General features: G+C 32.1%; 9 protein-coding genes across 17 annotated transcripts; 3 read left to right on the top strand and 6 right to left on the bottom strand.

The window, feature by feature from the left end:
• Positions 1-29,509: 29,509 nt before the first annotated feature.
• LOC124542891 (polyhomeotic-proximal chromatin protein-like) lies at positions 29,510-58,426 on the top strand. The gene is made up of 28 exons (XM_047120796.1): positions 29,510-29,777; positions 31,247-31,916; positions 32,031-32,219; positions 32,559-32,777; positions 34,626-34,781; positions 35,296-35,421; positions 37,152-37,246; positions 38,178-38,325; positions 38,710-38,800; positions 40,294-40,463; positions 41,228-41,368; positions 43,441-43,642; positions 44,014-44,177; positions 45,453-45,562; positions 46,426-46,534; positions 47,070-47,172; positions 47,260-47,369; positions 47,545-47,652; positions 47,776-47,862; positions 50,625-50,741; positions 51,294-51,438; positions 51,973-52,139; positions 52,590-52,722; positions 53,201-53,292; positions 53,372-53,453; positions 54,027-54,199; positions 54,840-55,059; positions 55,565-58,426. Exons 1-27 carry the CDS (start codon positions 29,743-29,745, stop codon positions 55,056-55,058), a joined length of 4,161 nt encoding a protein of 1,386 aa, XP_046976752.1. The 5' UTR covers positions 29,510-29,742; the 3' UTR covers position 55,059; positions 55,565-58,426.
• A 131-nt stretch (positions 58,427-58,557) lies between these two features.
• LOC124543151 (fibrinogen C domain-containing protein 1-A-like) lies at positions 58,558-69,336 on the bottom strand. The gene is made up of 8 exons (XM_047121222.1): positions 68,811-69,336; positions 60,502-60,649; positions 60,324-60,419; positions 60,002-60,158; positions 59,665-59,929; positions 59,460-59,586; positions 58,904-59,057; positions 58,558-58,821 (listed from the first exon to the last, which is right to left on the bottom strand). Exons 1-8 carry the CDS (start codon positions 69,253-69,255, stop codon positions 58,675-58,677), a joined length of 1,539 nt encoding a protein of 512 aa, XP_046977178.1. The 5' UTR covers positions 69,256-69,336; the 3' UTR covers positions 58,558-58,674.
• Positions 69,337-71,108: 1,772 nt separating this feature from the next.
• LOC124543010 (3-hydroxyacyl-CoA dehydrogenase type-2) lies at positions 71,109-73,277 on the top strand. The gene is made up of 6 exons (XM_047121002.1): positions 71,109-71,381; positions 71,494-71,658; positions 71,737-71,901; positions 72,028-72,156; positions 72,512-72,620; positions 73,029-73,277. The coding sequence occupies exons 1-6, from the start codon at positions 71,373-71,375 to the stop codon at positions 73,217-73,219; spliced, it is 768 nt and encodes a 255-aa protein (XP_046976958.1). The 5' UTR covers positions 71,109-71,372; the 3' UTR covers positions 73,220-73,277.
• Positions 73,278-74,211: 934 nt separating this feature from the next.
• On the bottom strand, positions 74,212-141,414 carry LOC124543094 (nuclear hormone receptor FTZ-F1). 4 transcript variants are annotated; one of them, XM_047121133.1, is made up of 9 exons: positions 141,026-141,414; positions 97,399-97,692; positions 86,805-87,421; positions 83,804-84,062; positions 83,505-83,605; positions 83,255-83,397; positions 82,774-82,833; positions 80,534-80,583; positions 74,212-79,749 (listed from the first exon to the last, which is right to left on the bottom strand). In XM_047121133.1, the coding sequence occupies exons 1-8, from the start codon at positions 141,201-141,203 to the stop codon at positions 80,535-80,537; spliced, it is 1,701 nt and encodes a 566-aa protein (XP_046977089.1). In that variant the 5' UTR covers positions 141,204-141,414; the 3' UTR covers positions 74,212-79,749; position 80,534. The 4 variants fall into 4 exon arrangements, with proteins under 4 accessions (XP_046977089.1, XP_046977090.1, XP_046977091.1 ...); XM_047121134.1 differs by lacking the exon at positions 141,026-141,414 and having other exon boundaries at positions 97,399-98,265; XM_047121135.1 differs by lacking the exons at positions 80,534-80,583; positions 141,026-141,414 and having other exon boundaries at positions 97,399-98,265.
• A 1,693-nt stretch (positions 141,415-143,107) lies between these two features.
• On the bottom strand, positions 143,108-155,693 carry LOC124542922 (probable medium-chain specific acyl-CoA dehydrogenase, mitochondrial). Of its 3 annotated transcripts, none has more exons than XM_047120862.1 (10): positions 155,445-155,693; positions 152,895-152,988; positions 150,640-150,807; positions 150,144-150,244; positions 145,891-145,971; positions 144,965-145,095; positions 144,622-144,730; positions 144,356-144,496; positions 144,037-144,226; positions 143,108-143,707 (listed from the first exon to the last, which is right to left on the bottom strand). In XM_047120862.1, the coding sequence occupies exons 1-10, from the start codon at positions 155,460-155,462 to the stop codon at positions 143,472-143,474; spliced, it is 1,269 nt and encodes a 422-aa protein (XP_046976818.1). In that variant the 5' UTR covers positions 155,463-155,693; the 3' UTR covers positions 143,108-143,471. The 3 variants fall into 3 exon arrangements, with proteins under 3 accessions (XP_046976818.1, XP_046976816.1, XP_046976817.1); XM_047120860.1 differs by lacking the exon at positions 150,144-150,244 and adding an exon at positions 149,778-149,881 and having other exon boundaries at positions 155,445-155,692; XM_047120861.1 differs by lacking the exon at positions 150,144-150,244 and adding an exon at positions 147,829-147,929 and having other exon boundaries at positions 155,445-155,692.
• Positions 155,694-156,398: 705 nt separating this feature from the next.
• LOC124542969 (USP6 N-terminal-like protein) lies at positions 156,399-170,701 on the top strand. Of its 4 annotated transcripts, XR_006967416.1 has the most exons (7): positions 156,399-157,024; positions 158,625-159,453; positions 159,524-159,759; positions 160,256-160,317; positions 165,507-165,702; positions 168,707-168,844; positions 170,052-170,316. XR_006967416.1 is itself a non-coding variant. In XM_047120934.1 (6 exons), exons 1-6 carry the CDS (start codon positions 156,882-156,884, stop codon positions 170,419-170,421), a joined length of 1,833 nt encoding a protein of 610 aa, XP_046976890.1. In that variant the 5' UTR covers positions 156,399-156,881; the 3' UTR covers positions 170,422-170,701. The 4 variants fall into 4 exon arrangements, 3 of the variants coding, with proteins under 3 accessions (XP_046976890.1, XP_046976889.1, XP_046976888.1); XM_047120934.1 differs by lacking the exon at positions 168,707-168,844 and having other exon boundaries at positions 165,519-165,711; positions 170,052-170,701; XM_047120933.1 differs by lacking the exon at positions 168,707-168,844 and having other exon boundaries at positions 170,052-170,701.
• Positions 170,702-179,623: 8,922 nt separating this feature from the next.
• LOC124542920 (proton-coupled amino acid transporter-like protein pathetic) lies at positions 179,624-198,840 on the bottom strand. Its single transcript, XM_047120857.1, has 9 exons — positions 198,670-198,840; positions 187,213-187,255; positions 186,629-186,714; positions 185,756-185,836; positions 184,134-184,284; positions 183,800-183,921; positions 182,383-182,467; positions 181,569-182,056; positions 179,624-181,397 (listed from the first exon to the last, which is right to left on the bottom strand). Exons 2-9 carry the CDS (start codon positions 187,219-187,221, stop codon positions 180,986-180,988), a joined length of 1,434 nt encoding a protein of 477 aa, XP_046976813.1. The 5' UTR covers positions 187,222-187,255; positions 198,670-198,840; the 3' UTR covers positions 179,624-180,985.
• A 12,096-nt stretch (positions 198,841-210,936) lies between these two features.
• LOC124543363 lies at positions 210,937-212,771 on the bottom strand. Its single transcript, XM_047121562.1, has 4 exons — positions 212,650-212,771; positions 212,342-212,509; positions 211,572-211,799; positions 210,937-211,187 (listed from the first exon to the last, which is right to left on the bottom strand). Exons 1-4 carry the CDS (start codon positions 212,725-212,727, stop codon positions 211,038-211,040), a joined length of 624 nt encoding a protein of 207 aa, XP_046977518.1. The 5' UTR covers positions 212,728-212,771; the 3' UTR covers positions 210,937-211,037.
• A 1,472-nt stretch (positions 212,772-214,243) lies between these two features.
• Positions 214,244-214,907, bottom strand: LOC124543367. Its single transcript, XM_047121564.1, has 2 exons — positions 214,522-214,907; positions 214,244-214,442 (listed from the first exon to the last, which is right to left on the bottom strand). Exons 1-2 carry the CDS (start codon positions 214,675-214,677, stop codon positions 214,272-214,274), a joined length of 327 nt encoding a protein of 108 aa, XP_046977520.1. The 5' UTR covers positions 214,678-214,907; the 3' UTR covers positions 214,244-214,271.
• Positions 214,908-221,232: the final 6,325 nt, after the last annotated feature.

The following is a 221,232-nucleotide window of genomic DNA, read 5'->3' as shown; positions in this document are numbered from 1 at the left end:
AAAAAGTACGGTTCCTGTTATTCCTCACAGGCAAGTGCAGTTAAACCCAAGGCTGCTTGGGTTTAGAACGTAAAACTTAAACGCCGTGCGTTACGGGGCGCCTCGACGAAAATAATCAATTCTTACCAAAGGAGAGGCACACCATAAGATCTATTAAAATATACTTTGTAGGGCTAGGAGATTAGTAGAACACTGTTTGCACTAGGGAACTGTTCTGCTTAAAGTCAATGCTAGAAGTTGATACTAAGGAGTGTTGTAAAGGCGTCTATATTATAAATCTTTTCCGTTATTTTCTCGATAAAATCTTTAGGATTTGCATATTTTAACTAAGTACTTTGGAAATTTACGGGGGTTTTTGGGTCAAAAAATCTATTGCCAACTTTAAAATGTTTTGAATTGAAACTCGACATGGATGTTCCATTAACGTAAAAACAATATTACAACCATTAAAAGACTTAAACTTTAATTGCTTTTCCGAAATCCTATCACTGAGGGGATAAAAACGGAGAAGGCAGCCAGCAGGTAGGTTAATAAACAAAATACTATTGCTCTAAGCTGCCCAAGTTGAAAATTGACATGTATGTTTCTAAAATGATATGTACTTACAACTATTGGATTGGATCTAATTAGTGGGTAGTGGGAATTGGTGTCACATATAGGTATAAATTCTCCGAGTTTTTTAGCGTAAAGTTTTAACTTGGAAGAAATTTGTAAATTTGTTTTTTATTTCGAGAAGTTTTATTTTTGACTTTTTTTCGTACTACTTAGTATAATAAAATTAAATTTGTAAGTAAAACAACTTCAAGTAGCTATTTAGTACCATAGTAGTTAAGTAAAACTAAATAGTAGACACTGAAGAAACCCACATGTTTCTATGATAAAAAGTGTAGTCTATTGATCTACCTACATACTAATTTATATACATTAAAACGATGACTTTTAAAGAGCTTAGTATTAATATATGTTACCTAGATATGATGTCATAATTCAATGTATTTATATAACTATAGGTACAGTTACAGTTCACTTACATGACACATCAAATACGATGGTTGATTTGGGCTTAATCCTGACCGAACTAATAATCTTGTTATCGTGAATCTAAATGGAAATTCAGCAAGTTAGCTTTTTGGTTAAGCTTAAAAATGATATGGTTTGTAGCATACAAAAAATATTTCCAGAAAAAATAAAATATTTATTTTTTAACCAATTTTTGGTTAATCAATTAATTTTTTTTTATTTTCCTATATGTAATCCGTAGAGGTTTTATAAAGTACATAATTATTTTGTAGGTACGGAATTTAAAACCTCAAACCAGGATACATAGTATTAAAAAAATATCAAAGAAAAAGTATTTCGAAAAGTCCTCATTTATCATATATCACAAGCCGTTCAGAAGTTTCAGCGAGAAGTAAGGAACTACAGAAATATGCAAAATGTAAATAAATGTGTGCAATGTCAAACTACATACTATCTCTGTACAAAAAAGATTCGTTAAAAACCGGTCAGATGTTATAGCGTGTAGAGAGAATGCAGAAGTTTATTAATTAGCTATACCACGGAATCCTATAACTCTTCGGTTCATAAATTCTATAAAACTAGCGACCCTGCCTGGCTTCGCACGATTGCAATACTGATACTAAATTTAATATAGAAATTTTTTACTGAGATCACATTAGAAACTTCTGTAATTATCAGTATTCCTTATCTTTATTGTCCATATATTATATACAAAAGCTTTTCGCTCGAATCACACTATCTATTAAAAAAAATGGCATCAAAATAAATTTAAAGCAAACAGAAAACAAACAGCGTTAAGCGACTTTGTCTTATACTATGTAATGATAATCACGTGAATCCGTTGCCGTGTAAGAGAGACAAACTAACGGACTCACTTCGCGTTTATAATATTAATAGGGATTATTGAATTAAGCTTATTTAATTGATGCTTTAATTAACATAGTTTTATCATGCAATTAATGTACCCGTACAATAATTTTACGTATAAATTTAAATAATGATTACCAGGACTTTTACGTACTTATGTTTTAAACAGCATAAATGCTTATCTTTAATGAGACTGACATCATCATTATGTACTTAGATTGTTATCCGACTGCAAGGAAGAAGGAAAATTAGTGGGTGGACTGGCAAATGAGCCAGCTCAGGGTAAGTGTTCAACAGCTCAACGTTGAAGACAACCATTTCTCATATAACCAATGCACCACCAACTTTGGGAAAAGCTATGTGCTTGAAATGGCTAATTTAACCGAAATACAACAATATTAAGTAAAGTCATAGATTACATTATGAGGTACACAAAAATGACAATTGTATCAACAATGAAGCTGAATTCGTAAATCTTTTTTGACTCGAGTATTATTTTCGAAGTTTCTCAAATGGTTATTGACAAAGGTGACCGACTAAGTTACTACTTTAAATCAAGGAATAATAGTCCTCGATGTAAACAAAAGTTCCTAAAATAATATACAAAAAGTACTCAATTCATTGCTATTTACAAATAAATCTAATAAGAGTATCAATTAAAACATAATTATAGTGTAGATATTTTTCTTCATAATGACGTTTAATCAAAATATAAATTTGGTTTTAATTAAAACAAAAGATTTCCTGTAAATGAAGTTAGCAAACATATCAGATAAAATAATTAATGAAATGAATTCAAAAGAAAAATGTATAGTCTTCCTTATTATTTTTATTTGATACCGCAACTAGCAATAGTAGTTCGTAAATAAAACAAACAGTAAATTAAAAATAAACAAACAGTAAACGGAAAATTAAAAAGATAACTATAGTCTAAAAAGCAGCTCAGCCTAAGTAATTCATCAAAGTAGTATTCTTGGACCTAGTCGTTTTTGTTGCATATTTTTTATAATTATTTTTTGTTCTTATGTCAAGTATCGCTTGCTAATAGAAATATCTTTGCATATTACGGCACGGCTATTTTTCATGGCAATAGTTAGTAAATATAGCTGGGCTAAGGCTTCCTGTGGTTTTTGAAAAGTATAGCAGAATTTTACTAAAATTAGACGCATGCTGGTTTTCTCACAATGTTTTCCTTCATTTTCGAGCACAAAATGCACAAATGAAGCAGTTGTAATATGGAAGATGCAATATTTTTATGTTTGTGTTTATTTTAAAGAACTCCATACAGGATAGACCACAAGTATATTAAAAATCTAAAACATTGTAACTTACAGGAAAAAAATGCCGTTTCAAAATGTCAATTTAAATTTTCGCGCGAAAACGGATCTATATTTCGTATGACGTCACTTCTGTCTGTCACTGTCCCACTGATCGTACTTGTCCTTACTGGCTTTCATACTTATGCAATTTTTCTTGATCTTTGAGATAATTTTATGGAAAAATTCAAAACGGACTATCGATACTCCGGAAAAGAGCTTTATTGACGAATGTCTTGTGCCAATTTGTTCATCTACTTCAACAAAGTTTTCAAATAAATGGTTTTTGACTGGACCTTCTGACACAAAACTGAAATAAAAGTTGTTTCAAGCTGAAGAAAGGAATCTAGAGTCTGCTTTGACAAACCTTAAACTTCTAAGTCTAACTTTCTTTTTAATTCGAAAAACGAAATTAATTTTGTTTCAATGTTCACTTTTTTACAACTATAACCTCAAATAAATAGTCATAACAGGAGTGACGTCACTGAAGGCCAATTAGTATTTATGAAATACCATTCATTCCATTTCACGTTAATTTAACTCGTAATTATTGTTAAAAAAACTAATTATATGTAATATGAACCTTGAAGTGGCTATTCTCTTATATATTTTTTAACATTTTAATAACAATATTTTCATAAATATTATATTTGCATGTTCCCTATTGTGGTGCTTATACAAACTGGGGGTAATAAGGTGTTGGGTGCATGATACGTATCTAGAATCAATGTGTAGCAAGAATTAAAGAGTATATTTGCAATCATCATTCAAATACTACTTGGCAATGAAAGCTGAAACAAAACACATCTATGTGTCGAATGAACACAGTCACATGAGTAACTATCCTTCCAACTTAGAGGAGTATAGGGTAGTGAGTTTTAAACCTTATTTTCAAAAATTGGAATAGTCAGCCATTGAGACATTTTACCTTCACCTTTACTTTACTTTTACCTTCTGTGTCTTATGTATCGTTGATTAAAGAAAGTCACTAATTTGGGTATAATCTCAAGACTCATTGGTCCTTTTTTGTGACACCATAGCATACCATCACATAATCCATACAACACTTATGTACCTATCCATAATTTAATTTCTTGACGTAAATTATATTTCCTATAAAAGTTTTTTTTTATTATCTAGACTATGTTTATAAAATATCGTCTCTGGTTTGTGAGTTCCATCCCAGAAGAAGCGCCCCACTATTTTACGCGAGGGGAAAGCGCAGAGAGCCGGAAGCTCAACCCAAGCGTTAGCGGCTCTGTGTTCATGGCCAGTTTAATTCACGTTGCCGTAGATATTGACTCGTCGGGAAAGTTGCTCTGGTTATCATATATACATATATTGACTTTATTATATTCATATTTGTATGGCCAAAATCCAAAAGTTATACCCAATACTCCGAAATATATAGTCTAGGGTAACTCTCGTTTAGAATAAAGTGACATCGAAGAAATTAAAAATTCAGAATTGTCTTTCCGCAAATAAAGTAACATTTGAAGCCAGTTTTATAAAACTCGAAATATACAATCTAATTTAATAAAAAACTACATAATGTAAAAAATAGGATCAAAATAATACTTCAGCAACTGCTACAAATTCAAGTTTTTTATCAGAACACAGTAACCTGGCTAATAAGATTAGACTGATTAATATCAGACCAAAGACCTAAAGTCTCTAAAATCAAATAAAAAACAGAAGACGATTATTTTAAATTTATATAAACTCATTTAGGACAACAAATTTACGAAATGTTATGTACACAACTTCCACATACATACTTTCCTGATATACCTAATCAAATAATTTATCATATCAATTTTAACATTAAATAGTGTATACGTTAATACTTATATTTTAAAGTAATGAGTAATAACATATGGAAAAGAACAACACAGATAATCGGTCAAATATTGTAGAGAATATTTCTAGGCGACTATGAATCTCTTCTGTCATTTAACTTAGTGTGCTTGTGCCTACGTAGATATATTCATAGCTATATTCTAAGCGTAGAGCTCACATATTGGCAGCTTACAAGGCACACTAGCACTATCGCGATAGGGCAAAAAGTAGGACGTTTCTTTGTGGATTAAAGAATATATTTATATATACTAAGCGTAATTCCGTACAGTCCGATAAAGTCGGTAAAATATTTTAATATATGAAAAGTTTAAAAATAAAATTCAACCTATTACAACCTACATCGACGAGTCACCTTCCGACTTACACAGGTAATGACCGGTTGCGGTTTTTATGGAAAATTTCTGCGTAAAGATAGACGCGAAGCGACGATGCTGTGTTTTAGGGACACCTCTTAGCTGTGTTCGAGGCGTGCCCTACGTTGAACGCGGAGAGGTCCTAGAACACGACCACTGCTACCAATTGTGTCGGCGATGCTCCGCAAAACCTGGAGGGATGAAAAATACGGACTAATCTTGGAAGTTGATGAGTGGTGTTTTGCTTAGGAAACCCTTTGGGAAATGACCGATGGCATGACTTTTACGTTGCCGCGAACGCATTAGTGAGGATGCGAGAGTTAGTTGGTTGTCTCCTGAAAAGCGCTCCGCTGAATCACGAGCAGATCACAGCAAGGAAAGTGCCATGGATGCGTTATTTCAACACGATTCTGCAGCCTGTCTTTTCCGCATCGACATAGACCGTATAATTAGCTTTAGTGGGTAGGTAAGGATCCCATGCAAACCGGTCCCACACCCATGGGTTTGGGTACAATGAGTGAAAAACAAATGGTGCTACCTACATGAATTATAAACATCTCTATTTTGTCGCCACAAAGCTTTTTTATTCGAGTTGATTCACCTCATTAATATTTAACTAAAAATCTGTCCCACTGAAACTGTTGTCAAGCTGTATAAATTAATAAGTCACACACTTATAAAGCCGAATAAATGAGATAAAATATTTTCTAGTAATTTCTTTATATCTCTTCAAGCTTTTGGAATCCCTTAAAGCCATTGGTCCAGCGTCTGTATCCGGTCGTATCAGATAGTTGACCCATCAGAATATAACAGTGTGGAAATAGGATATAGGGTTGGACAGATGTGTTTGCCTTCTGTCTAACCTAAGCACGTTAAAAATATTCTACGCTAATCCAACTTGTGTTTGATGATTCTCTTATAATACCTGATAATTGTAGAAATGAAGATCGATTCAATTGTCATACACTTTATTCCTTATCAAAATACATAATTAGGTGAAAATATGTCTTAAAAAAATTATCTTTGTTAACAATTTGGGTAACATATTCTTAAGGAATCAATATATTTAAGATTTTGTACTTCTATTGTATATTTTTCGAGGTATTAGTATGTAATATGGCAGACTACGACACTCAACGGCTTGGAATATATTCGGAAGACACAATTAATAAAGTAATAATAATAATAAGGATATTTCAGTAGTCCAGAATCGATAATTGGGCCAATTTTTTTAAACTTTATACTCTACGAACATCAAACGATCATCGCCTACATCTTTCTGAAAATATTAATCATACAGATCCTATCTCTACATTTAAAGTTTATGCTATTATGTAACACAAATGGAGCCTTACCTATAAAAAGTGTTAAAAAAATTAAATATATACGGAATTTACAACCACAAAATGTACAGAGTCAGAAACAATCTTTATTATTATATGATTATAATATATTCTAATAGTATAATTAATTACATAGTCTTATTCTGCTTTGCAAAAAAACTATTTTTTAGTTATTTTACAGTTAATTTATATTATTAGATGAATCAATCACTCATGTACGTTACAGTAATCAATATGAGTACATCTATAAAATACGAACCGTTTTATAGTAAAAAAAGGCCACTTCAACTGCATTGAACAAAATCTATTTCATACGAATTTAATTCTAGTGGATATTCAAATAAAGTTCATTATTGCTATAAGACCTCCTTCTTCTACCAACGTAGCAGGTCTATTTGTCGGCGGCTCTCGAGTGACGAGTCGTTCTCACTACTCGAATATTGTCATATGATCCGTGAGTTCCTGTGTCAGTCAGTCGCTTTATAATTTCTTAATTGATAAAGTGCAGGTAATAAAATATCTGGTACTAAGCTGTGTATGAGCGAATCTTAATAATATTTCTTATTTCAATTTTGTCTGAGTGAGTGCATATTGCTCAATTATATTTTAAATCGATATCTCAATGAATTTAACTTTATTTAAGTAAGTTCTTACAAGCACTTTTAAATCCAATAAAATGTAAATGGTAATGAGTAGAACTGGCTAAATCCGAAACATAACTATAATAGAGTAAGTATATTATATTGAATAGTATGTATGAGTATTGATTATAACGACGGTTAAGTTAGTTTTATAACAGGATTTTCACATATTTTTCGGTGCTATGGGCTTCTTCTGTTGTACAAACCACTGTGGGAAGGCGAATATAAACACTTTTCATAACAAATTTCGCGTTATGTTTTGCCAAAGCCACCTTTTATGGGATTGAGGTTAACAAGTTAATTAAAACCTAAAGTTATAAATACTAAAAAAAACAATAACATATTTGGTCCGTTATCGGACAAGGATCATAAATAGTAAGAGTAGTGTGTCCTCCTGAACAGGTTTCAGAGACAGCTGTCTTTCAAGATATTTAACACATACAGTTGTACTGTGACAGTAGTATCTTACAATCAGGTGGTATGACAACGCACGCAGTTTACAAGTCCCGGGGCTGAAAATGTCAACTTCCAAACTTCAGAAACCTACTGAGTCTTTCCTTTGTTTCTATTTCCAAAACATTTATGAAACAATAAAGTTAAATGAACTGATAAACTTGTTAACAGATTATTATAAGTGATAAATTATCCCATCGCCTGACATTTCTGTAGTAATTTTAGACATCGATGAATATACATACATATTTATCCTGTCTGATTGACTGCAGTTTGGACAGCGTTCATTCGAAAGCACTCAGACTAAAAATAATCTGGCTAACTCACTTGTGTGGTATAACAACAGCATAAAATACAGGCTATAATATAGCCTATGTTCGTCCTAAAGCTATTAACGAATAACTAATATTTTGTAGTAGTAGTTTTTGCGTGAAACCGGAAAAACCAAATGAACAAAGTACACCTACTTCTTCATGATATTAATGTTAAATATCTACGAAATTATATTCCGAAAATTAAATTACCATTAGATCATATGCATCTATAAACCTAGCGTCTACAATTATGATGACAACCTTCGATAAAGTTTATTGTTGACACATTACACAGCTTAAATTGTTTATTAAACAGCTGGCAACTGATTAAATGGCAATCATTAAATAAGATTAAGATTTAGCTGTGTTATCAATGCATAGTTAATCGTTCTATGCTAAAACTTAAATTAACATTTAGTGTCTTACTCCCTCGCTCAAAACCACAACAATACAAAATATAGCAGGAATACTGTTCAATCAATCCATAGTCATCAATTATTTTAACGCCGGCCAATACCAATACACCGTCCGCACGAGCGCTTTTTGAATGTTCTAACGCGCGTTATTTTTAACGTTTTCAATGGACCTCGGCTGTGTTCGCACGTCGATGCTTTTTTACTCCGGAAGTTTTTTATCGGTCCACGCTCTATTTTAAGCTTCAAGCACAAACCGCCTCTAATATGTGCAACATTGAATTTGTATACAGAAGTTTAGACCACTTTCAAAATCATCATGCTATCATTTAAAAGTTCAGACGTTTCCAGAATTACGCACTTCATATGTCGTAATTTCCAAGTATAAGCAGTAATGCCTTGATATTGTAATTGTTCACTTACATCTAAAAGATGGCCATATGATTTCTACGCTATGTGATACAGAAAATGTCACAAATAAATTCAATTTTTACTAGTTTAATGGATTTTAGTTGTGCCGACAGGGCAAAGAATATTTCGCAAATAAAACAGTTCTTCGTAAAACTGACATTAAAAAAATTCAAGCTTAGTTTCTTTTCCCGTTTGTTCTCAGTTCCAATGGGTTTATATAGGAAACGGTGGAAGATTTTTAACGATGTAATTAAATAAATATTTTTGACTTTGAACACTGTCTTATATGTATACCTATAACTGTTTTGATTGAATTTAAATGCTCATTTAAGCAGCAATGGGGCAAAGCGGTAAAAAAATCTCTGAGAGCTTTTTACGCAACGCGTCCTGTATTTCCCGCGCGATACCTTATTCTTACACTGACGCTTTAAGACCAAAACAATTTTAAAGTGGCTCTCGAAATAAAATTTGCCCTCTTATTTTTAAATTCTTACTCTTCACAACTTTAAATGTTTGTAGGTATTTTCCTTGAAAATGGCTTTGGCTTTTTTTATTTCTATCATTAAAAGAAAATCCACAACAATTACCTTTGTCTAATAAAGCGCTAAAGTGATTGCTTTTTGAATTTTAATTAAGTCAATAATAGCACTTATTTTACAATTCCTATTGTTCAAAAATGTTGTCATCAAAATAATCTCATCCAGTATCTTAATGTAACACGGTTGAGGTCACAATTATATCACGCCTTTAGAAACTAGTCTACAGTGTACAAATAAAGAAACTTTGTACGAGCGTAGGCACTCGTTTGATAACAAAAATCTTATTCAGTAAGAAATGATAATTTCATCATTTAATTACTCTATGGCGTATTATGCCTAATCTATACATTTAATACAAGCTATTAAAATATAACTATAACTTTGCGGGTCTTTAATATTAAATAAAAACTTTCTATTTTTTTTAATTGTATTCCAAAATTTTTGTAGGTAATAAAAGATACGTGCTTATCCAAGATTCTCATTAATACCGGTAATTATAAAAAAAACTGTATCGATATGTCTTATGATACCGAATAAGATACCGATTATTAATTTAGTCTCCAAATGCGTAGTGCAATAAATCAGACAACTGCTTAATGACATTCCTTAGATTTATTGCACTATAGTAACTTGAATAAAATTCAACTGACAAGTTTTTTTTTTTAATTATATAGGTACTTAGTAATACAGACAAAAGGAAACAATTTATATAATAACCTGCGAATAATCCTTCGATTAGTTGCCTTTGTGTATATATTTTTTAAATCGTTACAATGGACAGTGAGGAAAAGTTTTGAGAAGTGTATGCCAGGCGCAGGTATTATTTTTATATCTTACTCTCATGATCCGATAGCACAGTAATTCGAGATAGACAGAAAGCACAGATAGACAGTAGGCTTTGACCCCAAAAGTTTTCCAAACACGGGTGTGTAAAGCTTATGAATTACTGTTGGAAGAAGAGCTTTTCTATCGAATGCCGACCTCTGACTTAGATCTATATGAATATTAGGGTATAATATTTAAGGTTCAGACTGTGAGCTATTCAGTCTAGATTAATTGGTTTTTACAAGATGAAAAAAATCGCACTCAATCAAACTGTTTTTTTTTGCAAAACTTTATTAATGTTACAACATAGTTATTTTGAATCGACACTAAATAAGGGCAAACGAATGATGATGACTAACAAAACTCCTACGTCAGGATAAATCCTTAATAAGTATACAAAGACGTGGCAGTTTGTTGACTAGATATACCTAACATTGCATTTTGATTAAATTATTGACTTTATATCGAATTTTCTAGAAGTCAGTTTTTTATATATTCGTGCTTTTATAACATCGTAAGTGTTATAAGGAAATGAAAATGGTAAAACGAGTTACATAATAATAATTAATTAAACAAATTTATAATTCAATATGTTACACGGATGATATAAAGATTGATTGATTGATGGCTAGTCTGTATCAGTGTGATTCTTCATGTCTTGATTTGATTAATAATAACACATACGGCTTATTTCACACTGTTCCTCTATTTCATTTTATTTTATTTTCACGACATCACGGTTTTTATACGAGTTTGATAGTGTTAAAATGTCCAAGTGACATATTCTTTTATATTCTCAGCATTATACCATCCACTAAATAATTTAATTAGAGCTATAGATATGTTTAAATACACAAATATTTTTTACTTTATACATAGAAAATAAGCTTTCATTCATTCAATTTGGAATATTTTAAAACTGATATTAGAAATACATACGATAAGAAATACACTATATAATTAATATAGCATTACATTGTTTCTATAAGTTAAGTGTACGTCCTCTAAATGTCTGGAGTATGTTTTGAGCTTATAATTTATTATACTTTATGTATGAATAGCTAAAATTTTAAATTAAAAATAATGAAGATTAAAAATGTGTAGTAAAAAGTAAAGTAGGTAAGGTAACATTTACGCAAGAACTGATAGATATTACCTCAATATGAAAGATTTAATGATAATCAATAGCTAATTGGACTGTCCTCACAATTTCACTTCGCGGCTTCCTTCCACCACATTTCGTTTAACAGAAGAGGACCACATCCTCCCTCTAGCTCTCGCTACCGAGACATTCGCAGTAGCCTCGCTGCTTACCGCTATGACTGCAATAATATAGGGTGCAATAATTATAGCTATTAAAGTCATATATCTGAAATTGGAAGACAAAAAAAGAAATCATCCTTCGAGACCATCCCAGGAGTTAATTCCCGTGAAACGTATGCGATAATTACTGAGTTACGCTCAGCGAAGCGAACTAGTAGGTGTGCCTAGTAAAGTTTAATTGCCAACCCTGGCTCAAGAACATGGCCGTAGTGTGTTATGTTAGAAAGCGACCAGGTGTACTTTTTTATGTTCGAGATACAAGAGTACATGGCATAGATATTAAATTGATAATAATTAATTAGTACGTGTTTCGGCACACGATATGATTATCATGATAGTTGACATTTACATACTATGTTTGTTGTAATTAGTGTAGCCCTGACACTAATTATTCCGTAGTTTTGGTTATTTAGCCTTTAAATACCATGAAATAATATTGTTAATATTAATTTATATTAATGAATAATTCAAATTAACAAAAGTCGTAAAGAAATTTAGCCACCGAAATTTATTTATAAACACCATAGCCCTGAATACACAACAAGTATAGACAATCCCTACAGAAACAAAATGCACAGTTAACTATGAGCCTAAGATTCCACTAGCTCACGAATCACTCGATTCAAAGTAAAACAATGCGGCAGAATAACGATTAAAAATGCAGGCTGAAAATCTATTTTCTCTTATAATATATATTCCGAGAAAAGATATTTTTACACCATAAACTTTTAATTATTATAAAAAAAAACTTGGTGGCTTCAAAAGACTTAAGAGACTTTTCACAAGTTTTACAAATTATTATAATGAATTACGATTCATTATAAATATATTCCAAGTAACAATTCGTGTGACTTACGAGTCACACGAATTGTTACTTGGATTCAGCACGAGAGAGTGAGAAAATCTAGATCACATATTTTTATTATAAACTTTGATTTCTATATATTAACACGTTAAATGCGCAGCGAGATCTAATATTGTAAGAAAGAGATGAATATATTTATATGACTCCTGTTGAAAATATAATGCTATGGTGTCCCTACTTAATACCGCACTGGCGAAATAAAATTCGATCACATCATAGCATCATATCACAACCAGTTTTAATTTCTTAAACTTTACGGGGTCTAATAAGCTCCGTACCGATCTTATGATATGTTTCATACGAGGTCTTAAAGACCCCGTGCCGCAAGAATGGAAAAAAGATATGCCGCAGCGAACGTGTTACTACGTGAAGAGACAACTTTGTAACGATATTGTGCGCACTGAGAAGAGTGAGATTTGACATAGTTAAAGTTTAAATTGAAAGCTTTAAAATGCATTTATAATATGTGTTGTTATACTGAATAGTATAACACACGTTAAGTGAAATTTATTCCTGACAAGGTAAATAGGTATCTGGTCTATTTCAGTCTCTTTAGAATTGATGTATTGTATGTTTTATCAGCAATTAAATACAGTCGAATCTCGATTAATAGGCGAGTTCTATATAGTGATATGCAAATGTACGAAATATGTTTTTAACTTGAAGTATTCAGAATTAAATAGCAGACTAATCTCATAGGAACTAGGACTTCATTAGTTATAGATGTATAAAAAGAAACATTTAAGAAGTAGATTTGGTAACATCTTTTTTTGAAATTTACTCAATTTCATTTATTGGTAAGTATACTTATTTTAAATTCTAGGTGTACTATTTAGTCAAAACTTAAAGTCCTAAACTGTAAATCCATCGTTGTGCTTTCAAGTTTTAGTTTCATTAATATTGGTTTAGTTTTTGCTAAGACAATTAACTTTACAACAATTTACCTAATTGTTTAAATTTAACAACGAAACTCGTTGTTAAATAGCTTCGAAATTATATTTGCTTCAGTGTGATATTTTCCTAATTTATTATTATATGCGGCATTGCGATGGACGTTTAGTTAGCTAGATTGGGATATTGAAGTTACTTGAGGAGATATAAATTTTAAAAAAATAAATATAAAATTATATATTAAGAAATTAAAGTCTCTCCAATGAGTTTTTATGAAGAATTCTATGTCACCCAGATATTGATTACGAAGTGTTAACCACGACCTATTCTACATATGACCTATTTATAGTGTGAATATATAGAAGATAAAAATCCACGGACATTTTTAACTTTCAATAAAATATATGGAATATAATTGTAGTTAACTAACATGACTATATTTATAAATGTTGAAAAAGAGTAACTACTGATTTTCTTGCCGGTTCTTCTCGGTAGAATCTACTTTCCGAAACGGTCGTAGCTTAACTTAATTTAGTTGTTATATGACGATTCACAAGTACTTGTAAAAGCCTACACAAGAAAACAACATACGAACATTTTATTATATTGAATATATGACTTATTATAACATTTAAATAATAATATAAAAAGTAATCTATCACTTCGTTGTTGAAACAAAAAAAAATGTGTGAATGTTCAAGTTATTTATAAGTTACTTAAGTTATTCGTAAAACACACATAAAATGCTTTTACTTAGTGGTGGTTAACGTATTCAAGAAATAAGTTACAGCTTGTATATATAGGCATAGGGCAACCCTTATTTATTTAATAAGACTATGGCATAAGACGGTAGTAGGTACCATAGCGCACCATAATGTACCATCCTTAATAAATAGACATACACTAGGAAGTGAATGACATAATTATACAATGAGGCTAGAGAAAGATAAATACTATCAATAAATTGAATTTTTGAATTGTAATGTATTCCTGGTAGTACCTAATAACATTGCACTTTCACATCCGTTATATACATATAAACATATATTAAAATACACATTATAATACCATGTTGTAATTATTTTTAACAATACGATATATATTATAAGTTAAATATTATTCAATTTCTTTTCTAGTCCAATACACGATCGTTCCAGAAGATCGATTCTATGTTCATAAACATTATAAGAAAAGTTTATATATTGTTAAAAGAAAGTTAATTAGATTTCTAAATACTTTTTATATTTAAGTATATACGATAATAATGTTATTTAGTTTGCCATAATCGAATTTAGTACCATTTACCGTGTGAATCCCACGAGAGCGGTTCATTGAGTTATAAATAAAATAAACTACCTTAAATTTCTAACTCAATCTAAAAAGAAATATATTAAAATAGAACAGGAAAAACCAACAATAAAAAGTAAGAAGTTTAAGAAAAAACGAAAATACTACGAAAGAAAGTTTTGAAGAGTAAAATGAATTACTCAATAATACTCAATTTGTTTTTTTATGTACTATGGAAAAGTTTCCCCTTTGTAGAGTTCGTTGAGGTAATTTAAAATTTCTATTTAATTTTATGATCACGAGTTAAAAAAGCGACACTTATTGTTGATACAAATTAAAATACTCGCTAAGGTTCATTGGATTCGTAACGACTTCTAGAGAAATATGCAATGAAAACAAATAAACAACTCCAAATGTTATAAATACATAAGATTCTAATAAAAAGTCTTACTTTTTACGTAAAGATCAGCAAGGATATATATAGTAAATAATCCATAAATAATTTACTTTTAACAATTAAAAGTATCTAAAGTTAATAGGATTATATTCACTAAAGATGTTACACCGATGCATATTATTATCAGGAGATTTAATTTTGTTCTTCACTTATATGACTTAGATGTAACCATTTTTATATTATATCTGTTATGCTAAGTGAATATATAATAATTAATACATATTGACTTTAGAGATACACAGAAACAACCCTTGGAAGGCGACGCAAAGGCACTGCATAGAGCTAGGACACGCAGATTTCTATTTTCAATAGTAATCAAAATGAAGTTCCATAAGCAAAGCACTGCAGACCAGAAATTTTATCTTTTACAAAATATCTCTTAATATAATACTTATTCTTTGGTTAGCTACTTGTTTGCAAATTAGGTGCTTTTTTAATATGTATTTGTTTGAATTCTTTACTTTAACATATTTTGCAGTTGTCTTAAGTCTCACTAGCATTTAAAATCGCTTTCAAATAATCACGCGTCTATTTGCTATGAACCAGTCGCGAAAATCTAACTCACAAATAAGACAAATTAATTATTAAATTTTGACAATCACCAAACTGGATAACTACACCGTCTTGAGACGAACTATATTTTAGTTTTGATATAAATAAAACGTTAAAACTTTAATGAACATATGAAGTCAAATAAAATAAATACATATATATGAGACGAGAGTTGGAAAAAAGAATCATCAAAGTTAAATGTTACATTCCACACATTATTGTTTAACTCGATATCATGAAGCTAACAAAAGTGGTATGCATACTAAAAATATTCAATTCTATTTACACAAGCACTTATCGCTCCAAACGGACTTGGTTAAATAAATAATAAAAAAAACATTATTTGTTCGCACTATAAATCGGTATGTGTGAGCGACTGATGACTGACACAAACTGACGTCGAAACTAAACTGCAAAGCTATTCTGTTAGAAACAATGATACTCGAACTCGACTCGCTCGGTTAAAATCGACAGTGTTACTACGCTATTTCGATCTGTGTAGATATCCTTTAAATATTATCCTTATCGATATTTCAATGTCGAGTTTTATATTCGAGTTTCGAGTCAATGATTACATAATTTTCAGGTCATTACACACGTAAAAAGCGACAACAATAACAACGATAGTGACTACTAATCACTAATGTGATGAGTGGAATCACCGAGTGGAACATATCCTGGCTATGCGACGTTGCCACGCTTGACGCTCCCTTGCCTGGCCGCTAGTGACAGCGGCGTTGCCAAATCGAAGCTCTTCTACAAATATTTCGTGAGAGGTTAGATTTAAGAGCGTGGCCGAAAGGACGACAGGGTCTCTTTTTTACCTGATCTACTATTGTTGCCACGACCGTACGTTTTGAGTTAGGACGGCCGGATAATTTTAAATTACTAACTGCTTACAATAATCTTAGAATGTGATTATTGTTAAGTAATGCTGTAGTCATAACGAAAATTTAATCTTTCATTATAAAATAAATGAGAAATGTTTAGTGTTTAATTTTAAAGAGTATTTTGTAAAAATTCTTATCATGTTTGATTGTGACATTTTTTGTCAAAGTATTAGTATTATTTATTCTGATTTATGTATAGGTATCATGTAGAGCATACATCAAGTATAAAAAAATTCAATTTCCTATACCAACGTGAAAACTATGAAAATAGATATGCTTTGTAATGATTACTACTACTATCTACAATATCCTTATATTTACTCATTTTAATGTTTTTTTATCACAATATATTCGTTAATAATGTTCTGTTTAAAAAATTTTATGATATTGGATTTTTGCAAAATCGTTATAGCAGCTAAACAACCTATCCATTACAAACAAACAAGGCTTCACTCTATAATATTCATTTTAAAACTAAAAATCAGTATATTTAAGTGTACCATAGTAAGTTACATATATCATTTCAGCTGTTACACGGCCACTATACAATACAGCGGTTACGCTGATTTAACCTAACCTTAGCAACATTAGAGCTTAAAATAAAGGATTTTTGTCTTCCAGGACATGACAAGAGACTTTATGTATTTGGTCCTAGTTCAAAAAAGTCATCTAACAACTGATTTATTACATTCTCGTAAAGTCTGCCGAAGATATGCTTCGTTTCGTTTTGCGTCTGTCGTTCCGTGTTGGATCAATGGTCTAATCCTTTTTAGGATTACGGTCCTCATATATTAAAAAGTACATGGATTGTTGAAACTACCTATTTTTAACGAGTCGCAATTATCGTGATATTTAGCAAGAGAACGCCTCAAGAAATTTCTATTAGTTTAAAAATAATCGTTTAAGGCTCTTGATGTCATTGTTATTTGTTATAAGTAAGTACAATATAAGAATATAAATTATATACTTAAAATGTTACATAAAAAGAACGCAGTCTATTGGTCTTATTAAAAAAATAAGATCTATAATATTTAAAATTAAAGCCTTACGAGGATGATTGAAACACTTGGTTGTTTACAAAATAATACGTTAAAAGAAAAACGGTAAAATCCAGTAGGTAGGTGTATATAATAGTAATAGGTTTAATACGTTAAATATGCATGTAAACTAAAAGCTGACACTCTTACCGACAGTTGCATATTATTTGTTTTTGATACGAATTATGTTGATAACGAGTTTTGAAAAGATCTCAAAGCCATACTTTGATGTGTTATCAATTATCCAATAATAAATCATTAAGAGTTGCACTAATTTAAATATAAACATTCATTTTGTAAATGTATTTCTAAAAGATCACACACATGTTTAATTAAAAAAGTTTGAGCAGTTTTGTTTTAAGAAACTCGGAATGCGTCAAATGTAGAGAAATGTTTCATCTCCTGATTAATGTAAACCATAACGTTCTTTTTTCATATTAATGAACGTCATTATCATTCCTTAGATATATATTTCGTTTGGTGTAGTATGTGTGTGTGTGTGTGTGTGTGTGTATGTGTATGTGTGTTGTGTGTGATGGTGGTGAGTATAATTAGAAAACATCGAAACAGTTTCCTTTGCTGAAATAACAAAATTTAGAGTTTTCAATCAATTTAATATTTATGTTAAAAATTATAAATGAACAAATTGTCTATAATATATGCATCTGCTATGTTCATATCAGTTTTTGCTTTTCTTTTCCAAATTATATTTTTTCTTTGACTTTCCCTTTGTAGGAATTTGAGTTAAAATTACTGCTGACTTTTAAGTAAAGGTTTAAAACTTACGACAGGAAGCTTTTATTATTGAGAGCATGACAAGAATATTACACGACACGTCATCATCTATTTGGTTCGAATTAAACAATAAGTACAATTACATTAAATTAAGGTGTTAAATTACACGATTATATACGGTGTTCCTACAATAATTAATTGACACAATTTAAATAGAGCAGTTATAGTGTTGATGATAACAGTTAATCTGAAGCCAAAGAGAAACTATTCGAATAAATACTATGGGCATAGAAAGATATCTTTGAAATTTGAAAAATATCTATGAAAAAGTTCCAGGCAAGATATATTAATCTAAATATGTAATTGTATTAACTAACATGACTTTGTATTTTTTAAATGTTAAAAAAGAGTAACTACTGAGTTTTTTGCCGGTTCTTCTCGGTAAAATCTACTTTCCGAACTGGTGGTAGCTACACTTAATTATTAAATGACGATTCAAACAACAACAGCCTGTAAATTCCCACTGCTGGGGTAAAGGACTCCTCTCCTTTTGAGGAGAAGGTTTGGAACATATTCCACCACGCTGTTCCAGTGCGGGTTGGTGGAATACACATGTGGCAGAATGTATCTATGAAATTTATCACATGCAGGTTTCTTCACGATGTTTTCCTTCACCGCTGAGCACGAGACGAATTATAAAGACAAATTAAGCACATGAATCAGCGGTGCTTGCCTGGGTTTGAACCCGCAATCATCGGTTAACCACTGGGCCAACTCGATTCACTGGGCCATCTCGATTCAAAAGTGCTTGTAAAAGCCCACTTGAATATTGCTTTTTGATTTTTGTTGTAAAATGTTATAGGTAGTAAAGAAAAACTTCGACTTTTGACTTCGATTTATGCTAGGTGGATGGAATTTCTAAAAATTCGGAAACTTATATGTACGCCTGTATGGTTACATATTTTTTGCTGCTATATATATTCCTTTTGATGAACTTCGTCGATTCAATTAAAATGGTCATTACACAGATTGCTAGTGTTTTTCATACCGCTAAAGTATAAGAGATTATTTCTTAGAAACAGAAAGAAGAAATTTCACAGATAAGATTATTATGTAAGTTTTAGAAATAAGAATAATACAGAGAAATTAAATAATTTCAAAAGACCTCTGTGAAAAGTAAAGTGCGCGCTCAGTCCACGTGACAACTTAAAACGTGACGTTCCCAAATTTTTAATAGTTTCGAATAATATTAGAAGGATAACATAAAAATTACGTAATTCCGTATCAAAATTAACATAAATTATAATATATCACGAAATTTAATTTCCTGCGTAAATAATAGTAAATATCTAAGTATAATAAGTATCACCAGTCAAAGATAAGACCGCCGTATAGCAGTGGTACCCACCGACTTAACATATCAAATTCAAAATAAACTTTATTCAAGTTGGCTTTTACAAGCACTTTTGAATCGTCATTTTACAATTAAGTGAAGCTACCACCTGTTCGGAAAGTAGATTCTACCGAGAAGAACCGGCAAGAAAATCAGTAGTTACTCTTTTTTAACATTTAAAAAATACAAAGTCATGTTAGTTAAATACAATTATTTAAATTAATATTAATACCGTCACATATAAAAAAATTGCCGGTATCAAGTGTACTATGATAGAGCAGATTATATTGCAATTCTAGTGAAAACTAAAACTAGTTTTTTTAAACATGCATGTCTCTCGGTATGCGTTACGTAAAAAGATTTATATTATATTTTTTTTTTAAATTATTATGAACATAATTGTGATAAATTACAATGAAAGCCGTTTACGTTTATTTTTTTTTTGACATTATAAGCCCTGTATCGAAATTGAGGGATTCGTTAGTAAGTAACTATACTTAATATGAAATTTAAGGCAATTGTATTCTCTGGAATGTAGACTGTAGCTTACTATATCGGCTCACCAGTCAATCGGAGCAGCAATGGGTACACATTATAAAGTATTGATGATTGGCGGTGGCATAACTAATGTGTGGGGTACTGATCTAGCTGACATACGTAACTGCCGTAATTCGTGTTAATAAGTAAATAAATTATAATAAAATATATTTATTCCTGTATTGCTATTCTGTAGCCCAATATAGAAGTGGCGACTTGGAATCTCACTCGTAATACTCGTGAACTATTTTAAAGTATAATTATAATTACTATCATCGATGACACTTAAAACTTTCTATAATTTCTGTAGTGAACTATTCCGTATCAAGAAACTCGAATCTCACCGCAGAACACGAGTTTCAAACGACGATACGATATTACTCGACTGCTAACGCGATTGGATACATGATGAAACTTTATAAGTCTTACCTAAAATGAAAGTAAAGCAGACACGTTTGCTTTTACTAGAGAGAATCGCATCAAGCAATCTTTATCAAATAGTTTTATAAGACGTACTATATTGACAAAATAAGTCTAAACTACACTACACATACACACTACACTGCACATCCTTGGTGGTAGGGCTTTGTGCGAGCCCGTCTGGGTAGGTACCACCCACTCATCAGTTATCCTACCGCTAAATAACAGTACTCAGTATTGTTGTGCTCCAGTTTGAAGGGTGAGTGAGCCAGTGTAACTACAGGCACAAAGGACATAATATCTTGGTTCCCAAAGTTAGTGGCGCATTGACGATTTAAAGAATAGTTAATATTTCTTACAGCGTCATTGTCTATGGGTAATGGTTACCACTTACCCATATGCTCGTCCGCGAAACCTATACCATAAAAAAACACTAGATTTTCAGACCCGCATCTTTCGTTTTAATTGCCTTGTGGAAAGATGTACAAATAATATGATTATTTGGACAGTATAACTTTGTATGTGAGAAATACTTTGTTTGAGTGTGATCAGCACCGAGGTCTTTAGAAACGAAAAAAATCGATAATTCCATCCTGCTCTGTGGGAGTGACTATGCAATTAAAAATACCTATTTTTTAAGAATCATCAGCTTTCAGCCGTAATAAATATTTTATAGAGCAACGATTATGGAATCCTACACGTGGGTTTACTAAAAATCACGTCAGTTCCATGCTGAAATTGCTCAATGACATCAATCAATGTCAATTGAAGACTTAGGCATTCTTAAAATACTTATGTAAATAAAAATAATGAAATTTGGTACATGTAAAAAATTCAATGCAATTTGGTGACTCTACCAACTGCCACAACTATTACACACTTTTTACTTCTTAAATTATATTTTATTTCATTTTAATTATTGAAAATACTATTTAGTACGATCATATATACGCGATTGTCACATTAATTGTTTAAAGTGCAAGAAGCACAGCTACTTCAGTGATAAAATATTACGTATATAGAGATACATCTGCTGGTATATGGTCAGATCGGATCAGGAATAACAAAAGCCTAAATATAATTATTGATAAATTCATTTAACGATAAAGTTAAACAAATTTATCAAGACTAAAGTTTTGTCAAAAAAGTATTAGTTACTTTCATACTGACAGCACTCGTTGACAAAATTTTGTGTAATATAGGTAATATAAGTTGAAAACAAAATTGACACAACGGTATTTAATTATCTTGGCTGAGTTTAGATGTAAAGGATAGCAGCTGCCAATACATGAATTGACAACTTCTTCAGTAAAGACGAAGCACATTAAGCTACAATTAAAATTAAGTAGTTATAACTATTAAAAAAAATTAAAAACAAAATGTTATATAATCTGTGTAACTTGGTCAATGTCCTCAGACATTTCAGAGCAAAGTTTCGAAGTTGCAGGAATTCAGTCAGTTTCACGTCATTTTATAAACATAAATCACCTTTTACGTAGGTAATAACGTCGGGGGCGCGACAGGGAGCGGCGCGCAGGGTGTCGTAGCGCACTCTGCAAGGGGTTCTCGCCACCCTTCGATCGATTCAGCCGCGTCCCTACTGCCCCAGCGAACCGCAGATCGTGATCACGAGATGATTTTGTAGATGCTACGTTTGAATTACAACAGTGTGTGAAGCGTTAGCTTGGAAAATAGAAAAAAAAACTTAGAAAAAGTTATAAACTCCTTCGACACAAATACCATTTTGTATTAAAATTTTCTGTTTTATAAATAAATTAAATTTATTAATATGTTTTAATTACAAGTATTCAATTTCATCCTGATCCCTTTGATCTAAAATAAAATACCTATACTATATAGGTACTTGATTAAAGTAAGCCGCATTGTCATTTTATAAAAATAAGTAATGCAACCAAGTTATAATGTAAAGAAATAAACTAAACTATTTAGTTTTTTCTCGTTCATATGTGACCTTTATAATGTAAAACTATAATTATTAATTTAAAACTTTTGTTTGTTTGTTTTAAAACTTTGATCGTGATTAGCACTTCAATAATTTAATAATAGTTTTGTTATAGAGCTATTTACTAAGCTATATTTCTTCTACACTTATATACCCTTTATTTTTATAATCAAATATTTTTAAAAAATGGAAAACAAATAATTGCAGATGAAATTCATAAATACTTATAATATTAAATACCACTGAATCTAAATCGTACATAAGCTATATAAAAATATCATTAAAATCCATTCCCAGCAGACAGGCAGACATACTTGTAATTAATAATAATTAGAATGTTTTTAATTTTTTCTGTCGTCCGTTTAAGTATTTGCTATCGTGTTGTGTTGCGGTTGTATCACATAACAATGATTAAAGTCTTGAGACGTTCATTCATTTTTTTTCGAACTTCTACACAGTCAATATTATAGTTATTTATTATTTGACACATGTGTCCGATCATATTTTTTTATGAGCTACGCACAAGTATTCCAATTATTTATTTACCAACGTATTATTAATTATATTAATATTCATACATACATAATATAAAAAAGCCTTCGCTTAAATAACTAAATTATTATTAGTTAACGAAAACAGCTGTTGTAAAGTTCATCGGCCGATGGGCCCACACCCACGCCTTAGAGCGAGAAAGATGATATAAGCTTTTACGTGTGTAAGAAGGATATAACAAGAATAATGGATGAAGGAAGAAACAGAAAAAATATCTCCGTTTGGTGTAGAATAATAATGAAAAGGAACTACTGATCGCATCTTGTGCTACTACTTCTAATTCTATGTACCTCACATTTTTTTTGTTCTTACTTTTTTTGTAATTAATTGTAATAGTCAACAAAATATTTGAGATTGTACAAATAAATTACGATAAAATTTTTAAACAGCTTATAATGATAAATAAATACGGTTTTCAAGACTAAATACAAATAAGTTTCGAAAGATCTTCATTTATTATGTAATACAAAATCAGTAAAGTTTAATACTAAATAATAAAGTTATTTACTAACAGTAGCCAATTTTAAGAAGGTAGAGTTTTTAAGTGCAAGCCCTCTTTGATCGAATCTTACTTTAATAGTAACAGTAACATTGATTGAACATCAATATGAATGGTCTTTTTATTACTATTATTATTTTAATATTTAAAAAATAAACAAAAAAATCTAAAATCTAATCAACTTCTTTTATGACATAGAATGTTCTATATGATTCGGAATATTTCTTATACTATAAATAAATAATTACGTTTTGCTAATCATAGTATCTTTGTAAGTAGTTATTAAGTCTTTAATGCATAGGACACAATGTTTTCAAACGACAATATACTAAAATTTTATTTAACATTTGTAGGTTTTTTGTGACATACGTGGTGGTAAGTGACCATGATTACCACTTCCATAAGACAACGGCGCTGTAAGAAAGACAAACTATTCCTTACATCACCAACGCGCCACCAAACCTGGGAACTAAGATATTTTGTCCTTTGTTCCTGTAGTTACACTAGCTCACTCACTGAACACACCACTACTGAGTACTGTTGAATATCTGATGAGTGGGTAAGTGGCCAGTCTGGGTATCTACTCAGACGTTAAGATAAGAGAGAAAGATATATTTGTATAATTCATATATACCTGTAACGTGTATTGAAATAAACGATTACCTGAATTAACAATAATTCGATACTCGCTGCTCAAAGGAAAGTAATAGAGTTATCTCCATGTCGACAGAAATTAAATTAATTTGTTAGGAACGAGTTTGAAGCTGAAAACAGATCTTTTGATGTCAGTGATTATTCCATTAGACATTATTCGAACAAGTAAATATAATTCCCTAATTTCAGGGTATTCATATCGGTTGTGTATCTTCATGTGTATTGTATATATACTAACTACCCATTCAAACGTCACGCGGGCATAATTAAGGTTATATCTCTTTTTATTTCTTTAACAATTTTATAAGCTTTCGCTATTCGATTAATCTAAAAAACTTTCAATTTATATGGAACTCTCAAATAGTGATAGGCTTACACTGCAGGGCCATACGTTTCTGAAAAGTAGCTTATTACGTCAACTTAGGCCAAAAATAAATTGTTACATCTATTTCCAAGCGACCACTGCCAAAACTTTATAAGATTTAATTTAAATGTGTTTGTAAGGTACGTAGATCTCCAAAAGCGTCACAAAAAAAAATCCGCATCAATGGATTGTACTTACCTATATATTATTACAAGATAAGTCATGACTATCTTTATTGTTATTAAATATTTGATTTAATTTATAATTATTTGTTTCATAGTAGATCGAGAATTGATTAAAGGAAACACTATTTTTAACGTTTCTTGTAAACAAAAAATGTCATTTGCATTATCAAATTTGATCCAGTAGAAGGAGTTATTAGAAGATATTTTAAATTAAGCATGAAAAAAGTGAGTTAGCTATGTCTATGTACCTAAGTATAATGCACTTTACAAGCTAGATGAAATGTTCGGATAGTTACTGATTTTATAATAGGTATAAGTTTATTATAAATGATAGTAAATATTTAGGTTTTAATTATTTTAGGATGAAAACAAGTCAAGTCTTAATCAATATATTAGAAACGTTACACTTTTTATGTCGGTGGTAAAGATCTAACATGGAGTCTGATATAAATGCCTCAGACTTGAATGAACGAATTTTTATTGGTATCTCAATTATGAAAAGCTTTAGAATGCAATATATTAAGAATTACACAATCTATATAGACATATCTAGATTTAATTATTTTAAACTAACGTGTGGTTCTTGGTAAGAAAGACTTGTTTACGACTGATAAGTTATTGATCGAGTGTGATTACCGATGTGACTGGTGAGGTGACATACGACAATACCAATATAAAATAATAAAAAGTAACATCTCATATCATCATTATGACATACCATTTAATTATTTTCAATTTAAAGCCGACCTTTTGTGGACGAAAGTCATCTTCGCAATCATTAATTAAATAAGTCAAGTAGCTATATATCATTGTTTTATCGTTTCAACGTCGGTATTGTGCGCTTGTAAAGTACATGTACAAACAAAAAACTCCTGCGATCGTGATTTCAATGCAACGCGATCGTATCAAGACAGGAACAAAGTCATCACGATATAAAATGTTTGTTAGATATTACTAAAATTGCTGATTTTATTTTCTTAATAAAAACATTTCTTTTTTATTTAAATTTAATTTTGAATTCATTACTTCAATTTTAGAAAAGTTAAAATCGTCGATGATTCTGTCGCCATATCATTTGTGATGCTTGTGTCACAGTTAAATTTCGTTACGTATAATAATAAGTATATAATATGGTATAGGAAATTAAAATAATAAATAATTTTATTTTATTATCGATATTTCATTAAGTATTTGCTTTTCCGCTTATCGACCCAGCTTATATCTAAGGACTCTATATTATGGGCTATGATGCCGCACGACTCTAAGCCCAGGATTAAATTTTTCACTCAAGAAAAACTTAATCAAGTCACTTTTATTCAACCGCCAAATAACAGTACTCAGTATTGTTGTGTTCCGGTTTGAAGGTTGAGTGAGCCAGTGTAACTACAGGCACTAGGGAGATAACATTTTAGTTCCCAAGGTTGGTGGTACATTGACGATGTAAGGAATGGTTAATATTTCTTACAGCGTCATTGTCTACGGGTGATGGTGACCACTTACCATTAGGTGGCCCATATGTTCGTCCGCCAAACTATACCACAAAAAAAATTCTCGGTTTCAACCCATAGTAAGAAAATTAGCAGCGTTAAACTCTTATACTTCTGAATGCACGTAAACTGCTGATGTGCCTGATCGTTTTCGGGGACGATCCATTTGATCAAATTGTAAATTTGTTTATGGAGCATGTAACTTATTACATCTTTACGCAGATCGGCCTGGGTTCAGTATTCCAAACGCGAACTAAGTATACGGATACTTATAAAGAATTTCTTTTGAATGCGATCGAATGAATGAATCCGATTAATAAAAAAGCGAACATTACCTTAAACCACTAATACTTTATAAAAACTTTAACCATAAATGACGACAATAAAACCCTTTTCTTAATTGCGGTAGGTATATTTGCGGTTCGAATAGATTACTAACAATAAATTCACATTCATCACGTACCTATTCATTATAATACTTTTCAATGACTGTTTTATGTATGCAATACCTGTTAGAAATATTGGTATTAAAAGGTATTCGACATTCAAATATTTAAATATAGCAAATTGATTGTACCGACATAAATCAAATTTGATCTTTGATATTAACAACAAATTTATGGAACTATGGACGATGACGTATTTGACAAATTGTCAATAACATTTTTAGTAAAAATTAACAATCGAGAGTAATTGATGATTTTGCAAGGATTAAGATTATAAGATTTAATTCTAAAAATATCGAGACATTCAGAAATTACATATAAGCGAGCGCGATCGATCGGGTTCACGCATGGCAGAGTCTGGCGTTTCGGTAAAGTAATTAGGTAGCTAGCGAACAAAATTTCTATATGGTTTGCCCATGGGGCAGACATATACCATTAGGTACATAAATGACCGCGTCTGTCACCATGGTAACGTGACTTATCACTTGATAGCACTCTTGTTGAAAACAAGAACATTCAGACTTCATTTTAAAAACGAAGAAAATCTCAGACATAGGTTTCTCTAAGCTTAGAATACATTACATTACAATAATCAGGCAAAAATAAAGTAGGACCTTTTTAGGATACGTTGAATAAAGAATAATTGAAATAGAGAAACTCGGGACTCGAATGATTGATTTGAAACATCAACGTCAATGATAGACAAATGGTAATATGGATGGGAGATTTGATGAAGAATACAAGTATTTTACTAACTTAGAACTTTAACTAAACTTTTATCTCGCATGAACGAAGATTTGCATCATCATATCACATCAACTGTAAATATTTCGAATACACCTAATATTCGAAAGGTACCTAAGATGTATAAATGAACACCCATAACCTATATGTTCCATTAAACAAAGATTTTATTGAAAGTTAATCTAAGTATATTTTCTTTTAGAAAACCTATATAATACCGTCTAAAAAAAAACATAAAATACTATGAGTACCTACACAAGAAGAACAAAATGTCTTGAATTTTTCAATAAATTGTAAAAAAACTCATAATAAAAAAAAGCTTGAGTAAGAAGTGTACAGCGTACAATTTCACACAAAAATGCTCTCTCAACTTATTTGGTTACTCTCGAAACATATAAAGTACCACAAGCTAGGGGTAGGTTATTATAAAGAGGTAAATTATTTTATTGTTATTTATCGACCCTTTTATTTTTTATTGCATCGATGTTTTTTTTGTACCTTATCAACTTCTATAAAAAAAAACCATTCCCAATTTTTTTTCAGTTGAACATCAACAAACTTTGTAGGCAAAGTTATCTTACTTTTTGTGTAAAAGTTTACTTAGCACGCCGTAGATGGCGTTACTTGCAACCTGAATTCATTCACGAAGACGACTACAGATGGCAGCCCAGAAGCCTATCTTTTTCGTTATATTTCATAAATTTTGTAACAGATAATTATGCCACATTATTTTGAGGTTCGATTTGATTTTAGGAAAAAAATATAATTAACTAGTCTAGATACTTGACCAAAATAATTATTAGATATAATATTAAATACAATAAATTCTAATAATGAATTGATAACTATATTAAATGTTTTATTTAAAAAGTATATAGACTCAATTGTCTTTTGAATTGCATAACTTGCACTACTTCCACAGAAAGATACATTTTAACAAAATATGTATCTACAAATAAGAAATGGCAGTTATGCGACGCGATATAGGTAGGTATTTAAACAATACTGTTGATTATAATGATTTGAACTATTGGAAGAAGTTAATAAGTAACTTAATACTATTTTGTAAATAAATATAATAAATATTTTATTTACCAATATTACTACCATATAGGTAGGTTACTCATGATCAAGTTAAATACTAATTTATAAAAATATATTTAGGGAGATAGGTAAAACTGGGAATTTTGCATACTTGGATCACTTTAACTATAATTGCCTAAATTCCATCATATACTAAGCAAAATATATGTAACTATAATACCACCCATAAATATAGCAACACGCGAATAATTATGCCCATATATTGATGAAATATAGGTAGAGTCGCTTCTACCCCGATGTTAAATAGGGATTATTAGGGTGAAGTAAAGAAGCCATTTTCGAACGTTACAATGAAACCATATAGATACGAACATATTCAAGTGAATAGTCAGTTTAGATTGTATATTTAAGTTATAAATTTAGGATCAATGTAGGTACCTGGTACAAGTTTTTAAGTAAATTAAAAAGTATTTGTTACAATAAGTATAAAACCATGTTTTTACCTGCGTAAGTTTATATAATAATAGTAAATCACAATACAAAACAAGTAAAAAGCGTTATGAATTAGCCTTCTCATCTTTTACAAAAAATCAGAGCGAGAAAGCAGTAGTAGTAATAATAATAATGCAGAAACGCTAATTTCGTTCCTCGCGCCCTTTCGAACCGTTCATGGCAACCGGTTTTGTTTGTGGAACGGTCGTAAAATGAATCGTCCAATGAAAGGCCAGCATTTCGAGCGGGCGTACCATTGGAGATGCATGATAGAGAGCGTTGCGATGCGGAGGGGTGAGGGGAATGGGTGCGGTGTGACGGCGGTACCGCGCTCTACACGGATTCTCTACAGTCTTATTTCGCCATTCGGAAAGAAGGTTGTTATTACAATGAGACGGGAACCGGACTATCGATAAAGTGTGTTTGTATGTCGTTTTCGTCGATATTAAGTGTTGTGTTCACTTTCACCTGTGCGAATGTCTCAATCCTTACCTTTTTGTTTGTTATTTCTTTTAATTACTGCCGCATGGGTCGGCGCTTACGTTTAAGTTAACCCTTTATTTTGAAACGATGGAACGTTGTTCTTATGGTTTTTACACCAAAAGGTATTTTATGTTATTTTTTACTTTACGATTGCGAATCAGTGTGGTTGAGTGCATCGCGTGTGGCTAGATGGTGGGTTAAGAAATTTATTCGTCATCATTATGAATCGCGTTTATTTAATTATACGAACGTTACGTACGTTAGTATAATTAAATAAAGGAAGGTTATTTACAATATATGGAAAAAACACCAATAAAAACATGTTCTCTTATTATTTGTATGATATCCATTTGGGATATATATATAATAATCGAAATACGTTCTATAGAAATTTCAAACCATTGTAATAAAAAACCGTTCCAAGAGCTTTTGAGTATTCAGTGAGGGGAGTAAGCTCTTATTATTATTATTGCAACGCTTCGGGGAAAAGCCGACAATACACGGCCCTCGGAGCCGAGGGTCGACTGGTGAGGGGAGAGGGGGTAACGTCTGTCTGCACACATGCAGAACCGGTTCGCTCTCCAGCTCCCCTAGTGCGTTGCATAAATCTCTCTCTTTCGCCACACGCGTTTGCATAATGCCCTCTCACTCGCACATTTTCATTATTTTTTGCTTCCCCTTGTGAAATAATGCCAGACGGACCGTTTTTATTTAGGTATCTGTCCCTAAATAGGTGCATAGCTCTATATTTATAAAGGAGATGGTAAGTATAGTATGGAAAAAAACATGTGGCATGGATCTGTTACTAATTATAGCCATGTACGAAAGTAAACTAATCTTTTAGTTTAAGAAATGATATAACCAAATTTATGCATGCAGATATGTAATTATTAGAGTACTTTAATCAGAAAATACTATTACGATTTTTATTTTTAGTAACTAAACACCGATATTATTTTGATACCTTAAAATATTATTTTAATATTCCTAACCTTCAATATTTTAGTTCTTAATGAAACACAATAACTGTTAAAATCTTTGAGCTTCTATTTTTTCATTATTTAGTAAAACTCTTTAATAAAGTAACGATATATTCTATGGTCAAGGTTGCACAATCCAAAGATAAGATGTTTTCAATACCTGTGGTATTAATATTAGCAATTGTCAACTTGTCATTGACGTTTGACAATAGTCCATTTTATACTTTCGTTTTTATTATTGTAGATCTTTCGTAAATTGATCAACGTGATATTTTTACATTTTATTATAATTTCACAATCAAACCTTTGGTTCGAATTAAACATGACACTGTGAATATATTACTTCCTTACAAACAAGAGTTCTTCCATCAGGCGGACGTGATAGTTACAATATAAATTTAACTCGATGATATTTTGTAAGAATTTAAATATTAGCTGTAGAATAGACAATAGTTTTGATTTATACTGTATATATCCTGAGTAATGGCTGATTTACGCAGGTACATTACCGACAAGTGGTTATGAAATGACTGAAGTTAGTTAAAATTACTGGATATGCATCTATTTCTTGTATATTTCCTCACTTCACATGTTATTTTTATTATTTATAGGTCAGAAATACTAGATAACATACAAAAAAAGAAGGACCAAGAAAAGGACCAGCCTCAAAGCCCTAATTTCCAACAACAATTGGCAAAGCCCGTCGATAAACAACAGATACATAATTCTGATATACAAAGTGCGAATGTGTCAGTGACGCAGCATGTTCCTACACAGCTACTTTCGCCGACACATGGCTCGGGGTCTCCAGTCCAGTCAAAAGATGATGCCAAGGACAAGACAATAAAAGTTGCTAACTCTACGACAATAACATTGATTGAGAACAACGTCAACGGAGAAAAAGATAAGGACAATAATTATCCTAAAAATTATTTTACATTAGAGCCTAAAAATGAAAAGAAAGATGATTGCAACAAAAACAGTATCACAATAACTAGGACAATACCAAAGCAGTCACCGGGAGGTGGCCAAGTTGATAAATCTAAGAGTGCTTCGAAAGGTACAAAAAGGCCTCTTCAATATTTGGAAACTCTTGCTGAAAAAGCTGGAATAACATTTGAAGACAAATACGAAGCGGCTAATACATTACTTGCTCTAGATAAACAGAATAATACTTTTCGCAGACCTGAGCTTAAACAGCCGAAATCAGAACCAGATAATCACTCACAAGGTGAAGAATTTAGGTACAGAAACCAAAAAGAAGAGGATGATAAGTTACAAGTAAGGACTAAATTTACAAAGCTATATCTTAATAAAATACATATATACAATATAATATATAATAAACAAATATTTGATTGATTTAAAATACAATATTTACCTCCCACTAAACAGATACATCAGCAAATAATACAGCAACAACAGCAGCAGCAACAGTTACAGCATCTGCAACAGCAGCAACAACAACAACAACTACAACAGCTTCAACAGCAGCAATTACAACAATTGCAACAACAAGCATTGCAACGGCAGCATCAGGCTATTCAACAGCACTTAAAAAATCAGCAGGACCAGCAAGAGATTGTAAGTAATTATTACTTTCATTCATTCATATTCTTGAATCATTATTGATTTTATTACATCCTTTTCACAATAAAATACAGAATGATCTTAATGTATATTTTAAAATATTATGTAGTAAGGAGCTCAAAGTAAGATATACTTCTATATATCTTGAGCTGCTTCATATATCAAATTCTATTTATCATAGTATATACTACTACTTTATATAATCGTTCACAATATGACTAATAATTGATAATATTATCAATGTTCTGTTAATTTAATTTTGTGCTAAGTAGTAATATGCTATTGACAAAACATACTAACTAGCCACTATTTACCTTTTTCCGTTCCATTTAGTTGCAGAAACAATTTCAACAACAGCAACAACAGCAGCAGCAACAACAGCAACAGCAACAACAGCAGCAGCAACAACAACAGCAGCAGCAACAACAACAACAACAACCTCAACAACAGCAATCACAACAAGCATCACAGCAACAGCAATCACAGCAGCCTAAACAAGAAATCCAACAACTTACTCAACAGCAAGAATTACAGCAACAGAAATTTTTACAGGTTCACAAAGTTTCTACTCATTATGGCTTAGTTATTTTTAAACTTTAAAACTTCATACAGCACTTTCTATATATAATTTATCTTAATATTCTAGTTGTAGTATACTACTTAATAATGATGTGTGTTTTACATGATTAGTAGTATACAGGCTGAAGCTTGTTGCAATATTAATGCTGATTGATGGCATAACATTTGATACTGACTGTTCATTAGAAACTGTTATCATCCATCAAGTAGGGTTGTGAAACACTGATATTACTACAAGGGATATAGATACTTAAACCCCATAGTTGTCGAAACAATGGTGTAACAAATAATTGTTTATGGATGCTTATAATTTTAATAAAAGGTTGACTATTTAGTTAACATTATCTTCCTTCAATTAACGAAATATAAATGCTCAAAATGAGCGTTTTTCCCTTCATAACAAGTTTACGATAGTCTAATACCGCAATGGGCTAACCAAAGGATAATATTTGATGGCAAACTTTTTAATATTTTCGATTTTATACTGTGTTAATCCTCTTGTTTTATCATATTGATTTAGTCGACAATACTTTTAAGGAAACAAATACAAAACATACCAATAAAATTTTTCCAAATGAAAGTTTCAATTAATAATTATTATTCAAGATAGAAGTGTTATACTTATTTATTCGTTGAAAAGAAAAATATACCAGCAATTGGTATAGAAAACTCTTATGCCTGAACCACTGAAAGAAACAGAAAAAAGTTTTCTTAATCTTACATAAACCTTTTTAACAATAAAATTATCAATTGCTTACTTTTGTTCTATTTGAAACATTTTTGACGCGAACCTATCATTCCCAATTTGTGTTTTTAAGCTTAAATGTTTCATCGAAATGTTATTAAATTTTGCAATTAAATTTGATAATATTAATTTTCAACATTGTCTAGGATTTCAGTTATAAAAGCATTGCTCAACGTTATAATTATTAACAACAACAGCCTGTAAATTCCCACTGGGCTAAAGGCCTCCTCTTCCTTTGAGGAGAGGGTTTGGAACATATTCCACCACGCTGTTCCAATGCGGGTTGGTGGAATACACCTGTGGCAGAATTTCTATGAAATTTGTCACATGCAGGTTTCCTCACTATGTTTTGCTTGACCGCTGAGCACGAGATGAATTATAAAGACAAATTAAGCACATGAATCAGCTGTGCTTGCCTGGGTTTGAACCCGCAATGATCGTTTAAAATGTACGCGTTCTAACCACTGGGCCATCTCGACTCGAATATTTATCAACCCAGTGTAAAATTAAAATTCATAAAAAGTTCCTTACAATACCTATGTTCCTATTGGATGTATCGGTCTAGATATCTTTATTCATAATAATTGAATGATCACACTTGATCTGTAAACCATTTTCGATCGCTGTTAATGCGGATGGAACGATTTTGCAACGCACCACGCGTGCAATCAATTTGTTGAAGAAATAGCTTCTCTGATGCGGACATCTTACTTAATATACAAATACATATAAATGCTAAGTCAGTATAGGTCAGGCATATTTGAACACGCACTTGCGCGTGTGTATTATTTTAAAAAACTATTCCAAACGTACCTATTCTTCCATTTGTTATATGTATAATAGTGTTAAATTTAGTAAATGTAACATTTCAGCTTATACCAGACGTAAGATGTTTCTCCTGCTATTAATAAAGATATGTTACTAATTGCTTGACAAAATATTTAATTATTTTTCTATCGGTACTTTTTGCATTTAGTAATTAAGCGTTTTTTGTTTTCTTTTTCACTTATATACAGTGTGTTGTTTTTAATATAAATTTATTTATTAATTACGTTTTTTTTTTCATTTTTTCACAGGTTGTAAACAACCAACCGGTACATACGCAGCAATTTAACGTACCCGGTATCGGTGAAATTAATCTTAGCTTCCTAGCGTCACCTCAAAACAACGTTAACCTTCTTTTCGACAAGAACCAGAAAACCGGCATGAGCGGTGAGATCAAGCAACAGCAAGTAAGTACAGTGACTTGATTCCAATCCAATAGAAAATAAAGCTAAACGAACCTTTGAATGACGTAATTCTTTCAATTTGCTAATAGCTCAGATATATTATAATCTATTAACAGTTTAAAATAGTATATACTTATTTAGAATACAACAATTTTCCACTTAACTACTTATACAATTTAATTTTACTTCCAAATTCTAGTAACTGCTTGATCGACATTCAAAAAGAAAATTTTCGCAAATCCATAAAGAATATCATAGATTATTCAACCAATGACATCGCAACAATTCGATATCGAATGTTGTTTATGTGACCTTTGTCCTCTTGTTGTTGGACTTGGCTATATACTTAAACATAATTGTCGCAGGATTTAAGTTCAAAGCGGAATTTAAATTTAGAATTAATACACACAGAATTAAAAAAAAAAGAAAACAGAAATAGAACATTTTTTCGTTTTATTATTATTTTTTATATTAGTTGATTAAATTGATGGTACAAAATGGCTTGTTGTGTGTGCAGATTGTTGACGGTCAATCTCAAGTGGTACAACAGCAGATCAGCATGTCACAACACGAGCCGACTCAGCAGCATCATCAAACGGTCACCGTTGTTTCCTCCATGCCGAGCAGTATGGCACAGCACCAAGTAAGCTATGGTCTTCATATCCTTTAATTTTTAGCTATGACTGTATACTTGTTTCTCCATTTAATAACAAAAATCTATTGTTCTTAGATGCTATTTATTTATAAACAAACATGTCTTGGATAAAGGCAAGTGCATCCAAAATGTTTGTTGTTTTTATTAAGTTATTATTATTATGTACTTTTACTACTAGTTGGTAAAGTATTTTACACTAAGGTTACTAGATCAATACCATACTAGTATATTTAATAAACTATAACACTTGAAAAAATCCATTTGTATTCAAAATTCCTTAACCTAAGTGATTTGTCTCTTTTTAATATAATTTAATTTGACATTTGATGGAAAACAACACATTGTCAAAAAAAAAACAACTTTGCTAAATTTATAGGTTTTCAATATCTCATTATTTGACCAATTGCCCTCTATTTGGAGACAATTAAACATAGATATCCGATGAATTAGTGCTATATCAACTGTGCGCCCCATATCCAATTTTTCAACCCTTCATTTGACATTACGAATCAGACATCCGTTATGCCAAAGGTTTGACAAAAAGGGCGTTTTTTAACTAGTTAAACATAAATGCTATCTTCTATTGGTCGAATCGCCGCCTCCTATTACCGGTACAAACACAAAACAAACATAAAATGGTTATGGTTTGAACAGGTGGCCATTTCGTCAGTCCGCTTGCCCGGTTATTAAAGAAAATATTAACAATCAATCAAATATAATGCCAAACTGTTTATATAATAACACATGTTATAAATATTGTGTAATCTAAAACCTAGAAGACATTATTTTATCGTTTATAAATGACAGGAATAATTATCGTTTTAAAATATTTGTTGAGCTAGAAACAAAGATCGATACGTTTCTAGAACACTAACGATTGCAAAGTTAAGCTTGCGAAACGTTTGACGGGCGCTGTTATTCGAAAATGTAGAGACGAAAATCTTTTTTAGTTTTCATTCTTTTATATAATAATGAAACTCACTTTTCACGACAATAGTGTAATTAAAGCGAAAAGTTTTTCGAAAGACACTGCAACTTCTAGAATAAGTTTTATCTACAATTATATAGTAGTTTATACAGTAAGACGTTACAAAAAAATATGTACCCTCGGCTATCAATATTTGTTTTACACAAATTTAATTAATTATTAGCCTATAAATGTCAGTACGAATAATCCAGATTCCCCTACCTAATCGTAATCATTTGTTAATAGCGAAAAAAACTGACTTATAAAATGTCGCCCAAATCGACATGAGAAAACGTCTTTCTACAATCAACGATACTCGATATAATTTATAAATTAATTAATCTTATTACTTGAAAAAATAACATGAAGTTACCATACAAAACTATATTAGCGGTTTGTTTTATAATCACAATGAGCATTTACTTTCTAAAGATATTGCGACCCATTTACCAAGTTTATTTTTTTATATAAGCAGTCTTTATACTGAAAATCGAACATTCTAGAGAAACTTGCGTACACATATATTACAATTTTGATATAAGTTTATGGGTCAATAGTGTTTAACATACACGGTTACATAAGAATTCGGGTGTAATTCCACGATCATGTATTGATGTATTCTGGTTTCCTAAAGGTATATTTTAGTATATGCGTTGCGAGAGCGGAGCGGAGATAACGAATTCTGACCTCGTATTAACATTTACGATGCAAAGTCGACGTGAATAGATTTGTAGTATCACTGTGGTTCCAGGTCCAGCAACAAGCAACGAGCGGTATACAGCAACAAGCGACCATGCCGCCTCTGCAGAGCTTACCCTCCAACACGCAACATCCGCAACAAATAAGGTACCATGGAGTTTTTATATATTATTTAAAAAAAAAAAACACCTAATTGATCATCATTCCTTATAAATATATGTACGTATCAATATTAATATTTATCAATAAGTATAAAATGGTAAGTATATATTCAGTTTAGAATATTTGATTCAATAATAGAATACATTTTAATATATATTTATTTGTCTGTGGAGTGTTTTTTTAGATAAATTTTAGGACTCAATATTTAAGGATCTTTTCACACTGGAAGTCTGTCATGGCTTTATAGAGATATATTTTGTCAAAATCAATTAATCAATATAGATATTATAATTAAGAGGGTGTCTGGTACGGTTTCGCGGTAAACCACTCAAGTGATTTTGCAATGTGCGTGCGGATCGAACCCCAAGATGACTTCTTTTACTTTTTTTCAGTTCACCCCTGTATTTGTAATATAGGGTGATTAATTAGGGCTTGTGTGCATGTTCTCTTCAATTCTAAAGTGGGCATGGAGGCTTTTGAGAACAGTTACAATTTAAGTTGATGATAAGAGGTTCTAGAATATTCCTTTCATAATGATTCAGTGAAGGTAAAATGGGGGTAAAATATGATAACTCAATATTGTAAGCATTCTCATGTTTTTAAAAGAGAAATGCTTAGATGAATTTATGTATGTAACTAAAACCATGTGTGATTTTTTGTTGTGAAAGATTTCCTTCATTTTTTAAAAATATAAATCCAATTTTAAATGAACCTGTGGGCTCACACTAAATTAATGGAAGTATCGTTGGCCAAAAATATGCCAAAAGTTTTGGGAATAGGTGCCTTGTACAATAATACGGTTGCGAAAAAAGAGTACAAAATGTGTAAGCTTGTTTTATTCTATAGCTTTGTACATGGGATTCTCTGACGTCATTTGTTTTATATAATAAATTTAACAAAACTTGTTTGATTCAAGTGCCGAGTGGGGCCACAGCCGGGTGCAAGTGATTCAGCAGCCCCTTCAAAACAGCACTTACCTTCAGCAGTTGTATAACGCCCAGGGGCCCCTTTTGATGCCTGGAAACATCGCACTGCATCCTGGAATTAATTCGCAGCAAATACAGGTAGGCATAGACGATTCGTTTAATATTTTATTATAACAAACCTATACGTCGAATCTATGATTATTTAAATGAGTTTTTTTTATAAGCCGTGTTGTTCCATATCAGTAAATAATATTCAGACCCAAGGCGGTACGTTGTTATAAATGTATGAATGCGACTAGAGGTTTTGCATTGCCAATAGGACTCGCCGTCAGTCTGCGTGGACTACGTTTTATAGCCGAGGTCGTTTTGAACGTATTGTAATGTTATATTTTTCATTCTATAAAGAAAAATCACATTTTCCAAATGGGTCCTTATTCACAGATACCTTCCTCAGATAGGAGAAAAAATGGTGAAAAAAAACTCGTATAAATATTTATTAAAATGTAGTGGTAATTGTTCCAGGTGATCGCCGCCGGTAAACCGTTTCAGGGTAGCCAACTCGCGCCCCACATGCTGACCACACAGGGGAAACAAGTTCTACAAGGTCAAGCCGGTAAGTTAAGTGAAAGTCGCGTTATGACTTTCTCTAAATAAAATACTCGTTATTTATCACATTCCTATATTACAATCATGCTCTAATAATAGTACATAGACTTTGGATTTACCACCAAAGCTTACGTTCCATGTATATTCCCTTATTTATTAAATACGATTACTATAGTGTTTCCTTTTTCTCTCAGTGTAATCGCCCTTCCAATTTCCAAAGTACATTGTTACGCTTTAAATGTGTGTTGATTAGGGCGTTCTCCTTACATATAATCCATTCACTGAACATTCAATAAGTCTATCGTAATGTAAAATATAGTCGATTAATTTCTTGATTTAATTTAATTATTTTATTTAGTGCAATGTATCCGAACGTGAACTGTAACTCTATTTAGTTTTACAGTTAATTTTACAGGTCTCACTGCATATCAGGAACAAGGTTTTGATACGTTTCCCATGACTTAACTATTTCTTTTAAAGTCTCGTGATAATTTGTATGTCAATGTCTTGGTTTGTTTAGGGAATAAATTTTTTTTCTTTATTTAATTTTTAATTGGCCTTTCGGATCGAGTTTGTTTCTAGCTTTTTTATAGGATCGTTTGAATTAGTAATATTAGTGCAATCCGTAGGTTAGATTATGCTTTGAATAGTAGTTACTCGATTTTATGTTTAAGCTTCTCACGCATTTTAACGTTATAATATTTTATTTTTTTTTTTTTCATTTATCACAATGTAATCATTTCATTAAGATAGTTTGTAATTTTATATTTGGCTCATTTAAGATGAAGGTTGTATTCATTGAATACTAATGATTAATAAAAAAAAAATTGCACAATAAACGTCGCATTCGAGGGGTAAGTGTCCTCGTTTACTAAGAGTCGTATAATTTAAAATTCAACTCAAAACTACGTAAGGCTGCTGTAAAATAATTTCACTATAAATTGGCCATAGCCTTACTTAACACCTGTTCTTAAGTCACAAACATAAATAAAATATTTAATTTATTTACAAACTGTTACGTACTCCTGTACGAAAAAATATATCAAATATTTTCAAATAGCAGCCCTATTCAGCTTGTAATAAAATGTACGCACGCACAAAGTCGTTGTAAATTATAAGTAAGAATTATTTATATGAATCAAACGAATGGACAAGTATTAAGTCATACTTTATTGCAAATAATTTTATTCATGGACGTGTTACTAGATCCATAAATATGATAACTTTCAGTTCCAATATATATATTTCAAAAGATAATACGTAAGGTCGATCTTAAAATAGATGTCATGTAGACTTCGTGCAAATAAAATATAAAAAAGTAAAATCGTTTCATATGATAAAAGTGACAAATATTAAATGGCATTATTCGATCACCAAATTAATTTGCAGCTCAACTAGTGTATGTGAAAGTGTTAGTTTGTTTGAGAGATGATGTTGTATATGTCCTTTTGATACTGGAGCGAGGTGATACGTCATTGGATGATATCGTTTCTGTAACAGCACCCTTCCCCGGTTACACGACGATACCGGCGATACCGACGACCCAGAACCAGACGTTCGTGTTCAGTCCCCTGGGCGTGATTAACTCTCAGCCGAGTATAATACCCGCACACTCGCAGCCGACCGTTTCCGGTATTGGACAACAACAGAAACCTTCGGAAATGCATAAGGTATGCATAACATTTTATCTTTACATATTATAAAACAAAGCGGCAACCAAATCCCCCCCCCCCCCCCCTAACGCTTCTGTTGGTCGGTATATTCACGATAAAGTCCCAAATTGCTGAATAGATTTTCATGCGGTTTTCAATAATAGACATAGGGATTTAGAATAGATAAGGATGGTTTATGTATATCATTTATTGTTTTTGTGTAAATAAGTTGAAATAGAACGACAGTTGTTAAACAAAATATAAATAAAAATATTTAAAAAAAGGTCCAGTCGTGGTCATTTTTAGCGGGACGGGCCGCTAATTGACTATTAAAGGGCACACACTAAAAAATAATATACTCGTAAGCAATGTTATTGTTACTAAAGTCTGTAGTTTTAAAAAGTCTGGGATGACTTTGAAACGACTAGAGGAGTCGATTTTGCATATTAACACGTAAACACCCGTCACACATGTAAATGAGATGAAGATGTGCCCATTGTGCATCTGTTCTCATAAACGCATTGTATATAAACCTGAAAATGTATCTAGATTACACTTTGCTTGTACGATTCTTATAAGCATAAAATAGTATAAAACAAATGCGCTAACCACTGACTGTCCCTATGTATATGATCTTTAGAATTACGCAACGGATTTTGATGCGGTTTTTTTAATGGATCGAGTATTTCGGGAGGATTGTTTTTGTCTATAATACGTGAAATTTAGACGTTCTCTACTATATTTAGTATCAGCATTGAAAACATATGTATGACATTGAATAGGTTATGAGTGGTGGTAAGGTGACGGCGACCAAAGTGGGCGGTGGCGGCGCGCAAACGGTCCCAGTTCAAGCTCAGTGCGTGCAAGTCTCCCAGCCTGTCCTCGGGCAACAGCCTCAGGCGCAGATCATCAGTCCGTTACAGGTAAACCTTCATAAAATCCTCTTTGTATTGTAGAATTAATTTCAAGGAATTCTTGCACTCATACCCTAACCTTTCAATATAATACTCCCAAGCTTCGAAATGCTTGTAAAAGGTCCTACGTTTAACTCTCTTGAGTTCTTCTTTTGAACTATAAGAGTGAGGGAGTCAAGAGGACTCTTGTGGCCTATACTATCTCCTTTTGTGACACTAATAACTACTTTATTTCTCTTCCCTGTATTTTATGAAAACGGGAAAGAAAATACATTTTCAGTTCAAATTTATTAGGGCAGTAAACAAATCTGTAACTGTCTGACAATAACTCCAGCAACCATTAGTCGCTCATAATAACTGGGGTTTCCCCGCGTGCTATGTATAAGTCTTGTGTGATATGTTCATATTATGTGATTATAGATAATGTTCTTATATACAACGGAGCCTTGGTTACTTGAAAGCAATGTATTTGACAGTAAAACAAGTTAAAATAATCAATATTACAAATAATCGTACAACGTGCAGGTGTCCGATTTAATGCGCTGATGGGATTATCATAACTTGTTAGTCTAAGTTATCTGTGGACTTTGAAATCGTTTGCCGTTTGAATAATAGATATATAGGATAGCTACAAATAAACGAGGCTCTGTTTTAGTGTACGATACACAATGCCAATGCGAATTAATACTAACTAGCAAGCTGCTGCATAGCGATCGATATTGTTTTTGCAACGATTTGACATATTTTTCCATTCACTGACACACAATTAACTTCTACGAACTTTTATCAAGATGTATTTTTTCTAACAAATCTAACACACGTATAACATATGATTTCTGACATGTAGTACACAATATATTCAAACTTTTTATGATTTATTGACTTAGACTTATTTCGTTCATTTACACTTTATTATGAGACTGATTGTGAATTAAAAAAAAATGTTGCAATGTTCTCAAATTTTTATGGAATTACTAATGTTCATATTTACCCCTCCTTTTAAGTATTTACTTGTAAGGAGTGGGGATGATAAGAAACCCAGGGATTGGGATCAATCCTGCGATGTTTTACATCGCTAGACGCTTCGATAATATAATTTAAACAAGTTATTTCGTGTAAACAAGTCTTTGCATAAATAAATTGAACAAAAAGTAAATATTTACAAATTAATAAACATTTAGAATAACAAAAGAACACGCGTTCAGTCAGTTTTGCGCTGACGTCGACAATGTGAATTTACACAAGAGTCCTTCAGTGGTGCGGACGAAACACATTTAGTGTAGTGAGGTAAGTAAAACGTCATGTTAATTAAAGCTAAGCGTCCATTACAACATGCAGAGAAATAGTCGCTAATAATAAAAATAAAACCTAGTGTTGTAAATTGAAGCATCAAAAAACCTACAGCTTGTAACGGATAACTACATTTCTTATTAAAACAGCCATTATTACTATGTATGAGGTATTTTTCTCAGTTTGAAATTAAGCTGTTTCTAACGTAAAATCTAAAATTATAGATTTATCAGAAGTCCAAAATTGAGTTGCCACATTCCATAATAGCCATACTTTTGAAGAGTTTGAAATATTAGAAGTGTTTTGATTAACGCTCTAAAAGTATGTAAGGGATATTTCCGAAGATCGCTGTTGTCGTTATCGCTATGTTATTATAAATATATGTATATAACTAAGGTTAGCATTATTACTTCTCTGTAACATATTTAAAAGAAACGTCAATGTTTTTCTGAGGACGACGAAATTTGTGGTTCAAAAAACTAACATTTGCTAATTAAAAAATAAAACGAGAATGTTAATTTTTTTTACTAAATTTATAAATTCTTGATTAGCAAAGCGAATTGGGGAGTTGAGATTTTTAAGTAATTTACGAATAACACTTTGTTTTAAGAATTTTATAATTATTTACCACTTTGAACTATATATAGTATAAAAGTATTCTTTTTTTACCGTGGACGCTTAGTTTTAAGAAAACTAATTACTTTATAAACAATAGGCTACTATATAACAATTTAATATTAGATTTTGCAATGGTTTGTATAGAAATATTAAACTCGAGCTATTGGTTACAGACTGGGAGTCAAACAATGCAGTTCGCGCCGTGGCAGATATCGGGCGCGCTGCCGCAAGTCTGGGCTGGGGGCCTGCAAGCGGGCACCTTGCCGGCCGGAGGCCTCCTGGCCCCTAACCCCATCTTCATCAGGGGCACCCAACCAGACTCGCAACCCTCAATGTTCATACAGCACTCCCCGCAGAACAATTTACAACATACAAGTAAGTATCTGCTTACCCTTTCTAAAACCTCCTTTCTCATTCTATGATATGCGTTACTTTAGTTTTAATCTATGTTTATGTGTCTTAAGTGTGCTGATATGCGATTAAATAATCTTGTGCTGTGTTGTGCTGCAAATGCATTGCGAATGTCATGTGGGAATCAATATTTATATATACAAAAAAAAAAAATTAAAAACCTTAATAAAACTGTCATTGTAAGGTTATTTAATAATTAATGTTATGTAATTAAGTGACGTCATCACTTTCAAAGTGATTATTTTAATCACATCGCTTTTATGTATGTATGTAATGTGATGTAAAGTGTGTATATGCATACGAATCACTCGTCTTATGTACGTACCTTGATTTAGATGCGAGCGTCGCGTGCGCTACCGGTAGCGCGACCAAGCCTCGCGCGTCGTCGGACGGGCTCGCTAAGAACCCTCGGCCGCTCTCCAACATCCTGCCGTCAGGTAGCATTCGTCCTGCCTCGTCGGTCTCCACGCAGACGAGCGCGAACCAGGCACAAAACCAGGTAAAAGCCATCTTCATATTAACTTCCACCTCTGAGTAACCAAACAGACCAGCTTAGTTTCTTTCGCCGGTTCTTCTCAGGTGTTAAATTCCGAACCGGTGGTACATTTTTGACTGTCAATAAGCAAGTGTAAACACTTCTATTTTGAATAAAGATTTTTGACTTTGACAAAAAAGTTGGTTTGGCTGTCGAACATAAAATTTCTTCGTGCTTGCCCTTCTTTTCGACATTGCTCCGTAGTGCGACGTGAAACGCGATTCTGAATAGTTTTTAGAGACATCAAACGAATGTTATTTTGACATTCAGGCAATGTTTACCCTTACTAATTCCGTCGCGATAATTCGCGATCAATTTTATCAATGATCCTGTCCGTCTGTAGAAGAATTAAAGCTAGCACGCACCGGTGATTTTTGTCACGGTGACTTTTGACGTAAAGTGTTTGTCATTGTCACGTCACGTCACGTTTCCAAAGTAGAGTGCGCTCATTAATAGAGACAGTGACAAAACATTTTCGAAATCGAAGTGTCATTTGCCATGGATTTCGAAGAGACGGTGGTTCTCTGTGAACTCGTGAAACTCGGCAGAAAAAGAAAGCGAAGAGAATACAGGGTGCTAATTTCTTCCCACGCTTTAATTTTCACGTGAATATCTGAATACTCTTTCAATTTTTTTATCATAAAGGTGGTCTCTTTTCAACTTCTTCTATTAGAACATCATTATCAGTATTGTCTTCACGAATGTTTACGTTTTGAATAGATGGTGACGCCATTTTGCGCGCGCCAAAATCATCAGTCAAAGTGTAGATAGCGAAAGACTGACGACGAGAGTGACAAATTTGTCAAAGTGCGCGCATTGCTATGAAAAAAACGTAAAGACGCTGTCAGTTTCGTCACGGGCTTGTTCGCCGGTCGGCGTACACAAATGTCACCCAATTGTCACGTCGTAACGTGCGCGCAATTCCATACATATTCAACCTCCGTTTAAAAAAAGGAAAAAAAAGGCGGGAGATTCGTAGTTGACACATTGAGAATGGCAATTATAATTATTACGGTGTAATGTGATTATTGATGGTTATTTGTGTTGTAGACTAAATGTTTTTCTTTTGTGGTAGATTGATTGTCATTATAAATTAAAGATAATTGTTTTAGAGGTTAACCTACTTCCTACTTCTGGTTCTAAAAATATATAATATTTCCAAGATCAATGTCTCATCAAAAATTTCGATGAGTACATATTTTTATGTAATGTAAGTTATTTTATACAATATAATTGCAGGCGAAACAGCGAGGTAAGCCGGGCGTGCGGTCTCCGGCGCCGGCCTCTAAGCAAGATGCAGCCAATCAAACCAACAAGATGCAGCATCAGATGCAACAACCTAAACAACAGTAAATATTTAACTTGTACTATAATAAGTGTTCATTCTGCCTCACAATTACACAGATAATATACGAATAATACTTTAAATACGGAAAGTTATAAAGACATATACATATACACTATAGAAACTACAGATTGTAGTTGTCATTTTATAGTATACAATATTTTAAGCATGTAGGCATATCTTGCCCAGACTTCTAATTTAAGTAATATTTCTCTGTATCTGAAACCGCATAGTTTACATAATCGAATCAATAATATAGTTTATTTTCAATGTCACTTCACAATAAAACATGTTATCATTATAATCTGATTGAAAACTTTAACTACACAAACTAGGATAAGGTTTGCGTGATCAATCTGATAAATGAAATTATAGGGAAAAATATTACATTGTCTCTGCGGTGTGTATTTCAAGCTGAAGGTATAATAACTTTGTGACATTTGGACGAGAGTTTTAGTACGAAATTCGTCAATAGCCGTTTAATACGTCCATTGCAACTAATTAAACAATTTGTCCTCTGTTAAAAACAGTAAGTAACAGCCTGTAAATTTCCCACTGCTAGGCTAAGGCTTATTCTCCTATTAAGGAGATGATTTGGAACATATTCCACCACACTGTTCACATGTGAAAAAAAAATCGATGAAATTAGACACATGCAGGTTTCACGATGTTTTCCTTCACCGCCGAGCACGAGATGAATTATAAACACAAATTAAGCACACATATATAGTGGTGCGTGTCTGGGTTTGAACTTACAGTCATCGGTTAAGATGCACGCGTTCTAACCACTGGGCCATCGCTGTTAAAAAGTTGGATATGAATGTCGGCTAATTTAATATTAAAAAATTCTTATTATCGTTTCTTAAGATTGCTCGTGATGAACTCGAGCGGTCAAATGACGCAGATAACGACGGACAAGCAGCCGCTCGCCAAGAGCATCCAACAGCAGGCGATACTGCAACAGCAAGCTATGCAGGTGACCTTTATATTGACGTACCTACGACCAACAACAACACATACAAACCATTATCCAATGAAGACTTTATTTCGTTATGTTTAATTTTCTAAAATAAATAATAACGCGAGTATTGATGTACTTACGACTAACAACAACACACACAAACCATTATCCATTGAAGACTTTATTTCGTTAAGATTAATTTTCTAAAATAAATAATAACGCCAGTATTGATGTACTTACGACTAACAACAACACATACAAACCATTATCCAATGATGACTTTATTTCGTTAAGATTAATTTTCTAAAATAAATAATAACGCGAGTATTGATGTACTTACGACTAACAACAACAACACACACAAACCATTATCCAATGAAGACTTTATTTCGTTAAGATTAATTTTCTAAAATAAATAATAACGCGAGTATTGACGTACTTACGACTAACAACAACACATACAAACCATTATCCATTGAAGACTTTATTTCGTTAAGATTAAAAATAATAACACGAGTATTTTTCATTATTTTCATCTTTCCTCAAATAGCAGCAGCAGCAGCAACAACAACAACAACAACAGCACCAGCAACAACAGTTACTCCATCAACAGCATCAAACTCAGCAAATGGTCCAACATTACCAGCAACAAGGTAATTTTCTAGGTACAATAATTCTATGCAAGACATAAGATAGATTTGATTGTTAATACGCATACTACATATATATCTGTATTGTAGGTATGACGCTGGGTATGCAGCAGGGCACTCTGCCAGTTGGTTCCGTGTCGCAAGCATTGCCTATGACGGGGATGCCGCAAACAATATCGATGGTACAACAAATACATCCTGTAAGTGTTGCCAGAAACAATAATAATTTAATACTCACTCTGAGCTCTGACTCATTCAATACTTTTTTGTATTAAACATTAACAGATTGTTTTTTTAATTCATCATAACATTTTTTTCTTCTAATATGTAAGAATACAATTGTACACATGTTAAATTAATTAATGTTATCAACAGTTAAGTAGCATGGCTCAAGCGGGTACACTTGTGGGACAAATAAATACGAACCAAAATCAACAAACCGCTTCACTCGCCCAAGTACAGACATTGCAGCAACAGCCACAGGTAAAATCAAAATAAACTTAATATATCCAAAATTCTCTTAACCAACATTAATACTTAGGTAAGGTCAAATTATTTAACATAAAATGTTGAAATAGTAATTATATTTTTCATTTGGTTTTCTAGACTCTAGTTGGAAATGGATTGGTCCAAACTTCAGTTGGTATGGCGGTACAACAACCCGTACTAAACCATGCGACACAGATGCAAGCAGTATGTATATCTCATAAAACCTCCTTTGTTAATAACTCACACACCCTTGCCGTTCTCTATTGCCGTTTATTAATGCCCTACCCGATACTCCTACTAAATATGGCCTTTCGAACTAGCCATGTAAATAGTTGCGTGCATCCCAAAGACGCATACATAATATACATTATGTTACTTATGTATATTTATATATGTTGCTTAGTCGTCAAATATAATGTAAACAACTATGTATATATGATATTCTTGTAAAATTAGTACATCTATTAAAATATTCTTATGTAAATGCTTATTTGTTAGTAGTCAAAGATCGAATGTTAATTTGTCATGATATTTAGAGTTGCTGTCTTACTATGCTTTAGAAAGCAAATTTTCCTTAAGACAACGTCGCGCACCGTACAGGCAAATGATTTCAATTAAGTAATATGACTGTTGCCACTGTTATATATAATAGGAAAATATAGGATATTGACTTTTTCACCTCTAGGCTCGACGCAAATACTATATCATGTAGTTAATGTCATTTGCGTTTTTTGTAGGAAATTAAACACTACAATTATTATTCTTGAAAAATTAATTACATTGACGTGATTACTATTTGTAACTAAAAGATATATAGATAGAAAAAATATAGCAAAAAGGTCTTTATACAATGACACAGTTCGGAAGTTTTAAATAACAATTATTTCTAACATACTACTTAAAATTGTAGAGTATTGGAGAAATTGTCCAAACCATTAATTTGAAGATTGTAAATCTAGAACGCGTTTTTAACCAATATCAAACACATTGTGATATTTTTTAACTATATTGCATTGCTTGCTATACTAACTCAGATTGTATTTGACGCTTTCATAATACTAGAAAAATGCGTTGACATGTGTTGTAGGTTTGTGTAGTATTTTTGTATTAATAAATAATACAAATATAAATTATTTCAATAGTTAACAATTTTATAACAGTATATGATATATATTTAGTTTTCTTTTCACACAAAAACAATATTATGTATTATATTTTGTAAGACTCGTAAATATCGATCACAGAAAGAAATCTAAATCCTAACATTCCGCATAGATGAGTATTTTTATGTCATTAATACGTCGGCCGCTGAATCTGTACTTATTGAGTAAATACTTATTGGCCAGGCTAGTGAAAACCCAACGATAACAGAAATGGGTATCCCTAAGTAAAATGGTATTCATGATGGTAATTGGTATTACGATGCGATGCGATTGGCAGTCCGCGCTGGCGCTCGAACAAGCCTCTCTGCTGCCACCATCGCTCGTGCAGGACACGCCGTTAATGCGCCACGAGGTAGCCACATAGTGCTTACTTCAGATATAGTACGACACAACTTAGATGTAGCATCGGCAAAATTCTTAAAACCGATCACATCCGAATTGAGTACGCTCTCCCAAATTATCAATATTTATTTCTTATACGAATATGATCTTTACACAAACGTTAAATAAGTTATTTGATATGTCGATTTATATGCACTTGCTTTCTCGGGCTGAACTGACGCGAGAATCTATAGCGACGAATAGCGTCGAATAGCGCGATAGAAAGTTATTTCCATTGGTTGTATAAATCGGTAGTAATCGGTTTTATTGAATTTGCCGACGCTACATCTAAGTTATGTCGTACTATACCAAACTTGTCAGATACATGTCGCATGTACTTATTGTGTTGACGTTACTTTATGTGTTTCCTGAACGAATTATTTTGTTGCGGTTCTATTGACATTTCGTTTTTCTTTAATATGCTTTTTGTTTTCCTTTGCAAATGTTCTATTTAAATATGATTACTTTAAAGAGCTTCACATTTAACGTTTTTATCGACTGGATTTGATTGTAATGTAAATTTGACTCTCTCAAGTTATTACTAGTACTTTTATTATATTCTCCAAATAAAAGAAAAAGTTAGTGGTCTTGCGTCGGATGCCTTTAAAGATAATATATTTTTTTTATCTGAAGACTTGATTAAGTATAGCTAGCAGATGAGATGCAATTTTAACTGTGCTGTTATAGATGGAACAAAAACCCACAAAATTAGAATTAGGAAAAAAAATAAAAATAAAAAATAATTTATCTAAAGGTTTAACTAATCTAAAAATAATTTAGAATCAAAAATATTTACATAGCTATGCTTATATTATATATAGCTTCATATTTATATACTATATTATTTAATGTTGCCAATCAAAAAAATATCATTAGGCACATTTGTAGATATTGTCAAACCAAAAGCTTTGTTTTTATTGGGTCAACATTAATAGTTGTAATCGCATTTTATTAAGAAACTCTTACATCCAAAACATATCTGATGAACTTCTTCTTTTTTCAAATTTCAAAAAATATTTTTACAACGGCTAATCGATAGTAAGGTGAACATTTATTTTTATATAATTGTAGATTGTTTTAAAATAATATTATACATTATATATTAATAAATAATTATTATTATCGTAGTGGCAGAATAAATTTATTAGAAAAATAAAACTACCTTATATATTTTGCTTTAAAACTATTAGTGCCTGAAATTTCTCATATATGTTGTGATTTTTTTCAAAACTTTCTTTTAAGTACAGTTGTTTCTCATTTCTCACTTGTATATGTAAATAGACAAGGTACTTCTATATGCTATACTATTTTTTATGATATAATTATATAAATGAAATTATATATTAATGTTTAACTTATTCCCATTCATATTAATATATATTGAAATGAAACAGCTGTGTAATCGTTGTTTGTCTCGTCTAGGGTACCATGGGACTTATTACCACTCCGGTCCAAGGATCAGTTTTACCGATGCAACCTCAGGCCACGCTCGTCGCGCACGTTAAGAACGAAGATGACAAGAATCAACAGATGACACAGGTAAGTCACTCCTATGAGCTGTTAGCACTAATAGATGTGCAAGGATTTATACTGTCTAACTATCTTAATCTAACTTCCAAAACCGATGCCAATTTATAGTTTCATATTATACTCTCAAATCTATAAAGCACGAGATTTATAAAAGCCATATATTGTTAAAAAATAAACAGTCTGAATACATTGTCAAAAATGATCGATACCGTTAAAAATAATTGCAGTCACTTGGGATTGTGAAAGATTTCTATCGATCAAAAGATTTAAAAGTTGTGATGAAAACATAAGCTTATTGGACAACTTGAATATGTATGCGATTTTAAAGGAGATTGTCGACGTTAGTCCCACTAGTAATGTTCTATTGATTATTGTAACTGCAACACTATTATGGTCATGTTCAATGTATGATAATGGTTTCTAATTCAATTGGATTTTATCCTAATTTTAAATCGATTTTCATGATAAAATAATGGTATGTCTTTTTATTTTATTGATCGAGGTGTGCCATATATTTTGATCGCATTGAAGTTTATTAAAGTCTTATTTTAATGTCCTTAGACGGCAGTAGTGCAGCAACTCTCGCAACCAGACCAGAACCAGAGTGTGGAGGGATCGCTAACGGAATCAGCCTCGGCCGCCACGCCGAGCACCTCAACGACCAACGTCACAGCAGACGCTGCCGTCTCCACTACCACGTCTACCGGTAACCACACTCTCTTGATCTTCATCATGACCTTGGTATTATTTGGAACCGATAGTGTGTAACATCCATAGCAACGTAGAGGAGTTTCGTAGAATGTAGATCATTTTGGCTTACTAAACAATAATGTCATTCTGATCGATTTCTGCCATTCCTAATAGAGCCTAGCCGACAGGAGGATATATTATAGTTCAAGCACTGATTATTACCGCACTCTCATTGTCTAATGGAACGACGATCTGATGCGACCAAAGCGATCACAGACGTACGACCAACGACATTACTTGGGCCATGAGGTATGTGGGTGTAACACTGTCTACTTTCCGACTTGGAACTGCTGCTGAGAAGATATTTTTGACAAAATTATTGGTCCCATTCAGGATGAGAACACGCGACCTCAACTGATGTACAGGTTAGCCAAGTCAAAGACTAGATGACGTGAAACATCAGTCTTTGAGATTGCCCGCGTGGCTAAATTTTGGCCAGCGAGGAGTGTGATTGAATGAGTCAGTAGTACTTAGTGGAATATTTCTCTAGGACCAAACACACCAACGGAGATTTCCAAGTCGAGTCCTGCGAAGGGGGCAGAGGGCGTCTCGATGATGGTCCACGAGTCCACGTCGATGTCCACAGCGAGCACGCCGTCGTCGGTCGCCGCCCCGGTGCCCAGCAGTGCGCAACACACCACATCCATCGCGCCGCAGGTAAGATACAGGACATATAATCTTCGATCTTAGCCCTTGTCATACATTTGGTGTTTTATTGTCATTTTGAGAACAAACTCGTGCTATACTTAAACAAATTATTTGATTGTATTCATTCTAAAGTAAAAAGTAAATAAATTGTTATTTTATTGTGTTAAATGTGTTTGCAAAGTCATTTCGTATTATTGGATATATTCCGTTGTTTACAAACATATAGTCAGTTAGGTCAGTCAGGCTATACTGGATCTAAACAACGTTTTTTTTTTCTTATTTAATGCAGTTTATTTTGTATAACAAACATATTTTAGCTTTCTGTATAGCTTCTCCGTATATACCTATGTATAAAAATATATACATACAAATTCTGACTCATTCGGGAATAAAATACGCTTGAAACAAGAAGATGAAGTAAGATGAATAAAGTGAAATATCAATATTTCTTCCACACAGGTCGTGACGACCATAGCATGCTCGAGCTCGTCCGCAAGTATGACGTCAGCGAACAGCTCTCCTGGGTCTTCGCCAGCCTTATTCAAGACTTCGCAATCTTCAAGCAGGCATATGAACCAACAAGCTGTTCACGGTATGTGCTATATATAGTACGACACAAATTAGATGTAGCATCGGAAAATGCAATGGAATGAAATTAAAACCGATTACTGCCGATTTACACAACCAATAGAAATAGCTCCCTATCGCGCCATTCGACGCTATTCGTCGCTATAGATTCACGCGTCAGATAAAGCAAGTGCATGTTAATCCACGTGTCAAATTGACGAATATATTAGGTCATATATTACAAGTTATTACGTTTGAGTAAAGATCATATTCGCACGAGAAATAAATATTGATAATTTGGGATAGCGTACTCAATTCGGATGTGATCGGTTTTACGAATTTTGCCGATGCTACATCTAAGTAGTGTCGTACTATACATAGATATGTGTGTGTGTTTTAAAGATATTTTTATAATTATTCGTTTAGCCTTATAATATTTTGTATGTAATTTCCATTTTAGTTTTAATTGTGATAATGTTAACTAATTAAATTTATGCTTTCAGATAAAGGTCTACCGAAGGCTATGGTGAAACCAAATATCCTGACCCATGTAATTGAAGGCTATGTCATTCAAGAAGCCGGTGAACCATTTGCTGTAAGTTAAAGTGATGTCTTACTATGAAGTATTAAAAATAGTTCATGTAACATTTCGATAACAATAATTAAAATTACAGGTCAACAGACCTCTCCGGGAATGGTCTTCCGACAAAGAACAAGACAAGGAAAACAAGCTTCCCTCAACGGATGAACCACCGCGTAAGTTGTACTTTGAATGTCATTTTATTAACTTAAAGGAAACCTATTCTACTTAACCTATATATGGACTCTTGGAATATTTTTTATGAAAACATAAGTAAATGTTAAAGCATCGCACAGGTATTTTAAAATTAAAATATATTTAGATGCGCATCGCCAGCGCCATCTTTAAATTACGAGGAAACAAAATTTGACAGCTAGTCGGTCTGGTGAAGCATCGTATCGCTGTTTGGCGGGAATGTTTAACGCCGCCATTATTGTGGGGTAGTCAACAACAAGTGCTACCACGTCTGCGACGAATCGCCTTTGTTCCTCTTATATTTTAACATAGTGTTATTGTTATGTCTGATATAGGTGGAGATCTGTCTTTATTAAACAAAAATTAAAAAAAAAAATTATTGCGGACAAATTTGATCCATAAAATTGTTAGTAAATAGGAAATAATTTAAAAACTTATATCTATGTTAGTAGCTATACAACAATTAATAATTTAAAACTAAAAAGGACGTAGTCTTCTGTGCCATCTGGCTGATTTGTATTTTATATATTTCATGTTAAATATTTTTGTAACAGGCAAGAAGCAAATGTTAGATAACGGATCGAGTCTTCCACGCATCAGTTCGAGCATTGAGTCGAACGAGCCGACCCAGAACGCCGGCTCCAAGTCCGAGACGCCGATGAACGAGACCTCGGACTCGACGGCTGACGACTCTCAGGCGAAGATTCCCAATGCCAACAAATGGACCGTGAGTAATACGTACTTCATTAGTTACAGCTGAGTCGAGATGGCCCAGTGGTTAGAACGCGTGCATCTTAACCGATGATTTCGGGTTCAAACCCAGGCACGCACCGCTGATTCATGTGCTTAATTTGTCTTTATAATTCATCTCGTACTCAGCGGTGAAGGAAAACATCGTGAGGAAACCTGCATGTGACAAATTTCATAGAAATTCTGCCTAATGTGTATTCCACCAACCCGCATTGGAACAGCGTGGTGGAATATGTTCCAAACCTTCTCCTCAAAGGAACAGGAGGCCTTTAGCCCAGCAGTGGGAATTTACAGGCTGTTGTTGTTGTAGTTACAGCTCGATCCGCATTGGAACAGTGTGGAAGAATATGTTCCAAACCTTCTCCTTAAAGGAAGAGGAGGCCTTATTCCAGGAATGGGAAACTTACTGATTATTTCTATTAAATATATATTTTATTTAATTTATTTATAACCTGTATATATATGTCTACGATTTATAACAAACAAAAAAGGTTTTAGTAACTGGCTTGTACTTGAATCGCAAACAACAAGCTACTTGATAAGTGACTGAAAATATCATCACATATTGGAGTTTATAGCAGTAATCAATCTATATCTAATAATAAAAACGTTTCCAGGTGGCTGAAGTGTGTGACTTCATACGAAACATCCCCGGTTGCGCTGGATACGCAGACGAATTCCTGATGCAAGAGGTGGACGGCGAGGCGTTACTGCTTATCAAACCGGAACACCTCGTAATGGCGCTGTCCATGAAGCTCGGGCCCGCACTCAAAATAGTCGCCTGTATCGACTCACTTCGCCCGGAGAGTGAGCAGTCTAACAACGACCACGACTGAGGTGAATATCTTCGATAGATGTTTTTTATTTCATTTAATTCCTTGCCTAAATACAATAAAAGATCATTTTTTTGGTTACCGGTAACAAATTCAAAATATTTCCGTTTTGCAGTATAGGAAAATGTGAAAATAGTGGTAGGGCTTTGTGCGAGCCCGTCTGGGTAGGTACCACCCACTCATCAGTTATTCTACCGCCAAATAACAGTACTCAGTATTGTTGTGTTCCGGTTTGAAGGGTGAGTGAGCCAGTGTAACTACAGGCACAAGGGACATAACATCTTAGTTCCCAAGGTTAGTGGCGCAGTGACGATGTAAGGAATAGTTAATATTTCTCACAGCGTCATTGTCTATGGGTGATGGTGACCACTTACCATCAGGTGGCCCATATGCTCGTCCGCCAACCTATACCATAAAAAAAAAGTCTCCATTTGAAACTTTCAATTGTTTGTTATACCAACTTATGTCTTATTAATATTGTGTTAAATATATACTTTTTTTTGTTTCAGATTTTTTTTAAGGTTTATTATTATAAATAAACCCCAGATACGACACAAGAGTGTTCATTAAAGCTATTCGTACTTTGTAAGGATTTTGATAATGTTTACGATGTATACTTTAGTGAGTAATTGTAAATAGTTTGGCCTAAGAGGATATAATTTTCATTAGTACGTCTTTTGTAAATATATTAGAGTATATTAGATATTGAAAGATAGCGTTAACGGATGCGCCAACATCCGCTAGTATAGATGAAGGTGCGCGATAGGAACTTCGGAAGATATCAGTTACGAACGAAATTACACGATTGTTATAGATGTGGTAATGATCCTGTAATCTACTGAACATGTTTACGTCACTTAATATACTTATGCTGGATAAGCTCTTATTACTTTCGTTGAATACACGGAGCATGTGAAACTCCACGGTGGAATGTCATGATGTTTCGTTGGGTGGTCTATAGAATAGCAGCATAACTTAAAAGTCGATGAAAGATGATAGTATAAATATTGTTTTAAGTTATGATGACATACGATAAGTTGATGGATATCCGTACAACGCATAAACAAAAGTCGACATTGTAACACCGACCGTTGCCGACAAATTATCACGTTTTAAAAAATGGACGCCAAAAGTCGGGAATGTTGTGTATATCGTTGATTTCCACGCACGTTTCGTTCTCCCCTTCCCTTTCAACGCATGCAAAGGCTCTTTAACTAAACTTTTGTTTATACGGACGTAATGATGTTTCGAATCGTACGAAGCGATCGAGAAACAAGGACTATGTCGAAAGTTCCGCCTATTTAGTGCTAAGAAATTTGCGTAATCACGTGAAATACCTTTTGTTTTAAATGTTTCGGAGATGTCTAAAGTGGTAACGAACTTACGAATCGTTTGAAGAACGCCTTGACGAGCAATATATTTTTCTTTTTTTTTTATGAAAATTTATGAAGAACTTTGCACAAAGGAAAACTTGGTTTGTTACCTCTTTAGTGAAGAATCTCTAGTATATTCATTAATTTAACTTATATTACATTTACGCAAGTATCCGTGCATGTCCCTAGACATAATTTTATGTAATTTTATTATTTGTGTCATAGTCTTAACGATATATACAGGGTGTAACGGAATACTCTGACCAAGTTGCAGGATTCACCCAAGTGATGTATTCTAGTAAGTCATATAACAATCACAATTTCCTTAAGATACATTATAAATTTAAAAATACTATTATGTATGAGTGATTTAAAAATGCAGTAAAACTTAATTTAAACATTTCTTTACGAGATGATCTGTCTGAGTTATTTGTTACACCATGTATAATGTCAAGATACGAATATTTAAATATCGGCGTCAATTCAGAAATCGTGATAAACTCTACATGAAACCATTAATGTTATTATAATACTTCCTGTACAAATTGAAAACTTTATAGCAGTACTGAAAACAATAACTAAATCATCGGCATATTGTTTAATTTATTTGCTTTAAATAACAAACATAATCTATTTAAAATAATAATTATAATATATTTGAGATTATATTTTAATGATCATCACACTAATGCAAATTACAATTTATTAAATTAAAACGCAATCGTCATAATTTTATATATTAAATTACAATTAATTGTAACATAAAATCACATCATTCTATGTCTGTTTTATATTCAATTATACATTATACAAGTGTAGTCTCGGAGTAGTGGTAATTTTATAATGCTTACGATACGTGTAATTACTTAGATGTTGAACTATAATTTGGTTATCGTATTTGATATTATTACCTGTTTAGTTTAGATGTTAACGCGATAACTCGCGTTAAGTATTGCGGGTGCAATCGATTCGTTTTCTAGTATTTGATGGCACATTCTCTAGATGTTTATAATTTGTCTCACAATCTCTGGTAAAGGCATAAACGATTTAATCTATGGTGCTACTTATTTCATTTAATGTGCTTATTTTTACGTTAGTTTTATTAATTTAAATATATCTATAGTAACTGTATATTTCTTATGATAATAAATAATGTGTATTCGGTATTGAATATGATGAATAGATTGTGTAAATAATAATTGTTAGAAACGTAATGCAAATATTCAGTGGACGTTATTAAAGATTTTATCATAGACTCGGTGGATTAATATAATATTTAATTTACAAGAAACTGATTATTACATAGCGCATAAGACAGGTAACAGTGTATGGCGTTACATACCAAATACAAATCTATGATCCGAACGAACGGGAAGTTAAAACTATTTTATTATTTGAAATAAGAGATCTGCAGACTGCATACAGACGCATAGAATATATTTGGTAGCATCGACGCAGATGGGACGATAATCCCGTGATAATGATTGTAAAGTTAAAATGTTTTTGAATTCCCTACAATCTGGAGATCATTGATTTTCGTTATTATTAAGTTCTTACTTTATATTGTTAAAGATAAATGTATTGATCGTTTCGTAGTTGACATCGATTGATTCATTTCTTTTTAAATAATAATTATCTATGCGTAGAAACGAACATAGTGATGTAACATAACGTTGTTTTAAATATAATTATTGTGTCGTAGTGACTTTTTGTCTGTAAATTTTGAATATTACAACAGCTTGTGCACTGCCATGGGTTAATGATAATAACACGTAGCTGTCAGTGTGATGCAAGTGAACATCGGAGCCGGCTGCCAGCGCAAGGACGTCTGCGATGTGCGACTGTAATAATCACGAGGAGTTTTGTTATATTTCATGTTTAAATATTTATAGTCTTAACACATGCGAAATTTGTATGTTGTCCAGTTCACATTGCTCAACTCTTTAGGAGCTGAACTTTTCACGTTGGAGTTAATATTAATAAAGCGGATGAGACTGATTTATTGTTATTTTATTTCGTATCCTTTTTATTCTATGTTCGTAATTATAGTTGAAACATTTACACGACGATTTTAATTGTCGAAACTACATCATATAAACATTTTGACGCATTATCGATAACTACTTAAAGAATAAAAATTGTGATAAGACTTTTCTTTTTAAGATAGAAAATCTAAAGAAAGATAGACAAATAAGTATAAATGACAAATGTAGTGCATTGTTTCAATTAATAGCTTTTGTATTTGATCATGTATAGTTAGGGAAGAATCCGTCGGGGTGTAGGACATCGTAGCGGTAGGGCATGCGGCCGCGGACCACGTCGTACGAGCTCTTCGCGTCTTTCCCGCGCGCATGTTTCCTTTCGTTTTGTGATTTGAGGCTGTCTACATTTATCTGAAACATTTGTTATCAATAATTTTAAAGTTTTATAATTCATCAAATCGATATAATGAACTAATTCAAAATAATCATTTACCCTTTCGCTATAGTCAATCGGTCGACTCGCTGGCAGAGGCCTGATCATCATTCGGGTCTTATAGAGAGGCGATGTGGGCCCGTTGAAGGACACCCAATAAATAGACTGTCCATTGCTCTCCTCGGCAGTTATTAAATATTTGCCATTCAAATTACTAGAAGGAAAAAAGCTTAATAAGAACGATTAACGATTTATACATGATATTAGGAGCATATCATGTATAACTCGTTGTCAAGCGATGTCATCCATCTCTAGGTCGAACTGGTCAAGAGTTGGGGTGGCAATAATTGGCGCTATGTTTTTTGTCCAATATGAATTACTAAAAGTTTGAGCAGTTACAATTGAGTCTCGCTGATCCTTCTCAGTTGAGTCTTCCGAAACGATGGTAGATCAACTTATAATACAGTTCCTAAAGAATGCCACCGTACCTCACGCATTCCAAGATGACGCCCTTATTTTAAGCTCCGGGCGAAGAATCATAATACCTCAACTTATATTACTATCAATCGGCTTAGGAAATCTTGAGTAACTCCAAGACATTTTGAAGATTACTTACCTCTTGTCACATTCCTTATACCACCACGCTCCCCCGTGCTCGATAGAGCATGATCCGTCCTTCCATTCGTCATTGTCAAAGTCGTATGTAGAAAATTTCTGTCCCGCGTGGTATGATAGTGAGTCCCCTGAAAGCATAAATCGAACCTGAATATATAGCATTTTATTTGGCGTGAAGGAAATTAAAGAGTTACACATGTGGGTACCAGCACTGCCACGAAATGTTCCGAGTGTGCTTATACGATATCCTTCATATTCCGGTCCCAGCGTAAAAACTGAATATGTGGCTGACACTTCTTGTCCATGTTGTGCTTCCATTTCTACTCTCAACTCGTACAATTTCTGGTTTGTCAAATAATATATCTTTTCTAAGCCGAGCCAAAATTCGCCTGCAAGATTTCCAAATCCGTGCTTGTATTCTATCCAATTTTTGTAAAAGTCTTGAGATCCGTCGAATCTGTTTTGTATCACCTATAAATTTTAAAATTTTATTTACGCTTAAAATCGAATACAAATTAATATTAAGCATAATGTTAATATTACCGTCCACCCGCCGCCTGCAGAGTTGAGGTCACAAAGAACGTAAAAAGGTTCTGTATCATCAGGTTTGATCTTGTATATACCGGTCACATTGAATCCTTGCGCTTGAATTTCCTGACAATCAGTTGGATATCGTTCTGAACGGTCTACTCGGCCTAATCTAAACAGAAATCAGTTAAATGAATCAACCTTAGAGTAAGATGCTCGTGTCTAATGCGTGATAGGTCATTTCTATTATAATCTCTGTTAAATACTAATAATACAATATAGACTCTTAATGTAATAGTAATGTAGTGTAATATAAATCAAAGTTAACGTAACGAACCTGCAATCGCATTTTTTAGATTTTTGCTCTTGTAAAACTCGTCGAAACTCGGTAATCAAATTGGCAGGGTCCATAGTACGTCCAATTTGATCTGAACTGTTAAATAGAAAGTTTTTTTTATATTAGATAAATCTTCATAATAATTAAAGATACATTAAGTAGTTAAAACAAGAAATACTCATTAATATTTCGAGAACGTTGTCTATTTTTGACCTCCGATATCACATTCAATATAACTTCCACGTTGCTCGAAAGTGACTTCATGTGCGTTTCCAGAACCGAAAGACGATTATCTAAAGCTGTCTCCAAATGGCATTCGGTATCCACTGTAACATTTAAAAAAAACATTAACCTAAAATTTGCAGTCTAATTATTATTTCTTGGGTAGAGTCACCACATAACAAGGCATGAAATGTTTATGGTTTAAACTAACACGTTATTTAAAATTACGTAAAATAATTTGAATTTTTCTAATGTAGAATGTTTACGTACAAATAAACAATACAAGCCATTTATGATTAAAAGTATAAATTCGGAAACATCCAATAACAAGTAAATATATATAGATGTATATGCAATAATACAAAAACGTATATTGGTTTCTTAGAAATAACTAAATGCTTGTAAATATCACGCCGCTAGAATGGATTAATAAATACACTTGTGGCAGAATTTTATCCGATAGATGGTTCCCTCGCGATATTTATTTCACCACCATACACGAAATAATTTATACATGCACATTTTGTTATATTATTACGACGCAATTTATTTTAGTCATTATATTTAAGCAAATATATGAGCGTACCATTTGATTCTCTACCATAAGTTCGTTTTGGACTTTCTAACATCGTTTTTATTTGTTCTATATCAATTTTAAAGGGGCCTAACATTGCTTCCACTTTTTCGTTATAGTTTAGATTATCTATAGCAGTTGTAATATCCATCAGTTGTTTTAATATTTTATCGGTTTTCTCGTGAACTTCTATGTCCAATCTGTTTAATCTAAAATCTATACTTTCCATTTTTTTTAAATGTTTTTCACTTGCCGTTATTGTTTCCATAAGTTTTTCTATGACCACTTCGTTATCAGTCGTTGTTTGAGCAATTCTAGTCAAATTCTTAGCTCTACTTGGAGCTATCATTGCGTCATTTAATTCGTTTTCATATTCTTTTTTCCACAATGTGTTCTCGAACCGCTGTGGTTTTCGTTTACTATGCTTTTCCCGATGCAATTCTCCTGATACAACACTAAAGACAAGGGTTATCGACAATAGTTTATAATTTAAAACCATGTTGAGATGTAATTAAAAGGAATAATGCAAAACGACTGACGCGATGCTGCATCTTCACCGGCGTGAAAAGTTTATAGTTAACTAAACAAAAACAGCTTCAATTGTATACTTTAACATATACACATACTTCGTAGCCGTGAGTGAATTGGCAAGAATTTTCCCGCGCTTGTTTATAAAAGTAGAACAAATATAATATCAATTGATCCACATTATTTATAAACATAACATACCCCGCATTTTGTTGCAAGAGCAAAAGTAATATTGTCTGTGCCCGATGTCACCGGTACCGCGTCTCATCGTATGTACATGTAGTAATCGTATAAACAGATAAAACTACAGTATAATTAAAAATTTAACAATTTTTGTTTTGTTTGTTAAATGAATAGGAAAAAAATCGTCCTAAACTATCAATTAATAATTATTTAATTAACAATTCATACTTCACATGTTTACGTAATGTTTACGGTCTATTTTTGGTATTTACGGCATAGCAATTGGACTTTACAGGAGAATAAGATCCTTCTTAAATTTTTTAATTAATTTTAATTTCATTTTTAGAGAAAGTTAAGTATACGCAGAAGATTAATAAGCTTTTGATCATTCATATTGTAAGCTGAAACGACCTTCAATTCAATCAATACTTCATTAAAATGATTTGATACGTATTTCAGCATTTCTGGATATTTTACATTTGGTATTTTTTATACAGATTAGTCTGTATGTCCGTCATTATTGAAGTTAGAAGCATTCAATTATATATTTGGGCTAACGATTAAAAGTGAGTTGATTCGTATTCAAGCGTTTTTGGATATTCCACCCTAAAGGCTGAAATACCCGCCAATATAGTATATAGATATGCCAACAGGTATACCAATATTGTATAGAAATGTATGTCCCTTTCAGGGACCTCTTCGCGAGGATAACAGTATAAATAGAATCCAGAGAGTTTTTCGAATTCGCTTATTAATTCTTTATTTAGGCTATATATATATTTATGGCCCATATGCTCGTCCGCCAATCTATATTGGCGGACGAGCATATGTGCCACCTAATGGTGAGTGGTCACCATCAGACGTAGACAATGACGCTGTAAGAAATATTAACCACTCCTTACATCGCCAATGTGCCACCAACCTTGGGAACCAAGATGTTACGTCCCTTGTGCCTGTAGTTACTCTGGCTCACTCACCCTTCAAACCGGAACACAACAATAGTGAGTACTGTTATTTGGCGGTAAAATAACTGATGAGTGGGTGGTACCTACCCAGACGGGCTTGCACAAAGCCCAACCACCAAGTAATTGGTGTAACAGTATTACACAATGTCTAATTAATAACTTAGCTATTGAACTGTTTATGTTTTTAAATTTTATTTTAAATTAAGTAAGTTAAATATGTAATTTCTTTTTTCATTGCATGTTATTTTTCAGGAATTTTTGAGGAAAAATAAAATTGAAACAATATAGTTTTCGTTAAAAATCATCCTCAGTCATCCTCATCACCTTCTATCGTGAATACGTCGAATTACAAATAAGCCTGTATATTTTATTGCATAACTCTTGGAAGATTGTTGTGGTGCATCCGATCCCTATAATTTGACGTTTGAGTTTGGGCACCGGCCAAACCCGTCAATTATAGACCTCTTCTAGCCTGATGGCGAGAACAAGTAGGTAATCCTTCTTGTTCTCGTTTTCGTCGGGGCTGTTCAGCCGATGATCTTCTAGATTACTTCATACTCATAGAAGGGCGGAAGCAGTTGAGAGCAGGGAGCATTAGTGCATAATTTCTACGGGTCTCCCGGGAAATTATGCAACTGAATCACCAGATTTTTATGGTGCATGCTCTGATTTAAAATTCGTCAATGCTAGTGTTCCACAAGATTGCGATCTATCACCCACTCTGATTCTTCTGCATTTCAATGACTTCCGAAATTTTGAAATCTGTAACATTCCCTGCTATGCAGACGACAGTACCACCGGCCTTAACTGGAGAAAACCGGAACAAACTTGTGTCTGAAATCGAGTCTTAATCTAACAAATTCTCGGACTGGGGCCAGCTAAACTTAGCCCATATGTGATTGCTTTATTACTCTATTAACATATCTGATGGCGGGGAAGTAGACCGGCTCCCTGCCTTCACTGGATCACTTAGTAAATACGGAAACCCTCGGATAAACTTCCACTTCAATCCCAAAAAAGACGTAAGTTTGCGCGTTAACCACTAATATAATTACCATTTGTCATATCTCCACGATTTCAGAAGATTCCTATAGGCGCCACAGCTAGTATCGGAATATTTGACGCAGATATTTCAAGCCTCGTTCAGTTCCGCGGTCAACTGGAAGGCAAAGCCAAGTTGACTTAAAAAATCTCGGTGTGCTCAGCAAGGCAAGACAGGATTTCATCGCCTATGAATATATAAGGCGCGAATTCGCCCCCACATGGAGTACTGCTCTCACCTCTGGGCAGATGCTCTCCATTACCAGCTCCTTCTTTTTGACCGTATCCAACGCAGATCGGCTCGAATTATCGACGATCAAGGCTTTTCGGACCTACTTGATCCCTTGGCTTTGCGTACAGATGTTGGATCACTCTGCATCTTCTACCAAATTTTCCGAGGGAAAGATTCCGAGGAATTGCTCACATTTCACCTTTGGACATCTCGTCAAAATTCATAGATAAAATTGTTGTTGTTGTTTAAAAATCCACAACAGCGCGATTTTTAAGACAATTTCTACCTCGCACAACAACTCTGTTGAACCAGCTTTCGCCGACGTTTAACCGAACCGATACAACTTCGGAACCTTAAAAAAAAGGAGATTATTCCTTCCTGGCCGGCAACGCACCTGCAAGCCCCGCAGATGTCTATGGGTGGTGGTAATCACTTTCGATCAGGTGAGCCTCCTGCTCATTTGCCCCGTACAACATAAAATATCGTATGTTGTCTTTTAAATAAATTTGTATAAATTACGTATAATTTTAATATATTTATGCTTATTTTAAAATAAAGCTGTTGTTTTTTTTTCTGGAGCACGAACCCTTCCCCGAAATGAAATCCTGGCCAATCCTGGGAGTTTAGTAAATTCTAATCGTTTGTAAATAAATAAAATTTTATTTTTTGATTTTAAGTGAAGCTGATGTAGACTAACATTTTTTCTTAATATGGATAGATTAAGCGTGCCGTTTATATGAATCAGAAACTACTTCGGGGACAATTTCAAAAGAAACTTTCGAATAAAGCAAAAATAGACTTTACTTTACTATACCTACTTACTTATACCACCCTCGAAAGAGCTGTAATCGACCTCAGTAAGAAAACTTTGCAAAAGAGCTATTCGTATGCTATGTCGTACATCATATGACATCACATCATATACACAGAAAATTTGATTAAAGACAGTAAGAAATTCTGCCCCAAATCGCACCCTGACTGTAAGCCGTTTAGGATTTCCATCAATACATAGTATAAAACAAATTTGCTTTCTCTGTCCCTATATCTTTAAAACTACGCAACGGATTTTGATGCGGTTTTTTTTAATAGATAGTGTAAATAAAAAGTGTGATAGTGTATATAATAAATGAACAATATAGTAAAGAAACACTGACAATTTTAGAAGTTTGCAAAGTGATGTCGTAAATAAACAAATTCTTTAGTATATTTAGTATCAGTATTGCACCCGTGAGAAGTCGGGGCGGGTGACAATTACATGAACATAACCACGTTCCGGAAGGTGATTCAAATATCCAAGTAACCCATAAATAAAAGATTCGACCGAGTATTGCTAACGTGCTCCTCAGAATTGTTTCGTTCCCTCCCGTTCCCTTAATTTGTCATGGATCCTGTGCTCAGAACCTTACCAAACTTTCACCAAACTACCCTTAAAGTATATCCTTTATAATAAAAAAAGAATCATCAAAATTGTGTCAACGAATTTTGAGTTATTCACCTATTTATCGCGCACATACATAATGCAAATTTAAAACTTATGTCGTTTTCATACGGATATCACCATCGGAAAAAATAAAATTAAAATGAGACCCCATGGGAAGCATTACCTTTCAAACAAAAAAAAATTATCAAAATCGGTCCACCCAGTAAAAAGTTATGAGGTAACAAACATAAAAAAAAAATAAAAATAAATACAGACGAATTGATAACCTCCTCCTTTTTGAAGTCGGTTGAAAATACATTGGTACAGAAAAAGCATATTATTCGATACAAGATTTTATTGATGATAAAAAAGCGTGGAGTTAATACCTGTTGACTTCCAAGCAGGATATATTATAATCGTTTGTAATTAACATCACTTTGTATTTTTTAAATGTTAATAAATAAAAATTTTAACAAAAAGAAAAACCGACTTCAAACAAAACACTATTTTAAAACAAATGAATATGCACGAAAAAAGTAAGAAAAATAATTGCGTATTCAACATATTTTTTAGAGTCTTCCTAAGTTAAATGAAATGAAAAATATTAGACTACTTAAAAGTCGATTAACGATTATATCATGTAGTTATAGTTATTGGTATATTTGGAGCCGGTGTCAGCCACGGTGCCCTTGCCCCAAAAATCAAAAGAAAGAAGCGATACGAGCTCCTTGATTGATCCAGTATATTATTGTGTAAAAGGTAATTTGTAAAAAACATATTTGTTAAAGTATTCTCGTAATGTTTTTTGATAGATATACTGTAGGGTTTTATTGGCTGACACCGACTCCAAATATAACAATAATTATAACTACATGATATAATCGTTAATCGACTTTTAAGTAGTCTAATATTTTTCATTTCATTTAACTTAGGAAGACTCTAAAAAATATGTTGAATACGCAATTATTTTTCTTACTTTTTTCGTGCATATTCATTTGTTTTAAAATAGTGTTTTGTTTGAAGTCGGTTTTTCTTTTTGTTAAAATTTTTATTTATTTTTTGATTTTAAGTGAAGCTGATGTTGACTTACTAATTTTTTTAATATGGATAGATTAAGCGTTCCGTTTATATGAGTCAGAAACTACTTCGAGGACATTTTTTAAAGGAAACTTGCGAATAAAACAAAAATAGACTTTCGAAAATGCGGATTTAATACGTCACGCGGCGTAAACTACAAGGATCCCTCGAAAGAGCTGTAATCGAACTCAGCAAAAAAACTTTGAAAAAGACCAACTATATTTCGTACATCATATGACATCACATCACATACACAAAATTTGATTAAAGATAGTAAGAAATTCTGCCCCATATCGCACCCTAACTGCGAGCCGTATAGGAGTTCCATCACTACATAATATAAAACAAAGTCGCTTTCTCTGTCCCTATATCTTTAAATCTACGCAACGGATTTTGATGCGGTTTTTTTTAAAAGATAGTGTGATTCAAGGGGAAGGTTTGTGTATATAATACATGAACAATATAGTAAAGAAACACTGATAATTTTAGAAGTTTGCGATGTGATGTCGTATATAAACAAATTCTGTAGTATATTTAGTATCAGTATTGCACCCGTGCGAAGCCGGGGTGAGTAGCTAGTTGATTATATATATTCAACGCATTAAGTCTTATGACAAAATTTGCAGTTTTTGGAGAGCATTCTTTTTAATTTTCATCTTTGCATTGCTCATGCACCAAATACAGCTTGTGATTAATTTTGGTACACAACACAGATTGTATATTAGAGAGTATAATAAGGCTTTTTCGTTGAATTAAAAATACATATTTCAGTAAAAATCCGACACTTAGTTATGTTGTCGCAAGATTAATAGGAAACTTTAATAGGAAATTTAATAGAAACGACGCATATAATCGTGAGTTATAGTTACGATGTATAATCCATGTTGCAACGTTTTACGTCGGATATATGTAATATTTTGTTCTTTTTACATGGAAAATATAGTTTTCACGGATGTGTAGTTTTATATGATAATAGTATCAAAACCTCATTCTTGCTAAAAATAATGTTACGACCCAACATGCAGGAGGTGTCGTTATTAGACACACAATTTTTTGACTTTTTCAAAAGGGAACATGCTAGAGATTCTTACATTCTATAATATAACAAAATCTGGATGAAATTTGCCTTCAATGGCAATTCCCATTTGATATCCACAAGTGTTAAGAGCTTTGAGAGAGAGTTGACACTATGTTTAAAGAATAACTAAATCAAAAATCAAAATCAAAATAAACTTTATTCAAGTAGGCTTTTACAAGCAGTTTTGAATCGTCATTTTACAATTAAGTGAAGCTACCCCCGGTTCGGAAAGTAGATTCTACCAAGATGAACCGGCAAGAAACTCAGTAGTTACTCTTTTTCAACCGACTTCCAAAAGGAGGAGGTTATCAATTCGTCTGTATTTTTTTTTTTTACGTTTGTTACCTCATAACTTTTTACTGGGTGGACCGATTTTGATAATTTTTTTTTTATTTGAAAGGTAGTGCTTCCCGTGGGGTCCCATTTTTTTTATTTTTTTTTCCGATGATGGTATCCATGTGAAAACGACATAAGTCTTAAATTTGCATTACGTATATGCGCGACAAATAGGTGAATAACTGAAAATCACGTTAACCAATTTTGATAATTCTTTTTTTATTATAAAAAATATACTTCAAGGGTAATTTGGTGAAAGTTTGGTAAGGTTCTGAGCTCAGGATCCATGACAAAGTAACGGAACGGAAGGGAACGAAACAATTCTGAGGAGCACGTTAGCGATACTCGGTCGAATCTTTTATTTATAGGTTATTTGGATATTTGAGTCACCTTCCGTAATGTGGTTATGTTTATGTAATTATCATAGTCGAATTCGACTATGATAATTACATAAACGACGTTGCAACATGGATTATACATCGTAACTATAACTCACGATTATATGCGTCGTTTCTATTAAATTTCCTATTAAAGTTTCCTATTAATCTTGCGACAACATAACTAAGTGTCGGATTTTTACTGAAATATGTATTTTTAATTCAATGAAAAAGCCTTATTATACTCTCTAATATACAATCTGTGTTGTGTACCAAAATTAATCACAAGCTGTATTTGGTGCATGAGCAATGCAAAGATAAAAATTAAAAAGAATGCTCTCCAAAAACTGCAAATTTTGTCATACGACTTAATGCGTTGGAGTATGCATCACATATATATACTAATACTTCTCCTTGATATTACTTTAATATGAAAACAAAAAAAAAACTTTACCTCGCAATTTAGGACTTTCCTCCTTGTCCTCTGATGATACCACGTATTTTAATTTGTCCAAATCATTTTTAAGTGATTGTAGAGAACTTTGGAGGGCATCTACTGGACTAGTTTTCATAGCTCTTAACACTTCAGTCAAGTATTTCAATATAGTGTTTGTCCGTTCTTGAAATGTTGCTTCCAAATGAACTACCTTAGCCTCGACAGTTTCTATCAATTTCAGATACCTTTCGCTGGCCATCAAAGTCTCTACAAACTTTTCTACAACCACTTCAGGTTTTGCTATACGATCTGTAGTCGTTGGCAGTCTACTGTAGTTATATTTGTTCTTGACAAAAATGTTATCTAATTCATCGTCATAATTCTCACCGCGTTTTGGTGGCAGTTCTTTCCGAGCAGAGGAAATGCCGTTTATCCAAAGAATAAATATTAAAGTCGTCCACATCGTGCACACTTCGAAATAATCCCAGACTCACCGAACAAGATAAAATGATCTTGAATGGAATGTTTAAAAATATGAGTTACTTATTTTAAAACATTTGTCCTTATACTTTCCATTGTTGTGAACTTTTTAACAAAATATTAGTATTAATCAGTAAAAACAGATGAAAAAGTGAAAAAACGTACCTACTTTTAAGAATATTTCTATAAATGTATATTCAACTTCTAAAATATTTATTTTACTTTTAAAAAAATCTTATTGCTAGTTTGAAAGAGAAAAGTTTTTTATTCACGCATTCCCGTTTATAGATATACAAAATCTTACAATTATTATTTCTATTAAATCATACATACTTAAGTATTGGGGAACGATAGCATTAATAAGTCTTAGATTTCCATATAAAAAATACTTTTATATTCGATTCGATTTTCTACCACCACTATATGAGTTGTGCGTTGCCAATGGGGTACTTGTTTGTGAAAATCAGTTCAAAATATGTATTTCTCTAATAAACAAAAAATATGCTTCGGCAAAATAAACACCTTTTCTTGTCATAAACAAAATATTTAAAAAAAAAATATTCCCGCAAAAACGCTGTCAATTTTGGTGACGTCACATTGATAAAAACATGTGTATGTACGAATGGTACACAACAAAGTTAATAGCTATAAATATTTGTTTTTTTTGGGAAAATATTGAATCACGATCTCTATCTGGAGTGTAATGTACACATTACATACAGCATTAGAACATTAGTTCACGCGATAAAGATACTAAAAATAACAACTTTCATTTTCAATACGATAAATTAATAATGCGCTTTTATGACACAAAATCTAGTTTTTATCAAATTTCATTATCAATTTTATAATATGTATTATCAAATTTATTTTTCACCACCGATAAAACCCTATCGTCAAAAGCATGCATGTAATTTAGGTAATAATATTCTGTTTTTTTTTTTGTAATACCTCAAGATCTAACAATATGACGTAAAGAAAAATGAAATAGCTTAAAACTTTAAATTATTTCCTACCTGTTTTTATTATTAAAATGATATAATAGTGAAAATAGATTTTTTGCTAAGCATATAAAGGTTCGTTAAGTTTTGGGAACGGAAACTGTTGACTGCGTTTGGGAATATGTGCTGGTGACTGGTGTGTCCTGCAATGAACCGGCCAGTTTCAAGAAGGTAGTTAAATAAGTGATAATATTTTATGCCACAAAGATCTTAAAATGCAGTAGCACCCTTGCTTAAAGACTCCAAGAGAAAGCGACCCTCGAAGTACCAGAGTGAGGAAAACAATTAGACTTCACAATCCAATTTCTCAGGCAGTAAAGACTTAAAGTGCATCAAAATCCATGTATCGGTGTTGCGATCTCCTAGGTCCACCCTAAAACTGAACTTTTCGTACAAACGCAGAGAAAGAAAGTCCTTATGGGGCAAAGGGCACAACGACTGAAAAGATTTCAACATCCTCACGATACATTAGGTACATTTTAGGTATCTATAAAAAATCGATCTCCCTCAAACAATTTGAGAAAATACTCAACAGGTACGACAATTATCACAAAAGTTAACAACTGATTGGACAAAAACAAATGTAAAATCATAACGGTCTTTATAATTTATATAACAAAAACTAGTTTACTCGTATTCTCACAAACTTGACTGTGACAATCAATCAATTGCTTATGAGTCGAAACCGTTAGCCGGATTTTTTTATATCCGATTTTAAAAACACATAAATTCATACAAATCAATTGCTTTACTTGTCCCTATATACATAAATTATATTGGAACGTAACTGCTATTAAAATATTTAACAGGTGGAATTAATTTAAATATCTTTATTTTGTCGAGCTGGTAACCCTAAATGACCTGAATTCATAATTGATAAGATAAAACAATTTAAACTGGGATTTGATAGGAGTTTAAGTAAATAGTTGTGAGAAGTAATGACTGTATTATGACTTAGATTTTTTTGAATTACGTATAATTTATTCACTGATACGGTTGTTACATAATTACAAAAGTACAGCTCAGTTGTTCGTATCGCTCGACGCTCACTGATTTGAATAACTTATCATTACTTTAATTTATAAATTAAATAATAAATATGTTTAAGGTGACTGGAAAACCATATAATTAAGATAATTATTAAATTAAGTGCTCAGCATGATTTCCAATATTTGCTATGATAATACTATATTAAATATTTTTTATAACCTTTTTATTAGGGTCTTGTTGGATTAATAACGGGAGGAGCATCAGGGCTGGGGCGTGCAACAGCTGAACAAATTCTAAAGCAAGGAGGATCTGTTGTCATTTGTGATCTTCCTAATAGCAAGGGTCAAGAAACTGCAAAACAATTAGGTCAAAATGTGGCTTTTGTACCAGTTGATGTATGAAGAAATGTCATTATACTCAAAATAATTTTATTTTAAGTACAGATTACACTTCAAATCCTTTTATTTTAACAGGTGACTTCAGAACAGGATGTAAAGGGTGCCTTACAAGCTACAGTTGATAAATTTGGCCGTTTAGATGTTGCCGTTAACTGTGCTGGAATCGCAACTTCAAGTAGGACTTACAATTTTAAGAAAAATCAACCCTTTGATTTGAAGATGTTTCAGAAAACTGTTGAGGTTACCTAAAATTTTAATTTTCTTCAATAGATTTTACTTCTATAGAAATAATATTTAAATACTAAAAAATTGTAACAACAATTTATTTCACAGTACAATGATTCAGATACTTTACTCATTTTACAGGTTAACATTATAGGAACATTCAATGTGATCCGTTTAGCTGCAGGACTTATAGGCAAGAATGCGCCTGATGCCGATGGCCAGCGAGGGGTAATTATCAACACTGCCAGTGTCGCTGCATTTGATGGACAGGTAAATTATTTAAATGTGCTTAGAAATTTATAAAATGGTTCCTTTTTCACATAATATAAATAGATAAAATTAATTTATTATTACAATGCTATGTTTTAAATATTTTATAACATTCAACGATTCCTTGTAGTAGGTACTCTTTAACAATCATATAATTAGGCACTTAGTTTAATTACATCATGCTAATAAATTAATATAAAAAAGTGTTCAAAAGCTTCATTATTTTAAATTATTTTCTTTTAAAATATCACAGTGTAGAAGTTACTGAATTCTAAAGGAATCTCTTTATTGAAAGCCGAATCTAACAAGCATTTACTTCAGTTTTTATTTTATATTCTTTTTTCGACTTTTTCAGATAGGTCAGGCTGCTTACTCAGCATCTAAAGCCGGTGTTGTTGGTATGACACTGCCTATTGCCAGAGATCTTTCCAAACAAGGCATACGAGTAGTCACTATAGCTCCAGGTATATATGTACTTACTTACTTTTACTTGTTTAATAATTAATAAAGTGTAACAATAATGTGCTTTGCTGACTTTTAATGAAATAGCTTACAATTTACCCTGGGCAATTAATTGTAGAACATAGAAAATTAACATTATCTTTATTAAAAGAAAGTTCATCTAAATAAGTTTATATCTTTGAAAAGTATTGTGTGACAGAAGAGCCTAATTTCAAATAAATTTCAATAAAAACATTGAATTGGTTATATACCACAACATTGATATGTGGACATTATGTTTGTTAAAAGAAAGTGCAAAAGACGATGTATAATTTTAAATAAAAACATATTCAATGCATTTGTACATGATTTCTGAAGTAATTTAAGGAGTTTCGTAATAATATTATATATAAAAAATTATGTTGTTACAGGTTTATTCCGAACACCAATGTTAGAACAGTTGCCTGAAGCTGCAATTCGTAATCTGGAAGCTTCGGTGCCGTTCCCATCTCGTCTCGGTCACCCACAGGAATATGCGTTGCTAGTGCAGAGCATCATACAGAATCCCATGCTTAACGGCGAGACAATACGGTTGGATGGCTCACTGAGAATGCAACCCTGATTTTTATAGAAATATAATTTTATACCAAAAACAAACTGTCACAAAATAAATTTATATGAAAAATATTGTTTTTTATGTTTAAATCACTGGTTTCAGAATTTTGCTTATTTAAATAAATCTCTAAGACATTTATTCTATTCATTTTTGTGAAAGTAATAGTTCTGTTGAAAATTCAAAAATAATATCCAAAAATAAAAACAGCTGACATGATCAAGAGGTATTTTAAAGAACAATAATCTTGTTGTCTTTTTTAAAATTATATAATACTTATACAATTTTATATTTTATATACCGGGTTCAGTTGTGTTGTAGGTGTTGGTAGTCAGTTGATTGGCTTTACAAGTGGCCTAAACCCACCTTGGAGTTCAAGCTTCCTTCCTTTCTAATTTTATCAAATTCGGTTCAGTGGGTAGGGCATGATGAAAGAGCAACCCAGTTACTTTCGCATCTATAATATTGTACAGATGTGCACAACTTAACATCATAGTTAGGTAATGTTTGCAAAACAATTTATTTATTTTTTAAATTATATAACTGTATTTTTTCGACGAAATCTGAACAACTTATTACTGGTTCTGTAATTTCGTATATTTCTTTCATAATATTTCTGCACAAAACGGACTGTTAAAGGAACACGTGAGGATACCTGCATGAGTTCGATGGAAATCTGTCATATGCGAATATCTGAGTGCAAAATATTCATTCTATACTTTTAAGTAGTTGGGTTTCGAACAAACAGGTATAAATTAATATTTATTTAGGTTTTACAGTTTTAAATATATAGGACGTTATGGGGTTTAGAGTCTATGTTGTTGACTGTAGTGATCGTGTCGTGTCGTGAAATGACCAAATTTCAACTTCTTAGGATAAGAAGAAACAGTTCTAGTCCAACAAACAAACATTGCAATGTAATATACACCTTCAAAGTAGGCCAATTCATATGGGTATCAAACTGGGTCAGTTCATATCATAGAATAGCAAAAAAACAATAGTTTAAACGAAAATATTATTTATTTCTACAATAACGGTCGGCAGCGCGAGCAAGCGCCACCGGCGTACGTGCGTCTCACAATATTTATTAAACACAAAGAAAATAAATATACTGACGATACACGAGTGACACCGCCATATAAATGTATCTAAGTGGCCTTCTAAAAATAGATCATTGTCGTGTTTTCAATTTGAAACTTCAAAATAAAATAGACAATAAAATTAGTTTAAAATATAATGACAACAATAACTATTATTTTGAAATGTACAAAAGATAATATGTGAGGTAATGACGCGGTACAATGTTAAGGTAATTTTAACTGCTTCACTATTAACTGAACGACACGTATTTTAGTAAGTACTTCACACAGCTCACGCGTCTCGTACGCTCCTTCCGCGTACAAACGAACGTAGTATTAAAACTAAAACTCGCTAAAATTACAATTTAAAAATAACATATTGTTCGCGCTGTTTCCAATAATTTATTTAGTGATGTCTAAGGTGATGTCAGTTAGGTGAACAATTTTTACAAGAATATCAGATTCTTTTGTTTCCTGTGTTCAGTTAATATAGAAGCAGATTCACATTTACTTTTGTTGCTTACTTTATGTGGGGACTTAATATATGTACTATAAATTTACAATAATAATTAAAAAGGTCACTGGACCGAGATGCGAGGGACGCGTTCCGACTTGCGTGTTTTCGATGTTAGGTGCTCTGGCAACGAAATTAACCTTAACAGTTTTCGCATTGCATATAAATTAGACGGAGCTGTCGCGCATCTTCAAAAACCAGAGCCCCAACACCAGAATTGTGGCCTCACGGTTGCCTTATAAACAGTGAAGAAACATAAATAGTCGTATTACATCTATAGATAGATTTATTTAACAGCAAATGCGACATTGCATTGGTATTTTGCCAGCCCCATAGATTCAACGATAACCATTTACGATGATTCAAAACTCTGTTTACCTCGCCCTAGCTATATGTACAATTACTTAATAAAATACAACTAACACGGCTCGCGAAATAAAGTTAGGTGCAACAGAAATAATCACTTAGGTACTTAAAAATTACAACTAATATGAACCCTTCAGGCTTTGGCCTGTCGATTCGCTCAAATTCACGTCCTCACATCAACTTAAACCGATAGAATACTATACACAGACTAAAATAAACAACATCGACTGAGATTAAATCTAACTTATCGTTAATGAACAACAAAGTGGTTAACTTACAAATTGTAACGCGTACGTCGAGCGTCACTAAGCGTTACTATTAGTGTTATTTTGGAATGTGTGTGACGCATACAATCCCATCCAGTAACCGATCGCCTAAAGTATTGTTAATTATCGTCGAATGAAATATGTGATGATGAGAGACTAAAGTTTCAAGTGAAAATAATGCGGCCGCCACCGGACACGACGAATGCGCGAACGAATCTGAGCGAACAAAACAGTGGCCGGTGTGGGCGGCGCGTACGACGCACGGCGTACTGCACGTTGGTATTGCGCATGCGCGACGCGCCGCCACCCAACGCTCGCCCGCGCTCGCGTGTGCGACTATCTAAACTCTTAACACCAACATTTACATTTACAAATAACACTCAGCGTGTACCTTACCACTTCAAAATACTTATCAATTTAAATTCATAAATATAGATGTATATTACTTATGCGACCGCTAAAGTACAACATATTTTGTATATTACAACCTAACCTTAAAAGTAGACAGTAGGTTTAACATTATAAGCATATGTATAATTATGTTGATTTCAATAAATAGTATTATGATTGTTAATTTGTCAAAGTATATATGAAACGCGTGACACAGAGTAGCGATCGGACAGGTAATCGGATATAAAATATTGAACACTGGCACCTTAAAACTTGTTATTGTCTAAGTATCTTTAATAAATTAAATGAAAACGTAAACGAACATTTACGTTAAATAAAAAGCGTTGTATGCGACTGGCTTGCCGGAAGGGCAGACCACGGCTACTAACCCTGTACAAAACACTTAACTAATGGCACAAGACCTCATTTTGTATCACCACTGATGTGTCGAATATAATTCAAAATACATTTATTTCGTTTAAAATATTTACTTATGTATATGTACGGCAATATACTTAAGCTAAGTAGACAATTATACATACTTCATCTTTTTATGATATCATTTGATTTGAGTATATTAACACTCGCCTTTGATAACATAAACCTAAATATATAAATATAAAATACGTGAAAGCGAAATAAAAAATACGAATATACATAAATGGTAACAGTTAATTTTAATATTGATATAGTTCTTCGATATTTAGTGGCGCGATCACTTGACTACAATTGTATTTCAAATGTGTAAGAATCAAAAAAAAATAATACTGTATTATGTTCTTTTAATAGCAATATTAGTATAAATATAATATATAAATACTGTATAAAATGGTAACCTAAAATGGTAATGTGGGAAGTATATATCTAACAACGTGGTCATCTATGCAATTACATCGTTTTTATAGGGATACTAATGAAACTTAATTTATATTTAAAAAGGAGCCACTTTTATCTTATATCAACAAATTTTAGTATAGAACAAGCCAAATTCTAAAGCGGATATGGACAAGTTGAAGTTAATTCATAATTGGTCACAATACGTCGCTCTGCCCCTAAAGCACGGACAGGTAAAACCCACACAGCCTATATGTACCTAACTATGTCATACCATCACAGATCAGCTTTGCATTCGATAAAGCGTCTAAAGCTTGTGAAGCTGCGTGATTGTCACGAGTAAACGAGGACTCGGAGAGCGCGGGACGAGACAAACAATAGTGGACGAATTCACATACCTATAGTCATACGTCTAAAAGAAAAGCAGCTTCACTTAATTTATAATAGGCTATTTGTTTAAATATCAAGACGCACACGCGGGTTTTAGGCGATTCCGTAGCCACATATTCAGCCGAGACATGAGATGATTAAGCCGAGAAAACAAAAGCGATACGATGAGAAATCATGCACTTATTGAAACGGTGTCGACGAATCAAATTACTATTAAACGTTGATAACATCACCACATTTCAAGGAACTTTATCAGAGTTGGTTTTTATTTCATATGTTACACTATACACCAGGTACTAATTTCCATTCTATTGTCCAACGGTATCTTCTAACAATAAATTGTCCGTACGACGCGACTGCAGCCCGAATCAAATTATCATCGAACGACGTGGTTAATAAAATAACGCTAGTTGAATCAATTTATAAAAAATTGTTATTTAAGTCGTGACATTAAAATTAGTTATCACTGGACGGTATTAAAGATAAATGATGGTGCCATTTCTCTAAATTACAATCATTCAAGCCTAGATTAAAAATAAACGGAAAATTTTACTCATAAACCTATCATGCTACAAACTCGTTGATGCGGTCAACTAAACATTCGCACTTGGTGCGGCAATACCGTAAATAAATTTCATAATTACAATATGTGAACGTTAACCTCAAACGCAAACCGACAATCACATATAGTACGACACAACTTAGATGTCGCATCGGCAAAATTCGTAAAACCGATCACACCCGAATTGAGTACCCTATACCAAATTATCAATATTTATTTCTCATGCGAATATGATCTTTGCACAAACGTAATAACATGTAATATCATATGACCTAATATATTCGTCAATTTGACGCGTGGATTTACTCACACTTGCTTTCTCTGACGCGTGAATCTATAGCGACGAATAGCGTCGAATGGCGCGATAGGGAGCTATTTCTATTGGTTGTGTAAATCGGCAGCAATCGGTTTTAATTTCATTCCATTGCATTTTCCGATGCTACATCTAATTTGTGTCCTACAATACCTTAGTACCCAAATGTACAAGAGGCCCGTCGGGCGCAATCGCTGGTCGACATAACGATCCCGCCAGCCGACAGGTGGCGCTGTTGGCTAAGAACCCTACCGGAAACGCGGATCGAGTGCGCTCGACGGGCCCTTGCCTTCCTATCAACTGTTGCCTAAATATAAAAATAAAACGTTCTCAAATCAAATTTGTAACGCATATGTACGCAGGTATCACACAATGATAACACTATATTATAATATTATTTTAATACAGTATGTATAACTGTTTCCACATTAAAAGTTGATCAATATAATTAAATACGTACACTACTATATTTATTTTAGAAAAATACGAAATAATGTACTTTCAGTTAACATATTATATATGTTAATAAAGAACAATATGCTTTATAAAAATACATCGTCCACTCCGTCCAAAGACCTGTAGACGCTAGTACCCATATTTTTTAAAAATCTATGATTTTTAAGGCTTCTTGCACGTATTTGAGAAATATTTTACATAATTACAATATAAGTAGCATTAATCACTGTTACGTTCTATTTATCATATTTACAGAGATTTTTATTAATAATTATTTGTACTGGTACGGCCGATAAAATCAATACAGATAATTCTTCATAACATTTAGATAAACATTTTAATGAAACAACTGTAAATTTTAACTTGATTTTCATGATGCATTTCTTACGTCTTAATGATATACATATAGAGAATTTTAATGTTAAAACATCAACTTCAATATAATCTTAAATATTTTCATTCCAATAACTATATTAAACACATATCTGCCGATTGTTTACGCGACACACGTGCATTGGTCTAGTCGGAGGGAAGACTACTCGTATGTACAAGTACCGGTACCCGTTAGTCGAAAAATCAAATTCACACTTTAACAAACAATATACAATTTGTAAATTATATTGTATACAAAACATTCTAAAATCAAATGAGGTTTTCTTTTCGTGTACCGTGGGTCCATCGTTACCCTGGAAATATAAAATGGCTACACTAATGCATGCGTGTCGACGACTGAAAAACACGCTGAACTTCAACAGCCAGTAGAAGTAGACGAGTAAACTAAACATGGCTCATACATTCCGACGTCAACTGCTTAAGTCTCGATTTAACAATTGTGTTTTCATAAGTGAAGTGAAACGCCGCGGCATACATCGGCATAAAACTATTATTTATACATAACATGATCATCTCAACTAACATTAAAACGGTTCATCAAATTTCTTCGTTTATAATCACAGACGCTTTCCTAAAATATGTATTGAAATATTTTTTCCATCGCTACACGCATCAAGAGTTAAGACAAGCTAGTTTATCTATACATAGGTAGGTACTTATATGAAATATCGATACACCGTTTTTTACACTGCTCAATAAATTAATGGTAGCTACAAGAGTTGTTAAATATTTTTTTTGTATGTTTATGTTACAGAGATTATGCAGATAAACAAAGGTCTTATCTGTATCGGGACTAGGCGCGCAGTGCCGACGGCAGGCGCTCGGCGCAAAATAACTTATTACGTTTAATCACACACCAAGTTAAAGTCTAAACCTAAAATAATAAGTAATATTTTTTATGATAATTCATGTAGGTGTAGGGGCGCGCTTGGCGCGTTTGCGTTCCTCCAATTACTCTTCACTGGTGTTTCAGGATCTGGAAAAATAAACTTTTTATAAAATGAATTATAACGAAACGATGGCAGGCAGTACTGGAAGGGAAGACAACCGGATAACCGAATACAATTATTTTCGCAACGTTACCACACACCCGTTTCAACCAATCGTGTTAATTCAACAGTCGAATTACTTTCGACGTTGACATGTCCGACCACCACCTTATTGATTTATTGTTTTATAACTTCGTGACAAACGTTAGTTTATGGATGTTATAGAATGAGATCATTTGAAAAACATTTTTTTTTCTATCGGTACAACTTTTTAAATCTTTCTACGTGTATTAATTTGGCCCTATGAAGTGTAGATAAAATACGACTATATTTTAATTCGCAAGCAAAAATAAATAAAAATAAAATGTACATTGCTAAGATAATACAAATACATAAAATTTTAATAACTTATAAAAGTTAAATAATTTTATATCGTTTTATATTTATTACTTTTATATCTAACTATTTAATTTTGAGCTAAAAGTGTAATTACGTATAAAATAATAATTGATTGAGTTGTCTAAATGTTTACTTGTTATATTTAGTTCGAGTAGAGACTAAGAAAGCTATAATAAATGTGTCTTTTGTCTACAAAGTGCAGAAGTAAACGATTAAGCCGCATTACAACGCCTCTAGAGGTCAGCTAGATATATCCATATGCCTCGGTTACTGTGCGCGTACATTTTGCCTGTGAATGTGCAATAATTAAAGTTATACGCAATGTGCAGTCGTATGGTGCATGGAATTAGATCTCAGATGTGGAATGCTTACTCTATATGGGCGAATGCGGCTCAATCGTGTCGTTCGGCAGGAAACCGCACCTGACACACAAAGAGCATATGTCTTCAACATTTTTTTCCCAACTGTATGAACATACGACCACTTGTTCGTATGCATCCCTTGCTATTGCTTTCAAATGTTCTAATCTAACTACCACTAAGCTTTCTTTTCTCGTTGACATGTATTTAAAGATCAGTTAGTAACTATGAATGCATCTAAAGTGTAATAAATAATAAAGTGCTCCTATTTATAAATCCGCATTCTGATTAGAACGCTATTAAGATATTATTAATTATTTAAGCAAGCATAACTACTAATTAAACTGCATATTTAAAAAGGTACCTAACCTAAACATACAAACTTTGAAACTGAAAACGTGGATTTTGTTTTATGTATTTTAATACTTAATGACATTAGTGCTTTATTAACTGCCGTCTACATCTACCTATTATATATTTTTACTGTTATAACAACGCACTCGAACAAGAAACGAGACAGAGCTATAGCTGTGCCCAATATGTAAAATAATATATCTTTTAAATAATCTTTGTTTATTATTTGTTTTAAAAAAATATTACAGTCAAAACATAATTAGTATAATTCCATTTTAATGATCGAATAAATAAGTGAAGATCGCGAACAAATACTCAAGAACTTCTTAAAAAACTTAAGAATCAAGATTTCACTTACGTAGTGGAAATAAATATTCGCTTCGATTGCGAATCGATACTTATTTAAGATGGCTTTAAAATTGAAATAAGGATATCTAAACATATAATGAAACTAAATGAATCGAGAAATCTAATCAGCTGCGATGATCTATGACACAGGTTCCCTAGATTTAAGCTACTTTTCAAAGACCGGGTGTCTTGAAAATCATTGATTCTATTTTCAATTTTTTTTTTAAATCTCAATTGATAAAGACTTAAAATTCATAATATGTTTGTAATTTCTATTTATTTTACGAATCAATTTCAATAAATTGAAATAAAGAAACTGGTTGTTTTTTTTTTCAATTGTTCTTATAATATAGTTAAATAATATAGTTTTGTGACTTATTTATAAAATATAGATATGTGCAAGTCTTGAGTATAAAATAAAATATTTAGGAAATCTACAGTTTTCGTGTCACTATCACAGCATCCTATTTGATAGAAACGCATTGGGAACGTCTAATATTAAACTATTATCTTATCACTTGAAATCTTACTCAATCGTGATATGAACGTTTAATATTAATATAATTAGGAGTTTTCGCTGTTGGTGTTTGGTAAACGCGGTAAATTTAGTTTCAACTCTGACCGTGATATAACGATCATTATGATGATATTTATGTACATATTTATATACAATTTATATATACCCTAATGACAACTAAATTATATATTATTGAGTTATATTGGTAAAAAGCATTTATTTTATAATAAAAGCAACTATTTGAGATATACCTGTAGATTAATTATCAGTATCGTATAATATGACGTGCATACCGTATTTTTTATATAAATCGATTTAATAAAAGATGAGAAAATATATTGGTATATACAACTCAATAAGGCTTGTACTATGTGCATTATGTATGCGCGAGTGTATAGTTATAATTTATTTTTATAATTTTGTTAAAATTAAAATATATGAGATATAGTATGGAGTGAAGAGTTGCCAGAGATATTTTTTATATTTAGAGAAAATATTAAAAAATTACGAAGTAAAACTGTACAGCTTGGGACTTTATGGCGATTTACGTTTTAAATCAAACGCATGAAATTTCAGCGTGTTTTCTTAATGCGTTAAATTTTATTATTGAATATACTCAATCATTATTATATTTATTTTCTTTGATAAATACGATGCATAATATAAAATGATGTATATTTTATTCGATCACATGTCATTACACTATGAGGATCAATGGTCGTTCAAAATTTAAACATATTAACATAAATTTACTTATTTTTGTTACTAAATATAATTCCAATACCATAAAAATTGCATGAAAGCTCTAAGCACTTTCTAAGAATACAATTTTTTGATCCAACTCAAAGGATTTTAAAAATAAAATTGATTTATACATATGAATTCGCCATAGACCAAATATTGTACAGCTTACCTTCATATGAAACATAATCTTACAAGGCAACACTGGAAACTCGAGTGATTGTGTTAACGTGCTGTTATATATAATATAATGATTAAATGATACTTTAATATAATTATATAGAATAACGTACAATCTGTCTAGAGTCGAGGTGTGATCCGCACTCCGGTTTACCATTTCGGCTCCATTGGGCCTAGAACGAGACAGTTGACTGCATTTCTCATATAAATACACAGCCGTATGTATCATAATAATATATTCTATATTTTTAATAGGTATATAAATGAAAGAAATGTGTATGAACATATAGTGATATAGATAAAATACACAAAAGTAGCTTAAACAAGAATTGTATATATAATTATATGACACAAGAAAGTAAAGTAGGCGTATATGTTTATCAGAGCGTAAATTCGTTTGCTGGAATAGGTATATTACTAAAACGAATTCGGTATCACTGGGTAATTCATTCGGTCAATATATTCATTACGCGCCGACGTAATGCCGGTGCTGGCTTCCTCCATTGACGAAGCGTCCATGGCGTGTATTAATTTACGCTTCGTAAACACAGTGTGGCGCAGGCTTTAATGTGATGACGTTAAATTAGTACCCACTTGCGCTTGGCGTGTAACATTTCCATTAGGAGCGTCTGTGTTGGGGCCTGGCCGGCGCAGTGCCGTTGGTATAGGTGTTCCTCTCCCCGGGCCGCCAGCGCATGTATCTCTGGGACCACCATCACCAATTTTCCGAATTTATCCTGAAAACATTGACATAAACCACATAAGTACTCGTCAAAACAGTCGTATTTACGTGTAGCATCAAATATTCTATTTAGTCTGCTAAAGCCCATCTCATCATACGTACCTGTATCGTCGGATAGCAGGTGAGCGTGTAGTCGAGAAGAGCAGCTTGGACCGTCTGGTAGCCGTCTCGGACGCACTTTACATTGACAATGCCTCTCACTTCTGAAACCCCAAGACAACTCTTCAAACAAACACAAAGGGTAAAATTTCGTAACAATACAATGAGCGTGGACAATCGACTAACTCACTACAAGCTATATGACATGAGACACACGCGCGACGTATATTCATTCGCATGCTTAACGTTACTAGCGTGTACGGACGAACCTACGTCATCATTCTAGAATAGTATATACTGACCAGGATTAAGTAAGAGCAAGAATTTCACGCAGATGTAGTCCGGCACGTCAAACTTCAATTCGGCGAGTTTGTTCTGCAGCTCGTTGAAGTGCTCGGCGAGGGACGGCACGCCGAGGAGACCCAGGCAAAGAAGATCGAACTTCTGTCCGTTGTGAAGCGTGGTCTCGTCGGGCAACCCGTTATGCATCCTCTGGTGCAAATGGTCGAGGACCAGCATGTCCGACCACGAGTGCTGCAGCAGCTTCATTTGGTCATCGACCTATAACAAGCGATGACGACATTGCAACGCGTGGCAAGCTTGATAGTAAAATTGCTCTCAAGATGTTTAACAACATTTTGTATAGAGCTGCAATCATAACCAATTTGGAGCTATTAGAGTACGAAGTGAGTTGCAGAGCAACATACGACGAAAGTATTCGCTTGCGATTAGTAGACACATCATAGAACATAAAACGCAACGTAACATCTTAATATAACATTCAAGGGAAACTACACCTCGTAACTCATCGCTTTTCACTTAGCTCCAAATGGAAATTAAATTATAAGAACATCATAACAAGTGACGCGGTAGAGTCTCGTGTGAAGCAATTAGTGCGTCCTGCCGTTAATCGTCTGATACTTTGCAGCGGCCTTTATTACCCACCAGACGATATTCGATGTACGTACTTGTAAATGCTCGTGCCAATTACATTAGCAATTTCTATACGTTATCTTGAACCACGCCGCTATCTGACAAGTCGCGAGCGGCTCACGGCTCACGGCGTCATTCCGTGACCTACATTTGGAGTTGCATTAGAATACACGGGGCGGTGCGCGAGCGCGTTAAATTTGCCGTTTACGAAATGTTACAACTGAATTTTAGTGCTCGGAGCGATTGCCACACCGCACGCCGCTTGCTCAACGATGAATCGAGATTGGACTGTCAAAATCATACTACCTAATCTATCGATTATGGTGACTGATTAGATTATTATTTATTAGATTTTCCATTCGAATCGTCTACTCTAAAACTATTGCTATTTTTATAATTTAACCTACCATATATATTATAGCTTCAGGCGGTACTGATTATTACGACATATTACTCTATGAATATATTAGTTTCTTCCCTAAGTATTGGTCAGCTAATACTTTAGTGATGGGTTTTTTAACGTTAATTTACTTGTTCGATTCCAATAAAAACGACGCGGCCGCGAGAAACAGTTTAAAATTCCCTCAGACAGACATGTTAACGCAGTAATCATCGCTGCTTGTTACTCGCTATATCGTATGTGGGTCAAAGTCACGTCGACTCGCCGCGTGCCAGATACCTACGGATATCGTATCAAATCTATAACAAAATCTGATAAACAGATACTTTGTTAATCATAACTTTTAATGTTTACTTTAAAGAATCGCCTAAGTATATTATGATTTGATATTTTATCGATTTGTAGTATGGAGTTGTGTATATAATATAATCGAGATTTTTGTTTTGTTTACGATCATTCGATTTTTATACACTAATTCGATTTACAAATTATTAGATGTTACAAATAAGAATTTAAAAAAGAATTTGTTTTTTTTAAGGTCTTATGAATGTTTTAAAATTTTATAATTGCAACCTCAGTTAAGAACCACATCTAATTTTAAGATTTATCATAGGCATTTTTTTTGGACGAACAACAATTTAACAAGCTTTACCAGCGAATTGGTTGGAAGCATATGAATAAATTTCGTCAATTGTATTCCAAAACAAAAACAGTATATTAATTTAATCTTGAAAATCGTAAAGAATGTCAATATTATACAATTTGCCGAAACGCGACATACTAATCGTAAGTCATAAGACATTATGTAAGAGAAAGCAACGCACACCTAGTGGCTTCTCCGTTACCGGCGGTTACGCGCGAGGTAAAAAGTGCTTTCTCGCGGCAACTCGGCCACGGGCAATGTGTCAAGTGCGCCGACGAAAGTGCTGCGTTGCCGCCCCGCACGCCATACCGTTACATCATATCCGTCTGGAGAAAGCGCGGGTCATCAACATTGCTCTCGCATCTTCGCTGTTTTGTTTGTAAGTAAAAAAGTTTTACGTGACGTTCATACTAAACACCCGCAACGAACGTCGTAATATACATCGGGATATAGAATTAAAGATAAAGTATCAAAAAGTCTTCCGTAAACAGATCGTATAAATAACCTAACAAGATTCATGAACGTTTGCGATTTGTCCTAATTCTGAGAATGGGTCGTAAACAAGCCGCGTCATTTAGAACAAATGAAAACTGCTAGTTGTGGAATGGAAGCTGTCTGCTGGAGTGAGACGAGGCGAGTAGCACTAAGCGGCAACGTCGCGTATCCACGTGACCGGCTGCGGCTCTTGCGTAAGCGTACGACAACCACGATACGGAGACTTGCCATCGCCATGCGGTGTTCCTCGATCGACTAGGTAACTCCTGAATTTCGGTTAACCCTAGCGAAGCATAAGATGTTTGTCAAATAGCAATAAAAACGTTTACTTAATGAAATACTAGAACTTCTGCAAGTGAGGGTTCAAGTTACTGTTCTGCCAGAGTTCTATTCACAACTTCCGTTTTGATTGATTAGGCACGTTATTTCGTTTTGATGAATCGGTATATTTTTATATTGCGCAAGTCTGTAAGTTATGCTATGTCAAAAGGCACGTTGCACGTTAGCTCAAAGTATACCAAAAAGCGATGGCAACGGTAGGCAGCACGCTAATCGTGGGAACTTGACCCAGTTGGTGAGCGGGGCGCGGGAGTAGTAGGGTATCGATTGCGACCAACACCGCACCGCTCAATGCGTCACACGCGCTTCTACACACTAATCACATGTTAATTGTAGGGTATAAAATAATTTAAAGAAATCGCATGGCTTCAATTCTGTGTTGAATACAGATATCGCAAAGCATCGCAATTGAACATTCGCTAGCAAATTGGTGTACACCGAGGAGTAGGTTCTGGGATTCGGGACAGGAAGTTATACTTATCTGGAAATTCACCTTTAAATACTTAAAGAACACGGTGTTTCTCGCCCAATCCACTTGAGAGAACAAGTTTTGGTCCAGCACTTTGCACATTAATTCGAAGAGATCGACTTCACACTGGTTGTAAGTTTGGCTCTGCAAGAGTCCGAAAAGGGAGTTTTGCCACTCTCGATCATCAATAGTTTGAACAAATTCGCGAATCATGGGTGAAACTCGAAGAGTTTCGGTGCTGGTAGGTTCGGCGGTGCTGGAGGGTGTGGTGGTCGCGGGCGTCTCGAAGGCGAACGCGTCCGGTGACGCAGAATGCGGCGAGTGAGTTTCCCACTTGTCGTGCGCCGGGGGAGGTGGTGGCTGCGGCGCTTGGGTTTGTGCAGCCAGAAGCGCCGGACCCGGCGAAGATTCAGGTGATGACGTTAACGAAGAAACTTGGGGTATCTGAATTTCTTGCTTCACAGGCACAGTAGCATACGGCGAGCTGAATCCAAGTACAAGCCCGCCCTCTCCCAGAGAGCCACGTAGTGTCTGCACTGCTATTTGTCTTTGTCTCATCATTTGTAATTTGCGGGCACGATCGCGTTTGTACATGGGACCAAACTTGTTGCGACCACCTCGCATGCGATCCGCTCGTACAGCTGTAACAAGAGATCATCAAATTAGTCAAGTTTCTTAAAAAAAGGACGTCTGTAGTATTACGAGGTAACAATTTAGTGCTTGCTCTATGCCTAGTTTTGAATCGACGTCTTATATCAGGGAACTATATTCTTTCTGAATTTCATAATACACAGGCGAAATTTATAAAGACCCGTTGAGTTATGTAATGAACGATATACAAAAGTGTACTCCAAATTGGAATCAAAACGTAGACAAATGTTACGAAATTTTATTAAAACTGAGTTTGAAACAAGCAAACTTTACACAAGGGTTACGGCATCGAGTTTACGTTTTATTTGTTTTTATTTTCACGATTTCATCTCTTTTCAAATACGATCAAAAACAATCAATTTTATTTATATATACATATACAGTGAAGTAACAGTTTGTTATTGTCAAACAGATGGGCTACAAGTAGGTCTTCTTTAAAAAATGATTTGAAGTTTACTCAATAATACGAGTGTTCCATCGTCTAACCAGTAGGCGATCTTAGCTCTTTTTGGGAAATATATTCTACGAGACTCACTCACTCATCATTGAGCCTGCTTAGTGTCTATTGATATCGACGCCACCATGTTTAAAAAAAGGTTTGCGATATTATTATTTAGTAAAAATAAAAAAAATATAATGTTTTAGAGATTTTTGAACCGTGGTTTATAAAACCAACGCTTTGTATGAAACAAGTTATGGACCTTAGCAATAGATAAACAAGTAAATATCACATTTCTAAACAAATATCAAAAAAACTACTAATGCTTAAAATGTTGAGTTTAATTATATGAATGGTAACATTAATGGTTTTTAAAATTAATGATATCATATTTCCTAACTGCTAACTATGGCGGTCTTATCGCTTAAAGTGTCAGCATACTGAAAGTGGCCTTTTTTCCCGGTAAATATTGACATAAGTTAAAAAATTATTTTATATCTTAATGAACAATATATAAAGATTTCCCCTTCATTAAATATTCAAGCGAATGGCTCGAGACTGCCTATAGAAATACGAAAATAGGGCACAATGCATTTTCTTTAACACAGCAAAACAGATCAGTTTGACTCAATAATTCAGGGTATTTTCTAAATAGAAAATATAACATATATTTTAGTCGTTTAAGTTACGCATCCGTGACAATTATATAAACATCCTAAATCGTCTACTGTCTGGGATACGTTTCTTATCAGCTTTTAAACGATAAAATACCGATGCGCACATCTAGTCGGGTATATAGGTTGGACTGTTGTACCTACACATGTTGTTCAATAAATATTTAATAACGTAGGCTTGAAATTTAGGACGCCGGCCTTACTAACGCACACAGACTCGACTACTCAACGGTTTTGGCTGAATTCCAAATTTCAAGTAAAACCCTCGCGATCGCTGCAATTTATGTTTGTTCTGATTCTTTGAGAGTAAATGCCTCCTCACTTATATGGATGAAATAAAATCATATCACAAAATTAAACGTCACAAAAAAAGTTATACATAAATTATTAAGATTTTACGTTACGATCATACGATCACATAGACATCACATCAAAAATAAACTTGTAATTTATAAGATAAAAAGGTTCATTAAATAAAATTAGTAAATTACTAAATAAAATAACCGTGCCGTCATATAGGGCGCATACAGTACAAAGAACTAGATTGTGAACTGTAAATAAATATCTGAACCAGGAACGGAAGGGGGCTTTCAGTAAATTGTCGACTCGCCCAACCCACGAGTTAAAAATAACAACCAGTTTTTATTGTAGCCAGCGCGCCTCGGTGTGATAAAGACACAGTTATAGGGCAGGGCAAAGGATCCAAAAGAGACGCCGAGCGTTGCGGATTTAAGTGTTGTGTGCAATTCCACCAGTTTCGTATTGCAAGTCGTTTCATGAAACAATTTATGTTCTTATGAAGGATTCGTAGAGTTTAAAACCTAAAGTGAATTTCCTAAACGTTAATCTCTCTATATTACTATTTTAATCTGTCTATTTATAATTATCGGTCATATTCATTAATGTATTGTAACATTTAAAACACAATGGTACAAAAAAAATATTATTTTTAACACGTGACACGACTATTAAAAAGCTTTCAGACAATTACAAACGAGCGCGGTATATTCACACATTCATTTAAATGCATTACTTAATGAATAATTTTACTAATAATTTAAATGAGAAAGTTTTTGTGTTCGGATGTGTTTTTTACCTTATCAGGCTCGAAATCATACGTCCTCGGATTTGTTTACATTAGATATATTTTAAGTATAGAAAAAGGTAGTTAATAAATAAATTGGTACTTTTCTGCTTCTAAATACTACGCGTAATATTTTAAGCAAATCCCAAAATTTAACTATTTAATCGATTTCAATAAATTTATTATAATAGATAGAATGTATATTCTTTAACAATAATACGCATTTAGGACCAATTATATCATTAAATTAATCTGGAAATAAGACGAAAAGTCCCTACATAAGCACCTACAACTAAAACAAGCCGTTTACAATTAATTATACGCTACGCATATTTGGAAGGGTCTTAGTCAGATCCGGAAAAGGAAGTCTGCAACACAATCATAACTTTTCGAACGATCTGCATGAAATTTTGCGAGTTGTACAATGAGTATGTTTTGGATAATGATTATTTATTTTAAAAAGCTAAATAGATATAGTACCCGTATGTATTTATTTTACTCGTTTAATAAGAGACCGTATGTAAATAGGGCGGGGTATTAAGGATGCGTTTCATTAATAGGTACTATTTCAATTGCAAATCAAGCGAATATATATATGCTCCCACAATCATTAAAATAAAAATCTATTTATATATTCAAAGTACCGCATAAAAGATTCCTCGAGAAAAATAAAAATAATTAATTGAGTAAATAAATACAGATAAATCTACTTATTTCGAAAGATGAAACTTGACAAACCTAAAAAAAAGTCCCACAGAGTCACAAATGTGTAAGTTATAAACAAGGCAACATTTAAAAAATACCTTTATTAATATATATGTATATATTTTAAATTACAAAAATTACAACGAGCTAACGGCATGCTTGTTACCCGTGTCTATTAGCCGGATATAATGACTAATGACAGACATTACCACTTACAAGTCGTACGTCAAATAATGAAAGCACGTAATGACTAATGTTGATCACGTTAATAATGTATTATTTTTGTATCAAACGTGAATTTTATTTTATGATAAATCCTTTAACATACTTTTCGAGTTTAGAATAAATAAATCAATTTATTATAATGAATACTTCGACACGCAAATGAATAATAAATAAAACAAATATACTTGGGTATGAAGTCGACGTCGCAATTTTAGTGTTCGCGATGGATCGTGCGTATTATAATTATAATCAATAAAAAATAAACTTTCAAAAATATTACTCATTTAAATAATTATAGGTCTGTTTGCTGAATTGTCTAGTGATCACTACATTCTCGACATCTAAATTATAAATGCAAAAGTAATTCCATATATTTAGATTCGACGGTTGAAACACTCAACGATCAATTTTGATGTAGTTTAAACGAAGGAGTTTTTCATTAGAGGAGCATAAGTTCGGGATAAGGGGTTGTTTTAAAGTACTTGAAGCATTAGCGTTACAAACTAAATCTCACGTGGGCGAAACCGCAAGTTCAGCTAGTATATAATATTGGTGGGAAACGATAACTAAATGAATATACCTAGATATCAAAGTTATTTAAGACATTGGGAAGTAAACAAGGTCTCCGTACATATTTTATTCCCAGCTCACATTGCCACTCAGAAGAAAACTATAATCCAAACAAATCGCTGTATTTTTTTAAATGCAATAAACATAGTCTCAGGCTATTTGCTTTAATAGTGTGCTTCGTAAAGAAACCGATGTTCAAACAGGCAAACTGGCAGAGATATTATAAATAAGATTTAAGAAAACTTCCAATGAATTTAATCATCTAATGTTATTATAATGAGCACGCGATTGCAGCCGATAATGCGGTAAACGAGGTCAGTCGTTTATTACGACTAAACTAGATCAAGGTCAAGGTCATTTTTACAAATCAAAAACATACGACACGGTGACAAACAAGTAGAGTGCAGAAATAGACATACAAGTAAGTTTACCTTACATTCTGTAGCTATTTGTATCCATGGCCCACTTGTTACAGTTTACAGATGAGTCAAGGTCGGTATCGATCGATATCGGTGTCGGTGTCGGAACTACAAAGCTCTGTACTAGTCGGGATTTATTATACTGTAACAAGCTCTTTCAGTAAGGGCTAACTCTAAGATAATATCCAATCAAAGCGTTGAATATTTTTTGACCTTGGCTCATGCACTACAACCGTTAAATTAAGTAATCGTGTCAACGAGATAAAAAATAGTGTGTTCCGAAAGGACGGGAAGAGGTGGGGATCGCTCCTTGTACCGACGAGTCGGTGAAACTTGGTCAAGGCTGTAGGCGTCCCCCGCCGCACCGCGTCGCTCGGTGCGGTCGCCTCCGAAGCGAGCCGAGCGCGTCCGACCGCCCGCGCCCGTACGTACTCCGATCGCGCGCCTAGATAGCGGCAACGCCGTCGTTACACAACACTGCCGAGAGTGCCGAGATAAATCATCACCCGCGATGATCTACCAAACTGTGTCAAGATCTTATCCATACATTTCAGTCAACTCATATGAGAATCAAACTCGATTCTTATTCGATCTATACTCGATTGTAGTCATTACTCATTATGCTAATAGACTACAAGCAAAAATAACAAAAATTATGTGCAACAGACTATGAACAACGTAACATTATATTAACGCTCGAGGCAGCTTATTAAGCAAGGATTAGGCATCCGTGCACCAAAATCTTTTTAAAATGGTGGCGCCTATAGAGCTGTCGTAATAATAAGACAGGTAATGCCGAAAAAATAGAAAGGCCCGGTGTGCGAGGCCGCTCTGTCGAAACACCGATTCGGGTCAAGGCAGCGCGCCGAAATAGTCTGCTGGCGCGCGCGTTTTTATTGTGATCTAACATCTGTCGTGAGCCGCAAGCGCCTGACCCCGCCATATATTTTTAACTCTTGATGCAAACTTTTCCTATTAGACTTATTGTATACGCTACATCTCAAAGGGACTCTAACGAGATTCGAATGCATCAATGACATTTCTTCAAACTGCTTGACAACAACAATAAAAAATATATTCAAAAGTAAATAAAAGTCGAACAGTAATTGGTACTTCTTCGTATAAGTAGTAATTTAGTAGTTAGTGATCATAAGAACGATGGCGATGGCGGTAGATTACGTAAGGCGGCGTGGCGTGTACAAGGCGAGCAGCGGTCCGTGTAACAACAATCATTATCGTCGAATTCGATCGGTCCGCTGCGCTAACGTTGTCCACGTAGGGGAACTGATTGCGGGTGCCAGTTTTGCGTCGTAACACGTGGACTACTGCACTTCAGCACTTATCATTCTATGAATACCAATTCAATCGTACATCTACGGCACGGAAATGAACGATGAATGGGAGAGATCATTGTTGTCTCGATCTTGCATTGCAAGATCAATGTTACAACAATTTCATCATTAGACAGCTGCGACATTATTCTAAATAAAAGTCATATAGACTTTCGTCCGTTTATTTCCCAATAAGATTTAATACAGCAAAATGACATGTCACAACCAGGTTCCTCGAATCAGACAGAGTAGAGAAATTAGAAACGCAAATTTCAAAATAAACACTGCCATTGAAAGTATTTAAAATAGTAGAATGTTTGAAGATTCGGTACGGTACCCGTGGACGTGTAATGTGATACGTGTTCAGGTCACATTTGGGTAGTCCGTTGCGACAGGTCGAACGAGGCGTCTTATGAAATGACGCTTGCGCAGCGCACCCCACCGTCGGCGGCTCATTGTGTCGAAACGCACGATAGTCGTTTGAGTAGATCCAGTGCGCAACAACCCTTGCTGATAATACAAAATTATGTTTAAAAGATTTTATGATTTCACTTCTTACGTCTATCGGACTACGTACGTATTAATATTAAGTAATAAATGTTACCTTTTTAACTTTAATGGTCAACGTATAATCGACTAACGTCATGCTTAAATTACAAATGCGTATCGATTTCTTAAGCAATAGCAGGTTTTAAACATTTTTGTATGACACTGACGCAGATACGTTTATATAATTCGTAGGTAATGTATTTCATATTTAACGCCTTTAGAAACAATTAGCTTTTAAACGTGTATGAAAGAGCCCTCGGAACTCACAAAGTTTGTACATTGGCATTTGATACAATGCACAAAGGGTAAAATAATTGTAAGACGAAAAGGAGATTTATTTTTTCATAATTTCCATTCGTTACGACTTGTAGCTGGGTAATTTTTTCACCAGTAATTGGTGTAGTAGTGTAGCGGCGGGTGGTGCAGACGGCGCGGGCGCGGGCGCGGGCGAGTGGCTGCGCGTTGGCATTGCACAAGGCTCGTTGCAGGTCGAGCAGGCACTGCGAGCCTCTCGCAACAGCCGCGATTGAGGTCAGTAAGCGATTTGTGAGAATTGTGCCATCTGACATACGTCTTATTGCAATCGTTATTATTTAAAAATATATATATTCCATTTTTATTAATATTTTTTTATTACATTATTGCTCCTCGTAATTTTAACATATATCGTAAAGTTTTAATACAAGTTTTCAATAAACAAATATAGGTCGCTAAGATATTTAATAAGTAATGACCGTGAGAACTATGCTTCAGAGTGTTACGTTATTTCAATATTACAATCAGCAAAATCAAACACTAAATTTTAGTTTATGTAAAAATCCACGCTGCTTTGAAATTTATATAATTATTTACAAGAGATGAAAATGTACAATGCCTTTTTTATGTAAATCTAAATCATTGTTTTGGACAATTAAATAGAGATTACATGATTGATTTATGAATTAAGATATTATCATTTTTGTTTGTTTTCTATTAGGGTTGTCTGCGACGAAATTACAAAAATGATACAAGAATGTGAGATAATGGGGTTTTCACATATATTTGAGAAGAAGACAGAGTTCAATATTGAATTATAACACATCGACCGGCGTGTATTCTTAATTGATCACAGTTGACCATAAAAAAGGAGTGTTGACAACCCTACCTCATAATACGCTCTTTATTAGAATGCTTTGAGCGCGAAAAGTAAATTGCGGCGGATATAACATCCGTCGTCACTGGAAATTTGTTGATTGCAAGTATATGTCGGTTTGCATAAATATTCTTTATATTTTATTATTAGCTAATAACTACTTTCATTCGAATTTATCAAATGTTAATCAAGGATGCTCTGATAAAACATGTTTTGCAAACTGTAGATGTAGCTGTCGGTTTTATGCAACGTAAAAAAAAATATTTTTATCGTAATCTTTTAAAAACTAATAAAATCTTATAAGATATTTCAGTTTCTCTGAATTAAAATTCATATTCGACAATTCAGCACCAGCTATCAAACTCAGTTGCATTTCAATATTCATTAACATATTTAAGTTAATGAATTTGCAATTTTCTGTTTGAAAGATAAAAGTAATGAATTCAACCTAATGGCCTATTGTCGTAAAACAGTTTTTCTGTAAGTGGATAATGTGGGATTACACAAGTTATATGCAATAAAGTCTTACATAAGTTACCGATCTCGTTAAAATTACCGACCATCCTAGCGATAACGAGCGAGTACTATGTGATAAGGATTTTTGTCTAAGAATAAGCTGGAATATTACTAATTGGCTTTGAGTCATCTACTAACCTCTCAATGAGAAGTAAGTTTGAGGCCAACTGCGCCGCACCTATATAAGTGTAGGCTAGGCTTGCGTGGAATGTATGGTTTAAAAATAGCAGTGCTATTTTTTTTAAAACAAACAAAATATACCGACGATATTTTGTTGTATATTGTGTCACCATAGTACTTATTATATCACTTTCATAACTTGCATATAATATGTTAAGTTATTGAGTGATAATATGTGGAGCGAATGGAATGTATCTATGCTATCGTGTCTGTGACGTCTTTTGAGGTAGCTCAAGATTTTAAATCTAGACTTGGAGCCCGTAGATTGAAATGATTTTATAATTTTAAATATTATACATGCTTTTTTTTCTGTCCAAAAATTCCACAATTTAATGTTTAATTCGAAGTGTAAGTAATGAATGTTGCAAACATCGCAGCATCTGGCGAAACGCGCAATCGCGAATGGCTTACGCACACAGCGGCAACCTCGCGTTGCGTACATGCACGCACAGTAGGCAGCGCGCGCGCCGCATCGCGGCCCCGCTTGCAAGTAGGTCAGGGCGCTCTGCGGCCGCGCGCGTTTTAAATTTAGAACGATCTGCGCTTCAAACTACGCCCCACGCGATCACCTAACTATAAATTAACCTTTAAATTGATACCTTTACTCGATTATGAATATATTTCATTTTGTACACCTTTATAATTGAAGCTCCAAGTTTTTTATTATTAAATAATTTATATAGATCTAGTTCACAATCTTACCAAAGGCCATTTGGTAAGTGAGTAAACTGATATTAAGAATGTGTGTCAACGATATAAATGATTAATTACAGCATAAACATATGTTGTTAACACGTCTATGTGACGACTAACTGAAAACTAGTAATAAGCGGGATTGCTCAGTACAAATTCAAAAGTTTATTAGTACTGATTTTAGTTACTTCAACATAAAACACCTATTATTTAAAGCAACAACACAAAACTGTTTACGAAATATTAAAGGGTAGAACTATGTTCTAGAAAGAGGGAATTGGTATTAGTATACACCGAACAAAGATCTTGATCTGTGTAAGATGAAGGATTAAGGGCTGTTAATCAGTTTATATTTAAAATATGATATCTAAATGAGTTCAAAATCATATTGTACATTCGTCTATAATTTATAATCAAGTATTTTTTTTTTATTTGCGTATTCGCGATGCTAAAGGACATGGGAATAGATATAATTAATAAGAGAATCCTTATAGGTGCATAACAAACCATTTTAGTCGAAAAAGAAAAGAAAACACGAAGTAAAATTATACGATCAAATTCCATGAGATTTTGATCGTATTAGAATTATCTACTATAGCGTAGTATTTCATACCATCCTGAAGAGATGGACTAATTTGACAATTATAATGAGTCTATTTATCACAAGATTAGTAATTAAAATGAAATTTATTCGATTTTATGACTATAGCTTGTCATATCAAGAAGTTTTGGCTGAAACGATATGATTGTGGGAAAATAGTACGTTGAAGTATATATTATGTGATAAATTACATCTTGTTTATTTATAATATGGATCATATAAATACTAGTCTGATTATGAGTCGAGATACTTTTCAAGAACATAATTATAAATGATCTGAATTAATTATAATTAAGTGGAAACCAAAAGTCCTTAATATTGTGCATTCGTGAAATGAAATTTGAAGTAGATTTCCAAAAAAAAAATTGTAATTGTTTTGTCGATTCGGCAGAAAAGGACCTGTTTAATTTTAAATATATTGATTTCCAGAATAAAATTGGCAAATTAATTAATATACGCGACCCCTTCGTCAAGCATTTAAATATGATGGGCCAATTTCGTCCGCATTATTTACAGAATTGCCAAGATTGCATGTCATGAAAGTATTTTCTGAAATCCAGCTAGAAAAGTTCCCTGTAAGTATATATAATTTAGGCGATTGTCAAACACTCGTATTAAACATTTAAATTCGTTCGGCTCGCGTGCGTTAGTTTCTTCTGTTGCCTGTTTTGTGAACTTTCAATGTTTGCTGCCTTTGCTTACGCTAGGTGATGTAATACATCTGGGCTCTTCGCAACTGACCTACATACATGAATTTATAGCGAGAAGGTTTCCTCACGATACAAAAAATTTGCATCGCATTTTAGATGAATGATGAATGTTTGAAGTGAAATGGAAGAACAAACTTACCTTCAAGTTTCATGCCGACGTCGAGACACTTTTGGAAGCGGCAGAAAGGGCAACGTTTCCTCTGTGTTTTGTCAATGTGACATGCTCGCTCTGCGACGCAGGTGTACACTTTCTTATTCTGTACTGTTCTTTTGAAGAAGCCTTTACAGGATTCGCAAGTGAGCAGGCCGTAGTGATAGCCGCTAACTTTGTCCCCACAAACAGGACACAGTTCTTCGATCACGTCCTTCGTATCTGTTTGGTCGCAAACGTTGCCAGCTGTTGGCAAATAGGACCCAGGTTCGCTGCCTGTACCTGTTGGAAATAAATAAGAAGCATCCAGATTTGCGTAGCCAAAGGGCTGTTGGTCTGACGTGCATTGGTACGCTGCGCCTTGAGGCACGTATTGCTGTGAGGCTCCCGAGGGTCCACTTCCCGAGCCCGAGCCCTCAGGGCCTGGACTTAGATCGAACGGGGACATGTTAAGAGACATGAGGCCTGCCTGCTGGTCCATCGTCATGCTCGGCCGCACAGAGCGGCTGCTTGTTACAAATCCCTACGGCGGCGTTCAACCGCGACAACGTTCACACAGTCACTGAGTTCACTAGCGGTCTGACCGCAACACTATCTGCCGCTCGCGGGCTGCACCTGTTCAATCACTTTTGTAGAAGACACATAAATCCAACACATTTTTCCTACTCTAGTTTGGTAAATAACAAGGGTTCAGACGCTAAGAGAAGAGTTAAACGTAAAGGAACGGTGTGGTAAAGTCGGTTCAATTTTGTTTACGACGCGCGTCGTTACGATCGCAACGAGTGTTTTGTCACAACAGCACACGTACGGCTCTAGAGACGTTCCGCGATCGACTGGCGGCCGGCCGGCGACAACGGCGCGCGTGCCGGCGCCTCCCGCATGCGCGCCCCGCCGCTACCCGCAAAACCCCCGCCCGTTCGTACAATGGAAAACGATTAGGAGCCCATGTAATAAGTGAAAGTGAGTCGGTGACCCACTTTCCCGCGATCCAGGTCTATGTTAGTGCGCGTTCGCGCGGTTGCGCCACCGCGCGGGCGGTTCGGCGCGGCGGGCGCGGGGGGCGGCCCACTGACCCACTTGCGCGCGGTGCCGCAGCAGGGCAGGGTTGCCGCGAACATAGAGATTATGTTTACGTTCGCATAACAAATGTCGCTCGGCACCTACTATAAACTCTAATGACAATTCTACGGCCGTAGAGCTGCTTGCTCCGCCTAACATAACACGAGACATCTGAGCTACTGAGCATCTTGTAGCCAGTTACACTTACGAGGAAGTCGTGAATGTGTAATGTCAAGTTTTTGATACTTGACTTTGCTATATTGAGATGACTGCATTAAAATTTTATGTCGACTACATACAAAATTTTAAGTATACGGTCTACTCTATATTTACATTATTACCTAGTATTTTTGAATACGTTCAACGAGTTGAAAGCTCGGATTTTTTTTCATAGGTAGCTAAACTTTTTTTTTGTCTTAATACACCTTCAGTTTACATGACTTGAAAATATATAAGAAGAAAAATGTATTCATTAAAGAAAATCGTCATCACTCTAGCCGTATTTCTAATAAATATTAAATAAAACCTTAAAAATTTTAGGTGTACTAAGTTCTTTTCAATATCAAAAGCGAAATAAATTAAAGATCTTGACCTGGTTTTGCTAAAAATCAGTCAACGGGTCACGAACGAGTGACTGGCTGTGACAGCCTTGTGCTCGCTATGTAACATGTTTCAACGTGTCCTAATGCACTAAACGAATACTGCACATTACGAACACGTGACCAGAATGACATATGCAGACGTGATACAATACTTTTCCCCGGAGAAAACCCCTTGTTTCTGTTAACATGCCACTAAAAAAAAAGGCAAATGAATATTATGCACTATGAAAATTGAGATGTTTTCTTAATTAAGGCAGTTTTGTTAATAGAACAAAAATATATCAATAAATCAAATCTGGTATTTTATATATAATACGATAATATCTGGAAATCTATTTTTAAATCAGAATACCTATGTAATAAAAATTGTAGCGAAATCAATATCATTTATGGTACATATATATTCACAATTATTTTTTTGGATATTGCAAAGTTTTTTATTTCAATAATCTCCATTAATATAACAATTAAAATATGTTGGTATTTCTAATTTCAATATTCATAAAATACTCTTTAGTCATTATGAAACATGCTTAATGACACGTTTCTTTCTCATAAGCATAAAGACAACCTGCCCTCAATATCCGCCACCAAGTCGAGAAAAGGTGTATAAGCCACAATGAGTCAATAAGTTTCGATTTCATAATCAAGACCTGAATACCGGATGAAAAAGTGACAGTGGTGGTAGGTATAGCAAGTGTGTCGTTTTCGCTATCGCTCAGACGTCGCGGCCCCCTACGAAAGCAAGAGTGTTCCGAAGCGCGAGCGCAACTTTGCTTTCTTCGCATGCGCGCATCTGACGTCATACTTTCCCCATGTCCGGTGACGCGCGTTGATGTAACGCATCGTAATACTGTGTAGTAATAGACGGCCTGTAGATTGTATTATCGCGTGACAATGCAAATTATTGCTAGACGTAAACATTTATGCGGGCTTTTTTTATTCATTATTCGTTGAACTTTTACGTTTATCATAGATTTACTTACGTGACCTATTAATGTGGGATAACATATAAAAAATACAGAAATTAAAATAAAATGTGACTGACCTTTATAGAAAATGCTATATTGGATCATAAAACCAATATATTTTCTTAATATTAGAACAGAACATTGTTTAATAAGTATGAAGTATGTTTGTCCGTATGAAAGCAAAATAATCGATTTTGTTTAAATATGTACGTATTTTTGATTTTTGATTTTCTAGTTGGATTTAGGTTAGAATTAGGGTAGAGCGTCTGCCTTTACACGGGCGAAGCCATGTGACAAAGCTTAGTATTGACCAATTACTTTGTTTTATTTGTCATGAAACTTGATTCAGCTCTCTTAGACCACCGAGTCTGGAGCAAACATTGAAAATTGTGCTGCCTATATAAAAATATTGAAAAATGAAATAAAATTTAACTTTAAAACTTACCTGAATACACTTCAACAAAAATTGCAATGAAATTGAAATGGAATTAAATTGATAAACCTTATAGCGATATTGAAAACAACACGAAAAAATATATACCCGAAAAACATAATGTCATGAAAATGTCTAAATATCAATTGTACAAAAGAAATCGACAAAACTCCTAGTCATACACAGCAATAAAAGCAGGAAAGACTGCGTATTATGCATTTTATAATTCGCTGATACGACCCAGTAGATAGCACTTGGATCAAAGGTCGAGTTCAAATCCGGACAAGCACCTCTGTTTTTTCTGTCAATTTATTAATATACATTTTTGAGTAATTGAAGACAAACAATATGGAAGAAATTCTTTGTCATGATACATATAAACATCGCAAACATTTTTTCTCATTCATTCATGTCAGGTTTTTTTTATATATGCATTTCTGCTTAATATGATATTTCATTCATAATTTAATGCAAACACATTTTTGATACGTACTGAAATTATAGTGCAAAGCGTAATAGCAAACGTCATAGTCATTGAAAATAAATAAACCGTATCGAGTTAAAACAATCGCAATTCTATCCATACATTGTGTTGAAGTCGCATTTTCTTTAAACAAGTTTCCAGCTAAAGTTCTTATAAGGATGAATATGTCCTATATTCACACATTATCCTCAATACAAAGGGGTCATTATAATCGATGAAACGAACTTGCGTGACGAGGCTGGGGTGTGTGGAGGGATGGGGTGGATTCGGGGATCCCGAGCCAAGTGCAGTGGGTTACTGGGTCAATGATAGCGCCACGGCCTTATTCGGGCCAGCGTTGTGTACGTCACGCGAAACGTACCTAACGTTAATATTTAATTACCTTTTTGCTATTGTTCAATATTATTTAAAATGTATTTGGGAGAAGAATTATTTCGTTTATATTCGACAATGTTTTAAAATTAGTATACGCATACGATTACGAAACTGAAAATCTATATTAATATCATAAATGGGAAAGTAACTCTGTCTATCTCTCGATCTTTCACGACTAAACCGCTGAACTGAATTTGATGAAATTTGGTCTGAAGAAAACTTGAAGAAAGGACACCGGCTACTTTTTTTGCCTTACACATAGCAACCAAGACCGTAAAAGGCGAGCGAAGCCGCGGCCGCCTGTCTGTAGTACTAGTGGTGTATAGTATAGTGTGTAGTAGTGACTAGTATAATTATATGTCAAAGTATTAAAATGCGTGGAGTTGTTATTTTTGTTGTTTGTTTCATTTCCACACCAGTTATTTACTATTAATATAAATATGTATACAAAATATTTTATAGTAATAATTTCAATATGCAATAAGTGCGGAGTTTTTGCTTTTACAGTAGCACATAAATTTCTGCTATGATCCCATTAATCAAATTGATGTAAGTGATACAAAAGTACTTAGTAACTGGTCAGGCCGCACATAACATAAGAAAATATTTTCATTTATATTACTTCTAATATTTACCGATTTTTCCTGTATAGCATATATTTTTAATTTATTACATTCGTTGTAAGTAAGTGTATCGGTTATATACTTAAATATTTAATTGTTACGTTACAGTACATTTTCTTTTCGTCGAAACTATTATGAGGCAAGTTTTAAAACATTAAAGAAGTAGTTCAATTCTTTGTTACCAGTCCGCTTTCACCTACTTAGACAGACAAAAGAACTTGTATGTATATTCTGCTCCAATATAGATGCTCGGAATAACAAAGCAGCATTACCCAACTCAGCAGTTGCAAAGGCGCAGGCGACCCGATTCCGAGATTCGTCGGTTTCACTCGCCCTCAAAATTTCCTATTCGGTCGATATTATCAAAGTATTGTTTCTTTCGTGAACTATTGAATTTTTCAAACGTTCCCGTTTATAAATTTTTCAAAAATGTTAGTAAAATTAGTTTTATATCCTTGCACATTGACAAGTAAATTATTCTTATTTAAGACCAATTATAATAGAATCCGGATTACTATTACGTTTAATAATATAATTAACACTTATAGTTCATTTACGTATTTACTGTATGTACGTTATTTTCTAGTTAATATTTTTAAAATAAAATAAATACATTTTAAAATGATATATTATACTAACATAAAACGAATCATCTTGGCCGGTTGGTGTTAGGGATGATTTTTGGGACATAAGAGCTCCTTATGGAATACATATTAAACTAAGAGATTGTTTCTCAAAATTCGTCTCATTCAGAGTTAAAGTATAGAATGATTGATAAGATAAGTTTTGCATATGAGTATAAATATATTAGCGTTTGTACGCGCTACAACGGTACTGTACATATGTATATAATGGTAAATCTATTGATCTCATTGCTCTCATTAATTCATAATTGAATCAAATAATTCAACAGATTCACGTTCTATTATTGAAAGATATCTAGATGACCTGTACTAATTTATAATAGCTTTTTTATGTATTAATTACTTATCTTTCTTTGTTAAAAATATTTATTTATAAATGGATAGTGTATTGTTTGCTGATGATACCTCATTACTTTCTAAAGTTGACTAGAAACATGCTAATTATGACGATGTAAGCAATGCATTGTCTAATACAAAGTTGATTTACAGTTAACAAAAAAACAAAATAATTTAGTTCTAAATGTCAAAATGCTTACTGTTTACTTTACCTTAGGTATGTAAAGTAACTGATCCGACAGTATATTTCTGGAAATTACTATAGACTGAAAATTTGGATTGAAACCTCACATATCGCCAATGACAGGGAGACTCAGCTCCGAAAACGCCGTAGAAAAGTTAGACAACTAACTGATGTTGATAATTTGGTCACTTTCATGGTGTTATTTTTTAGTGCATTTCGGTTTGAGTAACTCAATAGATATTGAAAGTGTTTCCATCCTGCAAATAGGGACCGGCTAGACTATTTATAATCTTGGATATAGGCAAGACCTATATATAGTAAATTGTACTGACTGACTTACTCAGTAAATTCGCGGAATAGCGAAACTACGGTTCGGTACGGTCTTTGCCTATTCTTATTGGTAGAATCTACTTTCCGAAACTGTGGTAGATTTACTTTTAATTCAACCCTGTAACATGACGAATAAAGTCTACAAGAACATAGAATACATATTTTGTTATGATATGGAAATCGTTTACTAATATGCAGAGTAAAAAATAAAAATAAATAAGTAAAACACGAATACTACAGCTACTTTGAAAATTTGACCAGTACGAATAACCCTCTGGTTATTAAGTACGAATAACCCTCTGGTTATTCGTACTTAATTACAGTATTCGTAATTAATTACGTTAGAAATATGAAAATCGATGTTTACGAGTAATAACAGTTTAGACGGTAATTACTGCTTTAGGAACTCACCGTCTTAGAAATTAGAGAATAAGGAGGGATGAATAAACATTCTTAATTTTTGAAATTGTTTGTGTCTGTCATCTGTTTAAAGTAAAAGACAGTCGTTACAGAATTTTTATTATCGCATAAGGTGGCGATGAATTAAGAGATTGTAAAGAGGTTCGTCAGTTTTCAAAATTAGAAATATAAATAATAAATTGGTGTTTAGTTTTCTGCTTATGAGTTAAAGATATTCACAACATTTTTAAAAATACGTATTAGTTCTCTTTTTTCCAATATTTGATGTGTAAATCGATACTTAGACACTTGAAAGTAAAATATTGCCGGTATAGCGTTTAGAAGAGCTCACCTATGAAGTGGTAAAATCTTTGAGTAAGTATAAAAATCGTTATTTATGAGTTTAGAGTCTAAAACTGTTACTTAAAAAGTTGAATAAAGAAACGTTTGTTTGGATAATCGTAACATTAAGTGAAAAACGTTATTGATAAAAATAGAAGCATCTTTTCAAACAGAGTTCTAATTGTTAAACTTTAATAATGAAGTCTTAAAAGTAGAAGCTGGTTCGTTATTGTGAGTCGTTCCTTAATAGAGCAGGCAAGATCTTAAACAATATACCTATATTTTGTGCACTACATATGTACAGTCAGAGTAAGAAAACTTTCGTCAGTTTTTAAATTAATACTTTTTGTATCTGAACATCAAATTATTGCAACACAATATTTCAATCTCGATCGGCAAAGCAGATTATCGCTCATACTGAGCACACGAAAATAGATCTTAAGGTGACGAACCTTTTCTTACCCCGACTGTACGTACATATGTAATTATAGTTTACACAAATTCGTGATGTTTGAATTAAAGTTCATATTGTATGCATTATAACTATTAATTAAATATATTAACAAATTTTATATCAGTTTCTTTAAATTCATAATATAAAATGAGTTGCAATTAATTAATTCGTAGACAATTTTTTGTCACTGTTTTGTAACCCTGCACTCAAATAGTGTACTGTGACCAAAAATGTTTAATAATTTGGGTACAAGGTTGCTGAACTTAATAATAATTGAAAGAAAACCATTTAAGAGCAGAGAGTATGGTTCAAATTATATTGTTAAACATTATGACATTCGTTTTATTTAATTTATTACAAATTGAAAGCGATAAATAAAAACTAACCTTATATTTATAAATAAATTCTATAAATACGTAAATGTAATGTATGATCATTGATCTCATTTCGATTCGCGACCTACATATATGACCACTGTTGAATTTGCCCGCGACACATTTATTTTTGCACAACAGAAAATTGAAATATATCAACATGTTCATTGAATATGAAATGCTCATGTCTATAACATGACGAAACCGAGCTTTTCGGTTAAAATATACCGTTTGGCAACAACCTCAATAAATAACAGTAAGGGTTTGGTTCAGGTAGCGAAATAAAATTTTAAAATACGTAATAAATAAAAAAAATCATCTCGAGAATTCTCTAATTGTCATTGCATTGCTTGTTGTTATATATTTTAGTCTAACGACCCACCAAAGGGTATTTTATAGTATCTATATTTTACAAAAGACTAAGTACAATATGTCGGATATAACGGAAAGTGATGACGAGCACATTTTAATTATTATTATTTTTTATAGTTTTAAATGAAGAGGCATTATTTGTGATATCGAATTGAAGAAACTATTTATCCAATATACATAAAACATATTCCGGAAGATGGTCATAATATTAGTATATAAGTATGTGCCATATAGCAATTAATGTACAATGAACAAAAATAAACCAGGCGAGCCGCTTTGACTGCGCCAAATCGTCAGTACCGATAATTTTCGCTAACAAAATGTTAAGACGACTAATAACTCAGAATATTTAAATAATCTGCAATAGAACAAAGCTGAAATGATATATTACGGGATAAATATTTTGTATACGATCGAAAAAAAAACTACCAGTAAAAATTTTTCATATTAGCAGTGTCCGACTTGGCTTCACGGAAACAAAAAAAAAACTATAAACCGCGTCCGTCACCACTGTAGCACTGCTCCATTGACGTTGCAGACTTTTATAGTAACATACTTTTTTTTTTTTTTGAATATTTTAAAAATCTATATTTAGTCCACGGCGTGAAGTATTGTGACAGAATAATGGACTGCCAGTATGTACTTGTATGCTGACTCTGCGTTTTCACTACACAGTTCTATGAAAATTTAAAAAAAAATGTCTGCTCTAATAGCAATATTTATATTTCTTATAAAAACGAAGATAGTCAATGAGGCAGACATCGAGGTTCACGATATTAAAAAAACACATCATTTGAATATTTTTTTACGCCGCGCCAAATATAATTTAAAAAAAATCATATAAAAATAATAAAAATAATCAATAAGACCTATTTCAAACACCATAAATTATATATTACGTCCATGACGTCGTAACTAAAACCTTAAGACTTACAATATTATCATTTTTTTACTTTTAACGTGCCGCGAGAATATAAACCTAGAATCCGGTCGGATAGATTTTATTACTTTCCAGGATGATTATGACGAATTTTAATTAATTTAATTCCCTTTTATGTTACACCATTATCAGCATGCATTAGTTGGTATAACTGATGCACGTCCTTACAATTCAAGATGTCTTAGAGTACGTAACGACAAAGAGTAAATATAATATAGCAATAAAATATATATTAGATTATTTTTCTTATATTACTAAAAAGATGATTAAATTTAATGGGAAGGGGCGCGTCTTTTTGAGAAAATTGATCTTTATTAGTGCTAATATGTACATAATTATAATCTGTAATAAAACAATAACAAAATCAAGTTGGGTTAATTGGGTGTCTTATCAATAAAACATTCGTTATCGTCAAAATATTCAATTATCGAAATAAAAATATATATTTTGTTTAAAATGTATTGAAAAATAAAAACGCATTTTTATTTATTCGTTGAATTAATAATTGTATATCTTTATGAAAATAAATATTTGAAATAGGTTACGATTTTACATGTTAAACATATTCTGAGCATTTTTCCCCGAATCAAATTTTAAACATTGCATGATATCTTGTTTTCATTTGAATTTTCTTAGTTTCGCAAAGTATTTCTAAGTAGGTCGTCTTAGATCACTTAAGTCAGGAGGCTTCCTAATGAAGCTGTATGCTAACAAGTATCGATACGATATGAATACGTGGAACAATGGGAAGTAACGAGATGATATATTTTCTTATTATTTATTCTAAGAAATACTTGAAGAAAATTGTATAATTTGTTTATATTTCTACTTGAAAGCAAAACAAGCTTAAAGTTTACCTACATACTTGTTTTGTTATCACTTCGATCAGGATTTCAAAGAAAATTGTTATATTGAAATATTTCTCTACCAATCGTTTCTGCTCGTCCAAATATCTATACAGTTTATGAGTTACCATTACCATTTGTGATAAAATTAATTAGCAATGAGAATAACTACTACGTAATATCTTTATAGTAGTTAAAAGCAAATAAAGCTTTAGTTAATAAAACACCACATAAAAAATATACAAACGGTGTGATAGAAGGATTTCAAAGCAAATAATTATCATTAATCAATTTTATGAATGTAATTTTGTACAATTAATGCTAATGCCGTCGTGGCTTTTGATGCAATCTACGTTTTAAAACGGTACGATTATTTTTTTACCTTCGCTTTGTCTCTTACTAGATTAATTATAAAATAAAAAAAACATAATCGTTCCGAGCATGTATACAACGTTACAGGTTCCGGTCCGGTATGTGCTTGTTACTGAAGACCTATGTGTGCCACAATGGTTTCACCTAAATACGTTTACTTGACAGCCGCGATGTAAACCGAGCAATGAAAACATACTTTAATCATAACTTACTATAAAATACATTAAAATTCATATTATAATCGTAATGTGCACAATACAAAACGGAATGTTTGGGCGAACTGCGAACGCATTGAGTTTTATTTACAATATATCAAAGTTTTTCTTGTACGTAGTTCATGTATCCCAACCTTATATCTTGGTGACATAAATTTCTTGGTCAGTCCAAAGATAGTCTCTCCGACGTAGCTGCACAATTATGCATTCTGCACTCCAGTTTTATAACCTTAATCCGATTTTAAACAAAGAAAACGAAATTTACACGAATTTATTATGTACACCACCTACAGCGAGCGCCTTTGTGATTGATATATCGACTTTGTTACTTATAATAATTATTTTGTACTTACCATAAAATATTAATTTTATTTATTATACGTACAAATGCAAAAAGCGTCAACGTTTTTATTTTATGACATCAAACTATTAGTAAGCAATAAAATAGTAAATACATATAATAAGTGCATAAATGAATGTTCTGGAAGGTATTCAAGGTCGACTGGCGGTACACGGAACAACTGTCTCCTTAACTACTTTTTTCGTTTTACTCTTATTGCCAACCGCTTATAAACAGCCTTATTCAGTTATCATTACATAGTACATATAAAACAAAGTCGTTTACCGATGTCTGTCCCTATGTATGCTTAGATCTTTAAAATTACGCAATCGATTTTGATGTGGTTACCTTTAATAGATAGAGTGATTCGAGAGGAAGGTTTTTGTATACAATACATGACCCATACATAGTAAAGAAACAAGAACAAAATCTGTAGTATATTTAGTATCAGCATTGCAACCGTTCCAAACCGGGGCGGATCGCTAGTAAGACATAGATGATATTTTAACGTGAACTTTTCTGTTACAAATATTTAATACAAAAACTAGAATCAAGTGTATTAATATTATTTTCTTACAAACAACAAACAAATAATAAGTAACACATTAAGTTTGTGAAGTTATTAGCAATGGAAATAAAATACCTAATCAATATTGCATATTTATTAAAGTTTAATTTGCCGACGAAGACGAATTTCTATCTATATATTCTTCGATTTGAATATGTAAGAATGTTTTGATAATTACCTATTTACTAACCCTTCATAAAGTTAGAAAGAAAACATTGTTCTCTTAGTTAGAGGATAAATAAGAATTAAAATCATTAATAACTTAATCTATATTCTTTCAGTTTTGTTTTGATTTATTATATAATTTTTAATTTAACTCAATGATGTTTTAGTAAACAGATATTATGTTATTAACGCGCAAAAAGTGAAGACTAGAAAACGTCCTAATTGGGACGTTTTCCTTTAGTCGTTTTACGTAGTAATACGTTATACTTATAATACATCATAATTATGTAGTAACACGTTTTGCGTAATTAAAACATCTAGGGGTAACCCCTTTTACTTATTGTTTTTATCAAGCTATCCTTATTACTTTTAACGAAATGTAAAAATAAACTAAAATAAACGGTCCCCGGCACACTTTATTCTGTTCTTTAGTATAGTTATAACATATCTGTTTATTAGAATATCATTGATTTAAGTTATGTTATTTAAAATTAATACAGTTTACTATCCATATACATGATGTGTATACTTGTAATTAATCACTATAAATTGTTATTTTAATTGTGTGTTTATTTCTGTCTTTGTGTAAGCGATTGTTAGTAAACCCGAATAAATAAATAAACGCGAACGACACCGCGTAGAATGCATTAGCATAAATCCATCCAATGCAACGTATAAGTTGGTAGGTAAAATTCAGCATGATTAGACGTTGACCCACTTTTTTATCACAGCCCGAGGCGATGAATGCGCGGGTGTATAAATAAAAATACGATTCTCCTACCGAAAACATTAATCAATGTAACATTACGCATATGATTTAGCAATTTTACGAAATACAAGTAGAGACAATGTATGTATTATAATTTGCCAATACGCTGCACGGCATGAACGCACAGCTAGTTAATAGTGTCATCGGATTTATATTATTGATAAGTTGTTAACCTTTTTGTAAATGTAAACGAAAATTCCGCCTAACGTCAGAGTTTGTAATCTTATATCTAAGTTTTAAAGATAGTATTAAAATTTTATTATAATTATGATATTTTCATTAATATCTACCATTGACCTAATATTAAATCGTAGATTACATTTAGTATTTTATCAATAGTTATAACAAAACAATTTAATAAAAGAGATAAAAAACGAGATAGAACTACATTTTTTTACGTAGTAAGGGAATCGAATTTGGTATATTCATTACGATAGAACTATAATTATTTTAATCCTCTCGGATTTCATTGACATAGTATATACTTTTTTGCAAAAGTATATAAAGCAGTTGATGCCAATTGCCCTACAGCTGCAAGACGCCTTGTATTTTCCCCAGTGAAAATGCAGGGCTGGGTGATATCAATGAAGTTGTATATTCTTTCTTTGTGATATTATACTTTTTAAAAACTTATACTTCGGCCTTCGGCTGTTGTGGGGCAGTAATTTACTGTGAATTGATCCAGCTTGACGATATATGGAAAAATATTAAATGTGCTGTTAAGTATACATATAGATAGACAAAATAATTTTTTTTTAATTTCAAGCTGTACAAAATTTGCATGGATCATATCTTTCATAGCATTGGTAGATATTTATATAGTTAAGTTAAAGGACTATTTTCTAACACTAAATCCTGCAACGGCCCATCCAATAGAAGGGAAAATACTTACGTTAGTATGTTCATCCAAAATCTATATGTTCATGTAGATTAAAGGAATTTCAAAGTTTTCCTTTAAATTGTTTTTATAATTACATAACCAATGGCAAAATAAGTTATACTTAATTACAAAAACGTAATTGTTATATATATAATATTCCAATTAAGAATTATATTATATAAGAAAATTGAATTAAAAAAAATATATTTTTATAGATTACTATTAGATTATTTTGACACCTATAGACTGCAGTGGCAAGCTTAGTTCTAACATCCTTTCATCTTAATTTACCATATTATTTTCTCAGTTTTATTCCAGAACAAAATTCGTTTGAGGAATAATGCAATTTTCGGTCAATCATTTCATTGAATTTGACATTAATACGTTTGACAAGGACTGAAAATCCAAGTTGCACTTGATTGACTCTTTAATTTCCACATGTGTCCAACAGCATGGCGTTAAAATTGCAAGTTATTAATATCTGTCAATGAAGCAATAAGAAATGAAAATTGTTGATATACATGTGCATAATTACAACCCACTTCAAGTTGAGCAATTTCTGAAATGTATATCTATCGAAATATTGACTTTTTTGATTTTGTATTAGTAAATATTATATTTGGGAAAAATCTATGAAATTGAAGAAAATAAACAAATTATGTATTTCCTAACACATTGTGATGTATGTAAATTGAAGTAGAAAATAGTGTCTCATATTGGGGTTATTTTGAATTAGCATTACTTCAACATTTTGAATGTTTTATAGACGGCTTGGAGCAATCATACGATTATAATACTAACCAAGGTTTTCTCCCATTTTTATTCCAAGGATTCGTTTTTTGTCCAGGTTTATTGTTAAGCAATATGACCTCAAAATATAAGATTCGCATGTTTTTACGACACGAGATGTCGGTTGCAACATTTATATGCACACATTTCGTCAATGTAATGGGAGTGATACGAATGACAGTTTACAGATAGTTCAACTGTATTTAAATGTGGCAGATATTTAAATAATAGAATTATAGCATAACACTCGAACTGAGAACGCTATTTCTCACGTACATGTAAATAAGTACAGCCTTGACCTCGTTACCACAATTTTAGCGTTATTACAAAACGTTCCAATGATGCGGCCCACATGACTATGGAGGATTTACTACGAAATTTGATTTAATTTTAAACTCTGTAACTTAGTGTACAATAATCGTGTCATATGAGGAAAAAGAAGATTGATTTTAAAACAAGAGCGTATATAATAAAAGTAAAATGCAAATTCCTTAGTTACAAATTAAAAATTACCAAAAATGATATAATAGAATTAATGGTTACGGTCCAACTATCGTAGCTAGTCTTTCGATGTAAAACTTTTCAGCCAACTTAAAAACACAATGTGAGGCCGCCAAAAGGTGTCACAGGTTACCGTAATTATCAAAATATCTCTTTACACTCAGTAGTATGTACCGGCATAATATCTGCTTGTACTGACTTCGCAAGGGAAAAATATGATTTATATCCAAAATATATTTAACAACTGGGCTAATGCACACACCGAAGAACAAGTATTATTTGTCTCTAATTATTTCTAAGATTGGTTCGAATCGCAAAGTGCAGATTGCAATATTTGTTTACAATAATTATGATTAAATAATCTTAAATTTTATTTAAAAAAAACCTTTTGGTGCAATTAACTAATAAAGAAATTAATATGGTATAAACATGCTGTACGGTACTTACTCAAAAAAATGATCTAGCTGCGAAAAACGTTTAAAATAGGCTTTTTTATACTGGATATTACACCCTACAAACAAACACATTTTAAATGATGAAACTATGGTTTTTCGAAATACATTTTGGAGTATTACACCTGGACAGCCAGAAGCTTCTTGGACAAAGCCTAAATTAAACATTATAAACAAAATTACAACACGTTAAAATACGTATTAGCAGATGTCTGTCAATAATGAAATGAAAGATCCATATCAAACGAATTAGTAGTTTTTTGTGAAAATAGAAACCTACACAGGCAAATAAATGCCATAGTAATAAACAGTATCATTCGAAACAAAATGTTTTCGGTCGATCGAGCTACATTTTCAAGTTATTACACATATATTACATTTTACGTAACCCTTACATGCGTTAAACGACCCCTCCCCCCGCGCCCATCGCCCTCAATTCCGATTAATCAGCTACCGCGTGTATATAAACTGGGATTTTCACTGATCTAAATTTTTTTTTCTCCTATATAGCATATGAGTAAATTCCATATTAAAAGACAAGTTAGAGGGTACAGTTTCGAATTGTTTTCTTGAAGGGTTCTCCCCTTCTCAGAAGAGTTAGCAACTGGATATGAATATGTTTAATGTTCGAATTTACCCAATCTTGATTGTAAATTTATTGACCCTTAATTAATTACTGGATTGGTTTTTCGCTACCATGCTGTATCTGAGGCGAATAATTGATCGATAATGTCGGATGCCCTAAACAAAACTTCCCTTAGACCACATACACACATGTACTTACAATGTAAGAATATAAAATATTGATTGGCTAAGTATTTAATTTAAAACAATTTTGAAATGTAATTATTTATTTATAGAAACATTTATACAAAAGATCTTTAAACCTAAAGTGTTGAGCAGACGTTAGCAGGTAATAGTGCATTAAAGGCAGACATTAAAAATATCATTTATTTAAATAAGGACGTATATTTAACCAACCTACTTATTTAATTAAAAGCGATAACCAAATTGAATGAAAAAAAAACGAAATATCGAATTTATTTTATATTTTTTTATCAGACTAGTCATACTAATAATATAAAGCGGTTAGTTCTAATTATTACCTCACATTCACACGAAACCTACGATATAATTATACTATTTTTTATTTGCGTGTGTATACATGTGTGTTAGAAAAGTTATACATACATAAATATTTCAAACTATTTATGCTCGTACAAATATCAGGTGTTTCTTGCTAATCCCTACACAGTATTATAAAAGAATAGTATTTTATAAATGGGAAATATTGTTATTATGGACTATATAGTATAGTATATAGTTGCCGATGGTGCTACAATATATTTATTAGACTGTTTAAGAAAATTGGGAATTTACAATGAGACGGTGCCGTCATTGTAAATTCCCAATCCCTCTTATTAGTCTAAAAAGTCTTACTGAATTTATTTGCTGATAGAAATAAAATTAACGTAAATAATAATAAAAAGACTTATTTTAAAAATTGGTTTGTCATATAAATTGTATATAAAGAATTTTCGAGTCAAAGTCACATAATATATTACTAGTCATTTATTGTTGAAGGTGGTTTTATTCGAAGCAAGGAAAACAACACAAACCAATCAGAAATGATGCATTCATATCTTTTTAGATTGGCTTCGACGAGCTTCGACATGCACCGATTTCATATAAAACTGATAGATAGAAGTTTTGTATTGTTGGATTAGCATTAACATTAATTGTATAAACTGTCCAGACTAACTGATGAACTGAATTTCCTTTACGAAACAATTGTTTTTTTTTTTACGTTACCAGTTTAACTTTTTATTGTCTATCGTCCCCGATCGATATATTAATCTCAATTAGGTCTCAACAAGAAACATCCATCACGTTAAAAAATAAAAAAAAGCAACAAATTTAAAAAAATATTGCAACATTTTCAATTAGGGAAATTTTAGACACCTCAAAGTGTATTCATGTATTACCATATTTACAGCACCTATACGATTTATTCACTTCAGCCGTTTAAGATTCGATGAATCAATACATACCGATCAACGCATAATGCGCAGACATACAAATATACAGAACGTGTGGAAGTGGCACAAGGCTGTTGGTAGAAACGGCGCGAGCTGGCGCGCGATCAGTATGGAAACAACGGAAGGCGATCATTTGCCAGAAAGCTGCTTCATTTGGATAGAGTTAATTCAGATACCTCGTTCAAATTCTATTAAACTTTCACATGCCTATCGAATCGAATTAGCAAATTTCATAAAAATTCAAAACCTATTAGATATTTAATGATGTATTTAAATTGGTTTAATTAAATATATTTGCAATTTAAATAAAAAGTTAATTACACATTTTTGAATCGTGCTATATATTGACTAACTCAGCAAGGTCGTACACTGAGATTGAGCAACAGAAGCAGCCCCAGAATAATGTAGACATTACAATATAATGTATATTTAGTTATTAAAAAATATTAATTAGGTTTATGTAATGATTATTGCTGAACTCTAATTAACAACAATAATAACATTTTGTTTTGTAAACATTGTTTACAATTTTTGTTTTATAACATATAATTTATTTAAATTCCAGTTTAATTTTTTTTTAATAATTATTATTTCTATAAAATACATATTTGTAATTTAATATTTTTATTTGTAATGATTATTTACAAATACTTTCGATTATATAAAAACGAATACACATTTTTTTAATTAAAATTTATAATTCACTGAAAAAAAAACTAATTTCAAAATATTACTGTGTAATATTGCAAATAAAAAAAATTTCGACATGTCGTATATTTTACTCACCGCCACTAAAATAATAAAATTTATTTTATTATACAATAGTTAAATTAATGCAATATAAGTTTTTATCATACCGTTAATTGTGTTTAATGTTAATATTTTCGTAGAATCTTTTTATCAGTTTGAAAGTAAATGAAACAGTCTGACTTAGGTTTTAATAACGTCGAATGTTTATGTAAAAATAATAAAAATAATTTCTACACTTAATTGTCGAAGTGAAACGAGTTATGAGGCAGAGGAGCAGATCCACGTTGTCTTCTCAATGCGTTTATTGGTACACATTGCGAAATAATCGCGCTGTCCCACTTACGGAGATAAATTGAATTTCAATTTCGCCAAAGGGCGAGCGAATCGTACGTGCATATTAAATACAAAATTTATATGCTATCTCGTGTTACATTATGTACTCAAAATACAAATTATTTTTTGGAAATAATAATAGCGACATTCGTAACGAAGAATCTTATTTGAATAGTAAAATTATCATTTTTTTTATATAAATATTGTAATAAGCTATCTAAACTTCAAATTCATATAAATATATAATATAGTAAATATATACATAATAATAAACATAACAATAACATTTTTATTAGTCGTGTCCAGTGTAGTTTAATACATTTAAGTTTGTCAATTTTTTTAGTAATTTTGAAACGTACTACAGACTAGTTTACAAATATAGTTGTATGTTCTGTTTATATAGGTACTAAAAGTGGAACGTTACAATGTTCGATATATTGTAATATATTCTTATGAAATTCCTATTGTATTCCATTTTCATATATTGTTCCTTAGTTCAGTAACTTAACATTATTAGTTTTATTATTTATTACAATAGTTTAAATGAATACTATAAATAAATAAATACTATAGTGGTGACATTAAGAGCTGGGATTCCCAATCTTTATTGCCTAGTTGTCCTCTTTTTTTCAAGACAATTTAATTCAAAGATATTACAATTGGGGGAAAGAGAAATAAATTCGTAAATGGCTATAAACAGTAAAGTAATTCGTTCTATAACATTAGACAGGCTTACATAGTTATGTTTATGAACCGATATGATAAATAACAATCAAAGACTGAAAGCAGGTGAATCGCGTATTGCTGTATAAATACCAAAGCAATTTCTTTGGTATTAATTTATAGTTATAAAGTTCAAGTTTCAATTATCATTGCTAGATGGAAGTGGAATGTACTCTTAGGCTTGGCATACACGTCACGATTAAGACAATATTCCTAGAATCAGCTAGCCGGTTTCGTTTATAATTATTCATTCTGCATAGTATCTCCTCGTCAAAGGTAAAAATATATTCAGAGTTGGAGATCTACTCCAGTAGCATTCATTAAACGTACGCCACGTAGGTACATTACATTACATACTTTGACAAAATGTGTTTCGACGATTCTTCTTAGTAGAGGTTCGTCGTAGTCACTCTCGAAAAACTTCATACCCACCGCGATTGAATGTTTTTTATTACATTTTTCTAGTCTGTAGACCAAGGCACACCTTGGAAATGAAATGGTAGCATTTTAGCGAATCAAATAAACAACATTTGAGAAAAATAAATCGCGGATCTGTTTAAACTGGTTCCCCTTAAGTCTGGGATGTTTTATTTTCAGAAACGATGGTATTTTAATTACATATGTTATGAGATATATATACATATAAGAGCCGAGTTAATTTATTGTGATAATAGTCGGACCTAGTTCAGCCTTTTTTAAAACTTAGATATATTTACTTACAGATTTAATTATGATTACAAATAAATACTGGGTTAAAGAAAATATGAGCAGAACACAGAACATTATTTTGCTGGTAGATTGCTTCTGAGTTTTCAAATTTTAGTGCATTATAAATGTTAAAAAAGTCGTATTTTATTAGGTACTCAATCACGCTACAAGGACTCGATAAATTTGAATATCGAACTATTACCACCTATGATGTTTTAGTAAACAGATATGTTATTAACGCGCAAAAAGTGAAGACTAGAAAACGTCCTAATTGGGACGTTTACCTTTAGTCGTTTTACGTAGTAATACGTTATAAATACATCATAATTATGTAGTACGTTTTGTGTAATTAAAACATCTAGTTATCCCTTTTACTTATTGTTTTTATCAAGCTATCCTTTTTACTTTTAACGAAATGTAAAAATAAACTAAAATAAACGGTCCCCGGCGCGGTACACTTTTTTTCTGTTATTTAGTATGGATATAACATATCTGTTTATTAGTATATCATTGATTACCACACTAAAAATAAAATATATAACCACAAAATTTTGGTTTCATGTATGTAGGTGATCTAAATCTTAATTCCATTAATTTGATAAAAAAGGACATAGATGAGTAAATAAATTTAGACCCTTGAAGCATTGAAAAGTGATAAAACAGCCACGTGGTACTTAGTTCTCCGAAGCAAATCGATTCATATTGATCTGAACTTTGAACCCTATCGTTACGAACCATGACCAAATCATATAACGATTTGTCTCTTGTAAAAACAACAAACGCAGTTTCATATTGAAATATAACCGAATACAAATTTATCTAATTTTAGAACATTTACCGTTAATTGATCTATGATTACCTCTTTTGAAACAACTGCAAGGACCGGTCTCCTTATTATAATAAAATATGTTAGCTACTTTTAGGTACTCAAATTATCACATTACATAAAATATGTCAACAAAATCAGCGAATGAAAATTATATCTATATTATTATTTAATACACAAATACTCAGTAAACTTGAGAGCAAAAAGTGTGCATAAATAACGAAACATACCTAGCGAGCTTGAATGTAGCAAAAATACTTTCTAAGAATTGTTCGATATCAGACTCTATTTTGAAATGTCAAACCGAATGGAATGTGTTCAATCTATTGTCAGCATCATTATTGCTTATCGCAGTACACGTAGGTAGTAGGGGTCACTTTAAAGGAGATGTCATATTAAATTATTCCTCTACTAAACAATGAGTCTGAGTGCATATTTTTGTTTGGGGGGTAATGTTACGTCTGCAAAAAGAGATCTATCCCATCTATTTATAAACAAAGATTGAGCCTCAATACATCCATCCTGGGGCATGTTATTTATTTCTATAATAAGATTTCGTGGAATTTTTTACTGTGCCCTATTTATAAATTTAAAGCTCTCGATTAGACGTTACTCAATAAAATACTGTACACGTGATATAAAAGTGTCAATATTCGTTCATCAATATTCCGAACTATTTGTAGCTTTGTATTTAATTTAATACAACACGACGAAGTAACATTATTTTCCATTATGAACATTATTTATCAGGATCAATCTCTGAATATTTTTAAAAAAATTAGGTACCTGTTCATACCTCAGTTTGTACCATAAAAATGATATAGGTAGAAAAAGCGTTGGAAAAACGAATCACACTATGGATACTAAAACTTTCATATTTATTATGATAGATTATAGTTACGTGACCAAATAGTATGTATATGTTTCATAATTTTTAATCTCGATACTATCAGGAGTAGATTGCCTTCCCGGATGCTTTTTAGCGCACCATAAAAACTTTATCGAAACAATAATATGTTGTATGTTAAATTAATCACTATATAATTAATTATTATCATTTGAAAAAGCAACAATTTTATTAGATTTTGTACTTTTAAACATGATTGGATACCGTTTTCATATCATTAAAGAATAAATGTACCATATTATTGTTGGTTATAGACGAATGATAAGTAACTAGAAATTATAAAGTTTACTAGACGTACACGAAAATAATACACAATTTTGACCGTAGATACTAGATATTGTACCGAAGTTGTCCTTAGCAAATGATCCACCTTTGTGATATACGTTATTTTCTTTTGATAAAAATAACGAACAAACGTTTAATAGTATACTTTTACACATTTATTGGCATATGCAATGGACGACCTGTTTCCCAGATTAATTATTTATAATAATTGATTTTGAATACTTGATCGGACGGCATTGTTATTAAGGATTGTGTCAATTCGAAATGTACTTTTTAATTTTATAGACTATGATTGACACGTGTATTTGTAACCGAGTATTTTGCTTGAGACATATTTATATGGATAGATATGAGACTTGGTAACACTTTTCAAAAGCAATTCTAAATAGAATGCAAAGAATCATTAGAAGACTTTCGGGACATAATTATGATATATCTATTATAAGAAATGGAAATCTTATTTTATAAAAATTACTTAGTAGTCTCATGATCTTTTAGCTCGCCAATTATACGTATACACAATTAGAACGTCAAGTGGCTCTTGACTGGAACGTATCACCTAGTAGCACTTTGGCCCATTAAGAAAATGTAGGTTTGTTGAGTAAACCCAACTGCAATCTCTCGGGACCTTGGAGCGGTAGGAGAGGGCGGGGAGCCGAGGGCGCGGGGGGCACGGTCGCAGATGACGCGCGTCCTACTGACACACTGACACACTTACCCAGTGACAGTGGTACTGCTTTTGGTCCGACGAGGTCGCTCGGTGCGTCCTACGTGTGCATTTATATGTATAGTCTATGCCATTCTAACGTAGGGGACGCCGGACGACCAACATCCATTTGATCCAATGCGCTATTACGTACAGTTACATAGCGAGGAATAAACAGTTTCGCTTTTCGTTGATCGACTTACATGCATGTAACCTTTATATTGTACAAAAACAAACAGCGTCATTTAAAAACTTACATGTCAGTTATGAGGCATACTGTTTATTATTATTCCAGGTATTTCCTTCGACCTTTTGACATATAACTGGTAAACATTTCTTCGAAACTTTACAAAAAGAAACCTAATTGTATCAATCTCCAACCTTTACTTTTACCAATCTATATCGGTCGGTTAACGTTACGTTTTTGCAACGTAGAAAGAATTCAAAAACATATTTCTAATTTTCTACCGAGAGGCTGATAACAATCAGTAATTGAATATAAATTTGATTGTAAATTAAATGAACTCAATTTAAATGGTATCATGCAATCTGTTTATTTGAAACCGAAACCTTATAAAGATTTACAAGCAGTATTACATAAAAATACATTATAGCGTAGAGTGAATACGTTGTGGTTGCGACTTGCGCATAATTTTGCAACGTAACGTTTCGAATGATTGTCTCGTGACATTCACGCGTTAGCAACACTGATTTATATCGTGCTCTTTGTTATGAAACTTTTGCACGAATTATGAATATTCCTATTTAAAAATGAGCTTCATCTCATTGTCGCTACAAGTATTTTTGAACATTCCTCATGAACACCTCGTTCACTTTGATCTACAATTCACAACTGTTAATCTAATATAGTTTATCTCTATATAAACATAATCTACGTAACGCGAAGCCTACATTTTTTATCTTCAAAAGTTGCTTTTTTGACAACATAAACAAACGATAAAAATGCACCAAGTATTTAAAAAAGGTTGGGTTTTCTAGAAACATATATGTATCGAATGTTTGTGAATTATTGAAGCAAATTTTGCATTATAATGATTGAAAGTGAGGAGTATTTATGTGAATGCTCTGAAAGCATTAGATAAGATTTGTCTCAAATAACAAGTCTCTCCCACGAGAGTCGAGTATTTGCGTTCCACAATAGACTTAGGTCACTTATTATCTTAAAAAACTACACAAATAAAAACATTACACGCAACTTTTAACTTGAAGTAGGCTCTATATTAAGACTATATCGTCATAGGCAACAAGCGTCGAGCAGTACTTAATTGTAACCAATTAAAAATGAAAATACAAGTGGTACATAGTCGCTTAGCTATAATGAGCAATTTATATAAAAAAAAACAATCTTCATAAATTGAAATAAGAACCTCGTTCACTTTTTCTTTTAAAAACAATTAGTTTATGTTTTATAATGGATCGCTTTATATTGTCTCTACTTTTATACGTAATGTTTTATTTTCTGATTGATTGATTGATCTGATTGTTGACATTTTTGTAACTATTATGATAATCAATGCAAATGTGACATAATAAGGATTTTGTATGTAAGTATTTAAAGATTATTCAATTCGAAAGGACTACCATCAATATTTGCTCGTACTGTGATCCGGCATCTCAAAAAATATTTTTAAAAACAATAGTATTAGATATGATTAAAGGTACATGTATCGAATATTTATAGGAATTAATAGAAATAACATAGTATGACCATATATACTACTATGACCATGGCATTCAGGATTATATTTTGGTATATATGATTTTTTATAAAATATCAGCTAATATTAATAAATATACACGATGTATGTAAGGTACATGTTTGTTGAGGGACGTAAAACGGTGAGGCTGGCCCAGCTGTGGTCGACGCGTGTCAGTCCCGTGGCGTCACGGGCGGTATTTAGTAACGACGCTCACTTGCCATGACGTAAATGTCACGTTTCCAACCAATCGAAGCTTGACAATACAATACAATGATGTTTACGAAAGTTCTCATCAAGTTTTACTTTATATTATCCACCCGCATTGTAGCAGAGTGATGGAAAACTTTCCAAACTTCAAAAAGGAGAGGCCTTAACGAAGCAATGGGCATTTGTAGTTGTTTCCTTAATTTCATTTTTTTTTAATAAACCATCCACAAAATTCGATTTCCATTCAATCGTATTATAAAAATATAGTATTTTAAAAATAAGTATTACTTAAAGTTTCAGTAAGTTTTCTCAAGGTTTCGTAAATTATAATTGATGAAATATTTTTGTCAAGGTTGACAGTATTGCGTAGAGATGAAAGGAAAAATACGTAGTGATACTCACCTTGTTGAATATTATTTTGCCAATTAAGTATTAACTGAATTTAAATAATTAAATTTAGTTAAAATTGCGTACATATGCGTCTTAGTAATATGTGAAAGTTCGTACATTGGTCGCATCATCACGCCCAAATATGACGTATTAAATTAGGTTTGCAGTAGATTGTGCAATACAAATATTTCGAGTCTGTTTTCTTTCCACTTAAATAAAAACAAAGTAAGAACGTCACATCAATAATTATCTAATAATTCAACTAAGACTGGTTAATGGATGTTATTACCAGGACAACCTACGCCAATAACATAGCAATCGACCTTAGTCTTTGGGGAACAGTGTGAAAGGATCAAATCATGCGTTGAATCTCGGGCGATAATCTTGTTCCATAATTGCCCTTGGCATGCGAGCAAATTATTTAATCATTAATACAAGGGCACGTATTGAACTTGTCTCCCTTTGGGATTAATGATAAATATGGAAAACATAAATAAAAATAAAGTTAGTCTTTATAAGGATTCGATGCGGATGCGAAAGTTTAAAAACCAATGAGTCACGTCGTATCTGCCAGTCGGAGAAAATGGAAATAAATAAACGTGCCGGTGTCGACATCGCCGAACTGTTCAAAGAAGTACCGTGGGTTGGTTTCTCCGATATCCTTATAGTATCTTAACATATATATTATGTGTTGCGGGATAGTGTAGTTTCCAATAATGATTACACAGTAATGTTAATATCGATCCATTTTCAAGAACGCAGTGACCTCGACACAGTTGTCTGCAGAATACTATCTGCATTTTCCTCAAGTAATTCTTCTGTTTAAATCTATATATTTCATTCTAAAACATACCATAAATTACAAATTATATAAAAGTTTCATAGATGTATGCGGATGGGCGAAATAAATAAAATTTAAGTTGGTATAGAGCACCAAGTTAGTTTTAAAATTTTGATTTCATAAAAAAATCTAATCGACGATTATATTTTATTTACAATACTAAAAAAAAAACGATGCAGCCGTCGAGGTTCCACAATACAATGGTGCAGTAACAAGGTTTGTTTATCTAATTTTCCATTGTAAGCGAGAAATGCTTCGCGACTTCCCTTGTAATAATGAAAACTGTGTCAAGGTTGTTGACAATATCTTATTGAGTGACTAAACAAAAAAAGCCATCAAATGGAGAAAATCTTGATCATTATATGAAATAATGAAAAATACATTTGAATGGTTAATTATTTCTAGTGTGACAATGAGACATATTTAATTTATGTCATCTAAGGAGCTTTTAAAACTTTCCATGTAAATAATAATGACTGTCCTTCTCACGATATTCATGATGTCATTCTATATGATTTTGAAAAAATAATTTGTACTTTCAACCAAAAACCCACTCGTTTAAATAAAAAAAAAAATACAAGAAAATCCTTGAGATCATCTTTTATTTGAAGAAATGTACTCAAAACAGTATCCAGGGTTGATATATAATATGGGCCAAGTTCACAAAAGTAGGTCAGGGGGATTTAACAACTAATAGCTAAGCGGTCATTCCTTACAGATATTTTTGTAGTTTCTATCAAAAGTTGGTACTGTGGAGTGTTTATTTGTATTGGCACTTTAGCCGACAGATATCTACGTATTTAGTGTGACTAAAATAAAATGGAATCACAATTTCGTAATTATATATACTAATTGATTTTTAAATTATTCTCAGTCGAACCACATCATTTTGAACTAAGGATAAATTTAAAACGTAATAATAAACGTTATAATAAAAAAAAATACAAATATTTACACTAAGTGTCTAACGCAAGTGAAACTGCAAGCTAAAGCGATTTGTAAATATATTCATGGAAATTAGGTCGAGCGGATCAAGATCAAGTCGAAAATGGGTCAAAGGGAATAAATAACATGCCACCCAGTGGAGGGTGAGGGTGACCCGACACCGGAGTGCGCGAGTGAGGTGATCGTAGATCACTAGTCAAAATATATAGGAAGTTGTTAATTCCTAAAACAAAATTAATATTACAAGTTTCAAAAGAAAAAAAAAACGTGAAATTTATTATATTTTAGTTAATTATGTGAACGTTTAAAACTTTTACAGCATAAGATACCCAATTGAGTGTAGATTACAATTAGAAATCAAATAATCGGAATTATGATTCATTACGACTATAATTATAGAAGTTTGTTTGTAACACTTATAAATATGTTTTTCATGCTGGCGTTACCCTTGCAATCGTCGTATACATGTCGGAGTTGTAAACAGTAATGTTTGCAGTAACTAAAGTATTTATATAAATTATTAGTTATTCATCCACGTACGGCTAAAACTAGGTCAAGTTCATAAAATCCAGGGCAGAGGATAACAGAACTGCAGTTGACATTATTTTATGTAGGTTACAGATGTCAAGTCTTATTTATATATTATTACATTATTTTAAGTTTAATAAATTGATAACAATATTAATTGCTTTTACGACATAAAAAGATAAAACTTACCATTATATGGATTGTAAAGGAAATTGCTTCGACTAATAAATATTCATAAGAGCATTAAGGATTATTTTCCTAGATTCCGCTTTTATTCCTATAATTTTAATACAAATATAAATTTAAAAAAAAAAAACAACTATTTCCTTGGAATACAGATTATTTGTGAGATTAAAATGCAAAATTATACAGAATCCGTTGCAAGAAAATATTTGTTTGTTATTATAAATTAAATCTCTAATATTTTAAGTCTTGATCAATAACGTTTTAAAAGACCGTTTTGATAATACACACAGTTTTATACTATTTGAAATAATTAGTTTAGCTTTATTAGTCATTACAAAATACATTCGAAATGGAGACCGGACCATTCCAGGTATTTAGAACTGACATTCTGAGTAGGTAACTACGTATAATTTGTCACAATCAACAAATATATTAAACCGAGACATTAAACTTAGCATAGGTAAAATAAAGAGCGAGATGAATAGATGAATGTTTTGAAAAGATTCCGAGAGGCTCGATCCAAACGAGCGGGTAAGTAGGCGAAGGTCAGGCGCTATTGTAGTCGACGTGAAGTGACGTTACACGTTACACCTAGAGATAAGCAGCTCGCTTGTACAGAGCCTAGGCTACTGATGCTTTAAGGCAAGTATCTCAGGAATTCAATACGTTTCATTCGAACACACTCTTGACTAGGCCCCTAATTTTAATTAGAGTCTATTGAATCCTCATGTAATATTGCAAACACTCCTTGACCTTACTAATGAAATAATCAAAGGATCAAAAATAGCCGGTTAATAGTATAAATTAAAGTTTACACCGTATTTAATTAAAATACAGTACATTTTCATAAAACGAACAATAATTCATTAAAGTGTAAATATGTATTATGAATTATTTCCTAATTTCATAGTTCATTTGAATTTTTGTGGCAATGGGAAGAAATTTAAATATGGTTCATGTATAAAACAATGTAAGAATAAAAAACGTTTTTATACGTTCCCATCGTTAAAATAACGTGTTGCGACATCATGTGTACAATAAACGTAGGTATTATTCGTCTGAAATTAGCAAACAATACGAAGCGGTTACGTTTTGACAGACAAAGAGTATGTAGTATGAACAGTTAATCCTGTTATAAAGGTAACCTTATAATTATTGTTTTGTAGTCTAATAGAAACCAAAACTATCGGACTGTTTCTATGTACGTGTTAATACCGAAGATATTCGTTTGATCACGAGTATACGTTTGTATTGTCACTTCAAGGAGCTGAGCTGAAGAATATAAATGGAACATAAAGCATTCGGCAGTGTCACCATCCCGTGCTTTCCACTTTAAGCTGACTGACTAATTTTTATTGAATAAAAAACAGTTTTCATTTGTTCAACGTACTACGTTGCGGTGACGTCACACGTCATTACTCGCTCAGTTCAGCTCTTATCTTTATCATTAAATAATTATTTATAAAACAATGTCACTTTTTCGACCTGCTTGTTTTTGTGTTAAGTCCTTTTACATTACAATAATAATAATCAATTGATTTTAATGTTTTTACAACAAACAAATCAAAATGTTGCGTATTGAATCAAAACTTTTCTAAGTTTACGCTGAGGTAGAGTTAGACGTTTTTTTGTGACTTTACTCGATTAAACTGTATCTCATACGGATACAGTTTTTTTTAATGTAACTTGAGATTTATGAAATACCGGGTACCTACTGAAGCAATTAAATTACGCAATATTCGATGTTAAATATAATACATGAAGTATTATATTATTACAATCTATTCGAAACAAAATATTTTAAGTAGTAATTGCCCATTGTCCAACAGTAGGTCTTCTCTGAAAGAGTAACTGTGGCCCTTATTCCACCACACTGCACTAGTGCGGGATGGTGGAAACAGATGTTGCAAAATATCATCCGACGTATGAAGGTTTCCTCGCGATATTTTCCTTAACCCATTGAACACGAGATTAATTATAAAATAAATTTAACGTATAAAATGACTGTCGCTCACTAGGATTAAAGCCCGCGATCTTGGGATCAAATTGACGTGATCTACGCAATGGGACATTTAAGCTTTTTACTACATTTAAAATAATATTTATTATTATTTTGCGTGCCGTGTAATTTTAAACGAAGTATTTTTATATTTGTACCAACAAGTTAAAAATCTATAACCAATACCTATCGAACTAGGAATAAAGTTAAACAAACCTCAGGCCTACGAATTTCATGCGACTTGCCTATAATTCAATAATATTGTGCACTACTGAGAGTTTATGATTAAAATGTCTTTATTTATAAAACAACACTATTACACTTAACTACTTACTTAGTGGTCTTAGTAGGTACCACCCACTCATCAGTTATTCTACCGCCAAATAGCAGTACTCAGTATTATTGTGTTCCGAGTTGAAGGGTGAGTGAGCCTGTGTAACTACAGGCACAAGGGACATAACATCTTAGTTCCCAAAGTTGGTGGCAAATTGACGATGTAAGGAATAGTTAATATTTCTTATAGCGTCATTGTCTATGGGTGATGGTGACCACTTAACATCAGGTAGCCCATATGCTCGTCCACCAACCTATACCATAAAAAAATAACTACTTATATCCGCTTTAATTTTACTACCAATATTCCTTATTATATTAATCTTTAAGTGCAAATTACCATTTTTTCGCAAGTCGATAGACATTTCGCATAGCGAATACCATAGATTCAAGCTCCCGACCAAAGGTATTGAGTCAACTTACTGTCAAATGTTGTTTATTTGACTTTTCTCCTCTAATGGTCGGAATAGAGTACAGGTATATAGTGAGAGTTAAGTACAACTTAATGTCAAAAAAATTACAACTTGTTGACACTTACGTATTCCTATTAGTACCGTGTTTTTTTTTTTTTTTTAAATAAAATTATCATAATATTTTAAATTTACAAAAATACATACTCATAAATAGATATTTATAAAATAAAATCGACTAAATTTTCAATCAACAGTTATCAATTCATGTTTCTAGTTGTTTGGATCAAATTATGGAAATTTTGTAGCATTTACTTTTTCGGCACCTTGAGACTTAAGGCCATTCGCGCAACAACAAACATCAAGCAAACAGCACAAAAGTACGTATGCAATGTACGGCTGACCACACAGCCTTACCTCTTACAATAATGGTTCATTCAAATAATCAATACATTATATGTTATAAATCGACATTCATTGCGTGTTTTCTGTTGAATTGTCTGTGTGGAACTGCCACTAGGAGGCATTGGATAATTAAACTTAATTGTGCTCATATAGTCGAGTAGAGTTATGACACTGACATCGCAGTTGTTTTCCTCGACCTAGTCTGCTTGGGAGCCATCTAAGGAGAGCTATCGAGAGCAGGGCCACCAGGCTATTATGGGGACATTGTTGAGCCATTTTTAATTGTAATTTACGTTATATATGTTGATAATTTCTTTCGATATGTTTCTTTATTTATTGACCTTATTGGCCTGATTCAATTATTTTCTCATATTTAAGACATACGGTTTTTCTCATTTTCTCATGAATTGCAGTAAACAATAATAATTAGTTTCTCCAATAAGAATTTGTTACAATTACAGTTAATGAAAAACTGCTCCGTTATAGCAAATTATAATGGTTTTTTATTTGTTTTAATCATTATTTCTAAAGCAGATTGCGTGTTATTTTAAGTTTTAACCTTCAAAACTTAAGTCGATTCATAAAGAGGCATAAAATTCAAACACACGAAAACTACAGCAAGTATCATTTGTTGCGACACTCCGAATCGAATTAATTACCTCGCAACCGAGCGTAGTATTAAAAAACGGTTTGCGCAAGAGTCGATCCACACCTTGACACAGATAGTGCTCAAACTGTCGTTTTGAATACACAAAAACCGGACGCTGCCTTCACTATTTTAAATCGACTCTTGTTTAACATGTCCATATCTCCGTACACTTCTAGAAGTATCTCTTTACTGAATTACTTTTAAAAATAAACCTTTATCACAAGGGAATAATATTGAAATTTATCATCAAATGTGTGGACCGCTGACCAGTTGTCACGTACGGCTGAGGTTAGCCGGAGAACTTTTTGTTATTGAAACTCTCATTCGACCGAATTAAACTAATTATTTCAATACAGTACTTACAAATAAAAAAATACCAGCAAAACGTCTAAAGTAATTTAAAATGGTTTATTTTAGATAATTTAAGTATAGATTACTAAAAAGTATTAAAAGCCCAAGTAAGCTTTCTTTATGGTAAAATATTTAATTTATAGTTATCAATGAAAAGAACAAATTCATGCTACCTTTTTACATAATAGTAGATATGACAGCGGTTTCGCTTGCATTCCTGGGGGTTGATGGTGAAGCGTTACGTATAAAAAGTACCCTATGCCCTATTCTTTATATATAATTCCTTGGGGTTCAAGCTTGCTTCATATCCTCAACATAAGCCACATAAACATAAGCCACAACATCAAATTCGTAATTCTCACCTTCCGAAATTGTATTAAAACTTTCCTTCCTTTTAATCCTTTACTGAGATGAATTTACAAAAAAAAAAAAGTGTTACATCGAAGGGTTTCTTTCACGCATAAGCAATAGCTTCAAATACTAAATTAATAATTTTTTTACTTGTAAAAGTAATGAAATTGCAAAAACAAACTTTCTTCCTAAGTTTTACCCTTTTAGTTGATGAATTTTCAAAAAGGTCTAACGACTGCTTTTAATTGAGTAATTAGTAAAAGCTTTATACCGGTTTTTATATTTATATAATCGGATGTGATGAAATTTACGAATTTTTTTCACGTGTATATTTGCAGAAACCACTACTAATTAAAATTTATATCAAATATTTTAAGTTACTAGGAATATATGGGTGAGTTTTTACAGCTCGTCCGTTATGTACATTATTAAATCAATATTGTAAATATTAAAATGTTATAAATAAAATTAAGCATTCATGGCTATAATATCTACGTAATAAAACCCGCGTACGTGTTTAATTAAGTTTTTATTCTTATGATTTTCTTCTAATGATTCATAAAACTAGTTTATTTTAATTGAACAGAATAAAACTTATTTTCTTGCATTAAACCTAAAAATCAAGACAAAATATAAATAATACGCTTATTAAAGTTTCTAAAAAGCGTTCTTATTGATTTAAGCAACATCTTTCAGACAACCTTTACCTGAATAAAATATATAAATATCAGAATGAGAAAATACTAAAGAGACACACGGTACATAACATTTAAACACTCTCCATTTATGACATGAAATAATAAAACATTTTCAGTGACAGCAATTTAACAAAGGGAGATCGAAATCCTTAAAAACTTCACGAGTTATCACATTTATAAAAGTAAAATTAAACAAAATCATAGTATGCTTTAAAAATGTTTGTAATTTTTTTTATTTACTACTCACACTATCTCACTCTTATAATAACAGGACTTACCTCGTACCTAAGGTAACACCGAACGCACTATACGAAGAATTTGGGCTACTGTGTTACCCTAAGTACAATCTATTGGCTTAGAACAGCTCATATCGTACAAAATTACTTAGCTACTAAAATTACGTGGAATCGTTATGACCTGACCTATTTTAGTGTTATGTCATTAAAGCTCTATAATTTTATGTATATCCCATATTGGTTTATGCAGATGCCCTATATAGATATATGGCTCTAAATATGAACTGTATACGAAGAATTAAAAAAGTTAATAACATAAGAGCTCTTTGGCTCTCTGTTATATGTCGCTCGCTCGCTCCAGAGATTCTTTGTCAGTTGGATAACGCAATTCAGAACTAATGGTATATCAACACGTATTCGTTACTTTTTCATTTGATCCAAAAAAATCTTTTGGAAGCAGTACGTAAAAATACGCCGAGATAATACAAGTAAAAAAAATCTCATGCTTTGCATTTTTAATAAATGACTATTTATATATAAATTATGAGTATTTTTTGTTTCTTCTGACCTACTACACTTTCGGGTAGGACCGTATATCCTGAACAGGTAATTGAATGAGCCTAGACAGGAAAGCCAGTACTTGATCTTTATTCCGTTTGATGGCCCTGTCATCATACTATGTTCTATATTGTCCTAGATCAAGCATATCGTGTTCACGAGTGTTTGAAATATTATACAATAATAAAAAAGAAATACTAGTTGAACAAAAAATTTTATTTAGTCAATTTACATTTGAACCACTAACATAAAATATAAGAACCAGTACTATTAAACGACCATTTTTTTATACCTATTTTTATAATAACAATTCATTCAAAACGTAAACATTAAGAGTTTCATTTATTTATTGAAAATATCGAAACTAACCTAAATTATTTTTAATATCTTATAAAGTTTATGCCTTTTTTTATTTCAATAAAATTAACCAATTAATTGATTATATAAAATTAAAAATTACTACAAAGCTATTAATTTATGTGGTGTCTGAGTCATACTTAGTAAAAGAAAAAATACAAATTTCTTTACAAAGCAATTGAGGTGCGGAAAGTTTAAAAATGACGAAATTAACCGAATGAATTTTAAGTCTATAATTATCACATTTCTATTAAAGTTTATATCGCTTGTACTACACATTGCGTGCAACAAAGATAAAAACTTCAAGTAGAAGTCTCCAAGTATAAAATAAATGGTGCCATTGAAGTAATTATTCTACGAGAGTAGTAATTATTGATTACAAACTGGAGCAATGTGGTACCAATAAATAATTGGCTTACTTTCAAAATTCAGATCATAAAATTTAAATGTAAAACACCTAATGTTTTTATTATATTTTTTACAATATATATATTTTTCGCAACAAAGGGCTTTTTACTGTATTATATTTATTGTACTTTCATTAATATGGATATTTTTTATCTCGCACGTAATATAATTCGCTTATAGAATTTTGTATTAGAGAAATATTTAAATATTCAAAGGTTCGTACGATTATAAAAACGCTTCTAATTCCATAGCCATTTGCTATTGATACGCAATTAGGACACTTACATAGTTTCACAAAACAAAGTCACACGTGTGAGCACGTTGTTGCGTAAACAAATGTCGGTATTGAACCCGCATCGTTTAATTTAAACATGTTTTCCTGTGGAGTATAACAAAGGGAATAAGTAGAAGAGCGACCGACGTCAACTTTTATTGTTTCATTTTCTTTCATTGTAGTAACAAGATTAGAATCAAATGTATGTAAACAATAATTAATAAAAATCAAGATGTATAACTACTATTCCAATTTCGATGACAATTTAGACTTAATGTGCATAAAATCTATAATAAAAAACCGAAGAGAGGTATTGTTGTAATACTTTTTCGCGGAAATATTCAAATTAAATTCGAAAAAAGAATATGTAATATCATATTTACGGGTGGGTTTTACACTAAATAAGTAAACTTTATTTAAAAACAAAAAAAACGCTCCAGCAAAGTGTTATATACATACTTTTTTGTCGTCTAGTTTAAATTTCAAACATAAAACGCTCTAGAAAACTACTATGAAAATCCTTTTGGTTTTTTTATTCAAATTAGAGTTTTGTTTATACCCGGCCCGCAAATGTGATATTTTGCGAAATTCATTTGAATATTTCCCAGAATGTTGAATAAAATAATATACGTATATCTATTATCAAGTATGTTTTAAATAATTTTCACTTGTAAAATTCAGTTCTTTTTTTATTTTATTAACTAGGTACTTAAAATGTATATAGAGTTAGAGATATACCTACAAATGAATCTTTCCGAGTGCTTTATCAACCTGTCTGGAAACCAACAAAACCTTCATTGAAATGATCCTAATTTCAAAGAAAATAGTTTTCTAGAAATTATTTTTCTGATGCATGTTACAGTTCAGAAAAATCTTGGAATCAGATTTGCAATATTTTATATGTGATCTAACGACTAGAATAAAAACAAACTTATATTCTTAAATATATGTTATTAGTAAATAAATTAATATAGGAGGTAATTAGCAAAATCGTGTATTGTAAATGCTAAAAATTAAAAAAAAAATCACCGCATAGCATTGCGTTAATGAGTAGACCCGTCGAACACACTGGACATTGTTTTTAACACGAAATATTTAAAAAAAAAATGTTTTAATTCCAACTTGCAGTAAATTAGGAAATTTTCAGTTCTGAAAGTATGTCGCAGTTGTTGGCACCGGCATGTGTGTCAGGTCAACTGGGCTTGGCGTCACCCGAATTATTTTTATTGACATGATTTTCTTTTAAGCTGTCTCATCCCGATGTATATGAATACTTTTAACATAGTTTTGTTTTAAAATGTTTTTAATAAACTCGTCGAAAACACAATGCATAACATAACTACATTTCACGTAGAGACAACAATTTCGCCCAATGCATTACAGTACGATGAAAGAATTTTGTACATATTATTGTTACTATGTTCTATTTCTTGATAAAAAATATTTTAAACACGAAACATACATATATTTAAATATTATAACATTATCTACGTATTTATATTACATAACACGCATCGCTCATTACTATGATGTAGTTTTTTTTGGCAGACGGTGCTTAGAATAGTAATGATAAACACCTAACCTAAAGAATTAAGTTCCCGCTAATGCTCGAGACGCTTAAATATCACAATCACGTAGTTTATGTAATGTACCGTCGAAAAATTAGAGTCGACCACATTTTATTCTGCGGGTTCCTAATTTTTCAAAATTTATGACGTATGATCATTTTACAAAATCGCTCTAAGTATACAGGTGACAAGCACCTTAGTCTGCAAACATTATTGTCGATATCAAATATTGTTTAAGATACACTTCTGAAATTTTAAATTAAATTATAAAGAAAATCATGTTCTACACTAACATTGACAATGTTAAGTACATTGTTAAGGTTAATTTTAAGTAGAAATCAATTACTTGACAAGTGAACTATTTATAGAATCTGTTGTAGTCCGTATAAAGATGGAATTATGAATTATAATTTTAACAAAGTATATTGGTAAAGTGAAAAAGTGTTACTTGTTTTACTGAAATGTCAGGCCCTCTAAGCGACAACTTATAAACTTATTATTATATCAAAATACATGTTTGTTGATTAAATTATTACATATAATAATAATTTATCCTAATCGTTTTCGTTAGTTTACAGTTAAGTTTGAATTAATATAAACTAACGGTCCTTAGAAATCTCCGGTGACATAAGCACTGCGGTAGGGCTTTGTACATGTATCGCATACTCAAAAGATATTCAAGATGATGTTATATATCAAAGTAATATTGCTGTGTCACAAATTTCATTCTTCTATATCTAATACAAGATTCGAGACGAGCAAGTTGCCGTGCATTGGTAAGTGGTGACCTCCACTCATAGACATTGACACTGTAGTCTGTAAGCAACGTAAACAACAAATTCCTTTCAATGGCAATGCGTTAGCAATCTGGTAACTAAAAAGTTTAATCCCTTTAAATCAGTACTTGGCTCGTTTCAACGGTTATACAATATTTCGGTTTTTAGGACGCAGCCGCCTAGGATACGACAAAGAAAATAATAGGTAACCTAAGCAAAATATTAATACCAGCCTGTATAATATAGATTGGCTTTGATTCTAAAGTACCTAAATGGAATCGGTCGGCTTGCTAACGATTTTAATTTCCACTTTAATTTATCGAGTATTATATAAAGTAGTACTTGTAAGTCAATACGAATTGTAATTGATAAGAATGCAAATTTTCATGTCAATTATATCTCCCAACAAAAAAGTGTTACTTTTTCGTTACTTTTTTGTTTGCTCCCAATTTCTTAAAACATTAATATACAAATTATCTTGGTTGTATCAGATAGTTTTCGCAATAGACTACATAACTAAATACCTATTTAAATTAACACCTTATTTACGACTCTGAAAATTTGATATAAAATTAAATATTTTGACAACCAAAATTTAATAGTCGTGTTTTTTATTTGGAATTATTCTTCTAAGCGCGGTTTCTCAACGACAATTTTCAATTACGATCATTTTTTTTCCATACAAACGCACTGCGCTAGTACAAGGTATTACGTACTTGTGGACGATATAAGCGATAGCTACTCTGCCGCGTAACTGGGTCACTGGGTCACAGACGAGGCCCGCTGATAGTAAAGACCGGTCGTTTCCCAAAGTATATTTGTTTCTAAAGAGCATGTATTTATCTTATATGATACATCCACAATAATATCATAAGTATATTTCCACAAGGTACTAAATTAATAATTAAAACGTTTATAGAAAAGTTTAGCTCTGATCTATACGAAACGGATGCATCGGCCTTGCTCTACAAAAATAATAACAATTAGACTTAACAAAACAAGAATCGATACCCGATAAGGACTGTATCGAATCATCTAGCTATTTTGTTGAAGGTAAATTGATTGTAGTCAAATATGCGAACGCAATTAACAACTAGCGTTCGCATTAATCTATTCTATTCTTTATGTTGAAAGAACTAAAAAGTATTCCGACTTTTTTTTATCTGATACTTGTGTCTCCAGATTAATGTTTGTCATGGTTTAAGATGTTACTTAAGAAATATATATACTTTGGTCGCGTGTTATGTAAACACAAAATTGAGTAATTCCTCACATACTTAAACAGTAATTTCGAAGTTATCGAGATACACGCGCAAAGTCAATCTGCGCATCTGATTCTAAAGTTGTGACGACATCCGATGATTAAGTAGTAAACTATTACGAAATTGTTTCGAACACAGACGACTCCGTTCGTGTTAAATTAGTAATGCAAACTGTATTTTCATAGGCGAGAGTTGACGCTTTGCATATAAACCTAGTGCGCAATTCTCTCGTGAAATATTGTTCTATATTGCGATAATATTAGTAGCGAGTTCAAATATTACTATACTTTTGAGCAACAATCTCAATTTGTAACAAGCGTTAAGCCTTTCAGTTTTGAATTTTCTTTAACGCAACTATATGTATGTGACCAGTTATGTTAAATTCCGAAATAAAAAATGTTTTTTTTTTTTATATTAATAAGTTTCAACAGGAGTTATAATCTATGTTTTAATGGGTGATATAGAAGAGTGGAACTGATATTTATTGATATTTATAAAAGACAACGAATATATTCTACTAATATGTATAAGAAATAATATAGAAAGTCAGGTTTAATGTATACATGCAACTATCAAAAAGGTTTAAAATATATTTTAACACTGTGTGTGTGTTGTATTTTGGCTTCAATGATAGAAAAGTTCAAAATAGAGCTTTTAGTCATAGTTTCGATTTTCGATTCTCATATATATTTTTGTGTTATTGTTTATAACGCAAAAAAAACGTACCTTATACTCAAAAATAATTTATATAAATGTATTTGTAGTATCAAAAAACACCATTAAACTGTTATAGCCAGGGCCGAGTTATCCATTAGTCAGAGTAGGCGAAATATGGGAGATAAGATTTTAAACTAAGTAAAAAAGATTATTATGAAAACCATTGTTTTAGAATAAAAATATATATTTTAGGAAGGTAGAAATTGGTAGAAAGGCTATCATTGCCTCGAATCCATGACTTGTAATACCTTCTCGAGAGTTTATACCGCGAAAATATTCGGTTCATTACTAGCCTTTTGTGAACAATAATTATTTATCCTGTACATACTATTGGGGTAAAAGTAAAAAGATTAATTTCTTTATAATTATTAAAAGAAAAGAAAAAATACACAAATTGTTGAAGTTGTACGCAATTTTTACTCGTTGACTAAAAATAAAACTGTTCTAAATATTTTAACAAAGTTTTTTGATGCACGTCATTTACAATAACGTGAACGAAAAAACGTGAAGGGGTAAGAATTTTTAATATCGAAATAAATCACGTTATTTCACTAAGTAATTCCCGTTAAAATGTTTTCTTGTTATTATTATTTACTACTATATCTATATATATAATGTAACATATATTTTATAGTTAAGGTCTTTATCTATTAAATTTGGTGAGCAGGATCGTTTTATTGGATAGACACCCAATAAGGAAGGAATTTTGAAATTTCTACCCCTAAGGGGTTGAAATAGGTGTTGACAAATTTTATGGAAGTTCGTCATTTTTTAAATACACACCAATGTGGTATAGAGAAAGGTTTTAAAGTAACGTCATACTTTAAGTTAATCTGCGCGAGCAAAGCCACGTTTAACTGCTGGTATATTATATACTTATGGAATAGCTCTATAATATATAGTATATAAAAATTATACGGGCCATTTCTATGCACTGACTCTCGAGTATAATAAAACGTTAAGACAGCATTCGGAATGGGAGTGGAGTTGCTACAATTGTTTATATATTGCATGTGGTTTTTTTTATTAATGCATTTATTCGGATCGTTTTCATAACAAGCTAAAATGATTACGTTAACTATACAAATCTATTGTAATATTGTAAATGCAAGTTACTCTGTCTGTCTGTTAATCTGTCACGGCCTAACCAATGAACCGATTTGATGAAAAAAAGTAAGGACGTTGACTATTTTCATGCCAGATGCCCAAGCCCTAAAACGAGACCAAAGCGCAGACATAAAAACTGTTCTGACTGCACTTGCAATTCGTTTTTTTGATAATATATATTGGTTTATCGTTACAAATTTATATTAATTTATAGCTTCAAGACGGAGATAGGATATATAGTATGCTTATTAGTTGATACAGCTTTAAATGCCGCCGTAGTGGAAGAGATGACTGTCAGTCGCCGAAAGGACAGAAGAGGGAGTATGGTCGTTCCTAAAACTAAAGGACAAAAGCCAGCTAAACTATATTTGAGCGACACAATTGGTCTAGACTGAATAATCAGTGACACTTATTGCGGATTTGAAAAGAATTGCCGTTTTGAACGTTTAAGAAGCTGTCCCATAGTTGAGCTTTTAGTAAATCGCTTGAAATGCAAATCTAAGCTTTGTTAATCTTTATTCCTTCTTCGATTGGAATATAAGCCTTTAGTATACTGAAGGTTATAAAATTAACGTAAAATAAAAAAATAAAATAAAAATGTTTTTAGAAATATAACGAGGTTTTCGAAATAACGCAAACGTATAAGCAATATTAATCAGTTGTACAAGTAAAAAGATGTATGGTAAATTTTTATCAGATTAAGAAGTAGCACGGGATAAAATCGGTAGATTATTTTTTAAATCGGTAGAGTTTTAGTATAGAGTTATATAATATGGATACATAAATATACCTATACATAATTTATTACTTTACTTTCTTAAGTTTTTATTATAGTTTTTGACTTTTTATATGTTTCATAGTAGGATGCCTATAGGCCCAGATTACAAGACGTATGAGACCAAAACTAAACATATATTACAATAATTTATTTAACAAAAAAATATACCATAAAAATATTTACAGAAGCATCAGCGATAGTATATATTTATCTTCGTTTGTGTATTATGGATCTATTTTATACATTCAATTTACATTTTTCCATGTATTTTAAATACAATTTAACTCTATAGCGTTCCAATAAAAAGGTATCTTTTGTTTATATAACAACTGCAAGCTACCGTGAAATAATCGCGCTGAAATAAAAAAAAAAACAATATTCTGAGAAATATGTCAGTTAAAATAGAACGAAATCGTTCTTTGTTCTTTATAAATCGATTTTCAAATGGTATGGATATGATGTGCTAGTTTCAGTAGGCTGCTTACCATTTTACCAAAGAATAGTCGTTCCCAGAACGTACTTATTGTATCAGGATTTTTTTTATTTATTGAAGTTATGTGCATAGAAGACAGAATCTCTTTATCGTTATTACTTTGACGCTTATTTTTAATCAGATTTAACATTACATCTTAATTTCAATCATTTCTTGGTAATTTAATTAAATTCGCCACCCCCACAATTAACGTCATATTTCCTTAACATATTTATCTGATTCGATATACTTATTTTAAATACTGTGTAACTCTCCTCGATTCAGTATAGTCGGAGTATTTTTTTTTTATTTACCTAATACAGTAACTCGCTTATTTAAAACTGTAATTCTTTGCTAAAATGCTAAGATTTATTTGGATAAATATTTTTGTGTTACAGATTAGTTGCTATCTTTAACTCCATAATTCGAACCTATCATTCACGCCTCGCATCTGGTTGGTAGCGGCGACTGCAAATGTCAATCAATCTTGCACAATACTGTTATTCAGCTGATTTATTTTTTATTCTTATTACTGCCTTCGTCTGGGTGAAATATTTACAAAATAGTTTATAAAATAAAAATTAGTAAATTTGTCCATTGCAGCCATTTCCGTTAGACGACTTTGCAGACGATGAACCTTCTTATTAGAAGTACCGCCTAAGTAACACTACCATCTATATCCTATTAATGTTATATAATAAATAATAGATATATAATAATCATAGATATATATCTACTAATCGACAGCCGATCGGGGTTCCTATCAAGCCATATGATACATTAAAATATTTCATCAAATGTAGAAATATTGTATACTTTTCTAAAAGATTTACAAAGTAAATTTATTACAGTTGAAATTCAATCATTTATTAAAAACAAAGTTGCACGAAATGGTTTCATTTCGCCATTAAAATCTAATTATAGGTCTTTGACGATCCTAAATTGTAGTTTTCATACAATAATCACTAGCCTCAGCAATCCGTTCCGTGAAGTACGCCATATGTATATTTTACACAGATGTACTGTTTACAGCGTTATAGTATCGTATTTTGCTTCGATAGTTAATTTTTAATTAAATTAAATAATAATAATAAACTTGTATAAAACATCAAATTATATACGAAAACGCCAAATTGTATAGTTTTAAAGACATTTTTAGGTAAATCGTAATATTATCATCATAATTGTGTATGTAGATAATTTTTTCGAGATTTTTATGCAATGTATTTACATTAATATGTATTATTATTAGAGATGCAAGAAATTCACGACTATTCAAATTATTTATTCGTTGGTAGAGCATCAAAGCTATCTTTAATGAAAACCAAAGTAAATAACAACCCGAGATATTATACAGTAATGTAAGACATTTTTTTCTGGTTTGGATTCATTAAAATATTTTAAAACATGCAAGTGGGTCATTTTTAATAATATAATGAAAAAATTTAAATATTCGCCGAGGATGTCTTGGCAATAACATTACTTGATACTTACTGAACAACAAGTTGTATAACTGATGCCAACATTATGTATTATATAAATCCTTATGTGTATATCAAAATCAACTTTTATATTAACAATTTCTCTCTTTATCCAATTTGATAAAAATGTGCATCACTCAATAATAGAATTGAGTTCAGATCACAAGTAAACAAACTATAGTCTAAAAGAGCTTTTAATAGTTTCCAGTCGCGGCTTCGCCCGCGTATTTGGGATGCAGATTTTAAAGATAACAAATAACATATATGATGTCACAGACTATAATCTCTTTCAGTGCCAAATTTCATTCAAAACCATTCAGCCGTTCTGACGTGATTAAGTAACATTCATCCATCCAATCTTTCGCATTTATAATGTTAAGATTTATAAGCGTGAATTTTAACTAGATAATTTCCTTTATACACTTAACGTCACAATGTAGAGATCATTGACTACATACGTTTTTTTTTTATTTATATTATAATTATCGCAGATAAATATATACATATTAATTTGTTCAAACCGTAACAGAAGAAGAAAATTAAGGTGAATATATTAACTCATTAATAATTAATTAATATATAATTAAGTAGTAACTTATGGAAATAAACGTTGCGAGCGCCATCTAGTTTTTAAACAATGCAAAGCTTTTGACTTTTTATATATTATTTAACTTGTTAGATTCTTAATAGAACCAAGACTCGTGTGTTCTATTCATGATTTAACAATTATGGCAACTATTTGTAACTCTTCAATGAAATGATGTTTTATAAGGACAATATATTATTCACATCAGGCCAATTGCTTCATTCCATTTAATGATCTTGGTATCGTAGCTCTACTGCACTATAGAACGCAAGCAGTGAACGTGCCCTACTGACACCGAACGAAATCAAGAAGATCGCCGAGCTCCCATCGGAATACAAAGTGACATCAACCACTGAATAAATAGCTATGGAATTGTCGTGTCCATTCATCGTCGATTCATATAAATATACGTTCTATTAATTATTACGACACGTATGGTGACTCGTAAGTCACTGACTATTCGTCTAAAAAACTTTAAAACGTAATCTCATACAACCCATTCCATTGTTGGATCGCGCGAAACGCCAATGCGACGTTGCCACACCGTGCGACCGAGTGTACGGGCAGGTAGCCTCTAGTCTACACAATGCATACAATGTAATTATTATACAACCAGCACTTGTCTGTTTTGAATATAAGTATTTATAAAATATATCCTATGGCCTCATGTCTCAAAACTAGTTTTACTGTGTACAGTAAATCTAAATAGAGTCTAATACGAATTAAATCACATTTTATAAATAATATTATAAAGACAAACATTGAGTATCAAATACCTTTCTTTAAATACATTTGTTTTATTTAAGATATTAATTTATAGTATTATTTATATTTGTATCCGGCACAAGTTAAAATTATCTGTTAAGGCATACATATTATAGTTATACGTGACTAATATGTAATTAGTAGAGTGATATCTTACATACCATTTGTGGGATCCATGTAGGAAATTTTTATCTCCATCGCTATATTTTCAGGTTTTGAGTCTGCGGAACTCATCTCGTATTCCGCAGACCCATCTAACACAATATCACTCTTCGCCTGATTCGTAGAAGCGGCCAGACCCTGCGCAACACTCATTTTCGGAGACTCTTCGTGCATCATTTACGGACGGTTGAGCGAAACAACTAAATTTAGCTGTCCGCAGGAATTGTTAATTATCATCTACTTTGCTTAAGAAAATATTTTATCTCAAATTTTGTACTTAAATATCAATAATTCCTTATAAAACACTAAATGTAGGTCTCTAGGCCACTTCACTTACACTTTGATATTCCGACATAACTCGGGTTCAATAGAGCTCCCATACTCATGACTGACATTGAAATATGTCGGTAAAGGGCAGTGAGAAATTAACCCAATTTAGAAAAGTGTGTCATGGCCTATTTTAGAAAAATAAAGCAACTAAATATTTTTCTATCAAATTATGTTTTTTAAGCGTATTACAAACGTCAAAATACTAATTAAAAAGTAAAAGTATATAAGAGTACTTCAATGTCTATAATTCAAATAACTGTTAGTTGCTTAAAAAAATAATGTAAATAGTGCAAAATGAATACATTTGCTTATGAATACGTTGAGTTGTGTAATAAATGACCGTTTCTATTGCACAATCCTTTCACAAGGGCTTCGAATGTAGGTCAATCTGTTTGACTGCGATTACAAAGTTTTGGCATAATGTGAGTTAACTTATGATTGAAAAAAAATATCTGCAAAATGTTATATACAATATAACGCAATATTCAAAATTATTAAAGATTTTACATAAACTTTATAAAGTATTATTTTTAAAACACATCAAACTGACTACAACATCCGGTTGCAGTCAGCGCCATCTACCATGTCGATAAAGAACAACGTTAAGATATAATTTTCGTCATATTTTACTACGTTGTTACGATAAAACAGATGTCACTACTTATTACATACAGTCGTATATCGTTATTAGCACAGACGCTATATTATTTCGCGATTATATCATCTCGCAACAAAATTTTAGAAAATGGCCTTTTATAATATTTTCTACAATGTGGAAAATATTACATGAGTCAAGAAAATATATGTAAATACGTAGAAACTTTATCTATAATTAGCGTTATATTGTATGAAAAATTATAGTACGAATTATTAAATTAAAATGAAAAGCATTATGTACTTAACACTAATTGCTAAAACATTGACTGAAGTTTTAGAACCTAAGTTACTAATATTATTTGACTTCAATTACAATTCCGTATATGACTAACCTATAATATAAATTATAGTTTGTTAAAAACGCCTAACACATTAGTATAACATAAAAAGCAATAGTTTGCTTTTTATGTTATACTTCTAGTGGTTACATGCAATACTTCCTTTTTTTTAATAATAATTGATATGATCATGATATGATATAACATGATATGATTTTATGACATATAAATACACCAATGTTTATAATAAAATATATATATCTTTTTATTTAAACGTGTTTAACGTTTGAACAGTTGAAAATTGAAATATTAACAGCTCTATCTCTTGTAAAATTATAAAAAGGTTCATCAGATTCATAGCCACGATATTGTTAACACACTAAATCGATACCCTTTTCGGATTTGGCATTAGTAAAATGAATGTTACGTCGACGATATTATTTCAATTGTGATGCAGGAAAGTTATACTACCTCAGACCTGTAGCTTTGAATTTGTAAAAATTGCATTGCGTGTTTTAAAATAATGTTCAAAATCAAAGTAATTTGTTTCCGTATCCGGCTTTGGTGAGGAAAACTAAATATAATTCGCGCTGGCGTGCGTTTGTTTTCTCTCAAATCATATTGTATAAATACCTTTACTAGAACTTTAAATTCAGTACGTCAATTTAAGTAATTACTTTTTATGACTTCGAAGATTATAATATGCGGTAATAGGTTTTAATAACTCTATATTATAGTTGTTGTGAGGATGTTATCATCAATTAACAATGAACAGGCAATGAATAAGCAAAGAAAAATAAAATAAAACACTACAGATTTGTGTAAAAAATTATAATTGAATCATAATTAGAAACAGATTTTTCAAATAAATTGCAATGAGAACATGTGTCGTATTATTTATGCAGTAAAGAATCTTAAGGTATAGGTACAACTTCTAACATACAAAAACCACAGGACCACAGACTATAGAAAAAATACCAAACACATGTAACATTTAACTGCTTTAATCATTTATTGTAAAGGATATAAAATTGTATCTCAACTGTTAAGGCACTTTTTCTTAATGGTTTAAAAAAGCTCTCAAAACAATTAAAACATATGGTATAAGGTATCGAATCAGTATTACGATAGTCAGTCAGCCTTTCATCAAACAAACTCTCAAAAATGTAAATGTGACGATTTAAGCGTTGCTCTGCTTAGCTTCTGTGAGGATTTCTCGGGAAATGATGAGTCTTTGAATTTGCGATGTTCCCTCGTAGATCTGGTAAATTTTCGCGTCACGCATGAGTTTCTCCACGGGATAGTCGCTATTGAAACCGTTACCACCGAATACTTGTACGGCATCTGAGGCGGCTTTGTTAGCGATTTCGGAAGCGTAGCATTTAGCTACAGACGCCATCACGGTGTTCTTCTGGCCTGTGAATTGAACATGGTTTAATTAAATATTATATTCAATCACACAGAAGAAAGTATTTGTGAAATTGGAAATTACATATCTTCCAGTGGTTTTCTTGCTTGAGTTAAGTATATTTTTGTAATACGATCTATTAATATAATTAAGTAAGAAGACAGAAACTGGTATAAAAGCACTCTTAAGAAGGATTGGTGTCAGAAATTAAGCAGTTAAAGTCGGTCATTTTTTTTAAAAAATCCCGTAGTAACAACGCTTTAAACAGATATGATAAAGTTAAATATATTACAGTGACTCTATAAGTAGGCGAAGTAAAGAATGCTTGTTACAATACCGTGATCGACCATCCAGGCAGCCTTCTGCCAGGCGAGACGTGCTGTTTCTACACCGACGGCCATGTCTGCCAACATGAACGCTACGGCTTGGTGGTGGGCGATGGGAACGCCGAATGTTTTACGCTCCAGTGAATATTTAGTAGCTTCGTACAACGCCCGCTGAGCGAGACCTGTGGCACCAGCCGCCACCTGTAAAAAAGGGAATTAAAATTTCTTATAATAATATCAAGATAATTAGAATAATATCTCAACAAATATGCTGTCATTTAAGACATTTTTTAAGTTGCAATTGTATTTAAAATATATATGTAAATTTACAGGGGGACGGGTCTTGTCGAAAGCGCCCATGGCTATCTTGAATCCAGCGCCTTCTCCGATCAGCACATTCTCTTTGGGAATGCGTACATCTTCGAATGTAATTCCACGTGTGTCAGAGGCGCGTTGTCCCATGTTCAATTCCTAGAAAAAAAAAAAAAAAAAAATAACAATTAACTCATCAAATTTCAAACATTCTTTTCTTAAAATGATTACTACATTTAACAACATTTATTTATAAATTATTGCACTGATATTTCTCGATTTACCTTACGACCAGGGGTCACGCCCGCCCACTCTCTCTCCACGATGAACCCGGTGAAGGCTTTGCTGGCCGGGCACTTGGGGTCCGGATTCGTCCTCGCCAGTACGAAGTACCTTCACGAACGAAATTAAAAATTATAATACCTCTTATGTTCTTAATGTAACTGTATATAATTTAAATATATTCGTAGTTTTTAAGTATGAGCTGGATTGCTTTTAAAATCCAAAACCATGAAACCAACAGCAACAACAAAAATTATATCAATTTTTAGTATTATTACTAATAAATCATCGCAATTTATGAAGGATGACTTTGCTTTAAGCGATATGATAGCTTCGTCTACTCACCAGTTGGCAACACCACCGTTGGTGATCCACATCTTCTGTCCGTTGAGGATCCATTCGTCGCCCTTCTTTTCAGCCCTCGTCTTAATACCAGCTACGTCCGACCCAGCACCGGGTTCGGTGACACCGTATGCCTGGAGAGGGACATTTCACATGAATAATTGTACTTAGAAAATACTATGCGACACTGAACTATATATTCAAAGCGACATTTATTAAATAATTAAACATCAGTTTTAATAATAATACGATGAAGGCTAATGTGGTACTAAAGTACAAATAAATAATAGATTACATACGACTAGAAATGACTCAAATCGAACATCTGTAACTACGATATTAATAACTATTCAAACTACGAATTACCAAAATTGTGATTGAGTCATCTTTCACATAACCTTTTCCAATTAACGACGTGTATTTAAGTGACGGGTTGACATAGACTGCCCAAGTGCTCCAGTTTAAATACCTGACCTATATATGACAACACACTGCTTATATATGACTACATTATATAACCGCCCATCAGGCTAACGTCGACACTATGTCAATGATATTATTTGAGCACAAATGCTGGATTTTCTGTTCATATTAGACTGGTTTGCTCTTTAGTCACTTTCTACGACACCAAACAATCAAAAAGCAAATTATTCATGTATTAATCTTAAGATAAATAATCAGAAGTTTTTATATATTTATTTGCTCTATATATTTATTTGAGGATAGAATGATGTATCTTTTCCAATTAGACTAGTCTCTTCGAAGCACATTGCCTAACACTTAGTTAATTATTTATATTACTTATACCTGTTTATATTTATAATGTATTGAAATTTGAAGTGATTTGTTTTAGAACGAAACTAATTCAAATAACCTCCTGTTTTAAGTATAAAAGTGTTAAAATATAATCTAAATGAAGTCAAACTCACAGCAACCAGTGGTTCCTCGATCAATCTACCGAGATATTTCTTCTGCTGCTCCTTATTCCCGGCCAATATAACGGGCGTTTGCTGAAATATTGCATGATAAAATTTAATTTTGTACTTATATTTTCACTATAAATGATAGATGCTTGCTATGTACCATTAATGTGACTTGTGTAATTTTATTAAATATGTTTGTATGTAATATAAATAATATCAAAGAAATTGTGCGTAAATAGTAGCCAAATTTGTGTTTATTGCACAGAGTGATAGTATGTGTGTGCATTTCAAATGACAAATCCCGTTATTTATTTGAAACGTGTCCGTGTGTGGTGCCTGATATTTGTGCATATTATATCATATTATTCAAGTTAATAAATGTATTGTTACGATTGACTATTTTGATCTTTCCTGTAGTGCTATATTATAAGAACTCACTTCGTATTTCACTTGTTAAATATTGAAAATATACTTTTACTAAAAACGTTTTTTTGATGAGTTTCCTTTAGTTTAGATTATTATAATCAATCTCGAATTAACTTTCTTGGTCTTATAAAATAGTACTACAGGAAATAATGTCAGAATTGCCCTCGCTGGTTAAATAACGTATAATACGACACAACTTAGATGTAGCATCGGCAAAATTCGTAACACCGATCACATCCGAATTAAGTACGCCATCATCAATATTTATTCCTTGAATATGATCTTTACACAAACGTTACAACGTTTTATATCATATGACCTAATATATTCGTTAATTTGACACGTCGATTTGCTTTCTCGGGTTCAACTGAAGCGAGAATCCATAGCAACGAATAGCGTCGAATAGGGAGCTATTTCTATTGGTTGTGTAAATCCAGTAATCGGTTTACCAAATTTTGCCGATGCTACATCTAATTTGTGTCGTACTATAATTAATGATATAAAAATCATCACCGGTTATATAGCCCTTGTCATGGAGCGTAATCGAAAATTGTAATTGAAAACGTGTAATTACAGGGAAATAAACGCGAGGTAATTTTCATATCAGTATAATTCGCGCCCATGACCTACTTCGCTTCGTATCTAATTTGCATATCAATCCAGTTCTTTGCGCTATCATGACGTCTGTTTACGGAAAATTATTAGTTTAGAAAAATTACCTGTTGCAATCGATGCGGTGGGTAAACAGTTTTATATTCAGCAAATTCGATTACAAATCCCACGATTAAACCCGATGACCAGTGCTATGACTTTTTTTTCTATGAACTTGAGTGTATAACTCTGCTGCTTAAGGATAGCCTTTATTATGAGAAGCGATTTGGATTTTTTTTTGTTAGTAAAAATAATAATTAAGATGGAATTATGAAAATATTGGACACAGTTTTCTTCAAAATTATCTAAAAATAAAAACGTTTAGAGATATTCGATTGAATGAATCTACATCCAATATAATTTTAATATAGTTAGTTAAACAGCGATTACAATTCGAATTGATTATTTTAATTTAAATTGTTTTAATAAACTTATAAAATTAAGTTAACATTAGAAGTAATAAGAATAATTAAAACATTTAAATTAAATTGTGTAAAACATGATAAAGGAAGCATTCATTAAACTCGCTTTTGATAAAACATTAACAGCGCCCAAAGGAAAATCGATCGTATTTCGATTGCTTAAAGCCGCTCCGAGTTACATTGAAACGAAATAAGTAAGTATTAGAGTTGTTTTAAAAAACAATCGAAAAATAATCGAAAACGGAAATGTAAAGAATGAAAAATGCGAACATTGGACACACCACACATTAGCACAGCACACTGCAACAGTTCTGCTAAGCGGTATATGCAGTAAGGTATTTTAAAAGGCATTATCTCTAAAGATAACTAATTTAGTTGTTTATTTCACATCTAAGGGGAAAACTATATTGACAGAACGCGTAACGTTTAACAACAAACGACTCACGCCTAGACCACTAGCTTCCATTGCTGTCATGATACCAGTACAGCCGTAGGCCAGCTCTTCTGCTACCATACACCCGTCAAAGATCCCCATATTCAAACCACCTGTGAAATTGATGAGACGTGCCGATATACAGTTACAGGTGATTGACAAAAGCGCTTACAAATGCAAAACGCACGTACACAATTAATGAGTACCAATCAATTTTTATAATGAATTGATTTATGGCACTTCATACAAAGCTTTTCCTTTCTGTATTGGTAAGCTTTCGTATCGCAACCTTCCGAAATGCTCTTTTTTAGGTTGATGTATATCAAATATCCGAGTCAGTATAATATGAAATGTATTTTGAGCTAATCTGATACTCTACTAATATAATTTATGAAAAACCTTGAAACGAATAATAATATTAATAATTGTAACTGAAAAAATAAATGCTGACTCTATACAATAATATTGTCCATGACTGCAACGATAACTAAAATAGTATCAATAGTTTTTGGTTGACAACAATAAATATATAATTCAAGATCCATTTGGTAATGTGCCATTTTTATGAAGTCAGTCTAACTATTCCGTGATTTCCCCTTTTCTTCCCCTGGATGGCAACCCTTCTAGCGATGTCAGTTATCTTCGCGTGTCTATGATTCGAGCATAGCTTTTCCATATCATGATGAACGATCTGACCAAATTATAACAACGGTTGAAAAAAACCCTTCTTCCCAAACACCTCGGATATTTTGTTAAATTTCTATTAAAGACCAAATCTATGATTTTTCCATATACAAGAACTAGTGTCCGGCTGAAGGTCGATTTGTGGCAGCAGACAAAGATATAATAGCCATAAAAAATATAGTTTAAGGCTGGCTGTTTGGATTATGAAAAAAAATAAAAAAATTTTTTTTGGCCAAATGCGATTGTTCAGTCGGACAGTAGTAATTACACGTTGCTCCATATTAATAAATAAATATATAATAAACACTCGTGAATAACAAAACACACTTACAACCTTACAGTAAATTTGTAATGTTAAAATATGTGCCAAAAACGTTCCCATAAAGCAGTACCCCTAATACCTATTATAAATCATTTTGTAAAACCATTAACAGCAAAATATTTAAGTTTTTCAGTCGCAGTAAATTATAGCTAGTGTCAAATTAAAAGTAAAAACAATGCTATAATCCTATTTCTATTTAATTATATTTTATAATGCGTGTGAATTGAAAACAAATATATATGTGTAAGTCTCTACATTTCTGAAGAGTTTCTTTGGGAATAGAATTATTTCATGGCCGAGATGACGCTAGTCATACATGATCAAGGGGCGGAACGGGCGATACATAATTAAGTTTTTTTTTTAACGAGTCGATAAATATATTAGACAAACATAATATGCTGTAATGGCCGTATCTCATACATTTACGTCACAGCGCCAACGAGACAAAGCATACTAAATTAACATTATTGAATTCAAAATATGTATCTCATAAATATTATTACGTATATGACACAAGTAAAAAATGAGTTAATACATACATATAAGTACTGATATACTACATAACAATAAATAGATGCTATCGTAAATAGACGTATTGTAATTAGCTGTAACATCCACGACACAACAGATAGCTGTTCAAACATGAATATTAATTTGAACGCGACTTTTTGTCAATTAAATTGAGGTTGATGATTTTGATGATGATTTTTAAAAAGGACAACTTCATAATGCCTTAACATTGCGTGGGTGCGACAGATTATAAAACTGCGTGTGTGTGCGTAAGATATGAATGTCAACTGTTGCATGTTACCCGCATTTAATATAAATCACTAACGAATTTATTTATTCAGCATTAAAATTATTATACAACAGATTAAACAAAAAACCTTAAGCCGTACTGTTAAAAAGTTTTTTTTTTTTTTTGTATAATTAAGTAGCCGTTTTACAGACTTACTCCTAGGCCAGTGCCGCCAATGGCTGTCCCAATACCAGTACATCCAAAGGAAAATTCTTCACCAATAATGCACTCCTCCAAAACTCCAAAGTTTCCCATGCCCCCTGAAAATTATCCTTTTCTTCTAATTTTCAAGTTACACTTTATTCATTTAGAATTATTTTATATTTGTTTTATGATACGGTAAACCATTACCGAATGGGGGACTAACGATCCGTATCGTACTTCCGTAATCAAACCGAAAATTGAGTCGCGTTTTAAAATTTATTATACATTAATGATGGTGAAAAGAAATCCTTAAATTAAAAAAAACCGCATGCGTTCCAGAACTCTATCAAGACTATCATACAAAGCCGTAATGCTCACTCCGACGTCAGTGATATACATCGCTGCCATAATGCCGGAACAGCCAAAAGCTGTCTCTTCACAGATTAAACAACTCTCCATTACTCCTAAACCCATTCCTCCTGCGAAATCACAGTTAGTATTCGGAAGCACTTTTGCTCAACCAAGTCTAAGTTCTAAGTTTAATCATTCTAACCCTCTACGAAGAAATAAAAAGGCTAATTTCTAACTTCAGTATTTGCACTTTAAATCATATAAAATATACTTCAGAGGTTTTAAATGTAATTGTTATATAGTTTTAAATACTACAAATAACTACAACTAAAGGTTGCTGCAACTGTTGATCCTTCTACTGCAAAAAAATTACGTAACAGCGACTCTACGTAACTACTATATCATGTCCTAATGACATTAATAATTTTAACACAAAACAAATTTACTTCAGGATGCAAAGAGTTATTAGAGTGGTTTCGTAACGAACTTAGAGATTAAGGCATTATTATTTAAATAAGTTTACCGCAGTGCTCGGGAACGTGTCCGTTCATCAGACCGATTTCCCAGGCCTTCTTTATGATGGGCCACGGGTACTCGCCGGTTTTGTCGTACTGAGCGGCAACCGGCACGATCTCCTCCCTGGTGAATTTGCGAGCCAGTTCTTGAAGGGCTTTTTGTTCATCGTTTAGCTCTGAAATATCGGTTCAATAATGAGAAATCAGTATGTAAAAATATATATGAACTTACAATATGACTACTAAGTGTCTGCATATAAAACAGAGAGGACTGGGTGGCAAGCGCCCTGGTATGCTATGCAAGATACAAATAGTGGATGATATTTTTTTTCAAATTTCGCGTAATTACAGTTGGATCGAGGACCGACTCGAACGATATGTGTACGATACAATATAGGGTATGTAGTACGTAAGACAGGAGACTTTAGATCTAAACTGCCTATTTTTGGAGCCCTAAGCCATCCATTATACCGTTTACGTTTTATAAAGTAGCAAAGTAAGAAAAATTGACCAAGAAATTTACTAAATTATTATAAGTAGCATAAAACGTATCGCTAATTGATCTTTAATAGCATCTTATTAACGTTTTTAGGTTTATAGTTATAATGGCCTAGAAAAGGTTCTTGAAAATGTAAACTATTTAATCAATTGTATCACAGGGTCAGATTCATTATATTGGTATATTTACTTAAGAGTTTGTTTGATTCTTGTTTTTACAAAGAATTTAAGCAATTCTGTTTGCACTTAACATCCTAAGTCTTGGGTAAGGGTATTTATCAAGTTACGGCTTTTAGGCTTTAAAACTGATTGTACCGCGCGAAGCAGTTTGTGTTTATTTGATCTTTGATTATTTTTTTTTCTTTTTGTCAATAACCATAATTTACACACGAATGCCTCGATCGACAGTTAAGTTATTAATGTATCACATGTTTTACATAACCTAAATACAATAAGGTAAAGTTTAACAAATTCAATTTGTCATTGTGAATATTATAAATATCGATTTTTTTTTTTTAACTTTAAATATCTAGAACACTGTTTAGAATGAACTTCCTTAGTAAATATATAAAGAGATAAAATCTTAATTTAATAAATAAGTCGATTTCGTTATTTGTTATTTTTATTTTTCATTTTTAGAAGAGTTCGTTGTTAGAATGATGTTATATAATTTGAAGTCGTTTCGAAATGTAAATAATTATATACACCAGAATGATTTTGGAATTCGATTTTGCTTCATCAAAAATGGCTAATAAAATATGTGTTTTAAGGGATATTATAGATAAATAGAAAGTTGGTAGTGCTGGCTATATAAACTATTGCACAGTGAGCCATTTTTGTGTATGTTATAGGTGACGCGTGCTAATGCGTGCACGTATCTGAGGCTTAGCGGTGAGGGAAAACATTCATTACTCCTACTTTCTTTACCGTCTGCATAAAATTCTACTATGTGTATAAATATATGGTCACTATCTACTAACCTCCAGAACTTATTAAAAGAAGAGGAGTCCTTGGAGCAGTAGGAAATTTACGGAATTTTACTATTTTTGCGAATCATTTTTACATAATACAATAAATCATTTATTTTTGAATATCTAATCCTATGAATTGAATATCTATCCTGCACTTGATGGCGTTATATTTACATAAAAAAATCCTTAATTCTATGTTATTAAGACTACTTTTTAAGACAAATAATGTAGTTTAGAATCACATCACAAAATTTCACAATAATATATTAAATTGTGAAATACTAAAGTTCATCAAATAATACAGCTCATGGAGTTCCTTTTTTGATCTCAAAAATTCTGGACCATTATAGCCGTATCATTATCAGTGAATTCACCAATCAAAAAAAATTACGTAATATTTGTCGCGAGCCCCCTCTCCTACACGTAAGATTAGGTGAGGTTTGCCTCGACCCACTCCCCCCTAATCGCCTCACGTAATTATTAGATGTAGATGTCCCTTAGTGATGGATTGAGTATCTATATTATCAATCTACCATTCGCGTTTATAAAATTTAATCATTTTACGAAGTCGATTAGATAGCTAGTTAAAGATATTTAATATCCGAAGTAAACAATTTAAGAATTAAACCTAAATTTATGTTCGATAAACAGTAACATTTGATAAACAATTACATAATATGTGATACATTGTCTTAGCAAGGATGAATAGGAACAATTAAATACCAATTATAGCCATATTAAGATGTTATTATATTCTTTAAGAGGAAAACGTATTTGTAAATACAGTAACTTACCAAAGCAGATGCCAGTGGTAGGAATAGGTTTCGCTGATGACGCCACAGGCGTGGTCGACAACTTACGATAAATCGGGCGCGTGGCGCGTACAATCTGAAAAGACATGAACGAATAATTTTGGCGATTACTACGTCACAAAGTATTTATTATTTTTATACGACGATACTCTTGCAGGCGATGTCAAAGGATGTGCCAGAGATAATATTAATCCCATGTGTTGATTATAAAGCCAGTTTATTATTGTAATATTTACTAACACCCAACCGCAGCAAAAAAACAGTACAGGTTTTGCGTAGTGTGATTATTATTTATCAGCTTCACAATCGAAATAAAGATGAATAATTGTTTTTTTTTAGTACATCAAAAGGACAGTCTCCCTTGTAAAGTTTGAAATTCAAATATAGATTTATTTAATTATATCTATCTTTAGTTTTATGTAACTATGTACTGAAATAGAAGCTACTAGACATAATATAAATTAAAGGCAAATTGCTACTTAAAAACTCTCAAAAAATTATATACAAACAATTTATCAAACAATATTTATATTTTTCTACCTCTACGTTTATAATATAATTAACTATGATAACACATTAAAATATTATTTCATTAATTACTCATGACTTTGAAAGTAGACCTTCACACTTTACAATCTATGCATATCTTTTGTTAATAGGTACAAAGTTCTATAAAATATAATTAAATATGAGTTCACTGAACCATTCTACGCAACCATTCAATTATGTATTTCTAAAATAATTTCACATATATAAAAATTATTAATACTTGATACATGGTAATCACACACTTCATAATCACACAATTTAATATATATACAGAAAATCAACATATTTTATATTGATATCCTTTTCAACATTCAATTTTGTACGAACGCTTACTAGAGCCATCATCATTATCGTAATTATTCACTTGTATTTGGAGTCTATGTAGTGATTATCCATAACTGCCTCAACCATCATGAGCTTAAAAACCAGACCTATGAAATAAGTTTATTTCAATTTGAAGTCTAAGTATACGAGATAATTTTATTTTAAGCTAAATTTTTCACTTAAAATTTAATTTAACAAGCAGTTACTTCTACCGCTAGGTATTTTAAAGTTTAGTACAACCAATGAAGGTTCTAGAATGTATTATAAAGAACATGGTCAGCTCTGCAAAACAAAAAAGTCCTTGTATTTTATTACAGAATAATAATAAACCATTCTAAATACTCTAATGTATCAGGCAAAAATCTTTTATACACAAAAACGAACTTATATCATATGATAAATGACACTTAAAAAAATAATTATACCTCATAAATTAGAATTAAAGATAAGCACAGCATTTAAATTGTAAGGTTTTTGCATAATTTAAACAAAAAAATATGATATGTTGAAAAATACAAACACTTTTTACTTAAGCCATATTAATACTCTGCTGTAGCCCATTAGGATTATTTTGAAATATAACTTAACAATACTTATATTTTGTTAATAAGTAGTGACAAATTCTCGACAAGCCCATCGACATATTTGCTATAGCATAATATAAAATTAACATGTACATATCATTATTATATTTATGAACTGTAATAATATTTAACAAGTTACAATTTATTTACTTATATGATATGGGTATTTTAAATTGATAAATTGTTGTAATGCAATCTGAGATCAATATTTAATGTATGGTTTAAAAACAGAGTTACTTTCGTATTTTATATATCTGTCAACCAAAAAACTAAACTTTCATGGACAACCCACTGATTCAAATTGAACCAAGGTTGAACCCCAAAAGACAAAGGTTTATAAACAATACAATATAGGTATAACAAGTCACCCCATAAACAAAAGCAAATCTGCAAAAAAAATACCATTGGCATAGATATTGACATCTGTAAGTCTTTAGTATTTAAGTTTTTGATAAATTTAAACATTATTTACATAAACCATTATGGTTTATTAACCATGTAGTAATATTATATGTCATTTTGCACTGCATAACTGAACTAATACTTGGTAAAGTATGACTACATAGTGCATATTTATAGATCCTTATATGTATTGCATAGCAAAACCCATTAATATGTTTTTTTATAAAGCATTAAACTTAAATAGTTAAAATACATACAATTCAAATATATTCTTATAAGAAAAACATTCTCATAATTTTTATGTAACATCATTTGAAGAGAAAAGTATGTGTAACAGCAAGACAAAATTTGATTATTATTGAGCTTTAGATTTGTTTAATTTAAATTGGTAATAATAGGGTATATTCGCTAATTACATAAAAAATATGAGAAATTACAATACAAAACTACACGCAAAAGCAAAGTGTACTTTGGATAAACGGAACTTCAGCCAGTACTCAGTACGTTGAACTTTGGACTCGTCTATAATAGATATTTTTTTTAATTATAAATAATGCTAGTTATCTGGACGGAATATTAAAATCTTAACCATTATTAAGATAATTTGATAATCTTAAAGCTATTTGTAGTTGAAAATAATAATAACATTATATCTATGGAAAAGTTTACTCACTTGGCTTAGAGGATTCATAGTTCGAATTTCAGCCCTTTTTGTAAAAAGATGACGCCTGTTCTGGACTTTAGATTCGTTAATAAATTTATAATTTTAAAACGACCTTACTCAATCCACGTTGAATAATCATAAGAAAATTAAATGCTTCCAAGTGCAAAACAAACACTTGCTACGTGTTGAGCAGTGTAAGAAGTGTTCGTATTCGTTCGTGCTTCGTCTTTTAATATGCACAGATAAGATAGAGATAACATTTGTTAATAAGTTAACTGTATAAGGTGCGTTCATGTTAGTACAACAAAAGTGGCTTGAAACTGAAACTAGTATTGAAAGTTAATCTGATTTTTTTATAATTTATATTTCTGACTGCTTTCATATATTTTATGGTAACTTTTTTATTTGTTGAAAAGGTACACATGAATACATATTATGCTTGGTCATTGCATATTTAATTTCTATTGTAATACTTAAAATAAAAATAACATAAAAAACTATTAAACGAATTTGTAATAAAAAGCAAATTAAAGATAAAATGAAACTAACTATTAGGAAATTTCATTCCAAAATTTATGCAACTATATAAAAATCCTTAAAAAAATAAGCCGTATTTCAGATGAGAAAGTATTCTGTAAGTCAACAAAGCTTAGTTTATTTTTAACATAGTAAAAAATAAAAATGCAATCTACATTTAAGTTCCAAAGATTTGTATGTAATAAAGTACAATTATTCTGCAATACTCTATTTTTAATACGATTATACATATTCACTATATTTTTTACAAAATAAGTATTTATATACATTAAAATAAATAAAAATAATCACATGTATTAATATTATTTTATTTAAATATAATAAACACATTTGTAAGTTATTTAAATATAATAAGCACGTAAACTTTGATAAAGTTAATAGACATTATTGTAACAGTGTAACATAAAATACTTGATTCCACGCCATTCATAGTCATCTCAAAAAGGGGGCGTTTTTCTTTTCTCAGATGATCTGAATTCTCAACTATTTCCTTTTAGTGTATTATTGAACTGAATGTGTGTGAATTGTGTTCGAAATGTTCTCGTTAACTATATTTAATTTTAATAAAAACATTCCACTTGAAAGTATTTAATGAACTCTTTACTTAAAAGAACTTACAACCTGACTGCAATAGTTGATTATCCTTGGCATGTAAAATTATTGCATTTGCTTAGATCTGTGGTCAGATTGTTCAAAATAGCGTCGGAGAATTTTTTAATTACTCAAAGGTTTAAAGACTTAATAAAGAATATGTAAAAAACAAATTAACCTATTACATTGCAATGTAGTCACATCAAAGTTTTCGATATTTTAATAATATAGAAGGATTAGCAGTATTTTAGTAGGTCGGTTAAACGATTGTAGGTCGTGTAGGTGTTCGATCGGTATGTGGCACAATCAGGCAGTGTTATGAATGAGGAGGCTCTGTTGGCACGGGCTTCCGAAGAGCGGGAGCGTATCTTCCAAAGATACGAGAGAGGGCGAGAGAACCTCGCTGGTCAGATAGATCCCTGGGAAGATCCTGAATTTGAGGATTACCATAAAACAGATAGGTATTTTAAGTTTTTCCTAAAATATTCTTTAAAAACTAGTGTTGTAGCCAAAGTTTGCATATGTGTTTAAAAATGATAGCCAATGCGAAATTACTTATTTGTTTAAAACTTGATTGCATTCTTTAATTATGTATGAATTATTGTTACGCGTTTGCGATTTCTTTCTTATAGATTTGCAAAATGGCAATGTCTATAAGTCTTAGTTAAGTTAAAGCAAAATATTATTTTGTATTGTTTAATATTTTACTTTTTTTTATGAAGAAATTATAGTTATCAACTTTAAGGCTAACTTGCATTGCTCATTTGACTCCTTTTTTTCTTAGTGTCTAAATGCCAGTGTCAGGAAATGATCTGAATATAGCACTTAACAATTAGAAAAAGCCTAGAATAAACAAATTATATACTGTCACAATTATATACTGTCATAATTTCATATTTTATTAAATCAATGTACCTTGGCCCCCAATTTTAACTCATGACTGTATGCAATTTATAAAAGAGGTGTTACAATACAAATTTAAGCAAACACTTTTTGCTCCGCTCCTTTATGTCAAAAAAAAAATCCCTATGATTTATGAAAATCAATCAATAAAAATCTAATCATTTAGTTAAGATATTGCTTTTAAATTAAAACGAAAATCAAGGAGTTAGTCCTTAAGTGTTTTTTTGGCTTCAATAATTTTGATTATTTTTACCAATCATTAGTACAAATAAATAAAATATGGCTAAATCTTTATATAAAATTTTTAACATTTCAATAATGCATGGTTTAATTTTTGTTATATATATTAGAATTATAGAACTTTATAGTTTCCTATAATTGTTGAGAAAAGGTTTTAGTTAAGCTTATAGGAATAGCTTAATTATTGTTATTTTAATATAAACATTGACAATGTACATTGGAGTTATATGCCGTCTAAACCTTTTCTATACAGTTACTGCAGAGCTATCTGCTCTTAGAGTTATCTCTCTTGCCTGTACCTCTGCCCCCAACTGTAACTGGTACTAGTAACCTAGCTGAAACAGAAGAATTTGTACATTGTATTTTTCTATATGATCTTCTATACTGGTTAACCAATCACTATGACTCTCAATATATGTCTATACATTTGGCTTTGCAAGTACTGCTTTTTGAATTTGTTTTATATTATTTTATATGCTATAAAATATTTCTTTTTTAACTTTGATTAAAAAACACAACAGACTTGAATGAATGAATGATTTTTTTTTTTTATGGTTACATGGATGATGTAAAGAATGTAACAAATTTGATCAAGTATTTAAAATTTATGGTAGTATAAAGTGCCATAAATAAAAAAATACATGAAACCTAAAAACATTAAACTCTTTTTAGGGCAGCTGAGTGAAAAAGAGTTATTTAATAACAAACTTTGTTTATGTTTTAATGCTCTCTTTATTATGTGGATTAAATTTACCATTGCCATGTGAATGTTTTTGATATATTTGTTCTAAATTTATTTTTCCGTATTGTTTGATTCATTGTTGTTAATTTAAAATGATTTCATGTTTAATTAACATATTTGTTATATGCATTGTCACACTAGCATCTGTAATAAATGTAACACAAATAATTTTGTAGATATGGATTCATTCATGATGAGAGACTCACACAAAAGACTGCACCACAAAAAGTTAATGTGGAAGTTGAAAGAGAGAAGAAATGGGTCAAGATGCTTGGATCCTGGGAATCGGCTACAACAAAGGAAAAGTTGCACAGGAGGATATATAAAGGCATTCCAAACTCATTAAGAATAAAGATATGGTGCAAACTCCTAAATGTAAATACCATAAAATCAGATAACCCAGGGAAGTTTCAGGAAATGCTAAAACTTGCAAAGCAGTGGTCTACAGATGTGAGGCAGATTGATTCAGATGTTAATAGACAGTTCAGAGAACACCAGTTCTATAGAGAAAGATATTCGGAAAAGCAATGCTCGTTGTTTAATGTCTTGTGTGCTTACAGTATGTATAACTCTGAAGTGGGTTATTGTCAGGGCATGTCCGGCCTAGCTGGTGTTTTGCTCATGTATATGGACGAAGAAGATGCTTTTTGGGCACTTGCCATACTTTTGTCTGATAAGAAATATGCCATGCATGGATTGTATGTTGAAGGATTTCCAAAACTAACAAGGTTTCTAGAACATCATGATAAAATTTTGATCAAATTTATGCCAAAGCTAAAACATCACTTTGATAAATTTGGCCTTGATGCCATACTTTACTCTCTCAAATGGTTCTTTGTCTGCTTTGTGGAACGAGTGCCCTTCAGTTTATGTTTGAGGGTGTGGGATATATATCTGCTTGATGGAGAGCGAGTGATTACTGCTATGGCCTATACTATTCTTAAACTCCATAAAAAAGCTATTATGAAGTTAAATGATATGGATCTTATTGTTAATTTTATTCAGGTATATATTTTACATATGATATATATTGTAAGGAATTTATTAGTTAATTAAAGAAAAATTTGATTTTCAGGTGAAACTTCATAAAGACTTTGGCTTTGAGGATGACATTGTTATTTATCATTTAGAACGATCCATGGAAGAACTAAAACGAGCTAAGCTCGACTACCCTGGACCGCCTCCGCCCTCTGAATTGCCACAGCGCCAACTTGGCATGTTCGTGGAGCCAGACAAAAAGTCGAAAATTGGCCAAAGAGCGGAAAATTTCTCTGAAACCGAAAAACACGCTCGAGCTACAGTCATTTTAAGGTAGGAAAATGAAAAATAATAACAAAATGTTTGAGAGATGGTTTAATCAGAACTTGCATAACTTATGGAGATGTGGGTCAAGAGGCAGCAATGCTTTCGTTTTAAAGCAACTTTTTCACGTCGCCCTTTTTCAACATTTGACTTTTAATGATGTTTATGATAAAGTCGTTTTATCGTATTAATTTTGCGGGCAATATTCGTGCGGTTAGAACACGATATAAGTAACAACAATATTTAAATCGGTGGTTAATTTTATAACGTTGTTTCACACCGTTATTTGATTACATTGTAATGTGTGTATGTGTGTATTGTGAGCACCACCCACCTTATATTCTATGACCTATCCTACACCGTTGGTTGCCTGGAAGAGATCGCTATGTAGCGATAAGGTCGCCAAAATTGTACGCCTGTTATATCTAGGCCATATCTTTGTCATTTGTATTTTTTTATTTCACTGTGTGGTGTACAAACTAAACTAACTAAACTATTGTTTTAGGCGTGAAAAGGCTGCTCTTGAGTTGCAGGAACTCCGAGTGTCACAGAGCGACACAGTTTCAGGTAATTTGGAGGCATCGCCGCCCACGTCACGAACCACATCCGACGACAGCCTCGCTTCCGATCAATTTACGCATTTATGAACTTGTGTATAAAAGTCACCGAATTAATTAATTCCCCTATTTAAAATATTGAAACATACTTACTCTTATTTTTTTTTTTTTTTTATTTAAGCGAGTGTCGTTTGAATTATTAGTATTAGACAGTCAATAATTACCGTGCATGCCTTGTGTAAAGTAAGCTATATTTATTCGTATAGATTCGAGAGTACATGTAGTGTACGTTGAAGTATTAGTTTCATGTTATTTGATTTATTATTATTGGCTATTTCATAACATAATCATGTATGTAGCACGAGAATTATTGTGTTTTAAGTTTTGCTTATTACTCAATGTGATTTACCTAAAAGTACAAATTTGTTTAAACAAATCCAGCACGTTTTATTACACACTTATGTAAAATAATATATATAAATAAGAAATATGCAAATTATGCAAAGTTCATCTAATTATTATTTTTATTTTTTCGCGATTATCATCGGAATGAAATTAGTACTGAGATATTTTAAATTAATCTGTAAATAATAACTTTAAGCCGTTTCAAAACATTATAGAAATTATATTTTAAACTGAACAATAAAATCATTTTAGAGATGATTATAAATGTTATTTAAAGCCAATATAGTCCGTAAAACATCTCCTTACTATCAACATTGTATAGCGGTTGTATGGTTACACAATGCCTTGTCTCTTTCTTTCGAATGTCTAATTATTGACGACAGAAAGAGAGCAATAATGTAGTAACTATTCACTCGCTGTTCCAATTTCATTAGTAAGGCCCTAACTGCATTCCATTTTAGTCTTTCAAATACACGTTATAGAAATTTTATTTCTTGAAATTAAATTAAATTTAGACGACCATAATTTTAATTAATAAAACTACCGGCATTTTGAGTAATTATAGTTCTAATAAATTAATTAAATGTAAATATCTTAACGGTTCTATTGACACTACTGAGTAGAACCGGCAAGGATCTCAGTAATTAGTCGATAACGTGAATTGAATATTTGCAATAAATATTTTAGTACACCTTATCATCAATCACAGATTATAAATCGCTATATCGGATTAAATCGAAGATGCAAAGAACAAGTTTGAAATATATGCACAGATAATTAAATCTTGCTCACATATAATTAATGCGAAAGTACTAGGTTTTTTTTTTTAATTTCTTGATCACACTCGAACAACTTTCCTTTCCGTGCTTTATTTAAATATCCTGAATTGAAAATTGATTTCAATTGAGGATTTTGATCGATTTCGTTTAATGTTACTTAGGCTCGATTTCTAGTCGGTAATCAGACACGTTATGATAATTAGATCTTATTCGACTAAATCTTCCGATCTGTCAATTAAATGGGATCAAGTTTTATAATGCCTTTAGTTGTAAATTTGCGAGATATAATTTCACACGAAATGAAGACGGTTTTTTAATTATATACGCGGTTTTATGATGCAGATTATTGTATTCAAATCACACGTTTTAATCTGTTCTTTTTTTAAAAGTTATGTTGTCAGATATCCCTTTCCTTTAAGATTATTAAAGAATTGAAGGATATTGTTTGTTCTCGTTCTGCTAACACTCAATCAGAGTGTATTATTAAGCGTATATTGTTTTTACTTTCGTTTAAATTTTTTACTACGTCTCTCTAATACTTATTTGTGACTAATAAGAACCCTTACGCGAATGTATTACTTATAGTCGCTTTCAAATGACACCAAAAATAAACACGATAGCAATCTCTAATTCGTTTGCAGTTATCTTCATATAGTAACAAAATGCACTGTATTATGGTAATTGCTATAAAATAGTATTTCGTCCAATAGAAATTTACGTTATCACAAAGTTTTAAAAGTTACATAATTTTCTGTTTTCAGTAATAATAATATGTTCAAAAATATTCATATATGGAATTTCGAGTCCATTTTAATACTAGTAACTGCTGATAGTAATTCATATGTATTAATGAATCGTATTTATACTGAACCAAAGAGTTCCTCCCACACTCTTAAACTCTAGTTTATGTTACGATACTTGTCAAACGGTATTGTTTATTATTGTGTCATTTGAAAAATCGGCGGCTATTGATAGCACTATTACGTCATTAATAAGATTAAAAATAACACTTAACGTACACAAGTAAATTAAAAAAAGTTTTGAGGATTTTTTTTTCATAATTAAACTTCAAAGATTTCCGTTTGTAATTTTAAAAGAAAGTGGCAATTTTAAATCCAGACAAGCGTCGCAAATGCTACACTTGTGTTTATAATTCAACTCGTGCTCGTCGGTGAAAGAAGACATCGTGAGAAAACGAAAGTAAACCGTATCCGCCAACACGCAGAGTAGGAACGAGGTGCGATAGCTTCCAAGGCATTTTACTAACTAACTGTGGGAATTTAATCATAATAATAAGCTTTAATTAAAACATTTGAATCGACAACAGACTTCGGAATGAATCAACATAAAACAACGAAATTATAAAACAAAATTTTATATAGGTATAGTACGACACAAATTAGATGTAGCATCGGCAAAATTTGTAAAACCGAATACTGGATTTACACAACCAATAGAAATAGCTTCCTATCGCGCTATTCGACGCTATTCGTCGCTAAAGATTTTCGCGTCAGTTCAAGCCGAGAAAGCAAGTGCATGTAAATTGACGAATACATTAGGTCATATGATATTACAAGTTATTACTTTTTTAAAGATCATATTCACATAAGAAATAAATACTGATAATTTAGGAGAGCGTAATTAACTCAGATATGATTGGTTTAACGAATTTTGCCAATGCTATATCTAATTTGTGTCGTACTACTATATATATTTAATGTAAAATATTAAAAAGCAATTTTTATTTACATTGTGACTAACCCAAAACAAGTTCTAAAAGCACGAATTGATGCGGTACCGTGTTAGATACGCTACGATACAAAACGATGCATCGTTGTAGCTCAGGTTGAATTTTGTGTGACTTTGTACAATATTCGCTTGGCCCGCCGTTTCGCTGCGTGTTACATAAGTCTCGGTCCAGCCAGTGTCAAGTTAATGGACACCCTTGACACTGCGTTGTGCTTGCCAAATCTTCGTTCATCACTTCCCGCACATAGTTTCTATAAAGCCTAGTGTTATAATATAGTTTTATTTTTGCGCACTAGCATGGCCATGGTGGTACGGCGGTGGGTTTATGACATTTTTTAACAATGTGCAAATAATTTTTCATTAACATTCTTTGCTTGAGAAATTTAAGTTTTTTTTTTTATCTAACAAAAATGTTACTGGTACTAATCAAACATTATTTCAATTGCTCGATGTTTATTTAGAATTATTATTTTTTTTGTGTCATGTAATTTATTTGCTCATACATCATATATATATTTGTATGTAAATTTTAATTTAGTGACTTTATTGGTTGTTACAAACACACATTTCATGCATACGGACGAAGTATTTGTATTTGTTTATTATAATTTTCAATACTGTTTGGGAGTAAGTCTCTGCTCAGACCTGATTTATTTATTTTACATAAACCCACCCCTATCATCCAATTGAAAAAACATGGTGTTGCTTTAATGGTATTGTTTATATTTTGTATTTATTAGTTTTAAGTTTAATAGCATACGTTTTATTGATTTAGGTCGAATTTAGAAAATGAAGACACATTATAATAAGAAAGTATTTCGTGTAACGATGTATCATTCAATTTCATATTATGGAAAGTAAATAACTATAGTAACGTTTGTTGTACTGATGTTGGCACAATAAAATTGTTTTCTATTTTTAGTTTTGCCGCCCGTTGTGGTATGAAGACACCAAAACGTAGTTCATATCAAAATACCTTATTTATGGTATGTTGTTGACGTATTATTAATTAGATATCACATAGGTTACGTGTCACAAGTAGATACGGCACTGCAATGTATCCTATTATGCTTTCCTTAAGATCTTGGAATATTATTTTATAATTTATGTCACCCGCCTTACACACTATACTATATGAACGATAAAAAAAAACAACATTTTAATACATGTTCAGTCTTCAGTTTCTAAATAATCATAGATTATTCGATGTCTTGTAATTAAAGCTTTTTAAAAACGGCCATTGTATCATACTTGAAGGTAAAATAAATTAACGAGACAAATATTGTTTGATATTTTAAATTAGTATTTTTTTTTGCCTTCAGGCGAAAATATAACCAACGCGGTCCCCCTCCATACCTCCCAAGCCTCTATGAACATCCTCCAAGACGTCCCCCCTATCGCCCCGCGCTATACGTCCAAGAACGACAACGATAACTACAGTTACCTCGTCAAGAGTGACAATGTAAAGAGAACTCGTCGGAAACATTATTGAAAACGAATCGTTTTACAATTAGCTATGTAAATAAACCGATAAGTAATAAAGTACCTTTGAGTTGATTCAGGTTACGAGCAGAGATTTTTGTTACATTTGCATGAGATTATTGGCACTTTGTTTGCTTGAAATGTGTGTGTACGCCCGACCGTAACACGAGGTAAGTGTAATGTTTTGCATGTTACTTGTTCGATTGCTCATCCGCTGTAACTTATCTACCCGATGTTCGCTTCCGCTAACATATTTAATGGCAACTTCATGTTTGAATATCATTCCTTCACTCATCACTAATTTCTAATACGCAAACGGAGCACCGAACGTCTGGAATTTTTAAGATCTGTAGTCATTGGGTATTTGAATAGAACATTTTATTTAAAATCAATACTATATTGATAATACTTTTTGCAAATGTTTCTAAAATGTATTCCACTATTAATAAATTAGTACAAATGATCACGTGACCACAAAACACGAATTGATTGTTTGTCGAGATGTAATGTTATCGCGCTAAAATAATTTTGTTTTTGATGTAACATTTTATCATTATGAAGTCTGGTTATGAAATCAAATTATGATATAAGAACATTGAAAGTTTCTTTTTTTTCATCCTGGTCATATTTTTGACCCATTGAACTATAAGATGGAAGTGGTATCTGCGTTCGCGGAAACACTTGTTTGAATTTAATGGACGGATATATAATTCAAATACCCAGTGAAAATTCTTAAGCTATGCAGTACTAAATGAATAGTTGGCAATGTTCGAAGTAAGTGTAGTGTTGTGTTCAGATCACAGCGGGGTCGCGAGCGGCGTTCGGTGCGAGGATTCGACGTCAGCGCTCGGGTCGCGGCGCTCGCTCGCTGACACGAGCGTGACGAGCACGGCCGACCTCAGCGTGTTCTCGAGCGGTCGGTCGCACGCGCCGGACAACTCGTTGGACACGCACAGCAACATCAGCGACGACGGCACTGGGTCAGATGGGTGAGATTATGTAGACGCACTATACCACGTCCCTTTGAATATTCAGCTCGGACTAGCTCTGTCGCCGTCGACAATGGCCACCAAAATTATCTTTATAAATTCATTTAACTGTATTAGAACGCGTTCCGTTTAATCAGTTCTCTACTCATTGGAAAATGTTCCAAAACGCATGATCCCAATTATATTTTCGTGACTAAACATGACCATATAGAGAAAAACACTAAAATATGGTTAATATGAGTCTTTGAAAAGTCAATACTGGTTCATTCACAATTTGCATTTTTACTCTTAAAAATTGAATACCCGGAGTGTCCCAGAAAATCTTACAAAATCTAACCAACGTTTGTAATCATTCGATATTTTTTCTCGAAATTATTTCGCGGTTTGTTTTCAATTTACACAAAAAAATACAATTTATTTTTACGGTGTACGTGCACTTGTGTCCCATGTGATAGAACAATGAAACGCTTAGAAAGCATTAACATAATATAAATATATAATTTAATATAATAACTCTCAATAGCGACAGCTCTGTCTGAAGCAAACGTGATTACCCAAACCGAACTGTCATAATGTACCTCCTAACAGTAAAAAAATACCTTAATGTACTATGTCGAGGTTGCCGCGCATATCGGCAGTCTAGCCCCACCTAATGACATAAATTGATCTACCCTTCCATAGCACAGATGCGTATATGATTGTGACGGTAGCATGCGTAAGAGATTCCGTGGTGCCCGCCTAAAGACGGAAAGGGTAACGCTGGTTTTTTAGTTAGGTAAACCCGATGGACCTGTGCGCTTTCGGCATCCAGAGATTCGGGTAGTCAAACCCCCTCACTTTTTCATCACGTGGGAGAATCGCGTAACACGTTATTCCAACGAGAAAAAAAAGTATAGGTATATGATAAAATAACTTTAGAATGACATGTGATCACTCCCGGTCCCCTAACAAAACACGATAAATACGGCTAGCAGCTCCTTTAAATAAAATAACATTAACTGGCAATCTGAGAACAATTCAACGTTTTGTACTTGATTTTAAAATACTTTTTACCTACGACATGTAAAGCCAGAGTGTCCATTCTTATCTAGTCCTCATTCTGACACCATCTCAATATTCTTTCGTTCGTGTCTATTTCAACCAACTAGTGCTTGCTATGACACAGCTAATTCCTCGTGATGACAAATGGACAAATGTACATGCGGCGGCAAAGTATCGGTTAAAAAGTAATTGTAATTTCTTTGCACCAAAGTACGTAGCGCTGAGTCTCTTGTCTTGCTCTTTGTGATTTTTGTCACCTTTATGCTCGCGTTGGTTTACTCCTGTAACTAGCTTTGTGTTCTTCTCTTAAACTACAATCCTTTTTCATTTTCCACCTGGTAATACTGGCGTTCTTTCTCCTAATATTGTATTGTAAAGCTTAAAAAGGACAATTTTGTATTGCAGAAAATCTAGAAAATAATTGTGACAGAAAAGAAAATGGTACAACAAACAGAAAAAAATGTGATTTAAGATTTTTTGAATTGTTTTATTTATTACAGTGCCAAGTTATCACATAGCTATGGCGAGCCAAGAATACCTGACATGGTGTTATTTACCTTTTGTTTTAGTCGAAGTCATTATTTCATTATTACATAGTATAAAACAAAGTCGCCAACCGCTATCTGTCCTTATGTATGCTTAGGTCTACCAAATTACGTAACGAGGGTATTTTTAAAGGATAGAGTGATTCGAGAAGAAGGTTTTTGTATATAATGGACAATATAGGAAAGAGCCACTGAACATATTAGAAGTTTCTTATGTGCATATGCACTAGAAGTAAGGATAAGCTTATAACGCCAAGTTTTCGACTCCACAAAGTCAATAAATCTTTCTTGGGGCAAGGTATCTATTTCTATAATAAAATTCCACAGACATTTTTAACTTTGCCGTCTCGTAAATTCAAATCGTTTATAAAAAATACATTGGTGAAAAAAGCGTATTATTCGATACAAGATTTTGTAGATGATAAAAAAGCGTGGAATTAATACCTGTTGACTTCCAGGCAGGATATATTAATTTAATAATTGTATTAACTTAAAAATTAACTAACATGACTGTATTTTGTTAAATGTTGAAAAAGAGTAACTACTGAGTTTCTTGCCGGTTCTTCTCGGTAGAATCTACTTTCCGAACCGGTGGTAGCTTCACTTAATTGTTAAATGACGATTCAAAAGTGCTTGTAAAAGCCCACTTGAATAAAGTATACTTTGATTTTGATTTTGACGTAATAAATATTTTGTAGTATATTTAGTATCAGCATTGTACCCTTGCGAAGCCGAAGTTATGTCTAAGTGCCAGTACACACCGTCGTTTTCCAATTTGTAGAGAAATTTCCGGTAAATATACATAAAGTATTTATGTGTCACAAATTTTAGTTCACGCAAAATTTGACTAAATTGTTTTGTATCTTTATCGCATTGAATAATTGTATAATTGAATAACTTATAGATTTTGTACATAAATTATAAAATAAGTTAAAAATTCATTTTAATTCCTATTTAACTTTAGACTGTTCATATAAAAATCGTTTTCTTTTTGTATAATTGGCTTTTTAAAGTGGCCCCGGAGAGCTAGGCTTTGAGCAAGTTTCCAATATCCCCATAGTGGATTATCCAGTTGATGTTCACCTCTGCCTTTTGTTAATTAAATATTACACCTTATTTTATATATTATTTATGTTCCGGTAACTTTTAATTTAACTTAACTGTATAATGCATAACCTACTACCAAGCTTTCCTGACACTTATATTTTTATAATGTATTTTTATTATTATTAAGTATCTAAAATTAATTTGATAAATATGTTTAATTTTAAACTTCACCTGATTTATTTGATGATTGCAATAGTATTGTAGAAAGTCACATAAAATATTTTTAAATAGATAATTTTGTATATTTCGCTTTTTATATATGTAATATAATATTTATTCGTAATAAATATACGGTACTCAAGGTGGGGTCAAAGGGACCGCAGCAAAGCAAACCGGTGGCAGAGCTGGCGTTCTCAAACTAAGACCTATACTTAGCTACCTTCGACTTCAAGGTGTTAAAAAAGACTGAATATTTAGCCGGAGCTGTGTTAAGGGGTAAGGTGGGTCACTCACTCACTGCCCTGCAACCTACATTACTCAAGCTCATGCCGCAGCGACTCATATCAATATGCTAAAGATTGCTTTATTTATGGATTTATTATATTTCATGACCTGTAGTGCGGTTGGTCTTTACATAAACTCGTTGGTATACATAGTAATAAAGTTAACAGAGTACGTTCCACGCGACAGTTTTATTTATTAAGTCTTCATTATAAAAAATATTATGAAATTGCCATATTAATTGTATTTTATTACGATTTTTACATGTGGCAATAATGATACATTGACTGTGCGTAGGTATATATTATATTCATGTTATATGTATATAGAAAAATTATATCGTAGCGATACTGTGTGTGCACTGTGCATCACGAATGTCCAAAAATTTAATTTCGATAAAAGCGGTTAGTGTTGACTATTCGCGAAGATGATTTTACTTAATTTTGATCAATATGAATTTGATTCGATTTAAATTGCGTTGCGGTTTTAAACACAATCTTAACGTCGCGTTTAAAACAATTATAGCGTCAGTGCGATGTACAAAATGTAATACTATCTTATTATAAATGACTAACATATTATGCACTATGATATAGAATATATATGATATATATTAGTGTCTCAGCTTTCCCGCCGCTCTTTATTTTAATGGGTCGGTTTATAGCACTGCTTATGCTATATTTTATTGGTAATATTTATTTTTAAACGACAGTCGCTGGTATAAGGATTTATTTAAAAAAAAACCTTTTTCGATAAGTTTAGAATAATTCGAAAAGGAAATTATGTATCAATGCCTTCGTCTTTCTCTTGTAATTGTATTTATATATTTTTATATTTTTCTATTTTAATATTTTTCAAAAAACTAGCTGCATCGCTAGCGGATAGTAAAAAAGCAAAATTTTAATCGCGACGCGTTCGTCAAGTGTTATAACGTATTTGTCTTAGCAAAGATCGCCTAACCCTTATGCACCTCTAGTCTACGATATTCGTAGTAATCAACCTGCATTTAGCACAATTAAAAAATTAAAATAAAACATCTTCATACCAGCGACATTTAGGAACATGATATATAAAACATATTAAATGGTAGATAGCTAATGCATTTATCTAGTTGAGCATAAACTGTTTATAGTGTTCACGCTAGCTATGAATTTATTTAATTATGTTGAAGAATGAAGTTGTTAAAGAATTTGTAAAATGTTTCAGATCGGGCATTTGCGGCTTGAGCATACAAAGGGCGCCGTCGACCTCCCACTCGACGCCGAGGGCCACGCCCCACCCGCCCTCGGCCTCGCCGCAGTCCGAGGACGTGGTTCGCATCCACGTCACGTACAACCCCCTGGCTAGCCCATCGCATTTACAGCCAGTCAGTCCCTCCAAGTACAAAGCATACGACGAACACCACAAACCGATGTCGCTGGGGTTCTACACCAACGGCGCCGCGAACCTACCGTCGGACAATAGAATCAGGATCCAGGTATCGTCCGAGGAGTTACTGACGCCGGTTGTCGACTCCGGACGCATCATAACCCAACGTTACATTGAATCTCATGCAGGGATCTACGATATTAATTGAATCGATTAATCGATAAATACTCGATTTTAATGGATATTTATTTCGCCTCGAACCAGTGCGTCGAGTTTTATCCAGTTAAAATGTAAAGGTGATACATTACTCGAATTTAAGTTTTTATTAGCGATTATTCAGTATGAAAGATTTAAATTATTTTCTTATAATTAATTTTTTATTATTTTTTTAACTCGATCTGCTCTATCAATTGAAATGATGCCATATTTTTTGTATATTTAGCATTCCGTTTTTTTTTAACAACAATAAAAATATCAATTTGGATTTATTTTTTATTGTGTTTATTTATGTTATTTTTTCTATTTTTTTTTTATATTATTTTCTTGTTTTACTAACTCGTGACAGATCTGTCAGCTAACTAACTGCCCTCGTGCGTATTCTTCGTAGGGACTGACGTTTGAGATGGCTTCAAATATTACGACCTCCATCTTTATATAAAAAATAGTGATTAAAGAATCTCAAATGTAAAGTATCATACATTAGATCATGTTCGCTAATTTTTTAAGATTAGACTTTAATAGATTTAAAACAGTTACGAACATTATTAATTATCTTGGTGTGTTTTTAGTAACATATGATAATTTGATTAGGTTTTTTAAATTCGGAATTTACATTTTAAATATCCTTTTGTTAAAACATACGTACTTTAGTGCCAAAATTTTACAGTTTTGGTCGTCCATCGTCGAAAATCTAAAACTGAATGGCATAAATAAATTGCTAACTTATTATACTTTAGAGGTTCCGTAGTCGTTTATACCCTGTAAACAAATATATATGTAGGAGGTTTAGTAATCATATTATTTAAAAAAATGTATGAGCATTTTCCATATAAAACGCGTACATGATGATAGATTAATTTGCATGACTACGGAATTAGATCTGCATACTTTTACTCAAAAACGTCCGAATATTTTTTTTAATTTTTTTTATTAGTGTTACATAATGATTACTTGAGGAGATTTTTAAATATGATCGGAGACATAAAAAAAATGTTTTAAATTGGCCCGTGTCATATTGTACAGAAAAGACAATTATGTAGTTAATATAGATATATGCTATTGGTGTTTTCTGCTTCTAATATAAGTTTATATAATTGAGCTGAAAGCTAGATATTATAAGATCAAAGATTAAAATCGAGTAACATAAAAATTGCCTAATGATTAAATATATTCTATGTGTAAAATTTATTGTAAATTATTGTTAAATAACCGTCATGTGTTTCTTCATATTATATTTTTTAGTAATTTTCAAACTTACAGTGAGAATTGCAATAATATCAATTATATAAATCTATTAAGATAATTAGAAATAGATGTATCATTAAATATCTGTGTTACCACGTGGGAACGTTCAGAAATAAAATTATATATATGTATATAGTATTATGAGAATCTGATTGCTATATTCCAGCTCTAAGTTCTGTATGATTTCAATCCCGTAGGATAGAAAATATTATTGAATCATAGTCAATGTTTTAAACATGCTTAATATTTATGATATTAAATTCCTCTCATTAGGATAACTCTTACACAAGTGTCAACAATCATAACCTAAAAAGTAGTCGTTAATTTTCATTTTCAATTTGCGATACGAATGCTATAATTTATTTTTCTATTCAACCCTCCATATCAATTGCGTTGTAACAGATTTAAGTGTCTCTAAGAACGTTTTTAAATCGAAAATTTAGAAAATAACTAAAATTTCGGCCTCTTGATATTTTATTGAATCACCTCGTAACGAGACTGTCCAATAAAATTAAACCGCCTATAATAAAATATGATATTTATTGTCTAAACTTTTGATTTAAAAAACGGCTGGAATTCGTCACAAAATTATTTACCAATGTGACTGATATTTGAGTTTCATATAAAATACTAGCCAAACCTGCGGCTTTACACGCGCCATTTTTTTTAAATAACATCACCGTCATCTCGTTACTCTCTCGAGGTGTGAATTCAGTAAAGTGACCCATGTCCTTCCCTGGGAGTCGACTATCTCCTCAACAAGTTTCATCTAAATCGGTTCAGTGTTTTAAGCGCAAAGAGGTATCAGACAGTAATTTTCGCATTTATAATATTAATATAAATACAAATACGGATATAATATTTGCCATTTTGTATATTTAGATTCATTTAAGTTTTCAATTAAATCAACAATTTTGTATTTTTCGTTTAGATAATATTTAATAATACCAGTTAATATTTTATTCGAATATTGAAAACTGAAAATTCGTATTGATTAAACTCATATTTGTCTCAACTTCATATTATTTGCTTTTATATATAAATATATGTAGAATGATTTTATTGAAATCATATTCGTCGTATATAACGTATTATTATGTAATATATTTCTGTGGCCTCATACTAAAAGTGCGTTAGTACGTTTATCATATTAATCAAATTTAACTCTTTGCATACAGTCAAATATAATATATAATTCATTTATTTGATCTAAAATGGTATACATATGCTTATTACTAACATTACTTATGCCTATATAGCTATGAATTGAGTTATGTTATTTAAATAAAAATATCTGTTCATACCTTTTAGTATAAGGCCACAGGTTTATCTGGTGAAAAGAAATTATTCAGAAAATAGCAATATCGTGGTACTTTGTATCAGTAGCTTGTTATATCGGATTTTCATTAAAGTTTTTTTTTAATATATCAAGGTCACCTCTTCAACTTTTATAGACAGATCGATTATAGTTTTTTTTTTTAAATTAACAGGAAATTACATGTATACATTAAAATCTGACAAATGTCTTATATGAATATTGAACTTGAGAATAATCCATTTGCATCTTATAGTTCTCTCTTATTAATAATTACTTACTTTCAACCAAAGCGATTCCAAATACTGTTAAGGATGTTCTAGTTTTGTATGTTCATGCAAAAATATGACAATTCATATATTATATATGCTTTTTGATATCACCTTCGTTCTCTGAAAATAGACGCATACGTATTACGAAATAGATTTATGTTATTATTTCCGATTTTTCGACACATATATAAAAATTTCAAACGATTTTGAATAATATTAATAATAATTTTGTAATACAATGGATTACAGCTAAATGTACGACACAATTCCGATGTAGCATCGGCAAATTTAATAAAACCGATTACTGCCGATTTATACAACCAATAGAAATAGCTCGCTATCGCGCCATTCGACGCTATTCGTCGCTATAGATTCTCGCGTTAGTTCAGACCGAGAAAGCAACTGCATGTAAATCGATGTATGAAATTAACGAATATATTCGGTCATATGAAATAACATGTTATTACGTTTGTGTAAAGATCATATTCACTTACAGGGCGTACTTAATTCGCATGTTACCGGTTTTACGAATTTTGCCGAAGCTTCATCTAAGTTTTATCGTACTGTACTTTTATAGAACCGCTGTCAACAGTGTGATAAAACGCGGGAGCAGGACAGCGCATATTACGTGCTTTGTCGCACGTTGTTTTTGGGTGTGTAACGTAGGGACGTCATTCTCGAATATCTGTATACGATAAACTGCACATTGCATATATTGTGCAAAAGACCGAAATAAAATAAGCAAACTATTTATTAAAAAGCTCTATTAATAGTTATGCAAATATATAATTGTAAATTGTTTTCGGTGAACAAGATGCAAATAAAAAAGTTGTGGCTAAAATCTGTTATGAAACGTTCATGAGATGTAATTAATCCATAATATTCATTCCATATTATTAAAACTAATTACACAACTGGAAATTGCTTTACTGAATTAATTTGTTGATAAGTATCAAACGCGGCTATCTCTAGCACCCCGTAGGCAGCGAGGCTAATTCTAAGATAGCCATCAATTTTGAAATTAACTTGCTTTTGAGACATTTTTTAACCGGCGACGTCGTACGCTGTATAATTAATATAACGCAGCAGGTAGCGTTATGGTTGAATTTCGTCCCTAAGCCGGTAAGCTGCACAAATTCAATAGAAATTATACAGATAGAAACTTACTTTGGATAAATTTTATCACATCACTTTAAATATAAAACAAATGATCTTTGTTTCATGCAACAGAAAACGACAAATCTTTAATGGAAATTGGCAAAGGCAATTCTTACCTAATTCATTTTTAAGCTGTGTAGAAATTGCTAAATATTCTATAGGATGACGTTGTTTTGTATAATACAGATTGGAACAAATGTATAGACAAACATGATCACGCGACCTCTAGATCACGCATGTGTACATTTCTTTAAATCATTATATACTCAAGTTTTTATTCTTTCTACCAAAGGATTCGCCAATCCGCACGATCGCTTTATTAATTGTTAGTATTAATATTCAACCTCATGTTACCGCTTAAAATATTTTCCATAGTTTATAGTGCTGCTACAAAATGTCCGTAGTAACTATTTTTAATTATCTTATTTAAAAAAATGATACCGTCAAGTTTTTAAATTATTAATAGTAGGGCAAATGGTTTACAATGAATGTATTTACTTATATATAATATAATTATGTTTTAAGATTTTTTTTCTATATTAGATAAATTTAAGATTATATTTGGATCTGACATTTTGTGTTACAATTATTGAAAATTACATTTCATTTTGTGTGATTTGTAAGAAAACAACGATTACGATTAGTGCATTTTGCTGGACTTTTTTGACAAATTATTGATAATTATTGCTGAGCTTACAATTAACTTCGATTTTAATTTGAAGTTACTTATTTAAGGTTACATTAGCAACTGTTACCTCAATTTGGTCTATAGTCTTTGGTCAAGGGCCATTAAGTAAAATGAAATGTTGCATGTACAAATATTTAATAACAGTGGATTATGAGAACGATGATTTGTGGAATTAGTATCATTTTTTTTAATGCATATTTGAACTTATAAAAAAAATAACCTGCACATATTCGCTATTCTGTTTTGTTACAATAGTAACCAGCACAAAACATTTTATACGAATATTATATTAATCATATTAGTTTAAATGAGGCCACAAACTTCTTTGGAATGTTATTTATGTTTAGAAATTGAAACGTACGTCCAAGTTTCCATTTAAGTAAATTTCTGTGCCATTTATCGATTTCAATATTTTATAATATGATTTTTATATATAAAGGGTGGGAATTTTATATAAACGGTTGTTTCTACAGGATAACGCGAAGAACGTGAAAAAGTACAATTATATTTTTTGAATATTTTGAATACAATTCGATGTTATAATTGTTTTAGGACGATCTAATAATATATTCGTATAGCTGCTATATGTTAATTGTAACTACTCCTATTGCCCCAACAAAAGTTTCATCACAGTGTATGTAATATAAATATCAATCACAGTAACAAAATATATTTTTATTATTTTTGTAATTTTATTGAAGGAAGGTTCGCCTGTCAATATTACTATGTATATCTAATAAATTAATTTTTAATGTGCAATATATTTCCTCTCGCTTTAGTGCAATCTGTGGGAATGGTTTCATAATAAAATGGGACGGAAATGTGTAACTAAGGAGGGAATCGCGCGTCATTTGATTTGACAGATGTGAGTGTTGCTAGACTTAGTTGTCAGTTGGTACCAACTATAAAAGAGTATACACGTAAAGAGAAATATTAATGCTGTGTATTAACGAAGCGAGATCACAGATGTTACACATTGTATGCGAGTAATGTGCTTTTTCTGATTGAAACTTCTTTTTGTGCAATGTGAGTATAATGTCATTGTTGCAGTATTTCTATACATATATGATATATCTCGAGTTATGTTCTTAAAAAAAAATTAAGTCCGAAACACAATGAAACAATTGTCATAGCTATTATGTCGCATTTAAGTTGCCATGACAAAAAAAATACCATTGAATAATGCTCATAATGTCAGCTTTTAAAAATACAGTAGGTTAAATTTTATTGTTTCAATATTAATAGTTCATAATTCATCTCGTTTACTCGTCACTATAAATCGTTTAGAATTTTAACAAGTTCAATCCAGACACAGATGTAACATGAGGTTATAGAATTGCTTAAAAATATATACTTACTATATAATGACAAGATAACTGTTCTCTTTTGTTTAAAGCTTTTACGTAGATATAATCTATTATTATAAATTTATGAATTATCCAACAATTAACATTTGAAGTCTATTAAATATTGATTGACATTGCTTTGTACTTCAGTTTCATATTGTAAGTATTCCACTAGGAAAGAAAAAAATACTAGTCGAATAATATAAAATAAATTTTACTTATTTTATTAATTTTCAAATCAATGTAAGCCATGGATTGCGTTGAGCTGTTAGTTTAATATTTCTTATCATAAAGAAATAGAAAATCATTGACTGCAACATCTTGTCCTGAAAACTTATAATAAAAGTTGCATTTTATAATTTGCAAAGTATTATAGTATTAATTTATTTTATTATACATTTATATAGCACGAGTATTAATTATATATCAAATAAATAATAAATTTATTCAATTTCAGTCACTTTTTTTACGTTTCGTTTACTTAATCACTTCATAGCAAAACAAACATTTTAAAATAACTTTTACGTACACATAGCATTAAGAAATACTTATAAAACAATTACAAACATTAAAAACCGTTCGATAGTAACTAAAAGCAATATATTTCTTTTTATAAATTTCTACTTTAGTACGTTATTACATATGTTAGAAACAATAGTTAGAAGTTATTGCATGTATATATAATTTAACTTCAAACAGTAGTTTAATATTATTGTAGACTTTAGTACTAATCATATGATTCATTCGTGTTAACGTGTCAACCGATGTATTAAAACAACGGCCTACAACGTTTAACAATAAACTTCCGTGTCCACAATGTTGATATAATCACCTTTCGTTATATCTACAGGACAGCTGTCTGCGTCAAAACGCACTCATTTCCATATAGATCATTAAGAGGTGCTAGATATAAAGAAATATATAAATTATCCAATTAATATTATATATATTTTATTCGAGATGATTCTAGAAGAGATTATTAATAATAATAATACATAATTTACTCTGCATTGTTTAGATTATCATTAATTATTCAAAATTCATTATCATTATCTTAAATTTCAAATATATTTTATTAAAATTTCATGTACAGAGGGATTTAACGCCTGAATATATTGTGTTTGCCCTAAGTAGTATGTATAATTAATAACATTAACTAATCAGTGTGAACTGCGCTTTTAATGACACGGTTCGCTGCTGGAAATGTTCGGGGTCTTGAATATTGATCGAAAATTCGTGTATACAATCAAAAGTGTGGGCCGCATTGGCGTGTTCCGTTGTACTGGTCGAATAATGGTCACCTAGCGACCGACCTAGCAAACCGTGCTGTTAACACCCTTATATATATTTTAAACTAGGTCGTCTGTGCACTGTTTGTAAGTTAATTGTTATTGGTTTGATTGAAGCTACTGCAACATACCTCTTCGAAGTATTAAGTTGTATAAATAATTACTTGGACTGTCTGATTTATTGCTCCTTCTATAATTTAAATAATTGTTTAAGCTCCATTAGTAGTTACATAGATTAGTGTTTTTAAATGGTAACCATGAATGTACCTTATGTATAATTTAGGGTATTTTTAATCACGATATAGCGTAGTCACTGATTGAGAGATATTGATTGTTATGATCTGAAATATTATGATGTTTTGTATGGTTTGATAAGTTCGGTGAGCTTTATCTGAGGTGGCATCATAGATACTGTTTAAATAAATTATAAATTTAATCGTATGTTATTTTATTGGCTATTTTAATACCTTCCATTGAAACTATAAATATTAATTTATTCTTAATTAAATTTTGCAACGATTAGTGTAAAGACAGAAAAAAAGCAATTTATCACGTATAAGTTATTAGTCTTGTTACGCCTACATATATTAATAATATAATTATTTATTGCAAAAATAATAATTTGATTGATTAAAGAAACAGTGAGTCATTTTAATTTGTCTTTTGCAAGACCGTCCGGGCACAACTCATCAGATATTGTATCGCCAAACATCAAAGGATTCTACCAATTTTGAAGGGTAAGTGACAAAATATAAGGGTACATAAGATGCTAGATCCCAAGGTTGGTGGCGCATTGGTGATGAAAGGAATAGTTAATATTTCTTAGAACGCTATTGTATAAAACATCGCAAATCTAAGAATGCAATGTGATACAGTTATGTATCATGTCACTTCTAATCTTCAAGTATTTTATGACTCAAACTCAAATTACTTTATTCAATATAGAATTATTACACTTTCTTACTGTTACTCAATTGAAACACTACCACCGGATCGGAAAAGAAAATACCCTGACCTAAGAAGAACCGAAGGCGAAAGAAACTCAACGGTTTTTTTTGTCTCATAATATTGAGACAAATAAAATATAAAAAATTTAAATGAAATGAAATAGCCAGGAGGCGGTCGTTTCATTCCCAAGGTGCGCTATCAATCATAAACTCATTAATTGTATAAGAACCTTTTGCACACAAGTGTTCCTTAATATTTTTTTAAATTTGGCAACAGGGGCATTTTGAACGCTTTCTGGAATCCTGTTGTAAAACCGTATACATTGCCCCATAAAGGAGTTACTGACGCTATGCCGTCGAGTAACAGGAGTAACAAGTTTGTGTTTGTTCCTTATTGCTATGAGTATCACATTTTCTCATAAAATCATTAATATGTTTTCGTACATACATAACATTACAGAATGTACATTGAGAAACAACCCTTAATATCTTGATTTCTTTAAATTTATTCCTTAACGATTCTTTAGCTCCTGGGTTATAAATTGCGCAAAAAGCCCTCTTCTGCAGCACAAATTAATATGGATAGCGGCTGCTTTGCCCTACAGCATAATACCGTATGACATTATACTGTGAAAGTAACTGAAATATACTAAGCCAGCCGTATCGACATCGGTAAATAATCTAATTTTAACTAAATATTTTCATAGCAATAATCTAATGTGCTTTTACTATAACTCATTTAAGTTATTTATAATGCAAATATAAAACACCTCATAGTTGCTAAACATAAAATAACAAAAAAGAATTGTGATAAAAATGGATTTTTGATAATATAATAGTACCATTTTTCCACCAAATTGATCATAAAATTACAGAGTTTTGCTTGTTAAAAGATAAGGGGTATTAGAAAATCCTAGAAAATAAACACGCATTCAAGTGGAACTGTTCTGTAATTGTAAAACAAATTATAAGAGCTACATTAAAATGAAAGAAACAAAATGTATATGGTAAAATTCAATATATAAAATATCATTACAATATTTAATGATACAGATTATCATATATATAGGAACTTTAATGGATATAATATAAATAACTAATACAAATACATGCTTAAAAAATCTTGTATACAGTTTATGTGTATACGATAAAAACTAAATAAAATACCTCTGTAATAAGGCACCCAATACTTGGACCCCGTTCGTAAACTTTCAGATTGTCATGAAGTATTTGATTAAAATTTAATAATTACTTTATTAGTTAAAATATATTAATCATTTAAAGGCATATAAAATTTATGAACATTGTTATAATAATAACGTAGTTTCACTGTGGGCCCAGACCCGCATCATTCATACAAATAGAATTACATAGAATTGACTAATATATTTTTTTAAACTAAGTGTAAAAATTAAAACTTATATAAACAATACATAGACGTGTTTATAACATGTATCATTCTTTAGTATTATGCAATTATAGATAGTTAAATATTCAAATAGTAATTCAATGAGTTGAGTAAAATACAAGGCCTCACTTGATATATTAAACGTTACTATACCACTAGCCGAGTTCGCTTTAATTTTAAGATAAAACCCTCTTAATAGATTATGTTAAAAATTAAATGCAATGTAAACATATTTTTAAAATCTTGTTATTTTAAATATAATGAGTTGATTTGTTCAATAAAACTACCAACTATACCAAAATACCCATTTTAGGAAGTGATCATTAAATTAATTTAATTTTGCTTTATCATCTTTTGTACTAATCCTTTTTCTTTCAATTTCGATTTTATTGACAAATTGATTATGTGCAAATTATGTTTAAACACATTCCTTTTCTCTTCTTTTTATATCCGACCATTGATTATACTTATACTCATTCGTATAATATAAATTACATTTTGATCTAATTTGCATACACAAAGGCAAACCAAAATACACATAGCGTCCAAAGCCTATTTTTACAATCGTTCGCACCTCATACGGCCACTTGGGAATGCAATAGATTTTTTTAAATACTTTCAATACACACTTATTTAGACTGTCACGCGCGAGAAAGCTTTAATACTCTTATTAAAAGACATGTTTCAACGCTGGAGAATGCTCTATTATGAGTAAAAAATATAATAGCACCACTTCGAAACAGCGCTGATACACTGTCATTAAGAAAGCGTGTCATCGCAAAATTGGTCTAAAACACTTAAAATTAACTTAATGATTTGCTAAGCTTGACAACTAACTATCACACGTTAGTATAACATAAGACTTCCAGTCTCCTTCCCTAGTCCCTACGCGCTATAAACATTTATTATACTTATTATGGCGTCTTTGGTACCGAAAATAAGTGCAAATAGACCAAAAATCAGAACAACAATATTTTTCCAAATAAGAAACTTGTAAGGTCCGAAACCGATATCCCAATATGTAATGACTTCGATGAATGCCGGAGCAATTAGCCCTAAAATGGAGAAGCAGAACGCGCCTATGACACCCATGAAAGGTCCAATCGTTGGTACCGCCACGGCGAGCAATACACAAACGGTAACCATTATAGTACGGGTGATGTAATCGGCGAGTTCAGGTCTTTTCGTGAACTTGTCCTTGATGCTGTTCCACATGATTTCAATGCAGACGAAGAATTGAAGACCAAATGTGCAGTACACTGCAATCGCAATGGCTATTTTAACGATTTGAGCCAGCCTGCAAAGAAAAAAATAATGTGTTGTAGTTAATTGCTTACTATGTAAAAGAATTAAAGATATTTTAAACTTTGTTTATGCTATGATTGCTTTAATTTTAAAAACCACTTATATGTTAAATGTGACTCATTTATAAAAGATCGGTAAAAAAATAAAAAATATATATACGTACACTTCATAAACTTGTGGGTCTCCTGGTTGAGGTTCTAAGTTGAGAGTAATGGAATCCTCAACGGCATCTCCGTAGCGCAGATATCCAAGGAATCCGAGGAGAATATAGACAAGAGTTACTCCGGACATGCCCTTGTTAAGTACTCCACAAAAGCCAAGCATTGAACGTGGTGTTTTCATTGAGTTTTCCAAAGGCATGACCACACCGATGGCTTCCATAGCAAATATCGTCAGTGAGAAGAATTCCGGCCATTCACTTGGTGGTTTTACAGAAACAACTTTATTAAAATCGAGTCCACCGGTTCCAACGAGGAAGTAGAATGTTATTCCGAGTCCTAGACCCATGAACAGATTTGCTACCATCGAAACAGGTGCCAAGTACTTCAGATTTTTGATCCAAACCATGAAAATGAGAGGCACAAGTAGTATAACTATAAATATTCGTATTCCAAGGACTTCTTTTTGGTCTTCCATGTAGTGCAGTACGACCTGTTGTAACAAGAAATTGATGTTGTTAATAATAGATTAAAGTTGATATTTTTCTTAGCTTGAAAGTATTGATTGTGAGTAATCGAAGACGTTTTATCGCAAGCAAAATCAGACATTAAGCTGGAGGATACGTAATTGAGTCAACAGTTTTCCGCGTTATATCCTTGTTTTTTGCCTGAGAAACCGAATTCTGAGGGTAATTGAAAATAAATGGATATCTCTTAGGTGAACTTGTATGAATAATCTATTGTTAAACTCAATGTCCTTTATAGCGATAACGGTTCTCTATATGGTATATTTAATTATATCAAATGTTTATTGCTTACCTGCATGATATTTTTAGCAATGATGACCGTATATACTGAGCAAGTTCCGAAGTACGTCAAGAACAGGCTTACGAGGATGAAGATTCTGTAAACAATTATAAACGATGTTTGATTCATTTTGATAGAATTTACTAGATAATATTAATACTAGTGATTCGCCCCGGCTTCGCACAGTGCAACTTTGACGACATGACATTAGAAACATCTTAAATGATCAGTGTTTATTTCCTATGTTGTGATATTATATACAAAAACCTCTCTGTCTATTAAAAAAAACTGGATGGTAAACCATTGCGTAATTTTAAGATCTAAGCATACATAGGGACAGGCTACGGTAAGGGACTTTGTTTTATACTATTTAACTATATAACGTTGATATAAAAAATAATATTTGATTAAAATATAAATAGAGTGGAGTGAACTTAACTGATCACGTAATTTTTTTGATCTTTATGATGGCTAGATCCAACCAATTAATAATATTATTCCGAATGAGGAATTCCGTAAGGTTGGAAGACAGTAAGACATATTTACCATTTTTTGAAATTCCTCTCTTATGATATAATTTTTTGGAGTAAGTTTTCAGAGGCCGGGTATTAACGGACTAGAGTATTATAGAGAGAGGAACTGCACTGTCAATAATTATAGTGTAACGTTATGTAACCGACGACAATTCACAATTAATTATACGTCATATAATACTTTTTATAAACAATCTACTGGCCGGTAATTCCTCTTTACACCATTTATTGTCATTTGTTATTATAGTTTAGGTCACTTAACACATGTTCCAACAGATGTTATCTACAACTACAATGAAATCAACTCTTCAACTACGATGAAATTTTATATTTTGATTCTTAAGAATCAATTTCATCTTGTATTTTAATAATAAATCATTTTGATGGCTAAATTATTACTATGTAACTATGTTAATAAACATTAATTGTTTTTTTTTATTATTTTAACTTTAATAATATTAATAATTTACGTGACGGTAGATGATTTAAACTTATTATTTATATGGCAACAACAGTCTGTAAACTTCCCACTGCTGGGCTAAGGCCTCCTCTCCCTTTAAGGAGAAGCTTTGGAACATATTCCACCACGCTGTTCCAATGCGGGTTGGTGAAATACAGATGTGGCAGAATTTCTATGAAATTAGACACATGCAAGTTTCATCACGAAGTTTTCCATCACCGCCGAGCACGAGATTATAAACACAAATTAAACACATTATATCGAGTAAATAAGATAAAGTCCCTAAGAGTCAACAATATACCGAGTACAACGAAACAGTAGCAAGGTGGTATAAACATATTAATCTCTGGTTGTTTTCAAATTACCTATTTATGTTTTTGTATAAAGACATGTATAAAACATATCTATATGTATAGAGCAATAAAAGATGTACTACCTGAATGCATTTGCAAATTTTCTGAGTCCTACAGGCCCGTTATCGAGGGCTGCTTCTGCGACTTCTGGGAAGCTCATAGTTGATTTTCGCGTCTTCTTGTAAAGAACGTGAGCGCATTTTATCTGAGGAGGTACAAATTACATTCATAAGTGACATTTAATTAAGCTCGAAATTATATTATTTAATTTATTATTGTAAATAATCAAAATCGCATAGGCTCGCTTATTCGCAGTGCAAATAAAAAATAAATAAATTTCATCAAGTGATTAATTGAAATAAATATTAATATTAGGCATGCATATTAAATTAATCGCTAAGCAAATGTTTTACTTACGAGGACATATGAACAATGCGTGCAAACAACCGCGACCAAGATCGTAAAGAATATTCCGGATATTAAGCCCGCGCATTTGAAAGCTTTGGGCATGGCGAGAATTCCCGTGCCCAGAGAAGCCTTCAGCAAATGTGTCAGGGTGTCCATGTTTCTGAAAAATAAAAACAAATATAAAGTGAGTCCCTATTCACGATGTTTATATACAAAATCATTTCCATCATTATTTCATTCGCATCATTTGTATTTCAATATATCAAGATGTATGTAAATATGTTGCATGTACATTATTCTACGTAAATATATCTTGTTTATATAAACGTGTACGTAATCAACAATTGAATATATAATAATAATTGTTGCTTTATATATTTACACACATCCTTAGCACGTATGTTGTATGAACTATGACGCAAGATATATCAATATGCACGGCTACTGGGAGCAGTTAGAATGGTGTTGCCAAAAATATTTGAATCTTAATGTTATTATTTTTCTCAGACGACTTACGATCGCTAGCTGTTATATTTTCATCTGTTATTAATATATTCATATTAGATACATAAATGTAACAATTACTAAAGACGCGTAATTTATTTTGCAATTCAAATAAGAAGTGAACAATTAAGGTTCGGTAGCCATACAAAATCGCAATGAGCTGTCTAGTACATATACACGACATAAGATAAGCCAAAGAAACGTATGTAATTTGCTTTAATGAAATGTATGTTTGTTTTTTAATCAACAACAACAACACCGACAGCCTGTAAATTCCCACTGCTGGGCTAAAGGCCTCCTCTCCCTTTGAGGAGAAGGTTTGGAACATATTCCACCAGGCTGTTCCAATGCGGGTTGGTGGAATACACATGTGGCAGAATTTCTATGAAATTTGTCACATGCAGGTTTCCTCGCGATGTTTTCCTTCACCGCTGAGTACGGATGAATTATAAAGACAAATGAAGCACATGAAACAGCGGTGCTTGCCTGGATTTGAACCCGCAATCGTCGGTTAAGATGCACACGTTCTAACCACTGGGCCATCTCGACTCTTTTTTTTAAATCAGTTAATAATAAATGATTTTATGGTCTTCTAATTGTCGCCCGTGGCTTCGCTAGCGTTGACAGGGGTTGGTTGTCACGTGTTAGGCAAAAAAACGTGCCCTATGTCCTTTCTTGAATTTGGTTCATTGGTTTGGTCGTGAAAGAGCGACAAACATAAATTGATTCTCAAATGTTTACAAAATTAAATAGATACTTAAACACATTGTAAGCCTTTTTACCATGTATTTACGTTTAATGCAGCGTACTGGGCCGGGATTAAATAACATTTACTCTTCGTACACCCAATTAAGAGGATTTACTTGTATTACTCCTTATCAGTACTGGATTTTATGAGACGTCATTATATTATTTATAAATTGATTTACGCTAACTATAATATTGTTGTTACATTAATTAATAAATATTTAAATTTCCAATAACTTTGCAATAACCAGGCAGAAAGAGGTAATTATTAAAGTTCGCTTTGCATCGCTTCGCCTTTTGTTTAACAAAAAGATTGTCCTCCACTAATCACAAATTTTAATTAAGAAAAAAACAATATGATAATAAATATGTATACTTACGAAGTTGGATTTTCCAAATTTCTTTCTGCGAAAGGATCAAAATCTCCGGATTCCGCATCTTTTTCTTTGGTTAAATTGTATCTGAAAATAAAGTATAAAAAATATATTAATATTTTGGGCCTATATTTAACTTACAACAATAATACACACATTATAATATTAAAAAAAAAGACTTTCAAAACAAAAATTGAGAGAGAAATCGATCAAAAATAAAATAAATTTGAGTTTTAAAAACAAAACAAGTTCTAATTGCTTAATTTATTTTTAACAAATTTAAGTTAACAACTGTAAAATACAATCAACAATGGTTATGAAAATTTTTAGAATTCGAAGGGCTTCGGTATACAAATCACGTGTCTTTGTATAAATTAAGAACTTCAGTTAGAGCCTTTACAAGGTACAAAAAATTTAAACTTAAATACTAAATTTCATATCGAACTCAAATTGTTAAAAAAAGCAAATCATAAAAATATCGATAAGAACAAACCACTATCATTACTCTCAAAATTAAATAATTATTTGTTTAAGTGTTATTTAATATACATACTTACATAGATCTTCTTATTCTTATATTATTTATTATCATACCATCTCACATCGTTAATAAGTCATACCTATTTTCGTGTCGATAGTAAATAAATTAATAATTCTGTTTTAATTTAAAACTACGATATTCAAATATTTTACTACGTTGGCACGTTTGTAGATACTTAACACATAATAGGAATGAGGCCATACATTATCGAGAAGCCAATAAAACTGTGGTAGCTGTCTCAGCAACAATTATACATAACTACTTAAACAGTTTACCGTAAACAAAAACAAAATTCTAAAACATAAAAAATTGTAATTGGAAACAAATGGAACACTTACGTCTTGGTGACTATCTGTTCCTTTTTTTCATCTTGAGGTAGAAAAGATTCCATCTCCTGTGGCGGAGGCAAACTCCCATTTGCTTCCTAGAAAAATATAATATTGGGATATGAATACAATCGAATACATTTTTAAAATATGTGATACCATTTGAATTATCTTAATGATGAGTTAACTCGTAAGTATCTATTGACCTAACTACTGTACATATAATAGAAATAAATTCACTAAATTAAGGTCGATCTCGAAACTTTCGTTTTTTTTTTTAGGAACTATATTCGAATGATTGTTTGTTCTATTCACTGAGAATACTATTCTGGTAAAAAATCGATTTAAATAACTCTCGTCAAAGTTTCGAATTATGAATAGGTGTCAAAAAAAGCAATTTATAATTTTCTTATAATGTTGATTTATGCATATCAATCTATTCAAACAAGTGTATACAAGTGTTTGTAAATTATTGAAGATAGATAGTTAATACGGTAACTTAAGACTCTTGAAGTGTTGTCAACGGAGAGTCAATCAGAGATATGAAATTGATATATTAAATTTTAATAAGTATAGTAATTAAAGTTACGACTTACATTAACCATTTTGCTGCTTTTGCGTCAAGACGTAAGAGAAGATCTGAAACAAGTTAAAATATGTTAAATATGACAGTATATATTTTATATTTATAATCAATGCCATTATTATTATTAGTTACAGATAGAACATTGAAAAATATACGTTTAATTAGGATTTTTTATGCGGTTATATTGTCACCTATCCAAACTGTCATGATTTAAAGTCTTGCCATATTGTGTTTACTATTGCGTGAATATTGGTTTTTGTGTATCGTTTAGCGACTTATTGCAAGTCATTGATATAGCTTACAGTTAAGACTAATCGTACATAAACACAAATATTGCTCAACTGTAGACAGATAGGTAGATGTCCGTACTGTTTAAATGTTTATTTTGTACATATCTATGTATGTGTATATGAGTATACACATAGACAGTCGCTGCTAATTTTCGCCTCATATACATATCAATGATATAACATAATGACATTGAGATACCGGTTTCGTTCGATACATACTTATATAACTAAATGTCTCGAACCTTGAGAAAATCAAAGAACAGGAAGTTAAAGAAGTAATGAGAGGATAAAAAGAAAGGAACTATTTCGAGGAAAAAAGAAAAAGACATACTTACTCTATCTAAAATATATACTAAAAACTAGAATGTATAGTTATAAATGAATAGTTTTTATTTTCTAGATGTCCCATTTACTTACTTAGTTTTTAATTTGGAAATTGCATGTTGTTTGGGTATAATTATTTTTCAGGCTATTTTGTAAAGACTAATAATAAAACAAAATAAAAGAAATTCATACAACGGATTACCGCCAAATACTTAAATTTAACGTTGATAAGCATATTCAAAATAATCCGAGTTTTTTTTTTGGGAATACTGTTCATTGTCCTGTTCTGAGAAAAAAATAAATGCTAATACTTATATACAAAACAAAATAAACTTTTAACGGAGTTAATTCTCAAAATTTCAATTGTATTGTTTCAAGTCAGTCCTTTCGTGGAAATTGATAAAAGAGCAAAAGTAATTATAGCCCTAACAAAGATACTTTTGCTTTGTTTTATAAATATTCTTTTATTTGGAATTAAAAGACTATTTATAAAACAAAGAAAGGATTCTATTATTTAAGTTGTTAAGCTTGAGCAAGTTTATTTCCGAAACCTACTGGTATATTAAATATGTAAAATATAACGAAATCTATGTTCCCAGAAGCTGTTTAAATAAACTTAAACATTTAAAGATTATTATTATTATACAGGTGTGTAAGTAAGTTATCTCATATTAATAAAATTTACGAATTTATTCCTTTTATACATATCAATCTATATTTATTTTGTTTCCAGAGTTAAAAATAAGGTAGGTTATTTGTTCATAAACAGTTACCATATTTTTTAATCTATACTAAAACAATAAAAGTGGAGAGTTCGTTCGTTGATAATATTCATGACATTATAAATTCCTGGTAGATGAGTCGAGTACAATTTAATCTCAGAAGTTGATTCTTTTATTATCTTTCAACATATATGTTCATTTGTTTTCGGAATGGAACTACTCTTAATATTATATTTACATTAGAGGCAGTGGTCCAGTTATTAAAGATCTGGAATATTGACCGCCAATAATGGCGTTAATCAAAAAATCACCTGTTTTTATAAATCAGTAACTGTTCAATATTTTTAATAAAAGAAAGATATATTAATAAGGCGATCGTTTCATTCAGTCTTCTTGGAATTAGTAATTGTATAATGTTATCTATTAATTAAATTATAATGACCTTTGTATATCAGTTTAATAATTGATTGGCACAGATTTACACATACATAGCACGACATACGACATATTGACATATGATTGATGGATTGACAAGATAGTGAGGATTAAAATGATAATCGATTTATAATACGTGTTTGTTGAAAATAACAACGTACAATCCTATGTTACCAACTCGTCTATAGGCTCTCTCGGAATATAGGTAATATTGGGATAATAATCTAAATTCGCAAATATCTATGGCTATTTAACCTGTTATTTGTTAAGTACAAAGTTTAAGTTGATTACTACTTGCGTTGAAAATAACGACCTTGCTTACAAACGTATAATAGAACTATTCAGTCATGAAGATGCGCCCCTCCACCTCAATATTTTTATCGACATACATTAGTATTAAGTGACAATCATGCTTACAAGACGTTTTAATTCGCGTGAGACGTATAAGAGTAAAAACAGGAAAAAAGATTAAAAAAAACATCGATTTCTCATAAATGCGCCTCCTTCTTTGAATAGATTTGTATCCGTGATATATATATTTACGTCATCATTTATTTAAGTAATCACTCGCCATAAAATATTTATATTTAATGCTAATGATCGTGTTACTTCGATAAATTATTATCGAAGCGAAAATTTACATATCCGCTGTATAAAAATAAATAAATTTCGTAAAATAATTACCTCAGTACATGTTTTTTTTAAAAAAGAATTGCCGCTTAAGAGATAACTATATAACATGTGTAAATAACATTTGCAGTAGGTATATAAATACGCATAATCTGCAATGTATGCGTCTTCAAAGACGGCTGTTCTGATAATAACTAACACGTGGTAATGTTAACCTCTGCTGACCGTAATGTTTTGTAATTCAACACACTTACATTACATTACATTGCATATCTTCTTGCACTTTATAGGATTTCCGATGATTTCCGATATCTTTCTGTATGGGGATACAGCGTTATTATTCATTCCTATAGTTGTATCGTCTACATTCACGGAGTAAATGTCAGCTTATAACTATTATAAGAACTACTTTTAGTGTAAATTCAATAAAATACAATAAATAATATTGAAAGTAAAATAAGTATCTCTTCAAAGCGGCTCTAGGATTCGTTCCGATTTATAAAATGTAGGTGATAAACTTTATTTCACTTTTTATAACGTGAATATCAACGAAAAGGCTTAAAGAACTAAATTTATTTTATATTGTAATATAATTTGCTTTCAAAGTGTGACTGTATTTACTTTCTTGCAGTAAGGGCGTATAAAATTTTATAAAACGTATCGAACCGTTAACACAAGTTGTTCTATAAATTAGTTTTACTTGAATCAAAGACTCGTACAGTAAAAATGATACATCAGTATCAAATAAGAATATGCTTTTTAAAATGTTAAATATACACGAATAAATGAAATGATAACGAATGTAACTTAAATGGACGTTTGATAAAAAATATCTGCACAGATAGTACGTCGATTATCGTGCTTATATTTATATAACCACACAAATGTAGGTGTATATCTAAGTATCTATTTCAGTAATTATCATATGAACGCCTGTTTCCAATGCAGAATGCATGAAAGCATCGTCCATTTATTACTTCGCATTTCACATTTAACCTAGATACGTTTTTCTGCGAATTCGTCATAGTACAAGTGAATAATACCTACAAAAGCTGTCATTTATAAGTGACCACTTTTTATTACTGGTTGAAGTAAACTATATAGTTTCACCTATATAGCTATAATAGATGTTACGCTTCGACAAACTAATTCATTTTTTTTTTTAAATTTCTATTGTGTTGTAAAAATATTTCATTGATTTCTTATTCAACCGCGATTAAAAAAAAAACTAAATTGCGTTCATAGCTGTCAAGCTATGTGACAAATTCAATTTTGCCCATTCAGTGTAATACAATTTATAATCTTATTTTTTTTTTAAATTTGTAATATATATTTATGTTGTAAAAAAGGTTTTATATGAGGTCAACGATGATAAAATTTAATATGTACTCCGTCTTTGTTTTGCTAATTACGGTTAAACAATAACCCGTTATAAACTAAATATATTAATGAGTGTTTATAATAACGTTTGTTTTTATCAGTTTTATCTAGTGTCATCATGCTGTTCACGGTGATAAGACTGGATGGCGGTAGTCATTGTGACAACGCTTTAGAATAACCGCCCGACTCATTATGAGTATACTACACACAGTATACAGAGGAAATAAGAGTTCCGCCAATGTGCATGGAACATTGATATCAAAAAGATTACAATTCTCACAGTTATAATCACCGGATAACTTGGTCTTAAAGTATTGAACTTTGCATCGATATCATGCGGATTAAAAGTGTTCTATCGTAATACATAAATATATTTTTGTTTAGTATTCATTTGAGTTTTGAATACAATTGACAAACCTCATGATTGATCGTTTTTAAGAGAAGTTAGTGTAACTAATAAAATTAAATATGGAAATTATACACAGTAAATGTAAATCATAGCAAATTCTTAAGTCCATAATAGAACACACTTTAAACTAATTCGTTATCATTTTGTAAATAATAGTTGAATTTACACATGCTATTTAAGAAAAACAAATATTCGTTTTTATCTTAAAATCTAATCATCGTTTTTCATACTGTAAGGACATTGCAAAATACGTTACAACAAACACAAAAATAGTTAAATAATGTTTAATTATATAGAACGCTTATAATTAACAGATGCAATTGATTAACTTATTAAAATACAAACTGCCCACAAAAATAGCGTCCAATAATATCGTATTGCATATGAACTGATCAATTGATTGTACCTTGTTTCTTCTGCAAAAAATAGATTTGTAAAACTTCTTTTAAGTGGATTTAATGACCGTTACGTTTCTGTTAAATCACTTTATACCTTACGAAATTTTCATTTTGACCGATTACTCCTACAATTTACATAAAAAGCTTCTGAGACATGAAGCGGGACTAATGTGCCGATGAATGGTATACCATAGACGTTGTTCTTAAATAATCGCCTCAGACCTCCAGGTCTCGTTGACGTCATTAATAAATCCACAGGGCTATCGATAAGAGTGAGATCGTGAAATATGGTTTAAACCGGTATTTTTGTCACTTGAAAAGTTATTAATTAAAGTCAAGGTTCCCTTGATGTATTTGAGCCTGAATATTACATTTTTATCATGACTTGCATATCATAGCATTATCGACTATCGAGAGACGATCTAATAAATTTTGTTTATAGATAAACTGTGTCCTTACTGATAATATACATATCGATTGGAAAGAGTCTCTCCATTTAGCGAAATATATTCATTTTTATATTCCCTTTTTTTTGTATAACACCGATATTGAGATGAAAAAAATAGGACGAAAATCTTATTCATTATTGTAATAAATTTTATCAAATTCATAAATTACTCGAAACAAAACAGCTGTTAATTTCGATTCGACCAATCGCTTATGACATAAATCCTAAACAATATTTTTTTTAGGCTCGCATATTTTTTAAATATAAACTCATAAATTAATATAAAAGAGGAAGAACTAAATAAATACTGATACCGAGCATTATTTAAATAAAGCTTATTTAAATTGAGGCATATATTTCTAAAATTTACATATAACTCGCACAGCGGCTCTTACAAGATATAATATAATACGTGTTTAGTAATATAAATGATAATTATTTGCTGTGATTCTATGATTATGTATGATTAAATAAGTAATCAAATATTATGATATGTATTGGTATGTGTGTAAGGATCGTGATACTTTTAATAAATACATTTTTAATATCAGTCATGTTAAGTACACATGTTACAGCTAAACTTTTATTCGGTCAAAGTTTCTTTTAAAGACATTTCATAATTTGACTTCTCTAGACGGATTGATATATGCCCTCTCCATATTGCTCCTTCATACATGTATTTTTTGGGAGGATGTATTTTGTACGAATTTTAGGTTTGTCCATTCATTGAAGACAAATTCAAAGATCGGTTTGTCTGGTTTAAATACATGAGGTACACGAAGATGGCTATTTTTTTCTTTCGTCAAATGTACACTTAACCGGAAAGCGACTGACTGCAACATGTTCTACCGACATTTTATTAACGATAACTATTGCGGCACGATATAAAAGTCACATTTTATTTTACATTTCCATTATCACAAAAATATTGTACATAACATTTTTATTTATTGCAAAACGACAGACACACATTTATTTTTTTGGGAAACAAACAGACACAAATCAATTAAGTTTCCAATTAAAATTTATTGATTGAAACATTGACATTGGTAATCGAAAAATGTGCACATTTATTACCTAATGTTGACTTGACGTTTAATAAAAAATACTTGTATTATGATATTCAACATATATGTCAGTACACACATACAAATATATTAACTGTTAACAGTTATCAGCACTTACTTTGTTTACACAAAATCGCCTTGACTTGCGAGATTGCCACTGGCAGGGATTTTGAAATAACATTTATCTAAATTAAAAATACTGAATAATATGAAAATACTTAACTTGTTTAATATGTACATAGCTACATATATCTACATAAACTTAGTGATGTATATATAATAAATAATTATTATTATGTGGTTTACGTAATCGCACGTGCTGCCGGTATTAATTATAGAATATCGTTTTCAAGTTCCTTTTGAGGAAAAATTAATATTTTTTGAAAGACTCGAATTCGGATGACTGCTATAACTTGTTTGAATTGTATTTGATATTCATCACTTACTGATTATATTTATTTGACGCTTTAATTAATTGCTTATAAAATTATATAAACATAAATATTACAACAGGTGATAAAAATCAACAGCGTGTAATTTGAATTCAAACAAATGTTAGTGTTATATATATTATAAAACGATTATATAACATGTTTTGCTAATCTATGAAATACGATATACCTAGATCAGAAATTCTTGCTACTTGCAAATACAACGGAATCAGTGTACACCCCATTTTTAGCGGTAATAATATACGCATAACTTTGTTATGTTATTGTCTGAAATCGGAAACTAGAGATTGTATTGATTCTTCTACGTAGCTCAAAAATAAGACCCACATCATATTCTATTAGCTATCGTAATCTACACCATTTGTTGCCTGGAAGAGATCGCAAAGTACGCCAAACGATTAACGATAAGGACGCCAAAATTGTACGCCTGTTCATTAATATCAAATTTCTGTTCTATTTATTTTAATTTAGCTTTGTGTACAATAAAGTATAAAGTAAAAACTAAGTAAGATCTCAATACATTCAAGAAATGCAGTGATGTGCGCTTCGTTTTATAATTATGATTGTAAATCACGTCGAAGGGTTTACATTATAAATTATAACCCAAGCATTATTTGTATTACGTAATGCAATGTTGCGTCTCAGGTAGTGGATATACATATTCATGTATCGATTTTTATCCTTGGTGATTAAACTAATGACGATTTGAGACCTTATTAGTATTCAGAATAAGGGTTTTAATAATCGAACGAAGCTCTTTATGAGATTTTTCTTTGTACTTATTTTTTATCAAGTTTTGAATATGTTCTTATAATAAGAGGTAGATAGCACATTGTAATATTGAATTGGAATTTATATGTTTAGAAGCGGTTACCATGGTTAATCCTGTAACAACATATTCAATGCTTTTAACTTATTACTAGTAGCTCTTTGATTTTTAATATACTAAGTAAAAATGATATAAGTATTACTTTATTAGTGACTAGTGTTTTTGTGACACCGTTGATAAATAAATATGAAATTATAATTATATACTAAGCTTACTTCTCAGTAGCGCAGTAGTAATCTTGCTTATGTATAACCACAGTAGAGGCAACATATTATTAAAAATAATGTACATTTTCAATCAGTCACTTGTATTTATCGATCTACGAGTCCAGTCATGTTTTAAATATATATATTTTATGTCACTTAAGCGTGTTGACCTACTTTCGTATTAATTTGCTTACGACCGCAAGTTCAAATATCTTTATTTAAACACACTACTCTTAGTTCCTTTTCCAGTTTTATTATTTTTAATTTTTTTTAATACATATACGAACTGGTTTGGTCAAGGTCGTTTTATGTTCAAGGCTTTCTGTAATATATACTAAGTATAAACTCGCTAATCTTATAATAAGCTTTAGACGTAACCTTTTGTAGTACAACTATGCACGTTTCGTATTAAGAACATATTAGCACAATATTGCTGTACAATTATTTTACGCTACAATAACTTTAGTCAATTTTACGATAGTTAAATTAAACTCATAATATTTCTTATCTATACAAGTACTCAGTTCGCTAATATTTGTAAATAATTATAAAAATAAATCCAGAAACATAATTTTAGTTTATATTAATATTTTTCAATGTCTTATATTATTTGTTTAATTAAATTTCAACTCATTGTTTTATTGTTAAGTAATAAATAAGTGACGTGTCTGTATTGACGCCATGTCAGTTTGTTTTAAAGTTATATTTTAATGAATAATTTAAAATGTAATGTGTAGAATAAATCAGGTGACTTGAATGCACGTTTGTTAACGATTATGTAGGTCACTTTTAAAAGAGATTGCTGAAGCGACACTATATTTTTGGCTTGACATAAATTAGTTTTAGCAACTATCCTCTCTAATATAACGATGGTACAATTTCATAAATAATAACTGTCGTTAATACGTTTTTGTTTCTGCGAAGTAGCATAATCAATCAAATGGTTGGAGGCTTGTTTCAATTAATTGTTTGAATCCTTCGCTATTTAAATATATAACTTGTAGAAATGTATTCATAGCATAATAATATTTACAGGTTATTTTAAGTTTACGGCTCTATCATAATGTGTCCTAGAAATTAAAGTTAATAAAGTGAGTTGTAATTCTTTTAACACCGTAATTACTTGATCACGATGAACACATTAATACACTATTTATGTAACAGTCCACTGTCTCTATGTAAAGTTATATTGTTATTTTTTTAATTTACTATTATAAATAGGCTGTTGTCCTTGCCTAAAACGCCTTATGTTTAACTTTTTGAAAGTAATTAATATTATATAGTTAACGTTGAAATTAAAGGAAAATATTCTCTTAATGTATTTTCTATCAGTTATCACTATCGGCAAGCTAATTATATTTATATAAAAATCAGTTCAACGTACTTGCTGATAATATTGTGACAATGAAATTATTATCGGTAAAATACATATAGTAGGTACGCATTTTACAATCAAGCAATATCTATGCACTTTAAAAAAAAAGACATATATTTGTTATTGCTAAATAATACAAAATAATATTTACGTCGCTGTTATCGGTATGCTAGTTTTTATCTCGGCTTGTGGCATGAAAATCAATAAACTAAGTTTGATACAGTTTCGTATGGTTGAGGTGCCGTGGTGATTTTGTGCAAGATATTAAATTTCCATTTAACCTACAACGTGTAGAAATACATCATTATGCGTAGGTACGTATGTTGCACACGTGTGTCGGAACTGTTTGATTATACAAGCAATATGATCGTCTATATTTTTTTCTAGCTTTGTCTGGATGGTTTAGAACACGAGGCACTATGACTATTTTTTGTATAAAAAAAAAATAAAACTACACCCTTCGAAAAGTGCGGAGAAATTATGCTAAATTGACGTAGATTATGCATTCTAATAATATTATATTAATTATAGAAAACTATTTCATATATTGTCCTTTAAAGGTAACAAAGTTCATAATAATTTATTTAGATTGCATTCAACCGAATTATGATAATACATCAAGAATATATAATCTGTTAATTGACATTTATATGAGTATATTTAATTATATATCTACACAATCTGTGTGCAGTTATTATCGCGTTTTATTTAACTGATTAAATAAAACGCGATAATAACTGCTATAAAAGTCATAGTAATAATTTTTCGTTGCCACACGTCAAAATCGCGATTTCAAGGTACATGCAATCTACAATAAGGTATGAAATAAAAATCGCGGAACAGAAGCATTATTAACTAAAAATATTTTGAATAGCGACACTTATTGTTAACTTATAATAACAATGTATAGACAAAACATTTAATATCATCTTGTATACGTTTTATATTCTTATAGACTGACCCAAATAAGAGCCGCGTTAAATAATTAATATGTCCGCTAGGCATTAAGGCATGGATACACGTAAATTGGCCTTATTTCAGTTGCATTAAACATATTGTTTTCAAAACTGTAAATAGCTTATTATTAAGTAAATAGTGGGCATCGCTACTTTTTTTCTGTTTCTTCTACCAGTTTTCATAATGTTATGATTCTTTTTTTTAATGAAAATGATAGAAATATTCTTTTCTTTTTAAGTTTATTTTACCAAAGATTACCGAGAAAATAAATAATACTAATGCACCTTAAATAAGGTCTCTATACATATGTATATCCAAGCCTTAAGTGGATCAATGAAAGTAGTGTAATGTCGGTTAGTTAGTTTATAAGGTGTATTTACAATTTATGACGGACTGCCGACGGGCTGTGAATGTCAATGACCTCTACTATTGTTATTAACCTACAACGAAAGATTATAGTAACACTTTTTAATTTATCTGATATTTTAAGTGGGACGAAACATATATCTTGTAACTTTAATAGAATTATATAGTAACTTATTATACATGAAAACTCCTTACTGTTGCTCCATAACTTCAGTAATTATCTACCTTCAATTATTTGTGTTAGCCTTATTTGGCGCCACACATACAACGATGTCCAACTAGGTTAAACGAAGTCGCATGTGATGTGGGGTATTTGCGAAAACTCACGCTTGCTTCTTCGTTTCCGTCTATTATAGGTAAATAAATAGTAAAGATAGGTAATAAATAGAAAATGCACTGGAACGATTACAACAGTTTCATGTAGTACAGCAAAATATTAAAATAATAATAAAACATCGTTGCAATATAACATCTGTCCAAAATTATAATAACTCAAAAATTAATTAATTATTCAAATTTACATATATACAATTTTATGTGATTGCCATTATACTATCGATACTTGTCAAATTCAATTAACATTTACAAGATTACGTTTTATTGACACTTATGTATGTTATGGCATTTATAATATCGTATATTTATTCGCACATCGAGGTATTATATTATAAAGATTAAATATATTTTTTCACTTTAACTTTTCGCTGAATATTGAACACAGAGTGAATTTCATTGGAGGCTATATCGCACTCGTATATTATGTATACCGAGTTTCGCGATACACATTAATAAATATTAAGCTTTTGATAAATATCTCAGACAATGAGAAGATAGATAAGAAAAAAATAGGGCATATTATGTAGAGATTACATATTTTGTTTGACATGTACACGTATGTATTTTGAGTTAAGGTTCAATTTAGGACAGCTGTTTAATTTTACTGGCTCGATATTTAATGATATTTGCTCATAACTTTCAGTACATTTAAATTTACTATCAATTAAAATTTAATAAAAAGTTTCGACGTTTATAAACATTCTTCAATAAGTACAAAAGCTCATTGAATATAACACCTCGACACCACGTCCATGCCTCGTAAGTAATATGTCAACACCGAACGCGAGCGCATCGATCGAATTGTTTTATTAAAAATACAAAATTACTGACAGAAACACTTACCTCACTTTTTATCGTCTCACCCAGCAGCTGATAACTGTGTAGTTTTGGAGTTTATAGGTTATGAAATGAACAAATCGACGAGCCACGTGTTTTATAAATAGAGAGAAACACGCGACCAGCCAACGCGCTGGCTACGATCGGAATGAGCGATGCCAGCCAAAGCGAGTATAGATGCGAAACATGCAAGGCTCAAGCAAGTGAGACCGATTGTTGCGTCATAAAAGAAAGAGTAGGGAGTCGGCTCTGACACACGGCGCGTCGCGACGCGACTCTTTACATACATTGTGGATTTGTCGACATGCATCTGATACACACGGCTTTGAACTTGCGAAAATTTGTAAGACGACCAAAGCTGTAACACCTATGATCTATTAAATTTATTGAATTTAATACATCATTTACGTCTTTATATACTTTTTGCGAAACATTTTTAATATATTTGTTTAATGGAAACTTGGTCGAATATGAGTTATTTTCAATTTATTACCCTTTTCATTATAACAAGTGAATTTTTTTTAATCACAAATTACATTTGAGCTTTAACCTTATGGACCTTGTGCACTCTGCCGTAATAATAAAAAAGTATGAAGTAAGTATCAGTTTGCAAGAAACGCTACACTCGCATGTTGGCACAGTTTTAATAGGATCACTAAAATAGATCTAGTATTAGTCATTGTGTTTAATTTTAAACCGGTAAAAGATGTAGCCTTTATTATAACGTATGGTTTGAAACGAAATAAATAATCAACAGCTGATATAAATTTGATTCCGTGTTTATATTTAATATATAAAATATACTTTTATGTTAATAGCGTGAAAAACAATTATGTAAAATGCAGATAAAGCAATTATGTATGACGATTGCGTGCGTAAAGTTTACAGATAAGCCAAAGTGTGGGCAGTATTTACAAATTGGTAACTATTTGAAGGTCAGGGAATGTTCATTCTGCGCTATTGTATAGTCTATGGACGATGATGCAATAACATTCACATTTGCAAGTTCAAACAGTTAGGTACGTACTCAGGAGTGGGGGATAAAGCTTAGGGGTTGTAATATTAACAATTACAAAGTCACCTCGGTGTAAAAGTCAGTCGGACTTAAACATTTCTAACTCCTAATTTTATAACATTTCAATAAAAATTATATGTCTCCGTTATCTGTGTTGTGATTGTTTTTGTTTTTATATAAGGTTAAGATTTATTAATGAAGCTATCTGGTTAATTAGTTAGGTAAACAAATTTTATTTTTAATGGCCATTACACGAGTAAATGATATAATTATAAATAATATGGTAATTAATAAATTATAAATTGATGAACTTAACTAATTGTGTACTTAAAAGAGTTTTGAGACCGTTAAGTATTGTTGACTAGTCTAGTTGCTGATATTAATATTACATTATTTAGATACAATTATTATAAGCATGTTATAATAACTTTAGTACATAACAAGTGCAACTAAGAGTAGAATAATGTCGGTGTCCGTAAAACAATAAATTGTAGGATAAAAACCGGTAGATTTTCGTTCGGATTATAAATATACAAGCGGTTTTGTGTATATATGTATGTTTGACTTATACGCGTGAGTATTTGTGGCGCATTGCTTGTTTTTCAACCGACGCGACGTCAAAAAGGATGAGGTTATCAATTCGTTTGTATTTTTTTTTACTTAATCTTAGACTTACAAGATTAATATAATACATTAGTTTTAATAAAACACCGCTTACACTTACGTAATTCATTAAGGAATGATCGACGTGATTCAGAAAATCTATATGACTGACTCTTCGATTGATTTAGAAGTGGTAAAAATTAAAAATATAGAATATAAATAGGTACACAAGTACTTAACTATGGTAATAACAATAGCAATTTTATATGTATTACAATTAAAGCGATAATCGCTCGTGTGACGTTCAACTAAATATAATAAAACTGACAAGAGATTCTAAATATATAACAGCGGATTACGTCCAACATGTTCATTGCAATAATTTACAAGTTCCACGTGCTTATCTTGAAGTCTATTTTCAATACTAATAGATTTTTCAAATGCGACTTTAATTAACACTAAGGGTACGTCTTAATTCTTAAATTAGATTTTGGTTGTGAATGTACATGTGGTCGAGAAAGAATGTTACTTGTGTGTACGTCAGACCAATATGTAAGTATGTAAAAAGAAAACAGAAAATTCTACCGCTGCACCTCTACGCGAAAAACTCAATTAAAAACTCAACTAAACCAATGATGTTGTAGTAAACAGATAAGTTATTAACGCGCAAAAAGTGAAGACTAGAAAACGTCTTAATTGGGACGTTTGCCTTAGTCGTTTTACGTAGTAATACGTTATAATACATCATAATTACGTAGTAATACGTTTTGAGTAATTAAAACATCTAGTTATCCCTTTTACTTACTGTTTTTATCAAGCTATCCTTTTTACTTTTAACGAAATGTAAAAATAAACTGAAATAAACGGTCCTCGGCGCGGCTCACATTTTTCTGTTGTTTAGTATGGATATAACATATCTGTTTATTAGAATATCACTGAACTAAACATAATTCTATACGGATTTCTCTAATTGACGGATACATTTCGGGAAGGTTTAGCTTTAAGATTAATTATAATTTCGTATAAATTGGCTAAAATATGGTAATGAGCATTGAAGTTTTTGGAAAAAATATGCCGACCAAGAGAAATGTACATTATTATATAAACGCTTTATATAGACCTTTATCTATTTAAATAGGTTATTTAAATGGTTTCGATAGCGTTTTTATGTTCGGTAGTCAGGTGTTTAGTGTAAAAAGTAGATTATGTACAAATAAAAAGTAGCCATTTCTTGTGGTTCAAGCTTGCTTCATTCGAAATTTTATTTTATTCAGTTGATTGGTTTGGCTGTAACAGCGTAACAGAGTTACTGTTGTAATTATAATGCCTAACCCTTGAGAAGGCTTGGAGCTTATCCCAACACGCTGTTCGAGTGATGAATGATAATGAATGAAATGAAAATGATTCAATGATGAATGTTACTGACAAATACAGCCTCGTTAATGAGAACTAAAATGAATCTGTGTGTCTTACGAAGTTTCTTTATTATTATTATTTATAAATCTGAATATAATTATGTGAATGTGTGAACTTAAGTGACGTTATTATGTTTCAAATAAGACATCCTGGTCTCATTCTTAGCACATGCACCAATTTTAATTATTGATTAAATCGCAAATAAAAATTAGTAAATCAAAATCGGCTGGTAAACGAGATCGAATCCACGTAATCAATTCAATCAATTGGTACGGTAATAATAACCGGGTAAAAACTCATAAGTCAAAAAGAAAATTATTGATATTTATTTCAATGAAAAAAATCATAGTTTAACATACGTGTACCATGAACAGGGGTCAATGAGAATATTTTTATTGATTGACTTTTTATTAAGGGTTTTCACAGAATCACAATTTAATATTAATAAATACACAAGTACAAAGACTATTTATTTAATATTTGTTTAATTTTTATAAAATATTATAGTCCTTAAGTTAATAAACCAATTTAACATCTCCTATTGTCGTTCCATGCCCGACTCCTTTATGTTTTTTTTTTTAATAAATTGGCGCGGGAAAACGTCTTGTATTATTTGTTTGTTCCAATGACGTTCTAAAATCGATTACACTTTTATGAAATAGGATACACTAAGAAAGTATGAGGTTATTAATACATAATTATAATTTAAATATAACTACATAAAGAAATATTTTTAACAGTAAGATTTGTACATTTATGGGTATTTTCAATGTTTTTTTATTAACATTTATTTCGTGTGCGTTGGTTAACTTTTTAAATCAAAACTGCGTTTCTATAACCTAGCTAGAAAAGGGGACATTTCTATAACCTAGCCTGACACTGGCGACACAGTTATACAATCAAATAATTTACTTAATTACACTGCGGTGCTTTACAAGATTTAAAAAGAAAAATGACTTATTTTTTTAAAAAAAGTTTAAGATAAATTTACGTAAAATGGGAAGTCGATTGTTGGGCAAACAAAACGCACCCAAACAATTTTTTTTATTAAATAGGTTATCAATTAAGGTTGTCACCTCGACACACAAGTTGATATTGCCAATGTGAAAAATAAAATATGTTATTGCTTTAATGAATATATTATATAATTTAAAAATAAAAAAATGATTATGTCGTAATCTGTTTTTTTATATATATATTGTAATATTTGACAATATTCTACATTAAAGTCTATGTCTTGGAACTCTGAAATAATGAATTTAGAATGTGATCCGTTATTAAACAATACCAAGAAATCACAAATGATAATTAAAAAACAGTTACTAGTAAAAAGAGTTGTAAGATTCATCAAGTGTATTAAATTTTCTATTGCCCATAGTATGTTTGGCAAGACGTCAGGAATACATCTTGTACAAGAGAAATCAATGTACTACGAATACAATGCAATTGTATCACCACAGTGTCTTATTAATGAATGCCTTTAAGTATTCGTATCACAAGTACGCAAGCCGGAATACCGTCGCCGCTAAGAATGCTTGTACTTACAATTAGTTGTAAAGTTGCTACTGCAGTGATACTGTTACTTCAATCACACACACAAGCAAACATTTATGTATTATTTATTTGTACGTACGTGTGCCATCAATATATATGTTTTACTGTGAGCCCCGACCTCTGGAAGGTCGCGTAGCATTACTTGGGATAATGAGAAATACTTTTTGTATTTCGTACTCTGCAATAAAATATAATTTAAATGTGAAACATATGACTGTTTATTTTTCATAATATTTTGCTTCGAACATGACAGGTGATAAGACATGGGTCTTTACCAACTGTTGTTAAGTTTGAAAAGCGTTACGCATAATAGTAACCACAATTTGGTCATGTATATTTAATAAACTGTTCGTAATTATATCAATAAAGTTCTTAGTGGAAAGAAAATGAATAATCGGATGATCGCTGACATATATTGACTTGAATTGCGTAGTCAAGGTGTTTGAAAAGCATACCTATGCTAGCGGCCCGGCCTCGCACGGGTTGACATACGTTTTATTTTACTTTTTACCTTTTACATTGAAACATGGTTAAGTGAGAGTCGAGATGGCCCAGTGGTTAAAATGCGTGCATCTTAACCGATGATTGCGGGTTCAAACCCAGGCAAGCACCGCTGTTTCATGTGCTTAATTTGTCTTTATAATTCATCTTGTGCTCAGCGGTGAAGGAAAACATCGTGAGGAAACCTGCGTGTGACAAATTTCATAGAAATTCTGCCACATGTGTATTCCACCAACCCGCATTGGAACAGCGTTTTGGAATATGTTCCAAACCTTCCCCTCAAAGGGAGAGGAGGCCTTTAGCCCAGCAGTAAGAATTTACAGGCTGTTGTTGTTGTTGTTGTTGTTGTTTAAGTGGGATCTGGGTAAGTGAAATACCTCAATAACTGGAACTCATGCTGCGGTTCCATCACTTTGGCATTGAATTACCTCTGTTAGTGGGACGAAGCAAACCTCTAAAACTGGAATTATTTATTTTGTTTTACCATCACAGTTACCTCTATAAATGAGACAGCAAGTGATTTCTTTATGTATAAACCTCTGTTACTGAGATTATATCGTTTTGTTTGTTTGCTAACTTATTCCTTACCTCTATTTTCATAGCACATGATTTTATTTTATGATTGTTCCTCTATAACTGACTGGGACAGATCTGAGAAACCGGGTAAGTGGAATATCTATAAGTGAAACAACATTACAGGTCCCTTGAAGTCTCACTTAACTAGGTTTCACTGTGTATATATGTTGGTTGCTTTTTTCCAGATGTTTAATAATTTTCCCACCTGTCTTTTAGTGAACACCACATGAGAATTCGTTCAGTAGTTTTGAAGTTTATCTCGAACATACAGACAGACAGAGTGAGCCGACTTTGTTTTATAATATGGTGATAATACATGTTCTGAATTCACAAGGGTTAAATAAACATCATATTTTCTTTTCAAATAATCCGTTTTTGGGACACGGTTGCGCGCACCTATAAAGTTTAATTTGAACCAACTATTACTTTACACAAACAAAAAATATTTCATCAAAATCTGTTGAGCCTTTAAGGAGAAGTTCAATGACACATGTATAAAAGAATTATTTATATAAACATAACAAAATAAAGGACTTGTGACTGCGCACAGCACAGAATATGTTTCCTTGTATTGATTAAGCTTAACTCGCGCATGCTTGCTTAATAAAAGTTCTTAATTATGGCTAGTCTAGCTATTTATCGCTATGACTCTTTATTCTGAATTAATTAAATAATATAAATAACTTTTAAATTTGCACTGTAACTGTAACTATCATTACTTATAAAATAAATATACATACTCAATGAATGTTATGTACACTTGTAAATGACGTACATATCAAACTTTAATATAACTTTTAAATTTCAATAAAAATGTTTGTAATATGTATGTTGTAAGTGTGCTTAAATAAATAAATAAATAAATGACGTTACATAGGGAATGTATGTTTTATATTACTTTGAGGTGAATGTTGATTCATTAACACTAGGATCAATAATAAATACCTAAAGGACGTTGAGACTAATCCCCCAAAAATATTAATAATCTGTGTTTTTTATGTTTTAGCAAAACTTGAAATAAAATTTAAAGTCTATAAAAATATAACATTATATTTTTTATAGAATTATGTAAAATCGATAAATTCAGCTACATTTTACCCTTTTTTTTTAAAAAATAAATCATTCATTTATGAATTATTTTTCGATAATATTTATGAAGACACTTTTTTTTTCTAGCTACGATGACATCTATAGGTTATAATATGTAGGGGAAAGGTGTCTTTGATTTACGACTCTTTAATCACATTGAAACGAACCATTTAAGTGCTATTAGATTTTAGCATTTCACAGTACAAAAAAAATTACAGAGATGTCGCTGTGAAAAATGCAACTAATTTAGTCGCCAGTGCCATCTACAATTGTATAAAAAATATTAATTACAAAATTACTGTTTTTATTTTAATATTATGTTTTTATAGTTTGGAACTATGTAAATACATAAAAAATGCGTTTTGAATAAGATAAAAAATTGCAAGTTAAGTATCTTAAAATTCCTTGTATATTTGATCTTACAATTTCATCAGTTTACAAATCGTCAGCGTTTAGAATTTCAACCGCGGTGTAAATCTAGCCTTACCTACCTACCGCCCGCAAATGAGAAAGTATACACTATCGAGTACTACGTTCTTGGATTTCTTGGTACTTATAAAATAATATTTTTAAGCCAAAGTCTTCTCGCTGCACATTTAATGCACAAACTAATAATTCCACACAAAATCACCACGTGATCTTTCACACGGTCTCTGTTGTTCTCTAGATTACAATCTCGAATGTTATCGTTAAATTTTGTTACGATAAGCATTCAAAGCTCCCTTTATATTAAGTATACTTTGATAAGATTCTTTTCTACTGCGCACACAAAGCGTCTTTGTCTGATGTATTTGTAAGGATCCTTTTCTCGTCATGAAACGATTATTTGCGTAACAAATAAGTTCACAAAGGCTGCGAAATTTGAATGAGCATGAATGGTGATGACTTATTGAAAAGCGAATCACTGATCTTACGACCTCTCGCCCGTCGTGCGTTTTGTTACTCCGCGACACTTATACATTATTCACGTTAAAGATACCGTTCATTTGCCTGTTGCGAACTTTAAAGTATTACTGTAGCCATGCGAATTAATATTTTTGCGCGATTTTACGGAAATTGTAGAGATTTCAAGCTACTAAAATGTTATGCTGGAAGATTGTAATAATTGAGTCGGAAGCATGGACTTATTTAAGAATCGATATTGTTCTATGAATACCTCCTAAGCGTAAAATTTGCCAAAATATTGCTACACTAAAAAATTCTACACATCGAAGGATGGTTTGTACCTCATTTAAAGTTGACCCCTGCATTTCTCGTAGTAAATTTGAGGCATGAAGAGACCGCCCGCATGAGTAGTCCGATTCGGTTCCATGGAGTCCAAGATTTCAGGAGGCTCTTGTGAGTAAACTATGCATTTCACGAAGATATCATAAACTAAACCCTCTTCGACAAACCAAACAAATCACAAAAAGGGGTTTCTTAAATTTAAGCACACGCGACGATATATATTACAAGTGACGACGCGAAGATTATGATCATATATATGTTAAATAAAACGATGAGTGCTTAGCGAATCATATCCAGTTTATTCCCTACCTTATCCCAAAAATAAAAATAAAATTTCCTCAAAAATTGTAATAATATATTTCGTAGATCAAGTAGTAAAAAAAATCGATACAACTTAATGTAATCGATACATAGGCAAGTGACGTTATACCGCAAACTGTAAATATACATTATTCTATAAGGGCGAGTGTATAGCTTTACTGCAAGCGGTGTTTAAACTGGTCGCGCCTGTAAAACACTCTATTGTTATGCGTCGTACGGCTGTGATGAATACGAAGCCTAACATCAGTGACATATAAAGTATCAACGTGTGTGTAGGGCGAGCTAGTTAGACGCCTGGATGGTTAAACGGCTCAAATACTCAATTAAGACCGAAAGGTTAGCCGTGCATGACATATGAAACGATACGCACGTGGCTTTGTTATATCTTGTGGAAATGACGCAACTTTATCAATGGCTTGTAAGACATTTGATATGTCATGACAAAACCTACGAACGGACAAACTCTACTTATACATCTACTAAGCAAATAACGCAATACTAACAGGATTTAGTCATTATATAGTATGTTTTTAAATTCACCATGAATAAGAAAGTGTAACGCTTCTGCTTCTACATTGAATAAAGTTATTTGAGTTTTAGTTTGAGTTTGAATTGTCGTTTAGCTATGTATGCATTCTCATTTATGATGTCTAGATATTCGAGAATATCATAAAATATTAATTTCTAAGTAAGTTCTAAGCTCTTTCCGGAAACAATCTGATCTCTAAAATTATATGCGGAACCTGCAGTAAACTAATATTAGCCCTAGGTCTACTTATTTGAATTTATTTAGGACCTTTTTTTAGTAAAATGTATAGTAAGTATTAGTAAGGAAATAATTGTATGTAAGCGACGTTAAATTATTTCAGATTAGGTCTGGAAGAGATGGCTATTTAGCAAATATTATTGATATATTTTATTAAGATCAATAAAATTGTGACATTTTACTGTATCCTGCCTCTCGATACAACTTGCTTCCCCATACCCCTTATCGCATCCAATTCGGATTATCGAAGTGCGTGTGTCAAGAGTTTTAAGCACGTTCGTGTAGAGCAGTCACCTTCTTCTTCAGATGGTCTGTAATATGGGATTATTCAAACATGGAGTATACAGAGGCCTTACATACGGTTGTCAAACATGGTCATTGCGTAAAAAAGATGAAAATAAATTAGCAGTACATCAAAGAAAAATGGAGCGAAGTTTGTTGGGCATCAAATTAGCAGACAAAATTAAAAATGAAACAATAAGGAAAGTAAAACAAGTAACCGATATACTGCAAAAAATTAGAACTCTAAAATGGGCTTGGGCAGGTCATGTGTATAGAATGGCAGATAATAGATGGACTAGGAAACTAACCGAATGGACACCGAGGGGAACACAAAGAGGTAGACCGAGAAAGCGATGGGAAGACATATTCAGGGAAAAGGGTGGACCAGAGTGGAGAAGGAAAGCTCGAGATACAACTGGAGGAAGCTGGGGGAGGCCTACGCCAAAGAGTCGATTTCCACAAAAGATTAACTGCATGTTTTAAGAATAATAATATATTTATATATGCAATTAAATTAATGAAATTATATAATGAAATGGATAATTAATAAAATGGAAATAATATATAATTGAAATATTGTGAGCATGTTTTGTGGTAGAATAAAGGCTATTTTTATTTTTATTTTATTTTATAGTGTAGGGCCCTGTGGCTAGGTGGATGGAGGATTTTACGTGCAGTCCTAGATTTCGATGTTGGCGTTCTAATGGGGAGGCTATCGTCCAGCAGGGGATGGCAAAAGGCTGAAAAAGTTATATATACATTACATTCGGTTTATTATAATTTAATTAATATTTTTTTAATTTTCAATGCATCCTTACATTACTTATAGGTAAAGTTTGTGTTAGGTTATTAAATAAAGAAAAAAAATTAAAACACATAGGTATCAAATATGACTTATGAGTTTTCTTTGTTCTTTATTACCAACATAAATCACTATATAGCTGTTAGTGATATATTGATTTTATTTGTTTTGCGTAGGTGCACCAGGTAGGCAACATCCGATGGAGGTCGGTGGAGGATCGTGAAGCAGACACCTTTCTCCATACCCATACCAAAGTAGGGAGATGCAATGGGGAGTAATAGGACACTAAAATCAATATTTGCACTTGTAGGATGTACTCGAAATTTCTATGCAACTGCATATAAGTTCGTCTCTCTCTGACGAGCTTGGGGTGGTGCGCGACGTCATACGCGCAGATTAAATAAAAGCAATCAACATGTAACTAGGGAGAATATCTAGGTACACTAGATACCGAGGGCAGCTGTATTGATTTATTTGAAATCTGGGAGAGGTCACTCACGAAAGGGCAAGGCGTGGTATTTTCCACAGCCGTAACAAAGGATGTACATTCCATATTTTCTTAGCGACATGTAACGTCTGGACCCACGCAGCCTTATCATGTATCACATAAAACAATAGATGAAAATAATGTATATTATGTTCAAGATGTTACTTTCTAAATAGTTTATACAACCAATGACAACATTTAATAAAAGTCCTAACATTAAATGATTACGTTTTAGAATGTTATTAAGATTAAAAAGAAATATGCATACTGTTTTGTGATTTTTGGATGGATGGGGATGTTTGTTGCTATGATTATGTTTCGAGTACTCTAAATACATTGCAGCTTGTGCTTACCTGTTGCATATTAAAGTCACTGAACCGATTGCACACAATTTGGTATGGAATTATCCAGGTTAGAGTAAGGGCACGGGCAGTTCATAACAATATCTCCCACATAAAACTGTTAAACCGTTTTATGATCGAAGTCTGCAAGTTCGTTAAGAATGTTTAAATTGTACCATAAGTCCTGATGAAATGCCGCTATTATATGAATATTTAGGTATATATGTACTTAATTTGTGTTTATAATTCATCTCGTGCTCGGCGGTGAAGGAAAAACATCGTGAGGAAACCTGCATGTGTCTAATTTCATTTAAATTCTGCCACGTGTGCATTCCGCCAACCCGCATTGGAACAGTGTGGTGGAATGTGTTCCAAACTCTCTCCGTAATAGAAGAGGAGGCCTTATCTCAGCAGTGGGAAATGTACAGGCTGTTACCTTACCTACCTTACCTAGGTATATCCCCTATATAGTCAATAACTAGCAGATTATGGGATTCCTTTTGTTTTCATTTGCATTGTACTTATAATAAACATCAGGCTTCGTACATGAATGACGGTTTGCAAGTCGAGATTAAATATTCATGATTTATTTATCAAGGATGAGATTTCTGCTAACACAGGCTATATTTAAATGCATGTGGTGTCAAAAGTCAATGTATAATTTGAACACGTGGTATAAGATCATATCATTCTCTTTTGTAATTTGAAGATCGATTCGCGTTAAGTTTGTCTGTAATCTTTATTGTTCGATTTGATTTTATTTGTACAGTCGGGATAAGAAATGGTAAAAATCTAAAAATTTAAATCGTTTTACTAGAAGAAGTTTTATGCAAAATTTGTAGGAAATTTAATGCTCTCCAACTTTAATTCAAACATTTTTTTCGTATCTCGTATTGAGTTATTTTACAAAAACAATAAATTTGGTTTTTTTGCTTAAATATATCGTAAAATATCAACAATAGGGGGCAAAGTTTGGTATAAAAAAGATGGGAAATTTTGTTCTAAATATATTCAAATTATTGTAATTAAAAAATATATGTGTAAAACTACGCAAGGCCGCCGATTGTTTTGTATAGGTACATATACTATATTTTTTTCTTTGAACAATCGATAAGTGTCAATTATTAATCAATGAAGACGAACGAAGGTATAAATCGAGCATGATTTATTATGTCTATGAATACAACTGTCGTATAAATTCATAAAACGTATATCGTTATCTAGAAAAGTAAACGAAACAATCATTTTTATTATCTATATATAATAATTTTATGTTCCAATAATTTAAGTTCATTTTCACAAGCAATTGTTGTACAAGTATAACGTAACAACAAATATTACTTTTTTTTTTAATTATGTACATGTATTATATACTTTTAAAAACGACATTTGGTTTATTTCGACTTTTTCTTCTTAGCATGGCCACGGCGACATGTTCCGCACGGCAAGCAGCAGGGTATCTCATCTTCTTCGCATTGAATTTGTTTGCACGAGTGACTAGCTGGCTTAGCTTTGGCCGGCGCTCGAGGGGTTATTAGTTCTACCTGAAAAAATGATTTATGTTTTATTAGACAAATAAAAACATAACATCAGCCTGTAAATTTCCCACTGCTAGGTTAATGCCTCCTCTCCCTTTGAGCAGAAGGTTCGGAACATATTCCACCACGCTGTTTCAATGGTTGGTGGAATACATATGTGGCAGAATTTCTTTGAAATTACACAGATGCAGATATCCTCATGATGTTTTCCTTTACCGCCGAGCACAAGATGAATTATAAAACACAAATTAAGCACATGAATATTCAGTGGTGTTTGCCTGGGTTTGAACACAAGATTATCGGTTAAGATGCACGCGTTTTAACCAATGGGCCATGTCAGCTCAACACATATAATCAATAAATTTTCTTATATTATTTCATCTCGGATACCTCTATATTGCCTGTACGGTTTGGCTCGTCGGTTTGTTTGCCGATTTTAAGCAGGAATACATCTTTATCTGGATGTAGTACTTTTTGCGCTTGTACACCCTTCGGGGCATCACTAGGCGTGACGTTGCAAACATTACATAAATTATCGTGTTCCTCTTTTTTGCTATAAATAAGTTCCGAATTAAGTGCAGTTCTGTTCGTAAGTGATTCGCAGATATCGTCGGGAATCTGAGAACAAGATAACGAAGGTTTAAATATATTCGAACAATTCACATTCGTTCCTTCGAGGAAATTGCAAACGTCATAATTACTTAGATATATTGGTATATTTTTACCAATTTATTCATTCTTTGAAAATGATCTAATAATATTTATAAAGACATGTGCAATTTTTGTTTATATTTCCACAGCTACAAGCCTAATTTCACACGGAAAATATTTTGGCTGTATCTTTTTAATGGCTAAGGACTTGCGAAATTTCATGCAAATCTTATGTTCCCGTCTTATACGTTTATATAGATCAATAATACCATTTTAATAAATTAATTTAGGATATATTACAATCATAGATCACAATATGACCACACATTTTAAACTTATTGCTATTAAAATATGAATCATCGTCTGAAATTAAAAAGTAAATCAATAACAGCTAATATTTGTAGCAAACGAAAAAATACCTCGCAGAGACATCTGTTAAAGTGGGTGTAATATGCAAATACCGAGGAAGTGTGCATTTTTTCAAACGTATAAATTTGTAAAGTTAGAACCTGAAAATTCAGCCTGTTAGCAGGACCTCCGTCATATTCTCCTGGGTAACCACAAGTCTCCGAGCATATTGATTTGTCGTCGTCACAGGTACACTGGTTTTGTAACTTCATTTGAGAAGGAGTCAGTTTTGGCGGTTTCGTGGTACTTTTCGGAATTCTTATTTTGACCTTTTAAAATGATTACATGAAATAACCTTTAAAATATTCTTCGTAATTATATACTTACTAACATATTTTTATGAAATCATTTATTTACGAAAGTATTCATAGAATAAAATATTACTCAAATTATTTTTTAAATGACATACTTCGTTTCCATTAAATATAGCGCCGATTTCTTCATACGGTTTTTTTCTTTGGGTCCCATCACCAGCTTTACCCATCATTTTGTAGTCTTTGTTAGAAAAAAACAATACTATATAATTTTGAGCCGAGATAAATAATGAAATATGTCACGGTATTCATAGAGTACGAGAAGGAATTAAGAACATCAGAATAAATTTATTTTTTATCTGCGTAAAAAAGCTTTTTGAAAATAATTCACATTTTTATATTAAAGTTTGGAAAATATAATTAGTCCAGCCAAGACTCATTGTACGATATTTGCGAAATTACAGAATTTTTTATTACAATAAAAGTTTGTCTATATTCTTTTTCCCTAATCTTAAGGAGACTTTAAAGTAAGATTTTCTAACATTATATGCCTGTTTGAACACTGACAAAATTGTTTATCAAAGCGTACAGCGTTATTATTATTTTACACATCGTAAAAATGTTTTTGTAGTAATCATTTTTTTTTCTTCGTTGGAGTGATCGGCGATGAATCCCTGGCTTCCCACGAGGCCAGGATCGGGAGAGAGAGGTTACAGTGCATGTTACAATAGGCAAAGAATAAAATTTTCAAATCTTTCGTTGTAGTTGATTTGTATTTGCCCCGAACGTGTTATCATTGTCGATAGTCAATTTGAGGTAAGTTGATGACGTTTTTGGGACGCTTACGAAGTCTCCGGGCAATTACAAGCAAGTAATTAATGTTTGGTTCAAATTAATTTAAATTTCTATTACAGCAGAATATAATTGAGTAAGTTTGGGTTAAAAGCAAGCATTTAGTTTTAAGATGTAAAACAATCAAACAATACTGTGATTTATAAAAACTAATAATAAAATAATAAAACTGTAATAAAATATTTCTTTATATATGCTTATTTTATAAAATAAAGTAAAAAACATAATTTATAATAACATATTTATGAATGGTTATGAGCAAAAATGGTACAATATGTTATTATCATTATTTTATAGTTAAAATATATGTATATGTATACTTGCCGAAAGGGTTTTGTGGTAGGTCGTCTGTGGTACCACCCCTTAATTAATTATATAAACTTTGTACATCTGTGTTTGTGTTGTTGCGACATGATATACATACTTGCTCACAAGGGAAATAAAGTTATATTCTTTTCCATGTTTGATGAGAGATTAAAAATGTTAGAAATGGTTATTATTTCTTACTTTGCAAATTCCTATTGAACGTGGTTAACAAATTTACCTTCCTTTTTCAAATTAACGGTTACTTAAACTTATTCATAGTTTTTGAAAAGAAATTTTAGAATAAAGTTTTTTAAATACATGCTTGTTTGAATTCACTCTAAGAGATTTATCGGTGCTTTTGTGGCTTGGTACTATTGCTATACTAGGAATGAAACTCTTACTATTATATATAAATATATTTATAATCAAATAACTCATCGCGAAGTTAGAAGTGAACAAATCATGTGTAGGTAGCATTTTGATCGATCAACTGAAGACAGATCGAGACGGACTTATAAAGTTAGTCGTAACAATACCCTTAGGAAATTAACTCTGTACAATAGCACAAAAATTTTACAAAATTGTATCGTATTATATTTGGCTCTTGTTTAATATTTTCTTATTTTTTCTTCTTCTTTTGTTTTACACAGGTGCAAGGCGCCGATTCCGGTTCGCATTGAGTCTCCCGAGTATCGTAACGGTATGGGCTGCTCTTATCGGGACCCTTGGGTGTCACTAGTTCTAGCTCCATCTTGCAGCGACGGTCACCATTGGGACCTACTTTTGCTACCTTATGAATAAAAAATCTTAAGAATCGCAAAATTCGTAAATCAAGTTATAAAATGTTATTGAAAGGGTACATTGGTTACCTTTAGTAGAAATACATCCTTTTTCGGGTGCAAAACCGACTGTGCGACTCCAGGGAGAGGCACATTTTTGGGAACTAGGTTACATAAATGCGGACAAAGTCCCGGTTTTGTTGAAGACTTGGGTTTGGCTTGGACTTGGGTACCTTTAGCGCTCATTGCTTAAATTTTGATACAATAGGCCAAGATTATGTTTGTAGGATGGATGGTAAAAATTGTGATTAAATTGACACTATAAAATTTTGATATTTCTAGAAGACAAGACAGTAATCAAACGACATTTTTTAGTGTGTCATAGTCCTTGCCTGTGTGTAAAATTTTTGTCAAATGTCAAATTGATATCATCAAGGAGAATAATTGTTTGCTTTTTTTACTCTGTAGAAATATAAAAAAAACTGTCGACGAATATGGGAATATTAACCGAGATCATGAATTATAGAATTCGAAAGATATTTTATTTTATTTTGTTGTATAAAAAAACTAGCTGACTCAAATATAATAAAATATATTTAATCAATTGTTCAGAAGGCCGAATAACACAACACTACCAGAACAGAACACTATAATATGTTTTATCTTGAAGTCTTTCACAAAATACAGAAATAATTGTCTGAGTACCCTCAAGATAAAATTTATTAAACATATATAGGATCGATTCCAATATCTTCCAATTTGAAATAACTTAAACTAACCAATAAGTTTACACAGTTTATACTGTTGTTAGATATTGTATAACGAACTCCCCATATTGGAGAAACAAATTTCTTTTTTCCTCAAGAAAAGCAAACCTGACGTGCTAATGTATATTATAGGTTCCAAGTTCAACTATGTCTACTGAGCCGTAATAGTCTAACTTAAAAGGCTTACTTCATTTCTTTGTAAAGGCTAACATTGGGTCAATGACTGACGTCAGTACGCGCTAGGTACAAATAATATATAGTCAACTGATTTATCCACACGGTGCTGCTTTTAGGAGCTTTTTACACCCTCTCCATTAAATAAGAAAATATAAGAATAGGCCGCAATCTGAAGGATAAATTAATATACGCTTGGTCGGTTTTCATGTTTATTTTTAAAAGTTTAAACATTCTGTACATGCTTACAATCCGGTCGGATGGAATCATTTTATACATTTAAAATCTCAGGGTATGTCATCGACGTTCACACATTCTTCATCAGCCCCGATGCGATATAAAACTTCTTAGCCTTGCTTTGTAAATTTGGTTTCAGCCATTTTCTTTTTCTGTGTTTGACGTATGCCCATGAAATTTTTTGTTAAGTTATGCTGCAGTGATGCAAAGTGTTCCGAGCATACTATCAAATTCTGTCTATTCACGCATCATGTACTGATAGAAAGTAAAAATCAGTGGGTATTTTTATAATTCATGTACCTATATAAATACCATTCAAAATCCTTCTGCCAAAATTACTGTAACTTACAATACTAAGGCTTTAAGGATACACAATTTCAACCCCCGTTTTACCCCGTAAAAACTTCGTAGCTTCGTCACTTTGGTACCTATAAACTATCTATATAAAAAGATAATTAGAAATTAAAAGGAATAGCAATACTCTATATCAAAATATACTTTATTCAAGTAGGTTTATACAAGCACTTTTGAATCGTCATTTAACAAACTATATTAACTGAAGCTACTACCGGTTCGGAATACAGTATCTACCAAGAAGAATCGGAAAGACACTCAGTAGTTACTCTTTTTAAACATTTAAAAATACAAAGGCATGTTAGAAAACTGAAACGTTTATTGTGGTTTAGCGTTAATAAAAAATAATATAAATAGGTAGGTATATAAAATAAAAAATACTTGCCTTAGTAAAAAAATTCATAACTTTTCTTGTTGCATTTTCTCCAAATAGGTCTCTTATTTTGGCCAATATTTGGTTTTTGAAATTTTTAACATCTTCACTATGTTTTTGCTCCATTTCAAAACATATAAGTATTTATAATAGTCCCGAATAATATTTATTTTATGCATCAAATAACCTTATATAAATCGGCGTTCGCATAGGAGGACACAATTAAAATACAATAATAGATAAGTAAACATCAATAAAATAAGTTCACAGACTTTAAAAATTCAATTATGTAACTGCAATATTAAGTCCATGGCCGTAGGCAGGCGGGGGTTTTGGGGGTTCAAACCCCCCCCGAAATTTTTTCGCTAACCGCTATCGTATTATCAAAAAAATATTTTGCGCTAATAAAACAAACAAAACGTAAGTATTTATTGATTTCTTCAGAAAATTAAGCCGTTTTGTCTAGATACTACAATAACTAAACAAAATGAATCATTTTACGCAAAGACTAGAGGCAATAATAATCATGCCGTTATTCACATTTTATTAAGATACTAATTTTTGATGTCATAATGTCACGTTAGTAATTTTAAATACTAAAGAAGATGAACCTTTTACAAAGTGCGATTACATTTTGAAATGTGTAAGACAGATTGAAAATTTTCTGATACATTCTTCATATACAGGGTTATTGGTAATTCGACGTATATCCGTTAGGAGGTGATGGAGGTGACTATTTGAAATGATTTTAAACCCCATTTGCATAATCCAAAAGTAAACCATTTTTGAGTTATCATGTTTTTTTTAGCTTTTTTCAATTTATTTATAAAAAGTATCAATTAAAATCTATTTTTTTCTTTTGTTTTATAAAAACGATTAAACACTGGATATTTGTCAATATTTAAACAATAATTATTGGTCCAAATTTAAAAATGCGAGACGGAAAACCGAATTTTTTCAATATTTTTTTGATGTTTTTTCCTCAAAAATGCCTTAGAAACTAAAAAAATCATTATAATAAATCTTGGCCTGCAGATTATTTTAAAACATGCCCGTTTTCTTAGCTTTCCAGAAATTTATAAAAAGAAGAAAATTATTTCAAATCAATCGAAATAAAATGATCAGAAAGGACGTTGGTGGAAATTCGTAGTCGAACATGAACGAATTCGTAATAAAGGTCGCTCTTTAAAATTCCCTCAAAATTAACTAAAAATAACATTTTGTAATATATCTTAAATAAAGTATTAATAATCGAATCTCGGATTCGATAAACACTCTCTATAAAAGAGCACAGCACACACAGCATGTTCTACAGTGTATCGTGCAGAATTCTATCCTCACCTCCTAACGGATATACGTCAAATTACCAATAACCCTGTATATTTTATTGAGAATATTCATACTATATTATTAAAAAACAGATAGTCGGCGCTCTTTACCGAATAGTCGCCGACTACGAAAGCAGCTGAACTCCTGGAAGATTAAATAAATAAATAGAGCAACCGCCCAGACCCGTCCAATTATAGGCATCACCTCCTTGTTTGTTTCCATCGGGGTCGTTCAACCAGTGATCTTCTAGATTACCTTAGTCATAGATGGGCGGAAGCAGTTGAGAGCAAGTGGGAGGCATAGGCGGCCAGTCTGGACATAGCGAAGGCCTTCGATAGCGTATGGCACAAAGCGCTTCTTTCGAAGCTCCCTTCCTACGGGCTTACCGGGAAATTATGCAATTGGATCACCAGCTTTTTGGCAGATCGGAACATTAAAGTCGTTATATGGTGCATGCTCTGATTTAAAATTTGTTAATGCCTGTGTTGCACAAGGCTGCGTTCTATCACCCACTCTGTTTCTTCTGCATATCAGTGAATTGTTGCAAATCTGTAACATTCACTGCTATGCAGTTGACAGAACTGTAGACACCTCAAACAACGGCCGGGCTAATATTTCTCGGGAAAAAGTCGGAGAAAACCGGAACAAACTTGTGTCTGAAATCGAGTCTTCTTTAACAAAGTCTCTAACTGGGGCCGGCTAAACTTAGGCCATATATGATTGAGTAGTCCCTAGGCTCACTTAGTAGTTTCGGACCTCCTGGCTAAAATTAGTCCACTTCAATCCCAAAAAGAGGCAAGTTTGCGCGTTAGCTGCTAAAAAATTACCATTTCTCGTATCTCCACGATTTCAGAAGATTCCAATAGCCGCCACAGCAAATTGAACCCCACATGGAATATCGCTCACAACTCTGGGCGGGTGCTCCCCAATACCAGCTTCTTCCATTTGTCCGTATCCAAAGTAGAGCGGCTCGAATTATCGACGATCAAGCCCTTTTCGACCTGCTTGATCCTTTAGCTTTGCGTAGAGATGTTAGATCACTCTGCGTCTTCTATTTTCGAATATTTCACAGAAAATGTTCAGACGCATTGTTTGAATTAATCCCCGCTGCGGAATTTCACCTTCGGATAACTCGTCAAAATTCTAAGTTTCACCTTAATGTTCATAAAACCACAACATCACGATTTTTAAGACATTATTCTACCTTGCACAACCACTCTGTTGCACCAGTTTTCGACGACGCTTTTTCTGAACCGATACGACTTAAAAAAAAGAGCGTATTCCTTCCTCAAAGGCCGGTAACGCAAGCCCCGCAGATTCATGGGCGATGGTAATCAATTTCCATCAGGTGAGCCTCATGCTCGTTTTTTTTTTTTATGGAATAGGTGGCAAACGAGCAGGAGGCTCACCTGATGGAAAGTGACTACCACCGCCCATGGACATCTGCAACACCAGGGGGCTTGCAGGTGCGTTGCCGGCCTTTGAGAAAGGAGTAGGCTCTTTTCTTGAAGGTTCCCATGTCGTATCGGTTCGGAAAAACCGTCGGCGAAAGCTGGTTCCACAGAGTGGTTGTGCGAGGCAGAAAATGTCTAAGAAATCGCGCTGTTGTGGATTTTCGGACATCAAGATGGTGCGGGTGAAACTTAGAATTTTGACGAGATGTCCGAAGGTGAAATTCAGCAGCCGGGATTAATCCGAACAATTCCTCGGAACATTCCCCGTGAAAAATTCGGTAGAAGATGCAGAGTGATCCAACATCTCTACGCAAAGCCAAAGGATCAAGGAGATCGGAAAGGGCTTGATCGTCGATAACTCGAGCCGCTCTACGTTGGATGCGGTCAAATGGAAGGAGCTGGTACTGGGGAGCACCCGCCCAGAGGTGAGAGCAGTACTCCATGTGAGGCCGAATTTGCGCCTTGTAAAGTTTTAGGCGATGGGCCGACGTGAAATACTGTCTCGCCTTGCTGAGCACACCGAGCTTCTTTGAAGCCAATTTGGCTTTACCTTCCAATTGACCGCGGAACTGAACGAGGCTCGAAATATCAACGCCAAGTATTCCGATACTACCTGTAGCGGCTATCGGGATGTTCTCAAATCGTGGAGATACGACAAATGGTGTTTTTTTAGCGGTTAACGCGCAAACTTGCGTCTTTTTGGGGTTGAAATGGACTAAATTTAGCCGGCCCCAGTTCGAGACTTCGTTTAACGAAGACTCGATTTCAGACACAAGTTTGTTCCGGTTTTGTTCGACGTTTTCCCGAGAAATATTAGCGCGGCCAGTGTATAAGGTGTCAACGGTACTGTCGTCTGCATAGCAATGAATGTTCCCGATTTGCAACAAATCATTGATATGCAGAAGACACAGTGTGGGTGATAGAACGCAGCCCTGTGGAACACCAGCATTGACGAATTTTAAGTCAGAGCATGCACCGTCGACAACGACCTTGATGCTCCGATCTGCCAAAAAGCTGGTAATCCAATTGCATAATTTCCCGGGAAGCCCATAGGAAGGAAGCTTCGAAAGAAGCGCTTTGTGCCATACACGATCGAAGGCCTTCGCTATGTCCAAGCTGGCTGCTAATGCCTCCCCCTTGCTCTCAACTGCTTCAGCCCACCTGTGAGTAAGGTAAACTAGAAGATCACCGGCTGAGCGATCCCGACGGAAACCGTACTGGCGGTCACTAATCAGCTGATTCTCCTCTAGGTACCGCAGGAGCTAGCAGTTAATAAGGGACTCCATTATCTTGGAGAGCAAGGAGGTGATGGCTATAGGCCTATAATTGGACGGATCTGAGCGGTTGCCTTTTTTAGGGATCGGATGCACCAAAGCAGTCTTCCAGGAGTTCGGGACGACGCCTAATGCGTAGGATTGCCGGAAAAGACGCGTTAAGACCGGTGCCAACTCGGGAGCACATGTCCGTAGCACGATTGGAGGGATGCCATCGGGTCCACTCGACTTGTGAATGTCCAAGGAAAGAAGTGCTTTCCGAACTGCACTTTGCCGAAATTTAACCTCCGGCATCGTCGTATCACATCGCGGGATTGATGGTGGTGACTTTCCTTGGTCATCCAGAGTCGAGTTCGACGCGAAGAGAGACCCTAAAAGATCGGCATTCTCTTTCGCGGTATGGGCCAATGACTCACCGTCCCTGTGCAAAGATAGAAAAGAAGGCTGACAGAAATTCCCTAGGACAGCCTTAGCGAGAGACCAGAACGCACGTGTTCCTGATGGGAAGCGCACCAGTCTCTCGCCAATTCTGCCAATGTACTTCGACTTCGCCTCAGCTATCACGTTTTTGAAGGACCTGGAGGCAGAGTTATATTCCTTTCTGAATGTGCTGGTGTTTGTATCACGAGACGCCGATGCGTTAGCCCAGTCTTGGTAGCGTTCCCATTTTCGGCGTGAAGCCGTCTTACAGAGGCGACCAAACCAGGGCTGGGACTTGCCACCAATGGGCACCGCAGAATATGGAATGAAAAGTTCCATACCCTGAAGCACCACATCGGCGACAGAGTCAGCAACAACGCTCGGATCATCCATCGAGAAACAAACTCGCCCCCATGGGT

The sequence above is a fragment of the Vanessa cardui genome, chromosome Z (genome assembly GCF_905220365.1).
Source record: "Vanessa cardui chromosome Z, ilVanCard2.1, whole genome shotgun sequence".
NCBI lineage: Eukaryota > Metazoa > Arthropoda > Insecta > Lepidoptera > Nymphalidae > Vanessa > Vanessa cardui.
This window is presented reverse-complemented; position numbering and strand designations above follow the sequence as displayed.

Coding starts and splice junctions, on each gene's coding strand:
- LOC124543010 (XM_047121002.1), top strand. Junction 71,659..71,736: donor TGGCTTTTGTACCAGTTGAT/GTATGAAGAAAT, acceptor TTATTTTAACAG/GTGACTTCAGAACAGGATGT. Junction 72,157..72,511: donor TCGCTGCATTTGATGGACAG/GTAAATTATTTA, acceptor CGACTTTTTCAG/ATAGGTCAGGCTGCTTACTC.
- LOC124542922 (XM_047120860.1), bottom strand. Junction 144,731..144,964: donor AACGGTGGTGTTGCCAACTG/GTGAGTAGACGA, acceptor TCGTTCGTGAAG/GTACTTCGTACTGGCGAGGA. Junction 144,497..144,621: donor GCGTGACCCCTGGTCGTAAG/GTAAATCGAGAA, acceptor TTTTTTTTCTAG/GAATTGAACATGGGACAACG.
- LOC124543094 (XM_047121134.1), bottom strand. CDS start 97,897: ATGACGATGGACCAGCAGGCAGGCCTCATGTCTCTTAACATGTCCCCG. Junction 87,422..97,398: donor CGTCGGCATGAAACTTGAAG/GTAAGTTTGTTC, acceptor CTCTTGTTACAG/CTGTACGAGCGGATCGCATG. Junction 82,834..83,254: donor ATGTTACACGCCAAGCGCAA/GTGGGTACTAAT, acceptor GTCTCGTTCTAG/GCCCAATGGAGCCGAAATGG.
- LOC124542920 (XM_047120857.1), bottom strand. Junction 184,285..185,755: donor AATTTGGAAAATCCAACTTC/GTAAGTATACAT, acceptor TTTATTTTTCAG/AAACATGGACACCCTGACAC. Junction 183,922..184,133: donor CGCATTGTTCATATGTCCTC/GTAAGTAAAACA, acceptor GTACCTCCTCAG/ATAAAATGCGCTCACGTTCT.
- LOC124543363 (XM_047121562.1), bottom strand. CDS start 212,727: ATGATGGGTAAAGCTGGTGATGGGACCCAAAGAAAAAAACCGTATGAA. Junction 212,510..212,649: donor CTATATTTAATGGAAACGAA/GTATGTCATTTA, acceptor TCATTTTAAAAG/GTCAAAATAAGAATTCCGAA. Junction 211,800..212,341: donor CTAACAGGCTGAATTTTCAG/GTTCTAACTTTA, acceptor TCTTGTTCTCAG/ATTCCCGACGATATCTGCGA.
- LOC124543151 (XM_047121222.1), bottom strand. CDS start 69,255: ATGTGGACGACTTTAATATTTATTCTTTGGATAAACGGCATTTCCTCT. Junction 59,587..59,664: donor AACATTTCGTGGCAGTGCTG/GTACCCACATGT, acceptor TTATGCTTTCAG/GGGACTCACTATCATACCAC. Junction 58,822..58,903: donor CGATTGACTATAGCGAAAGG/GTAAATGATTAT, acceptor CAAATGTTTCAG/ATAAATGTAGACAGCCTCAA.
- LOC124542891 (XM_047120796.1), top strand. CDS start 29,743: ATGGAACGTTGTTCTTATGGTTTTTACACCAAAAG. Junction 37,247..38,177: donor CAACATCCGCAACAAATAAG/GTACCATGGAGT, acceptor GTTTGATTCAAG/TGCCGAGTGGGGCCACAGCC. Junction 50,742..51,293: donor AGAATCAACAGATGACACAG/GTAAGTCACTCC, acceptor TAATGTCCTTAG/ACGGCAGTAGTGCAGCAACT.
- LOC124543367 (XM_047121564.1), bottom strand. CDS start 214,677: ATGAGCGCTAAAGGTACCCAAGTCCAAGCCAAACCCAAGTCTTCAACA. Junction 214,443..214,521: donor AGGATGTATTTCTACTAAAG/GTAACCAATGTA, acceptor TTTATTCATAAG/GTAGCAAAAGTAGGTCCCAA.
- LOC124542969 (XM_047120932.1), top strand. CDS start 156,882: ATGAATGAGGAGGCTCTGTTGGCACGGGCTTCCGAAGAGCGGGAGCGT. Junction 159,454..159,523: donor TTATTGTTAATTTTATTCAG/GTATATATTTTA, acceptor TTTGATTTTCAG/GTGAAACTTCATAAAGACTT. Junction 160,318..165,506: donor ACAGAGCGACACAGTTTCAG/GTAATTTGGAGG, acceptor AAGTAAGTGTAG/TGTTGTGTTCAGATCACAGC.